General features: G+C 36.2%; 6 protein-coding genes, 1 long non-coding RNA gene and 2 pseudogenes across 10 annotated transcripts; 5 read left to right on the top strand and 4 right to left on the bottom strand.

Annotated features, from left to right (window-relative positions):
• Positions 1-63,157: 63,157 nt before the first annotated feature.
• LOC149564429 (ABC transporter G family member 32-like) lies at positions 63,158-64,009 on the bottom strand. Its single transcript, XM_089816183.1, has 4 exons — positions 63,869-64,009; positions 63,703-63,786; positions 63,294-63,427; positions 63,158-63,206 (listed from the first exon to the last, which is right to left on the bottom strand). The coding sequence occupies exons 1-4, from the start codon at positions 64,007-64,009 to the stop codon at positions 63,158-63,160; spliced, it is 408 nt and encodes a 135-aa protein (XP_089672309.1).
• A 1,590-nt stretch (positions 64,010-65,599) lies between these two features.
• LOC149564428 (cytosolic isocitrate dehydrogenase [NADP]-like) lies at positions 65,600-69,832 on the bottom strand. Its single transcript, XM_089816181.1, has 4 exons — positions 69,736-69,832; positions 66,046-66,223; positions 65,824-65,892; positions 65,600-65,720 (listed from the first exon to the last, which is right to left on the bottom strand). The coding sequence occupies exons 1-4, from the start codon at positions 69,830-69,832 to the stop codon at positions 65,600-65,602; spliced, it is 465 nt and encodes a 154-aa protein (XP_089672307.1).
• An 11,906-nt stretch (positions 69,833-81,738) lies between these two features.
• On the top strand, positions 81,739-82,619 carry LOC149564427 (uncharacterized). The gene is made up of 2 exons (XR_016361428.1): positions 81,739-81,839; positions 82,351-82,619. It is a non-coding gene; the product is annotated as an uncharacterized LOC149564427 (long non-coding RNA).
• Positions 82,620-114,807: 32,188 nt separating this feature from the next.
• On the top strand, positions 114,808-115,521 carry LOC149564426 (secreted RxLR effector protein 161 pseudogene; annotated as a pseudogene).
• A 6,851-nt stretch (positions 115,522-122,372) lies between these two features.
• Positions 122,373-123,281, top strand: LOC149564425 (uncharacterized). Its single transcript, XM_089816840.1, has 2 exons — positions 122,373-122,561; positions 122,899-123,281. The coding sequence occupies exons 1-2, from the start codon at positions 122,459-122,461 to the stop codon at positions 123,141-123,143; spliced, it is 348 nt and encodes a 115-aa protein (XP_089672966.1). The 5' UTR covers positions 122,373-122,458; the 3' UTR covers positions 123,144-123,281.
• A 16,661-nt stretch (positions 123,282-139,942) lies between these two features.
• MTSSB (mitochondrially targeted single-stranded DNA binding protein) lies at positions 139,943-239,639 on the bottom strand. Of its 4 annotated transcripts, none has more exons than XM_089817983.1 (7): positions 239,250-239,639; positions 238,099-238,195; positions 157,328-157,497; positions 156,955-157,163; positions 156,632-156,732; positions 140,711-140,770; positions 139,943-140,539 (listed from the first exon to the last, which is right to left on the bottom strand). In XM_089817983.1, the coding sequence occupies exons 2-7, from the start codon at positions 238,166-238,168 to the stop codon at positions 140,523-140,525; spliced, it is 627 nt and encodes a 208-aa protein (XP_089674109.1). In that variant the 5' UTR covers positions 238,169-238,195; positions 239,250-239,639; the 3' UTR covers positions 139,943-140,522. The 4 variants fall into 4 exon arrangements, with proteins under 4 accessions (XP_089674109.1, XP_089674106.1, XP_089674107.1 ...); XM_089817980.1 differs by having other exon boundaries at positions 157,328-157,512; positions 239,250-239,570; XM_089817981.1 differs by lacking the exon at positions 239,250-239,639 and adding an exon at positions 238,796-239,136 and having other exon boundaries at positions 157,328-157,512.
• Positions 152,981-153,786, top strand: LOC149564424 (uncharacterized). The gene is made up of 3 exons (XM_089823319.1): positions 152,981-153,126; positions 153,266-153,498; positions 153,614-153,786. Exons 1-3 carry the CDS (start codon positions 152,981-152,983, stop codon positions 153,784-153,786), a joined length of 552 nt encoding a protein of 183 aa, XP_089679445.1.
• LOC149564423 (uncharacterized) lies at positions 154,176-155,764 on the top strand. Its single transcript, XM_089817979.1, has 3 exons — positions 154,176-154,315; positions 154,453-154,858; positions 154,993-155,764. The coding sequence occupies exons 1-3, from the start codon at positions 154,196-154,198 to the stop codon at positions 155,571-155,573; spliced, it is 1,107 nt and encodes a 368-aa protein (XP_089674105.1). The 5' UTR covers positions 154,176-154,195; the 3' UTR covers positions 155,574-155,764.
• Positions 228,760-231,398, bottom strand: LOC149564422 (uncharacterized; annotated as a pseudogene).
• Positions 239,640-288,358: the final 48,719 nt, after the last annotated feature.

The raw sequence follows: 288,358 nt of genomic DNA, 5'->3' as shown, positions 1-288,358 counted from the left end.
ATAATAATCAACATCAAAAATCAAATCATAAAAAGGGTAATTCTAATGGTTCTAATTCATGCCACGCTTTTACTTGTAGTTATAATATTTTTAGACCATTAGAATAGATTGTGGATACTAGTGCTTCTCAACATGTTACTTCTCATAAGGAATTTTTTGATTCTTTGCAACTTGATTTGGTTAACATTCCTATTCAATTAGCTAATAATCATAATTGTAAAGTTGAAGGAATAGGTGATGTGAGGTGTTCCTAATGGTAAATTTCATGATGTACTTTATGTTCCTAATTTGAAAACTAATCTACTCTCTCTTGCCAAGCTATGGCAAGATTATAAAGTTGAATTCTATAAGGATATGTGTTATGTGATTAATCCTAAAAGTAATCAAATTGTTTCTAATGCTAAATTGGATCATGATAATTTATTCAAATTTCATGAATTTTCTAGTTCAAGATATTATTTACATAGAAATATTTATTTTAATATATGGTATGAAAGACTTGGCCATTTAAGTTTTGATTATATTATTTTGATGCAAAAAGAACATACAGTTTATGGATTGCCTCACATTATTCCTTCCAAAGTTGTTTGCATTGGTTGCATGAGTGGTAAGTTTCATAGGGAGCCCTTTCCAAATGGTAGATCATAGGGAAACTCATAAGTTGTTCCTAGTCCATAGTGACCTATTGCGACCCATGGAGAATAACTCCATCCAAGGATCAAGGTATGCACTTACTTCTGTTGATAATTTTTCTAGAAGATCTTGGATCTATTTCTTGCATAGAAAAGATCAAGTTCTTGATACTTTCATTTATTTCATTTATATGTTGAGAGGAAATCCAGTTTTAAACTTAAGATCCTTATAATTGATAATGGGGAGGAATATGTGAATAATGATTTTCATTCTTATTTGAAATCATCTGGAAGTAACCTTTAAGTTACTTGGTGGTTTTTCCCAAAATGGGTTTCTAAGTTAAATCATGGTGCCATATTTGTGTGAATGTTGTTTTTTATTTTTTATGTTATTTATCATTTTAGATATATATATATATATATACATATATATATATATACATATATATATATATATACATACATATATATATATACATATATATATATATACATATATATATATATACATATATATATATATATATATATATATATATATATATATATGTATATATATATATATATATATGTATATATATATATAAATAATTTGACATATACTAAACAAAGAGCTAAGTGTTGAATAAATTTGTCTACAGTTGTTAAAAGTTAATTTCGTACATCTAGAACTAAGTATAGCTATCACCCCCCCCCACCCCCCACCCTCTCTCACCACTCTCAGTTATTCTAATCATTCTAACAATTGGTATCAAAGCTTTTGGTGCTTGTAAGAAAAGTTTGGAAGGACTTAAGCTAAACAAAGATAACTTCCTAGCTGAGAAATTCTTGATGAGATTACATCTATCTAGACTTGGAGAATCTACACTATACTACTTGGAAAATGAATACATTGAATTTCCTAGATAGTGACAATTAAGCAAATAAAAGTGAAGCAAGAGCACAATCAAATGATGATAGATATGGCATCTTCCCTAAGTTATGAAGAATTTTATTATTGAAAGGAATACAATAATGCAAAGAAAATGTGGGATTAGTTTTCACAAATTCCTTGGAGGTAAAAAAGTTTTATGATCTAAAGTTGAAAGTTTGAGAGACAAGTTTGATGAAAAGAGAATGAAAGAAGGAGAAATTGTTGCACAATATTGTAGCCAAATCAAAGAGGTGGAAAAAGCAATTAGAGGAGCTAGAGTAGACATGTCTGAAGAGATTTTGATCAACAAAATATTTTTAAAAAAATACTTCCTATTTATTTCATTAGAGAATATGTTATATAATAACTAAGATGTACACTTGGTAATGATCTGACCATGGATAGTCTGATTGGTACAGTCATTGCATTTGGACTATCAAACTTTGATAATTATACACCTTCTAGTGTTGAATATGCTTTCAAGTCTCAATTACCCCTTGTTGGATCTAAAAGAAGAAAAAGTTAAAAGAATAAGCTTGTGGTAGTGATAGTGAATAAGATGATGATCTTGATGATTTAGAAGCATTATTGGCAAGAAGGCTACCAAGAGGAAAAGGAAAATACAAAGGTAAACTTCCTATAATCTATTTTACATGTAACAAGGTTGGTCATATTATTGCAAGCTGTCCTAACAAAAATGAGAAGAAGGAATGAAGAGACCAAAAAATAATAAGGAAGGAAAGATAACAAAAACAACTAGGGTAATAAAGACTACAAGGGAAAAGGTAAGAAATCTTGTTACATTGTTGAAGAAGATGGTTCTAAAAGTGATTATGATGAACACGATGGAGTTGTTTATGCTGTAATAAAAGATGAATATGATGAAGATGGAAAACTTGAGAAAACTACTCTTATTTCACATGTGAGTAAGAATAATAAATGAATAATTGATAGTGGTTTCTCACATCATACGACTGGTGATACAAGTAAGTTTGAAAAGATAGAACACTATAATGAAAGTTGTGTTATGTTCAGAAATGATACACCATGTTATGTGAAAGGTAAATGATTTATTATATTAAATGATAAGATCAAATGTGAAAATGCATATTGGATTGATGGACTAAAATATAATGTGTTGTTGAGTGTGGCACAACTGAATAGTTCAAGCTATTGAGTTGAATTTCAAAATAAGAAGACAAAAATCGATGATGCTAGTGGTGGACTAATTGGAAATGTAGAGAAAATAAGAGGTAACTTGTTCTATCTAGACCTATCAGAAAATATATGTATATTTTCACAATTTGAGGATGTTTGGTTATGACATAAGAGGTTATGCCATGTGAGCTTTAATAATATGGTAAGCATTAGAAAGATGAAAAGAGTGGGAGGATTACCAAGATTGCAAAAACCTGATAAATTATTGTGCAAATAATTTCAAATGAGAAAAACAATAATGTCTAGTTTCAAGAGCAAGAGTTATTCTTCTGGTGATAATTTGGAATTGGTTCATACTAATTTATGTGGTCTTATTGGAGTGCAAAGTCATCGTGGTGATAAGTATTTTATCCTATTTTTTGATTATTTCTCTAGAATAATGACTGTGATGTTTCTAAAAGAAAAGTCTGATGGTTTTATAATGTTTAAGTGGTATTTGGCTAGAGTTGAAAAGGAAACAGGTAAAATTCTGAAATACTTGAGATTAGATAGAAGAGGTGAATTCATAATAGAGGAGTTTAATACATTTTGTAATGAGAAAGGAATCAAAAGACAAATGTCAGCACCTAGGACTCCACCACAAAATGGGATAGGTGAAAGAAGAAATTGATCAATCACTGACTTTGCAAGAACACTAATAATGGAGAAGAATGTTTCATAGAAATATTAGCGAGAAATTCTAAGTAATTTTGTTAATACATTGAAGTGGGTTCAAGTTAAGAAAGGTAAAAACAAAACCCTTTTTGAACTATGGTATGACTATGCACCGAATGTCAAATATTTCAATTTTTTTGAAAGAAAATGTTATATATTGAAAGATGCAAGCAAAGGTAAACTTGATGCAAAAAGTGATGAAGGTGTATTCCTCGGATATTTCACTAAGAGTGAGGCATATAAATGTTTGAATACTAACACTAACAAAATCGTGCAAAGTGCAAATGTTAGAGTTGATGAATTAGCATAAAAGAATGATGAAGATTGCAAGAAGGAACCTAAAGATTTTTTAATACATCTATGAAGGAGAACTATATACTTTACTTGAACCAACGAAAGAGACTTCAGAGTATTAGTAGACTGTCACTATCAAGTATCAATAGAGAATTTTTGTCAAGCCTTAGCAAGCTACCGAGAATCAGGCTATAAGAGTTGAATCACAAAGAGAGGAGATTGAGCACTAGATAGAGTACCTAAAAAACATGAGCAAGATGGATCAAGTGAATTGAAACAATGAGAAACAAGATCTAAAACTGTCTTAGCAAGATATGTGAGAAGACACCACACACTAGATCAATCAATGGAGACAAAGATTCAAGAGTCATGACAAGAAACAAGTTGAAGAATGATACATGTTTACTACATAAGTTTGAGGCAAGAACAGTTTAAAATGCTTTGGAGAATGAAGATTGGATTAAAGAAATGATGAGGAAATTGATCAAATTAAGAAGAACAAGACATGGACATTGGTACCAAGGCTAAAGGAAAAGAACGTAATTTGAACAAAGTGGGTATTCAGAAACAAGCTAAATGAGAAAGGTGAAGTCACAAGGAACAAAGCATGATTATTTTTTAAGGGACATACAAAAGAGGAAAGAATTGACTATGGAGAGACATTTTTCCCAACTGCAAGGTTGGAAGGAGTTGTTGAAAATAATTGGTTAATTGTGTATTATCTTTTATGCTACACAAATGTCATAGCATTGTCAGTTAGTATATGTCAAGCTCACTTGGGTGATGAAGATAGTTTCCTGTGTCTACCGAGCACTCTAGAGTTTTCCTAGTTTAGAATACAGTGTCTACCAAGTTGACTCGGGTGGAAAAGAGAAGTTCGTAGAAGATTGAGTGTTAACTAAGCTCACTCGGTTAATGAAGGAAATGTTGGATCGAACCAGTGTTAACCGAGATCACTTGGTTACCAAAAGAACTTTGTGAATATGCAGTGTTAACCAAGTTCACTTGGTTAACATAGGAAAATAGTTTATGAGTCAACGTTTATCGAGTAGGGTCAACTAATTAAGGATTTTCTTCTTTTGGCATATTGAGTTCAAATGATTTATTTTTTGGTTCTAGCTAACTAGGGAGAGGAATAAATTAATTATTCTAAGTTGTATTCAAGCCGACTTGACAATGTGTAAGATATAAATATAAGATCAAGTTGAGGAATCAGTGTGTGCTAATTAATAGAAGATTTGAAAATGCTTAGAGGAAGCAAATTAGAAGGATAAGCATAATATCCTTGTGTAGTTGCAAAGATACATTCGATCAAAAAGGATCAAGTATGCAAGCTAGAATTGAGATTTGTAATTAACAATTCAATTACATTAGAAATTAGGTCATCTCATTGTTACTCTCTAACCATTATAGCAGTGATCTAAATCTCTTAGCAGAGTTGTCTTAACAATTATTTATAAATCCTCTAACAAGATGACATTTCTATATTGAAGTGTCTAAAGAACTCTAACAAGGTCATTCATAATAGGGTGATTAAATCCTCTAATAGGGTCACACCTAATAGTGTGTTTTGTTACATTTAACAGGTTGGCTCCTAGTAGGGCTCACTTCAGAAGAGTGAAAATCAGTAACTAGTTACAATTGATGATTTTTCCCAAATTGAGTTTCCATGTTAAATCTTGGTGTCACATGTGTTCATGCTATTTATTTCATGTGTATGAAACTAAGTAAGTTTAATCACAGATAATATCTTAAGATTTACATGTTAATCATTTATCGAGTTATAGTTGATATTTCAGTGTTGAGCAACTTACAGTATTTTCTAGTGTAAATTGAGTGCCTGTGTGTTTGTCAAGCATCAGTATTTTTAGTGAAGTTTATGTTTTGTGTTGACATCTAAGGGATCTGGGATTTATTTTTGTGGTAACTGACTCACCCCTCCCCTCTCAGTTACTCCTCTTATATTTCCAAAAATTGGTATCAGAGCTTCTTGGTACTTGCAGAGAAGGTTTCAAGGACCTAAGAGAAAGATCAGGATGTCTTACAAAAGAGAGATTCCCAAGTTGAACAGAGATAACTTCGAGGCATGGCATGAACTTATGAATTTTTTCTTGGCACCCACCAATGATTCAAGTTTGAAATAATTGGAAAATGATTGCAAGGCTCCTACTAGAACATTGACTATAGAACATATTGTTGAAAAGAAAAATCATAACATTATGATTATTGACATTGCATTAGCTCTTAACTATGTTCAATTTGATGAGGTCAAAGGGTGTGTCACTACTCATGACATGTGGACCAAACTGAAGGATATCTATGGAAGTGATGATAATGTACAAAGATCCAAGGCAAAAATCTTGAGAGGTCAATTTGATTAGATGAAAATGAGAGAGGATGAAAACATTGCAAAATATGTTGAGAGAATCAAAGCTAGTATCAGTGCTATCAAAGCCTCTATAGGAATAATTGAAGATGTGACAGTGGTAAGCAAGGTACTCAAAACCCTTCTTCCTATCTATGCAATCAAAGTTTTTGATATTCAAGAGATGAGATCTGATCCAAATAAGAAGATAACTTTGGATGCTCTAGTTGGAAATTGACTACATTTGAACTAGATAACTATGATAATTATTCTCCTAGTTCTAGCAATCTTGAGTCTACATTTGATGCCAAGGTATCATTCAAAAAGAAATCTAAAAGTTCTAAAAGAAAACAATCTGAAAGTGAAGAGGAAGATAGTTTTGATAGTGATCTTGAAGTCATTGAAGGATTTCTTGCAAGAAGGTATCCCAAAGGCAAAGGAAAGTACAAAGATTGAATAAGTTGTACAAATTGTTGCAAGATACCCAAAAAAAGAAGACAAAGATGAAAAGAAACACAAAAAGTACAAAGACAAGAAGGATTTCAACAACTTCAAGGACTACAAGGAGAAAAATAAGAAATCTTGTTTTATGGCTAAAGATTTAGATAGTAGTGAAGATGATGAAATGGTTTATATTGTTGTAAAAGATGAATCTAACGATGAAGGAGATAAAATGGCATTTATCTCTCATGTTAGAAAAAATGATACATGGATTATTGATAGTGGTTGATCAAAGCGTATGACTGGTGACAAAACAAACTTTGAACATATGGAACATTATGATGGTGGAAGTGTAAGATTTGGAAATAATGAACCATGTTGCATAAAGATAAAAGGTTGTGTCTCACTAACCAATGAACTTATATGTGATAATGCTTATTTGGTTGAAGGACTAAAGAATAGTCTACTAAGAGTGGCACAGTTGAATAACATTGGATTCAAGGTAGAACTCATGAATGGGAAGACCAAGTTGCTGGATGGAAAAGGAAATCTAGTAGGGTCTAGTAAATAAACAAAAGGTAACCTATTCTACCTAGATCTCAATAAAATTTTATGTTTTATTTCTCAAGTGGAAGAAAGCTAGTTATGGCATAAAAGACCATGTCATGTAAACTTTGATAATCTATTCAAAATAAGAAAAAACAAAAAGGTGAGAGGTATTCCTAGTTTGAGGAAACCTAATATGGGCATACGCAAAACTTATCAAATTGGTAAGATGAGAAATACAAGTTTCAAAAGCAAAAACTATCATTCTATAGAAGCCTTAGAGCTGGTTCATACAGACTTATGTGGACCTATTGTAATAGAGAGTTACAATGGAGATAAGTATTTTATTATTTTTGTTGATGATTATTCTAGAATGATGACTATAATGTATCTAAAAGATAAGCTTGAAGCTTTTCAAAAGTCTAAGTGGTATTTGGCAAGAGTAGAGAAAGAAATTGGAAAGAAGTTGAAGTTTTTAAGGTTAAACAAAGGTGGGGATGTAAAATCTATATTCTTGAGTGGAATTCTTGAAGAGGAAGTTTACATAGAACAATCTAAAGGTTTTATAGATCCTAGAAAAAGGGGTATGCTCTATAAATTACATAGAGTATTGTATGGTCTCAAGAAAGCTCCCAGAACTTGGTATGAAAGACTTCATAACTACTTGATAAAGATTGGTTTTCAAAATAATTTATGATAACAGTAGTATGTATATCAAAGGACCAGACAAGAAGATCGTGTTGTTAGAAATATTTGTGGATGACACTTTATTTATTGGAAATGATGATTTATGAAAGAATTTTCAAAAGAGATGAGTAAAGAATTTAAGATGTCAATGTTTGGAGAGATAAAATTCTTTGTTGCATTACATATCTAGCAAAAGAAATATGGTATCTACATTACTCAATCCAAATATATCAAGGAGATACTAAAAAAGTTTGGAATGGAAGATTCAAGACTAGTTGGAACACCTATGTCTACTTGACATAAGCTTTCCAAGAATGATGATTCCAAATAGGTAGATCAGACCACATATAGATCAATGATTGGAAAATTACAATATGTAGTACATACAAGGCCTGATATTGCATTAGTAGTTGGTATGGTGAAAAGGTTATCAACGAATCCTAAAAAAAACAATATGATGGAAATCAAGAGAATCATGAGGTATCTAAAGGACATTAAAGACTATGGATTATGGTACAAGAAAGGAGGCAATTTAGAAGATTAGTTTCTTGGACAAGGAAGAAGAAGAATTGTATTTCTGAGACTACAGAAAAGGCAGAATATGTGGCAGTAGCAATTAATTGTTCCAATGTTGTTTAGTTCAAGCATCTGCTAGTAGTTATGAAGATAGAAATCAAGGATCCAGTAGTTATATTTTGTGATAACACCAGTGCAATTAATATATCAAAGAATCCTATGATACATACCAAAACCAAGCACATTTCTATAAAATATCATTTTCTCAGAGAATTGGTGCAAGATAAAGAGGTAAGATTAGAATATGTGAATATTAAAGAACAAATTGCAGACATGTTCACTTGTTAGAAATGGAAAAAGAAATATGTAAATAAGCAATACCAGGAAAGAATCTAAGTGAGTAAATGCATGAAAAGATATTACCATAAAATAGGAGAGAGAAAGCTTCAAGCTCCAACACCATGAGACAAGATATTTGGAACGGGGAAAGCAAAGAAAACCCCTTGTGACATTATGAATGAGGCATCAAAAGCCTAAGAAGGAAGAGAGAGAGAGATAGAGAGCAATGCTCATACAATAATTGAGAAGAGGAAGAAACCTCATTGTTGTTGAATGAGAGAAGAGGGTCATCTCTTAAATAGAGATGAGAGAGAGGAGTTAGAATGTAACTCCCATGTCTATGAATGCCACCATTCATATGTGTGTGAGGCCAAGTGTGAGATTCCTCTTAAGGAGGAATAGTCTAAAATTAGAAATTACAATATATATTTGTCCTCACATATTCCACTAGATGACAAAATAAGATGTAGTGGAAAAAGGACAAAAAAGAAATATATTAGGATACCTTGGCTTATATCCTAATATATTATAATAATAAATAACGAAGGTCTAACCTTGGTTTATAAATACACCAAGGAAAGATTACAACTTCTAACACCCCCCTTTAATCTTTACTTGGGGTAATTACATCAAAAGGTATTAAACCCAAATTTACAAAAATTTGCAACTTAATCTTCAATATGAAGTAATTTGATTGTCTTCAAGCCATATGGAACATTTGTAGATCCAAGAGAAGTACATGAGTCCTTTGAATGTGATCATGTGGAAGCATAGACACCTCCAAGAAGGTTCCTTGATGGATCACCTAAAAAAAGAGAAACAAGACAAATATCCACAAGTAGAATGCCATCATATAGGCAAATTCGAAATCCTTTTGAATAAGGATAATAAAATTCTCATAGAGAAATAATGAGTAAAATATGTTACCACAAAACAATGGAGATAACCTGATATCAAGATAAAGTATATGCTCGAAAATTGTCAACAAGGACAAATTTAGAAAAAAACTTGATCAATGCTCTCATGAAAAGTATATTATACTAATGCACAAATGACCACAGACAAGGCCAACTAATGATACTTGCATCAATCTTGCATCAATCACGTGGATATAGACAGTCCACTTAATGAATCATCCCACTGCAAGTTAATGGGTGATCAATCCATAACATGCATGACTCATGATCTAAGCAATAAACTATGCAAATCATTATCACATTAATATATGAAAATAAAGTAAAAGAGAGACATGCTGATCAAATTAGAATAATCATGATTTGTTAAGATAATCAAAAGAATGGATTATGAGGATATAACAACATATTGCCTTCAAATTGGATCAAATCATTTGAATTTGGAGAGAAAACTCCAATAATAACATCCTCTTCATGGAGGAACAAAACATGGAGGGAAACTCGATAAAAATATTATCCTATCAAAATGGAACAGATAGGATCAAATGGAGGGAAACTCCATATAAAATGAGTGCATACCAATATAGGATGGAGGGTTACTCCATGGGCCAGATAAGGAAACTATGTATCAGTTATACTGAGGGGACCTACATAGTTATCCTTGAAAAAATATTAATCTCCCTATGCAACTCAAAAAATCTCATATAAATTATGTATATCATTGGTGTAAAACCAGAAAATGCCAACATGGGCATAGAATGATGCTATAAACGCATAATAGTGCAACTATGGGCACACCAAAATTCAAAATGAAGGCAAATGTGTAAGATTACTCATAATCCAATCAAAATAAAATGATTTAAGGAAGATCAACTAAATATAGATATCAGGTATAAAACTCCAATAAGGGTAAACATGAGTATTGAATTCATTTTGCAAAGGTGTGACTACAAGACATAAACTTTCAAAGAATGATGATTTTGTTGAAATAAATTAGAAATTGTATAGGTCAATGATTGGAAAATTGTAATATGGTGTTCATAATAGACTTGACATTGTGTTAGCTATTGGAATTATTGCAATATTTTATGGTTTTCATAAGGAGAATCACAAGATGGATGTGAAAAGGATATTGAGACATATTTGAAAGGTACAAAAGGCTATGGTTTATGGTACAAGAATAATGGCACACTTGAGCTTAAAGTTTACATAGATGCTAATTAGGTTGGAAACATTGTGATAGAAAAGTTAAAAATGGAGGAGCTTTCTTTCTGGGAAAGAAATTTATTTCATGGACAAGTAAAAAGAAAAACTGTATTTCACAATCCACAATAGAAGTTGAATATGTTGCAGTGGTAGTTTGTTGTTCAAATATTATGTGGATCAAGCAATTGTTGGAAGGTATGAAAGAAGAGATTACTGAACCTATGGTGATATATTGTGATAGCACAAGTATTATAAACATATCTAAGAATCATGTGATCCACACAAAGACAAGCATATTTCAATTAAGTATCATTACTTGAGATAATTAGTGCAAGACAAAAAAGTGAGACTGTAATATGTGAACACAAATGAGAAGGTGGTTGATATATTCACCAAGGCATTACCTAAGGATGAAATTGAGTATCTAAGAGGTTAGTTAGGGGTCATTCCCCTATCTGAAGAAACTAAAAAGAGGTGTAGGAGGTCACACTTTAAGAGATTCCTAAATATGTGAAAAGAATAAAAGAAGTATGATTTGATAAAACTACAAGTAGAAGATAAAAGAGGGGGAGATTATTTCAAAGAGATCATATAGGTTTAGAAAGTTATAGGGAGATAGATATGTATAGTGGATGATGTCTTTGGTATTGTGTTCAAAGAGGGAGAATATGTTATCAAGTTACCATGCAATATCTAGAGATGTGTAAGGAAGAATATGTGTCAAGTTACCAAGTTACCATCCTATTATAAGCTACAAAGAGGGAGATTTATATCAAAGAGGGAGTCATTACAATTGGTATTATAGTTGAGTCACAATGGAGAATCATAGTTGGTATCATAGAGGGAGAAATATAAAGAAGCAAAGAGAGACAATATCAGAGATTGCATGGATGAGAATCTAAATGAAACTAAGGATATTAATCAAGATCTAATATAGATCGTAGAGGGAGCTGATGATGAAATTAAAGAAATAGATTTTGGCATTGCATGGTAACTAAAGGTGTTGTCATCAATGCCAAAGAGGAATATTGTTGGAAATTATAGTTGGAACAATTATTATGGTGTCATTTATATCAAACCTTATTGGTAAGATATTGGCTAATAGTGTAGAGTGTTATATCAATTGATTGATGAAGAGGATTTGAAAAGAAGAGATAGCAAAGTGAGCTAGTGAAGTTGTTGAGTAAAGAGGAGTAAGTATGATAGAATTACAATAAGCACTTGATTAGTTAGTATTTGATAAGATAATATGTTTTTTGATCATTGTGTTAAGTGAAGAAGAAAGATGAGTTGAAATCTGTAAGAGATAATTGATAGAAGACAAGAAATTGAGTAATATGCTAAGCTTGACCAAGTGATAGTTTACAAGGTCAATGAAGTAGTTGAAGTGGAAGATTAAGGAACTTAACTTAAGCCAAGAAAAAGAATTTTAGCCCAGTTATGGTGATGGTCAAGAAGGATAAAGGTAAAATTAAAGTTATGACTGAGCATAGAGATAGCTAAGAAAGCCAGTGTAAGTCGAGTGATGCAAAATAGTAGAGATCGAGCTACCCAATGATGATCGAGTTGAAGAACATAGTGATGACCGAGTGTCATCAAATTAACAGTTTGTGAAAGAATCAAGATCTGAGGCCAACACAATTGAATTTATGAATTGATCAAAATGTGTAAATGATAAGGATTGATGAGTTGGCATGCCTAATGCATGAACTGATTTTGTTAAGAAATCTAAGGTGAGGATTTAATTAGAAGTTTCCAAAATTTTCAAGGAAGAAGTAGAAGGACATAAAGATGGACAAATTCAATGAATCTAATCAAACCCTAAGATCTATAATTATGTTTAAGAGGCAAAAGATTAACCCATATATTTAAGGAGATATATGAGACAATTTACAGTGTTGTTGGCTAGTGAATTAGTGAGAAAGTGAAGAACAGATTTGCAGAGAAAAAGTGAGAAGTTGGTGAATGCAAGATTGGTTGAAGAGTTGTTTTTTAGGTGATGTAAGATTGCTCATTAACCCAAGAAGTTCCTGCATCATAAATTTAATTATATATGTTCATTTGGATGGTGATATAATTGGGTATTTGAATGAATGCTACAAATGCAAAAATCATCCTCGCGTCCTTAGAATATTGCACCCTCCTTTGTGTATTTGGTTCAGTGAAGAAAGGACTAGTTTAGTTTGACCTCACTATCAATAATCTCTTGTGTTGTTAGAGTTTACTTAGGTCTCTAGCCTCATTTATTTTTGCACTTGGTTTTGTTAAAAGGAGTTGAAGAGCTCAAATTACTATATCATTTTTTGTAGAAATTTGATGTCCATTAATGAGTAGTGGAAGTCCCCAAGTTGATAACAACATATCACATCATACTCACTGAGTTATATCTAAGACAAAGTCACAAGTTTGCAATGTAAACCTTGGAGTTGTCTCATTTGATCATACAATCACCATATTCTTTATCATATGAGGTTTTCTTGTTCAAGAGAAGATATAATATTTGGTATTTTAATCTCCATGTTAAGTGGTTACAAAAATTACATCAACATATACAAGATAAATTTACTCAATCACTAGAATTGATTGTTGAGTATATGGGAAGGGAAGATAAGTTAAGGTGTGTTATATCAAATTGAGCTTTCAAATGGAATGAACATTTATTTTAATTTTAATTTTACCATTGTTATTTTTATCGTTACCATAAGAGATAAATAGCTAAAGAGGAGATGAAATTAAAGCAAAATGTATGAAAATATGATAATTACATATTCTAAATAATCAAGATGATGAAACGAACTAATATAGAAAATAGTTCATAAATTTGAAAAATTAAAGCAACATTAGTGAAAATGTCCAAAGGTTGTCAAACATAGAAATCTTAAATTTCATAAAATTTCATATAAACTTTAAGTTTGATCTCACATTTTCTTCTCCTTCACTTGTTTAATGTTATAGGAACATGTGGATACATAGACAATCTTGTGTCACCAAAAATATTAGTGATTTAAATTTTTATATTTTAGTAATCAATAATATACTACTTGTTTTGTAGTATTTCGAGCATGCTATTAGTTTCAAAACCATTTTTAGTTGTCTTAAAGAATCAATTCTTGTGTTGCATTTATAGCCACTTATTCTTCCTTTTGAGTTGGAAATTGAGAAAGAGGGAAAAGGAAGCCTCCACGAAATAGTTGTGCTTTATTATTCAACATGCCTCCATTCATGGTACTTCATAGTATCTAAGTTATTGTTGACTCAATAATCATTAATTGACATGCTTTTCTTTCAGTGCCACTTTTCATTGCCGAGATCGAATCTTTAGGTTACGTACTACTGAATTCAAGCCTGCAACAGAACTGTAGTTTGTGAGCCTCTTATGTCAGAAGTCTTGGATTCAATTAGCTTAACACATAGAAAATAATTAATAACAACAATTAATCTTGACTTGGGCCATGCTAGATTATATTTGCTGATCTATCATTAGATAGTAAAGTTTAAAAAAAATTAAACTAAATTAAATTACAAAATTCTCTTCACTAATAGTATGATAATGTTAGCTTATATGTTTTCATTACAGGTGTTGATAAGGGAGCTTCACCAATAGAAATAATGCCCAATACAAATGATTTTGCTGGAAGAATTATGGGCCATTCAACAAATGCTGTGGAAATGAGAAGACTTAGAAGAAGAGCTCTAGCCCCACCTCCTCCTAAGCACAATGGCCCTGTCTCTTATGTTCGCCCAATTCCACCACCATCCCCTGCCATTATCTAATATTTTAATGATTCTAGTGTGTACTAAACTTTAATTTAATTCATACAAATGTGTACTAGGCTTGGAAATCTTTGACTAGATTTTCCTTTAAAAAAATTGTTCGAGTTTGATCTATCAATTCGATAAGTTAACGTGAGAAAAATCTTTAAAAGTGTGTGTTGAATAAAACAATATCACGAATCTGCAAACAATATTAGAATTAAAATATCAAATGGTTGTTTAAGAACTTCAAATTATCAAATGGTCAACTCTATAAGTTCAATGCAATCAAAAATCTTATAGTAAATCTCTACAATTTATTTAAATTGATAACAATTTATATCAATTACAATTTATTTTTATTTCATTTTTTTTAAATTGATTTTCCAAATTAAAAAAGATTCATCAATATTTTACACAAACTATACATACTATTTAACAAACTGTTGACCAAATTAAACTGAAAATTCAGAATCATAAAATTTGAATGATCTGTAGCTGCTGTGTGCCATAGATTTATATTATATTTATTTTCAACATATAAATCTGCCTTAAAAACTTTTGGATTTAATTCACCCGATAATTCGAAGAAGCCCAAAACTTATCGAAACCCTTCCAAACTAGCAGTAGTTATATTCTATGCGCAAATTCACAGTTAATTCTTGGAAAATTGTCATGCTCTATTTATAAGCATTTAATAGCTGACCCCATAGACCATGTTCTTCTTTATTTTTAAAACCATTCTCTCATTACAATCGGCAGGGTTCATTAGAGCCTCACAGCATAAAATCCGACATTCAACATTATTAAAAATTTATATCATTTTTTTTTTTAACTAAGGAAATTATTTACATTCCTCCAATTAAAAATAAATTCTTAACAGCAAAACAAAAAACAGCAGTAACAAATAGATTAGAAAAGAGCTGTTATTGATAGAGCTTATATAGAGTTCAAGAGATTTCTTAAAAAGCTAAAGAAGAAAATATTTAGATAATTCTTTGTATTTTTTATTTACATATTCTACAAAGGAAGATCATGAGTTGATTGGAAAGCTCTAGAACATAAAATAAATGCACATTTGTCACTGATCCTAAATAAACATTATTTCTACAATCTTCTAAATGTTTATTTTAAAAGGATAGGAATATCCTTTAGTTTTCATGGTGTAGATGAACAATGAGTGTTAGTAGAAATGGATGAAAGGGATAAGATCTACCTTTAAATCCAAATTTCCAAAGGAGAGATCCAAATTGATCAACCAAAAAGGTTAATGCACAAAAGAATCAACCTATGGAGAATATGAATAAAGACGAAAGACCCTATATTTTGTTATAGAAAGTTTGTATTGAAATCTTGATTGAATTGAAAACAAATACCAAACTTAAACTAGAGTAGATCTAGAAAATGTTGTTTTCTAATGTCTATGTACAGTTTCAGGAAATTCTGCAAACTAATTTGGACTAGAAATTAAGAAACAGAGAAAACCCAGAAACCTTTTATCTTTCTAAGAAAGATTGACCTTGACCCAAATGTGGGGTAAGATCTTACCTCCAAGCACAATCTTACCCCTTTAATTCTGACCTTGACCTACACTCCTTTGACAGAAATTATATTTGTGGATCCTGAAAGTTAGGTGAAAAGGGTATCCAAATCTGCACTAATATTCGTTATCTCATACCTGCACTTATGCTCAAATTCAATGGAAGGTGGATGCTTAATCATGGAAAATGGATGTGAAAATGAGAGAGAAAGACTTCCTTTTATACTAATCTAGGAAACAAGCTTATCTAGAGAGGGACCTAAAATAAATACAACTTAAGGTTTTACCATTCTGAAATCCAAAATAGTCAACCCAAAAACAAGAAATAAAACTTTTTGAAACCTGATATCCTAAAACCTTTGGAACCTAAAATTTAGACCTAGGGTTAGGGTGGAGGTTGACCTTCACCCAGAAGGTCAAAGATCTTAGGTCTTCAAAAAAGACTGCCAAAAAAGAGTTGGAAACAGGGGAGAGAGAAGCAGAACAAGGAGGAAAAGGCCAGATCTAGTCAAATACCCACTCAAGGTGCTTGACATGACCCCAAACCACTTGCTTGATGGGCTAAACCAATCCTAAATGGAAGTGCTTCCATTTTTTGATTATACAGTTATCCCTTACTTTAGCAAGAGTATGGACTCAATTTAAACTCTTGATAAAGGAAATTGTAATGAAAAGATAATCTTATTGAAATCAAAGGGAGAAAGAAACTCTCAAGCCCCCAGGGACTCAAATCTTAATCAACTCCAAGATCACAATAAGAGAGATGTCTCTAAAAGGGAGAGAGAGAGTGTGATTGTCTTACCCAATGAGAACTTATGTCCCATTGTGAACCACACAAGGAAACAACACAACTAGAAAGATGGAATTGAACCACCTAGAAAATGTGGCTACTCACTAGTTAACCCATCAAAGATTTACCCCTAGGAATATTTTTTCCATAAGGGTAAAACCAAAAGAAAAAGAGATCTAGCCTTAAGAACACCTCAGACCTTAAGGGATCAAATATATATATATATATATGAAACTGGAGGGATCGTGAGATCCTATAAAAAAATAAAAAATCCATGCTTTAAGGATTACTCACTAATCCATAAAGGGAGAGAAGTACCTTGAAAACTATATGTATATTGAAAGTGTGTGTGTACAATAAGTGAGAAGAGTGTATACCCCCACATTAAAGTCATTGCTAACATTTTAATAGGAGCAATGGCTTGAATGGAAACATAAACAACTCCACTCATTACGTATCTACTACGAGATGCCCCCAGACAAAGAAAAATCAAGGGAAATACCTCATAAACATACAAAGAACACAAAAGGGACCTCCCTTCCATGGGGTCAGTATGATCATAAGATAATATATATATGATATTATTGCAAATGAAGTGGTATCCTTCCCCAAAGAAAGTATAACTACAATTAAAATGGAGAACACAGAAGAGTTACGAAGAAGAATATTATTGGACCATGACATGGATACCAAAAGAATTAGTGCTACCAAGTTGCAGATCCAAGCAGATTACACAAGGAAACTTTTACAAACAAAAGAAAAGGTACCAAATTATAGTTCCAAAAAGATGACAAACAACTGAAATTTTAAAAATTCTAAAAGTGTGCACGTGCTTAGGCTTAAGCTTGTGGAGCCCAAGACAAAGTACGTGAGTGCTTTTTTAAAAAATTATATATGGGATGCAAACCTGTGACCCATTCCATTTTTTCCTCTTTCATTTTGTTGCTGACCTTTTCCCCTCAATAGTGTGCATGTGTTTTGTAGAAGTTGAAGAATTTGCTCACTCTCTTCCTCAAAATGCCTCCTTGCCATCAGAGATCAAGATCGAGATCATCAAGTATGTTTTTTACTCTTATTTTTGCATTGTTTTGTATGTTTTTGTATTGTTTTTTTTTTTTTTTTTGGCTTCAAATTTGTTTATTTATTTAAAATGAAATTGGTTTCTTATTAGGAAATGTGAATAATCAACCACCAAATCCCCAGCCTGATCAACAAAATTAAAATGAAAACCCTCCACAAGATCAAAATCAAAACCCTCCACAAGAAGAGCAAGAACTTTCGCAACCTTCACCAATTGAAAGACCTCCTCTTGGCACCCATGAAAATATAATGAATGAAATAAAAAGAGGGAAAAATGAATTAGAAGAAATCAATGGTAAGTTAAAAACTTGTGGGAAAAATAATTCTATGAGAGCACAATTGGTATCCTTCCTTGAGTCTATTATGAGCCATGCAAATTCTAGTAGTGGTCAGTTGGGTATTTTGCATGTTAAGGAGAAGAAAAAAGAAGATATTGTGCAAATAAATTATTGATTCATATATACTTTGTTTATATCATCTCCATTTAGAGAGGACCCTAAACAAGAGGACGAGTGAGTAAAAGGGGTTTTCTAATGAATGGTCCATAAGGCACAACACGTGGTAAAGATTTTACAAATGGGGTTGCAAGATTTGGGTTTAACCATGGAGGAAACTTCATAGTTAAGCGCACTCAAGCTAGAGTAGTACTAGGATGGGTGACCTCCTGAGAAGTCTTGATGCTTCACCCCTGTGAGCATCACCTATATCAATGAGTGTTAAGTGTTCCATTTATTCTCATGGGAGATGGATTCATGTTGAATCACTACTCATGAAATATGGGTCGGTGAGTTTGACTCAAAAATCACATAGTTAAATCCTAATAGCAATATCACAATTTGACTACTTGTGGAAATTATCTCCTACTTATCAATTGATGAGCTTAAGGGGATTTCTAATGAATGGTTCATAAGGCACAACACTTGGTGAGGTTTTTCAAATGGGGTTGCAAGCTTTGGGTTTAACCATGGAGGAAACTTCATAGTTAAGTGCGCTAAGGCTAGAGTAGTACTGGGTGGGTGACCTCTCGGGAAGTCTCAGTGCTTCACCCTTGTAAGAATCACCTAGATCCAACAAGTGCTAAGTGTTCCATTTATTCTCATTAGAGATGGATTCATGTTGAATCAATACTCATGAAACATGGGTCAATAAGTTTGACTCAAAATTCACACAATTAAATCCTTATAGCAGTATCACAATAAAGCTATGATATTAATTTGTATTTAAATTGTACAAGTTATGAGTACTTTTGATTATAAGTAACTTATTTGGAATTTTTTTTGGGATGAGAATAGTGAAACTTGAATTCTTATTACTGTTATACAATTAATATTGAAGTTTGAGTCTTGAGTTCGCTACAATATCTAAATGTCTAAGTTTGAATCTTATTGTCATCAGAAACAGTTGAAGAGTTTACATTATATGTTTTATTTTTAGAACACAAGAAAACTTGAAATAAAGTTTTTAATTTATTCATGAAATTTGGTATCAATATTGCTTTCTTACCATCTCTTCGAGAGCTTCATTCATGGAAACACATTATATATGCTCTTCTTAAGATTCATATAGCTATAGTTATTGCATTTTTTCTTGGATATCTTTTGTTTGTCATTAATATGGTGCAGGACACCTAACAACCCTTGTTTTGGCTTTGTTTGTGTTGTTGTTGCTTTGAGGCTTGTTGTGACTCTAGCCAAGTCAGGGTGGTGTGTTGGTGTGCTTAGATCAAGTTGGTTTGACTATGCTTTATTTAGATATGCGCAAGCTAATAAACATTAGGAGGGACACTAGGTGGTCAAAGTGGGTCAAAGTTTGTACAATGATGTTGTGGAGGAAGACCCTTCAAACCTTGTTGCTCATGAGGAGGGCAAACTAAAAAATTGGGCAGACAATTAGATGGTTCCACTATTCTTCCACTTTGAAATGGAGTATTTATAAAAGGAAAAGGAATCAAGAAACTCATGAGAAGGAATCTTGGTGGAGAGATTTCTAGAATATAATTCATGATGTGTGGAACATAATTTATCTATGGTTGGAATGGAGCTCGACCAATATTGTATGATATCAGTGAGGTTTCATTCACTATTAGAGGGGCAATTGCAAAAGTGGATGGGCGTGGAGGGAGATTTATGTATTGTACTAGAAGAGGAATAAATTCTTACACCCATAGATTCAAATTAGCAATCATGGCTTTCTACAATTGTTGTGCCTCCAATATTAAGTTCAAAATATATCTTTGTAAGGAAAATGATAGAATGAGAAATCTGATTTTGAAAGTCATGGTAGGGAAAAATGTTTCCAAATGGCCTTTTGGCAGTGGTCTGCCTGTTTCATGTCAAGTCCTCGATAAACTAATGTTGCACACAAAATATATGTTTAATCAATGGCTTCCTACATGGAGCTTCGAGCAGTCAATAGGATAAGACAAGCTTTGGACTAAGGTTTACCCAGGCACTCAGAGCTAAAGGAATAGATAGTAAGATCCCATGACAAACAGTTAGAGAGATTCACTAGTTGACAACTTTGTACTAGGTAACACTACAAGTTTGAGAATCACCTAAGATGGGACTGCAAAATGAAAATAAAATTTGATCTCCAAAAAGTGAGAGAGGTTATTATAAGCATTGACAACACAATTTTGTAGCACCTGAAATTGCATCCATATCTCTCATGAGCTCTGAGATATGCCTTGTCATAGATCACTGCCCTATGGCATTTGGTGACTCTCATGGTCAATTTCATTTGGTGTGCCCTAGAATGTTCAACTATTCAATACGATGGGATGATATTGGGACTAGGGTTTCCCAACCACCCAAAGCTAACAGAATAGATAGTTCAATCTCACAATGAACAATTAGAGATATTCACTAGTTGGTGACTTTGTACTAGCCAACACTACAAGTTTTAGCCTCACCTGAGAGGGGGCCACAAAATCAAAACAGAGTCTAATCTCCAAAAAGTGAGAGACGTTAATGTAGATGTTGTCAACACAATCTTGCAGTGCCCAGAATTGCATCCATACCTCGCACAAGCTCTGAGATATTCCCTGTCAAAGATATCTGCCCTATGGCATTTAGTAACACTCAGGGTCAATTTCATTCAGTGTGCCCTGGAACATTTGAGTAGTCAATAGGATGGAATGAGCTTGGGACTAGGGTTTACCTAGCCACCTAGAGCTAATAGAATAGACAGTTCAATCCCATGACAAATGGTTAGAGAGATTCACAATTTGGAAACTTTGTATTAACCAACACTACAAGTTTCAACATCACTCAAGATAGGACCACAAAATCAAAATGAAATCCAATCTCTAAAAAGAGAGAGATTTTAATGTAGATATTGGCAACACGGTCTTGTAGCACCTAGAATTGTATCCATACCTCACACAAGCCTTGAGATATGCCTTATCAAAGATCCTTTCCCTATGGCATTTAGAGACTCTCAGGATCAATTTCTTTCCGCATACCCTACAATGTTCAAGTGGGAAAAGGAAGGGGGTGATCTTAGGACTAAGTTTTGCCCAGCTATCCAGAGCTAACAGAATAGACAATGTGATCTCATGACAAACAGTTAGAGAGATTTACCAGTTGGTGACTTTGTACTGCCAACAATACAAGTTTTAGCATCAAATGAATTAGGACCATAAAATCAAAACAAAATATAATCTCTAAAAAGAGAGAGAGGTTATTGTAGGTGTCAGCAACATGATCCTGTAGCACCTATAATTGCATTCATACCTCGCACGAGCTCCAAGATACACCTTGTCAAAGATCATTTCCTTATGGCATTTAGTGACTCTCAAGGTCAATTCCATTCAGCATGCCTGAGAATGTTCAAGTAGTCAATGGGATAGGACAAGCTTGGGACTAGGGTTTACCCACCCACTTGAAGCTAACGAAATAGACAGATTGATCCCACAATGAATGGTTAGAAATATTCACAAGTTGGTGACTTTGTACCGGCCAACACTACAAGTTTCAACATCACCTGAGATGGGGCCGCAAAATCAAAATGAAATTCAATCTCCAAAAGGAGAGGTTTTAATTTAGGTGTCGAATACAAAATCTTGTAACACCCTGAATTTCATCCATACCTCGTACGAGGTCCTAGATATGCCACGTCAAAGATCGTTGCCCTATGGCATTTAGTGACTCTCAGGGTCAATTTTATCTGGTATTCCCAAGAATATTAGAGCAATAAACAAGACAAGATAAGCTTGGGACTAGGGTTTACCCAGCTACCCAAAGTTAATAGAATAGAGTGTTTGATCCCATGACAAACGGTTAGAGAGATTACTAGTTGGCGACTTTGTACTAGCCAATAGTACAAGTTTTAGCATCATTTGAGATAGGGCCACAAAATAAAAATGGATTCCAATCTCCAAAAAGAGAGAGAGGTTATTGTAGGTGTCAGAAACACAATCCTATAGAACCCAAAATTGCATCCATAACTCACACAAGCTCCAATATATGCCTCATCAAAGATCATTTCTCTATGGCATTTAGTGACTCAAACCATGTTTGTATCTTGGTTGGTCCCCAATCCCCTTGGTACCATGAGATTTACGATTACCTTAATGATGGTATCATATCCCGTCACCTCACACATACCCAACACCAGAACCTCAACCAAAAATCATCCCACTATGTTATCATAGCCAATACCCTATATCGTCGGGGTTATCATGATACTCTCTCTCGATGTTTAGATGAAAATGAGGCCGCGATGGTGTTAAAAGAAGTACACTCCAGACTTTGCGGTGCCCACACAAGTGGTATTGTCCTAGCGCAAAAAATCCTTAGAGTAGGCTACTATTGGCCTACCATTAAAGAAGACTCCTGTGACTTTGTTAGAAAATGTCTCCCATGTCAGTAGCATACAAATCTTGTGCACGCTCCAGCACAGGAGCTACAACCTATTGCACCACCTTGGCCTTTCGCTTGTTGGGGCCTTGATCTAGTTGGAACTATCACACCCCTCTCATCTGATGGATATAAATGGATAATAACAGCTATAGACTATTTCACTAAGTGGGTGGAAGCAGTCCCCCTAGTCTCAGCTATAGGAGTTCAGGTCTCCAAGTTCATCTTGTACCACATTGTTTGTTGCTTTGGTATCCCATCCACCATCTTCACTGACCACGAAGGTAACTTTGAACATCTCAACATGGAAGAATTATGCACTTCCCTCTACATCCATCACCACTTTTCTAGCCCATATTTCCCACAAGGTAACGGCCAGGCAGAGGCAACTAACAAAACTCTCCTCAAAATCCTAAAGAAAGTTGTCAATTATTCTAGCCGCGATTGGCACCTAAAAATAAATCCAGCCCTATGGGCCTATCAAACTTCCTTCTGTACATCCACAGGCACAACTCCATACTCCTTAGTCTATGGTGTCGAAGCAGTACTTCCCATAGAGGTTGAACTTCCCTCCTTGCGCATATCTTTGCAAGGGAAAATATTAGATGAAGAATACAAAATAGCTCAACTCACCCAACTAGATCTCTTAGACGAGAAGCGACAACAAGCCTATGATCATCTCACAGTCTATCAAACTCCTTTCAAAAGGAATTTCAATAAGAAGGTTCTACCACGACACTTTCAGCCAGGTGACATGGTCCTCAAAGAAAACATGAAAGTCCAAGCAAATCAAGGAAAGAAAGGTAAGTTTGAACCTACCTGTCTTGGTCCTTATATTGTCACTACATCCTTTGGCTCTGGAGCCTATCATTTATCTACACTAGAAGGAGAACTCTTGAATGATCCTACTAACATCATTCATCTCAAGAAGTTCTATACTTGAAGATCCTTGGTATACCTAGCTTTTGAAAAATACAAAAAAATAGTAAAGAGAAATAAGTGTCCAATGGTGAAAACTTGGCAATTCAAGCGCCTTGGATAAGTACCTTGGTGAAAACCTGGTAATTCAGGTGCCTTGTGTACTAAGACTAATCCATTATCTATCACTATCCTATCCCTCATCCATTCACCCACCATCCTATAAAACACCTGCTTGTTCCCTTGGTGTTCCAACCAAATATCCAAAATCTAATGAAGCTTGTAAATACCTCCTATACAGCTTGTAAATCTTGCTTGTAAATATTGTACCTCAGGTTGTAAATTTTGTACCAAAGCTTGTAAATCTTGTATCATCCCTTGTATCATAGCTTGTCTATCCAAATCTTGTACCATATTCCAGCTTGTATTATATGCCAAATCTTGTATCCTAGCTTGTATCCCATCACATGCACACAAAGAACCCCATTTTCACTTAAGCTTTTTGTAAACCATCTACCTATCCACCTATCAACTATTACAGACATCCCACCCTTCACAAACATTTCCATCTCACAAAAACCAAAACATGAAAAACCTTGTACATTTGTAACATATCTGGGTCTGTCAGCTTATACATCCTCTTTAGCTTAGTACCATTGTATCTATCCAGCTTTCGTGTCAGTTTCTCCTTGATCAGCATCTTGCACACATCGCATAACCCTTGGTTAGCTATTCCAATGCATCCTTTAGCTAGATCTCATATCACCAAAGTGTTATCCTTCTTAGTTCAGCTTGCTAGATGCATCATTCATCTAGATCCATCACTTTAGGTGCTCTCTGATAGATCCTTGTAGAATATAGTTTTCCACATGTCTGATCTTGGTCCGTTAGTACCTCATCCTACCCATCTTATTGTTAAAACGGTTCTCTTTTGGATTTTCACTTTCCTTTGATTTGGAATCTTCCCTTTTGGGTCTTGAAATATCTTTTCCAAGCAATCTTTTTGTTCCCTCCTCAAGGTTGCCACTATCTTCCATATCATGGTATACTACGAATGGGGCAATCTGGGCATAAGGTCTTGATCAAGTCTTTTGTTTGTTTTTCTTTTCTGCTTGTGGGTTACCTAGTGTCGGTTCCACTCTGATTCTTTCAAGATTCATGTGTGATGCTAGGGCAATCCTTGTGTGTTTATTTTGATTCACTTCGTCCGTCCTCTGGACAGTTGGTGAAAAGGCTTTGATGTTCTTGGTAACCTTGGAAATTAACCAACAATCCTATAGAAAATCTAGTGCTCAACTACATGGTGGTACTTCTCTTTGAAGTATTCCCCTGCTCAAAAAGCTTCAATGGATTCCCTTCATCTCCATTATCCCCCATCCATATCCAGCACCTATCCCAGCTTATGCATTAGTATCTCTTTGAATCAATCTTCACTTTTAGCTTTAGGGATCCACAATCCTAGTCTTAGGGATCCATCAATCCAATCAATCCACCAAGCCTAATCTTTTGAGATCCACAATCCTAGTCCTAGGGATCTTCGAAACCCATCTTCTACCAAGCCAACTCTTTGACATCTTATTGCATCAACTTTTATAATCCCATCATTCCTCCCCTCCTCCTGGATTCCTTTTTATAGCACTCCGCTCCTTCATCCTCCCCCCAATCTTGGAACATCTTAAGCTTGCTTCCTTTTTAGCATCTGATCCTCCCTTTATCATTCTCCCTTACTGAGAGTTTTAGCTAATTCAGCCCCTTCTCTTTGCCACTCTGAGTCTCCTTTCTTATCCTAGATTCTTGTATTTTTTAAGAAGTCGTCGAGCCTCATTTTCTCTCCCCGTCGCCTTCTTGAGGGGGCATCTCTAAGTCTAGCCTCTCCTCTTCTTATCTGAGACTGGGGCAACCTTGTTGCTAAAACATCTTCCTCGTGTCGTCTCCATTCGAACTTCTTTGAAATAGTGTTGTCTCAACACTATGTCAAAGAGGGGCAAAATGTAGACACCTAAATCTGATTACACCGCTTCGATAATCTTATTTAGCTATCTCTAAAGGCATCATTAATTAAATTCTTATTTAATTAATCCTTTTGCCATCCCCTAGCTGATTAATGTAATTAATCATCTATAGTCCTATTTGATAAATCAAATAACCCATTATTTATCAATTAATCCTATTCTCCTATCTAATTCCAAAACCCTCATTTATTAAATAAATCTATTTGATAAATAAAACCCTTAAATCTAATAACCCCTAAACTATCCTTTAAAATCCTCCATTTAGCCTAATCCACCCCATCCACCCATACTAACCAAGCTTAGCCACTAACTCACCCACCCTCATGAATGTCATCCACTTGCATATCTCTAACAAGCCTAATCTAATCCTAAATCACCTATAATCCCCTCCCTAACCTTGTCACATTCCCTAAGCAAGCTTAAGACTTTCCTAAGCCAAGCAAAGTCAACAATCTCAACTCCTTCCAAAATATCCCAACCACTAGGCCTTCAATGCTCTTACAAGGCGATAAAGACTCTTACAAGCCCATTCATTGCTCTTACAAGCCATTAAGAAGGGTCTTTATGAAGATATTATCCCTTGAGCCTCTTTTGTTGCCTCATCTTTTCCCTTTCCTCCATCCACTCACCCTGTGACATGTGTCACTCCCTTATTGGTGCTAAACAAGCACAATCCATGTGCTCCCCTTTGAGTGCATCCTAGCCCTCCTTAAGCTTTTATCTTTCCTTGCATCCTAGCCATCAATCCCTCAAGCCCTTACCCTATAAATTGAATCCCCTCCCAAGCCATTTCAATCACAATCCATTTAGTAAAGTTACCATGTTGTTTTGAGAAGCCATTTTATCAACCTCACTCACTCACACCAAAAAGCCATCAAAAATCTATTGAAGCCTTTGGAAGCAATTGAGCATACATCCCAAATCCACAAATAGACACATCTTCAAAACAAGAAAGGTGTCATTGAGAGAACCTCTTAATGGTTCATATTCTCAATTGAGGGTTTGTCTTTGTCTAGCATATATGTTATGCTTTTTAATTTTGTAAATGCTTTCATTTTATGTAAATTAGTGTTTCTAGCATAATTATTTAGTGTATACAATGATGAATGGTGAGAGAGATATGATCTTTTATATAGACCATTCTAAGCATTTTTACGCATATCAAAAATAACAAAAATAGTTTTTTAAAAATTTTCCATAGTTAAGCTTTGATTTTGGAATTTTTGGGTGACTAATCAAGTGGATTTTTTGTCTCATTGTAGGTTGGAGCAACAAACTTAATCATGTTTTTTAATTTTTTCTTGGAATGAACTTGCATGTTTAAACATGTTTTTCATTGAATGAATGTCGCTCAAATCACTCTCGAATGCCATGGACTAAAATCAAGCTTTTATTGGAATGCATGATTAAAACAACAAATCCAATCTTGAATGCCATAGATCAAATAATCATCTTTTGGGGCATAAAAAGAATCTACATTCTAGAAACTTCTTAAATTATAAAAACCAAATAAAGATGCTCTAAGTGAGTTTTTAGTTGGACTCACCCTCTTTAATCACCCATCAATTTAACCATTGGTTGCAATCTCAGTGCCATCTATGGGGATGGGTCCACCTAAGAGGGTGTTAAGTGCTCCACAAATATCAAACTTCACTTACTTGTGTTTTTATTAGTTTTTCTAACTTAGAAAATTCCTTGAATGCACATTAGGCTCGCTAACACTTCATTTGGGCATTAAAATTTGAACAAATCTTTACGTGGAGAGCCTCTGGGCGCGCACTTGACAATCAAGTTTCACACATCTTTATTTTGGGCTTAAAAAAAAATCACACCAACTCTTGAATGACTTAAAGAAAATTAATTTATACTTGACGTGGAGGGCCTCCGAGCACGCAGGTTTACTTTCTTGTTGACCCTAACTCTTCTTCTTGTTCACATTCTTCGATCGATTTTTCTTTGTTGGCGCATTTCAAAGTTGGAATTGAACATTTGCATCTTAAACATGAGTGCTTGCAAAGTCTAGATCAGCACACATAAGAGTTAGTTGGTAAAAGAACAAACGTGTTTTTTAGCCCAAGATCATCCAAGTCTTCTCTCCCCTTGTCATCTTTCGAGGTCATCTTGGGTGCACAAGATTAGGATCCAAAATCTTTTTTAAGTTTTTAGGAGGCCTACTTGGGGATTTCATCACCCCTTGAGATGACCTCAACTCTAGCATTCCAATGGAGTATAAAGATCGGGAGGTGAACCCAAAGACACCTCTTTTGGAATCAAGATTTTGTCACTTGGGCTAAGCCTCAAGGAACTTTATACCCTTGAGAAGTGAAAGAGGAGAAGTGGGTTACTGCTCCTCTCGGCTGTGTGACATTATTTTGGTTTCATCTACGGATTTGGGCCTCACGTACCTTGCGTATATCGAGGACTCCCTAGCTAAACCAACTGTCAGCCATGCAGACAACCATCTAGGGTGTTAATGTGTTTGAAGTGACTGATTGAAACATTTGTAGAACATACACACTCCTTTGTGCAACTATCACATTCTGAGAATCAAAAACTTCTATCTGGTTGTTCCTATCTATTGCTTGATTTTTTATTTGTTGAATGAATGTTTGCCAAACTTGGTCGATCCTAGCTTAGGGCACACTTAGCGTAGTCACTGCCTATTCCAGAAGTTGAACAAGTTGAAGCAAAACAATCGAGATCTCTCAAAACCAAGTAGATTCGGGAATTTATGTTAGAACAACCCAAACCCAAACAGAAGTTTCACAAAGTTAAACTCAAGCCATCTCAGGCATACCAAGAACTTTTAGCCAAGAGAAAGGAACTAACACCAAGCCCTCAAATTTACAAACTCCACAAAGTAGAGGACAAAGCTGCTGACAAAGCCCTTCAAGACACCTGGTTAGATTGCACTATCCAACTTAACCAACATCCAGGAGTTAACCCTACTTATGCCTTACCAACTAGGCATGATTTCTATGATTAGACCCCCTTGTTTCTCCACATCTTCTTGCATAAGCTTCACTTTAGAGTCATCCTTGTAGGTAAGCCAACCATCCTTATTCATTCCCTTAAGCATTTTAGCTCATCCATCTCATTTAGAACCAAACCATCTAGCTAGCAATCTAAAAGCTTCGCATCCAAGCCTTCAAAATTATTGTCACCTTGCCAAAAGTTTTCCATTCCTAACATCTTCCAAATCCACCAATCTCACCAAGGTTATCCCTTTGACAGAGCTTTGTCTAGGGTAATCTAGCTTTGTCACTTGTTATCCCTCATCACCTTGAGCTAAAGGTTGGGATCCACAAGTGGTCAATCTCGTGTTCTTCCTAAAGGATCATCAGTCTATCCTTAAGTTGACACAATCACCACCAAGCTTGCAGATAGGAAAGCAAACCTTTCATGCTTTGGCAACATATCTTTGAAGTTAGAATCCCCAACCCAATCCTCCTTAGGTGTTGTCATATAGCTTTGCCTCAACCTAGGAAATAATTTTCATAAAAAAGCCTTCCCCCTTTGCATCCATTAGCAGTGTTGCATCTCATCTTTAGGAAGCATTTTTTTTCATACCACCCATCACTCGCTTACCCACGAAGAAAGAAACAATGGAGCCCTATCATTTGGATCGAACAGCATCACCCCCCTTGAGCACTCAATCATCCTTTAGCCCAGAAAAAGCTACACCATCACCTATTGACATTGAAGCTTTCATGAACCAACCAGGAAATGCAGTATTGGTGAATGCCATTATAGACAAGAACAAAGAGACAATCATGGCTAACTTTCGAAGGGACAATGTAGGAGTCTTCGACTTTGGAAGACCTCCTCCCTTATCAGAACCATCTCACCCATTGTTTGGGCAACTACCACTCCCAATAGGCTCTTATGATTCAAATTATCCTCAATATGTGACAAAAGAAGAGGCTCAACCCACCCCATATGATCCAACAGACCCAAACATACCAGCCTCCACTCAAGTTGAAATCTCCCTTACACAAGCCAATCCAGCCACCACCACTCCACCATTGGTCCATATCACTCCATCCAAAACCCCCTTTGCCCAAAACACCCCACCATTAAGTCCCTTCACTATGATTGTTGTTTCTCTCCAACCCAGCTTTCCAAATCCACCCATCTCCCAAATCAGTACTAGTATCTTTGGCCAACCTCAGCAATATACAACAGGGATGCCACCCATGGGGCCAAGTAATCAACCTTTCATCACCCCCAGCTTGTTTACCTTAGCTCAGAACACAATTCCATCATTTCCACTAGGTCCTTGGAGCTCAATGCCATCATCCAAAAATCCACAAGCTACTACCCTCACTCTACAAAGCTATCAAACCCCACAAGCTACTACCAATGTTCTGCCAAGCTCTCAAGTGACCCAAGCTCCTACCACCACTCTACCAAGCTTTCAAATCTAGCCACCAAGCTATCAAACCCCATCAATTCCATTTCCAAGCTTTCAATTCCCACCACCTCCACCACCAACTAATCCATTACCTCATATTACCAACTATTTTTCTATGCCACTTCTAGGAGGAAATCCACCACCACCAACCACCAATTACTTGGCCTCTTTTGCCATGTAGATACCTTCCTAGATGGGGGCACAACCCACATATCTTGGTCAAACTCCTCAAATTCAAAGTCAAGTTCCACAAGCTCCCCAAGCTTCAAACCCATCTTATACCTTACCTCCACAAAGCAATCCATTTATCCCACAGCCAGCCTACATCCCTCAATCCCTATCCCAAATCCCATACCAACAGCAAGCCTCACAACACATGCAGCAATATGTGCCACCTCCACCTCCGCAACCCATCATCCATCATTCATTTGCCCAAGCAATGTAATTTCCCTACCAGCCCATACCTCAAAGCCATCCATATTCCATTGCCCCATCTAGCACATACCTACCTTAGGGCACTCCTAAATTAAGGGCACCCCAGCCATCACCCATTAATTCAGAATGGGAAACCATGAAGATAGCTTTGAAAAAATCCAGGAGGGAAATGATCCAAAAACCTTCAAGTTTGAGAATGTGTGTCCTTACCCATTTGACAGAGCCATTACCATGACACCATTAGAGGAAAAGGAGACCTTGTCACACATATCAAAAAACTTTACATGCACTACCAAGAAGTGGCATACGATGATGTCTTTCTCTTGCATCTCTTTCCCAAAAGCTTGGCCAGACCAGCTCTTAAATGGTTTTATAGAATCCCCTATGGCACAATTAAAAATTTTGCTAAATTATCTGAGGCATTTGTAGCCCAATATGCCCATCTTGTTGAAACAAAGCTATCAGTAGTTGATCTTGCCCACACTAAGAAAAAAGGTGGAGAAAGCCTTCCTGAATATTTGCAAAGATGGAAAACCCCTACCACCCGCATATCTTGCACCTTGCCAGAGCGCCATTTGGTTAAAATGTTTATTGATAATGCCCATCCTAGCTTGGCTCACCACATGACCATGAACTATTTGTAGACCTACAAAGATATCAAAGAGAAAGGAATTATCCTTGAGCAAGGACTCATTAAAGATGGTGTGGTCAAGATTTACAAGAAGGCCAACCAAAATCAATCACATTCCAATGAAAAATCTAGGTATTGGAACAAAAACAAGCACGTTGCAATAGATGGGGTTACCGATATGAGACATGTGAATATTGTTGGTCCTTCCCAAAACCAGTCCAACCCACCTTATCAACCAAACAATCAACAAGCTATCAACTACCAACAGCAGAATAACCAAAGCTATCAAAATCAAAATCCAAGACCCAACTTTCAAGGGTCTAGCAATCAAGCTAATGCCATCAATGTAGCTTCATGGCAAAAGCCCAGATTCCAACCTGCACCTAGAAATTATACACCCCTTGGTGAACCTTTGGATGTAATTTTTGAGAAATTGACTAAGGAAAACCTCATCAAATTTCCTCCTACCCAGCAAATTGACCCAAGCCAATCCAAAGCTGCATGGTACAAAGATAATGAGTACTGCAAATTTCATAGGGTAAAAGGTCACACTACCCTCAAATGCATGAAACTGAAAGATTATGTGTAGGACCTCATTGATCGGAAAGAAATCACCGTTGGTGCCCAAACCTCTCCCAATGCAGGCTTACAGATCTATCAAAATGCTTTTCCTCCTCACAACATCCAAAATCCTAGAAAAGTACCTATCCAAACCAACAACAACAACACCAACAACTGCCAGCCAAACCAATAGCATGGGAAGAACAATGACCACACTTCATCCTACATAGACTATGGTAGCCTCATCAGTTGTATATCTGAAAAAGAGCCTTTTGTCAGTGTTATCAATATCCAAGGACCAAACAATGAGTGTGCAGTCACCACTCAAAGAGCACAATTTAACATTGCAGGCCCACCCATTTCACCAGCACCATCAACTCCATCAAAAAGCCAATACAATATCTTGGAACACCTCGAGAACATGCCAGCCCAAATCTCCATTTTAGACCTTCTTCGCACCAGTCCTATGTACAAAAACATCCTTGACAATGCTCTCATAGAATCTCGTGTCCCTTCAAATATAATTGCTACTAATTTTTGTAATCTTGTTGGACACCTATCCTCCTCATGTGCCCTATCATTCAAACCCACTGACATACTCGTGGTTGAGCTAGATCACACCCTTCCGCTTCACATAGCCATCACGGTATCCAATTTTCTCGTAAAAAGAGTAATGATAGATAATGGATCAGCCTTGAATATTTGCACCCTAAATTTTATAAAACAAGCTGAGTATATTGAGGCAGATATCATCAGTGAAGTTATCACCATCAAAGCTTATGATAACTTGGAAAGAACCACAGAAGGAACTATTTTGCTGCCAATCAAGGTTGGGCCAATCATCCAAGAAACACTCTACCATGTTATTGATCTAAACCTATCATTTAACATCCTCCTTGGTTGCCCATGGATTCATGCCATGAAAGCCATTCCATCCACTTACCATCAGTGCGTCAAATTTCTACATCAGGGCACCTAGGTAACCATCCCTGTCGATCCAGAACCCTTTGCTTACTACAATGTGGTTGAAGCCTTATACACAAACCATTGCCCTAGAATTGATATCGGCAGAGCCATCGCCAGCTCATCCCACACTTATCATGACCTAGAAACCATCCTCGTCTCCACCCTATCTACCGTGAAGATCAATAACAAATGCTGTGGAGAGTATAGTCTGTCAGATGCATTTGTTGTCGGGGCAATCCCACTTGATCCACATGCCCATGGATGACCAACATATCACAAAGCCAAGGAGATTCCACCTCCTCAATACAAACAGTTTGGCCCAACAACCTTTGTATCCTCGAAAATCCCTCTTCATGAGGAGCTCACTCCAGATATCAACAATTGGTTACATAAAGATACACCTCCAAGAAATCAAGCATGTCTTGATCACTTCAGCCAGAAGTATCCCCAAGAACATAAGCTCATCACTAACAAATGGAACTATCAAGGTGGTGGTCTAGGACCAGAAGAAAGAGCCATGCAGTGCCCCATCAATGCACACAAGTGGGAATCGAAGTTAGGTCTTTGCTTTGGCATACCCACAACTGGGGGCACCAATGAGAACGGTCACATTTTTTTGAACATTCACTACGACCTTGTCAAAATCAAAGACATTCCTGACGAAGTTGAAAAGAAATCCTACGACGATATCCCAGACCAAATCTTCCTCAGAGACTCTCTTCTCCAAGAACTATCCATCCATTTCATTGACCTACCACTCGCCCATCCACAACTCATAGATTGGGACCAACCAAGCGTCATACACATTGATGAGTTCACATTAGAGGAAGCACTTATGAGATTCATGGGATCTGAAACACCTCACAAGAAAAAAAAGCTAGATTCTGCTTATATCTATAAGCTAGATCCCAAGGGGTATTTTGGAGAAAATCCCCAACCTAGTTCCGATACACCCAAAACTGGAACTAAGGTGAATCTGAGACTAGCCAAGGCAGCAAAGAGAACCCCTCCACAAGAAAATATAGAGTCACAAGCATAACATGAGGATTTAGCATTGCCTCCTCAAGATAATCGACCAGAGGTGTCTTCTATTCTAATTGAGGATACTAGAGAAGTCAACATCGGTTCTTTAGAGATCCCCAGACTTGTTCACATTGTTGCATCCCTATCACAAGACCAAGCTGACCTCCTCTTTGAGGTCTTAAGAGAGAACATTGGCCGATTTGCATGGTAATATCAGGACATGCTAGGACTTGATCCAAAGCTTGTAGTTCATCATCTTGCAGTCGATCCAAAGATCAAGCCCGTCAGACAAAAGCTTAGAAAAATGCACCCCAAGGTAGCATTACTGGTCAAAGCTAAATTAGAAATAATGTTAGCTGCTAAGGTTATTCAACCTATCGACTACTCAGATTGGATCTCCCACATGGTCCTTGTCACTAAACCTTCCGGTGACATCAAAATTTGCACTAATTTTAGAGATCTTAACAAAGCTTGTCCAAAAGATGATTTTCCCTTGCCCAACATAGATATGATTGTAGATCTTACAGCTAGACATGAAATTTTGTCCCTCATGGATGCATTTTCTGGGTATAATCAAATCAAGATTGCAGAAGAGGATCAGCATAAGACAGCATTCACTAGCCCTTGGGGAACCTTTTGTTACAACATGATGCCTTTTGGCCTAAAGAATGCTGGGGCTACCTATCAAAGAGCTATGACAGCCATTTTTCATGATCTCATCCATAGCATTTTGGAGGATTATGTGGATGATATCTTGGTCAAATCTCATAGCTTGATGGATCATCTTGCTGACCTGGAGAAAGTCTTTGATAGGTTAGCCAAATATCATCTCATGCTGAATCCCAAGAAGTGTGTCTTTGGGGTCACATCTGGAAAGCTTCTAGGCTTTATAGTTTCTAAATGAGGTATAGAGATTGACCCCAAGAAGGTCAAGGCTATCTGAGACATGCCTCCTCCCCAGACACTGTTACAGCTTTGATCTCTTCAAGGAAAGCTTCAATCTGTCCAATGCTTCATCTCCCAGCTTGGAAATAAGTGTATGCCATTTACACATTTATTGAAGAAGGATGAAAACTTCAAGTGGGATCCTTTATGTCAACGCAGCTTCAATCAGCTCAAGCAGTATCTCGCCAATCTCCCTATCTTGGTTCCACCAGTTCCTGGTCATCCCTTGATCTTGTACATATCAGCAACACCTACTACTCTAGGGGCACTTCTAGCACAGCTTGATGACTACGGGAGAGAAAGAGCCATCTACTACATTAGTAGAACCCTAGTTGGTTATGAACTCAATTATACTCCTATGGAAAAATCTTGTTTGGCAGTTGTTTTCTCAACTCAAAAGCTTCGCCACTACATGCTAAGTCATACCATCCAACTAGTCTCCAAGGTCGACCCTCTCAAGTATATGCTCTCCAGAATAGCACTTACAGGCCATTTGGCCAAATGGGTTATGCTCCTTAGCAAATTTGACATCTAGTATGTGGACAAAAAGGAAATCAAAGGGAAAGCTATAGCAAATCACCTAGTTGATGCGCCTCTAGTAGATACATATCCTTTGGTCACAGACTTTCCAGATGAGCATATCTGTCTAATTGAAGAATAGCCCCCATGGAAACTCTATTTTGATGGCTCATATACATCTCATGGATTAGGGGCAGGAATATTGTTGGTCACACCTCAAGGAGATTACATTCCAAAAACCTTCAAGCTACAATTCCCTAGCACCAACAATATAGCTCAATATGAGGCTCTCATAGCAGGATTAAAGATAGCTACAGAATGGAACATCACTGAGTTACAAATCTTTGGCGATTCTCAGCTCATCATCAAGAAAGCCTTAAATAAATACCAAACCAAAGATGAAAAGCTACTACCCTACAAAGAGCTAGTTGATCAGCTAACCTAGCATTTTACAAAGCTTCAGTTACATGCCTCAAATGCAGAACAAAGCAGCAGATTCTATGGCTACTATCCCCTCACCTCACATGTACCCAATGCCAGAACCTCATTTGAAAATCATCCTGCTATGTTATCATAGCCAATACCCTATATCGTCGGGGTTATCATGATACTCTCTCTCGATGTTTAGATGAAAATGAGGACGCGATGGCATTAAAAGAAGTACACTCTGAACTTTGCGGTGCCCACACGAGTGGTATTGTCCTAGCACAAAAAATCCTTAAAGCAGGCTACTATTGGCCTACCATTGAAGAAGACTCCTGTGACTTTTTCAAAAAATGTCTCCCATGTCAGTAGCATGCAAATCTTGTGCATGCTCCAGCATAGGATCTACAGCTTATTGCGCCACCTTGGCCTTTCGCTTGTTGGGGCCTTGATCTAGTTGGAACACCACCTTCAATGCACAACCACCTTCAATGCTCTTACAAGGCGATAAAGACTCTTAAAAGCCCATTCATTTCTCTTACAAGCCATTAAGAAGGGTCTTTATGAAGATATTATCCCTTGAGCCTCCTTTGTTGACTCATCCTTTCCCTTTCCTCCATCCACTCACCCTGTGACATGTGTCACTCCCTGATTGGTGCTAAACAAGCACAATCCATGTGCTCCTCTTTGAGTGCATCCTAGCCCTCCTTAAGCTTTTATCTCTCCTTGAATCCTAGCCATCAATCCCTCAAGCCCTTAGCCTATAAATTGAATCCCCTCCCAAGCCATTTCAATCACAATCCATTTAGTAAAGTTACCATGCTATTTTGAGAAGCCATTTTATCAATCTCACTCACTCACACCAAAAAGCCATCAAAAATCCATTGAAGCCTTTGGAAGCAATCGAGCATACATCCCAAATCAACAAAAAGACACATCTCCAAAACAGGAAAGGCCTCATTGAGAGAACCTCTTAATGGTTCATATTCTCAATTGAGGGTTTGTCTTTGTCTAGCATATATGTTATGCTTTTTAATTTTTTAAATGCTTTCATTTCATGTAAATTAGTGTTTCTAGCATAATTATTTAGTGTATACAATGATGAATGGTGAGAGAGATATGAGCAAGATATGTATGTTTAGGCCACTTTGTGCAACATAGTCTTTCTGAGTTTTTGGTCAATAAAGCCTAGGATTGGGTGTTTTTTTATAAAAAATTAATAATTTGGAACCTTTTCCAAGTCCTAGAAGTGAAATCTAGTGAGCTTTGAAAAAATTGCACTTTTTGTGCAAAATTTCAAAAGTTGCAAAAGTTGTTAAAAAATACAACTTAATACAACTTGGTTGGAAATGAGTGTCAAATCTAACTAGAAACCTTCTAACCTTTCAAAATATGTTTCCCATGCTCATATACCTAGTATGGGTCATTACAACTTCCCAAACTATCATTTGCGACTTTTTGCGAAAAAATTGCAAAAGTTGCTCAAGCAACTTTTTGAGCAACTTTGCAACTTTTGAGCAATTTTTGCTCTTTACATCTTTTGATCAAATGGATCCATCTAGGACCATTGTAGGACTATAGTTAGGATTATTAGGACCTATTAGGTAACCAAATACCTTAGTTACTCAACCCTAACAAAATTTTACCTATTGAGCAACTTTTGGCTCATTGAGCACTTTTGACCAACTTAGGACCTAATGAGCAATTTTGGCTCTTTTACAAACACATTAGGACTAGTTGCATTTGAAGGACTCTTGGAACTTATTAGACACACACAAACTCTTAACTAACCCTTAAAAAACTTCAAAAACTAAAAAGAAGGGGGATGCCCTGCACTAAGTAGTGGGAATGTCCATTTGAAGCTACCTAGTTCTGCACTCTACATCACAAAAAGTGAGAGAGGTTCGTGTTTTTGTAATTATATTAAATCTAATGAACCAACTAGATCTACTCTATATTTTAATGTCTCAACTATTGCTCCGTGGTCTAACTCGTGAAACTTCCAAAGAGTCTTATTATGTGGTGTTCCACAATATTTTATCAAGTGGGCATTTGACACTATAACAAGGTTCAAATAATGAAGAACCTTCCACTCTGTTTGCCAATCCTCAAATAACCACAAGTTAGGGTTCTTCATAGAATATCATCTAAGCCATGTGTCTATTACAACCATCACACCTATATGGTAATCTAAACCTTCATCATCTATAACCGAGTGATACAAAAAACAAATTGGCCTCGACACAATGACACAAATAATAATTTGTCCCTTCTTCATTGTCTTCAGGTGCAATAACAAAAAAAAATTGCCTATGGTGATAAATGTACAAATGTGATCATTAATTCAAAAAATACTTAGGTAAAAGTTATAAAGTTAAATATTGAATTTACAGAGATATATCTATATATTACCAGGTTGCACTAGATCAGACAAGCAATTAAAGTCATCCCATCCCCTACTCTCTCTCTCTCCCACCCCCTACTCTCTCTCCCCACCCTCTCCCATCCCTCTCTCTCTCTCTCTCTCTCTCTCTCTCTCTCTCTCTCCATCTCTCCCTCCCTCTCTCACTCTCTCTATATCACCCTCTCCCATCCCTCTCTCTCCCTCTCTCTCATCCCCTACTCTCTCTCTCCCATCCTCTCTCTCCCTCCCTCTCCCTCTCTCTCCCTCTCCCCTACCCCCTACTCTCCTATCCCCTACTCTCTTCCCCTCTCTCTCCCCCTCCCATCCCCTACTCTCTCTCTCTCTCTCTCTCTCTCTCTCTCTCTCTCTCTCTCTCTCTCTCTCTATATATATATATATATATATATATATATATATATATATGTATCTATCTTGATCTTCATCTCCATATTTCTCTAGCTAAATCTCTCTCCCACTCCTCTCTTTTACTATATATATCTCTCACACATCTCTCTCTCTCCCTATCACACCCTCTCCCATCCCCTACTCTCCATCTATCTCACTCTCTCCCTCTCCCATCCCCTACTCTCTCTCTCCATTTCTTTTTCCCTCTCTCCCCATCCCACTTTCCCCCATCCTCTACTCTCTCTCTCTCCCTCTCTCCCTATCCCAGCCTCTCCCATCTCCTACTCTCTTCCCATCCTCAACTCTCACTCTCACTCTCTATCCTCTCTCTTCCTCTCTCCTTCCCTCTCTATTAAATTCAAGTTTACAAAGTGTGTGCATGCTATAGCATGTATACACTATGTAAGCCTGAATTTAAAATTTCTTTAAATAGTGCAAATGTGCTATGGCATGCATGTGCTATGTAAATCTTTGGATTCTACCAAGCCTAAGGCTTGGATTTTCCTTGGGGATCCAACCCAAAGGTTTGGAATCTCTAAACTGGTCTGAGACTTTTTTGCAGCAAACATACAAATAATGATTGATTTTTCTCATGTGCTCTCCTTCAAGTTTCCTCCTAGTTGAGCATCGATAAAATCAAGTTACATGATATTGTAGATCTCTGTGTTAGCTATATAATCATATAATTTATTTTGCATTTAAATTTGAACTATTTGAAGCCTTTTCAACTATAATTTCTTTTGAATGTATGTCCATTTTCTATCAAAAACTAATATGTACTAATTGGAGAGTAGATTTTAGCTTGTTAATTAAATTTCACAACTTAGTTTTTAAGAAACTAGACTCCATTCTACACACTTTGAAAAAAAGAAGATTTAATTTTAGATTACTTTTCAATCATTTATAGGGGAAGCACATAGATATTTCACATTTTTGGGATGTGTCCAATTACCAAATTTATAAAAAAAAATACAAATAATAAAATTACCTGAAAAATCTGGGATAAACTACACAGTGTTAGGTAACTTTTGACTAGAGCAATTAAGAAATTTTTTTTTTTTTTTAAAGCTAAAAAAATTTCTGGGCCACAATTTGCACTATGTTATTTTTTCCTAAAAAACAATACCACTTTTTGTGGCCCTCTTTTTTAAGGACCTAAAACTAAACCATTTTGAAAAACAAATAGTACTTTAGTAACTAGATTCAAAGAACTACTAATTTTGTTTTTGTCATATCTTAAAATTTTGAGCGTAACTATCTTCAAATTCTTGTCAAAGCTCAAAAATTATTGATTTTAGAAATAAAGTGGCCACTTATACCCCCTTTTGGCACCACAACTTGGTGCACTTACCTGTAAACGATATGCTTTTTATAGCAATAGTAACAAAATGATTTCAGAATTAAAATCTCAACTATCCCTAAAGTTTGAAATGAAAGATTTAAGGTCGGGAAAGTTTATTTTGGGGATGTAAATTAAAAGGGACAAGGTTGGGAGAAAGATTTGGCTGAGCCAACAAAAAAATATTACCAATGTTCTAGAGCGATTAATATGACTAACTTTAAGCAACAACTAGTTCCAGTGCTACATGGAACAAAGTTATCTATTACTGAGAGTCCAAAATCTCTAGATGAGATTAAAAACATAAAGCAAGTGCCTTATACTAGTGTTGTTGGAAGTCTCATGTATGCAATGGTTAGTATGAGACCAAAAATTGCGCAAGTCATGGGAGTACTGAGTCAATTTATGGTGAATCTGGGAAAGTCACATTGGGATGTTGTGAAAAGAGTTCTACGATATATTAAGGGTACATCATAGTACACATTATGTTATTAAGGTAACTCAATTGGATCTAATAGATCAGTTAGCATTCAAGGTTATGTGGATGTCAATTAGGCTATGGATATTGATAGAAGAAGATCCACCAATGGATATGTATTCATGATGAATGGTGGTGCTATCAGTTGGATAAGAAAACAAAAAAATGTAGTTGTGTTGTCAACAACTAAGGTAGAGTACATAAAATCTACTTGAACATGTCAGGAAGTAGTTTGGCTTTAGAATTTATGCTCAAATGTTGGCTTTGATGTTGGAAGAATTAAAATTCTTTGTGACAGTCAGAGTGTAATATGTTAGGACATAGGAGAATGTTGTAGATGCATTAAAAAATTTGGTGAACATAGTGAAGTTCAAATGGTGCAAAAGATCAATGGGGCTTAAATCCCATGACTTTTCTTAGTCATCAAGAGTAACTCTGTACTTCATGAGTGGGAGATTGTTAGAAATTGATGGAGTATGGAGTGCACTATATGATACAGTGAATGAGCCTCACTATACAAAAAAACCACTGTATGGTAGAGGCAAGATCCACAAGTATGGTGAGGGGTGAACAACATGGTTAGTACAGTGACACTGGTGGAATGTGTTTTGACAATATGGAAAATATGTGGAATATGGAGTAGTGTGGGTATGGTGTGTGTGCAGTGTGTGCGATGAGTACAAAAACTCTATTAAAATTGAACATAAAGTAATTTTGTCATGTAGTGATTCTCTCAGCCAATGACCAAAGCATCCACATAATCGAGTGTTAGCGAAGGATTCTAGAGTGACTGAAGCATCTGTGTGACTGACTATCACCGAAGGAGTCTGTAGTGACTAAAACATCTGCATGACCTAGATGTCCAAACCACTAAAGGAATCTATTTTGACTGATGGATGGTAGACAGTTCTATAACATAACCATTTCTTTACCAAATTTTGTTACAATTTTGTAGGGTGTATAAATGGTTGCAAGATTCATAAAGAAGATAGATGTTGGAAATTAGGTTGATTGTAAAGGCAATCTGAACCTGTGAAAATCCAGAGTTTTTTTATGTAAATTATTTACTATAATACAAAAGTTTTCTAAAGGTTTTGACTGGTGGTTTTTTTCCTCAAAGAATTTCCCACATTAAATCTAGTGTTTTCTCTGTGTCTTGTGTTTGATATATGTCAAATTTTTTATTTTCCTGCACATCTATGTAATTTTGTTCTTGCATATTTCCTTGTTAATTTTTCATTTGGAAAGTTTTTCCACATTGTTTCTTTCTAAGAATTGGTATTAGAGCATAGCCAGTCAGGTTATCCTTGTTGGGTAGGGTTTGGTTTTTTGTGCCAATTTGGTTTCAGTGGGAGTTAACAAAAATTTTGTCAGTAAATTGAGATGGCTGGTCTACCAGGATGTGTGGATGTTGAAAATTTCAATGGCACCAACTTTGAATTGTGAAAACTTAAGTAGAAGATCTACTAGTTGATCAAGATTTTTGGATTGTCGTGTCTGGAATTAAGCCTTTAGGGATGAAACAGGAAGATTGGGAACTAACAAATTGGAATGCCAGAGGATTGATAAGACTGAGTCTTGCAGACCTTGTCGATCGTATTGAATGTCCATGAAGAGAAACCTGCGCATTCCTTGTGGAAGAAATTAGGAGACATTTATCAGGGAAAATCCTTGGTAAACAAGACTTTCATAAGGAAAAAATTCTACTCCTTGAAAATGGATGGAGGAATGGTTATGGTAGATCACCTAAAATTATTTAAAATGGTGATTGCGTGGTTAAAATCTGTTGGTAATGGCTATCAGAAGTACTACTACCAAGTTGAAAATGGACGAAGCAGTTGCTGCACTTATGTTGGAGGAGATGCAAAAGAAGTCCTTTAAGGTAGAAAATGAAGCTCTAAGTGTACAAGGTAGATCTAAGGATAAAAGTAAGAAGAAGGACATGAAGTCGAAGTCTTAAGAGCAATGATCTGCCACTCCTGGCAATAAGTCCAAGGTGAAGTGTTGGAACTACGAGCAGAAAGGCCATATTCAAAGGGATTGCAAGGAGGAGAAAATGAACAAGAAGAAATATACTTCTGACACTGAATCTTCTCAAAGTGATGTTGATTCCTTCGTAGTAGCCTTGGCAATGCCTACATTCGACGACGTATGGTTGGTGGATTCGGGAGCATCATTCCACATGACATCTCACAAAGAGTGGTTCTCAAACTATGAACCACCGAATGTTGGAAAGGTGTTCTTGGCAAGTGATTCCATGTAGGAGCTTGTTGGTCAAGGAAGAGTCAAAATTCAATTTCCTGATGGCAGAGTAAAGAGAGTTGAAGGAGTACTTCACATACCCAATTTCTACTTTCTATCTATAAGTTGAATAAAGTAGAGTCTAGGTAACATTTGTCCATGGTGGTTGCAAGATGAATAGGGGATCTATTGTTTTAGCTAAGGGTGAATGCACTAGAACACTATATAAGTTAGATGCCAAACCTGTATGTTGTAATAGTGTATATGGCCAGTCTCATAAAATCAATGTGGCAATACATGGTGTAAATACAATGGAAGTTAACTTCCTACTGAGAAAAGAATGCCCTAGCATTTATAGGCTTGGCCATATTGGTGAGAAAGGTTTAAAAAACTTGAAGGAAAAAAACTTGGTTGAGGGATTGGTTGATTGTAACCTTGAATTTGATTTCTGCAAACATTGCATCTATGGAAAGAAAAACCATGTTCAGTGTTAATCCAGCCCTCAAAAATCTTTTGGTTTTATCATATTATATTCACTCTAATGTATTTGGTCCTATAGATGTTCCTTCTCTATCTAATTCAAGATATTATGTATCATTTATTGATGATTATTCAAGAAGATCATTCATTTATTTTTTGAAGAATAAATCATAAGTGTTCAGTTGGTTTAAGGAATTTAAAAGCCTTGTTGAAAATCAGACTGGGACAAAGATTAAATGCTTAAGGATGGATAACAGTGGTGAGCTTTGCAATGCAAATTTTGATGTAAATTTTGTGTAGATCATGGCATCAAGAGGCATAATTTGACAGTTATACTTCAAAATAGATTGGAGTAGTGTAGAGAATGAAATGGTCATTGATGAAGAGAGTGATAAACATGTTGGGAGGTGCTGGTCTAGAACATAAGTTTTGGGCCAAAGTAGTGGAAACAGTGTGTTACTTGTTGAACTATTCTCCTATAGCAACACTAATTCACAAGACACATATGGAAGCATGGTCTTGTAAGAAGCCCTCATTAAGACATTTATGTGTCTTTGGTTGTGAAGTGTCTCTTCATCCCGTACAGTATTGGTCTAAAGGGATAAAAATTGTGGAACCCTCTCACTGAAAAGATGTTGTAGAGTAGGAATTTTATCTTTCATGATGAAACCTATATCACTAGAGTAGCTAGGGAAGAATGAAAAGAGAAAGGAAGCAGTTCAAATCCCTTTAGCTTCTAGATGGGAGGTATTTTAGACTCCAAATCAACCTAAGATTGAAAATCTAGAACTATCTAAGAATGAGGATGGAGACAACTTGAGCAATCACACAAGTGAAGAAGATCATGATTTTGAACCTCAAGTTGAACCTCAAGAAGCTTCGCCACATGAAGTGAGGAGATCTACTCAAGAAATCTGACAACCTGATAGGTACAATTATTCACTAGAGAGGTTTACTTATTCTATGTTGAATGTTAATTGTGCCTATGCTTTGCTTATGGATGTTGATGAGCCTAAGACTGTCAAAGAAGCAATTAGTATGCTAGATTTAGATTCATGATTGTCAGCCATGAAGGATGAAGTGAAATATTTGGAGAAGAATGAAACCTGGGACTAGTACCCTTACCTAAAGGTGGAAAGCATATGGGATGTAAATGGTGGTCCAGACGGCTGAATTGGCAAGTACAAGGCAAGATTGGTTATGAAGGGGTATTCTCAGAAAGAAGGGATTGATTATGGAGAAATATGTTCTCATGTAGTTAAGGTAACATCTATCAGATTTCTATTATCACTTGTAGTGGGGCATGTCTTTGAAATTGAGCAGATGGATGTGACAATAGTTTTTTTTTATAATGATCTTGAAGATGAGATATACATGTCTGAATAGGAGTACTTTACTGAAAAATACTATAAATAGCATCTAGTATGTTATTCAAAAAAATCTATGTACAATTCAAAATAGTCACCCAAAATGTGAGACCAAAAGTAGGATACATATTTTGTCTTTGGGTTTTATGAGATCTAAATCAGATCACTACCTGTATTATAAAGCTAAAGGTGATCATATACTTATTATTGCTCTATATGTAGGTGATATCTTGTTTGTAGGCAATAGTGACAAAATGATTTCAGAATTAAAATCTCAGTTGTCCGTAAAGTTTGAAATGAAAGATTTAGGGTCGACAAAGTTTATTTTGGGGATGGAAATCAAAAGGGATAGGGTTGGTAGAAAGCTTTGGCTCAACCAGAGAAAATATATTACCAATGTTTTGGAGCGATTTAATATGACTGGCTGCAAGCAACAACTAGTTCCAGTGCTACAAGGAACAAAGTTATCCATTACTGACAGTCCAAAATCTTCATATGAGATTGAAGACATGAAGCAGGTCCTTATGCTAGTGTTGTTGGAAGTCTCATGTATGCAATGATTTGTATGAGACCAAACATTGTGCAAGCAGTGGGCATATTGAGTCATTTTATCGAGAATCTAAGCAAGTCACATTGGGATGCTATGAAAAGAGTTTTTCAATATTTGAAGCGTATGTCACAGTATGTGTTATGCTATCAAGGTAACTCAGTTTGATATAATAGCTTGGTTAGCATTCAAGGTTATGTGGATGTTGATTGGGCTAAGGACATTGAGAGAAGAAGATCCACTAGTGGATATGTATTCATGGTGAATGGTGGTGCTATCGGTTGGATGAACAAACGAAAAAGTGTAGTTGCATTGTCAACAACTAAGGCTGAGTACATGGCATCTACTCATGTGTATTAGGAAGTAGTTTAGCTTTAGCATTTATGTTTGAATGTTGGCTTTGATGCTGAAAGAATTAAAATTCTTTGTGATAGTCGAGTTGCAATATGTTTGGCAAAGAGTCCTACTTTCCATGCCAGAACAAAGCACATTGACATACAATATCATTTTGTACGTGACATGGTTGAGATGGGATGGTAAATTTAGAAAAGGTTGGCATTTAGGAGAATGTTGCAGATTGATTAACAAAGCCAGTAAACACAGCTAAGCTCAAATGGTGCACAAGATCAATAGGGCTTAAAGCTCCTAACTTATGTTACTCATGATGAGTAACTTTGTACTTCAAAAAGTGGGAGATTGTTAGAAAATGATGAAGTATGGAGTGCACCATACAGCATGGTGAATGAGCCTTACTGTACAACAAGACCGCTATCTAGTAGAGGCAAGTTCCACAAGTATTGTGAGCGGTGAACCGCGTGATTTGTACGATGACACCGATGGAATGTGTTTTGACCTTACGAAAAGTATGATGAATATAGAGTATGGTGTGGGTATGGTGTGTGTAGCGAGTATGAAATCTCTGTTAAACTTCCACATGGAGAAGTATTTGTTGTGTAGTGATGCTCTCAGCCAATGACGAAATCATTTCTTTGACCGAGTGTCACCGAAGGAGTTCAAAGTGACTAAAGCATCCGCACAACCAACTATCACTGAAGGAGTCTAGAGTGACTGAAGCATCTGTGTGACCATCACCAAAGGCATCCGTTGTGACTAACGGATGGTAGATGCTTCTGTAATGAATTTATAGGGTGTATTAATGGCTACGAGATTCGTAAAGAATATAGATGTTGGAAATCAAGTTGATTGTACAGGCAATCTGAGCCTGTGTTCAAATTTGGAATTGTTGGATGTAAATTGTTTACTATAATACAAAAGTTTGCTCCAGGTTTTGAGTGGTGAGTTTTTTCCCAAAAGGGTTTCCCACATTAAATCCGGTGTTTTCTCTATGTATTGTATCTAATATGTCTGGTATTTTATTTACCTCTGCAATTTTTTTCTTGCATATTTCCCTATTAATTTGGCATTTGGAAAGCGTTTCCACACGGTTGCTTTCCTAACATGTTCATGGGGCCACCCTATTCTTCAAAACTAGAACTTGGCCCACCTAATGAAAAAGTATAGATTTCATTGTTTTGCAGTCTTTTAAGGCACACCTTAGATAATTGTATGTTATATTTAATTATATGACCTAGAAACTGTAGTTATAAAGAGACTTATCAAATAAATTGATGCAAACCCTTTAAGAATGATTTGAACATTTTTCCGTAAGATTTTTAAAAAGAAAAGACATAATTCTTAATTCTCTGACATTTGATTACAATTTCTTATTATTTGGAGGAACTTATATTTGCATGGTTGGCCCCTTTCACGTTCATTTGCAAAGGTGGCATTAACGTAGCTCTAGGAAAATGAGTTTTGCAGTATTTTGAACATTTGTTGTTGTTCTTCTCAAGCTTTGGGGGCATTTCGTCATTCTTTCTTGGAAGTTTGTATTGTGGAACTTCTACTTTTGTTAGGGTTGTTGGGTAATCTTGGCTTCTAGTTTGTATCGTGAATGTTCTGAATCACTGACTGAATTTCAACGTGTGATTTGATGGTTAAAGACAAATAGTTAATGGCTTTTTGTTTTCACGCCAGTCATGGTAGTGAAGTGCAGCTGGATGATTCTTTCTAAGTCATTCTTTATACATTGACTTGCTTTTACTGTCAATTCTCAATGATGTGGTTGAAACTTTAGGTTGCATTGTCGCGTTAAATTAAATATATTAAAATCAAACTTTACCAACCCCACCTCTTCTATTTCTCCTACTTATTATCTTCTTTCTGAACAAGTCTATTGGAGCACAATCAGGTATTTTGATACCACAAAAAAATAAGAAGAATTGGGGGATTTTTATTTGAAATTTTGGAACAAACCTTATCATACATTAGTTTTTCTTTTTTCTCATGAACAACATGGAACTTTATAAGAAATGTAACTGCACCAGATTTAAAACAATATATATTACTATCATAGATTGTAAAAATTATGTCTGTAGTAACATAATATAAACATTGTAAGAAAAATGTGCACAAAGATTCCTTTGATTCTAGCCTTGCTCAGTCGATTGAAACTAGCACTAGTCTTTAATATATTCGCTTGAATGTATGGCATGGCAATGTTTAGCTTCTTTTTTTTTTAATTGCAGCTTTTGATAAGAGGAGCTCAGCCTTACCTTCATCTTCATCAGTGGGGATATTGTCTAATTCAGGTGATCTAGATGGAAGAGTTGTGAGGCATCCATCAAATAGGTTACCATTTGAGGGTGGAAAGAGTGGTTTGAAAGTGAGAAAACTTGGAAGAAGAAGAAGGCCTCTAGTCCCACCTTCACCAAAGCCTAATGGTCATGTCTCTTATGTTGTTCCAGTATCTCCCCCTCCACCATCTAGACTATGAACAAGGTCATCAAGGATGACATGGCAGAAAAGAAGGTGTCTAAGGTCATGAGTGTGATAGTTTGTACAAAATAAAGCAATTACAAGAATAAGATATGAAGAGGTGGTTTGTGGTCTCTTATATTTTTCATGATGCAAATGTGTATTCATGTGCTTGAAAATCTTTGTCACTAAATTTTATTCTATTTTTTCATTAAGGTTAACTTTATATTTATTTTTTGAATTAAGTTATATTTCTTTTTTTAATTGAATAAATGTTTAAACAAATTCTAATTGAATAAAAGGATGTTTAAGTTTTATGTAGGAGATATTTTTCATAGTAAATTGAATTATATTGTTTTTATCATAATTCAAATGTGTACTTTCCAAGTCAAATATATTGATTCATATTTTATGAGTAATAGTTCACAAAAATCTATCTTTTATAGATTTAATGGTGCACTTAACACTCATTGCATATAAGAGATGTTTAGAGAGGTGAGGCATTGAACATAATTTTCCAAAATGAAATGCAGGTTGTCACTATATGCATATATATAAAGGAATATAATCTTATGAATCAAATAAAATTATAGATTATTATTAATTTAATTAATAGTGACTAAAAATTGATAATTATCATAAATGAATGTTTAGTTCATATGATAGAATTATTTTCAAGAACCAATTTGTAATAATAGTGAATAGTAACTTAGCACTCATTTCATATAGGTGATGTTCATAATAGTTGATAATTTTCTCTTTTGAGATCGATTATGTGATATTTTTTAGTATCAATGTTTTAGACCATACTACATGATCCATCATCAGGATGCAAAAGAGAGAAAAGGAATTGAAAGTATCATTTGCTCTCTTTTGCATCCTGATGATGAATCGTGTAGTATGCTCTCAAACATTGATGCTAAAAACTATCACACAATTGATCCCAAAAGAGAAAACCATCCACTACTCAAAAATGCAAGAACAAATTTTTGATTGAAAATATATGTGCCAAATGTCCATAAATGTAATCATCTATTGAACCAAAGAAACATCCGCACAAAGAGGCGTGATAGATCGATATAAAGAGTGGATCACTAGAGAGAAAAAGAACGCAAGCTACATGCAAAGAGAGCATGATCTTGACCTTTCTCTAATGTAGAATAGGGTCCAACCTCTAATTCCATGACTTTTCAATTCAAGACTATGCTTGTGGCCCTAAAAAGTGTTAGAATCTGATAAGATTAATAACCCAGAAAACTAGTGCAAAGAATAAATATCTAAACTATGAATGCAAATGATACAAAATCAAAATAGCATCATAGAGTTAGTCTCCAAGAGAGTAATGCAAATGCTGAAAGCAAAATAGCATTAAGAGGATGCAAATATAAGAGATGCAAATACAAGCCAGGTAGCATGATTATATAGGCTAGGAAGAGGGAGGAGGTGGCAACACCAACCAATGAGGAGCAACCATCTATCATACTAAAGATAGCAAAATATCTTCCCAAGATAGCTAATGGATGCTCACATGTAGGAAGGTGACACCTCACAACCATTCACCTAATAAGACATGCTTTATTAACCTAAGCGAGATTATTAAAAGTGTAGGAAAAACTGAGCAAAATAGGAAAAATAAAAAACTATACTAACACCCCTCCATAAGCAAAGCTTAGGTGGATGTAGAAATGGGTCCCGACAAGTCAAGCCTGATGAGGTACCCATGTACATAAAATTCCCCCAAAAGAGAGAGAAAAGAGACTCCCCAAAGAAAATTAGGACTCCAAGTGAGAGGAAGAGGCCCCCCCAAAAGATGAAGCATCCCAAACCCCCAGCAAAGCTTGCAAATTTTGTCCAGTAGATCCACTTACATCAAACAAGTTTTCTTTCCTTAGGAAAAGGGACAAGATCCCAAGTGTGGTTCCTCATCAAGGAACTATACTTTTCCTGCATAGTTGTATCCCACTCAGAAATACTAGAAGCCTCATGAAAGGACTATGGATTTGAGGCAGTAGCAATGAAGATATGCAGAGCATCCTAGAATTGTGAATGAGTCTGCTTGGTGTTTGATGGATCTCCAACCCAATCACCTGCAAACTGCAAGGTCTGTCTAGCCCAAAGTGGACCAAAAGATGGAGAATCTAGAGGAGAATCATCAACCTGTAAATGATGACTAGGAGAGGAAGGAGGTGAGTTCTCTAAATCACTCTCTGCATCAGAAGTGGAGGTACAAGACTGCTCAAGTGAATCTGACCCATTAGAAGATCTATCATTTATTCCAAGTGACTCCAATGTCAAAGTAGAAGGCAACACTGTGACCATGCTCTGATGGTTAAGCTAATGCAAGTAGTGGAAGTTAAGATGGCCAAATCGCTTATGCCATAATCTTCTCACATCATTAGAGTGAGTGAGTGAAACAGTCAAAGGAGGATTAGGAACAAAGTGAGAAAACATATAGAGCCATGATTGATTATCTACTCTCCCAACTGCAACTGTAGAATCATTGTGCAACTCACGTATCTCCACTGAATCAAGAGTGAACTCAACCCGCTTGCCTAAACCTGTGTGAGTGATCTGGTATACTGATAGGAGATTAGTTGACAATGAGGGTACACAAGGAACATCATGGAATGTGCCATCCCCCACATCAACAAACCCTCTCTCACACACCTCAACAGGAGTGTTAGCACCCATCAAAATAGAAGGCATAGTACACGGCTCCAAGGATGCAAGTTCTTCCTCAGGTAAAGCCATGTGGTGTGAAGCACCCGAATCAAGAACCCAAGTGGATGGTGAGGAAGAAACTGTAAAAAGGGCCTTGCCCTTTCCTTTCCCCTTGTTGTTTTCTTTTGCCTTGTTAGACTCTTCATTAGAAATTTGTTTGATAGACTCAGGAACACTAATATTATTCTTCTCAAAAATGTATGTCAAGTGATCAATTTGTTTCTTCAAACATTTATGTTCATCATGATCGGGTCTTTTACAATAGGCACATTTAACCTTTTCTTTCTTAGGCTTATCACCCTTAGAGGATGAGGTATCAATAGTTGCTTTTGAAGCAATTGGTATCTGATCCTTCTTTTCCTCACTATTATTTTGTTTCTCATCCTTAATATTGTTGTTACTACTTTGTCCTTTTTGTTCTTTTGTGCCTTGGTTGGTTGCTAAGGCATGTGACTTAGAGGACTTAAGAGTGCCCATCTGGATTAGCTTGTCCTATTCTCGAGTGAGATTGATAGCAAAATCATCTAGAGATGGCATGGTGAATTGAGTACCAAGTGCACCCTTAGTAGCATAGAAGGTAGAGACAAACACAGAATATTCTGAACTTAGCTTAGAGAGAATAGTGAGAATTAGTTGTTCATCTTTCTTTTCAATTCCACATTGTTTTAACTGCAGCCTTAGTGATTTCAATTTGGTGAAGAAATCTTGGATTGTGTTGAAATTTCCTAGACTCAAACTAATTAATTCATTTTCCAGCATATGACCCCTCATTGAATCTTGTGTGTCAAATAGTGTTTTTAGCTTTGTCCATACTTCATTTGGTGTATCCAAAGACTCAATGTGAAATAGCAAGTCAGGAGAAACAGACAAACACAATGTTCCATATGCCTTATCACATTTGTTAAACCACTTAGGCTTGTCTTCATCTTTAGTAGGTTTAGTTTCAAGTCCCATAGTTATCCTATTTAATCTAGCTTTCCTTCAGTGAATTGTCATGCATGATTTCCACTCAAAGTAATCGTATGGAGTTAGGATGGGCATATTTATTTGATCCATGATGACAAAATGCAAAGAAATGCTAAAAAGAAGAGAACCTAGCCACGACAATGCCCTCCCCCTTTTTACTCAATCAAAGAAACCCCCCCCCCCCACCAAAAGAAATATGATTTGGCACTTTATTTTAGTGCGTTTATAACTATCACTACAAAGAAATACTTAGTGGTCTTGATTTCAATGCATTACAAACCCTCATGAAGATCATATGCTAAAAGTGAAACTTGGGCACAATAATTAAGGAAACAAATAGCACCACTGTGATCTACTCGAAAAATCATGTACTTTCAAAAAAAGAATCACCTTAATACAAGGTCGTATGAGAAAGTTATGATCCTCCGAAGTTTTCAAAACAAGAACTGTGCACAGTCACAGCTGAGAATCTGCAATTTTTGAAGAATTCATGCATGAAAATCAAAAAACAACTCCACTAGTGGATAGAGCACAAAAAAAATAGCCAAGTTCATAACAAGAATCATCAAAATTCGAATCCGTATGAGCAAGAATGGGACATTTGAAAATTGCATTCAAATCTGTGACTGCCAACGGAGAGGGGTATGGTTGTAGCCTTTCATGCTTGATTTTTCAAAATATACAGCTTGCATGCAAAATCTAAAATATACCCAGATGGTTTTTCGGGGCTACAAACAAAACCCAGAAAGCATTTTTCTGGTTGATGTACAGAAGATGTTGTTGTAGTGTAAATTAGACACCTTTAACAGTAAAAAAATGGCTCCAAAAATCAAAAAATGACCCCAGAAACCAAAATATGACATGCAAATGCTGAATCAGCTTCCTAAGTCCATCAATGCAATGCTGGAACTTGCAATACTGATTGAAAACTCCAAATATGCAAGTTGGTTGTCAGATTTGAGATTGAAACCCTAGAGAAAACCCGTTTTTGTCAAAACTTTTCTGATTCTCAGGATCATCGAAAGATGCAAGAGAAGAGCATACTTCATTTTTCAAAAAACTACAATAAAGTTTATTAGCCCCCCCCGAATCTCTCAAATAAGGAAACTAAAATCTACTCTTGCACATAGAAAAGCTCTGATACCATGTTAGAATCTGATAAGATTAATAACCCAGAAAACTAGTGCAAAGAATAAATATCTAAACTATGAATGTAAATGATACAAAATCAAAATAGCATCATAGAGTTAGTCTCCAAGAGAGTAATGCAAATGTTGGAAGCAAAATAGCATTAAGAGGACGCAAAAATAAGAGATGCAAATACAAGCCAGGTAGCATGCTTATATAGGCTAGGAAGAGGGAGGAGGTGGCAACACCAACCAATGAGGAGCAACCATCTATCATACTAAAGATAGCAAAGTATCTTCCCAAGATAGCTAATGGATGCTTACATGTAGGAAGGTGACACCTCACAACCATTCACCTAATAAGACATGCTTTATTAACCTAAGCGAGATTATTTAAAGTGTAGGAAAAACCTAGCAAAATAGAAAAAATAAAAAACTACACTAACAAAAAGAATTGGTGTCTTTCATTAAAAATAAAAGTATGACATAGGAAATTAAAAGGTTGAAAACTTCATTATTTTAAGCTTTGATATGTTTTGCCTACAAAAAAAATGTTTCTACTTCTAGCTCTCTAAGGTCTTATACAATCTAAATTTTTATATAGCTGTAATATCTCACTAAAAGAGAAAGAAACAATTCTTTCAAATTTGAACAAGAAGAATAGATCTACTCATAATAAAAGATTTATTGACTACATTGTGCTCTTTCTCATTGATCAATAATGATTACATTATGTATGATTTAGACAAATTGAAACCACCTTTAGCAAGAGAAAATTATAACGAATAGTTGCATTTACGACCAATCATGCATGGACAATCAACTAGAGACAATCTAATTAATAGCCTTAGTTTGGGAAAAGTCATCATCAAAATTGAAATTTCACTAAAAAATCACCGTCAAGACTAAACTAAACTAGTGGTTGGAATTATAAACACTAACACCCCTCCTTAATTCCAACTAAAGAGAATAAAAACAATGTAAGGAAAGAGGAAAGGTCTTTTCTGACAAGAAAAGTGCAAAGAATATGTCAAATGATAACCACCATACTATTGAATGATGAACCTTCTTTGAAACCGAGATGATGATTAGGATTATTGTACATGATTACCTCCAATGACACTACTCGAACAATGACCAAATGACAAACAAAGGCAAAACATTTGTCAATCGAATTGAAGATATAGTAGACAATAATATGCATAGCTCCCTCAAATAAAGAATAGATGGCTAACAAAAGTAAAACATCTATCATTGAAGGATGCAGATGACACATGGGTTTGTACAAGTAACCCTAATGACACTACTCAAGAATTTAGAATAAATTGTTCATTAAGAATACATGTGCCAAATGTCTACAAATCTGATCAACTATAGAACCAAAGAAGCATTCGTTCAAGGAGACATGACAAGTCCACTGAAACAAGTGTCACAAGAGAGAGAGGAAGGAAAGATCCACAGGCATACATCTCATTCACAAGATAGCCCAACTCTTATAAGCTTGGACACACAACTCCTCCACAGGTTTGTCCAAATTTGATTGATTTGTAGGCATACATCTCACTTACAAGATTGTCCACAATTGTATAAAAAATTATTTAATATTATGAATAGATTGAATTCTTGATATTGTTAATTATGTGTTTACAATACCATTATTTATTTCTTTGGTATCACCCTCTGAATTGATAAAATGATTCAGATCACTCTCTCTCCCTCTCTCCCACCCCCTACTCTTTATTTCCCCTATCCCACCCTCCCCCATCCCCTACTCTCTCTCTCTCTCTCCCACCCTCTCCCATCCCCTACTCTCTCTCTCTCTCCCTCTCTCTCATCCCCTCTCTCTCACTCTCTCTTTATCCCACCCTCTCCAATCCGTCTCTCTCATCCCCTACTCTCTCTACCTCTCCCCATCCCACTCTCTCCCATGCCGTAGTCTCTCTCTCTCCCCCTCTCCCTCTTCCATTCCCTAATCTCCCTCTCTATATATTTATCCCACCCTCTCCCGCCCCTTCTCTCTCTCTCTCTCTCTCTCTCTCTCTCTCTCTCTCTCTCTCTCTCTCTCTCTCTCTCTCTCTCTCTCTCTCACACACACACACACACATCCCCTACTCTCTATATCTCTATCTCTTCCTCTCTCTCCCTTGCTTTTTTTCTCTATATATATTTTTTTATGTATCTATCTTGATCTTCATCTCCATATCTCTATAGCTAAATCTCTCTCCCCCACTCCTCTCTTTTACTATATATTCTCACACACATCTCTCTCTCTCTCTCTCTCTCTCTCTCTCTCTCTCTCTCTCTCTCACACACACACACACACACACACACACACACCCTCTCCCATCCCCTACTCTCCCTCTCTCTCACTCTATCCCTCTCCCATCCCCTACTCTCCCTCTTTCTCACTCTCCCCCTCTCCCATCTCTCTCTCTCTCTCTCTCTCTCTCTCTCTCTCTCTCTCTCTCTCTCTCTCTCTCCATTTCTATGTCCCTCTCTCCCTAACCCACCTTCTCCTATCCCCTACTCTCTCTCTCTATTTCTCCCTCCCTCTCCCATCTCTTACTCTCTCCCCATCCTCTACTCTCTCATTCTCTACCCTCTCTCCCTCTCTCATTCCCTCTTATATCCCTCTATATTGAAATTCATGCTTACATAGAACATGCCCACTATAGCACTATGTAAACCTGAATTTAAAAATGCTTTAAATAGCATGCGCACACTATGGTGCACATGCACTATTTAAAGCTTTGGTTACTACCAAGACTAAGCTTGGTTTTGTCGTATGTATCCAACCCAAAAGGTTTGGAGTCTCTAAACTAGTTTGAGATGTGTTTTGCAACAAACATACAAAAAATGATTGATTTTTCTTGTGTGTTGCCATTCAAGTTTCTTCGTGGTTGAGCATCAATAAAATTAGGTTATATGACATTGTTGATCTTTGTGTTAGCTAAATAACCATATAATTTATTTCAAATTTGAACTATTCCAAGCCTTTCAACTATAATTTCTTTTGAATGTATACCCATTTTCTATCAAAAACCAACGTATACTAATTGGGGTGTACATTTTAGCTCGTTCATCAAATTTCACAACTTAGTTTTTTAGAAACTAGACTCCATTCTACACACTTCGAAAAAAATGAAGTTTTAATTTTAGATTAGTTTTCAATCATTTCTAGGGGGTGCACACAAATATTTCACATTTTTGGTATGTATCCAATTAAAAAATTCATTAAAAACTATAGATATTATAAAATTACTTGAAAAATCTGGGATAAACTACACGGTGTTAGGTAACTTTTGACTAAAGCAATTAAAGAGTTTATTTTTAAAAGTTAAAATTTTAGGGGGCCACAGTTTGCACTATGTTATGTTTTTTTTTTTGAAAAAATAGTACCACTTTTTGTGAACACCTTTTTTGAGGACCTACAACTAAACCATTTTGAAAAAAAAAATTAGTAGTTTAGAAACTAGATTCAAAGGATTGTCATATCTTAAAATTTTGAGCATAATTATCTTCAAATTCTTGTTGAATTTCATAAATTATTGATTTTAGAAAAAAAGTGCCCACTTATACCCCCCTTTTGGCACCACAACTCGGTCCAGTTACCCTATTAGTAGACTATCATTGTCGAGTATCAATAGAGAAGTTATGTTGAGCCTCATCAAGCTACCGAGCATTAGGCTATAAGAGTTGAATCACAAAGAGAGTAGACTGAACACTAGACAGGTTAAGCTGAGTTACTGTTGGAGATACCTAAACAACATGAGCAACATGGATCAAGTGAATTACAACAAGGAGAAAGAAGATATGAACCTATCTTGGAAAGATATGTGAGAAGACACCACACACCAGATCAATCATTAGAGACAAAGATTCAAGAGTCATGACAAGAAATAGGTTGAAGAATGATACATGTCTACTATATGAGTTTGAGCCAAGAATAGTAAAAAATACTTTGGAGAATGAAGATTGGATTAAATAAATGATGAGGAAATTCATCAAATTAAGAAGTACAATACATGGACATTGGTACCAAGTCTAAAGGAAAAGAACATGATTTGAATAAAGTGGCTATTAAAAAACAAGCTAAATGAGAAAGGTGAAGTCACAAAGAACAAAGCATGATTAGTTTTTAAGGGACATGCAAAAGAGGAAAGAGTAAAAACTATGGAGAGACATTTTCCCCAATTGCAAGGTTGGAAGGAGTAAAAACATTACTTCAATATGTTTCTTACAAAGGTTCCAAGGTATATCAAATGGATGTCAAATTTGCATTTTTGAATGAAATCTTCGAAGAAGTCTACATTGAACAACCAAAAGGATTTTTTGAACTTGGTAAGAAAAACATGGTATGCAAGTTGCACAAAGCATTGTATGGTTTCAAGCAATCCCCTAGAGAATGGTATGAAAGGTTACATACATATTTGGTGAAAATTAGTTTTGCAAGAACTAAGGATAAAACAATCTGTACTTGAAGGGTGAATCTGAGAATAGGATATTGTAAGCTCATTTTTTTATATCATATATGGAGAATATGAGTTATTTTGTAAATCTTTTGCTAATGAGATGAAGAAAGAATTTGAGATGTCAATGTTTGGCAAGATTAAATTCTTTGTTGGTTGTAAGTTTTTCAAATGAAAGGAGGTATATACATTACACAAACAAAGTATATCAAGGAGATACTAAATACCTTTGGAGTGGAATATTTAAGACCAATTATAACAGCTATGACTACTTGACATAAACTTTCAAAGAATGATGATTCTATTGAAATAAATCAAAAATTGTATAGGTTAATGATTGGAAAATTGTAATATGTTGTTCATAACAGACTTGACATTACTTGAGCTATTAGAATTATTGCAATATTTTATGCTCTTCCTAAGGAGAACCACATGATGGATGTGAAAATGATATTGAGTTATTTTTGAAAGGCGCAAAAGACTATGGTTTATGGTACAAGAAGAATGTCAAGTTTGAGCTTAAAATTTGCATAGATGCTAGTTAGGTTGGAAACATTGATGATAGAATAATTATAAATGGATGAGCTTTCTTTATGGGGAAGAAATTGATTTCATGGACAAGTAACTATGTTTCTCAATCCACAACAGAAGTTGAAAATGTTGCAGCAACGATTAATTTTTCAAATATTTTGTGGATCAAGCAATTGTTGGAAGGTGTGAAAGAAGAGATTACTGAACCTGTGGTGATATATTATGATAGGACAAGTGCTATAAACATATATAAGAATCATGTGATGCACACAAAGACCAAGCATATTTTAATTAAGTATCATTACTTGAGATAATTAGTGTAAGACAAAAAAGTGAGAGTGCAATATGTGAACACGAATGAGAAGATAGTTGATATATTCACAAACGAATTACCTAAGGGTGAATTTGAGAATCTAAGAGGTAAGTTAGAGGTCATTCCCCTATCTGAAGAAAACTAAGAAGAGATGCAGCATTGCATCAATTGCTATAATTATAGTATCTTATAGATTGATGTAGGAGGTCACACTTTAGGAGATTCCTAAATATGTGAAAAGAATAAAAGAAGTATGATTTGATAAGGCTACAAATAGAAGATAAAAGAGGGGGAGATTATTTCAAAGAGATTAGATAGTTTAGAAAGTGACAGGGAGATAAATTTGTATAGTGGATGATGTCTTTGGCATTGTTGTCAAAGAGGGAGAATATGTTATCAAGTTGTCATCCAATATCTAGAGATGTGTAAGGGAGAATATGTGTCAAGTTACCAAGTTACCATCTAGTTACAAGCTACAAAGAGGGAGATATATCAAAGAGGTTTTTATTACAATTGCTATTACAGTTGAGTCACAATGGAGAATCACAATTGGTATCATAGAGGGAGAAATAGAAAGAAGCAAAGAGAGAGAATATCAAAGATTGCATGGATGAGAATCTGAATGAAACTAAGGATATTAAAGAAGATCTAATACAGATCATAGAGGGAGTTGATAATGAAATTAAAGAAAAATATTTTGACATTGCATGGTAACTAAAGGTGTTGTCATCAACGCCAAAGAGGGAGATTGTTGGGAACTACAATTGGAACAATTATTATGTTGTTATTTATGTCAAACCTTATTGGCTAATAGTGTAGAGTGTTATATCAATTGATTGATGAAGAGGATTTGAAAAGAAGAGATAGAAAGGTGAGCCAGTGAAGTTGATGAGTAAAGAGGAGTAAGTATGATGGAATCACAAGGAACACTTGATTATTATTATTTGAAAAGATAATGTGTTGTTTGATCATTTTATTAAGTGAAGAAGAAAGATGAGTTGAAGTCAGAAAGAGATGATTGATAGAAGACAAGAAGATGAGTAAAACACTAAGCTTGACCAAGTGACAGTTTACAAGGTCAATGAAGTAGTTGAAGTAGAAGATTAAGGAACTTAAGATAAGCCAAGAAAAAGAGTATAAGCTGATTTATGGTGATGGTCAAGAAAAATAAAGGTAAAATTGAAGTTATGACAAAGAATAGAGATAGTTGAGCAAGCCAGTGTAAGCCGAGCAATACAAAATAGTAGAGGCTGAGCTACCAAGTGATGATCAAGTTAAAGAACATAGTGATGACCGAGTGTCATCAAATTAATAGTTTGTGAAAGAATCAAGATTTGAGGTCAATACAATTGAATTTATGAATTGATCAAAATGTGTAAATGATAAAGATTAATGAGTTGGCATGTCTAATGCATTTATTGAGCTTGTTAAGCAATCTAAGATGAGGATTTAATGAGAAGTTTCCAAAAAAATAAAGGAAGAAGTAGAAGGATGGAACAATAGATAGATTCAATGAGTCTGATCAAACCCTAAGATCTAAAATTATGTTTAAGAGGCAAAAGATTAACCTATATATTTAAGTCCAGATATATGAAACAATTTACAATGTTGTTGGTGTGAAAAATTTAATTATTGCAGTCACTAATTATTAATCTCCTATCATAAACGATTATTAAACTGCTGAAAATAAATTCTCAGCTACTATCAAAAAATAACACAACTGCAACTTCACTTATAAAATACGAAAGAAATGCGCAACATAGTGAACACAATATTTTCGGACAAATTCTCCCTGGAAAAACCCCTAAGGGGAAACCAGTTCTACAGATGAGAAATTATATTAAACTTCAGCAAATCAAGAGATACAAAATTCCTTGCCTCTTACTAACAAAACTTCGACAACCTCCTAATTTATCTCATTGATATTCCCCACTGCTATTCTCGTGCTAACACTGCGCCCTTGCTAACACTGCAAGATTGTTTGCTAACACTGCAAACGTTTCTCCCAAACTTCTTGTTCTCCAAATGCCCCCTAGACCCCCTTTTATACTACTCTCGTTGGTAAACCAATGGCCGAGATTGATTTACAATCGACGGTGGAGATATAAAATAACTTACCAACCCTAACGAAATTGGTTTCTAATTGCTTCTAAAAGAAGTTAATTATTTAATAAATAATTGTCCTTGCTCTAACCAATTTTTTAGCAAAAAAAATTAGATACTAAATAATAGCATATGGACAAACAGTTGTCCAAGCTAACAAAACTAACACTCCCTCTTAGCAAGGAAGTTGTTCTGCAGGACACCTAACTTATCTCTGAAGAAGATAAATTTTTCCTTCCCCAATGCCTTAGTCAGAATGTCTACTACCTGCTCCTCTGTAGGTATGTATTGTAGCTGAACAACTCCCCTTTGTACACAATCTCTGATGAAGTGATATCTGATATCTATATGTTTAGACCTATCAAGAAACACTGGATTCTCAGACAACTTGATGCAACTCTAATTTTCACAATGTATCACAGTAGTCTCTACCTTCTAACCAAACAAGGCTACTAACAACTTCCGAAGCCATATAGCTTCACATGTCGCCATGCTAGCTGCTATGTATTCTGCTTCTGCTAAACTTAGAGCCACAGACTTCTACTTCCTGCTGAACCAAGATACAACTCCTGATCCCAAACTGAAACAACACCCTGAAGTGCTCTTTTTGTCTATTGTACTTCTTGCCCAATCTGCATCAGTATAGCCTATCAACTTGATACCTTCACCTCGAACATATCTGATCCCATACTCGACTGTACCATGCAAGTAATGTAGCACATGCTTAGCCACTATCCAATGCATTCTCTTTGGTTCAACCATGAACTGACGAAGAGAGTTTACTGCAAATGCTATATCTGGTCTAGTGTTGACTAAATACATAAGCGAACCAATCAACTATCTATATAAAGTGGGATCTACATCTTTCTCCTTAGTTGTATCTACCTTCCTCCAATTCATGATCATGGGTGTAGACATGGCTTTGCAATCCTCCATCCCGAATTTCTTCAAGATTTCAATGCAATCTTTCCCTTGACCAAGGAAAATCTCCCCATCTGTCTGCCACACTTCCATGTTGCAAGGTTCCTCTTGCAATCCACTATGAGCCGTAGTGAACCTGTAAGAAATAGGTCATCCACATAAAGAACAAGAATGAGAATCTCACCCCCAACCATCAAGTAGTAGAGGTTAGCATCTGCTTCACTCTTCACAAAGCCCATTTTCTGCAAGTATGTATCAATGTGCTCATACCACGCTCTAGGAGCTTGCTTGAGTTCGTATAATGCTTTCTTCAATCTGCACACATGGGTCTCTTTGTTGTGTGCTACAAAGCCTTCTGGTTGTTCTACGTATACCTCCTCCTTCGACTCACCATTAAGGAATGCTATCTTGACATCCATTTGATGGATTTTCCATCACATCTGTGCTGCAAGTGAGATTACAACTCGTATAGAAGTATACCTGGCAACTGGAGCAAATGTCTCCTCATAGTCTATTCCCTCCTTCTGAGAGAACCCCTTTGCCATGAACCTCACCTTGTATTTCTTGATGCTACCATCTGCACCATGTTTTATCTTATAGATCCAGCATGATCCAACTACAGCCCTTTCTGTTGGTCTAGGTACTACCTCCCACACATCATTCTTCATTATTGAAGAATATTCCTCAACCATAGCATCTCTCCATGCCTGATGTTCTGTAGCTTCCTGATAGCTAGAAGGCTCACTATCTACCAACTGACTAACTAATGCCACATAGTCATTGAACTTGGTTGGTTGTCTTCGTTGTCTAGTACTCTTCCTAGGAGCTCCCACACACTCTTGAGTATCCCTTTGTGTATCTGGAACCACATGGTTCTTGCTGCCAACTGTAGAGGATGAAATGTCAACCTCTAAGTCTTCTAGATGCATTTCCTATTGCACCTGTTGCTCCATACTCTATGAATCTTCACTAACTGAGTCTATACTCGTACTGGTAACTGTACTTGAGCTTTGATGCTCTTAACTTGGTCTTGGAGCTTCTGTTGGCTGCTCACTCTGATCATCTTCTGGAAAATCTCTGGATCTTCTAAATGCCTTGTCCTCCATGAACTTGACATCCCGTCTGACAATAATTCTTTTAGTCCTCAAAATGAAAATCATGTATGCCTTTGAGGTCTCACTGTACCCAACAAAGTACCCCCTCTCTACAGTCTGATCTAACTTGTATGTGTATCTCCAGGAATATGACAATATGCCAAACTTTCAAATATCTTGAAGTGACTAACATCTGGCTTCTTCCCTGTGAAAGCCTCCTCTGGTGTCATCTTCCCTAGCACCTTGTGTGGAACTCTATTCTGAATGTAGACTGTTGTATTACATGCCTCTGCCCATAAGTAACGGGGCATGTCCTGGTCATGTAGCATAGCTCTTGCTGCCTCCGATATAGAATGGTTATTCCTCTCAACAACTCCATTCTACTGTGGATTGTAAGGAAAAATCCATTCTCTCTTGATTCCTTCTCTGGTGTAGAACTCCTAGAAGACATTTCCTTTGTACTCGCCTCCATTGTCTGATTGAAGAACCTTTATCTTCTTTCCTGTCGAGTTCTCCACAAGAGCCTTGAACTCTTGGAATCAACTGAAAACCTCATCCTTAGTCTTCAAGAAGTATATCCAGGTCTTTCTAGATAAATCATCAATAAAAGTAACATAGCACTCATATCCTCTGAGAGATTTCGTCGACATCGATCCACAAACATCTGAATGTACTAGATCAACACTAATAGATTTGGCATCGATTTGCGATGGCTATGTGTCACAATTACGACAGCAATGTGTCACCACTGCGACAGACATAGACGTCGTAGTTATTTAGTCACAATTTATGACGTCTACCCTTGCCGTCGCAATTGCGATGCCTATCCGTCGCTATGCAGCCACCTTGTTGTCCCATCATCCTCGTCACAATTCTTGTGTTTTCCATCACAATTGCGACGCGGTTGTCATCGCACCTACAGCAACCCCGTCGCAATTGGAGGGTAGGTGTGACGAAAACTGCATCACAATTTTGGTGTTTTTCGTTGCAATTGTGATGCCAACCCCTCCAATTGTGTCAGGGTTACTGTATGTGCGACAACAACGCCGTTGCAATTGCGATGGTTGAAGGATTAAAACAAAAAAAAAAACAAAAAATCTGTGCTTTAAGTTGTCCTTCAATTGATATTTGGATGCCTTTATTGAGGGTTTATCCAGTAGGACCGATGCTGCTTCCATAGGCAAGCCATGCATTATGCTAGAAAGGGTTGAGAGTACTTTGTCTCAAAATGAAGCTCTCTTTAGCTTGGAACTGGCTTGCTCAAACTATCTACTAGTGCCATGTTTTTCCTGTGATAGGAAAATGTACAAGATAGAAAATAAAATGTAAAATCCATTGGAACAGGCTGAAGAGATCAATAAGGCAAACTCACTCACCTATACAATTCTAATGATTTATAGATTTCACTAAAGTTGACACCTAGACGGTGCTCTTCTGACATAGAAGTTACTTCCAACATCCACGTAGCTGGATTATAACCTTCCTTGATCTGTGGAACCCCCTCAATGGCCTACATGAATCATTTTCAATTAGCTGAAACATATATGATGATTGCAGCTAGTGCTTGACTCTTAGGCTCAACGTATTGAGAATGTTTTCTAAAAGCTTAGTGGTCAACACTATCCGGCATGACCAATTCCTTGTATATAAAATCAACTTCCTATTGGTTCTAGTACAATAAACTATGACTACTTACAACTCCAAAATTCAAACTGCTCATCAAAAGGTACCAGATTCAGATCTAAATCTCTCAACAGAATAAAATCGTAGTGGATGGCATCTTACCAAAAAATATTCTATAAGTTTGTTAGAATTGTGACCAAGTGGACCTGCATAGATAAGCTGACCTCCTCGCTTCATTAAGAATAGCTGCAGCATATTTCATTTAGCTTTAAGAAGATGCCAATTTCAAATGCTTCACAAAGCTATTTTAAGAAAACCAAATCTTTACCTCGTCAAATACCTCGAAGATATCAATACTAGGCTGATGGATTGTGCAAACAATAGTTCTCCCCGTGTCAACTATATTTCTTACTATTCTCATAATTATAGCTGTTGCCTGAGCATCCAAACCTGAAGTTGGCTCATCCATGAATATAATTGAAGGATTAGCCACAAGCTCTACTGTTATTGTTAACCGCTTATGCTATTCAGTAGATAGGCCATTCAGTCCAGGAAGCCCAACCAAGGCACCTCTCAAAGAAGTGAGCTCCACAAGTTCCATTACTTCATCCACAAACATCTGAACATTGAATTTCACATTGTAATATTACATATATAATTAAATAGAATAAAAACAAAAATAGAGCAATGAGGCTAGAGTAGGAATTTAGAATATTAAAAAACAAATAAAAAAGATGGTGCCAAAAGAATTCCAGATTAATATTCATCGGGAGTTCAATTTAGAAGGAGATTGTTACAGTGAATATTTTCGTAACACTTATCAAATCTTTGGTAGCCAGCAACCTCTTTGCACTGGACTTCAACTAGGTTGTTTATCCAGCAGTAGTGAGTCAAGGCATTAATAACGAGAAGTCAAATGGAGATCCTGATATTCAATGCTCACAAGATCAAAACAGCTTTCGTGTATACACCAAATTTATGGTTGGCAATGAAACTAGGGCTAGGTTTGAGGCACCTACCAAGCTTCTGCATGCTCAATCTGTCAAGTAGATGAGGACACTACCAATAATCTATTTCTCAATTGTAAGTGGACTGTACAAATTTGGTGTCTACACAGCTATGATTCTCTACAACCATGCTTGGATTGATGATCCAGATATCAAGAGATTTAAATTTAATTGTGTTATATCCATAGTAACAATACGGTTAATAAATCAGAGGTAAGCATTAATTAGAGAGAGATGCCTATGTTCCAGTTATGACAATACAAGGAAGCAAGTGGGGAAATGATTATGAACCATCTTCCCTAGTGAGTGATTTGAACTGCTCTCACAACTCCTAAGTTGCCAAATTGGAATCATAATTGGGAATGGGTAGTTGCATACAACATACCAATACAGCAATGTTTTTTGGGGCTAGGTAACTCCATACAAAAAAAAATACAAAAAAGTTACATTAATTTATTTCATTAAGTATCCTATACAACTAAATAGTAAATATACGCAGTTAACAATACTTAATCATACTATAAAATAATCTGTACATAAATTGTAAGACTAAAATATCCAAGGTAACATATTTACACAATTTGGTTACTTCAGGAAAATATGGTGACTTATTTCAATTTGGAATATGTATCAAGTTTCAAGTCTATCTATGATATCTTATTGAGAACAAAAATATGCATAACCTTGCAATGAAACACGGTAGTACAAGCCTTCCATAGAATCTTCAACTATATGTTCAAAAGAGTTAATGCATATACTATTATTGCTTGGTGTTTTCAAATCTGTTAGTACTGTAATTGTTGAATAAGCAATATAATTGATAAATTGTTATATTATCTCTGTAAAAGAAGTGACAGATTTAAACTAGAGAAGCAATAATTTGCAAAATCACTAATTATACCTGATTAATCATGATTGTGGAGCCAGCCAATATCTTCCCCGAAAAAATCTCAATTCATGTTTCCTTCCTTACAAAAACAATAGATATATGTAAGATTAGATATAATGATCAATTCAAAGCCAGATTCAATGAAAAATAGTATTTTGCACCACTAACCCTGTTCAAGGAAATCACTCTGCACATCACCATCATAATTTTTGCACGCCCAAACATAGGCACCATCACTCTTCAAATCATAGGCTACCATGTCATCAATAAGCCTATGCTCATACCTGTTCATGAATCAATCATTGAAAGAAGCTATTGTGTGCCCAACAGAATCAAGATAATCAACATTGCAATCTTCATATTATTGTGCCAAGAAACAAAACCAACCAGATTCCTGCTGCGTCATATTTATCTTTCCAACTAGCCTCATATACCTGTTGGAAGATATCTTTAAACCTACCAATTTAAGTCACATATAAGAAGAATCTCCGAGAATATGAGGATCCTTAAGCTAGAGAATCATAAAGAATGATAACATGGGAAGTAAGGTGTGTTAGAGAAAAAGGTAAAAATAAGATCATCAATCCTTGTATTGATTTGAAAACAAACCTTCCATCATATTTTTTTAAAATTGTGTTTTTAGTACTCAGGTAAAGTGGCCATTTCTTCTCATAAGCTGTTGTCATTGATGCATCAACAAATGCACGAATAGACTGCACAGAAATAATTTTATGTGCATCAATACCTAATTTCTTCTCATAAGCTATTGCCATTGATGCATCAATACCTATGACCAATCACGAAACACTCTAAACAAATCAAATCTGGAAATTTTACCTTCTTATCAGCCACCTGGAAGGGTTTCAAGGCTGCACACGAGCGCTCCTTCTGACCAGGCAGTGTAAGACGTATGGGCATCAAACTAGCTATATATTTACATCTAACATGAAAACTATAAGGTCTATCTAGTTCTGATGTTTACTTACAAGTCCATGATCAAACTAGGAATGAAAAGATACAAACTTTGGTCTTCACGAAAATTTAATACACACAAAACTAAAATACCAGCAATATCTATTGTGGGGCTAGATGGATTTATACCTATTTGGGCCTGCTTGCATCTTCAAATATGGGATGCTTGGAAGATTGAAACTGGGCAGAGGACACGTTTTGCATAGGAGGACTACTCATTTTCTCATAGCAATGGATAGAGAAAAGAGAAAGAGAAAGATGAATCTCATCCTTACCCCAAGATTGAGTCTTTGCACTGTGCTTTTAATTCAGACCAGGCTTTGATAAGAAGGGAGACAAGGCTTGAGAAGTCAATGGACATGGTGAAGAAGAAGAAGAAGCAGATGGATTAAGCATAGGCCAGTGTTCTTGCATCCATGTATCGGAGTAATTGGGAGCCTCCGAGATGACTTCAGGGTGATCAAAATTAAAGCATTTGATAGTGGGGAAGGAGCGGGAAATAACGGATCTTGCACTTTGAGTGCATTTTACATCATTTAGGGGCTTTAATAGCCTATTACATCATGTAAACACTACCATCCACCCATAACTCTTCCTAGGACACCCTAGGACTTCAAATGACCCCTTACATCATATAGACTCCCTATTTGTGCCAATTTGAGCTTCACTTACATCTTATTGAGCTTCACTTTGTTTCGAGAATAGTTTAATATTCTCTACTAAACAGGGCCAACCATGTGAAGGTGGAAGCTCATTTGGCCCCACCCCCCTCCCCCTAACATCACTCTACATTCCCCATTAACATCTAACATTCATTCATTCTTTCAACCATTAATAAAATGTAACATTCAATCAATATCACATGATAACATTCAATCAATATCACATGATAACATTCATTAACACATTAGATTCGTTAACATGCAACATTCATCAATATTCTGCATTAACACATAATTCATGAACATTCATTAGCACATAATTAAATTCATTGAGACATAAAATACAGTCATTATCAATTAAGGTATGTAGTGACAATCATTTCTTTTTTTTCTTTCTATTTCTTTCTTCTATGTAAGCTCTAAGAGGAGCATCAGTGTCATCATCAATTCCCCCCTCATCAGTTGTTCTGTTCTCTGTTCTTGATGATCTCAAATTCCTATGCTATTGCAAAGGGGGGTCCTCGCAATAACAAATAAAAGAGTTAAATTAAAAATAATTTATTATAATTGTTACAAGTATTTAATTATTTTAAATAACATAACTGTGTCTCTTTATCTGATCTGACCACATCATTTTGTCTAGACTCAACATCAACACGGTCATGAACATCGACCCCTCGATCCTCTACAGCTGCTATACAAAATGTTACGTTAATCCAAAAACCAATTGCAATTACATATAAAAAATTTAATAGCAAATGTATACCTCCACCACTGGGATGCACATCATGCAAACCTTCGACATCCACAGATTGTGTAGAAGGATTTTCAGGCTTCATTCCAACATCCTACGCATTGTTATCATTGCTTGCTTAAAACAGATATACTCACTTTATATTGGAACTTAACATCAAATAGACTAATTGGTAAAGTATTCAATTTGAAATAAATTTCATTTAGCTTATTTACCTGTGGTTGAGATGCATCAGTATTAGAACCTTCCACACTAATTTCAGCTCATAGCCGTTCAGCCACGGCTCTATAGTTGGAAGCCAATTCTCTTATCGTCTTTTGTGAGGCATCTCTTGAACTCTGAGCCCTGCATTTTTGCGTGGTATGGTGAATTTTACTTGCATTGTTTCATCAACCAATGGAGGGTAGTTAAAATATCAATAGCAAATCATCTATATCCATCACAATATAATAGGAGAAAAATCAAGCATTTTTGATGGAGCAATCTACTATATAAATGTTGCGTGTTTGTATGCTTTGCTTGTACCAACATATTTTCTCCAAATTCTTAAGTTGGGTAAGAGTTAGTTCAGCTCTTTGGAAATAAAAATGGTTGCAAGTGTTGTTGCATTCCCTCATTCTTTCAATCATTGCCTTTATTCTCAACTATTGGAGGAAAATTCAGTCAAGGGTGAGATTTTAAATAATGTCATATTAGTGAATCACAAGTTTTCTTCACTAATCAAGATTGCAGAGTCTTGACTTCAATTGTTGAATTGTTTATATTGAATATGAAAATCCACTACTGTTATTATATTCTATTGACCTATTTATAATTGATGAGCTAAATAAGGGAGTCCTAGCATTTCCCTTCACATTATATAAAAAAATTGATACAATTTTTCATTTACTAATACTTACAACTCTTGCTTGAAGTTTCGAAAAACCACCAGAGCTGAGCTTGTGTGTCCCGTGCTTTTCTAGTCTTGCCTTTGTTGCCTTTGATGTGTCAGGCAATCTATGAAAAGTTTGAAATATGTTAGATAGTATAAATATGGAGGTTAATTAGTAAATAATTAGATTCTCAACAGTATCACATATCTTGTTGTACTCTCCACTGGTGTAATATTATTTTTCTTGTCAGCTTTATACTTTCCATCCAAAATCAGAGCCTGCCACTCAGCCTCAGGAACATAGGGCGGACGCTCGTACCTGGGGTTATCCCGTAAATTTTTTCTATACTGGTCCCTAATATACTTCAAACATAAACCAGCTTTTTCAAGGAGCTTGTTTCTCTCGAATGCACGAGGTCCAAAGAGTTGGGTCATGCTCTCTATAAGATCATCCTTCAACGATTTGCGTTGGTGATTCCACCTTTTAAGTAAAAAAAAACATGTTAGACTCATAAATGAAGTGAAGCTACCTTTAATATAGTTCAAGAAATGGACGAAAAGAAAAACTATTATAGCAATGATATGAAATCAAAATAGTGGTTTGGGGTTTTAGTTAGGATATGATGTTCCACCAGGTACGCATGGTGGGCCCAAATATTCGCAAACACTCATCACCAAGTTTTCTCCAAAAGAGATCATTCCCTACAAAATAATCATGGGATCATTAGTCGATGAAGAGTGATCAAAAACTAAATTACTATTATATCACTATAGAATAATAATAACTTTAAAGTACCTGGAACTTTGGCTACTTTTAATGGAATGCCTTCATCGTCACTAATGATCAATGTGACATCCTTCACCGTTCCCGTACTAGGAACATAGGAACATCCAGGAAATGATGTTGCAGGTCCTATTGCAAAAATTTTCATAAGTTTCATAAGTCTTTGTCACGATCGAAGTGATAATTGATGTTATAAAGTTGTAAAAAAGAAACTGTTTGTTGCTGTCATAAGAGAGAAAAAGAGGGATTTGTGTACCAGCAGATGGTGCAACAGTTGATGCATGTAAGTTGCGTGTTGCTGACTCAGTAGTCAGAAAGAGATTTTTGGTTGTTGTAGATGGAGGCGGCGTCATCGTAGGATTCAATTGATGTGAAGCTGAAGAATAAAATTGTTAGAGCATGCATAAATATAGAATGTGTGGACTAGCATGGACAAGATTGGTAGAGCATTAAAAAAAAAGGATTGTTTGAGCATGTATTGTCAATGATTATGATCATTCCTATATATATTTAGTGGAAAACAGAAGTGGAGAATGGAACATGCGATCTACCTGAACCACCTGTAGCACCCTCATCATGGGAACGGGGCTCGAAATCAAGCAAAAAACTCTGTAAAGACAATGCATCCATATTTTAATTAATCCCATAAAAGAGCATAACATAAAAACCATTATTGAACTCTTGTTATAATTAAAAATTTCATTAATACTTACTTTTAAGGACTCAGAGGTGTGCAACAATTCAGATGCCCTATCTTTTATTTGTTGAGTCATAGGCTTTATGGTTGCCAAACGTAGAATTTCTTTGCTAATTTTCTTTAAATTAATTTTAATTGAACCGATCAGGTCATCGGTCTCTGCTAAATCGATATAGAAAGGGTCCTCCTCAGGGGGGGCTGCTGAGGGACTGCAGGTTCCTTTCCCTCGCTCTGACCACTAGCCCTCTGTGACAACAATAGTATTAGTATTATCAAAATTACTCCAAAACAATAAAGAAAACAACATTAAAAAAATAACATTTTGCTTCTATCTAGTTTGCACAATTACAAATGAGTTTTACCTGCTCATGTGTAGATGAGCCAGGAGCATCGTCAGCATCCCCTCTGGGCAGTTGCTCCATATTGTGCCCCTATGTCAAAGATGAAGTATAAAAATGTTAGCCAAAAATTTATTGACTAAATGGTATGTTGGAGTCATTTATTAGAAGTTGGTTTAATAGTATGTACCGCCCCCATGATAGTAGCCTCATTTGTATCTATGCGGTTCAAATTGTAATCAATAAGAAGCTCTTCCCCTGCACGTATTGATTTTATCGCACAGATGAATACCTGATTTCCATCCAATATTTTCCACAATGTCTCTGTTATATTCTTTCCAATATGCATAGTATCAAACAAATGCACAATTTGTAAGTGCTCGTAGTAGGGCAACCTACTAAATTGTCTGGGATAGGTTTTTAGTCCCTTTGGAAGGTTGTGAGTATTGCCTTAACGACCTTCACGATCATCAATTACACAATTAGCCAACAAAAATCACAATAGAAATATATAAATTACAAACATAAACCATTAGGTGGAACGGCATTACCTCGACGATTAATTCTATTATATTCCAACTTCCATAGGCGAGGTGTCATTCTTCGTGGCTTTGATGTAGTCTCTTCTTTCCCATTGAAAAGATGTTTTTCCATACTTCGATACTTATGATTCCTATGGAGGAAGTGTCTACACTCATCAAACACCTGCTTTCCTAAACTTTTTGAATGACGAGATTTCATCTTTGGACCACAAACTGGACATGCAAATTTTCCCTTTGTTTGAAGACCTACAAGATAATGATGTAATTGGATTATTAAATATGTTGATTTTTATAATTAGAATTATTGTGTGCAACTTGAATTCACTATAACATACCACAAAAATGTGTTAGCCCTAGGGCATCATATATTGTCCATGCAAGTATTGCATGGAATTGAAATTGTCTTTGTCGTATTGGTCTAGACACGTCATACATAGTGAGACCATTCCATAACTCCACCAACTCGTCGATAAGAGGCTCAATATATACATTCATATCTTTTACTTGATATTTACCTACTTGAATGAACAGTAACATTACATAGTTATTGTGACCGTTTTACTGCAAGATTTGTAAGTACGTGTAAATTAATAACTATCAAATGATAAGATACCTGGAACAATCATTGCCAACATAATGTGCTCCCTCTTTATTGACATCCACGGAGGAATGTTATTGTTGATAACAAAAATAGGCCACACTGAGTAAACAGATCTCATCTCTCCAAATGGATTGACACCGTCCGCTGCCAATGAAAGCCTGAGATTACGAGGTTCTTCTTTGAAGTGTTTCCACTTTTCCTCTATGTGCATAAATGCCGAACCATCCGCAAGGATTCGAATAATGTCATCTCGACTTCTATTGCGTACATGATAATCCATAAATTGAGCCAAGCTATTACACCTGAATAATTGTCGCATCCGTGGAATAATGGGGATGTAATGACGAACCTTTTGAGGCACCTTTTTTGTTAGTTGATCTGTTCGATATCTACTCGTATGACATACAGGGCATTGTGTTGCAAATTCATGTTCTTTCTAATATATAATATGATCATTGGGACAAGCATGTATTGCTTCATACTCGATTCCAATATCTTTCATAACAGTAGTTAATTCTCGATATGAGCGAGGTGGAATATTTGATGATGGTAACAGAAACTCGCCTATCAATCTACAAAAAAAAATATAAGTTGTTAATATAAACAATATTAGTGGTACATTATTCACCCTTTGTTAACTATAAAGACATATATGACATACCTTAACATATGTGACATTTTTATGTTGGATAAACCATTCATAACCTTCAAGTTCAACAACAACAATACAGTAGAGAGAAGAGTTGTTTGGGAGTCTTTGTATAGGGGCTCGTATGCATTCTGAAGTAGAGATACATCGAGGCTATCATCATCATCATGATTAGATACGCTTGGACTAGATGTGTCATTGTAATGTCCCTTCTCTGATTTTGATATGGTATCTCACACCTCTAATCAGATTTTCAAAATCAAACAATTGATATCACAAAGATCCACCAAATTTCTCAAGAAACCCCAAATCGGGTATGCTGAAAATAGTGCCAAAAAACTTCACAGCTTCACCTGTTATTAATAAATCTGAAAATGGACATTCTTTTATAGAAATTTCAGCAGCATAACATCCTACAAAATGAAATTTCCAAATCTGTATAGCCTTTACACAACAGCTCACAAATGTAGGACAAAAACTATGCTCATCGGGCTCCCGAAATTAACACAAAAATGCCCGAAAACACCACAAAACACTAATAATCTATCTCAAAATTTTAATCACGTCCCAATACATATATTCAGCTCTATTTTAACACCTTAAACTTTGAAATACAGCAGCAACCCAAACTGATATGAAATATTCAACTAAAAACACCAAACTCATACAAAAAACACAACTGAAAATCCACAAATCTGCACTGTTCAGCACAAAGGCAAACTCTGTATGAGCATGCACATGGAATGGCTTCAAACTCCCATCCTTAGCCTTCCTGAAAACCTGCAAACTCCCGTTCTTGGGTCTCCCTGGAAACCTGTAAACTCGCGTTCTTGGGTCTCCTTCTCCACAGGCTTGGCAGCCTCTGAAGAATAACAAAGAAATGAGCAAAATCAAGTTCTGGAATCAGCCCAAAATGCCTCCAAACCCCCTTAAAAGAGGGCATAACTGTAACTCACATCCAAGATAGGTCAATGAAACATATTTTAATAATAATTTTCATTTATTATTCCCACGGTTTCCAAAGATTAACCCCCTTTTTTCGAAACTTCACTTTCTTGGGCCTGCCTGCCTTAGCAAAGATTATTATTTTTTAATTATTTGAAAAGGGGACATGACAGTCATGGATCAATGTATTTATACCATTCTCTTCAATTGTGTTTTCTGGCGCATGATCGTCATCTTCCATGGGATCATTATCTTCACCTTGGATATTTGCACCTCCATGTTCCTCCACTTCGAAAACCATATTCTTCGGATTGTTGTGGTTCATATCATTTACTTCCCTGGGAAGATCAACCTATATAAAATTGATTAACACAAATAAACCATGATCATCAACTCATCATCAAGTGATTTCATATGTATATAAATTGTTAAAATGATATAATGAATGACTTACTAGTGGATGATAGTCATGCCCCCCTTCAATGTGACCATTTTCCCTACAATGTCTCTTAACTGTTTTGATTAGCAGTCTTCTACGATTTAAGCCCTTACAAATATTGCAAGGACAATAACATTTTCCATCACCTTTTCTTTTCAAGTTAGACCACAATCTAGCGATTGTCTCCCTGTTTTGTTCTTCACTTATATTATCTGACATGATCGTTCTTTGCAAGAAGCAAAAATCAGGCTATGAAAACTTCGGTCTACTGCAACTTTCAAAAACTAAGCAAAACTGTCGAAAGTACACAAATCTTCTTAGACCTAGCTAAATACTTTAATATTTTAAAAATACTTTCTTTGACTTTATTCCTAAGATTATTTGTAAAACTTTGACCATCCGCCTGAAGGTCTTATTTCAAGAGACCTTACAACATTAAGCCACTAAAAGCAATTTCAAAACATATAAACTAAAAGTCTAGTTAAAATATACATTAGAATTTTAAAAAAACAATTTTCATACCTGAGCGCGCGGCTATAACTCGTGCAACAGCCTTCTTGCTTAGCTGTAGAATCTCTCCAGCAATCAAATTATACAAACTACAAGGCCTAACAAAAATTTCAAAACATATAAGCTACAAGTCTAGTTAAAATATACATTAGATTAGATTCAACAATAGCAAGCAATGTTATTCAGAATTAGATTCAACAAACCTTAGCAGTGTAAATAGCCATCTCATCTAAACTGGACTCCAAACACGAGGGGGCATTCACATACTCTTCCCCTAAAGGTATCCTGAAGAACAAAAGCCACTATTCTTGAGTTTGTGAATTGCACCTCGAGATGAATGAAGCTTAAAAGGAATGAAAATTGTTTTCATACATTTAAATCAGGATGTAATATTTATTCATAAGTATATACCTTGCAAGCACTTAAAATTGTCATTATATGTGTTGTAGGAAAAGAAGAATTTTATACTTATGTGTATAGACGCACTTATGTAATGAAGATTTTACTGCAAATGGAATGAACCTAGGGGTGGATTGGTAAACTGATTATTTGTATCAAATGGTGTAAAATTGAAACTAAAACCATTTCAATTGGCCACGCCACTCATGGACTGTTCCTCCATATGTTATAATACTTTCATCATATATCACAAATATGAAATAGAATATGTAGCACACTGAAATAAAGCATTAAAAGATAGTGTCTAAATGTAATTAAATATATGGAACTGGTTATAAGAATCTGTACAAATCAATCAGAATGGGTTGAAATTAGTGCCCAACTTAAGAAGATCAACACTAATAATATGTCAAATATTTATTGTTAATTTCTGCTCGTAGCTGTTGGGAAATTAGGTAAGTGAGCAACAAAAGAGCTAATAGTTTGTAAGAGTATACCATTTAAACTGTGTATGCTCATTTAACAAGAGAGCCCATAATTTGGTATGAAATACTCAAGACAATATATTTGATATGCATCTTACTTCAGCATTTCATGTAAACGTGCATATCAACTCCAAGTGTCAAATGTCAGTTGTAAGTGCAACAATGCAAGTTTCCATCTGTGTAACTTGTTTTTCTACTACAGTCAATGCTGATACATCCTGCTTTAACATAAATAGATTCAAAAGGAAGCATTGTCAACTTAAGAAAAATAGTAAAAATATATAGATGGATAAATGATGCATTTGTTTGGTATATTGTTAACTAGTTGAGCAATAACAGAAGCTACACTGACTGCTTGAAACTTTTTGTATGGCTTTTCCTGCCCCTGTGAAGAAGATGAAAAAATGCCATAGATAGTAATCAAAAGGAATTAAGCCTACTAACAACAGCATGATTTGCGTTGACAGAAAAAACCACAAATCCATACATTTAAAGAATGACTTGAGTGATCTTTCAAACAATTTGAAAATGAGCTCTGAACAAATACTTTTAACCATATTTCCTTTTATTATGCTATGTCTCCCTACAAGAAAAATAAATAGATCTACAAGAAAAATATTACACATGCTCATCTGCATGCCAAACTAAACATGCAATTAAACAAGTGTTACACCATTTGTAGAAATGGGAAGCTCAGGAGCACCCTCTGCAAGAATGATAGGCCCAACACTTTGGTACTTTCTCCCTCATGCCAAAATGTGCCAGCAAGCACAGCAACCTTTTGCTCTCTAACATCTAGATGATAGATCATAGAGTGAGATCTGAAACATTGTGATTCAAAAAACATATACAATCTCTTCTAGAAACAACATCAAGTAAAATATTGGATAGCAGAAAAATGGTTATGTATAACAGAAAGTTGTTTTTAAATAAACTTAAGCAATTTTTAATTTACCAAAGTTTTTGCTAAGCCCAAATTTTCCAATTGTGTAAGGAACTTCATATGATGCTACAAGGAATGTGTTGATGAAGCCAAAAAATGTGATTTTTTGATTAATCACTAATTTCCAACGTTCATGATTATGTAATTCTGAAGGACATGTCTGAATTGTATATACTCTGATTTACAATCAATTTTCATCCTATCACTGTGAAAAATGGTTGAAAAATGTCAGGATAGCAAAAAAGTGAAAGCCCGACTTGGAAGGGAGACATAGTGGTGCATGTGAGGCTGAGCCTAATAACGATGGAGTGAGAGGTTGTTCTTAAAATTGGTTGATACTATACCAGTTTTGGAGGCCGGTAAGAGTATTAAAGTGAACTAGAGTAAGTAAACAAAAGAGAGACCTACAATTGATTTAAACTTATCTCTAACCTCCCAATTCTTCGAGAGCCTCTTATAATTCTTCTTCTACTCACGGTTGAAGAAGCTGGAAGGTAGCTTACTATTTTGCAGCCACAAAGACTATTTTTTCCATATTATCATCTGTAGGTTCATGCCTCCATCAATAGTCCAAAGATTTATCTCCAAGAACTCAGAAACAAATTTGAGACATGCAGGCTTTCGTAGGTTGTGGAGTTTGTTATGGCAAGTCTGATGACTTTCAATTTGTTCCATTCAATGTTGTTGATTGACCAGTCTCTAAGGATAATAGAGTCCTCATTGAATCTTGTTCATCCTACAAAATTGAATTGATATGTAGTATGACATGTACTGTCCCTAATCCTCTGTATGAAAGTGTGATTACAGCCTTTAATGGCATTCTGTGCTTTCTCATAATGTCATGCCTTTGTTTCATTCTGCATGCCCCTTCAACCCTACTCTCTCCAACATCAAGTATCCCTGAAGCATGATCCCTACTCCCTCTATTAGCATGTATCCTTGAACCCCAATCCTCGCTATTTGAAACAAATTTGAGACATGGGGGAAGTATTCTTATTTCCTTCTTAGGATAATCAGAAACCTAGACCAAGTTAGGAAAGAGGCATTCCTATAGGCAACAAGGGATTAATTATTTATGTTATTGTTAGGATTGAGGGGGTTATACAAGAAACAATACCCGGCCCTCATGCATGCATGCACACCCTGCAGGTTCATGCACCGTCGAATAGTAGGGCATCAAGGCGGCTGGCTTTTTTTCGGTATCTAACCAGCCAGCCAATAAACTCCATTTCCTCTTTAGACGCGGTTATTCAAGAATGGGCCAAGTTTCGGGGACTAAGCCATTTCGGGATATGGAACCGAGCGTTATGGTGGGGGTATGGACCAAATCAAAAAATCAAAAATTCATATTCCTATTCACATCTAGCCCCAAAAATAATACTCAAACTAACTGTCCACTACAACACCTTGTACCATTGAAAGATTTCGCAAAATCTATTCTATTTAAACATTATATTGACCAGATAATGAATCGAATAAGGCGAGATCAAAGAGGAGGATGTCTCAGAGAAAGAGATATTTTACCTCTTCACATCAAACCTAGAGTCCAATCAAGATTTTTTTCTTTCCTTCATCTTCAAGAGGAGGATGTCTCAGAGAATGAGATATTTTACCTTAGACCTGAAGTCCAATGACTATGTGTTTGTTTCCTTCGTCTTGCATACAATTCATGTAGTCTTTGGATTCAAAATTTACTCCAAATAATTGCAATGCTCTTTGCTCGATCGGGGGCAGATTCGTTGATTTGCTGTGCTCAGAGGTATTTTTCCACTTTGTTGGGAGATCTGATTCATTGGGTGCAAACAATGTGAGCAACGCACCCTTTTTTTTTTGTCTTATATCCCGACGATGTCGCAATTGCATTGTCATCAGGATATAAAACAAAAAAAAATGCCAAATACACATTGACGTCGCAAAACACTGCCTAATGTATTAGTGCAAGAACACCCTTAGATCTGGTGTCACTCCTTGGAAAAGATGCTTTCGCAAACTTCCCCAACACACATCCCTTACATACATCGTCATGCTCTATGCTCACCTCTGGAACACCTGTCATAGTCTCACGAAGCAATCTAAGTGCTCCATGATGAATATGGCCCATCCTCCTATGCCATAGCTCTCCAAGATCTCTAGGATTATTGTTGGTCATAAGTGCCTTAGGATTATCAAACTGTAATCTATAAAGGTGACCACTCCTAATTCCAATAGTTATGGGTGATTTCCAATCCTTGTGCTTAATCAACACATTTGTCCCTCTAAAGAGTACATTATACCCCCTATCCTGAAGAACAGATACAGAAATCAAATTCATACCTAAGCCTGGCACATATAACACATCATGAAGTGGAATTATCTTTCCATTCTCCCTCTGAAACTGAACAGTCCCTTTTCCCAACAAGGTTGAGTTTGGACAAGTTTCCCATAGAAATTTGGATGTTGGTGTCCTCCTCCTTGTAATTGGAGAAGTACTCTCTAACTCCTGTCATATGAAATGACGCCCCACTATCTATATACCAAACACACTGTGAGGTTGAGCTAACCATACAAGCTATGAGTGCAAACTCATCTTCCATTCTACTGGAGAGTTCTTCCGCACTTGCTAAAGCTGCCACCTGCTTCTTACCCTTCTTCCTCTCTGGGCAATCACTAACATAGTGGCCAAACTCGTGACATCCAAAGCACTTGACTTTAGAAAGGTCCTTCTTCTTCTTCTCACTTTGTGAATTTGATCCTTTGCTAGATCCCTTCTTTGCTTTCCCTTTACCCGCTAGGGCAACGTTCTTGTTCCACCTCATTTTTCTAACTTTTGTTGGCCCCATTGACAAGACTTAGTCTAAACTCCTCCTGAGTGAAATCAGTCCATAGTCGATCCCAACTCGGTAAAGTATCTCGTCCACTGACAACTTGAACAAAGACACTCCATTTTTTAGTAAACCCATTTAGGGCTAAACTCACTAGCTCGTCATCACTAGGGCTATCTCCAACAGTTGCTAACTCATCTTTGACAAGTCTGAGCCTTGTGAGGTAACTTGTGACATCTTCTCCCTGATTCATTCAGGTATTCTTTAGCTTCTCTCTGAGAATCAACTTCCTGTTGGTGGTAGCATTCTGGTATAGATTCAGAATGGCGTCCCACATCTTCTTTGTTGTATCTAGCTCTGCAATATGTGGAACAATATGATCCTTGACACCATCAAGGATAATCCTCCTCGCTTTGGCATCATCCTTCCTATATGCTGCAAGTTGTGTTGCATCCGTTGGTACAGGTACAACACTGGTAGCATAATCCTTGATACCATTCTCTTCCAACAATAAAGAAATTCTGGCCTTCCAGACACCAAAATTTGAGGCACCATCCAATCTATCCTGATCTCTCAAACCAGCTGAAGCCATCTCAAGGGTTTAAAGCAATAATAAATCTAAAGAGATCAAAATTTCTTTCCTAGGGCAAAACTCTTCTACCCTTAACAACGCTCTGATATCATGTGAAAAATTTAACTATTGCAGTCACTGATTATTAATCTCCTATCATAAATGATTATTAAACTGCTGAAAATAAATCCTCAGCTAATATCGAAAAATAACACAACTGCAACTTCACTTATAAAATATGAAAGAAATGCGCAACACAATGAACACAATATTTTCGGACAAATTATCCTTGGAAAAACCTCTAAGGGAAAACCAGTTCTACAGATGAGAAATTATATTAAACTTCAGCAAATCAAGAGATACAAAATTCCTTGCCTCTTACTAACAAAACTTCGACAACCTCCTAATTTATCCCGTTGATATTCCCCACTGCTATTCCCGCGCTAACACTGCGCCCTTGCTAACACTGCAAGACTGTTTGCTAACACTGCAAACGTTTCTCCCAAACTTCTTGTTCTCCAAATGCCCCCTAGACCCCGTTTTATACTACTCTCATTGGTAAACGAACGGCCGAGATTGATTTACAATCGACAATGGAGATACAAAACAACTTACCAACCCTAACAAAATTGGTTTCTAATTGCTTCTAAAAGAAGTCAATTATTTAATAAATAATTGTCCTTGCTCTAACCAATTTGTTAGCAAAAACAATTAGATACTAAATAATAGCATATGGACAAACAGTTGTCCAAGCTAACAAAACTAACAGTTGGCTAGTGAATTAGTGAGAAAGTGAAGAACAAATTTGTAGAGGAAAAGTGAGAAGTTGGTGAATGGTAGATTGGTTGAAGAGTTGTTTTTTAGGTGATGCAAGATTACTCATTAACCCAAGAAGCTCCTGCATCATACTTTAATTATATTTGTTCATTTGGATGGTGACATAATTGGGTATTTGAATGAATGCTAGAAATCCAAAAATTATCCTCACATTCTTAGAATATTGCACCCTTCTTTATGTATTCGTTTTAGTGAAGCAAGGACTAGTTTAGTTCCACCTCACTATCAATAGTCTCTTGTGTTGTTATAGTTTACTTAGGTCTCTAGACCCATTTATTTTTGCACTTTGTTTTGTTAAAAGTAGTTGAAGAGCTCAAATTACCAAATTATTTTTGTAGAAATTTGATGTCCATTAATGAGTAGTGCAAGTCCCCATGTTGTTAACAACATATCACATCATACTTACGAGTTATATCTAAGACAAAGTCACAAGTTTGCAATGTAAACCTTGTAGTTGTATCATTTGATCATACAATCACCATATTCTTTATTATGTGAGGTTTTCTTGTTCAAGAGAAGATAAAATACTTGGTATTTTAATCTCCATGTTAAGTGGTTACAAAAATTACATCAACATATAGAAGATAAATTTACTCAATCACTAGAATTGATTATTGAGTACATGGGAAGGGAAGATAAGTTAAGGTATGTTATATGAGATTGAGCTTTCAAATGGAATGAAAATATATTTTTCTTTTTATTTTACCATTGTTATTTTCATCATTACGATAAGAGATAAATAGTTGAAAGAGAAGATGAAATTTAGAGCAAATAGAAACAATAGTTATGAAAGAAAAATGTATGAAAATATGATAATTACATATTCTAAATAATCAAGAGGATGAAACAAACTAATATAGAAAATAGTTCATAAATTTGAAAAATTAAAGCAACATTAGTGAAAGGGTTCAAAAGTTGTCAAAAATAGAAATCTTAAATTTCATAAATTTTCATAAACTTTTAAGTTTGATCTCACATTTTCTTCTCCTTCACATGTTTAATGTATAAGAACATCTAGATACATAGACAATCTTGTGATTTAATTTTATTTTTTAATTAGTAATCAATAATATACTACAATATACTACTTGTTTTGTAGCATTTTGAGCATGGTATTAGTTTCAAAACCATTTTTAGCAGTCTCAAAAGAATCAATTATTGTGTTGCATTTATACCCACATATTCTCCCTTTTGAGTTGAAAATTGAGAAAGAGGCAAAAGGAAGCCTCCACGAAATAGTTACAACTTGTGCTTTATTATTCAGCATGCCTCCATTCATGGTAATTAGTAGTATTTAAGTTATTGTTGACTCAACAATCATTAATTGACATGCTTTGCTTTCAGTGTCACTTTCCATTACCGAGATCGAATCTTTCAAGGTTACGTACCGCTGAATTCAAGCTATAAAAATATATTAGTGAAGTCAAACTTCACCAACCCTATGACGACGACGAATTTAGTGGGTATAAAAGTACGGTTTGCTTGGGAACCCAATACCCAACACAAAATTTGAAGGCCATGGACTCTTCTGCTGTTTCATGGCGTGCTTTGTTTCTGTCTCTTCTTATCTTCTTCTCCACCCAGTCTACGGGAACACAGTCAGGTATTTTCCTATTCATATGCTTGCCAGCAAAACATATGTGGTAGGAATAATTCATTTGATTCTATGAATTTTTTCTCTAAGTCTTGGATCAAATAAGAATTAGTTATGCTTATTTAAACCTTTTTACCCAAATCTGTGTTTGTGTTTTTGGTGTATAGTATTGATCTGTGATCCATTTACCCCCTTCATGGGCTAAGAATGTATTGACAGAATAATCTGTAACAAGAATCTTTGGTTCTAATCTTGGTCAGTTAATTTAAACGAATTAGCTAGGCAAGAGCATACAACACAACGATAATTTGTGAATCTCTGATGTGAGAGATCTTAGATTCGATTTAGCTTAACACATAAAAATAAATTAATAACAATAATTAATGTTGACTTCAGCTGTGCTAGATCATATTTAGTGATCTATCATTAGAACAGTAAAGTTTTTTAAAAAATTAAATTACATTACAAAATATCTCTTCACTAATAGTACGATAATGTTAGCTTCATGTTTTCATTGCAGGTGTTGATAAGGGAGCTTCACCAATAGAAATATTGCCCAATACAAATGATTTTGCTGGAAGAATTATGGGTCATTCAACAAATGCTGTGGAAATGAGAAGACTTAGAAGAAGAGCTCTAGCCCCACCTCCTCCTAAGCACAATGGACCTGTCTCTTATTTTCGCCCAATTCCACCACCACCCCCTGCCATTATCTTATAAAATCAAGAAAGAATTGTTGAATGATCGTTATATTTTAATGATTCTAACGTGTGCGAAACTTTAATTTAATTCATACAAATGTGTACTAGGCTTGGAAATCTTTGATTAGATTTGCCTTTTAAAAAATTGCTTGAGTTTGATTTATAAATTCGATAAGTTAACGTGAGAGGAAAAGGAAAATCTTAAGAAGTGTGTGTTTGAATAAAACAATATCACAAATCTGCAAACAATGTTAGTTATTAAAATATGAATCTACAGCAGCTGCCATGGTTGTTTAAGAACTTCAAACTATCAAATGGTCAACTCTATAATTTCGATGCAATCAAAAATCTTATGGTAAATCTCTACAATTTATTTAAATTGATAACAATTTATAACAATTACAATCTATTTTTATTTCATATTTTATTATGAACTTGATTTTCCAAATTTAAAAAGATTCATCAATATTTGACACAAACTGTACATCCTATTTAACAAACTGTTGACCAAATTAAATTGAAACCCTTCCAAGTAGTAGTTATATCGTACGTAGTTGTTATATTCTATGCGCAATTCACAGTTAATTCTTGGAAAAAGTGTCATGCTCTATTTATAAGCATTTAATAGCTGACCCCATAGACCATGTTCTTCTCTATTTTTAAAACTATTCTCTCATTACAATCAGCAGGCTTCATTAGAGCCTCACAGCATAAAATAATTTACTGATACTAAATAAACATTATTTCTACACTCTTCCATAATGTTTATTTTAAAAGGATAGGAACATTCTTTAGTTTTCATAGTGTAGATGAACAATGAGTGTTAGTAGAAATGGATGAAAGGGATATAAGATCTACTTCTAAATTCAAATTTCCAAAGGAGAGATCCACGTTGATCAACCAAAAAGGTTAATGCACAAAAGAATCAATCTATGGGGAATATGACTAAAGATGAAAAATCTTATATTTTGTTAAAGAAAGTTTGTATTGAAATCTTGATTGAATTGAAAACAAATACCAACTTTAAAGTAGAGAAAATATGGAAAATGTTGTTTTCTGATATCTCTGTACAGTTTCAAGAAATTTTGCGACCAAATCTAGACTAGAAATGCAAAAACAGAGAAAACCCAGAAACATTTTTTTCTTTCTAAGGAAGGTCGACCTTGACCCAAATGTGGGGTAAGATCTTACCTCAGGGCATAATCTTACCCCTTTATTTCTGACCTTGACCTGCACTGCTCCAACAGAAATTATGTTCACAGATGCTAAAAGTTTGGCAAAAAGGGTATCCAAATCTGCACTATTATTTGGTGTGTCGCACCTGCACTTATGCTCAAATTCAATGGAAGGCGAATGCTTAATCATGGAAAATGGATGTGAAAATGAGAGAGAAAGACTTCCTTTTATACTAATCTAGGACACAAACTTATCTAGAGAGGTTGACATAGGAGAATTAAATTCCAATTAGGCCTTAACCCCTAGAAATGGACCTAAAATAAATACAATTTAAGATTTTACTATTCTGAAATCCGAAACAGTCAACCCAAAAATGAGAAATAAAACTTTTTGAAGCCCGATATCCTAAAACCTCTGGAACCTAAAATTTAGACCTAGGGTCAAGGTTGAGATCGACCTTGACCCAGAAGGTCAAAGATATCAGATCTTCAAAAAAGACTACCAAAAAAGGGTTGGAAACAAGGGAGAGAGAAGCAGAATAGGGGGGGGAAAGCCAGATCTAGTTAAATACCCACTCAAGGTGCTTGACATGACCCTAGACCACTTTCTTGGAGGGCTAAACCAGTCCTAAATGGAAGTGCTTCCATTTTCCAATGATACATTTATCCCACTTTAGCAAGAGTATGGACTCTATGCAAACTCTTGATAAAGGAAATTGTAATGAAAAGATAATCTTATTGAAATCAAAGAGACAAAGAAACTCTCAAGCACCTAGGGACTCAAGTCTTCATCAACTCCAAGATCACAATAAGAGAGACATCTCTAAAAAGGAGAGAAAGAGAGAGTGTGTGATTGTCTTTCTTAGTGAGAACTTATGTCCCAATGTGAACCACACAAGGAAACAGTGCAACTAAAATGATGGAATTGAACCATCTAGTGAATGTGGCTACTCACTAGTCAACCCATCAAAGATTCACCCTTAGGAATATAATTTTTTCATAAAGGTAAAGCCAAAAGAAAAAGAGATCCAACCTTAAGGGCACCTTAGACCTTAAGGGATCAAAAAAAAAAAGAAAAATTGAAACTGGAGGGATCAAGAGATCCTATAAAAATAAAAAATCAATGCTTTAAGGATTAGTCACTAATCCATAAAGGGAGAGAAGTACCTTGAAAAATATATGTATATTGAATATTGAATGTGTGTGTGTACAATAAGTGAGTAGAGTGTATGCCCCCACGTTAAATTCATTGCTAACACTTTAATAGGAGCAATGGTTTGAATGGAAACATAAACAACTCCACTAATTACGCATCCACTACAAGATGCCCCCAAATGAAGACAAATCAAGGGAAATACCACATAAACATACAGAGAACATAGAAGGGACCTACCTTCCATGGGGTCAATGTAATCATAAGATTTTATATATATATATATATATATATATATATATATATATATATATATATATATATATATATATATATATAAAATTGTAAATGAAGTGGCATCCTTCCCCAAAGAAAGTAGAACTACAATTACAATGAAAGAACACAGAAGAGTTATGAAGAAGAATATTTTTAGACCATGACATGGAGACCAAAAAGAATTAGTGCTACCAACTTGTAAATCCAAGCAGATTACACAAAGAAACTTTTGCGAACAAAAACACAGGTACCAAGTTGTAGCGCCAAAAGGATGACAAACAACTAAAATTTTAAAATTTCTAAAAGTGTGCACACACTTAAGCTTAGGCTTGTGGAGCCCAAGAAAAAGCTTGTGAGCTCTTTTGAAAAATTTTATATATGGGTTGCAAACCCATGACCCATTCCATTTTTTCCTCTTTCATTTTGTTGCTACCCTTTTCCCCTCAACAGTGCGCATGTGGTTTGCAGAAGTTGAACAATTTTCTCACCCTCTTCCTCAAAATGCCTCCTTCTCATCAGAGATCAAGATCGAGATCATCAAGTATGTTTTTTACTCTTGGTTTTGCATTGTTTTGTATGTTTTTGTATTGTTTTGTATTTTTTTTGTTTTGCTTCAAATTTGTTTATTTATTTAAAATGAAATTGGTTTCTTATCAGGAAATGTGAATAATCAACCACCAAATCTCTAGCCTAATCAACAAAATCAAAATGAAAACCCTCCACAAGATCAAAATGAAAACCCTCCACAAGAAAAGCAAGAACTTTCGCAGTCTCCACCGATTGAAAGACCTCTTATCACCCAAGACAATATAATGAATGAAATAGAAAGAGGGAAAAATGAATTAGAAGCAATCATTGATAGGTTAAAAGCTTGTGGGAAAACTAATTCTATGAGAGCACAATTGGCATCCTCCCTTGAGTCTATTATGAGCCATTTAACTTTCGTTAGTGGTCAATTGGATATTTGGCATGTTAAGGGAGAAGAACAAAGAAGATATTATGCAAACAAATTATCTATAAAGTTAAAGAAAAAATGGCATAGCGAAAGGTAGCATATGTGCATTGTTTAAAAAGCTTGGAGAATAAGACATTATTAAACATACAACTAAAAGGTTTCCCATCCATTGGTGCATGCATAATAATATTAGAAATAACTTTTGGGATAGATGGTGGGTGGTCTTTGATGCCTTTCCCTGCAATAATCACAAGGTTCCAATGTATTTCTTAAAGAAATTGTATTGTGAATTTGTCCTTGGAGAGATCTTCAATTATTTTGACATGTTAGATTCTCAAGGTAGAGGTGGAGGGTCTTCATTTGAGAGGTCGAGGGCATGTCATGACCCTAATGCAACTAGGGTGCCTAAATTGTCAAGCTACAAGGTGATCATGTCATTTTTCCTTCAATTGTGAAGGAACATGTAGAGACCAATACTATTAAGGACTATCAATGCTTTGACACAAACCCTCATTCATTGCACCAATCCATTAGTTGAGAAGGAGTCTTCTTTGCATCACGGTCACATGTGCACGTCATGTGGATCCTTATGCACATTTGGCAATCAAGTTGGAGACACAATGGATGATGGGCTAGTCACCGATGAGTTCCTGAGTGACACATTTAGCATTGACACGCAGGTAAATTATAATTATACTAAACTAATTTGATTACATTTTGTATGTAAAGTGAATGACTAATTTATTAGCATATCTTGACATTGTTCAAAATTCAAGGTAAAAGTGTTGATGGCCCTAGAATAGATTCCCTAACCCCATTTTATGTCTTGTCGACAAGTCAAGAGTTATGTATCAATTTAATCATTTAAATTAATACATATATTTATTAAGTAATGATATAAAGGATTGAAAGAAAAAAAAAAAAAGTTATCCATGTGCATTAGTTCTCTACTAGACCATTGACATTCACAAGAGACTCTGAGCCTAGGCATGATACGAGCCTCGTAGAGGTACACTTGTTTCATGTTAATTTAATTCATTTGATGGGTATGTGCAAGATCATGGTGTACCAAACTATGGCCTTAAGTGGCAATGAAAAATCAGCAAATCAGGTTTATGTCAACTTGACACATAATTTTGAAGTGGTTATGGACTTTATATCAAAAAGTTGTAAGAAAATAATTTGTAGAAAATTGAATGTAGTTTCTAAACTACTAGGCCTTATCAGGAGAAAAAAATAATTGATTGGTCAAAAGTTTGAATTTTAATGCAGTACTAAGAAAATTTCAGGGCGAAAATAAAAAGTAGGTGTATGTCTGACCACCTTAATCAAAATCAAATCATAATATTTTTTTAATATAATTATAGATATGAAAACTAGACTCATGCCCGGATGTGATGCATATTTTTTGATATTTTTATTCCAAATAAATAATTAAATATGAATTTTCTACCAAAACTTTTTCGGATTAAAAAAAGTCTCGTGTCTGACCACCCTAACTAATAGAAAATTTGATCAAATTTTTCTTTTTTTATTTTTTTCTTATACTAGGCGAAGTATAGAATGTGACACAACTTTTAGATTTAAAAAATGTTATACCATTTGAAAGTTATAGCTATTTTTCATTCAGTATGTCAATCAGCACTTTACAATAATCTTCATTGATAATTAACTAATAAATACTTATCGAACTCAGAATTTGATAGAAATTATATTGATGGAATCTAGAGAGCGATATTAAAAAACCCATTTTGTTTCATTCAATTTCGATCAAAATAATATTGTCAGACGGCTACCCGAAGTCTGAGTATCACTAAAACTCTCTATAAACACGTCTTTGGGGTTGACCGGGCAGGCTTGGTAAATACCAAGCCTGATCGGATATCCGATATGGCTCGGTAGTCAAATTCTAAAAATCTTCAAATTTTGGAGGGAAATTCGATTTAAACGTTCTAATTTTTTATTTTTAAATTATTTCACTTATATTAATATGTAAAGGCATATTTTAATATATTATATATATATAATAACGTAATGTAAACATACAAGATATAATCTAGTAATATATAATAATATCTTATGTTAATCTTATTACAATCTATAAATATAATATATATTATTATTATTTTTACTAAATATAATAACGTAATTTATATATATATAAAATACGTATTATATATTATTATATTAATATGTATGTTATTAATATATACAATAACGTAATATTTTCATTAAATGTAATATGTATTATATATTATTATATTAATATGTATAATAATATAATATTTATATAACAACGTAATATTTTTATTAAATATAATATATATTATAAATATTATTATATTAATATGTATGTTATTAATATATTTATATAATAACGTAATATTTTCATTAAATATAATAATGTAATATGTATATGTATATATATATATATATATATATATATATATATATATATATATATATATATATATATATATATATATATATATATATTATTATATTGATATGTATATTATTAATATATATGTATATTATTAATATATAAGAGTCAAAGGGGGTCATAGGGTGACCTATAACCCTCTTTGACCCATTAAACGACGATATATGTCTCTAGGGGTCCTAGGACCCCTAGGGACATATGTCGTCCTTTAATGGGTCAAAAGGGGTCCCTTTGACCCATTAAATGACGACATATGTCCCTAGGACCCCCAAGGACATAGCCGAATCGTTCATATCGGTCAAAGGGGGTCATAGGGTGACCTATGACCTCCTTTGACCCATTAAACGATGACATATGTCTCTAGGGGTCCTAGGACCCCTAGGGACATATTCGAATGGGTATTATGGGTCAAATGGGGTCATAGGGTGACCTATGACCCTCTTTGACCCATTAAACGATGACATATGTCCCTAGGGGTCCTAGGACCCCCAGGGACATAGTCGAATCGTTCATATGGGTCAAATGGGGTCATAGGGTGATCTATGACCCCCTTTGACTCATTAAATGACGACATATGTCCCTAGGGGTCCTAGGACCCCTAGGGACATAGTCGAATCATTCATATGGGTCAAAGGGGGTCATAGGGTGACCTATGACCCCCTTTGACCCATTAAACGATGACATATGTCCCTAGGGGTCCTAGGACCTCTAGGGACATATTTGAATGGGTAATATGGGTCAAAGGGGGTCATAGGGTGACCTATGACCCTCTTTAACCCATTAAACGACGACATATGTCCCTAGGGGTCCTAGGACCCCTAGGGACATATTCTAATCGTTCATATGGGTCAAAGGGGGTCATATGACCTATGACCCTCTTTGACCCATTAAACAATGATATATGTCTCTAGGCGTCCTAGGACCCCTAGGGACATATTCGAATGGGTAATATGGGTCAAAGGGGGTCATAGGTTGACCTATAACCCTCTCTGACTCATTAAACAATGACATATTTCTCTAAGGGTCCTTGGACCCCTAGGGACGTATTCAAATTGTTCATATGGGTCAAAGGGAGTCATAGGGTGACCTATGACCCCCTTTGACCCATTAAACGACGACATATGTCCCTAGGGGTCCTCGGACCCCTAGGGACATATTCGAATGGGTAATATGGGTCAAATGGGGTCATAGGGTAACCTATGACCCTCTTTGACCCATTAAACGATGACATAAGTTCCTAGGGGTCCTCAGACCCTTAGGAACATATTTGAATCATTCATATAGGTCAAAGAGGGTCATAGGGTGACCTATGACCCTCTTTGACCCATTAAACGACGACATATGTCCCTAGGGGTCCTCGGACCCCTAGGGACATATTCGAATCATTCATATGGGTCAAGGGGGTCATAGGGTGACCTATGACCCTCTTTGACCCATTAAACGACGACATATGTCTCTAGGGGTCCTAGGACCCCTAGGGACATATTCGAATCGTACATATGGGTCAAAGGGGCTCATAGGGTGACCTATGACCCCCTTTGACCCATTAAACAACGACATATGTCTCTAGGGGTCCTAGGACCCCAAGGGACATATTCGAATGGGTATTATGGGTCAAAGGGGGTCATAGGGTGACCTATGACCCTCTTTGACCCATTAAACGACGACATATGTCCCTAGGGGTACTTGGACCACAAGAGACATATTTGAATGGGTAATATGGGTCAAAGGGGGTCAAAGGGTGACCTATGACCCTCTTTGACCCATTAAACGACGACATATGTCCCTAGGGGTCCTAGGACCCTAGGGACATATTCGAATTGTTCATATGGGTCAAAGGGGGTCATAGGGTGACCTATGACCTCCTTTGACCCATTAAACGACGACATATGTCCCTAGGGGTCCTAGGACCCCTAGGGACATATTCGAATGGGTAATATGGGTCAAATGGGGTCATAGGGTAACCTATGACCCTCTTTGACCCATTAAACGATGACATATGTCTCTAGAGGTCCTAGGACCCCTAGGGACATATTCGAATCGTTCATATGGGTCAAAGGGGGTCATAGGGTGACCTATGACCCTCTTGACCCATTAAATGACGATATATGTCTCTAGGGGTCCTAGGACCCCTAGGGACATATTCGAATGGGTAATATGGGTCAAAGGGGGTCATAGGGTGACCTATGACCCTCTTTGACCCATTAAACGACTACATATGTCCCTAGGGGTCCTCGGACCCCAAGGGACATATTCGAATGGGTAATATGGGTCAAAGGGGGTCATAGGGTGACCTATGACCCTCTTTGACCCATTAAACGATGACATATGTCCCTAGGGGTCCTAGGACCCTAGGGACATATTCGAATCGTTCATATGGGTCAAAGGGGGTCATAGGGTGACCTATGACCCCCTTTGACTCATTAAATGACGACATATGTCCCTAGGGTTCCTAGGACCCCTAAGGACATATTTGAATCGTTCATATGAGTCAAAGGGGGTCGTAGGGTGACCTATGACCCCCTTTGACCCATTAAACGACGACATATGTCCCTAGGGGTCCTAGGACCCCTAGGGACATATTCGAATGGGTAATATGGGTCAAATGTGGTCATAGGGTAACCTATGACCCTCTTTGACCCATTAAATGACGACATATGTCTCTATGGGTCCTAAGACCCCTAGGGACATATTCGAATCGTTCATATGAGTCAAAGGGGGTCATAGGGTGACCTATGACCCTCTTGACCCATTAAACGACGATATATGTCTCTAGGGGTCCTAGGACCCCTAGGGACATATTCGAATGGGTAATATGGGTCAAAGGGGGTCATAGGGTGACCTATGACCCTCTTTGACCCATTAAACAACGACATATGTCCCTAGGGGTCCTAGGACCCCTAAGGACATATTCGAATGGGTAATATGGGTCAAAGGGGGTCATAGGGTGACCTATGACCCTCTTTGACCCATTAAACAAAGACATATGTCCCTAGGGGTCCTAGGACCCTAGGGACATATTCGAATGGTTCATATGGGTCAAAGGGGGTCATAGGGTGACCTATGACCCCCTTTGACCCATTAAAAGACGGCATATGTCCCTAGGGGTCCTAGGACCCCTAGGGACATATTTGAATCGTTCATATGAGTCAAAGAGGGTCATAGGGTGACCTATGACCCCCTTTGACCCATTAAATGACGACATATGTCCCTAGGGGTCCTAGGACCCTAGGGACATATTCGAATGGTTCATATGGGTCAAAGGGGGTCATAGGGTGACCTATGACCCCCTTTGACCCATTAAACGACGACATATGTCCCTAGGGGTCCTAGGACCCCTAGGGACATATTTGAATCGTTCATATGAGTCAAAGGGGGTCATAGGGTGACCTATGACCCCCTTTGACCCATTAAACAACGACATATGTCCCTAGGGGTCCTAAGACCCCTAGGGACATATTCGAATGGGTAATATGGGTCAAATGGGGTCATAGGGTGACCTATGACCCTCTTTGACCCATTAAATGACGACATGTGTCCCTAGGGGTCCTAGGACCCTAGGGACATATTCCAATCGTTCATATGGGTCAAAGGGGGTCATAGGGTGACCTATGACCCCTTTTGACCCATTAAACGACGACATATGTTCCTAGGGGTCCTAGGACCCCTAGGGACATATTCGAATGGGTAATATGGGTCAAATGGGGTCATAGGGTAACCTATGACCCTCTTTGACCCTTTAAATGACGACATATGTCTCTAGGGGTCCTAGGACCCCTAGGGACATATTCGAATCGTACATATGGGTCAAAGGGTGTCATAGGGTGACCTATGACCCTCTTGACCCATTAAACGACGATATATGTCTCTAAGGGCCCTAGGACCCCTAGGGACATATTCGAGTGGGTACTAGGGGTCAAGGGGGTCATAGGGTGACCTATGACCCTCTTTGACCCATTAAACGACGATATATGTCTCTAGGGGTCCTAGGACCCCTAGGGACATATTTGAATGGGTAATATGGGTCAAAGGGGGTCATAGGGTGACCTATGACCCTCTATGACCCATTAAACGATGAGATATGTTGCTAGGGGTCCTAGGACCCCTAAGGACATATTCGAATGGGTAATATGGGTCAAAGGGGGTCATAGGGTGACCTATGACCCCCTTTGACCTATTAAACGACGACATATGTCTCTAGGGGTCCTAGGACCCCTAGGGACATATTCGAATGGGTATTATGGGTCAAAGGGGGTCATAGGGTGACCTATGACCCTCTTTGACCCATTAAATGACGACATATGTCCCTAGGGGTCCTTGGACCCCAAGGGACATATTCGAATGGGTAATATGGGTCAAAGGGGGTCATAGGGTGACCTATGACCCTCTTTGACCCATTAAATGACGACATATGTCCCTAGGGGTCCTAGGACCCCTAGGGACATATTTGAATCGTTCATATGAGTCAAAGGGGGTCATAGGATGACCTATGACCCCCTTTGATCCATTAAACGATGACGTATGTCCCTAGGGGTCCTAGGACCCCTAGGGACATAGTCGAGTCGTTCATATGGGTCAAAGGGGGTCATAGGGTGACCTATGACCCCCTTTGACCCATTAAATGACGACCCTCTTTGTATTATATATTATTATATTAATATGTATAATAATATAATATATATATAACAACGTAATATTTTTATTAAATATAATATATATTATAAATATTATTATATTAATATATATGTTATTAATATATCTATATAATAACGTAATATTTTAGTATATATAACGTAATATTTTAGGATATACTATTTATACTATTTTAGGATAATAATTATAATATAAATAAACACTAAATATTAATATCATTATATGTATAGTAATAATAATTATACTATTATAGCTATAATAATAATATATATTAATACTATATATTGTAGCTTAATATAATAAACACTATATATTTACACTATTATATCTATATTAATAATATTAATACTATTATAGTTATAATAATAATATTGATACTATAGGTATATTAATACTATTTTATAGTAATATTATTGATATTTTATACTAATACTAATATACTATTAACTTAGTTATAAATTAAAGTCGTTTGCCTCCAAATATTTTCATAATATTAATATTATTGTGGCAAAGGAGGGAAACCTTAGCAAGTTTTCTCTCCAAAAGTCCGATATATTATCGGATATCCGATCCTGGATCGGATATCCGATTATACTGGCATCAATTTCAAATATTTGACTGTCCCTACAGACCCGACAACATTACTTTTTTACCTCTTTTTTCACGAGATTTGTAAAAAGTCGTGTTTTGGGGCCCAACCAATCGAAAATAATTCAAAAATATAACCTTAGGTGTTCGAATTTGTCATCTGAATGGGGAGCAGCAGTCGTCGAAAGAATAAACGTAAAAGGAAGATATCTAATGAAGACATTGCAACATATAGGGAAAAGGACAAAATGAAACACCGAAAAAAAAGACAAGGTATGCTAAATATCAATCAAGTTGACGATGAATTAATAGAAGGTGAAATCATAGAGTCAGATAATGAAAATGTACAATTGGGGAATGAAAATGTACCTATTGAAAATGATAATGCGGAAATTGAAAATGTAGAGATTGAAAATTTTGAAGAAGAAATGCCACCAAGTCATAATCCAAATTGCATAATTGACCATGTCGAAGATGACAATGCACAGGAACTTAATGCACAAGAACCTTACATATCTCCTAATTATAATCGACATGAAGGTTCTAAAACACCAAAATGGATAATTGAAATTGATGAAACGATTATGACTAGTTTGGAAGGAAAAAATCAGATAGAACCATTCGGTTATGGGCTTCAAGACTATATCAGATGTTTTTCGGCAACAAGACAGTGGTAGAGCAATGTCAACTTTTCATGCACTTATTAAAGATGCAAAAGATGAGACCTATGCTTTCCAAATTGAAAATTCGTGTCAATAAAAAGTTGGAAAGAAATGCCATTATTGTGAAGAATCTTTTCAGTGCTCTCAATAGCGTTGGGAAAAATAGCAGAGAGAAGGATAATAGAGCTGCTCGAAGGGTTATTACAACCTCTTTGGTAAGTCATTATTTGAGAAAGGGTAGATATATGAGACAAACTTGTATTGATTTGAATCTAAATCGTACTACTTTGAGAAGAGCACTTAGTCGACGAGAGAAAATTGATGATCCTCTTCAAAATGAAACATGGGCATTTGGTGGGAGACTTCCACATTTTGATAAGAAGCTATCCGACGATGTGAAGGAAGAAATTATACAATTTTGGCACTCTAACTCACGAGTATCACCCAATGCTAAAGATGTCTTAAAGTTGAGAATTGGCATCAGAGACCGCACGCCACATCCTAAACACTATTTGGAGGTAAGTCAAACTATGTTGTTCAAACAATTTAGAGAGAGTCATTCAAGTGTTCATATATCACAAAGGGCTTTTGAATCTTTGAAGCCATTTTATTGTGTGCAACTCAAAATTCGAAATACATGTTGTTGCAAATACTCAGAGCTCGTGAGGGCTATCGATGAACTGTCAAATGCTACAGGACGGTGATCCTGAGGCCTAAAATAACCTATCTCATTTTTGAGAGATCACATTCCGTTTGGATTCAGCACAGCAATCTCGCTCGATGCCAAAACTCGCAATGTGCCTCAGTTCATAGGTGCACCACAGCGTAACTTTGAAACTGTTGATCTTGGCATCGAATCGTCAGTGCCATTAGCTCTGGATGGGCGGTTGAACCCTAGTTACACCCTTTTTCTGGCCACAAAGACCATCCATCATTTGCGGCCACCCCGTACCGAGGAGTCTTCAAGGTGCTCTAAGTGCATTTTGAGGTCGATCCTTCAAGGGTCATAACTCAGAGCTCGTGAGGGCTATCGATCAATTGTCAAATGCTACAGGACGGTGATCCTGAGGCCTAAAATAACCTATCTCATTTTTGAGAGATCACATTCTGTTTGGATTCAGCACAACGATCTCTCTCGATGCCAAAACTCGCAATGTGCCTCAGTTCATAGGTGCACCACAGCGTAACTTTGAAACCGCTGATCTTGGCATCGAATCGTCAATCCCATTAGCTCCAGATGAGCGGGTGAACCTTAGTCACACCTTTTTTCTGGCCACGAAGACCATCCATCATTTGCGGCCACCCCGTACCGAGGAGTCTTCAAGGTGCTCTAAGTGCATTTTGAGGTTGATCCTTCGAGGGTCATAACTCAGAGCTCGTGAGGGCTATCGATGAACCGTTAGAGGAGACAAGTTCGTAAGGATGGAGTGGCTTAGTGTTTTTGCTAAAATAAGTTAGTGGAAGGGCTTTATTAGAGGGTCTTGGCCAAACTAGTGGGGTGTTTGCCAAAATTTCTTGTTTTATTTCTACTTGGTTTTGTTTTCTTGTTTTGTGCTTGAGTATTGTTATGGGATTGGGACTTACACTCACCCTTGTGGGAAGGGAAGAGAAGTCCAGGGTGAAGGGCTTAAGTTGGGTTCGAAAAATGTATTGAGAACCTTGGAGTATGGGCTCCATTGTATGCCATAACATTTCATATCTTGCTGGGGGTGATAAGGAAAGTATGGTGTAGAAAGGAAGTTTGAGAAGTTACAGCTGATGGTAGTGGGTTTGGAGGAGGAAATGTGGAGACCCCGAGAGGGCATTAAATGGTTCATTTATGATAGCCCCGAGAGGGCATGAAATTTGGTGAATTATGATAGCCCCGAGAGGGCATGTAAATTGTTTATTGCAAATATGGTTTGGTATGGCAAGTCTCCATTTTAGAACACACCTTCACCCTATGTTTATGGTTCCATCTGTGAAGCCATTGTGAAATAGTCTTGGGGGGAAATTGTTCAAGTTTGAAATGTAATTTTTATGCATTGAAAGATTGTATGTGTATCCTAGTTTGAGCCTTGTTCCCTAGCGCGGGGGTGGTCTCTTTGAGGCCTATGGTTGGGTGGAAAGCACCCATGGTCCTTGTTATTTTGTTGTGTTGCATATGCAGATTTGTGTCCAAGGGAGCAATGGAAATGGCTTGGAATGATCATCTTGCAAATTGATGTTGGATGAGAAAACTTGACATTGTGCCCTCATTTGTGAAGGAGGATTCACCAGCTTGTTCATGTTCTCAACGATCATGTTGGACAATGTTCATGCTACTCATTGTCCATATCTTTCAATGTCCATGTTCCTTATGATTTTGAAAAGTCCCTTATGTTGCCCCATTGTGATGGAAGGAGATTGTATCATTGTTACCTAATGTACGTGTAGAAGAAAATATTGATAAGGTTGTATATGCATGTTTCATTTGGAGTTTATATTGTTATGAAAGCATTGGTACGAGTCACAGATTTGCTTTGACATCATTGTTATCATTTGAAAATGTGAAAGAAAGTTTTCTCCTTGTGGTATTGTAAATGACTAGTTGATAATAACAATCCATAGATGTTATGTGATACCATTGATTGTATAAATTTAAAACTTAGTAGATTGCTTACAATCTTGTTGTGCACTCAATAATTTGGTGAGGAAGCAATGTTGATAGATAATGAGGATATAGTAATATACTAATTGTCACATTAATATATATTGTAATGATTAATGAATGTGTGTACATTGGTAATGAGGATAATAAGTAATTCTGATCCCCTTCCCTTACATGCTAGAATCACAACCTAGTCCATATGATACAACTGACAGACCCTAATAGAATATTAGTATCAGAGGCTTGTTAGGATATGAATTACCTCACTAATTTATGAGTGTTGTATCTTGAACTTGCTTGTTTGACTCGTGACGCTAACTTGAACTAGACTATCATCCAATCTATTTGAAAACCACCTGTGACTAAAATGTTAACACCTTCACACTATTCACATGAGTCTTGAACTCCTATTCAATGATAACCTTGTTTTACAATATGTAATTTCTTATGCGACTTCATAAGCTAAAAAAAAAAAAAAAAATTGTTGTGTTTTTACTAGTAAAATTTAGGGCATGACACATGATCCATGATAAATTGAACAATACTAAATACTAAATTAATATGTATATCATTGTGCATGTAAATGATAAAAATATATATCAAAATACATGTATCCATAGACAAAATTTTACAAAAATATATATCAAAGATCATGTATCCATAGACAAAGTACTCAAATATATATATATCAAAATACATAGATCCATATACAAAATGTGGCTGATCCTGCCATCAAAATGTGTATAATATCAATGTTTCTATATACAATGTGGCATATGCCATCTCAAAATGTCTCATGATGCATCCTACGAAAACTATACTATCCTAGGGTGCTGGTGGATGATCAAAATGCAGCCTCTTCGCTGCACTAGGTGGATCGGATGCCTCCTACATAAACAAAAAAGGAAAACCCAAAGTTAGACTACTAAATTTATATGATTCTATGTATCTAACATTGAATTACTCAAATTCATAATGATCTTTTCCGTATTGGAGATTAATACTATCAAAATTTCATAATAAATACCTCTCTCGTCGACCTCCTGCGCCGGTCAGGAGTCCTCTCGTATGCCCTCGGCAATGCTGGTACCTCTGTGATTGTGGGCTATATATGTTCAAATACCTTTGTCAGATGAATCTACAATTTAAACTATAACATTATAATTCATAGCATGCTAAATTTATAACATATTTAATCATGAATTCAAACTGCAACTTACTATTGTAGGCTCCTCCTCAGGAGTGAGTGGCCGCGTCATCAAATCTACATAACTGTCCCGTCGAACCTCATGTGCACTAGGAGTCTCCTATGAGATACAAAATAGTAGTTGTTAATATCACAGAAATTAGTTTTGAATTTATTTATGAAGATAAGTGATGCAAGAGCATCCCATGCTCATCAGGGGAACATTGAAGATCCAAGGCATTACAGAGGTCATGGAACATCTCTTGAAGTCAATTGGGCAATCCTTGCACCAATTATGGCTCATGGAAGCATACAAAGTTATAATGTTGGACTCATATGTGGAAGAAAGTTGTAATTGTGCATGAGATAGGATTTTAGGATTTCATATGGTAGATGTGTCATTTGATAGGTTCATGTAGGTTGTCATGATCATATCTTGTCATTAGACATGTCAAAACGTTCTAGAATTGAGTTTTGGGGTTTGAACAAGCAAGCCCTGGTTTTTAAGCCATTTTAAGGAGGGTTTTGAAGTTTGGGTGTTTAGGAGTGTGATCAAGACCTATAATCTTGAAAATACTTAGTGTGTTGGTCCCTTTGTTGAAGCCTTGGTGTGTCTAATTCCTCCTTGTGTGTCCCAGAGTTGAAAGGTACATAAGTGGTGTCCAGAGATTTCTTGGTGAGGAAAGAAAGAGAATCAGTGAGTTGGCCCTTGGGAAGGAAGAAAACTTGTTGTGAAAATGCTTCCTAAAAATCAAATGGCTAGAGAACTTGAAGAATTGAGAGAAGAGTTGGCAAAAGAGAAAAGAGAGAGGAGAGAACTTGAAGCATCTAGAGTGAGGGAAGAAAGACAGATGAGAAGAGAGAGGCTGAAGCTTATTGCAAGGATAGAATCCTTAGAAAAGGAAAGGCAAGAACCTAGAGGAGAAGAGGTTAGAGGAAGAAATCATGGAGAGAACCATGAAGAAGAAGAGGTTGGTAATGCAAGGCAAGAGCATGAGACAACAGATGATCCTGAAGAAAGGAGATTTATGAGAATCATTAAGGCAGTACAAGGTAATGGTGGGAAGAACCATATTGATTTTCCAATATACCAGGGCAAAATGGATAGTGAAGAAGTGCTAGGGTGGATAGAGGCCCTTGAGAACTACTTTGATCTTGAAGACATAGAGGCAGATAAGAAGGTAAAAGTAGCAACAACAAGACTGAGAGGAACATCACTCACTTGGTGGACTAGTGTTCAGAATGAGAGAGAGGAAAGGTGGTGCAGGGCACCTAACCTATGTGGCAGGGGGGAACAAGTATCTCTGTTGCCGGACACCTTGCCACTCCATGAAAGCGAGGATTCAAGTAGATTAGGAAGTTGGAATAAAGGTTTGGTCCATATTTTACAAGTTGGTCTATGTTTTGTAATAAAGGCACATGTAAGGCCCACAAGCATTTTGGTGTGGTTATAAACCAAGTGACTCCATGGGACCAAAAGGCCTTAGAATAGGGTATTTAGAGTCTAAACAGTATTAGCAAAAAGTGGTTGTTTGTTTGTTTTATGGTTGGGAACGCCTATATGGTTGTTCCAACGGTCATGTAGACCTTTATATATGTCATATGTGATCTCGGTTGAAAGGGGGAGATCAAAGTGTACGGTGGTTTGGAGAAAAAATAATAAAAACTTCAATTTTCTGGAAATTTACTTAGTTGCATTTAATAAATCCATATGACCAATTTTGAGTCAATGGAATATTTTAGAAAGTTAGGGAATGCATAAAAACTATAGTTTGAAATTTGAATTTCAAATTCAAACGGTCATATTAGTTTTGGAGGGAAAGTAGTAATTTGGTATTTTTTTGATTAAATAAACCTTTGTAACCAACTTGGTCGGTTGGACAGGTGCATATAAGCCTATTTAAGTTGTAATGAACATATGCAAGACATGAATAATTATTGGTACAGAAAAAATCATAGAAATTGTATAGAACAACAATCATACTTTCCTCTGCATCAATTAAAAAAATAAAAAATAAATGATACTTATACATACAATGGGGCTCTCTGTGCGAATGAAAATCCCTGATGATCTAGGATGCCGAATCTGTACAGGCTCATCGCCAGTAGCCACACCCTATATACAATAAATAATGTAATTAAATGAGATTACCACAAACATTTTACAAGAATGCATCAATATTTAATCAATTAGAAAACATCTAATTACCTTTCCTTTGTCAATGCATGCTGGCTCACCCCCCGCACTTTGTCCCCCCGGGGCAAGTGGTATCTGCAAGATAAAAGAAAGATTAGCAACCATATATGCTACAATATCAAATAGAAAAAAGAAATGCAGACACAACATAATTTACCGTAGATGTCTCAAGGCCAAATGAAATGGCCGAGAGTGTAGCATCATCTATCTGTCTGAGCTCCTCCTCGGTCATCAACTAAACATGAATGAAGATCACATACATGTAAAAGTCAGTATGGATTAAAAATTAAAATTACTCTATTATAAAAATTAACTTTAAATCACATATGTCATAACAAAAAAATGTATACGCGTACCGACACCGAAGGAGTCCATGCCTCTACATTCCCCTCCTCTCTCGCATTAGGGTCTGTAGCCTCTGCACGTGCGTCTGGTGTATCCTCGTCTAATACAAAATGATACTCAGGAAGATCACCTATGGGACCCAGGAAAATATTCTTGCATGTAATGCAAGTGTGAGGCACACAAACGTGTGATGAGCTAGCCGATGATGAACTGGCACCAACATCATCAACACGAGGAGGCAAGACTGACCTAGCCTGAGATATCATTAGGCTACTCAGCCTATGAATGGCTCTGATGGTCTGAGAGCTAGCCTCTGCCATAATATCTGGATGCTGCACTCGAGGAGGGGGGGAGATATCAGGGGGGGGGACAAAAGTGCCAAGTTTCTTCCGCTGGGAAGAGGGTCTATCCTGAGGAGCTCCTAGTCCTAAGCCCATGTTGGGCTTCATGCTCCAATAGTTCACTTTAAGTTTCAACACAAATTCGACATATAATTTTTTAAGGAAATAAAATGGTATGTCTAAATTTCCATGTGGAGGGATATCAAAGACCATCCACCAACGGTCCCAAAAATTTGCACGTATGGCGTCATTTGTGCACCATTTAATCGATAGTTTGGTTTTTTTTGGGTCAACTGGTATACCCATTTTTGGGTTAGCAAAAAGGCTTGCCAAATCGTCTTTGGTTATGTTGAGGGCCGCGACCTCATCATAATCCAAACCATCATCAAACATCTGGTGCATTTCATCATGCCAACGAAGAGCGGCATTTTGTTGGTTTGTAAGAGTTTCAATGTTATCCACTATGGTGTTTAACGTGGATAACATAAGAGCCAGTGCAGGTACATTATTGTATGTTCTATGCAAACCTCTCAACTCAGTGAGATTTTCATTTATCAAATCCTCGATTCGAGGAGGATTTTGAGGAGGTAGAGGATCATTTGGTGTACGATTTTGTGGGGATACTGGATCGTTTGGTGGTGGGTTGCGAGGAATATTATTCCCTGCCTCAGTGTCATCATTTTGATCAGCCATTCCTATTGAATTGCAAAACGTAATATATATTAAAAAAAAATCTAAATTTTAACCATTTTTGTCAAAAAAAACCCTAGATTCAACTAAAACAAACAAAATCTTGTTAAAATCTATTAAATTTAGGTTAAAAATGAGTCAGGGGGAGGGGGGGGGAACATACCTGATATCTGATATCCGATTTGCTATCTGATATCCAATTTATTATCTGATATCCGATCTGACTGGCCCAAATTTGCGTGAAAATAAGGGCCGCGGGTCTATGATTTTGTGTTTAATCCATGCACAGGTATCGGATATCCGATATTATAATATATATAATATAACATATATATTACATTTTATATATTTTTATATTATATTTTATATTTATTATATTAATTTACTATATAATATAATATAAAATATTATTATTATACTATATTATTATAATTTATAATATATTATACTTTTTTATTATATATTATATTATAAGATATTACTTTTTTTTATTATATTATATTATATATATATATATATATTATATTACATTACTATATATTATAATATATGAAATATTATATTATATTATTATAATATAATATGTTATTATAATATTATTATTATAGTATAATATTATACGATTATAATATAATAATATTATTATTATTATATTATAGTATAATAATTATTATAATAATAATATTATTATATTATAGTATAATAATAATTATAATAATATTATTATATTATAGTATAATAATTATTATAATAATAATATTAAATAATATTATTATTATTATAATATAATAGTATGATATATTATTTAATATTATTATTATTATTTTATATCAATAATAATAATATTAAATAATATATCATACTATTATATGATTTTAATTATTAGTCAGATATTGGATTTAAAATCGGATATCCGATATGATATCGGATATCTCATATGATATGATATCGGATATCTGATAAGGCTCGGCTTAAACTTCCAGGTTTGGTTCCTGGATAGGTAAAAAAAGGTCAGAGCGGATTTTGAAGCGCTTTTAGGCGTCTTCAAACTCTCTCTTTTTCACATCGCCACTTTTTGGCACACCATGATCCTGCACATACCCTGATTATAATATATTCTATAAAAAAAATATGTAAATTGTATTATATGATTTATAGTTGTTGACATCTGAGACTCCTCATCTTTGCCAATCCATCGATGGAGTTGTTGTCGCGATGGCTAGTTCAGAGCCATTGATTGAGGTATGAAAGAGTTTTCATAGTTTTAGTTGTTATTTGTAATAGTTAGTATTGAAATTTCAAATGGTATTTATAAATATGATCAAGTGCTTATATTGATTGAATTGTTGTAGGGCCTTGTTACTCTCAATCATCCACGAACCTCTGACGTAGATCTATAGAGTAACTATTTGATGGTGGTAAGAAAATAATTAATTTCATGTGTACATATATTTTATTTCAATGTATAATAATTATTGATTCATATATACTTTGTTTGTATCAACTTCAGTTAGAGAGGAGCCTAAACAAGAGGACGAGTGAGCTTAAGGGGCTTTCTAATAAATGGTTCATAAGGCACAACACTTAGTAAAGGTTTTGCAAATGGTATTGAAAGCTTTGGGTTTAACAATGGAGGAAAGTTAGCAGTTAAGTGCACTCGGGCTAGAGTATACTGGGATGGGTGACCTCCCGAGAAGTCCTGGTGCTTCACCCCGGTGAGCATCACCTAGATCCAATGAGTGTCAATTGTTCCATTTATTCTCATGAGATATGGACTCATGTTGATTTTCTACTCAAAAACATGGGTCAATGAGTTTGACTCAAAAATCACACAATTAAATCTTGATAGCAATATCACAATTTGACTTCCTATGAAATTATCTCTGACTTATCAATTGATGAGCTTACTAGGCTTTCTAATGAATGGTTCATAAGGCACAATACTTGGTGAAGGTTTTACAAATGGGGTTGCAAGCTTTGGGTTTAACCATAGAGGAAACTTTGTAGTTAAGCATGCTTAGGCTAGAGTAGTACTGGGATGGGTGACCTCTTGGGAAGTCTTGGTGCTTCACCCCTATGAGAATCACCTAGATCCAATAAGTGCTAAGTGTTCCATTTATTCTCATAAGAGATGGATTCATGTTGAATCATTACTCATGAAACATGGGTCAATGAGTTTGATTCAGAAATTGCACAATTGAATCATGATAGCAATATCACAATAAGGCTATGATGTTAATTTGTATTTAAATTGTACAAGTTATGAGTAACTTATTTGGAGTTTTTGTTGGGATGAGAATAGTGAATCTTGAATTCTTATTACTGTTATACTATTAACATTGAAGTTTGAGTCTTGAGTTGGTTGCATTATCTAAATGTCTAAGTTTGAATCTTATTGTCATCAAAAACATTTGAAGAGTTTATATTATATGTTTTATCTTCAAAACACAAGAAGACTTGAAATAAATTTTTAAATTTATTCATGGAATTTGATATCAATATTGCTTGCTTATCCATCTCTTCGAGAGCTTCATTCATAGAAACACATTATATATGCTCTTCTTATGATCCATATAGCTATAGTTATTGCATTTTTTCTTGGATATCTTTTGTCTATCATTACTCTAGTGCAAGGCACCTAACAACCCTTGTTTTGGCTTTGTTTGTGTTGTTGTTGTTTTGAGGCTTGTTGTGACTCTAGCCAAGTTAGGGTGGTGTGTCAATGTGCTTAGATCAAGTTGGTTTGACTAAGCCTTATTTAGGTATGCATAAGCTAATAAACATTAGGAGGGACACTAGCTAGTCAAAGTGGGTCAAAGTCCATACAATGATGTTGTGGAAGAAGACCCTTCAAACCTTGTTGCTCATGAGGAGGGCAAACCAAAAAATTGGGCAAACAATTAGATTGTTCCACTATTATTCCACTTTGAAAGGGAGTATTTATAGGAGGAAGAGGAATCAAGAAACCCATGAGAGGGAATCTTGGTGGAGAGATTTCTGGAATATAATTCATGATGTGTGGAACATAATTTATCTGTAGTTGGAATGGGGCTAGAAAAATATTGTATGATATTAGTGAGGTTGCATTCATTGTTGGAGGGGCAATTGGGAAAGTGGATGGGTGTGGAGGGAGATTCATGTATTGTACTACAAGAGGAATAAATTCTTGCACCCATGGATTCAAATTGGAAGTCGTGGCTTTTTACAATTGTTGTGCCTCCAATATTACTCAAAATATATGTTTGTAAGGGAAATGATAGAATGAGAAATCTAATTTTGAAAGTCATGATCTAAGGAAAAATGTTTCCAAACTTTTGATAGTGGTTCGCCTGTTTCATGTCAAGTCCTCAATAAACTAATGTTACACAAAATGTGTGTTGAATCCACAGCTTCTTACATGGAGCTTCAAGCAATCAACAGGATGAGACAAGCTTGGGACTAGGGTTTACCTAGCCACTTGAAGCTAATGAAATAGACAGTTTGATCCCATGATGAACAATTAGAGAGATTCACTAGTTGGCATCTTTGTACTAGCCAACACTACAAGTTTCAGCATCACCTGAGATGGGGCCACAAAATTAAAATAGAATCCAATCTCCAAAAATTGAGAGAGGTTATTGTAGGTGTTGACAACACAATCTTGTAGAACCTAGAATTGCATCCATACCTCGCATAAGCTCTAGGATATGCCCTGTCAAAGATCACTTCCCTATGGCATTTAGTGACTCTTATGGTCAATTCCATTTGGTGTGACCTAGAATGTTTGAGTAGTCAATGGGATAGGATGATCTTGGGACTAGGGTTTCCTCAACCACCTGAAGCTAATAGAATAGATAGTTTGATCCCATAATGAATGGTTAGAGATATTCACCGGTTGGAGACTTTGTACTGGCCAACACTACAAGTTTTGGCATCACTCGAGATGGGGCCACAAAGTCAAAATAGAATCCAATCTCCAAAAAGTGAGAGAGATTAATGTAGGTGTCATCAACACGATCTTGTAGCACCCAAAATTGCATCCATGCCTTGCACAAGCTCTGAGATATGCCCTGTCAAAGATCTCTTCCCTATGGCATTTAGTGACACTCAGGTTCAATTCCATTCGGCATACCCTAGTATGTTTGAGAGGTGAACAAGATGGAATGAGCTTGGGACTAGGGTTTACCTAGCCACCTAGAGCTAATGGAATAGACAATTCAATCCCATGATGAACGGTTAGAGAGATTCACTAGTTGGCGACTTTGTACTAGCCAACTATGCAAGTTTCAACATCATCTGAGATGGGGCTACAAAATCAAAATGGATTCCAATCTCCAAAAAAAGAGAGAAGTTATTGTAGGTATCAAAAACATAATACTATAACACCCAGAATTGCATGCATAACTCACATGAGCTCCAAGATATGCCCCATCAAAGATCATTTCCCTATGGCATTTAGTGACTCTCAGGGTCAATTTCATTTGGCATGCCCGAGAATGTTCGAGCAGTCAACAAGATGGGACAATATTGGGACTAAGGTTTACTCGGCCACCTAGAGCATATGAAATAGACAATTCAATCCCATGATGAATGGTTAGAGAGATTCACTAGTTGGCAACTTTGTATTGGCCAATAGTACAAGTTTTAGCATCACTTGAGATGGGGCCGCAAAATCAAAATAGAATCCAATATCTTAAAAGTGAGAGAGGTTAATATATGTCAGCAACACAATCCTGTAGCACCTAGAATTGTATCCATACCTTGCACGAGCTCTGAGATATGCCTAGTTAAAGATTGTTGCATTATGGCATTTAGTGACTCTCAGGGTCCATTATGTTCCATGTCCCCGAATATTTGAGTGGCCAACATGAGAAGACAATCTTGAGACTATGGTTTATCTGGTCGCTAGGAGCTAACGGAATAGATAATTTGATCCCACGTTGAACGGTGATAGAGATATGTGCAAGATATGTATTATTAGGCCACTTTGTGCAAGATATGAGCAAAAGTTGCTACTTATGCAAAATTGGGTCTTTTTGTGTTTTTGGTCAAGATAGCCTCGAATTAGGTGTTTTTAATTTTTTTTAATAATTTTGAACCTTTTCCAAGTGCTAGAAGTGAAATCTAGTGAACTTCGAAAAAATTGCACTTTTTGTGCAAAATTGCAAAAGTTGTAAAAGTTGCTAAAAAATGCAACTTGGTTGGAAAGGAGTGTCAGATCTAACTAGAAACCTTCTAACCTTCCAAAATATGTTTCACATGCTCATATACCTGAGTATGGGTCATTACAACTTCCCAAACTATCATTTGCAACTTTTTGCAAAAAAATTGCAAAAGTTGCTCAAGCAACTTTTTGAGCAACTTTGCAACTTTTGAGCAATTTTTGTTGTTTACATCTTTTGATCAAATCAATCCACCTATGACCATTGTAGGACCCTAGTTAGGATTCTTAGGACCTATTAGGTAACCAAATACCTTAGTTACTCAACCCTAACAACATTTTACCTATTGAGCAACTTTTGACCAACTTAGGACCTAATGAGCAATTTTAGCTCTTTTACAAACACATTGGGACTAGCTGCAATTGAAGGACTCTTGGAACTTATTAGACACACACAACCTCTTAACTAACTCTTAACAAACTTAAAAAACCAAAAATAATGGAGGTTCCCTACACCAAATAGTGGGAAAGTCCATTTGAAGCTACCTAGTTGTGCACTCTGCATCACAAAAAGTGAGAGAGGTCCATGTTTTTGTAATTATATTCAATCTAATGAACCAACTAGATCTACTCTACATTTTAATGTCTCAATTATTGCCCCATGTTCTAACTCATGAAACTTCCAAAGAGTATTATTATGTGGATTTCCACCATATTTTATCAAGTGGGCATTTGATGCAACAACAAGGTTCAAATAATGAAGAATCTTCCTCTTTGTTTGCCAATCCTTGAATAACCACAAGTTAGGGTTCTTCATAGAATATCATCTAAGCCATGTTCCTATTACAACCATCACACCTATATGGTACTCTAAACCTTCACTGTCTATAACCGAGTGATCCAAAATAAAATTGGCTTGGACACAACGACACAGATAATAATTTGTCCCTTCTTCATTTTCTTCAGGTGCAATAACAGCAAACACATGGCATGCAGTGATAAATGTAAAAATATGGTCATTAATTTAGAAAATACTTGGGTAAAAGTTATAAAGTTACATATTGAATTTACAAAGATATAAATATTACTAGGTTGCACTAGATCAGACAAATGGTTAAAGTCATCCCATCCCCTCTTCTCTCTCTCCCACCTTATCCCACCCTCTCCCATCCCCTACTCTCTCTCTCTCTCTCTCTCTCTCTCTCTCTCTCTCTCTCTCTCTCTCTCTCTCTCTCTCTCTACTCTCCCATCCCCTACTCTCTCTCCCTCTCTACTCTCCCATCCCCTACTCTCTCTCCCTCTCCCCCTATCCCACCCTCTCCCATCCCCTTCTCTCTCTCTCTCTCTCTCTCTCTCTCTCTCTCTCTCTCTCTCTCTCTCTCTCTCAACCCCTACTCTCTCTCCCCCTCTATCCCATCCCCTACTCTCTCTCTCCCACTCTCTCTCTAGATCTTCATCTCCATATTTCTCTAGCTAAATCTCTCTCTCACTCCTCTCTTTCACTATATATTTCTCTCACACATCTCTCTCTCCCCCTATCACACCCTCTCCCATCCCCTACTCTCCATCTCTCTCCCTCTCTCCCTCTCCCATCCCCTACTTTCTCTCTCTTCATTTCTCTATCCCTCTCTCCCTATCCCACCCCCACCTTCTCACATCCCCTACTCTCTCTCTCTCTCTCTCTCCCCCCTATCCCAACCTCTTCTATCTCCTACTCTCTCCCCATCCTCTACTCTCTCTCACTCTCACTCTCTACCCTCTCTCTTCCTCTTGCCTTCCCTCTCTATTGAAATTTAGGCTTACAAAGTGTGTGCACACTATAGTGTGTATGTGCTATGTAAGCCTAAATTTAAAATTGCTTTAAATAGTACACATGTGCTATGGCATGCACATGCTATGTAAAGCTTTGGATTCTACCAAGCCTAAGGCTTAGATTTTCCTTGGGGATCCAACCCAAAGGTTTGGAGTCTCTAAACTGATCTGAGACATGTTTTGCAGCACGCATACAAATAATGATTTATTTTTCTCATGTGCTCTCCTTCAAGTTTCCTTGTGGTTGAGACATTGTAGGTCTCTGTGTTAGCTATATAATCATTTTTTTTTCAAATTTCAACTATTTCAAGCCTTTCAACTATAATTTCTTTTGAATGTATGTCCATTTTCTGTCAAAATCCTACATGTACTAATTGGGGTGTAGATTTTAGCTCTTTAATCAAATTTCACAACTTAGTTTTTAAGAAACTAGACTTCATTCCACACACTTTGAAAAAAAGAAGATTTAATTTTAGATTAGTTTTCAATCATTTCTAGGGGGGCACACAGATATTTCACATTTTTGGGATGTGTCCAATTACCAAATCCATTAAAAAAATATGCATTATAAAATTACCCAAAAATTTGGGATAAACTACACGGTGTTAGGTAACTTTTGACTAGAGTGATTAAAGAATTTTTTTTAAAAAGCTAAAATTTTAGGGGGGGGAAATTTTGCACTATGTTATTTCTTTTCTAAAAAAATAATACCACTTTCCATGGCCCCCTTTTTTGAGGACCTAAAACTAAACCATTTTGAAAAACAAATAGTACTGTAGTAACTAGATTCAAAGAACTACTAATTTTGTTTTTCTCATATCTTAAAATTTTGAGTGGAACCATCTTCAAATTCTTGTCAAAGTTTAGAAATTGTTGATTTCAAAAATAAAGTGGCCACTTATAACCCCCTTTTGGCACCACAACTTAGTGCACTTACCCATAAGTGATATGTTTTTTATAGCAATAGTAAGGAAATATTTCAGAATTAAAATCTCAGTTGTCCCTAAAGCTTGAAATGAAAGATTTAAGGTCAGAAAAGTTTATTTTGGGGATAGAAATCAAAAGGGATAGCATTTGGAGAAAGCTTAGGCTAAGCCATAAAAAATATATTACCAATGTTCTAGAGCGATTTAATATGACTAACTTCAAGCAACAACTAGTTCTAGTGCTACATGGAACGAAGTTATTTGTTATTGATAGTCCAAAATCTCTAGATGAGATTAAAAACATAAAGCAGGTACCTTATGCTAGTGTTGTTGGAAGTCTCATGTATGCAATGGTCAATTCGAGACCAGACATTGTGCAAATAGTGGGAGTATTGAGTCGGTTTATGATGAATCTGAGAAAGTCACATTGGGATGTTGTGAAAACAATTCTACAATATTTTAAGGGTACATCATAGTACACATTATGTTATTAAGGTAACTTAGTTGGATCTAATAGATCGATTAGTATTCAAGGTTATGTGGATGTCGATTGGGCTAGGGATATTGATAGAAGAAGATCCACCAATGGATATGTATTCATGGTGAATGGTGGTACTATCAGTTGGATGAGCAAACAAAAAAATGTAGTTGTGTTGTCAAAAATTGAGGCAAAGTACATGGGATCTACTTGTGCATGTTAGGAAGCAGTTTGGCTTTAACATTTATGCTCAAATGTTGGCTTTGATGTTAGAAGAATTAAAATTCTTTGTGATAGTCAAACTGTAATATGTTTGGCAAAGAATCCTACTTTCCATGCTAGAACAAAGCACATTGACATACAATATCATTTTGTATGTGACATGATTGAAGATGGGATGATAATTTTAGAAAAGGTTAGGACATAGGAGAAAGTTGCAAATGCATTGACAAAATCGATGAACATAGCTAAGTTCAAATCGTGCACAAGACCAATGGGGCTTAAAGCCCATGACTTTTGTTAGTCATTGTGAGTAACTTTGTACTTCATGAGTGGGAGATTGTTAGAAGTTAATGAAGTATCCAGAGTGCACCATATGGTATAGTGAATGAGCCTCACCATATGACAAGACCATTGTATGGTAGAGGCAAGATCCATAAGTATGGTGAGGGGTGAATAGCTTGGTTAGTACAATGACATTGGTGGAATGTGTTTTAACATTATGAAAAATATGTTGCATATAGAGTACAGTGTAGGTATGGTGTGTGTATGGTGTGTGCGGTGAGTACGAAAACTCTGTTAAAATTGTACACAGAGTAATTTTTTTCATGTAGTGATGCTCTTAGCCAGTGATCGAAGCATCTACATAATCAAGTGTGACCGAAGGAGTCAGAAGTAACTAAAGCAACCGTGCGACTGACTATCACCGAAGGAGTTTGTAGTGACTGAAGCATCTGCATGACCCAAATGTCTAAATCATTGAAGGCATCTGTTTTGACTGATGGATGGTAGATGGTTCTGTAACATAGCCATTTCTTTACCAAATTTTGTAGCAAATTTGTAGGGTGTATAAATGGTTGCAAGATTTGTAAAGAAGATAGATCTTGGAAATCAGGTTGATTGTAAAGGCAATCTGAACCTGTGAAAATTTGGAGTTTTTGTATGTAAATTATTTACTGTAATAAATAAATAAAAATTCTTAGGGTTTTGAGTGGTGGGTTTTTTCCTAAAAGGATTTCCCACATTAAATCTAGTGTTTTCTTTGTGTCTCATGTCTGATATATGTTGGATATTTTATTTTCCTGCACATCTCTGCAATTTTGTTCTTGCATATTTTCTTGTTAATTTGGCATTTGGAAAGCATTTCCACACTGTTGTTTTCCTAACAAGTAGTATCATAGCCTGGCCAGTTGTGTTATCCTTGTCGAGTAGGGTTTGGATTTTTGTGCCAATTTGGTTTCAATAGAAGTTTACAAAAAAATTGTCTATAAATTGAGATGGTTGGTACATCAAGACATGTGGATGTTGAAAATTTCAATGGCACCAACTTTGAATTGTGGAAACTTAAAGTAGAAGATCTACTAGTTGATCGAGATTTGTGGATTGTCATGTTTGGCATTAAGCCTTTAGGGATGAAACTAGAAGATTAGGAACTAACAGATTGGAAGGGTGGAGGATTGATAAGATTAAGTCTTGCAGACCTTGTCAGTCATATTGAATATCCATGAAGAGAAAATTGCACATTCCTTGTGGAAGAAATTAGGAGACATTTATTAGGGAAAAATTTCTTGGTAAACAAAATTTTCCTAAGGAAGAAATTCTACTCATTGAAGATGGATGGATGAATGGTTGTGACAAATCACCTAATTCATTTAATATGGTGATTGCATAGTTAAAATCTATTGGTAACGGCTATTAGAAGTATGACTACCAAGTTGAAAATGGAAGAAGTAGTTGCTACACTTATGTTGGAGGAGATGAAAAAGAAGTCCTTTAAGGTAGAAAAAGAAGCTTTGAGTGTATGAGGCAGATCTAAGGATAAAGGTAAGAAGAAGGACATGAAGTCAAAGTCTTAGGAGAAATGATCTACCACTCCTAGCAATAATTCCAAGATGAAGTGTTGGAACTATGGGTAGAAAGGCCATATCTGAAGGGATTGCAAGGAGGAGAAACTGAAGAAGAAGAAATATACTTCTAATACTAAATCTTCTCAAAGTGGCGTTGATTCCTTCGTAGCAGCCTTGGCAGTGCCTAGATTCGACGATGTATGGTTGGTGGATTCGGGAGCATCATTCCACATGACATCTCACAAAGTGTGGTTCTCAAACTATGAACCATAGAATAGTGGAAAGGTGTTCTTGGTGAGTGATTCCATGCAGGAAATTATTGGTCGAGGAAGAGTCAAAATTCAATTTCTTGATGGCAGAGTAAAGGGAATTAATGGAGTACTTCACATACCCATCTTGGCTTGAAACCTACTTTCTATCTATAAGTTGAATAAAGTCATATTCCAGGTAACATATGTCCATGGTGGTTGCAAGATGACTAAGGGATCTATCATTTTAGCTAAGGTTGAATGCACTAGAACACTATATAAGGTAGATGCCAAACCTGTATGTTGTAATAGTGTATCTGTCAAGTCTGATAAAATCAATGTAGCAACACATGGTGTAAATACAAAGGAAGTTAAACTTCCTACTAAGAAAAGAATGCCCTGGCATTATAGGCTTGGCCATATTGGTGAGAAAGGTTTATAAACCTTGAAGAAAAAAAACTTGGTTGAGGGATTGGTTGATTGTAACCTTGAATTTGATTTTTGCAAACATTTTATCTATGGAAAGAAAAAACGTGTTCAATTTTATTCCAGTCCTCAAAAATCTTTTGGTTTTGTTGGATTATATTCACTCTGATGCATTTGATCCTGTGGATTTCCTTCTCTATCTAATTCAAGATATTATGTATCATTTATTAATTATTATTCAAGAAAATCATTCATTTATTTTTTGAAGAATAAATCATAAGTGTTTAGTTAGTTTAAGGAATTTAAAAGCCTTGTTGAAAATCAAATTGGGATAAAGATTAAATGCTTAAGGAAGGATAATGGTGGTGAGTTTTACAATGCAGATTTTGATGTAAATTTTTTGTAGATCATGGCATCAAGAGGCATAAGATGACACCTTATACTCTGCAATAGATTGGAGTAGTGGAGAGGATGAAATAGTCATTGATGGAGAGAGTGAGAAACATGTTGGGAGGTGCTGGTCTAGAACATAAGTTTTGGGCCGAAGCAGTGGCAACAGCATGTTACTTGTTGAATTGTTCTCCTACAGCAATGCTAGTTCACAAGATACCCATGGAAGCATCGTCTGGTAAGAAGCCCTCATTAAGACATTTATGTGTCTTTGGTTGTGAAGTGTCTCTTTGTTAGGTACAGTATTGGTCTAAAGGGATAAAAATTGAGGAACCCTCTCACTGAAAAGGTGTTGTATAGCAAGAATGTTATCTTTCATGAGATGAAGCCTATCTCACTAGAGTAGCTAGGGAAGAATGAAAAGAGAAAGGAAGCAGTTCAAATCCCTTTAGCTTCTAGACAGGAGGTATTTCAAACTCCAAATGAACCTGAGATTGAAAATCTAGAATGTTTTGAGAATGAGGATGGAGACAACTCGAGCAGTCACACAAGTGAAGAAGATCATGATTTTCATCCTCAAGAAGCTTCACCACATGAAATGAGGATATCTACTCCAGAAAGTCGACAACCTGATAGATACAGTTATTCACTAGAGAGGTTTATTTATTCTATGTTGAATCTTAACTGTGCCAATGCTTTGGTTACGGATGTTGATGAGCCTAAGACTGTCAAAGAAGCAATTAGTATGCCAGATTTAGATTCTTGATTGTTAGCCATGAAGGATGAAATGAAATATTTGGAGAAGAACAAAACCTAGGATGCTAAAGGTAGAAAGCACGTGGGATGTAAATGGATGTTTAAGTAGAAGTACGGTCCGGATGGTAGAATTGTCAAGTAGAAGGCAAGATTGGTTGTGAAGGGGTATTCTCAGAAAGAAGGGATTGATTATAGAGAAATATTTTCTCCTGTAGTTAAGATAACATCTATCAAATTTATATTATCATATGTAGCAATGCATGACTTTGAAATTGAGAAAATGGATGTGACAACAATGTTTCTTCATAGTGATCTCGAAGAAGAGATATACATGTCCCAACCGGAGTACTTTGCAAAAAAAATTGTAAAGAGCATCTAGTATGTTATTTAAAAAAATCTTTGTACAGTTTGAAATAATCGCCCAGAATGTGGGACCAAAAGTATGATACATATGTTTTGTCTTTGAGTTTTACAAGACCTAAACCAGATCACTGTGTGTATTATAAAGCTAAAGGTGATCAGATACTTATTATTGCTCTATATGTAGATGATATGTTGTTTATAGGCAATAGTAAGGAAATGATTTTAGAATTAAAATCTCAATTGTCCCTAAAGTTTGAAATGAAAGATTTAGGGTCGAAAAAATTTATTTTGGGGATGGAAATAAAAAGGGACAGGGTTGGCAGAAAGCTTTGGCTTAGCTAGAGAAAATATATTACCAATGTTCTAAAGCGATTTAATATGACTGGTTGCAAGCAACAACTAGTTCTAGTACTACATGGAACAAAGTTATCTGTTACTGACAATCCAAAATCTCTAGATGAGACTGAAGATGTGAAGCAAGTACCTTATGCTAGCATTGTTGGAAGTCTCATGTATGCAATGGTTTGTACGAGACCAAACATTGTGCAAGCAGTGGGAATATTGAGTTGTTTCATGGTGAATCAAGGCAAGTCACATTGGGATGCTATGAAAAGAGTTATGGGATATCTGAAGGGTATGTCACAGCATGCATTATGCTATCAAGGTAACTCAGATGGATTTAACAGCTCAATTAGCATTCAAGGTTATGTGGATGTCGATTGGGCTAGGGATATTGAGAGAAGAAGATCCACCAATGGATATGTATTCATGGTGAATGGTGGTGCTATCGGTTGGATGATCAAATGAAAAAGTGTAGTTGTGTTGTCAAAAACTAAGGCAGAGTACATGGCATCTACTCGTGTGTGTCAGGAAGCAGTTTGGCTTTAGCATTTATGTTCAGATGTTGGCTTTGATGCTGGAAGAATTAAAATTCTTTGTGACAGTCAGAGTGCAATATGTTTGGCAAAGAATCCTACTTTCCATGCCAGAACAAAGAACATTGACGTACAATATCATTTTTTACGTGACATGGTTGACAATGGGATGGTAAATTTAGAAAAGGTAGGCATTCAAGAGAATGTTGCAGATTGATTGACAAAGCTAGTGAACACAACTAAGTTCAAATGGTGCACAAGATGAATGGGGCTTAAAGCCCCCAATTTTTGTTAGTCATGATGAGTAACTTTGTACTTCAACAAGTGGGAGATTGTTAGAAAATGATGAAGTACATGGAGTGCAATGTCATGTCCCCTTTTCAAATAATTAAAAAATAATAATCTTTGCTAAGGCAGGCAGGCCCAAAAAGGTGAAGTTTCAAAAAAAGGGGATAATCTTTGGAAGCTAATGGACTAATAAATGAAGATTATTATTAAAATATGTTTTATTAACCCCCCTTGTACGTGAGTTAGGGTTATGCCCTCTTTTAAAGGGTTTGGAGGCATTTTGGGCTGATTCTAGAACTTGATTTTTGCTCATTTCTTTGTTATTCTTTAGAGGCTGCCAAACCTGTGGAGAAGGAGACCCAAGAACGGGAGTTTGAAGCCATTCCATGTGCATGCTCATATAGAGTTTTCCTTTGTGCTAAATAGTGCAGATTTGTAGGTTTTCGGGTGTATTTTTTTTGTATGAGTTTGGTGTTTTTAGTTGAGTATTTCATATCAGTTTGGGTTGCTGTTGTATTTCAGACTTTAAGATGTTAAAATAGAGCTGAATATATGTATTGGAACGTGATTAAACTTCTGAGATAGATTATTCTTGTTTTTGTGGTGTTTTCGAGCATTTTTGTGTTAATTTCGGGAGCCCGATGAGCATAGTTTTTGTCCTACATTTGTGAGCTGTTGTGTAAAGGCTATAAAGATTTGGAAATTTCATTTTGTAGGTTGTTATGCTGCTGAAATTTCTATAAAAATGTCCATTTTCAAATTTATTAATAATTTGTGAAGTTGTGAAGTTTTTTGGCACTATTTCGGACATACCCGATTTGGGTTTATTTGAGAAATTTGGTGGATCTTTGTAATATTGGTTGTTTGATCTTAAATATCTGATTAGAGGTTGGAAATCTCATGTAAAATCAGAAAAGGGACATTTCAGTGGTATCAGAGCCATGATCTTTCCAGCTTGAGGGTTTGTAAAAGTTTGCATGTCAGTTTTGACAACTACCCAGATCTTGCATGTCAGTTTTGACTACCCAGATCTTGCATGTTAGTTTTGACAACTACTCAGATCTTGCATGTCAGTTTTGACAACTACCCAGATCTTGCATGTCATAATTTATGGTTGCATGTTGCTTCTAATTAGTTGCATGTCAAAATTTATGGTCGCATTCAACTAAGTGAAAGACAAAAAAGATATTTACAGCGAGAAAAGAATAAAGAAATTTTGATCAAAGCTCCAGTTGAAAGTAAAAGTACAAAATCCAAGGAAGGGAAAAGCATGGCTGATCCAGATGAGATGGAAAAGAAATTCTTCCAAGACATCCAAAATACTCAGAAGCAAACAGTGGATAGTTTGGCAGAAACTAGAGAGGCTTTGCGAATATTGACAAAAAAACTACAAGGAGTTGCATCTATTAATGAGAAAGGGAGCACTTCAGAGGAGCCAAGAAATCTGAAATCCACACCATCTAAATCAACCAAAACTATTTTCTTGCCTACAGATGAGCCACCAATACCAAATCCAGCCATTAATCCTGTGGAAGAGGTTACAGGTAACTTGATTACATTAAGAGCTACTTACAATGGCTTAGATGATGACTTTCATAGTTCAGTTCCTTTTAGAGAATATGTGGATATGATGAATACTTTGATGCCCAAGAAAGAGTACAAAAGGGAGCATGACATAAGTGGAAGAGAGCTCAAAAATAAAATAAGCAAGTTTATAGCACCTACTTTTGATGGAACAAATAAAATTTCAGCTAGAGCATGGCTACAAAAATTACAGACCTTCTTCACACTTAACCCCATGAAGGAGAGTGATGTTGTTCAAATTGCAAGTCTACACTTGGAAGATGCAGCCTATGATTGGTGGTATCATGGAATGACTACTCAAGGTCATGATCAGGTAACTACATTTGATGATTTTAGTCAAAGAGTGATAGATAAATTTGACCTCAAGGATGATGATTATGAGGATGTTTTTGTGCATGATGGTGAGATACCTGGTAGAGATGAGCAGACATTGAGCATTCGTGACTTTTCTGAGAGAGAGAGTACCAGGCACAGTTAGATGCTTCGTCACATGAGGTTGAGGCTAGTAGTACTTCACATGATTTATCCTGCCAGCTGAAGGTGAGTGAAGACAATATTGTGACTACATTATCTCATCATGATAGGTATGTGGAGTTAGTTGGTATTGGTCATATTACTCAAGTGAGTTATTTTCTTGAGTTACTAGCTGATTCTAGTTTACAGATATGGACTCGAGATTGTTATATTGGCATTTGGGATTCAGCTGACTGGAGATCTTTAACACTTTTTGGTAGCAGTGTTTGTTTGGGTGCTATCATGGATTTTATTAGCAGATTGCACGGTGTTGTCTTTTCTTGTGCTAGCATCTTGTCCGATGTTGGTATTAGTTTTTATACACTGGTGTTGGGCTTTGTTCATATATCCAGTCGACCATACTTGCTGGAATGTGTTGATGATCTTTCATATTTGGCAGTGTGTACAGATGAGTCCCAGGATCATATTGGCATTGATGACATCCAAGAGGATGCAGTGGGCAATTTTGAAGACTTAGTTTCCTTGGGTACAAAGGAGTTGGACAACAGTGCTATAGTTTTTGATACTTTGTTTGTTGATATGAGATTTAGAGTTGATTCACAGGATATGGATAGTAATAATCTAGAGACTAGTAACTTTGAGGATACTCCTTTAGACAGTGCATCAAAGGAGGTTTGTAGGAGACAGTCAAGCCAGTGCCATCATGTGTCTAATCAGTTGAGAGTTAGTGAGTGAGACATTGGTATTGCTTGCCAACATTTGTATGTTGTTTGTCAATTGTTAGCAGTTTATGGATGGGGTTCTCCTACTTGTGATGAGTAGGGAGGCAGTTATCTTTCCTTGACAGAGTTCCACTCTTTATGGGAGGCTATTCGGATTTTGAGACAGGATTATATGCAGTTGGTAGCCGATAGAGATTATCTTATGGAGTGGGGCAGTACAGCATACGATGCATTGTTGGCCAAGGAAGATGAGGTGAGTGAGCTTACTCAGTAGCTTGAGGTGAAATCTGAGATTCTTGAGAGTACACAGTTGGCTTTCAAGGAGTCACAGTTTCATTTGGCTAAGGTGACCGTGGAGTTAGAGCAACTACAATCTTTACTAGATTCTGTACAGTCACAAGCTGTGGTGTCTGATGATCCGAGGATGTCCATGGTTGAGATTGTCAAAGATAGTGGAGATGGGGATGCATCCATCCTTGATACTAACATTAGCATATCGGGTTCATCCCCACTAGAGTCAGGTTCAGTTGAGTTGGGTGCTACAGTAGATTGTTGTGGTATGCCTGACATGGTGGTGACCTCTAGCACTAATGGCATGAAGACTAGAGATGCTGTATCAAAGACCATGTGTGATGTTGGTGAGCTGATAGTTGGCATGGTTCCTGCTAGTAATACTACTCCCTTGGCGATGTCTTTGGAGCTAGTAGTCAGTTCCAACTTGGTTAGTGATCGATTGCAGTTAGTTACATCTGGATTGCAGTCTAAGCCACTGACTGAGATTGGCGCATTGTATCAGCATTACATTGTAAGGTATGCTTATCAATTTACCTTTGATGATCATGTTGATGAGATGATGACACAAAGATGTACTTTGGTTCCTAGTGCTTATCATCAGTTATGGGATAGTTTAACACCTCAGGATGAGAGTTGTGATGGGCACGACATGGCGATAGGTTCTACAATTGACAGCTTGATAATACATAACTTAGAGCAGGAATTTCAGAGTGATGCTTCAGCGGGTGTTGTTATTGATTCTACTCCTTTGGCTATGACATCTCCTAACTTAGCTGGTGATCAGTCACAGTGGGTTGTATCACTTGTTCATGGTGAGCTGTTGACTGAGGTTGATTTTTTTTATCAACATTATATTGCAAGGTATGTACATCAGTTAGCATTTAATCCTTGTGTTGAGGAGTTGATGGCAGGAAAATTTGGTTTGGGTTCCAATTCTTGTTATTTATCTTGTGATGGCTTTTCACCATCAGGGGTGCATGGTAGTTATGGTTATGAGATAGTGGTCGGTGATCTACAGAGTTGTGTTGACTGCAGGCGTTGTATAGTGTGTGGATTCTCCATGATACTTGGTACAGTTTCATTTAGGAGCATTCACCATTGTTGTAGAGTTGGATTGTACATTCCGTATAGGCCAGTGGAATGCATTGATGGTATTTACTGTGTTGGTAGTCCACTTTACTTGGGTTTTGATGTTCTAAGAGTTTGTGTCTCGTGGGTTTCTAACTGTGGAAGTTGTGATTTTGGAGTTTGGTTGAGCTATAATTATCAGTTTTATTATGGATTCCTCTTGGTCATATTGCAGAGGATATTGCAGGAGCCTGTGTTAATTGGTAGTAGTATAGTTCATGACTACATTTGGGATCCAGGTGGATTGATTGGTTTATTGTTTAGCCATTTCTTGAGGATAAGCAATGTTTGGGAGGGGAGGACTTTTCATGTCCCCTTTTCAAATAATTAAAAAATAATAATCTTTGCTAAGGCAAGCAGGCCCAAAAAGGTGAAGTTTCAACAAAAGGGGATAATCTTTGGAAGCTAATGGACTAATAAATGAAGATTATTATTAAAATATGTTTTATTAACCCCTCTTGGACGTGAGTTAGGGTTATGCCCTCTTTTAAAGAGTTTGGAGGCATTTTGGGCTGATTTCATAACTTGATTTTTGCTCATTTCTTTGTTATTCTTTAGAGGCTACCAAACCTGTGGAGAAGGAGACCCAAGAACGGGAGTTTGCAGGTTTCCAAGGAGACCCAAGAATGAGAGTTTGCAGGTTTCTAGGAAGGCTAAGGATGGGAGTTTGAAGCCATTCCATGTGCATGCTCATACAGAGTTTGCCTTTGTGCTGAACAGTGCAGATTTGTGGGTTTTCGGGTGTGTTTTTTTGGTATGACTTTGGTGTTCAGTTGAGTATTTCATATCAGTTTGGGTTGCTATTGTATTTTAGACTTTAAGATGTTAAAATAGAGTTGAATATATGTATTGGGACGTGATTAAACTTCTGAGATAGATTATTAGTATTTTTGTGGTGTTTCCGGGCATTTTTGTGTTAATTTCGAGAGCTCGATGAGCGTAGTTTTTGTCCTACATTTGTGAGCTATTGTGTAAAGGCTATACAGATCTGGAAATGTCATTTTTTAGGTTGTTATGCTGCTGAAATTTCTATAAAAATGTATGGCAAGATCGTCGTATGGTAGAGGCAAGTTCCACAAGTACAGTGAGGGGTGAACTGCATGATTTGTATGGTGACACCAATGGAATGTGTTTTGACCATATGAAAAGTATGGTAAATATGGAGTACGGTGTGGGTATGGTGTGTGTGGCAAGTACAAAAACTCTATTAAACTTGCACATGGAGAAGTGTCTGTTGTGTAGTGATGCTCTCAACCAATGAGCGAAGCACTTGTCTGACTGAGTGTCACCGAAGGAGTCTGGAGTGACTGAAGCATCTGCGTGACCGAGTGTCACCAAAGGAGTCTGGATTGACTGAAGTATCTGCATGACCAAAATGTCTACATCACTGAAGGCATCCGTTGTGATTGACGAATGGTAGACAGTTCTGTAACGCATTTACATGGTGTATTAATGGCTACAAGATTTGTAAAGAAGATAGATATTGGAAATCAAGTTGATTGTAAAGGCAATCTGAGCCTATGAAAATTCAAATTTGTTGTATGTAAATTGTTTACTGTGATACAAAATTTTGTTCAGGGTTTTGAGTGGTGGGTTTTTTCCCGAAAGGGTTTCCCACATTAAATCTGGTGTTTTCTCTATCTCGTATTTGATATGTCTGGTATTTTATTTACCTATGCAATTTTGTTCTTGGATATTTCCCTGTTAATTTGGCATTTGGAAAGCCTTTCAACAATGTTGCTTTCCTATCATGTTCATGGGGCCACCCTATACTTCAAAACTAGAACTTGGTCCACCTAATGAAAAAGTATAGATTTCATTATTTTGTAGTCTTTCAAGACACACCTTAAATAACCGTATGTTATATTTAATTATATGACCTAGCAATTGTAGTTATAAAGAGACTTATCAAATAAATTGATGCAAACCCTTAAGAATGATTTGAACATTTTTCCATAAGATTATTAAAAAGAAAAGACAAGATTAAGATTTTGAATTCATTAATTCCTCTTTCCTCATCTTTTATATTGTTTCCTAATTCTTAATTCTTTGACATTTGATTTCAATTTCTTATTGTTTGGAGGAAATGATATTTGCATGGTTGGCCCCTTTCACGTTCATTTGCAAAGGTGGCATTAACATAGCCCTGGGAAAATGAGTTTTGCAGATTTTGAACATTTATTGTTGTTCTTCTCGAGCTTTTGGGGCATTTGTTCATTCTTTGTTGGCAGTTTGTATTGTGGAACTTCTACTTTTGTTAGGGTTGTTGGGTAATCTTGGCTTCTAGTTGGGATCGTGAATGTTCTGAATCTCTGACTGAATTTCAACGCACGATTTGATGGTCAGAGACAAAAGCACGCCTCCACCAAATAGTTAATGACTTTTTGTTTTCACGCCATTCATGCTAGTGAAGTGCAGCTGGATGATTCTTTCTAAGTCATTCTTTATACATTGACTTGTCAATTCTCAATGATGTGGTTGAAGCTTTAGGTTGCATTGCCGCGTTAAATTAAATATATTAAAATCAAACTTTACCAAACCCATCTCACAACTCGGTTTAGATACATCTATTTTAAAGTAAGGTTTGCGTTGGACGATTAACAGGAATTTTGTGGGTATAAAAATGTGGTTTTCTTGAGAAAGTCCAGCAGGAAATCTTGTGCGATGGGTTCTTCTTCTACTTTCAAGAGTTCAATTGCATCGTGGCATCTTCTGTTTCTCCTACTTATTATCTTCCTTCTGAACAAGTCTGTTGGAGCACAGTCAGGTATTTTTTGTATTGCTGACAATAAAATGAGGAGAATTGTGAGCTTTTTATTTGAAATTTTGGGACAAACCTTTTCGTACATTTGTTTTTCTTTTTTACTTCCTATTTTCTCATGAAAAACATAGAATTTTTTCAAAACAATATATATCACCATCATAGACTATAAAAATTATGTCTGCAGTAACATAATATAAACATTGTAAGAATAATGTGCAACAAAAATCCTTTGATTCTAGTCTTGCTTAGTCGATTGAAACTAGCACTGGTATTTATTTTTAATATATTTGCTTGCATATATGCCATGGCAATGTTTAGCTTTTTTTTGTTTTAATTGCAGGTTTTGATAAGAGGAGCTCAGCCTTGCCTTCATCTCCATCAGTGGGGATATTGCCTAATTCAGGTGATCTAGGTGGAAGAGTTGCGAGGCATCCATCAAATAGGTTACCATTTGAGGGTGGAAAGAGTAGTTTGAAAGTGAGAAAACTTGGAAGAAGGCGGCCTCTAGTCCCACCTTCACCAAAGCCTAATGGTCCTGTCTCTTATGTTGTTCCAGTATCTCCCCCTCCACCATCTAGACTATGAACAAGGTCATCAAGGATGACATGGCAGAAAAGAAGGTGTCTAAAGTCAGGAGTGTGATAGTTTGTACAAAATAAAGCAATTATAAGAATAAGATATGAAGAGGTGGTTTGTGGTCTCTTATATTTTTTATGATGGAAATGTGTGTTGAGGTGCTTGAAAATCTTTGTCACTAAATTTTATTCTAATTTTTCATTAAGGTTAACGTTATTTTTTTAAAATTAAGTTATATTTTTTTTTAATTGAATAAATGTTTAAACAAATTTTAACTGAATAAAAGGATGTTTAACTTTTATGTAGAAGATATTTTCATAGTAAATTGAATTATATTGTTGTTATCATAATTCAATTGTGTACTTTCTAAGTCAAATATATTGATTCATATTTTACCAGTAATAGTTCACAAAAATCTATCTTTTACAGATTTAATGGTGCACTTAACACTCATTGCATATAAGAGATGTTTAGAGAGGTGAAGCATTGAACATGTAATTTTCCAAAATGAAATGCAAGTCGTCACTATATGCATATATATAAAGGAATATAATCTTATGAATCAAATCAAATTATAAATCATTATTAATTTATTTAATATTGACTAAAAACTGATAATTATCATAAATGAATGTTTAGTTCATATGATAGAAGTATTTTCAAGAGCCATTTTGTAATAAGAGTGAATAGTAACTTAGCACTCGTTTCATATGGGTGATGTTCATAGAAGTGAAACATAGAAGTTTCTTCACATAGAAGTACTAACATTAAACTTTCTTGACATGACAAATACCAAACCTTTCAAAATATTATCATATGTTTTTATACAATATAATATAACCTTATGAATCAAATCAAGTTTCTAATTTAATATTAATTCTAATAATATTTAATATTGATAGAAAATATATAAATTTCTACTATTGAATTGTTGAAACTCTACAAGCACCAACTAACCAGTCTATCAACTTAATTTAAAGCCAAACTCTAGTGCATTTACATTGTGACCATACATTAGCCAAAGAGAGCCCATTTAAGGGATACGAGAGAAGCCCACAACCACAATTTCCCTATGAGCATGCGATGAACAACAATTATCAATGTTTAAATTGATTGTTATCGCATCATAAACCTTAGCAAAAGTAGGTTGCTGAAAAGAGATTATCCACCCATGCCTTCTGCTCAAACAAATTATAAAACTTTGTGGTATCATCTAGTCATATTACTAGTTCTCTTATATTTGATAAGTAATTTATCTGTTTTTCTAATCTATCTTACAACACTTCAATTGTTTTCATTATTTTCAATATATTTGTAATAATAATTTTATTATGATATAGGACAATGGTGGTTGTGACTCATGTTAATAAGGTGGTTTTTGGTTGAAACTCTTGTGGATGATTACTACTACTTAGGTAGTCCTTGTCAGTAGAGATAATCAGTTGAAACTCTTGTAGATGATAAAGCTCACAGAGGAGAGGTCATGTGGATGAAGACAAGGAGGAAGAGAAGGGGGAGGAAGGAATAATAAGGAATCGGTGAGGAGAATTCATGTGGATGAAGACAAGGTGGATGAAGACAAAGGGGAGGAAGGAATGACAAGGAATCAATGGTAAGAGGAGAAATAAGGAGAATAGGAGACTATAAAATTTTTTGCAGCTCTAAGTTATATCATAAACAAATCTAGATGCAAAAAAAATATAAAAGAAAAAAATAGAGTTGTTGAACCGAAGTTCTATAGATTACATTGTGCTCTTTCTCATTGATTAATAATTATTACATTATACATAATTTATATAAATTGAAACCACCTTTGACAATAGCAACTTAGGGTGAAGATTTTCAGATATGACCAATCATGCATGAGAAAGTGGGGGGCATATAAACTAAATAATAGCTCTCTTTATTGGACTTAACACATGGTAACTAATTGAGTGCTCCTTAAATTACGAATGAGAATAGAGTCTTTACACCAACACCCTCACTTAAGGCTAACTGAGGAGAACAAAAAACTAATGAAAGAAAAGATTCATCTGAAAATATTTTATGACAAGAAAAATATTGCGAACATATGTCAAATCATAGCCACCATAGTATTGAGTGAATAACCTTCTTTGAAATTGAGATGATGATTGGGATCAGTCTTCATGAGTGCCCCAACAACACTATTTGAACAATAAGCAGATGAAAAAAGAAAGGCAAAACATCTGCCAATCAAATCAAAGATATAGTAGACACTAATCTGCATAGTGGTGAGAGTCAATTATGATCCATTTTATACCATCTTTTAATCCATTTTAAATACCTTCATACTCATTCTTGTCCCTTATTTCCATACTATTTTATCATATTTTGCCACCTTATACGTTGCATATGGTTAAATATATATAAGTATTATTTAATCTAGTTTTGGGATTAAATTATGGAAATTATTTATTGATTAATTTAATAATCAAAATTATTTATGTCATGGCATATATAGTTTGAAACATTTTGATTTGTGGGTGCAGATCTTCCTATCGCAATCTAGAATTCTACAAAACATCTTGTCGCCTGTCAAACTTCTTGTTCCCTGAAAAACTGCATGTCACCTAGTAGACTTCCCGTTGCCTGGCAAGACTTCCTAATGCCCATTTTACAGCTTCATATGATTGGTTGATTCATAAATCAATTATCTACCAACCATTTTAAACCCATGACTAATTCTCTTTTTTTTTGGAAGTAAAAAACAACATGCTTCTTATTTGAGCTTGTTGTTGTAACTAAATCATTTTAATATGAGGACTAAAATGAACATCATAATATTTTTAAAATGGTCAAACCAAACCATCTTATTTTAGCTAGCTACTGTTATAATATTGAGCTATATATATTTCAGCTCTACTGTAGCTTTTGGAGAGAAGATTTTTATATCAGATTAATTTGAGACTGCAATACAAACTTATGTTCGTGCAGTTCCTATAGCAGACTCATTTGCAATTTCTATAATGAATTTGGAGAAATAAAATAATGTTGTTTTGATCAAGACAACGTAGAAAATTGTTTATTTTCCATCACTAGGCATACTAAGGAGGCAAGATCGACTTCTCAGGATGGTTGGTGATTTATTTTAGATTAGATGTGTATTTTTACTTATTGTTATTTTTATTTAATTTCATAATAGAATTATTATATTAGTTTATATATTTTATTTTATGTACTTGTAAATAGTTATCATTGATTCATATTTTCTTTAGATTTAATGTGTGTTTTTATTTTTGTGTGTTGTTATTTTAATTTTGTACTTAAAATCATTATATTAGTATCCTATTGTAGATAATTAACCATTGATTTATGTATTTGTTTTAGATTTAATTGTGAATGCAGATTTATATGGTTTCTTATTTATTACCTGTAAATTTAAATTATAGATTAAATTTTCATGTTTTTTAGTTTTTAGAAATAGTTTATTATTGTGAGTTTAGCTCCTATCGCTAGGAAGTGATAGTTCCTGTCACTAGTTTTATTTTGGTTTGTTATAGGTTTCCTTTCATGTGTTGTTACTACATCCATCCCCACTTGGCATGCTATCTTCATCCCTTGTGCAGATAGGCACTATATCTTTCATCAGTCTATGACCCCGGATCGATATTTAAATGCAAGACAAACTAGCTCTTAATCTTATAAATTATCCTTAATATTTGTACCATAGTTTGTCCCTACACATAGCTCCTTCAAACAAAGAATAGATGGAAAATAGAGGAAAAACATCTATCATTCAAGGATGTAGATGACACATGAGTCTGTATGAGTGACCCTAATGACAACACTCAACCAAGTAAGTATATTAGATTTCCACAATCCATATTAGTTGATAATTGTTTCTTTTGGGATTGATTATGTGTTGGTTTTTAGTATCAACATTTTAGACCATACTACATGATCCATCATCAAGATGCAAAAGAGAGCAAAGGAATGGAAAGTATCATTTTCTCTCTTTTGCTTTCTAATGATGAACCATGTAGTATGATCTCAAACATTGATTCTAAAAACTATCACACAATCGATCCCAGAAGAGAGAACTATCCACTACTCAACAATGCAAGAATAAATTGTTGATTGAAAATACAGGTGCCAAATGTCCATAAATTTGATCATCTATGGAACCAAAGAAACATTCGCACAAAGAGCCACAAAGACGCGCTAGAGGAAAAAAGAAGGCAAGCTACATGCAAAGAGAGCATGACCTTGACCTTTCTCTGATATAGAATTGGGTCCAACCTCTAATTCCATGACTTTTCAATTCACGACTATGCTCGTGGGCCTAAGTAGAATTGGTCTTTCGTTCAAAATAAACATATGATATAGGAAAATAAAAGGTTGAAAACTTCATTCTTTTAAGCTTTGATGTGTTTTGCCTGCAAAAAAAAATGTTTTTACTTCTAGCTCTCTAAGCTCTTATACCATCTAAAATTTTATATAGCTGTAAGATCTAGCTAAAAGAAAAAGAAACAATACTTGCAAATTCGAACAAGAAAAATAGAGCTACTCAGAATAAAAGATTTATTGACTACATTGTGCTCTTTCTCATTGATTAATAATGATTACATTATGCATGATTTAGACAAATTGAAACCACCTTTAACAAGAGACAATTATAGCGAATAGTTGCATTTATGACCAATCATGCATGAGCAATCAACTAGAGAATCTAATTAATAGCCTTAGTTTGGGAAAAGTCATCATCAAAATTGAAATTTCACCAAAACATCACCATTACGAGTAAATTAAACTGGCAGTTGGAATCATAAATAGTAACACCCCTCCTTAATTCCAACTGAAGAGAATAAAAATAATGCAAGGAAAGAGGAAAGGTCTTTTGTGACAAGAAAATTGCAAAAAATGTGTCAAGTGATAACTACCATATTGTTGAATGACGAACCTTCTTTGAAACCAAGATGATGATTAGGATCAGTGTACATGAGTACCTCCAATGGCACTACTCGAACAATGACTAGATGAAAAACAAAGGCAAAATATATGTCAATCAAATTGAAGATATAGTAGACAATAATCTACATAGCTCCCTCAAATAAAGAATAGATCACTAACGAAAGTAAAACATCTTTCATTCAAGGATGCAAATGAGACATGAGTTTGCATGAGTGACCCTAATGACACTACTCAAGCATGCAAGAAGCATTCGTTCAAGGAGACATGACAATTCCATTGAAACAAGTGTCACTAGAGAGAGAGAGAGAGAGAGAGAGAGAGGAAAGGCAAGATCCATGTGAAGAGAGCATGATCTTGGCCTATCTCTGATGTAGAATCAGGTCCAACCTCTAATGTCGTGACATTTTGACACAAGCCTCTTATTGGTTTCTAATTTAACAAATTTAACATATACATCGGGGAAACAACGAATAACATGATACCTAGGGTTTAGCTACATCTCATGCTTGGTATATCCTATTTTGGCCTGGACCAACTTGACAAAGAACTTATGCTTTCTAGATTTTAGGCTCTGCTAAACCAAGGTGGGTCAACCTAAGGATTTGACATTTTTTATGAATAATGCTTTGTAATTCAAACCTTTCATAGCAGGTTTGGCCTTGAAACTTCTTAAAATTGTAAAATAAATGACAAGTCAATAGTAGACAATAATAAACTTGATAGATTCATGCAACAAGTAATGACCAACTTTACATTCCATTATGACAGCAATTCTTAATGATTTTTTATTTATAAAAGAGTGTTCATGCTAAGATAAGATTGACATTGTGTGATTTCTTTAACTAAAATACTAGTAACTTAGTCCATTGTCAAAAAATAGAGTCATATCAGCTAATATTTAATAGATCTATTTAATTGACTTGAAATTAAATATATCAATTGTTGACCTCCAAACTCTATACTTATCATATCCCTTTCATACCCTAAATGACCCTATCATTCTATAGAAGCATTTACTTAATTCTTTGAACTAAAAGAAACTCTAAAATGATATGCAACTCAATAAATTAAATTTGAATAAAATGAAACTTGTTCATTCATTCTCAAAATCACAAAAGAACAAAAATGGAGATAGAATTTTGAGATGCAGATACCCTACAACGCTTGCTTGTATTAATCTCTTTAAGAACGATACATAGTTTTGATATGATATTCATGATAGAAATACAAGACTAAAACCATACTTCCATTAATTCCAAACTACTATAGAAAGCAAGCTAAATACATCAATACTTAACACAAAATCCTAGACCGACTTAAATGATATATTTCATCACAAAATAAGAACTTGAGACCCTTCTTCCCAATCTTGAAATTCCTTTTATAGAATAAGGATTGCAACAAGCTATGGATTTGGGAAGACACATGTCAAAAATAACATCAAAAAAAGTTACAGAGAAGACAAAAACAGTTACATTCTCTGCACTTTGTGTAATTTGGAAAGTAGCTCAAAATTGATAATTGGCATCTTCTTGTTCAAGTACAGTCTTTGTTCATAATGTAGGTGTATCCATAGCAAGCATATGCAAAGATAAGATACCTTGTTATTATCCTTGTCCTTCCTCTATTTTGGCTTCATTGTGTTCATCAGTTGTCCTCTAACTACTTCTCATGGGTAAGGCCTTGATCTCTCTAACTGCCTCCCAAGCATATATTTCCCTCTTTGTTGGTAAGTCAGTGTCTTTAATAGTCTCCAAATCATTCACAAATTTACTCCATCTAGCATCTATAATGGCTCTTGATTCTTCCACAAACCAATCAACTTCTATCTTGAACAAGGAATCAATCAAATCATACAAAGACACTTCATCAACATCTTCATCAAGTATAATCACAACATTCTCTAATGTTAAAATGTGATCAAAAGATGTCAACCACTCCTGCCAATCTTTTTGCTTATTGTCATTATCAACAATGGAAGGAATGAATTTATCAACACCTTCACTCATTATCTTCGTTTACTCTATATCACTTATAATTTACTCATGAAAAACCAATAAATTATTTTATTGCTTCCAAAGCCTCTTTCACTGTGAAAATTTTGTCTGGTAGCTCTGGCGTCTTAGCCATTAGAATAATCAATTTGTTAAAGAGTTGAATATATGGGTCTCATTTATTAAAAATGGAGATTAACCATGTTGTGATGTGGAGCCTAATCAAACTCAGAGGTTTATTTGGTGTGGTTTCCCTCTAGATTATTTCTATGGGGTTTTGGGGGAAGCGCCCCCAAGACGGGGTCCTAGGCAACACCCCAGGTGCACGCCCTGTCATAGTATAGGGTGGAGTTGAGAGGCAACGCCCCCGCAAGGGTTTTCGAGGGTAGCACCCCCAAAGCGAAAAATGACCTTATATTGTAAAAGGCATTGGCTACTATTTTTCTATTATTCTAGCCCTAGTTTTCTAAGTGGCAAAAAGCTTGTATAAAAAGGGCTTAGGGTTGGGGATTTTCATAATGTATAATGCGAAAATTGGTTCTTGCAGCAGTATTGAGCTATAAGAGATTGTGGATTGTAATTAGGTTGTAATCACTGGATCATAATAATATTGGACTTGTTGATTGGTGGATGTAGCCCAGGGATTGGGTGAACTATGTTAAATCTTGGTGTTTTGTGTTCTCTTATGTGCGATCTACTATTTTCTGATATTGGTTATATTTGCATGTAATTATTATTTCTATCTAAGGTTAATCCTAATAAACCATGTTAGGGCTTCATTGTATATATGCTCTGCCCTTTGCAAGGATATGAAAATACTATGGACATTTTGGGATATCTTTTCAATACTTCCATCCTATGATTCAACATTTGCTTTAGTGCATTCACCTTAAGCTGGTTGTCCTGGATAGGAGCCTCAATCTCCATTATAACAATTGCCTACTCAATTCCCACTGCTTTGTCCTCTGTCATGGGAGCAATTTTCTTTTTGGCTTATTTTTTTTTCTCAACCCTCATCTCAATTTTTCTTTGCTCCATTTCCTTGAGTTGTTCCTTTAGGGTTGCAAATTAATTTTCTAGCCCTTGTACCTTCTCTTCTAGCTCTTTCACCCTTTGTTCAAATACATAACTCTTTTTTAGTTCTTCATACAATTTTCTTGTTCAATGTATTCTATAAAGGTCTGAGCAAGATGATCTTCAATCTACCCCATTTTAGCCTCATTCATGAAAGAGAAGTGCTTCAAAACACTTAACATCTCACTGCTAGTCGTAGAGTCCAAGGTCCATATGATGGCACTTCCTTGGGTTGTGTCTTGAACATCCGTAAGCCTAGGCTTATTTTTTTGAGGAGCAAAGCTCCACACAGCTAGCGTCTTATTGTCTATGTTGAAACCTGAGCCTCTTTGTAGGCCTCGTGCACCAAATGCTTCATAAGAAATTTTGTAATCTTGTTTTCTAATTTGATCTAGCACAATGTTTGTTCCCAAATCCCATCCTAGCACTAACAACATGTCACTCCTCTGCACAAGGTCTTTGGCCTCATTTATTGTCATAGTCTCATTGTTTGGGTCATAGGCCAGAAGCTTTTTAATAAGCTCTTTGGTTTTCTCCTCACTCTCCCTTAGTTTCAACATCAAAGTCAATTCACTTTGTTCACCTTATATAGAAAAATTTTGAACTCTTCAAACTTAATTAAGTCGTCATCTTCTCAAAAAACTAACCTTGGATGATCATGTCATCCAGCCTTGCCACAGTTAACTACATGTCTGTCAAGGAGCTCTCGATAACTTTCACTCTCTCTTGTAAAAAGCTCTGTCTCATGTCAAAAAAATACTAGTTCTTACTAGGCATTAGTTGTAAAGTCCTCTCTTTTACCTTTTTAGGCATGTGGATAATTTTTTTCCTTTTGTTTCCCTGGGCCACCAAGCCAAAACTTCAAGTTGATCTTCCTCCTCCTCCAACTCCACATCTGGTTTTGGAGAATCAGGATTCACTCTGTTTTCTTCTCATAAATCCTCATGTGGCAATTGTGAAATTATATGATGATACTTTTGGAACAATTTCTCTACCCTAAATGGATAGGCAACTTCTGAGCAAAAACCCTCTAAGTTAGGGGTTTTTTTTCATCTCCTTCTCTACCCTCTAAATATCTTCAAACTTCCTAAATCTATCTTCTACATTACTCTTAATTAGATTATTTATGATTATATTTTCTTGAGGTAGTTCTTTATTGTTAGGGAGAGTGTAATTCCTTATTTCTTTTAATGCATTTCTGACCACATTTTTAGGGTCATAAATTATGTATGGGGAAGAAGACAAATTGTAGTGTCTCAAATACTCATGGATATGATCAATTGACTCTTTTCCAATTGTAAAATTCCCAATCTTGAAACATCTACACAAAAATGTTCCTTTATGCAATTTAGGGCCTAAATACTCCATATCCATCATAATAAGCTGCCATAAAAACTCCATTATCCCCAATTAAGAGGTATACACTTTGGTAGTATGTGTGGCAATTGTGGGCATGCATAGACTCTCATGAATGCAAAAATATATTAAAATAAAAAGGCATCCCCCAATTATGGTCTAATTTAGCATCATTTTTTAACAATGCATGCCTCAATATTCTCCTTACAATTTCAGGGATCCTATTTGGTAGGGCACCCAACATTCTCATGAAAATAGAGTTAAATTATTTAAAAGTGAAACAGAACTAGAATAAGGGTAATGTTTGTCTCATACCCGAGTCCACAGTTGCATTGACAAGTCTCCATCTCAGTCTAATGTCTAATCAAAGAATTTTTTAGTGAAGTAGGCAACATTCTTGTACAATATGAGATGCATCAATGGTGAATAGTGATTGAATTTGAAATTTCCAAATTCCCCACTCTAGGCAGCAGCAATCTGTTCTTGCATCTTCTCAATGATGCACTTCACATAATCATATTCAATGTTTGTGAATCGATCTTGAATGTTCAAAGACATAAGGTGGAGTCCTCCATACACCATGTTTGATGGAAGCATCTTATCCACCTTTTTTAGGAATTTCTCCTACTAATTTCAGCTCGTATGGAATATGATAAATCATCATGATGGGGAGAACTAACTCTCAAAGAGCTCTCTTGTTCTTCCTAAGACCTATTCTTTGGTCTTACTAGGGTATTCCTCACTACCCTACTTAGAGATCAGTCTTAGGATCTCTATCTGCTTATAGAACTCACCACCAACTTCAAACACTCAATTATGCTTCAAAATCCAACTATGCACTCATGGACTCAATTCAACCACTTTTCTTCCCAAACTATTGTTGGGGCTAGGAATAGGTGTCCTTACTATTCATTTATTGTCTTTAACCCATTTTAATCCATTTGGATGGATTCTTCTTTGGGTTTTCCATCGAGTTCTAAGTTTTCAAGATTTTAGGCCTTGTAGCCTTTTTTCCCCAATTAGGCCTCCTAGAATTAGAATTCTTGGAATAACTCTTAATTCCTCCAAATAGACCCCTAACTTGTTTAGTGATTCTTACTAGGGTCTTCCTAGGCTTCAATATTTTCTAGGTTTTAGACCTCCAAGGTGTTTGTACATAGGATTGTCACCAAACCCCTATTTTTGAGGATTTCTAGGGCATGTGACACTGTTTGGTTTCTTTGATCTCAATAGGTACTTTAATGATCTCCTTTGCACTCCTCCTTGCATACACATGTATAGGAAACATGCCCCTTCACTTCTACAACTTTTATTGGCACACTCCAATCCATTAAGCAAGCCCTCTTACTTTTGTCATATACAAGCAACCAGCCAGAATGCCTCTGCACTTGCCTCGGGGTTGATGGCAAAAATAGCTCTCCTACAAACAAAAAATCCACAAACCATATTTACAATATTTACAAGGTCCCATACTTGATTCCAAGAGGCCATGGAAATTCAACCACAAGAATTCAAAAGGGGCGCATATTTACAAGACTGGCTCTTAACCAAGTAGTGAACCAATGAAACACAAGAAATTTGCAAAATGTTAACCAATCGTACTAAAAACCTAAATCAATGCCACATAGATTAAGTACATAACACAAATTGAGGTCTCAATGCATTAATTCAATCCATTCAATCATTCGGTGACTAAATGAAGGCTCTATTACAAAAATAATGTTCATTCTTGTTCTTTCTAGAATATAATCTATACAATGTCACTTCCAACTATCAGGTTAGGGTTTTTCTAACCTTATATATAATATTCCCACGTGTTTGGACCCTTAGGTCAGGTTTAGAACCCCATTAAAGTGGTTTCCTAGTTCTTAGGAAATGTTGTCATGACAACTTTGCAAAATTGCAAAGTTGCCAAGAGCAACTTTTGCTCACTTGACAATTCCCTATCCTAACTTGCATATTTCGATCCAGAATCAACTCCTTGGATTCCAAAACACTTAAGAACATAAAAAAACATAAGTGCCACTCTATTTTTGGAGCCTTGGTCAAACTTTGACCCTTGTGTTGACTTTCCTAGGACTTTGACACTAGAGCCTATTTAAACACACCAATCACAAGACTCTAAACAACACACACACTAAAACAACCTTGGGACTTTATGACTAGTCCTTATTACCTTGGGGATGGCTAGAACCCCCCACAAGCCAAAATTTGTAAAGATCTTCCAAAAAGACCTTGAGGTGCCCCTTCACGACATCACATTACCACTATAAAATTTGGCATTCCTCTCAAATTTCTTTGGGAAGTCTTGGATATCTACTTCCACACTGATCTACCCTTCATTCCAAAAGCCTCAATGAAGGATGCATGATCCAATGTGCATAAAGTTCTCTCATCCTGCTTGTGCAAAGACTTGGTTGCAGGGTTGTATGATGCTATTAGGGCTTTTAATAAATCTATGTCCACATACACCTCAAGAAATATAAGCTCCCAAGTTCCTCCTCCATGGGTTCGAGGTTGGTGGCTTCTTGAATCTATTGCTATAGAAAAACATAAACAATTCATAGCCATTTGTATATTGACAAATGGCATCTTTGCAATACATGTATGGATCATTGAAACTATGATCATTGTAGAAATTGCATTTGATGATCCTAGCAGGAGTCGAGCCCACTCATCGGCATAGTTATTTGGCTTCCTCTACCTTGTTTTGCCTATCTTTGAAGATGATGCTTAAACTACTTCCACCTCTTTAGAGTGTGCCTCATCACCTCTTGTTTCTGACATCTTTTCTCTATAAATAAGCTCTGAAATTTGAAACTCTCAAGAAATATTTCAACAACCTGTCAAGTGCTTTGCAACTCAATAATTCTAATACTTTGGCAACTGGTACTTTTTTGGTTATGAAAAATGTCTTTATGTGAGAACACACCCCATCAACTTCATTTATTTTATTAAATGCTTGCATGCACAAGTATTCAAATTTTACAATCAGAGTGTCATTTCAAAAATTTGGTGACTTTAGCATCCATCTTAGCATTCTTATTTTATGCCAAAAATTTTGATTGGTTAGAACCCTCAAGTCTTTTTCATATTTCTGCAAATTCACTTTATGCACTTTTGTCCTTTAGGGTTGCGACCTTACATTCCATTAGGTTTTCCCCTTCATCGTAACTTCATGAACTTAACTATTACAAGCTTCTGATCTTATGCTCTACAACTTATTGGGTAATCAAGAGCTTTAATTGTCAAAATCTCTTTTAGCCGCAAACTTACACTTAACTATTAGCAACCCTTGAAGTAGCATTGTAACCTTTTGGAAATAGACCTCCGCTCTTACACTCACCTTCAACCGTAACTTTGAGAAGCATCATAATGGACCCTATGATGTTACACTTAACCCTTAGTTGTAGCATCGAACACCTTTTACAACATACTCTCTTACATTGTTATTCATATCGTATGTTTGAGAGACTTATTATCTTAATTGAAAAACCTTTACGCACTTACAGTTGAGACCAAAGAGTATCCTCGAGTGACCCTTTCAATATGACTTATGTTGAACTATGATTTTCTTTTGAGCATATCATCGTGACTTACTTTGAACATAAACATTTTGACCTATGATTCTCTGCTTGGCCTTTAGGTTGTAAGATCAAGAGAAATTGTATCCTCACAAAATAAACCTACAATCAATCTTGCGTTCATAACCCTAGGCGTAAGATTGGAACATGTTTTCCCCCTAACCAAAACCCTCTTACGATGTAATGCATAAACCTCTAGACATATGGTCGGAACACTTGAAAGTATCATTTGTGATGCCATGCTCACACTTAATCGTGAGATCGGGAAAGGATATGGAATATTATCATTATGATTTATGAATTCTCACTAGGGCATAAGACTTGGGAAATTTGGAATGTCAACCATGGATATAAAAATTCGACCAAGTGCATGACATAATTAAACATTTCAACATAACCGTGAGTTATAAAGGATGATTTAAAGTTTTAACCCAACCTAGGGCACGGGGCAAACAAATTAGGGTTTTTCTACTAAAACCCTGCAACATAAGACATGTAAACCCTAAATTCCCACACTTAACTAATTTGCACAAATATTTTTTCAAAAAAAATAGAATGGTGAAAATAGAGGCCATCACCTCTGATTGTAGGCCTAAGCAAAATCGGTGGCTTCTATTTGAGATAATCAAATGATACGAGAAAGACAAAAATGAGAATTCCATCCTAGAAAATGCTAATCTTCAACACCTACAAACAAAAACTTACAATTCTTTTCCTAGTAGCCTTAGCTTTGATACCATGTAAAAAAGTTATAGCTCCAAGCTACATCATAAACAAATCTTGCTGAAATAAATAAGAAAAATATGCAAAGAAGAAAAAGAGTTGCTAAATTGAAGTTTTGTTGATTCTATTGTGTTATTTCTCATTGATTAATAATGATTACATTATGTATCACTTATCCAAATTGAAACCACCTTTGACAAGGGAAATTATGGTGAAGAGTTTCATTTATCACCAATCATGCATGAGAAAGTGAAATGCATCTAAACTAAACAATAGTTCTCCTTACTAGAATTAACGCATGGCAATTGGTTGAGTCCTTTCTAAATTATGGATAAGAACATAGTCTTAACACCAATAGAGACGAGTAAAATAGATAAGGAGGGGATGGTAGAGAAAGCCAATAGAAAGGAATGGGGACGGATAATAAGGTGTGAAGTGAGTAAGGAATGATAAGGACATGGAGGTAAGTTTAGGAGAACTTTAAATTTAGGTGGTGATAGTAGTTATGGCATTCCACTTTATGTGACATATCCACTTTAGTGCACTTATCACATTATCATCCTTCACATGTTGCACAAACTTCATTATACAATGTAGGAAGATCCATCTTTGATGGACATGTGATTTCATCTTATGTGGATGATAAGTTATTGCCTTGCTTATGTAAACAAGCACATTTGCATTGTATTCATGAATTATACATTATCAATTGTAGTTATGTAGTTCACTTTAGTTAATATTGATGAGAATATAGTTAGTTTTTGTCCATTTTGTCCCATTTGTGTTATTCACTAGCCTTTAGATCTTAGGTGTTATAATAGAAAAACTCTCACATGGTATCAAAGTTATTGGACTATCACTATGTAGTCTACTTGGAGAGATCTTGGTCCATGTAAAAGAGGACAGATTTGCATGTTTGAGGACAAGTACATTTTGTGGGTGTCTTAAACCAGATCCATCCTCATCATCATGTTTAGAAGGTAGTTTTGGTAAATTTTGATTAGGCCAAATTTATTTTTGAGGAAAAACATTTAGCAAACTAAGAAATATGACCTTATCTGCCCATGATGGATTTTATGAGATTTCACTTTTCAAAGAAAAGTATTGTTTTTTGCAAAAAAAAATGTTTAGAAAAGTCTAAAGACCCCCTATCTTATTTCACATAACAAAGTATATATTTTGACAAAGCTTGTCACGAGAATTATCCAATAATCAATTGAGGAGTGGACATGTAGAGGCCAAAAACTAAGAATATCCAAAATCATAACCCTTTTGCACAATAGTGAAGTTAGGAAAATTCCACCCCAAAACAAAATATTCCACTAAAAAAGGATTCAAAATAAGCAAGTTATGTGCTAAAATATTCCACTAAAAAAGGATTCAAAATGACCACGTTATGTGCATAAAAATAACCAAAGATTTAAGGGATTTCTTATGCATAAAACCTTGAACCTGATTTTTTTTTTGCTTACTTTTGGGTGTGCTCGTGTTATCTTCCCCTGTGACTTTAAGAATTGGAGAGTTTGCAAATCACTGAAAGCTTCACAAGCATTATTGCATTACAAAAATAATAATTAGTAATGAATATTTTATTGGTGTACATTTATGTGTTGAAATGGATCTTTCCAAAGAACTTGTAGAGATTTTTGTAATTTAGTGGAAAATAAATGCATGTGTCAACCTTAAGATTATAAAAAAAATCTTTCAAAGTGCTAGAAAAGTTTTCCAACTAATTATTTTACCCTTCAATGTCAAAAATTGCATGCACAAGCAATGAATTATTGCTTCTAGTAGAGTCTTCCTCATGATTCAAGGTAGAACCCTACCACTATGTCATTCCACTAAGTGCTTATATGAATTCCCTTCTCCTCAAAGTCTTCCATATAATATATCAAAGTCAAATTAGACTCAACTTGATGACCCCCTTGGAAGAATCTTTACTTACATCTTTTTTAACTTGGACAATAATATTTTGTTTCTTGTATAAGACATAGAATAATCTTGAAGCTATTTTTGAATCTCATACTAGAGCTAATAATGTGAGAACACAAGATTGGGTGTCTAAGTTAGGCCATGTAGACACTTGTTTCTTTTTTGTTGATGTTAGCTACAATTGTCGTTTGTTTCATTCGGATTGATTATTTAGCTTGTTTCATATCACATAGTACTTTTTCAATTATGCAAAAGTGTGAACTCTTCCAAACTCATTTATATCAATATCAACAAAATTAGAATATGGAATAAATATATTGTATTATTATTGACAAAATTACAATATTTTATTATAATATTAATTTATATAATTATTTATAACCTAACTATTTGTTTGAGCTAATTTTACTAAAGCACTATTATATTTCATTATTTGTGTTTTTTATTATACTAACTTCCTAATTTTACAATCTTAATTACATCTTCATAATTTTATATTATATTGATTTTGTTATCCTAGTTTCAAATCAAATAATAATCATTAATGATGAGATTCAATCTTCATGATAAATTTTTATTCTATTATTAATATTATAATCATTTTATCATTTTTTTTATATTTTTTTCTTCCTTTTTAACATTTAGAGTATATTACAAAATTGTACTTTAGATCATTAACATCAATAACCAATTTTTAGTTTCAATTTTTAAATTATTTTTAACTCAACCTTAGAATTTTTTTAAAGAATAATTCCTTGTTAACATCTTCTAAGTGGCAACAAGTTTTACAATCAATCCAGTATTTTTTCTCTATTTTAATGATAAATAACATATAAAGTATGGACGGGAAAAAATCATTTTCACTCAAAAACAAAAGTAGTCAAGAATATTCACTATTATAGATATGACTACACACCGAAATCTCTATTTCAGAGTATTTGCCCATTTTTATCCAACTTCTTGTTTTGAATGACGAAAATATTTTATTAGAGGCACAAGATGGTTACTCGAATCCTCGTTTACAATATTCATTCGGGACCCTTAAAACAAAGTTTTGCATACCAAGGCAAAGACTATTTCTCCGAATGTTGTGATTTGGTATTTTGAATAGATTTATTCATCGTACTACACCTTCTCCTAGGGCTAAACCCCTTCTTATTTTCATCATACTTCTGATTATCTCCAAGAATAGCAAACAAAATACACTAGCAAGGACCTTAATATGGGAATTCAATTTCATTTTTTAAATGAATTTCACTATTTCGTATTTGTTCAAAAACATTTGCCATTTGTGCAAAAACATAATCCTGCACAGGCTAGTGCTTCCAAGCAATAGAACTATCTGCTTGTTCACAAATTCTTGATTATAGGAGATGGGAACTATAATGAATATACAAACTACAATCATGTGATGGCAAGCATCAATGCAGAAGCAAAACATGAGAATGAAATAAAACCTCATTCCCTGACCACTGTTGCACAACCCTCTAATAAATGAGCAATGCAATTGGAGTTCCTCTATAATAATATCAGTGGCAGATTGAAGCTCTCTATAGAGATAACAGGTTGCCTGGCATGGCAATATCTTAAACCAACCATAACATTATCAGACTTCAGAAATTGCCATTTAACAAAAGATTATGATATTAAATCTTCTATAAGATTTGCATAATTATAGCATGGAGGAGGTATGGTCCATTGGACATGGATCCGAAGTTCAGCCTTGAAATGAAAATCTTACGAAATAACTCTGAAACTCACAAACCTTCAAACACAATGGTGTAATCGCACCCCTAAAATAAGTTTTCCCCTGTTTACAGTATTATAAGACCATAGTGAGCAGCACTGAATTCAATAATCAAATGTACAAATACATAGAAAATAATAATGAATTTTGCCATTTCAAGGAAGGATGGATTTTACACAAACTACAATTATGGAAGTACTGATATATTGAAAAAAGGCTATTTAAATATCATACCCAGTCCTTCAAAACAGATCTCTTTAACTGGTTCTGATCCATTAATTAGACGAATTATACCTGAATATAACAACCAAAGAATTTCAGCAATGGAAACAAAAAAACTGAATTGCCAAAAAATTTAAGTGCAAATCCTTTTGTAAATAGGCAATACAAACATTGACTATATAGTATATTCTCATTTAAGTTTTTAACTAATTTGATGCTGATAATGCCTTTGAGTCACAATTATGAATTGTCATCATGTTGAATTAGTATTTCTAACAATGCTGGTATCGACCCCATAGAATGTCCACAATAATTAAGAGTGAGCTTTTTTTGTTGGATAAATAAGGACCCCCCTAAATCTTAAACAATGGCTTCCAAATAATTTAATAATTTTCATCTATACAACAAATCTGGTCAAGGCAATAACTGTACTAAAGGCAAGGGCAGAAAAGTGTAGGAGCGTAGGAAGTGTTGCAACCCTAAGTTCAAGCAATGGTGATGCTGTTTAGGACGGCATTCTGAGAATGGTAATGACGATCCTGATGATGGGGTTTTGATGGGCGCTGTCTGAAATACTGAGAAGGTAGGGGAGTGGGCGGGGTAAGAATTTCAGATTTTTCTGACTTTTAGCTGCATGAAACCACAATAAACATATAGAGAGGAACTATAAAGACACGTACACCAAATTTCTTGTGGAAAGCCCTTATGGAGAAAAATGACAGTATACAATAACTTCCTCTCCCTAACTTGGCAGTTAGTAAGACCAAGGTAAGTAGGTTGGGCAGTCACAACAGCAATACCTACACACAAAGTTTATGGCCGGGATACCTCCTGAATTACCAAAAATAAAAATGGGCACCAATGCAAATTGCAAAGGTGAGCACCAACTCCCAGAGAGCACCAAAGCACCACCTCCAGTCGGCTGAGGCAATAACCTCAGTTTAAGCACCAACTCAAAAATACAGAGAATCAAAAACCTTTCACCATAAACAACAGCACATCAATAACAGTCCATAATTTACATGATACCACCTGCATTTTCCAGCAGTACAAGAATTAATACACACACAAACTTGCAGCAGCCCAATACCAAAGGCATACACTCACAGCAGATTGAACCAGAAAATATTATTCCACAGCCTTCATACAAGCACCCAGCATACATCAAACTCTATGGGCTGGTATTGTAGAATATCAACCAGCATAAAGAATGTCCTCGAGCTATCTCCCAAACCCTGCAATGAATCATTCTCACCAGTAACATTTCCCACCATGTGTGCTAGTAATGATCACACCATTATGTGTATCCAATCACCCAGATATGGCTGTCTGACCCAATGCTACAGCAGAAAGTCTTTCAACAGGTTAGTCGTCCAGGCATAGAGGGAATCAGCCAAAACTTGAATCAAAATCATCATTTCCTTCTCATGCCAAAATCTATGCTGTCTATGTCACATCCCTTTCTTTGGACCGTTTTATTTTATAGCTGTAATAATAACTATATCCTATGAAGCGCCACAATGACTGTGTATTGGTTTTCAATCAATTTTGGTTAAGTGGATTTGCTAATGAGAATAGATATGTATATCTCCTTCTGTTAGTAAGAATAATACTAGGAGAAAAATTATTATGTTTCTTATTTTGAAAAATTAGACAATAGAAACCCTTTGGAATATTAAAGCATATTTATATTGATTTCGATAACATGAGATTTATTACAATGACATGGATATCTAATCTTTCCATGAAGGTGGATGCAAGGGAAACCATCCCGCAAGGAAGGAAAGAGTATCATCAGCATAGGAAAGAGTGTCATAGGATTCACCATCACTCAACCATCTATCAGTGTCTACAGGTGAATCTCAATCAAAGCCTCCAACTGTGAGATGGTCTTGCTCTAATAAATATGGGTATCTTCCCATGCTTCATCCACGCATTGTATCCTGGAAAGGATAGCTAAAGTCCTCCCGTATATACAAGTCAGGTCTTCAATAATCTATATGCAACGTCTTGAACATTTTGTACCCACTTTTTTATGCTTTGGACAACTCTCCTCACTCTTTAAATGTTGCATGTTGATTCTTTCGAAAAGAGTTGTAGGAGGAACAAATGCTCGACTTTCCTACCTGACTGGATCTGCCAAGTGTTACAAGTATCCAAACAAAGCCTTGTATCAAATGCTTGACTTTCCTACCTGACTGGATCTGCTAAGTGCTACAAGTATCCAAACAAAGCCTTGTACTCATTTTTCAACTTTTTGTATTTCTCTTCCATCTTCTTCATACTTGGGTGGAATGGAATCATCAAATTGATCCATCACCTCTGCTTAGTAGCACTCCCTATGGCAATTGTTGTTACATGATACTCCTTTCAGATGATTTCATCTTTAGCCTTATCCAAAATTGGCACTGCTACGTGTATAGACCTCAACCCTCATTCATCCCTGGTGGGTCTTGGAGAACTTTCTTTACTTTGCCCTTCTCTGCTGATTTGTTGATTTGGTTCAGGAATTCCTAAAACTCTATTGCAAGATCAATCTCTTCTTTGGGATCTTTCTGCAACCTCTCCTTCAACCATCCAGGAGCAGTTGAATGTTGCTCATGCACATGTATCTTTGTGAGATTCTTCTTCCAGGATGGGAACCTCAGACTCTACTATCTCTTTAGTTAACATTGCCTAGAGAGATTTCTAAAACTGGACATCAGTTTCTGCAGGAGAGCTTTGTTCTCCATTCCTTGGCTGGTTGATTTCAAGCAAAGCGTTAATGCTCTGACTGTCATGCACTGGTTCTGGCACTGGATGAATCCTACATATTCTGATCATTCAGAGAGGTGGCCTGGAATTCGTCCTTTTCCTAACTTCATACACATCCTTAGCATTTGCACAATAGTCCTCAAGGTGCACATTCTATGCTGTACTTCCTTCCAACCACTACTCTGGCTTAATTATCAGGACCATAATCTGCCATTTCTATATGAATTGCTGATTGATAAAACTGCAACTCCTCTGCTGACCTTTCAGCTGCCGGCAGACATGGACATACTTCATCTAAAGTTCCCACGGTAATCCAGAATTCAATGCCACCTTTCCTCTTCTTCTTTTGGATTTTGTTGCACGCAGTCAATTGCCTCGTGACTTCCAGCATCACAATTTAATTTGTTGGATATCTTGGAAGTCTGTAAGGGGCAGAAGAAAATCCTGGAATCTTGATATATGAGAGAATGGCAGGAACTAGATAAACCTAGAGCCACACTTTTCCACTAACTTTATGGCTTTCAATGACAGCCTCATGTGAAAGCCTTCTTCAAGATATCTGACTATATGCATTGCAAAGGCATCATAGGCACATTATGCAAATGCTACTGAGCATAGTTCTTGGAGAAATCAACACACCTCTCAGCCCACATGAGGCAGGAATGCCCCATAATGACCAATTACATCCCTTGGGTGGCGTACTTAGTCCAACTAACCCTGAGAGTACATAACATCCACATTATGGTAACTTGCCCTTAATCCCACAAGCAGCACGAATCTCCACAAATGGTCAATTCCCCCCTTAGTGCAACCAAATCACCTCTTGGCCCATAAGAGGCAAAATATCCAACTATGACCAATTCTATCCTCTTGGGATGACATACTTAGTTCAGCGGAGTTAGTATACTAGATCTCCCTATCTTATTTCCTTCAACCCACCATCATGTCAACCTGTTGCCATGTCCCCTCTTTAGGCCAAACCTATTTCATTTATGCATTTAACTCTTACAGTCCCCCAAGAGTTAATTGTTACACAAGGTGGCCCCATTACAAGGATGCAATTGTGCTTCACTTTATTTTAATTTAGGATTTAATTTCATAATTTAAATTTGGGGTACCACTTTGGGGCCTCTTCTTTAAGATTTAGGACCTAGGCTTGTCCTATTTAGAAAAGCTATTTGATTGTTCATTATCATCAATTTGAAGTTCATCCAATCTTGTGTTTTCAATTCCTATTGGGAAGCCAAGGTTTGAAAAGCAGTTTTGGAGGTTGTATATCCTCCTAGTCTGCCGGTTTCTCCAAAAAGGTGAAGTGACGCAGAAGCAACGAATCACACTCAAGGATTATGTTTCTAGAAGATAATCCTACTGAGCATTTTATATCTAATTTGGAGTTTGGTAAGATTTTAGATCATTAGAAATGTGTTATGTTAGCAAGTTCCAGATTTTGTGGAACAGAGGGTTTCATATTTTCTTATAAATATTGTAGGCCCATAAGATTGAGAAACCAGATGGGCTTGTGGAATGAAATAAATTCTGTGATTTTTTAGTGCAGTTTCATAGTTGGAAATTACAGAGTATATTTTTCTCTTTTCTGTCAGTACAACATTTTGGTATCAGAGCCTGTATGGTTGATGTTGGTATTTTTTGTGTGATGAAGAGGTGGAATCCCAAAGAGAAGACGAAGGAGTTCCAATGCTGGAAGCCAGTTCCAAGCAAAGGTTGGAAGTGCCTATGTATTGTTAATTATTTGGTAGTGCTTGTTAACCACAGGCAAACCATCAGATCTTTGCCTTCCCAACCATATATCATAAATTCTTATCATCACCCCCGAGCACAGCATCTGCATAATAAAGCAGATTGAATATTCTTTTCTATATTTCAAGGAAGGAAGATAAATCATCCTTTATACCAAACAAATGGGATACACGAGGGATCCCACCCTTCCAAAGTTTGTACCCTCATTAATTGAATATTAATATAACAATGCTCGGCCCCACAATATAATTATCATAATCATAAAATAGTATAGCTATATATTTAGCACCTATACCTATCTTACACTCCTCATTTAATCAATTAAGTTCAATTTCATATGTACATTGCATATCTTTTTTCAAATTGACATTGCATGAAAGAGGACTTGTGTACTTCGTTGATATGACTTGGGTTATGTCTGATTTCCCCTAGTTTTTCTGAGACATAAACATGAGAGTAGACAGATTTAGGCACAAAGATAGATGTATTTCTGCACTTGATCAAACCTAGCTGTCCAAAATGGCAAGCATAGACTCCCAAAATGACTGCCAAACAGTTTGTTCTAGTTGCTCCTTGCAGCAGTCTCTCAAAAAACTCAGAAATAGATGATCTGCATCAATGAATGTCCCCAGATTTGAGTCTCCAACACCAATATTGTCCTCGATTTGGCAACCTGAACACTACTTGCAGCCCAGAACTAACAATGTGCTAGGATTTCACAAACCAAAGTTTTTCCACTGAAACACACTACTCTGACCAGGGAGAACCCTTTTGTCTCACCAAAATCAGGGATACTTGAGGATTTCAATCCTCAAGCCAAGTTGCAGCACCAATAAGAAGAAATTCTCATCACATAATGAGCTCTAAATGAACCCCCTAGGGTGTTTTATAGCACCTTCTAAAGAGATGAATCAATCTCCACCCTTGATATTCAACCTTTTAATCCAACACTCCAACATAAAAAACCTAAAGTGTGCACTAATGAAACCTTTTGGAATTGGGTCCCGACTTGACTTTTTGTCATATGTTGTGTTGAGTCACTTAAGTAGATAGAAGAGGGGGTAAGTCCCTTGGCTAGGAATCACTCAAGTTGCCTGAAAATATGCGCCTAACTTAAAATAACTTAAGTTGACTTCAGTTGCATCAAAAGACGTGCACTCAACTCAAAATTAGAATTTGGAACAAGCAAGGACTTCATTTCTTACCCAATGATGTTCTACGTCCTCTTCCTCTTTTGGGTAATCCAAGGAAAAGAGAGTCAACTGTAGTTACTTGTCTTGCTTTGAGCTGCAGATATTACATATTAACATGTAGGTATTAATCTTTGTTATTCATACAGTTTTACACAACCTTTTCCTTGTCTTTTCTTTTTGTTTCTTTTCCTTTTTGTTTGTAAAGAATTGTCTAAGACAAAGAAAGAAAATGTCAAGATCTAAAAGCTCAAGTTATAGCACAACAAGAAAGACAAAATGATATGATGCTCAATTGACTGGATTCAATGATGATCAATAATCAAATAATAATCGATAAATACAAAGTAGATATGCCTGAATATATAGGTAATGTATAATAACTAAAGTGATGCAAGAGATGACCCATCAACCACACTAGTGTAATCACATGCCTACCAAAGGTGGATCATCCTCCATTCTACAACAAAGTATGTGCAATATATGCAACAATGAGGATGATAATGTTATAGCACAAAAGGTGAATCTCACACATAAAGAGGTATGAGATAAAAACTAACTCCACTTGAACTGGAATTCTCCTACACCATGTGCTAAAATGAAATGCGAACTCCTATGTGTCTACATGACAACTAATATGCAAATACATTGTCATAAGTAAGCTTAAGTAAAGTGTAATTATAATTAATTAATTACACCAACATCGTTTTCCATTCTATCCTTTCTTGTTCAAAGTAACAAAAAACCATAATACAAGGGACCTGCCCACCCAAAAACAAAGGAAAATCACCTGCCATATTATGATTTCTCCTGTTCTTGCAAGTTCACATTGATGCCCATTGAGAAAAATCGAAGAAATAATTGCAGGAACCAATTCACTTCCTAACAAGTTCAAAGGTTGATTTTAAGTTATCATGGACTACAAATAGGGCTGATTTAATCTTTGTCACAAAACAAAAATGAGCATTCAGCATTATTTAGCATTTAGAATAAATCAAGAATTAAAGATTGTGCATTTTAAAATTCTTAGTCCGAAGTTTACCTCATTTCACAAGATTTGGTTGAAAAACTTGGAATTGAATATCAACACCCCAACCCTTATGCTTTGTGTTGCATCAAAAATGGTTCTTGATTGTCCATAAATAAGCAAATGAAGATTGAAAGTTGTTTGTCAGTCCTAGATGTTGTACCTATGAATGTATGTGAAATTGTGTTTGGCGACCCCTACTTATATGATAGGAAAGTTGTATATAGTGGAAGGGTGGACAATGCTTCATGTTGCATGCTTAATTCAGTTTAGATTTTGTTTATATTTCCCCAAAGAGATTACCATGAATGCAAACACCACCTTAAAACACCTTTTTAGCATAACCAAATTTTACATGAAATTCAGAGCCATTATTAACTAAAAAGGGAAACAAATACACAAAAATCATTGACCACTAAGGAACTGTTAATGATAGGATCAATTAATCTGTTTTGTAACTTGTAATAGCACTTGTGGATATTTTATGTATTTTTCAAGTTACTATATGAATGAATATATGTGATATAAAGAGGCATGTCTCTTTAATATATTAACTTACATCTGTTATAGTTATAACACAAGTAATATACCCTCAATATATTACAATGGTTCTATAACGATACATATATACACTATTAACATAAGTTAATTATTCCATATATATTATTTATATATCTCACATATATAATATAATTTATCCAATAGAATTATAACATTAACACTCCCTCTTAATGAAGAAGGATAAAACACAGATATTACACCATAGGTAATGTTTCAAGAATAATACATATAGGAAATCTTTGATCAGAAGATTTCTAGAATATGATATCATATAAGTATTGACCTATTAGAATATCAACACATGATATTCACCAATTACTATTTGATATCATATTAGGTAACATAAGCATTGGCCTATCAGAACATCAATCAAATGATATTCACCAAGTACTCTGAGTAATGGCCTATCAGAACACCAACTAAATGATATTCACCAAGCACTCAATGTGGTACTTGCCTATCAGAATATCAAGGCAAGATATTCACCAAGAGCCTAAAATATATCCATGCAAACAGCTTGTAGATAGTCAAATTAATGACATCTAACACCTAGTTGATTTATAAGATAAAGCCTTTCATGATTTATTTCAACATTTACACGCAAAATGTATATCACGATACAAGTTATTGTAAGGTCATCTCCTTTCAATAACTTCTCCAAATACAAGTGACATCATTTGAAAGTCATCACTTCCTCATGATGTACACAAGGGGTGGGCCCATACACACATTACAAGAAAAGTTCACATGAAGTCACCACGGATACTGTCATGTGGTGTTGTCATAACATCCACCATGAAACATATCAAAGAATAAGGTTTTCACCTCAAACTTATCTCTCATAGATATGTATTACAAGGGATTGCACTTGGAACTTCTTCACGAAGAAATATTAACCTTATGACCCCTGATATCAGCGTTTAGACTCCCTTTGAATATGTTATCATCCTTCTAACCGTCTAGCAGCAAGTCATGTCATGTTTCCCTAGTTCAAGAGGTATCCTAATAGCATAAGGTCTTTTGACTGAAGCATACTTTCTATCTGCTCCCTCTCTTTGTCTAAGATTACCTCTAATGAACTGTCAAACTCCCTATCATAATCTCAATCATCAAGGATATTCGCTTCAAGAAACTCACATTATCCAACCTAATCATCAGATGATTCGTGAATCCTAAATCACAACTTCTTTGGAGCTACTATCATAAGATTGAGTCTGCACAATATTTGGTAGTATACCTAATGTTCCAATCTTCTTCTGTGCAAGAATATTCCAAAGAAAACAAAAAAAAAGATCAAGACAAATAGCTTTTTATAGTACATATAGAAATACAAATAAGATAGAGACTAAATCTTCAAGGAGATAAATAGTTAAATCTGCACACGAACTTCCTTGATACAAGTTTCTCCAATCACAAAATGCCTTCATATAAGCATTTATCAAACAATGGGAATGGTACATTGGTTAATATTACCCCACACAATGTAAGATTCCCACTTATATCAAGTTATTCAAAGCTTTCTGAGAATCCTTGAGACCATACTATGCCTATGAAAAATGTCTGTTAAGATTAAGCATATATTCTAGATGACAAACATACCACTCCATCAAGGATTTGAACTATCACAATTTTCCTTATAGTGTTCACATAATAGAGCACTTGTGTTAGGTAAAAGGATCAATAACTAGTAGAATGATGTATGCAACTTGGTCATAGGAGAAGAAAACATCCAATATGCTCCTCAATTATTATTGCATTATACACACACACACACACACACACACATAGATAGATAGATAGATAAAATGTACGAATCTGAATAAAGTCTTAATTCATGAAATCCTCTAAAATCTCACAGCTCTAACTCAAGTATATATTTGCTCTTCATAATGAGGTTGAATCCCTTCTACACATAGACAAAATGTAAGAATTTGAACAAATTCCTAAACATGAAAAGATATATTGACTGCAAGACATGTTCTGTAATCCTATTCGCATTCTTTTTAACTTTCTTTGCAAGATACAATTTACTGCAATAAATGCAAAGATAGGAAAAGCCATTGTGCCACGGATAGCATCTTTCTTTGTGACTAATGCAGAGTCACGTGATCTGCCAACACTGAGATAGTAACACATTACATGCCTTGCTTGGGCCACGTAACAAGGGGGATAATTAAAGAGGAGTACTGGCACTACGGTAAGATTGGAACAAATATAGTGGACACTCCACATGCCACCGACCAAAGACAAGGAGAAATAGAATTGGTACACGGGCAAAATACGTTGATGATAAGAGTCTGATTTGAGACCCATCGTTACCGACTTGTGCATGGTTTATGTAAACCTGTGACCCCTTTGCAAAACAAACCAAGTGTATTTGGTGAATGCTCAAGCTAGAGCAAAGAAAACGTCACCAACTGCAAAGATGGTCCTAGCATACTAATATTTTTTATAAAGAGAAGCAGAATAGCGAGCATAGCTCAAGTGCCAACCTCCAATATTTTCACACCTTGCATAACTATACGGCAACTCGAAGCATTTTAAAATTTTCTTAGCCACAGGTCCCCTGGGTTTCTTCACAAGCTTACATCGCAGTCAAGGACATGATACCTATTAGACACAATGTCACAACCCCATACCATCTCAAGGACTGCAAGTATGCACAAGATAACCTCAAGAAAATGCAATTTATAGGCAAAATGCCAAATGTGGAAACCTTTCTCTTATCCTATCAATATGTTGAAAAAGTTATGAACATCTATCAATGCACAATATACACAAGAGTTTCACTAAATGTTGTGGTCCAATAGCATGGGTACACAAGCTTGCAAAATGTGGAATTAAAGGAATTCACTTGACGGAAGGTGGATGCATTGATCCCCTCATTCCTCAATGGATGCTATCCGAACATCGATATTTTCATTTAGCAATCTCCAAAGACACCGAAGTATACTTGTGAGTCACTAATGAAGACTATCGGACATTGCACCATTGAGGTTGATGTGAGAAAACTCCAAGCTTCCTAGTTAATCCAGCTCTTTTGATATTCAAATCCTGCTATGAGCATCGAGTTTTGAGATCCATCTGATCCGGGTTCGCTGTCATTGATTAACATGGAGAAAAATAGTAGCATAGAGCTTGTAGTGATCACATTGAGAACCATTTGTATTGACTCCATCAACATTAAACATATATTCGATGCAATTTTTAATCCCCACTCAAAAAAATTTATTCTACCAAAACTAACAGTTAAGGTACTCTATCTCATCTTCCATTCTCTATCTTAAAGTATTTATGTCCATTCATTAATTTCAACAGCATGGTATATCTCATCACTAATGATTGCATATGTCTCTTCAAGCAATCGGCTCTACCACGTGATTGGAGGAGGATATCACATTGAAATCCATAATGGGCAAGCTCTCTCATCCACCAATCTAAGACTGTCAATGAACCGTGAGAGGCATCTGCACTATCAACCATACCTTGACAGTCCGAGTAAAGGCTCCATATATGAGCTGGAGCATAAAAAAACCTACTGCCCAAGACCAACAACCCGCTAGCTCCTAAGTTACCATCGTCTTGGGCATATCATCATCTTTCATGGAGAATATCACTGGTGACTTGTTTAATAAATCTATTGATGGAGGTAATTTGTCCATTTGTATATTAGATCTTATCGCAACACTGCTCTAATACTGTGTTAATGATAGGACCAATTAATCTGTTCCGTAACTTGTAATAGCACTTGTGGATATTTTATGTGTTTTTCAAGTTACCATACGAATGAATATATAAGTGATATAAAGAGGCATGTCTCTTTATATCATAGTTCCAAAAATCGCCATGAAATCGCCGAAATCGCGATAAGATTCATGGCTCCCGATTTTTTTGGAATCGGAAATCGCTGGTGGCGATTTTTTCGCATGAATCGCCTGAATCGCCAAAATCGGCGATTCATGGCAAAAATCGCCAAAATCGCCATCGGGTATCGCCAGAAATCGGCCGCGACAGCAAGGATAGAAAGTTCAATTTTTTAAAAAAAACACATGTTTTATTTGCTTTCTAAGTTGACTTTCCTCTTTGTTATAACCCTAAAGAGCCTTCTATTTGCTTAGTATGAGTAGAAGAGAGGAAGAGTGAGAGAGAAGAAGAGAAAAGAGAATCCATAGGTTTCCAACTGGCAAGAAGGAAGAGCACCAAAGAGATCAGAAGTCCATTTGGGGAGGCCATAAATTGCATTGGGAGCATTAAGGACTCAATATCAACACTCCTCAACTCATTTGCAAGAGGTAAGTGTTGGTTTTTTTTTTGCATGTTAGTGTAGTATGCATTTTTTGTTAAATTTTTTTAGTGTTCATTTGCAAATCTTGAATGTTTTTTATTTTTAGTTTTACTAAATTGCAAACTAGGGTTTGTTGTTTTGTAGTTTTTGTTTATTAGTTGCAAACTTTGATTTTTTACATGAATTTTTTTATTGCAGCAGCCCTTTGCTTTCATTTTCCAATTTCCACAATGGGTAAAAAAGATGAATGCTGGAAATATAATGAAGAGTTTCCTGGGAGAACCAAATATCAAACAAAATGTATATTTTGCAAAAAAAAAAAAAATTCGGGAGGTATCTATAGATTGAAATACCACATTGCTGGCATACCTGGCCATGATGTCACAGTTTGCACTCAACAAACCGCTGAGGCAAAACGCTCTTGTTTAGTGGCATTAGAAAAAATTGAACAAGACAAGTTGACTAAGAAAATGCAACTTGAAGGGTTAAGAGGTATTGGCTCCCGTGCTCCCACATCCACAACCGCATCTACATCTGCAAGTGCATCTACATCAGCTTCCGCATCCGTAGGTTGTGTTGGGGAGGGTTCTTCTAGGCCTCCTTTTCATCCTAGTGCTAGTGCTCATGTGAGTGTTAGTGGTAGTCGGTCTCATACTGAGACAGAGTCTAACACCAACCTATTGCGGCCTAGAGTGCGGAAAAGCAGAATGGATAGTTACTTTGTGCCCCGCACTACTCCTGGCTCCCAACCCACACTTGAGGGCATGGGTTTGAACAAGGAGATTCATGATGCTGCCAGAAAAGAGATTTGCAAATTCTGGTACTTTTGCAACATTCCATTTATTGCAGCCAGGTAATTGATTCTTTTTTCTTTGTTATCTTCAAAGTTAAAGTTAAAAGTAAAAGTAAAACTTTAATTATATCTACTTGTTTTATGATTTTAGTTTTTGACATCTAAATTTCTAATCAATATCATTATCTATTTGTGACAGGACTCCTTATTGGCAGAACATGATAGATGCAGTTGCCATTTGTGGTCCGGGGTTTAAAGCCCCAACTGAGGCTGAGTTGAGTGGATACCTCCTGGAGGAAATGGTTGAGGATATGAGGCATGAGCTTGAGGACAACCGAAAGGAGTGGATCGAAAAGGGTTGCACCATCATGACTGATGGTTGGACAGATAGGAGGGGAAGAACACTCCTCAATTTTCTTGTATCCTGTGGAGGTGATTGATCATTCTACTTTCCTATATACATAATTTTGAATCGTGATTGACTATTTCAAATTTTGATTTGTTGATTGCTAATAGTAATTATAATTCATTGTTTTGTTACTTGTAGGATATACCATGTTCCTCAAATCCATTGATGCTTCTGCTCATGTAAAAAATGCCACATACTTATGTGAGGTTATTGAGGAAGTTATAGCAGAGGTGGGGGAACAACATGTGGTGCAAGTGGTGACGGATAATGCAGCAAGTTATGTTGTTGCAGGTAAACTTTTAACTTTTTAAGTTTTGAAAATAAATTTATTTGAATTTTGAACTTTTTCTAATTCTAACTTAAAATTTCTAAGTTTCCTAAGTTCTAGGTTCTAACATGTTTGAAATTTGAATTTCTAATTATCTTAAAATTGTTGTAGGCAAACTTTTGATGGAGAGGCACCCGACCATATTTTGGTCCCCTTGTGCAGCACACTGCCTTGACCTCATGTTGGAGGAAATTGGCAAACTTGAGTGGGTCAAGTCATGTGTGGAAAGGGCAAAAAACATATGTAAGTTTATTTATAATCATTCATTTGTCCTTAGCACAATGAGGAAGTACACAGGAGACAAAGAGTTAGCTCGTCCAGGGATCACGAAGTTTGCCTCGAATTTCATCACCTTGCAGTCCTTGTTGACATCAAGGGATGATTTGAGGAGCATGTTTGTTGGGCGGGAGTGGATTTCATCTTCCTATGCTACGACCACTGCAGGGATAGATGTGGTGGATTGCATATTTGATGATGATGGTTTTTGGAAACCTGCTAGAGAAATACTTAAGGTAATTTTATTGCAATTTAACATTTAATATTTTACAGTTTACTATGCTAATTGTTTAATGATTTAGTTTTACCTTATATTATTGAATTATTCTATGTTTAAGTTTTGACTCAAATTTTTGTTTTACTTTATATGTAGGCCACTGAGCCTCTTGTATCTCTCCTACGAACTGCTGATGGGGAGAAGCCCTCTATGGGCTACATATATGAGGGCATGGATAGGGCCAAGGAGGCCATTAGAGCTCAGTATGCAGGAGTGCAGGAGAAGTATGCCCCTATTTGGGACATCATTGATAGGAGATGGCAGAATCAGCTCCACAGACCCATCCATGCAGCAGCTTACTTTTTGAATTCGGCATTTCGTTTCTGTCTTGACTTCAAGGCGGATGAGGAGGTTCTCACCGGATTATATACAGTGATCCAGAGGTTGAGTACTGATGAGGATAGCAGTGCTGCAATTATTGAGCTTGATAAGTTCAATAATAAAGAAGGGCCACTTTTCTCTAGCAGGGTAGCCATAGATGCTCGGGAAACAATACAGCCAGGTAAAAATTAAATAATATATTCAATGTTCATGAATCTAGATTCTAAACTTAAAGTTGATTATGTAATTTTAGAGTTAACTTGTAATTTGTAATTTGTAAATGAGACTAATTATTTTTATTTTCCCTTATTTCAGATAGATGGTGGCAAATGTTTGGGGCCACAACCCCAAAACTTCAAAAAATTGCCATTCGTATTCTGAGTCAGCCAAGCAGCGCTTCTGGATGTGAGCGCAATTGGTCCATGTTCGAGCACATCCACTCGAAGAGGAGAAACAGGTTGACAGTGCAGAGATTGAATGATCTTGTCTTCGTTCATTACAACCTCCGTCTTAGGATCAGACAGATTTTGGGCACTGACTCCTCTCCGATCATTTTGGAGGAGATTGATCCAGAATCAGAGTGGCTCACAGAGGTTGTAGATCTAGTCTTCACTGAGGAAGACCGTGCGTGGATTGACCAGGTGGATATAGAGGCTGAGGCAGCTAGAGCACGTTCTTCAGGCATTGGTAGACGCACACGTGCACGCACAGACACAGGCCCTAGCGACATTCGTGAGCCCATCTTATATGCGGGAGATATGGCTCGACAGTCCTCTAGGACCTACATTAGACGCCTTGCTACTAGGCAGACTGGATACTCAGAGGCTGAGGCTGAGGCTGTAGCCGAGCTTGAGGATGATGTTGAGGATGATGATGACTATGAGCCTGAGGCTTGAGCTGGAGCCTTGTTTTTATATTTTGTTTACAGATATTGATACTGAATCATTGATAGACATATGTTTCAAAGTTTCAAACTTTCATGGATCTTCATCTTAGATTCTTACATAAATTTATGATTTGATGTCTTATGGATCATCTTACATACATTCTATGATTTAAATCATTATGATCATTTGATTTCTATTTACTTCAGCTAGCCTACAATTTACATTTTAGAATCTTAGATAACATAGTTACGTATGTGATGGATTTTATGTTTCATGTTTATGTATGTTAAGTTTTAACTTCTATTTGATGATGTTATAGTGTGCTTAAGTTATATTCAATAAAGGGTGCATGAAATAAGTTTTAAATTGTTAAAATCTTTAAATTTAAAGGGTTTTTTCAAATTTGCCGATTCATCGCCGATTCATTGCCGATTCATTGCCGATTCACGATTCGATTCGACCTTGCCGATTCTGATCCGATTCCGATTCACGTTTCTTTGCTTTGTATTATTACCTTACATTTGTTATAGTTATAACACAAGTAATATACCCTCAATATATTATAATGGTTATATTATAAGATATATATATATATATACTCTTAACATAAGTTAATTATTCCATATATAATGTTTATCATATATTATTTATATATCTCATATATATAATATAATTTATCCGAGAGAATTATAACATTAACACAAACCACCAAAATCAACAAGAAGAAGCTCTTGGAAGAAAAAGAATTTTTACCTCCTCTCAACCAAAGCTCCTTGCAAGATTTTATGAATTTTGTGGAAAGAAAAAAATTAATCACCTTCATCAGTTATATATTATAAACATAAAACATGTAATCAACTTCTTGCGAGTTCAAAAATCACACAGAGAAAATCTCAAGTAGCATATTATCTTGAATGTGACAAAGGATCAAATTACTATGGAAGTTGCAATCTGTATCCCACTTACCAGTGTGAAAAGGTTTTGTTATGTGTATATTTCACTAATTGCTTAAATAAAGGATTAAACAAGCTAGTTAATTTGCTAAACTGTGAGAGAAATTTACATACCATTACGACGAATGCAAATTTCTGGAACATTCCTAATCATGCCATTGATATTGTCATTGTAGACTCTCATCTCAATATCTCCTTCAACATACACGCATGCACTAATCCAAAGTATCAAACCATCCAAAAACACATAAGGAAGACTAACCTCTTCGTAAAAATACAGATTACTACATATTCCAAAATACTGAAGCGCCTTTGAAGTGTTTTACATTTCAAGTTTATTTGTTTCACAGACAAAACTTATAATGATTTTATTCCCCCCTAAAAAAAGACTTCCATTCAGATTAAATAAAAGTCGTTAAAATCCAGATCTTACATACTTTTTAATCAATTGCTGAACAACATATGCTCCAATTTGTTCGTTGTGAACAGCAATTCTGTGCCACTGCAAGGGTTTGCTGGCTCTGTCCATTCCCATCGTCCTTTGGTCAAACATACCACCTGTTCCTACAGTAAAGATGGTCACAGTTCGACCATTCCTCAATATTTTCTGTACTGGTGTTTGTCCTACTTTTCCACAAATAATGGCCTGCACAAAACACCCAATACAATAACAACAAACATTGTAACTAGCACTTATATATGAAGCTTCTACAGGAAGAGTGATGATACATTCTCTTGAGGAATTTGGACAAAAGTCAATTTCAGTTAACAGCGAAAATATAGGATTAAAGAAAATGAATAGAGGAAAACCTTATGAACACCACGAAAATCCCATCCCTTCCTAGGGTTTACACCTTGTGGCTGTGGTTCTTTTTGTTCTGTATCAACTTCAGGATATCCTTTTACATCTTTGATTTCTTTCTCTTCACTAGAATCATAAGTAAGAGTAGAGTACCCCAGCTTCTGAGCTCCAAGTGAACCTGCGACACAACAAACTAATAATGGATTCCATACCAATACCTTTAGAATATAAAGATGCATACAAGCTAAGGTTCTTAGTAACTAAAAGACTATCTAGAATCTAGAAGTTGCATGCAAAAACAGCAGTACTATGTAAGATTAATAATTTGTGCTGAATAGACCAAGAAAGTGGAGACTTTGATATATCATTGTCAAAAGTGAGATAACGATATTTTGTGAGATTGTGTAAGAAACATACTCTACTCTTTGCAATTATATTGTATATAAAGAGACCTTTTGACTTTTCTTCGCCACATAAACAGCAAACAACAATACTCAGTGATAAGTTGATAACCATAACAATTAAAACAATATAAACATTTTACTTTATAAGATGTTAATGAACAGCGTTCTCTAGGGAGTTAATTTCAAGAATGTGTATGTATTCAATCACAAATCTCCCTTAAAATGTTCAACATAATCATATTTAGATTATATTCACTCTCATGCAAGAGGAGGCTCTACTGAGGACCTAAATGTCATTAAAGACCGACTTCCTCCAATGTGAATTCTTGCATCCCAATCTTATGCTTTTGCATATGCAAAAGGCAGCTCTAGCAAATGATGTGATATATAGCTTAGTCAAGTCCACAAACAATACCATCTTAAGCTATGCTCCACAGGGTTTGGGGATATGTTTCCTTGGGGGGATCAGGAAACGCGTTTCGCAGACAGGGGTAATTGGGGCCCAAGTTTGCACCAGGGGGGGGGGGGGGGGTGAGTGGTGCTGACATAATAATAATACATATAAGAACTATTCACACTTGAAAATTTACTATTAGTTTTAAAAAGAAACATCTATAACATAATCACTAGAGTCCAATAGCAGCATTCAAAAGACAAATGTCAAAATTGAAAATATGGATATCAAATAGACATTGCAACTGCAATTTTAAAAAATTAACTTTTTCATTTCCCAATCATATTAATCAGGAACCAATATTCATCAAAATTACAATGAACTGATCAGGTTATCAACAGTCAACGATGTTCAAACTTCAAAAACAAAATACTAAATAGTAAATACTAGAACTCAAGTCTAATGACTCTAATCATTGCCAAGCTCCTTCCCTAACTCCTCAATGTCCTCATCACTTGAACTGCTGGACCCCATGAATTCATCCATACCAATACCAACCAGCCCTGTCTCTGTAGCATCATCATTTGGCTTCACATCCCCAGACTCTCCTTCTATGTAAATGCGTTGCAACTCAACAAAACGTAATATACTATGTACTGCCACAAGCTTCTCTACCATCCTAGAAGTAAGCCTGTTCCTCTTATAATATCTTATTATCTTTAGAAACAACTTAGGGTTATATTGCTATAGTTTCCTTTTAGTGTTTTTTTTTTCTAAACTTTTTTAACCTTTTCAGATAAAAATGCCTGGAAATTTTTTGGGTGTTGAGGAACGATCTTTTGATGTCAAGGGACTTCTGGGCATCTCAAAGAATTCCTGGCATCCCGATGTCCCCTCAAAAGGAAATGCCTCTTCTTGGCTTGAAAATTGAGGGATACGTACCTGAGTCAGTGTAGAAATGTTACAGAGGTGGGGGTGCAAGGGAGAACCATTTTGGAGGCATTCCCTATCCCTAAAACATCCCCATCTCGGAAACCTCATGATTTTGAGGGGGGATGCATCCAAATGAAACACTCATTTTAAGTCAACAGCGATTTGGGAATCTAATAAGATAATCATTGGAAGTTAAATAAAGTTATACATTTAAACTTTGTTTTGATTTCCATCATTCATTTTTTATTCTGATTTGCCATCACTACATTGTTTATAATGATCGTTTAGCCATTTGTGACACTCTTCCACCATTATGATTGGGAGATGTCAAGTAATTTGGTACTCAGAGGTAAAAATCAATATTGTGTGTATTTTGCAAGTAATGTAGCAAAAATCTGTGTAACGTTTATCAAAATATGGCTTGATTTTTTGCACCCAAAGATCACAAGGTAAACTCAAACTTTATCTAACATTGGTACATTCAAATGAAACAAACAGACCATGTTGTGAAGAAACTACATACTCCTTCAAACAATGTTGTTTAACTGGGCACATGCTCTTACTCTGGACAGCAAACCATGGTTAACAAATATTATAACAATATCTGCCATAAGAAGGTAACTGCCATCCATAATTAGGGCAAGAATTAATTTTGTTTCAAATTGATTTATAAGCAAGGCTTACTTATATCCAACAGGTATATCCATAGTTGCACTAATAAAAGGCTTTGGAATATCGCTTTTTTTTTTCTAAATTGGTGAAAATGTGTAATTCTATTAATTTAAGATAAGAGTTTGCATACACAGAAAATACCAGAGCCATCACCCCTGCAACTATCCCTATCATCATCACTATACCAGTAGATACAAAACTGCCTCTCCAAGGCAGAATTTGATGCACCACTCCTAACTACTCCCCCTATAAACTACCTGATATAGACCATTACAAGACTGGACTATAAAAAGCCCTGCCCATAGCCATTACAGATATACAAAATACCAATCTTCATGGCCATCTAACCAACTGTTGATGTGATTTTTGTTCCACTACAACATACAGAACTGGATACTTGGTATTTCGAGATGAAACACCAAATCTCCAATTCTCTCTTGAATAAGGATGCTCATATGCAAAACAATATGTCTGGATCGTGTGATCAAATGAGACAACCTCTAGCTTCAATTTTATCATAGACTTTCATTCAGTTATAATGTTGTAATATGTCGGTCATCACAAAGAGACTCTTGTTGTTCATTTAGTGGATATCAACTACTTCAACTTCTTCCAACCAACGACTTGCATAGGATAAGGATTTTGAACTAATATACTCCTAGAATGCAAGAAACTCTGGAGGTCTTTGTGACTCTACTAGACTCAGTTTAGCCATCAACATCAACCAAGCTAGCACAATCTCCTAAGGTAAATGTAAGAAGTTCAAACTACCAGCATTTCCTTAACACCATCCTTCAATGTGTTGTCCTTCATTTTGTCACCACAAAATGGAGGCAACACTACGAAACTTTTCCAATTGAGTTTCACTGTTTTTTTTAGATAACTTATTATTTGCTTGACAAGAATTGATCAAACAATTGTCACCAATCCATATAATGAATCTTTTTACAAAAGGTTCTCATCAAGTCCTTTTCCTTTTTCAATTTGTTAGCCTATACTTGATTTTTTAGGCCTTCAAAGTCCATTTTGCATTTTTTAGTGTTTGTTTGGATTGTTTTAGTCTTTTTGTTTCCTTCAATCTCTTGTTGTCGGTCATACCTTCAATTCAAGATATCTTGGCGCTTAATCGAAGTTGTTATTCAAAAGATATTAAGGATTAAGTGCCCAAAAAGTGGGGCCAGCAACTTCAACTGCATATCTAAAATATTTACCTTATATTTTAATGTTAAGTTCCACTTTTTGAAAAATATCACACAAAAGCACTTTATATTATGTTTTAAGTTACTTTTTGACTTCCAATTTATCACTTAAGTGATTTAAGTCATTAAAGTGCACTTTATGTTATATTTTGATGTTGAATTACTTTTAAATTTATCATTAAAGTGACTTTGTCATTTTATAGTCTAATTTGATGTTGAGATTTAATTTACTGTTTTAATTCAAAACATTTAAGTGAAATGTCACTTTTTAAACATATTTACACATAATATGTAAAATATATTGTGTAAATATGTACTGACCCCTTCAAGTGAGATTTGCTTAAGAAAATCAAATAGACTTGTGCTCAATAGAAAGTTTTAAGTTATGCAAGTCCATTACATGTTATTTTTGTTTGAAAATACATGCAATTGTTCCTCTAAACCACGTTTTTTGCTTGCAAACCACTAGTTTCTCAACAAAACAACTTGCTGGGTGGTTTCACTTGCATTTTAAAATGCATAAATGGATCCTCAAACCCCGATTTTCCTCTTTGCATGTAAATGCATTACATGTAATGGCATCTTGTAGCCATGATTTTTCGAAGGATTTCATTTACACATAAATGCAAGTCACTTAAATATGCATTGACTACTTCTAAACCCGATTTTGGGTTGAGCGTCCAAATGCATTGCATATTTTAAACATGCAATCACTTCCCATAGCCCCAATTTTCCAAAGGGATGAAGTTTTGGTCAAACACATGTAAATGCTTTACATGTAAAGGCTCTTTTTACATGTAATGCTGCATGTAATCTCCTCTAGAGACCCTGAGTTTAGCCTTGGAGGAAAAATATTGGGACTTATGCATTAACAATGCATATTTTACATATGCAATCCAACTCACTAACCCCGATTTAGGACTTCTAGGGCAAAAACGCTCGTGTAAAAGGGCATCTAAACCACGTTTTGCCAAGCAGTTTGCAAGGAAAGGTATTTCTAACAAATCTCTTGGCCATTTCATGCACATGTAATGCAGCTTCTAGATCACAATTTGAATTGAGGAGGAATATTTCAAACATGCAAATCACTCTAAGAGGTGCAATCTGCACTTAAGAATCCATTTGCAACAACACTGGCAACATCTTGCACATGCATCTGCATCTACAAACCCCGATTTGAAGCTAAGGTTTGAATCTTTCAAAGGCATTGGTCATTACATGCAAACACACTTGCTAAACTCGACTTTGGAGAGAACGAATTCATTCAAACTTTTTCTTCATCCAAATTTTTGCTCTTTGATCTCCAAATAAGTGTTAGAATCCGGTTTTGCTTGCATTTCTTGCTTATTTTACTAATTTGTTGCATTCTTTGGTTCTTTATCATCCATTTGGTCAAGTGCAGCCCTAGTTTTTTGCTTCAAGTTATTAAATAAGCTTGAAACTTTCCTTTTTGCAAATGCAAAAGGTTTCTCGTTTCAAAAACAAAATTGCATGCAAGATTGAAGTGTTGATGTTAATGTGTTAGTTCAATCAAAACAAATATATCAACGAAAAATATGTCTATATTTGTGCAAATTGTTCAATATATATATGATGGTGTTATTCTATAAAATATATATATATGGTGTTATTCTATAATATATATATATATATATATATATATATATTACCATGTGACATATTATATTGGCAAGTATCGGGTGATTGAATCAAATGCATGGTTGACCATCTTAAATTAACTTTGTTTGTATGAACTTTGTTGACATCATGACTGATTACATTTAGTAGTTGGCAGTTTACATTGTTTGTTTGTTATAATCTGATCAGGAGTCACGTCCCTGATGGAGTCATGTTCCTTCAAGGACGTGACTCCTGTCTGATATATATACTCCTTGTTCAACCTGCAGTCAAAGCAACGAACACATATTGTATTCACGGTCTTCAACATTTATACTGCAGTGTATAGCCCTTTCCATTCGATAGTGATCTCTGTTATAACAGGCGTTATTGTGAAGTATAAAACTGATTGTCTTCTGATAACATTAATACAGCATTAGAGCAAGTCTGATAAATTTTCCTGATCAGACTTATCCATAGTGAACTCAAATATTATTTGTCAAAATGGTGAACGGTATGAGGCTAGAAGACAGGCTCGAAGGTGATTCAGATTTTGCAGGATGGAAATTGTGAATGAAGTTAACCTTAAAAGAGAATGGTTTAAAACAATATATTAAAAAATCCAAATCACCACCCAAAGGAAGTACTGAATTGGAAAAATGGGAAAGCGATAACACCAAAGCCACGAAGTTAATTGTAGATGGTGTTAAGACCCATTTACTTCCAATCATCTCAGAGCTAGACATAGCACATGAAATGTACAAAGCTCTTGAAGAGATGTTTGAGATTAACAAAACTATCAGGATTATCATATTGAGAGACAAATTATCCAATATCAAAATGAATAAAGGAGAGACCATCTCCTCATATTTTATGAAAATTACTAAGATAAGAAACCAATTGTCCACAATAGGTAATGTTTGTGATGGCAAAGAGTTAACCATAATTGCATTAAAAAGTCTCCCAACATCATGAGATACTTTTAGACAACGAATATGCTCTTGATCCAAATTTCCTTAACTTGATAGGCTAACAGTTGATTGCATACAAGAAGAATGCATGCAATTATCTCGAGGCATGAATATCTCTTCCAGGAAAGAAGATATGCAAGTTCTTTCTACACAAGTAGATAAGAAAAAGAAGAAACAAAAAATCAAAGGACAGAGGAAGCAGCTAGACTACTCCAAATGCAATGCTTTAGATGCGATGAGTATGGTCATCCAGCATCTAAATGTCCTGATAGACAAAAGCAACAAGCCTCTTTTGCCAAAGTCAGCAACTCAAATGAAAATTTAGAAAATAATGCTTTCCATTCGGCACTATCTAGTGAAATATCAAACAGATCAAATGCACGAATAATTGATAGTGGAGCTTCCCGACATACTACTGGTTTCAAAGAATAGTTAGATTCGATCAAAGAAGACTATGTTGATGATGTAACCATTGGAGATGACACCAGCTATCCAATAAAAGGCATTGGAACATGTACTATAAACCTCAAATCAGGAATTTCAATTGAACTCACTAAAGTACTATACGGACCTAGCATAAAGAGGAACTTGGTCTATATATCGGCACTTGAAGATGAAGGATACAAGGTCACATTTATGGAATGAAAAGTCCTACCCTGGCCTAAGAACTCAAATATAAAAAATGCTCACAAAATTGGTTCTAGACATGGATGTCTATACATACTAATCTCTTGCTCACCTATAGCTCTATTCATGATTCGTACAAAGAAAATGAAATCTGACACAGGAGACTAGGGCATCTTCATTTCCGAGGATTACCTTCGTTAGAGAAAATGGTAACAGGGTTACCCAAACTCAAACCCAACCATTAAGGAACCTATGAAGGTTGTGCCTTAAGGAAGAACATTAAAACCATCTTTCATAACAATGAAAGAAAAACCAAAGAAGTCTTAGAACTTATCCACTCTGACTTACATGGGCCCATGTTTGTTCCTTCTCTAGGGGTTTCTTTTACTACATATTAGTAGATGTTCTCTCTAGAAAGACATGGATTTACTTCCTAAAAAGTAAAGAGTCTAAAGAGATTTTTTCAAAATTTAAAAAATTCAAAGCCCTCGTAGAAAACATGTTTAGAAAGAAAATTAAAATTTTGAGAACTGATAATGGTAAGGAATACATTTCTGAGATCTTCTAAATTATTGCAAAAGTGTTGAGATCAAGAGGGAGTGTCCAGTTCCCTACAATCCCCAACAAAATGGAGTAGCAAAAAGAAAGAATAGAACTATTGTTGAAGTTGCTAAAGCTATGCTACATGATCAACACCTTGAAACCTTCCTCTGTGGTGAAGCCTCTAACTGTTAGCATGAACGTTGATAGTATTCCTTTGGGGGAGTATCCTAAGCATTGAACAGATGGTTAGCCTAATTGACATGTTGCATTCATGACTGTGTTTGTCATTGATGTCAACGTAGTATTGTTTCTGTAAGACTGATAGAGTAGCAGACAAAGAACAAGGTCATACAAACTATGTATTGATGATAAGGTCAAGCGCAATTAAGGATATGATCTACATTGTTTCCTGATGAAGTGGACAAGTGCGTGTACAAAGTCAAAGACATGAGCAAGTTATTCAAGAATTACACAGGACAGTGTGCAGACAAAATAACTGAGATGTGGTTTCTGATGTTTCGATTGAATCTCCAAACAGAGATAGAATCATGATGTGCGAAGTTAGACAATGACAGTAGACAACCTTGTAGTGCCTCTCATGTTTGCAGTTTGTACCCTATTATATTTTGATCTAAAAGATACTTGTTACTCATGTTATTTTTACATTTGAGATGACCTGATGGTCAGATGTTATACTTTGGTTTCTAATATCATAGATATTAGACTACTATGCTGCTCAGTTGATCATATTTGCATGATGATGCCATTTTGAGATGACAGTATTGTTGTGAGGTTCTCACACCATTGCCCTAAAACTTTGGGGACCCTCTTTTTTTAATCACCTTGGCAAATTTTGAATTGTCCAAAAATTTTGATTCAATTTTTTGAAAATTTTAAGTCTTGGACACCTTCAAGGCTAGAGGGGAGAGGGCTAGGTTTATTTTCACCCGGTTTCAACTTGATTTTCCTTTACAACCAATTTCATCCTTAGACCGAACAAATTTTCAAAGATCAACACTTGGCAAGATAAAATTGTAAAATTTGTACTCAGACGATTTCTTTTGAAAATTTGGATGTAATTGTATAAATCTGGATAATTTTCAAAAAAGTGAAATTTTGTTAGATTTGAGTTATTTTTGGAAAATCTTGAATTTTTTCTTTGGTGAGAAAATTAATTTTGTGAAGATGAAGTCAAATTGCAAAATCGATTTTAGACTCTACAAATGATTTTATTTTCGTCAAAAAACTAAAATTGCTTAGCAAAATCGATTTGAATTAAATTGCAAAACTTGGCTTTAATGGATTAAAATTGTCTTGAAAATTTTTAAGCCTTTAATAAAATTGGTAATTTAATATTGAAAAATGGCTTTTGGCTAGCCAAAATCCGATTTTAACAATACATTAATTGCTAAATCATCATTAAATGGAAACATTTAGCATCTCCAAGGCACTATTTACTTTCTTTTTGCAATTTTGGTCTAATTGATCATTTTTAAAAGTAAATTTCATCTTGGCAAAGTTAAATTTTAGCTAAACATTTAATTGGGGGCCGTCTCTTGTATTCTAATTAATATTTTTTTGCTCCTAGGGTCCCAGTCGGCCAGCTAGGGAGGATGAGCAAGTTGGCTATAAGAGGAAACTCTTTCCTCTCATTTCCTCATTCCTCACTCCTCTTTGGTGCTTAGGCAATTTTTGACTTGGGGCAGTTCTATATCCTTTGGCGATTTCTCTTGGGACAGCAGATTTTCATTGTTGGACAATTTTGCTTGCAATTGTAAACATTTTCAGACCTTGGCGAATTTTTTTGCGGAGGCAGATTTTGCATTGTTGGGTGATTTTCTCCTTCTATTAGAGCTGTGATTTATGCCCTAGGTAAACTTTTGGAGGGCAAATCTGAAACTTTCCATTGTTAGTCGATTTTTTGCAAGGTTTGATTTTTGCAAGGAGCTACAATTTCTGCCCTAATTTGGGCAATTTTATTTGGAGGAGGTCATTGTGATCAAGGGTCTGATTCTTTGGATGAATGGTGGACAATTCCGAGAGCACTAAATTCTGATTTTTTTCAGCTAGGCCTCAAGATTTGCAAGGGATTTGAAATTCTTTAAGTCTGATCCTAAATTCCAAAAAGAAGATCCGGCTATTGGTAAAGGTAACTTTAAATCATTTATAGTTGAAGGGGGTCCTTAAGCTGATTTCCTTTTTTCGTTCTTCTCTAGACATTGTCTCCCTTGGTTCTTCTCGCATTCATCATCCACCACTTCACCATCCTATCATAGGTTGACAAGATGGTAGATGTTAGTGCAAACAAAAATCCTAAGAGAACAAACACTAAGAAAGACAAAGAGGATACGATATACAGAAGCGTTATTGTACACGCAACAGCTTTTCCTCCTACATTGTCGTGTCCAAAATTGGTTATGGAATGTGCATCCAAGTTTGATTTGATCAGTAAATCCATCATTTTTGATGAAGGGAAGAAGGTGTTGGCCAATATTGGTGGACAAGCGATTGAAGAAACATTTAGCATTTCCAATACAAGAGCATGACAGTGGTGATGATGGATCAAGCAGCCAAATCATTTCAAGATAACCAGGAGACCTATTTTATACATCTAAAGCAGGATTGGCTACACGAGGGAAAGAAGGGCATAACTAAGTCATCAAAGCTTACAGTGGTGGACTTAAAATCAGAATATGGAGATCTTATTGTGCTTCTCAGCCGGATCATGGGCCTAACTCAAGGTACGCAATTTGAAAACTGGATGTACTTCTTTATTGATGAAATTGAAAAAGGAAAAAGAAGATTTGATTGGTCTAGGATCATAAGTGAGAACCTAGAGTTGCAACTTAGAACTGTACAAAATCAAAAGCAATTCTACATGGGATCCTATTTGTTTTACCTAATTGCTAGATTTTATAAGAGTCCGGGACTTAAGGCCTTAGGAGAAGTTGGCAATGGGTCGAGACAATATTTGGTGCATGAATGCTATCCACATCTCCATTTGCACAACAAGAAGGATTACAAAATGTTTTGTGATGCCTTCACCATGAAAACAATAAGGGTATTATAAGGGACACCTGCTAAGAGACTTTCATCGGAAGCAGAAGCAAAGATAAAGAAGTTTGGGAGTTGGTTCATCTAATTTCCGCAATTCACCTACATTAGAGTAGCAGGGAGCACAATTTGTCCCAAGAGGCTTCCAAGATACCAACCCAACAAGGTAATTTTGATGGAATTGGCTAGGCAACTTGAGCACTATGATAGAATAATGAGAAACGAAGGTAAGACAGGGATTACCTTCTCATTCAGAATTAGCAATGATAGTTGCCCCAATCAGGCCGCCTTTACAGTTGCGGAGAAGGAATTGGAATGGTATCATTTAGGGTGGTACAGAGCAAGGCAAGGATTTGATTCTAATGCTCTTATCAAGGTATCTCATAGAAATGTATTTAAGCATGTTCCCACTATAGAAGACTTTTGGGCCAATGCGAAAGATGACTTTCATGTGAAAAAGCTAGCTTTCTCAAGACTATCGGTGAACATGATGAGAGATATCAGATGGAGAGGCCTTGATATTCCCGATCAACTTGAAGATGATGGAAATGTGTTGAGAGAAGATTATGATACGGTAGAAGGAACAAAGTTGAATCCAGTAGATTGGGATGATCATCAAGATCCTTCCTTGGAGGCAATTACAAGAGCAATTGATTTGCATAACGAGTCGTGGTTTAATGAAAGATTAAGGAAGCTACAAAGACAAAGGATTCCCCTTACTTATGACAAGTTGAAGCCGAAAGAAGGTCTAGCAGAATCAATCAGACAGAAGGGTGAAGGAAGTAGCCGGCAATAGGAAACAGTTAGAAACAAGAAAAGGGCTTTGGAGGTTGAGAAGAGCAAAGAACATCCGAACCTCCAACAAAGAGACAGCACGTAGCACCATCAAGGGAAAGTATAATTGAGGCTAGAAGCCAAGAGGTCAATTCAAGTGATAAAGAGGCCGTAGTAGAGGTGAGTTCTGATTCAGAATCAAGTGGTTACAATGAGAGCACCGAGTACTCCCCTCTCAGAAAACCAACAAGGAGATGATATGGCAATGACTAGTGGAGAAGAGGAGGATGGGCCGATTGACATTGAGGCAATAACTCAGGCACCCAAGGCCGTTGGTGATACTTTGTTAGTCGAACCAAATCCAGATTTGGGGAGATGCACTGCACCACTATGGTTAAGGCAAATGCTCATGCCAAGAGACGAGATAGTAACTGCCAGAACAACGAAAGACATCCAAAGATTAATAGAGAAGAGTGATAGAGAGAACCAGAAACAAATGGCAAAGACGGTGACAAAGGTAATCAGGAGCAACAATGATGGCCACCGAAAGGTTCAGATTGCTATACCAACAGTCAACAAGGCAGAAGATGAGATTGCGGCCCAGGAATATGAGATAGTGGAACACAACTTGGGAAGGAACACGGATGATATGGAATGTGAAGAGATCCAGGAGGGTATTCAATAAGAGAAAGGATGAGGAAGGAAAATGAAAGGATCGTAAAGTTGGAGGCCAAGAACAAATATTGCAGAGATTGCCAGCCTATCCAACAGTTGCCCCAGGCAGCCCTTCCTCAAGACAGAGGGAACAATATGGAAGAGATATCAGCTCAGCTACATGAAGTCAAGGATTGGATCCTCAATACAATCCAAGACGAGCGAAATTCCTTGCCTTCTTTTATCTCAACATTCCGGTCATTAGTAAGTGTTAGAGATAGATTCAGAATATTTGAAGAGTGGAAGGATTTCCTTCCAATCAAAGATTTAGCTATTCCCAGGCTACAGGCATTCATTGGGCTACCAGAGGCATATTTGGAGAGGGCCAAGTTGATTGATGAAAGAGGATTGGGAACGGTTGAATCTTGGTTTGTCACCTTGAATACCAAATTGAGAACACTCGAAGAGATACAGAAGGCAGTTGCACAACACAGCCCAAGCGTCGACAACTCCATTTCAACCATGATGAGCGATGTTGGGATGGCGCTTGATTTTGATGACATCAAAGAAGAGGATACCAATGAGACAAGACTTGGATCAAGATTGCAAGAGTTAGGAAAGGTTGCTATCAAGAAGAAACATTTGAACACCCTTTTCTCCCTAAATGCTTTTATTGGAATCGCAAAAGAGTATAAGAAGGATCATCAGAAGACACTACAAGCAGCAAACAGCATGATGAAATCGACGGAGTTTAAGATAAAGCGCACACCTTGTCCTCCGATGGAAGAAGTCAACGAAAGGCTAGCTAAGTTCATTACCTTAGCTAAAAGAATGAAAGAAAAAGGAAGAGTTATATTAGAAGATCAATTGATCTAAGCCCAAGTGGCAATTTCTCGTTCTTGTAGGATAGGACAAATGTCTAATTTTGATTGGCCACCATTTTGGTGCCTTCTCATTGGTTGCCACTTTTACACTTTTTTCATTGGTCCATTGACGAGGTGGCGTCTTCTCATTGGCCGATGGGGTGGCAACCTTAATTAGGGTTTCTAGGATTCAATTTGGATCATCGATTTTGCCTCTTTATCTCTACTGTCAATTATACATTCTGGCCTCTATATAAGGCCATTTGCTCTCATTTGTAATGGTCAGAGAAAATTGTTGCAAAGATAATGCAAAAATTTGCTATTTCTTTCTCATTGTTGTGACTTGCATGGTGATTAAGAGCCTTTGGTATTATTGCATGGTTTCTACTTCCAAATAGTTAGAGTAAAATTTCCTTTCAAGTTGTTAAAGTTGATTGCATTTCAAGTTGCTAAGTAGGAGTAAAGTAGAGGAATAGTTGCATGGTAGCATTGGTAGATGTTTGATAGGAATCAATACTAGACGACTAGCATCCTAGCGGCTTGTTGGGAAGCCTTGTGTGGAAAACTAGTTTATTTTTCCTTTGAATCATTGCCTCTATGGAGGTGGAGCCGCTGGTTAACTTTCATTAGGTTCGATCCCGATCCATTTGCTAATCTTCCATCCATAGGAGTAGGAGTAGAATAGCAAGTAGTTTAGGAGTTAGAAATTTGAAGAAGAAAGTTAGAGGAGTGTAAGTCATAAGAAACATTCACCCTCCATCATCATCACCTTCTCCATCAACACCATCTAGCATTCACACCGAATCACCATCTCCATCTTCCCACCAAAGTCCAGGTCATCCTCAACAATTTGCGTAAGGCTGCCTACATGATTACCAACAAATCACATCGATAAAACTGAGCAAGTATCCACAAGTGTAAGGAACATTGGAGTTATTCTCATATCCCATGAGCACTATCTTTTCAAGAGAGGAATTGTGTGTTTGATACTCCATATCAGATATTCAATTGGTAATATGTTATGTAGTGATACAAAACTCACATCAACAAGTATGTTTTATGATGATATCTAGTTATCTGGTAATTGGACATATCTCCGATTATGTTTATATGTTGGATTTAATGCTATAGTTATTTACTTCATTCTTGCTTTGTGATGCTCTATGCGAACGTGCGTGATGTAAATAAATTATCAATTCTATAAAGATTTTTAGTAATAACATTTTAGACCACATTCTATGATCCATCATTAAGTTTTATCCTCTTCTTAATGATAGATCATCAAATGCCTAGCTAACATACATAAACATAATATTATACTTTTATGCATTTATGAAATTATCGTGTCTCTTAAAAATTAAGAAATTCAAAAGACATCTAAGATCTTAAAAATAAATAAATACAATAAAAAATATTTGATTTAAGAAAATATTTAAAGAAAAAGCAAAACATAACACTAACCCTTGGATTGGATCAAATAGTTGCTTTCTCAACTATTGTCTTATAGATTGAAAGATAAATGCAACATAAATTTAACAAAATAAAATAAAATTGTAATCATGTAAAATTTAATTGTTTTAATTATACATATGATAATTCACCACTTTACTAAGATTTTATATTCATATCTAATACTTATGCAAGATATGATCATGTGATATGATATAAAAGAATCAATTTGACCGTGCAATCTACTCAACTTTCTTTATTGGTCTTGGCATCTTTTACAATGCACTCCTAAACACTTTTATGAAACAAAAGGTTACATTAAAAAGCACGTATATGTAATGTCCAACTCATGTTTTCACTCGAAAGACAATAATTATGTGTTGCTAAGCTAGTTCCCAATATCTCACAATCACTTTAGTTTCCAAGGGTGAATATGACTTAAGAATACAAAAGAAACATGCTTGATATTTACTTGTATTGTTTGATGTGCAAGTAGGCTAATTTTGTTCCTACTTGTCAAAGACATGTAGTTGGCAGCTTTAACTTAGACCACATGTAATTGTCTTGACCTTAAGGGGACCAACATGTTTCAAGTTGCAACAAAGTATAAGTCTTACTTCCCACTAAAATTCATTAGAAAATGGAATGCATGAAAGTATAATGGAAAGCAGCCTTTATTGAAAGTCCACCTTGTCCAAAATTATTTATTCATTGCTTGGCGGGCTCGCCTAGAATATATCTGGTTGTCGCCTTCCCCAGGGAAGCATAAATAGTATCCATTATCTAATTTAGATCCTCCACCAAATCTACTGTGCCAACTAAATTTAACTTACAACTTCCTTGTCTTTATTGCCCAACACAACACCCCACTCTGCAACAATTTTTCCTTGTTGGGAGATAAATGCAGTTTTCTATTTAAATTAACAAAAAGGGGAAATTAGACAACAAGACTATCATATTAAATAAATTACATTAATTTTTTTAGAAAATAGGGAATTATTGTTAAGATTATGTTGTATCTTATTGAAAAAATAAATTTAAATGTTAAAGATTAATAAAAGTCATATAATTTTCATATGTACGAGGATATGTAAAGTAGATATTCATAATTCATTGTTATCCTAGAATATTTAATATAAAATAAAACTGATGATTAATGTGAATAGACCCATGAGCGTATTTGTGCATTTAGAAGTTCGCATCTGTCAAAAAAGTTTGTAAGGATTTCTATGATTTTGGGTTTTCGGACTTTATTTTAATTAATTTAAATTCCCGGCAGCTTTGTCGTAGATGAATTCCAATTACTTGGAATAACTTGTTTTCATTTGGGTTGATTCAGGATCTAACTAGGTTACCTAGTTATTTACTCTAACCGGTTATTCACTCGAAAAGTGAATAAGTATCCAAAGAGGAAATTTATTCCTCACTTCTCACTTTTGGAAATTAGAAAATTGAGAGGTTTTTCCAAAATCCTCTTCTGAGGATTGTGTTTCTATTCGTTCTAGGAGCCACGAACATGGGATCTGATGGACCCTAAAAATTCAAAGTTTTAGCTATCCATTTGAGCATATTTTATGACTAGAAATATGAAGACACACAGATGTTTCCAAAATGTTACCAAGCTTTGTATTAATACAAGCCTCATGTAGCAACAGGTCTATTACTAATTGTTACATGATCATTTAATGAATTGTCATGGCATTATTGTACCTATGAGAAGGTTCCACAGGTCATCCTTGGCTGATAATGAAGGAGGAGTGAATAGAACACACGAACTGAACCGACATAGAGTATAGCAGATGGGCAGTATTAAGCCCTTCATGATTTTAATTTTTGTTACCTCCAATGTAGTCCACTTAATAGCTATGTAGATTATACTGATCTCTGTTTCAGAAATTTGTATACTAATAGCATATCAACAATCCACAAGTGACAAATCTGATATATTTGATACAAATATACATGAAAATGAAATGTTCTCAAGGAAAATATATGCAGCACGTAAAAGATCAGAGACAAAAAGGGAGACATTTGCAACAAATCCAAATGAAGTCGGTTGATCGTCATTGATGCCACAATAGAGATAGTATTACATATCCCACTTGCAGCACCAAGTGTGGGAGAATTTTTAACTGTGCGGGTGCCACTGGAAGTACAGATTTCAGATTTTCAATGTCACATATCATGTTATAGGTAGAATCGGAAGTTCAAAATTATTTAGAGACAATCTGTTATTTCGAGGCTCAGAGTCATACTCACCACTCTTTTATGTTTGTTTCAGGATCACAAACAGAATCAGCAGTGACGTAGAGATAAAATGCAGTGACTACATAAATCCAATGACAATTATGATGTTTCCGGAAGGGACAAAGACAGCAGGTTGCAAATATGAAGAGATGAAGATCAAACATCAATAGACGATATGCATCGATCAATTGAAATAACCACAGGTCAAATACAAGGAGGCCCTGCTGGTAGAAGATTAATTGTGTTGCATGAAACACATGCCAACCCTTGTCTTCATTGAAGAGTTCCACATCCTACAAGTTTTTTGTTGCCTCATACTATGATTAAGATCTCAGAGGAAATACTCTCCAGAATCGCATGAATATATTTTATTCGTTATTAATCTTATGTTATGTCTTTGATGCAGGTCTGTGATGCATTTATGGGAGCTTGCTTATGCGACAGGAGTTCTTTTGCGATGCTGTTAAGGATCTGTGAACATTTGCGAAAGAGAAATGATTGTATCAAATCAGTCTCAAACCACCAAAACTCTCAAGATCCACGTAGAAGGATGAGGAAAATCGGAAGTTTAAAAAGGCGCCCACGGGAGTGAAGGAAACGGTTTCCGACTTTATAAGCCATTGAAAACATTAACCATCGATTAATGTTCAATATAATTCAAATCATAAATATTGATTAGTTTTTAATGAAGTGGTGCAAGGTTTGGAGATATAACGAACACCCTGTAGCCCTTTATAAATATAAGATGTAAAATCTTACAAAGGGGATACATTCAATTCATATTGATATTCTAAAATTTTATATATTAGGATGCACTATGATATATTTTATTCTTCCATTTGTGAAGGAATGAATTCTTGAACAATGCCCGTGAATTGAATTACTGGGTGGATTTTGTGCAATCCAGATACATTCGCAATAAATTGATCTGTAAGGAGTGTCTTTATTGTGATTTATTTCTAGCATAATTATTTATTTTATATTTCGGAGTTTTAAACTATTATTAAGTTGTGTCTTTTATAAATATTTTTTATTAATTTCTATAAATATTTTAATATTCGAATAAGTGGACTAGGTCATTATTGCATTTTAAATTTGATAAACATAAATATTGTGAAATATTTAATTATTTTTGTATTTATGTCTAGTTTATCTCCGCGAGAGTTAAAGTGCATCCTAGACTAGTTTAAAATTATATTCATGTACTTGATCCATCGCACCTGAATTATTAAAATTGTTTATAGTCTAAAATCTATTGAACTTTATAAAGTTGTACATTTCAACTGATAATATCGACTCTGATTGCCCATTTAATTAAACATTGGTCTTTTACTCTTGATTCATAATCCATATGCTAGCAACTATTTCATTTCTTTCCATTGAGGAATTATTATATTCATTTGTTGTATTCATTCTTTATTTAAAACATTATCACATTTATTTATTCATAATTTTTAAGTTTAAAATTTTTCTATAATTCTTGCCGTTAAGAAAACTTCCAATACATTCGCATTCTAATCAATCTGCTATAAGCGTCTTGGATCTAAGTGTTGTTGTCTAGGATCAGGTACACCCGCCTCAGTTTTGCAGAGCTGGAAGCGCAAGGGATTTTGATCGCATCGATCAATCACTTCAAGTTGGCCTTAACCGGTTGGATATCCTAGCATCGAGAAGGCAAGGCTCGTAGGATTTCATTCTGCGGTTTTGGTAACCAACAGATTGGCGACTCTAATGGGGAGAGTTGCAAAACAAACCCTAAGAGCTTCTGATTGTAGACTGGCAAGAGTTAGGTTCTATTTAATTTGTTAAAGTATTTTGATATATTTAAAATTCTAAATTGATGAGTTTTTTACAGTGCATTTAATTTCCTTAAAGATTTTAATCTCTTGAAATTATTTTATAAATCTTAAATTGATTTGTGAAGATTTGATCTTGTAGAAGCATTGTACGTTTTTTTTTAAGCTTTTTCTATAGATTTGATCTTTGGTGAGGTATACTCTACTGGAAGGAAGAACTCAGATTTTTGAAGATTATTCATTTCCTCCATTTGGAGGTGACGACTCTATTATATTTTGATTGGTACTTTAACAAAAAGAGTGCCTCAATCATTAGTGACTGTTGAGGGAGAAGACTCAAAAGTAAGTGCTATACAGTTTTTTCAAATGTATCAATCATTTCAGAGAAAGCCTTTTGTTCCAGATGGCATCAGGGCATTGGATTTCGGCAGTTTTGATTATAAACCTAGCAAGTTATCTCCAAAGCTTTTACAACTGGTACCAAAGTTCCATGGAGAGTGGGATGAATCGGCAATTTGACGTTTGGGTGCATTCTACACATTTATAGAAGATTATGAGATTTATGCAGAAGATTAAGTGTTGAAGTTGTTTGTCAGAACATTGAAGGACAATGCAAGACATGCATACGAATCATTACCCACACAGTGTATCTCATCTTGGAAAGAGTTTGAACAATGGTTCTTGTATGAATTTCATGATGCAAGCCATGAAGAAGAGATGTGTTATGAACAATATGAAGATCAGAGTTGCAACATGGAGAAGAATCCTGACAAGTCTCTGATTGACGCCTTTTTCAATGTAGAAAGATATGAAGGTGAGACTTCAACACATTTGTTTTTGAGGATGTTAAACGCTTACCACAAGATTCCATCAAACATAAAACCTCCTTACATGGAATTTTTGAACAAAATTGTCAAGTTGAGAATCTCACCAAAGGACCCTGATGTAAAGCTTCTTCTTCAAATATGGGATGAAGCTATTAAAGATGAAGAAAAAGATACCAAAGTAACACAAGAACATAATGATGTTTCAGATTCAAATGTAGAAGAAATCGAAGAAGAATCCAATCATAATGAGATCGGTGAGGAATTAAATTTGAAGGAAATGGAGAGGATTCTCTCAGTGTGGATAAAATTTCGATCTCGTTAGACATAGAATATCAAAAATATGTTGAAAAGGGTGGTCAAATTTTTCTTCCCATGCACAAAGAAAATCAGATTAAGGAGATAATAGATGTGTCCTATGAAATATTCAATGAACAAGAACGTTCAGCCATCTCTACAAATCCATATTACTTTCACAAGATGGAAACCAATGAACCCCAAGGGGCATACAACTCTCAAAAGGATGACATGTTTGTTGAAGATGAGTATAGTGGTCCAAGTATTGAAAGAGATATGTTTGGATACAATTTCAAAAAATGTTTAGATCCTATATATGATGAACTAGCAAAAGGGAATGAAGAATATAGCCCTTATACATTTCTAGATTTTGAAGACAATGTGAACGTACATGAAGAAGAAGAAAATGCATTCGAGAAGGACTTCCAAATCATTTCAGACACCCTACGCAGTGAAACAATAAAAAATCCTAACATAATGTTTTGCGAAAATAAAATAGAACAGCATGTGATATATGAGCATGAGAAAGTTTCAGATGAAGGTTCTCATGAAAATATTCCTGAGGTTGCTTTCTTGAGTCCATTATTTGAAGAAGAGTTTTTATATCAAATATATCAGCACTATGATAACATGTCTAAGGATGATTCTGAAAGTAATGAAAATCATAGCATATGTAGAGAAATATATTCAGAGGAAGAGCCATTTTCCAATCCATTTTATGATCGATCTTTGCATTTAAAGGTGAAGATGAGATGGAATCAAATGTACATAATAAGGAGGACGTGTTGGAAGTTAGTCCTGAAAAATTTTCAAATATCTCAATTGATCAGATTCTTGACAAAACGGAAGTAACAACGTTTGAATGCGGGTTATATTCAAAATCTTCTTGTGAAGAGAATTGTTCGGAATGTGGGGCATATGTTGGAATTGTAGATGGAGTAACTAAGAAGGGGGGTGAATCAATTACCACAAAAACAAATCCACAGATCCCTTAGATGTCTTAAACAAATAGTTACTGCTGATACTCGGTAAACACTGTAAGAATGTTGTAACTCGGTAGATTAACTTGTTACTGATCATCTAGCATTTATATTTATTAATATGCATGCAAAAGTAAATAAAATGAACACAAGAGACATCAGTTTTAACATGGAAACCCAATATGGGAAAAACCACCAAGTAACTAGCTACCAATTTTCACTCTTCTAAAGTGAGCCCTATTAGGAGCCAACCCTGTTAAAGGTTACAATACACACTGTTAAGTGTGACCCTGTTAGAGGATTTAATCACCCTGTTAGGAGTGGCCTTGCTAAAGGTCTTTAGAACAATTCAACTGAACTATCGCCTTGTTAGAGGATTTACAAAATGGCTGTTAAACCAACTCTGTTAAGAGATTTTGAAATCACTGCTACAATGGTTAGAAAGTAACAACGAATTGAGTTGAATAAGATACAACTGAAATTGCTGATTACAGATCTCTATTCTGCACTATTAGATCCTTTTGATCAAGTATAGCTTTGCTGCTCCTCAAAGATCTCTGATCATCCTTCAAAATTCACTCTCACAATAATCAGTCTTCCTTCTTATTCGCATTCCATCAAATCCATCACTAACACTTAGAATTCGCAACTTGACCTCTTGTATATACCATTCAGATTATCAAGTCGGCCCATTCACAAGTCACATTTACCAATAAACCATATATCAGTCGGCTACAAATATTACATTAAACAAATAAACTTTATTTCACAAAATAATGGAATCCTTCACTGGCCGACCCTGCTCAGCAAATACTGAATCCAGAAATAATTTCCTGAGTTAACCGTCTCAACTCGGTTAACACTGCAATTTTTGCAAAATCCTTTGGCTACCGAGTGAACTCGATAAGACATATATTTCCTTCACTGTCATGAAAGCATAGTTAGAACTATTTCCTGTACTATTTTCTCTTGATGACCGACTGAGCTCGGTAACAACTAAATTTCTTTTGCTAACCTTGAAAGCTCGGTAACAACTGCTTGTGCAAGGTAAAACCTGAGAATGCTCGGTAGACACTGTAAATCTTCTTTGCTAACCTTCTGAACTCAGTAAACTTTGTGTTTTGCCTTGCTGACCATCTGAGCTCGGTAGACTCTGACTGATAACTGATATGACATTTGTGTAACATCAAAGACAACACACAATTGAACAATTGTATCCAACAGCATATTGTGTGCAAAAGGAAAATCAAGCAAAGGTGACTGGTTCTAATGAAAGTGTGACTGATTACATTCATACTAACCTTCCATTCAGCCAAGGTCACAATAAACTTAACTTCTCAACAGAAAAACAAAGGTCAAATACCAAAGATTGCATTGATGAAACACAATCATTAAGTATGGCATCTGATACAGGTATGAACCATGAGCAGCATACTGAGGTAGGTATCCTTGAAGACTCTATGATAACATTTGTTAACAATATGCTTAAGGGGATGTTTTTAAGTTTTCATCATCTTTCTTTTGAAGATTTTTCTTCCACGTATATTGGTCGAATCAAAAGAACAAGAGTTCAAATGTTAGGATTAAATGACACTGAAATTTATTTCTTTTCAAGTGATCTTGTTGATAAAGCAGTGGTAAGATTTAAGTCAAGACAAATGATAAATGAAATGCACATGTTATGTAATGATTGTTTCCTAACACTTGTTAATGGATCAGATTTTATTAAGGAACAATATAATACCATATTCAGCAGGCTCAAAGTGTTCCACGATCAGAATCGAGTATTTGACAGAGGAAAGAAGTAATGTTCATTTTTTGGGGGCAGAGGGCCACCCAATTTCACTGTGCACTATGTTAAGTATGGATGCTCAGTCTGCTCCTCCAAAGATAGCTGAGATGCTCACTTGCCTACAAGGGGCATGTGTACCCAACGAGAGCCACTAATGGATCCTAAAAATTCAAAGTTTTAGCTATCCATTTGAGCATATTTTATGACTAGAAGTATGAAGACACACAGATGTTTCCAAGATGTTTCCAAACTTTTTATTAATACAAGCCTCATGTAGCAACAGGTCTATTACTAATTGTTACATGATCATATAATGAATTGTCATGGCATTATTGTACCTATGAGAAGGTTCCAAAAGTCATCCTTGACTGATAATGAAGGAGAAGCGAATAGAACACACGAACTGAACCGACATAAAGTATAGCAGATGGGCAGTATTAAGCTCTTCATGATTTTAATCTTTGTTACCTCCAATCTAGTCCACTTAATAGCTATGTAGATTATACTGATCTCTGTTTTAGAAATTTCTACACTAACAGCATATCAACAATCCACAAATCTGATATATTTGATACAGATATACATGAAAATGAAATGTTCTCAGGGAAAATATATGCAGCATGTAAAAGATATCAGTCAAAAAGAGAGACATTCGCAACAAATCCAAATGAAGTCGGTTGATCATCATTGATGCCACGATAGAGATAATATTACATATCCCACTTACAGCACCAACTGGAAGTACAGATTTCAGATTTTCAATGTCACATATCATGTTACAGGCAGAATCGGAAGTTCAAAATTATGTAGAGACAATCTGTTATTTCAAGGCTCGTAGTCATCCTCAATATTGCAAGGGATTAAATCATTTTTTTTAAAACAATACTCACCACTCTTTTATGTTTGTTTCAGGATCACAAACAGAATTAGCAGTGACGTAGAGATAAAGTGCAGTGATGTAGAGATAAATCCAATTACGATTATGATGTTTCTGGAAGGGACAAAGACGGCAGGTTGCAAATATAAAGAGATGATGATCAAACATCAATAGACGATATGCATCGATCAATTGAAATAACCACAGGTCAAATACAAGGAGGCCCCGATGGTAGAGGATTAATTGTGTCACAAGAAACACATGCCGGCCCTTGTCTTCATTGAAGAGTTCCACATCCTACACGTTTTTGTTGCCTCATACTATGATTAAGATCTCAGAGGAAATACTCTCCAGAATCACATGAATATATTTTATTCGTTATTAATCTTATGTTATGTCTTTGATGCAGGTCTGTGATGTGTTTATGGGAGCTTGCTTATGCAACAGGAGTTCTTTTGCGATGCTGTTACGGATCTGTGAACATTTGCAAAAGAGAAATGATTGTATCAAATCAGTCTCAGACCACCAAAGCTCTCAGGATCCACGTAGAAGGATGAGGAAAATTGAAAGTTTAAAAAGGCACCCACAGGAGTGAAGGAAACGGTTTCCGACTTTATAGGCCATTGAAAACATTAACCATCGATTAATGTTCAATATAATTCAAATCATAAATATTGATTGGTTTTTAATGAAGTGGTGCATGGTTTGGAGATATAACCAACACCCTTTAGCCCTTTATAAATATAAGATGTAAAATCTTACAAAGGGGATACATTCAATTCATATTGATATTCTAAAATTTTATATATTAGGATGCACTATGATATATTTTATTCTTCCATTTGTGAAGGAATGAATTCTTGAACAAAGTCCGTGAATTGAATTACTGGGTGGATTTTGTTCAATCCAGATACATTCGCAATAAATTGATCATCTGTAAGGAGTGTCTTTATTGTGATTTATTTCTGGCATAATTATTTATTTTATATTTCGGAGTTTTAAACTATTATTAAGTTGTATCCTTTATAAAAAAAAATTATTAATTTCTATAAATATTTTAATATTTGGATAAGTGGACTAGGTCATTATTGCATTTTAAATTTGATAAACACAAATATTGTGAAATATTTAATTATTTTCATATTTATGTCTAGTTTGTCTCCATAGGAGTTAAAGTGCACCCTAGACTAGTTTGAAATTGCATTCATGTACTTGACCCGTCGCGCCTGAATTATTAAATTTGTTTATAGCCTAAAATCTATTGAACTTTCTAAAGTTGTATGTTTCAACTAATAATATCGACTCTAATTGCAACTAATAATATCGACTCTAATTGCCCATTTAATTAAGCACTTGTCTTTTACTCTTGATTCATAATCCATATGCTGGCAACTGTTTCATTTCTTTCCATTGAGGAATTATTATATTCATTTGTTGTATTCATTCTTTATTTAAACAATTATCACATTTATTAATTCATAATTTTTAAGTTTAAAATTTTTCTATAGTTCTTGCCATTAGGAAAACTTCCAATACATTCGCATTCTAATCAATCTACTATAACCATCTTGGATCTAAGAGTTGTTGTCCAGGATCAGGTACACCCGCCTCGGTTTTGCAGAGCTAGAAGCGCAGAGGATTTCGATCACGTCGATCAATCCTGTCAAGTTGGCCTTAACCAATTGGATATCCTAGCATCGAGTAGGCAAGGTTTGTAGGATTCCATTCTACGGTTTTGGTAACCAACGGGATCTTCGTGAGTTTGGTCTCATTGGATCCAGCTCGGGGAGACCTTGTTTTGCCGTGACTTTCGGCAACTTCCGCAGAATATTTATTTTATTTGGCTGATTCCTATTTTGACCCTTATGGCTATTAGGTGGGGCTCTCTGGTTTTTATGTTTCGGCTCCGTTTCTTGTAGCTGTATGTTAGGAGGCTAAGAACTAGTGTTTCGCACCATTATGCTGGCCATTTTTGCATATGCTATCCGAACCTAATTTTTATTGAATTTCCCTAGCTTTTGTGCCCTAAGACCAAATGGGTTTTAATTTCGAAGTTTTTGAGTTTTTTAGTTTTTCACCTCAATTTGTGTCACCTCATTTTCTTGGGTTTTCTTGGCATGATGTTAGTCGTGGACTTGAATATCTGCAAGATGTCAGTCAAACCACTTTTATGTTGCAATGGGATGCGTGTCGCATCTGTACTCCCAAGCTTGTATTCAATTGAGTGTGATTTTGCTTGTGTTCTCATCTAGCCCTTGTTCTATGATCTTCATCATGGTTGTGCGCCACACACGAGTATGCACATGCGTGCATTTGTCGGGTGACTTGTGAGGCCTGAACTCCCAATTGTATTTCAATGGAGTTATGTTCATTGGGGTTGGGTTGGGAATATGCGTGCTTATGGGTGCTCATCGTGTGATGAGTATGGGTATGTAGGGTAGGTAGTGGAGGGGCTTCTCTCGCAACCTGGTGACTATATCCCAAAGGGTTGGCATGAAGAAGTTCTAAACAAGTGATAACTAAATATATTACTAGGTAATAAAATTAAGATAATAAAATGAGATCCTTGTTGGGTTTATCCGAGGGTATCTTACAATTTGATTCCAAGAATCCTCAGCAATGGCCTCCAAGGGAGTTCCTTGAAAGCATTTTTGCACTAGTGTGATGGCCTCCAAAGGAGTCCCTTGAGAGTGTTTCCACACTAGGTTAGCTTGGGAGTCCCAAGCGTATTACTCTCCACTATAGCCCCTACATAGTGACCCATAGAGTGTCTCTGACCAGGACCCAATCCACTTGCATTGTCTCATGATCTTGGTTGCAGTCCTCTTTACTGTCTGGCGTAAGTTTTAGCCATGGGCATTTGCCTTGTGTGTGTTTGTGGTTGGATCATTATCTCCATCAGCACGGCGCAAGTGGACCTATAGGTTTCACGTGGTTGGGAAGCATAGCTACCTATACCATTGCTGGAGACCGGTGTACAGAGACGGTCTAGTCTTCCATTACAACCAGTGCTTGATGTTTCACTTGGTACTTCGAGTTCCGGAGTATGTTATCTTGTGATTTATGCTTTTATTGGGATGCTTGGATATCATGTTTAGATGATGTTAGTTCGATTGATGCATTCTTTATGATGATGTTAGCATATGATTACATGATGTGATTCACTTAGTTGAAATATCTATTGCTTTATTGGTTTAGCATGTTTAGATGTTCTTGTTCTTATGATGTTATTACGTTGTAGTAGTGAGGCCCTCATAAAACAGCTCCAACTATCTAGTCGGCAGTTTGGGATGTTACGTCGGGGGATGGCAAAGACCTTCAAGGTCTCATGATGCTATTATGGTTGGGAGGAACCAGGCAAGAGTTTAGTTGGTCTTGTACATTGCAATGTTGCTTTCTATACATTTTCTTATATTGCTATGGCTTAGATGGTTAATTGTACTTCCGTCATGCTTCCCTTGTGTTCGAGTGTCCAAGCCTCGATTTATGGATCCGGTACTCCCCGGTATGGAGGTTCTATCTTTTTTATCACTCTGGATGTTCATTGGAGCGTTCTTGCTTTTCCTAGGCAACAGTGTTTCAGCATTGGGCGATACTTATAAAGTATCACACGCCCAAATAAGAAACATCATGCGATACTACAAGGTATCGTACGCCCAAGGGAATTCTATTGCTCGATACTGGAAAGTATCACACACCCATTGAAGAATTGTCGTACAATACTATAAGGGTATCGCACGACCATAGAAACTTTATCACCCAAACCCTGAAAGTATTGCACGGCCATTATAGAAATGTCGTACGATACTAGTCAAGTATCGCCCATGGCTGTTTGGAAATATTGCCTAGGTCTATGAGAAAACCTGCTTAGGTGACCAGAGGGCACTTTTTGACTTGACCAAAAGGTTTCAAGAGGTGATTGGGATACCCTCTACGGAGTTCTCGAACCCTAGTGTTTGACCTTTTTAATTCTGGATGTTTCGGATTTGAATGCAATTTGTGACTTCCATAGTTTGTCATTTTTGGTCAGTAGTGGCGTTTGGAGATCTTTTGGTTTTGGATGGTTGTTTAGTCTTTCGTTGGGATCGTTGTGATCCTTGTATGTTTATTGTTATGTGTGTTGGTTTCCAAAACTGCAAATTGGAAATCCAAGAGCTTGCCACTTCTCCAATAGGACTTCTCAATTAGTTCTGGCCAACAAACGGTACTTTTCAATTCCCCTGCACTTCAAGCTCCACTACACACAAGCGGGTAAACCTTCACCTCAAACGCTGATTATCTAGTTCAAGGCTTTTCTATAGTGAATTTAAGCTTTGGAGTTCTTCAGCTGGCAAGGTCCTCAAACTTGATCAAAATGAAACTAAATACTGAATAATGGTTGGATGTTTTCTATAATTGAATAATAATTAATTTGATGCTTGTAGGAAGTTATAGATTCTTTGACTTCAATAATAAAAAGGCCAGTGCCTCTGCTCCTCCGAGCAATAAAGTCAACTTCAATGAATTTTCACGTACAACTTTATGATGTTTTAGGCACTTTACTACCAACAATTAAATAATCAAGATGCAACAAATCAAACATATGCACAATCTTAAATTAGTCCAGATTGAACTTTAACTCCCCTGGTAGGGAGACAAACTGAACACAACTACGGAAATAATTTAATATTTCACAATATTTGTGATGATCGAATTTAAAATGCTAAATGACCGTGTCCACTTATCTGATATTTAAATTATGTACAAAATTCCAAAAAAATAATTGCAAATGACAATTCATCTGTAGCTTAAATCTCCACACCATTTAAAATAAACAAGACATTTTATTTTATTATAAAAATAAAATAATTGAATTTACATTACAAAGTCATATTGAGCTCCTTATCCCTCTGTACAAATAATATAAAATAATTTTTGTAGAATATGAATGTTCCAAATATTGCTTTTTTACAACTAACTTATCCCTTATTTATAATTGAGTACAAGGGCAAGTGTGACCTTTGAAACAAAAAGTCCTATCCTTTTATTAATTAATCATACCTCCTCCTTACGGTAATCGCACCAGTAAATTAGATTTGTTTATTATCTTTGTTTTGGCTTATGTTGTTATCGGGCCTTCCCTTATCTCAAACTATTGCATAAACATTATTGTAAAACATAAGTTTTATGCCATGATCATTAAAAATCAAATTCTGTTGTGAAGGGGCATCTATTCAAAGCACTGGAAGTGATCAAATGACTCATACTCCTCTGGTAAAGAATACATCGCAACCTCATCCTTTGCTTCCGCAAGCAATCAGGGGTGCTTCCACACGAACTGGAATTAGTAAACCATAAGTAGATATGGTGCAACCTTCCATTTCCGCCCTCATCTGTAGAACACGACACATACTATCTTATTTAGGTGTCTTCAAATGCGACCTTCCTTTGAAGACAATAATCAACTCGAAACCCTTGTGCGACTTTGGCCTCTTTGTCATTCATACGGCTAAGTGTATAAAATTGACCCAATGGCACAGGTGTGAATCCCGAGTTCATTCCAACACTCTGCATCAAATATTGGAATTGTCACGTTGCTTACTGTGACTAGGGTATGTTAATGCTTCCTATCGGGCTCTCACTAAGGTGGACACAGAAAATCTTCTTTCAATCACCTCTAAGAAATATATTCAAATACTCTTTGTGACTAGTGTGATTCTTCAAGACTTCATGTCTTACAGTCATGATGTCTTGGCCCTGAAGATGTTAGCGGAAGTTCATATGTTATTTGTTTAAGTTGGGAATGTTATGAACAATCAAGACTTGGTGTAATAAAATCAAATTGTGTTTTATCATCTGTTGCACCTATTCATCATTTTCTATCCTTATGCTTCTAATTGTTTAACATCTCATATGTAATAAATGATCTTTCACTTATTATCTGTGAATAGAACTTGCAAACAAGCCTTCTCCTTTCACTATTCAAAGGTTTTTCTTTCAAAAGCAATCTTGCTTCATCTTTTCAGCAATATAAACATTTGACTCCATCTTCAGCCAATATGTCTCGTACAAGCACACTCTTATGATAACTCATTGAGAAACTCCTTCATACATGTGACACCCTTGATTTCTATTTATACTCGCAGTATCTAGTAATGATACTAAGGATGTGTGAATTCACTCAAACTCCTCTACACATTATGCCGGTTATGATCTTTTGTTGTTTTAATTCATATTGTTTGAATATAAGTAGTGGGCAAGATTTAAAGATTTTCTCTTTACCATGATATTTGGGACTCTAAAATTTGTGTGCATCTATACTTGTTTTAAAAAAAAAAAAATTATCTTGGCTTATATTTATGCTTGTTCCAAGGATCTCCAGGCGGAGCATTACAAACCTGATGATTGACATCAGCGAGTGCACGAACTCAAAAGTCACACGTGTGAGTAGTTGTAAAGACTGTGAGCCAACAGTGTTGGATAATTGTAAAATCATTGTAATATCTTAAAGAGGTCCTATTATAATTAATTGGGAAAGCCTCAAGGCCGACTCAAGGAATGATTTTGAGGATGTGGTATAAAGGAAGGTTATTTTCCTTGTGTATGTGTGCGAATTATACAAGTGATATACGAACTTGGTAAATGCGAGTAAAGCAATCCAAAGGATTAATTGGATGCTAAGTTCAAAGATCTGGTATTGAGATCAGAAGAGGATTGGTTCGGTCAAGAGGACAAAGGAGTTTGAGTTATTTCATTTCTATCATTCTACAAGGAATAATACAAAGACCAGTTGGACAGTCGATACGGTAATCCTGCCCTTGAAGTTGTATGGACAATGAGTCCTTCTGCCTTCTATAACTCCTAACAAGGTTGGCAAAACTCCTAACAAGGTTGGAATGTCCTAACAGTGATTCAAAGTCTCCTAACAGGGACAGATATGTACTAAATGTATTTCATTGGGTCCTAACTGAGTCCATCCTCTTACAAGAAACTTTTATATTAATACATTATTTTGTGGGTACCATCCCCACCGAGGTTTTCCCTCTGATCAAGGGTTTCCCTAGTTAACATATCAGGTGCTATCGTGTATGTGTATCTTCTTATGGTTGTTGGTTATATTGTTCACATGGGTAAGGATTAATAAGGTTGATAAATATTTTAATAGTCGGAGTCGGATAATTGATTCAACCCAACCCCCCCCCCAATTCTCTTGGTGGACTTTACTTTCTAATAATTGGTATAGGTCCTTGAAGGAAAAGCTTAACAACTTAAGGAGATCAATGACGGGTCACTTCATAAAAGAAAGTCCTAAATTCAATGGAGTTAACTATGACAATTGGAAAGAGAAGATGAAGACTCACTTGCTATGTATGGGTCCAGGGAATTGGCTGATTGCAGTAAAGCTGAAAGAGATCTGTTTATGTGCAATATGCTTGCCAAAGAAGCATTATTGTCAACTCTTCCTGAGAACGAACGCAGTCAAGTAAAATCCTTAGAAACATCTCGTGCAATTTGGAAAGCTTTAGAAACTACATTTGAAGGTGATGTGCATGCTAAAAGAAACATAATACAAAATTGGATATGTTTGTTTCCTGATGCTAAGATGATAGAAGATGAATCTATAAGAAGCTATATTGGTAGATTTCAGAAATTGTTGTAGGAATTAAGTCTTGTAATGGATCCAAAGCTGAAGATGAGATTATTTGAAAGATCTTGGAAACTTTGACTCCACCATTCAAGCAAACAGTGTAGATGATTGAGCTAGTGATACCCTACAGTGAGAAGTTTACCAAAGAGACTCTACTTAGAAGATTGGAAGCAATAGAAATGAGCTTAAAGCAATCTAGAGATTTTCATAGAGTGGAAACAGATTTTAGTGCATTAAGTGTTAACCCTTCTTTGTCAAGAAGTGCAAGCATGTAATGTCCTTTTCTCTGCATTAGGCCTCCTGGCACCTTGTTGGTCTATCTTTCCATCCAAATAGGCTAACGGCATTAATCTCGAAGATGTCAGCAAGTCACATGATTCTATTTGATTTCGTTGGGGAGACATTAAAGTGGTGAGGTTTTCTATAGTTAAGTCACTTTATTTTATAAAGTTGATTTATAAAGTTACTTTATGACTTAGTCATTTTATAACAAAAGTAACTTAAGTGACTAAAAGACAAAAGTGGCTTTAATCCCACATTGCCTAGTTGTTTGTATTTCCCCTTATATCAAGGTTATAAAAACAAGGAGCTTCATTGGGATCGACAACATGAAAATATGATATTGTTCAAAATACAAAGGTTGCTTAAATGTGACTAGATATCTTAAGGATGAAACCCCTTAAGAAGTTTGGAGACTAGATGTAGCCCCAGTATTACTTCTCAGATTTGTCAGGACCATGTACAAATTGTAGATTTCATATAGTATCAATCGATACCTACTTTGGAGGTCAAATCAGTTAAGGGTGATGTTACCTACTATTTCTTATATTCGCTGGAAAGACGTGGGGATCAGTAACTATCTCGTGTGTGACAAGGGAAGAGTGCATTAACAATTACAGCAGACGATGACAGTAGATTGTGGACTTACTCCCTGTGGTAGTGAGCGGCAATAGTACAGCAGACAGTAGCATTAGAACAGGCCAACGACACATCCAACGGAAGTTGAGTCATCTAACTTCGAGCATAATAGGGCTGGTCAGCCACTGTGCGTAGTGCAGCAAATGTAGAGCCTTGTCGTTGTCATCAGGAGTCACGCAGGAGTATTGGGAGTTTTAAGTCAGGTTGCTGACGTCAAAATCCGGAAGGAAGCAAACCCAGCAAACACTACAAGTACTTGACCACCGTGAGCAAATAAGAACCTAGATAAGGAGTTCTCTTAGCTTGGGTCATGTAAGCAATTGACGTCTTCATAATAGTACCAGGTTACATGTTATTTTACTATATTGTTGTTTTATGTAAAACCTTGTAGCTAGTGTTCAAACGTTAATTTCTTTTTTGGATGAATGTATTTGGAATGTATGGTGTTTTATGCAAATCTTCATGAATATTCGCATTGCTCCATGTTGCCACTGTCATAACATGAAAAAGTGGAAGTGCTGGATTAGAACGATTATCACCATCTCCCTTATTATAACTATTTTGAATTAGTATTGGTTGCTACACCTCTGGTTTGGATTCTTATAATGATATCAGAGCCACCAGACTTGCCAACTTGTAGGTAAATTATTGAAGTTGCAAGCTGGTTAAAATAGGAAAAATGTTAGATAGGCATGAATAGGAAACCATATAAATTTAGTCACATCCGACTTGAACAGGCAGGATCTTCAGATCAGATTGACATTGAGGACAATTATACAATTGATGAGGAGCTAACCTTTGGGACAAGCTTACAGGTTGAACAGGTACAGATCATTCAAATGGCACACAATGGGAATGAATAGGAACAGGAAGTTAGGGAAACCTTGCAGGCTATTAGAGATGTATAGAATAATACTGCTACTGCACTTCAGCAGCTTACAGGTGCTATGCAACAGCTAACTCCGACTCACAGGAGAGCACCGAGTCATCACAGTGGAGGTGGTAGTGTGGTAGGATCACCCTAGGCTGCTAAGGCCCCTACACAAAACACTAGCATGCCGTTGATGCCAGCTCCGACTCACAGGAGAGCACCAACTCATCATAGTAGAGGTGGTAGTGTGGCAGGATCACCCCGAGCTGCTAAGGCCCCTACAAGAAACACTGGCAGGCAATTGATGCCCATTTTTGCTGAGAATAATGTCAAGAAAGAGGTAGCCCAACCCGCGGCACCAAGCTTACTTTTAGATAATGTTATGGCTATGTACGATGAATGGGATTTGTTCCTCAATCAAATTAAACAGAATTCGACCTTTGTTCAATGCATGAATCAAAAAAGGGAGATAGAGAGACCACTACAGGACAGGAGGCCTAGGGCACAAAGAACAAGTTATCCCTCCCCATTTTTGATGGCAGCCAGTAAGACATCCGCTAAAGCCTGGATTCACAAGCTAGACACCTACCTAACACTTAAGCCCATGTTGGAGGCAGAAGCCATTAAATTCGCCACAACGCATTTAGAGGGAGCAACATATGATTGGTGGCATCATGGGCTAGTCACCCAGGATCATGGTCTCACTACATCTTACAAGACTTTCAGCTCTAAGTTGATCACCCATTTTGACAAGAAGGACATTGAGTTCTACTATAGGGATTTGACACAATTACGATAGGATGGATCTGTAGATGAATTCATTGATGAGTTTCAGCGAATCTCGTTTATGGTTCCGTATATGACAGAACAGCATAAGTAATGTTGTTCACTAAGCGATCACAGGACAGATTTAGAGGCTTGGTCAAAGTCCTTAAGCCAATCACATTGGATGATGCTATAAGATCCAACATGATCTAGACTCACCTTCTTTGATACTACAGCCTCCTAAGAGACCTTATAAGGGGTCTACTTCTCTCCTAGATTGGACTTTGAGACACGGAATGAACTCAGGAGGAAGAAGTTATGCTTCACGTGTAGGGAGTCATGGACACCGGATCAAAGATGCCTTAGCAAAGGTAAAATACATTATGTTGAGGTTCTTTTGAAAGAGGAGGATGAGCAGCAAGGGGGCAGCAATGTTGATGACAGCGATGAGGAAAAAAGTGAGCAGCGCCCTCCTAAAGAAAGGAGGAAGCAATCTACTCCGAGATAGTCCCCTATCATAGCTTCCCTTTCTAACGATCCCACAGGTCACCCCTTTCGCTTGAAGGGTGTAGTTAGAGAACAGCGTATTGTGTCTTTTAGATACAGGTGCATCACATAACTTCAAAAGCACGTGCTGGGTTTCCAAGAGAAAGTTACAAGTTGATGAGATACCCGAGTTCAGAGTGGCAGGAGGTGATAGATTGAAGTGCACAGGGAAAGTGTCAGGGCTTTTGATTCACTTTGATGACTTTCTTCTAGAGGTAGATTTTATGTTGTTGATTTGGATGGATTAGACGCCATGTTGGGAAGACAATGGTTGCAGACTATCGGGAGGTACACAGTTGTCATAATAAGATGCAGCTAGAATTCTTACAGGGTGGCCGACAGGTCATTCTCAAGGCCATACCAAAGGGTGAACCCAAAGTGATTTCAGCTCACAAGATGGAGGCTATTATGGGGCATGATGACATTGAGTGGGCGCACACTGTTTCATTTCCTCTAAGGATACGATAGGTTTAGGGCAGCAATTTCAGTGTGACATTCAACCGGTGCTTGATAAGCACAAGAAGGTTTTCGAAGACATACCCCCGAGTATTCCCCCAGATAGAGGGTTCGAGCATATCATTGAGTTAGAGGAGGGCGCCAAACCGGTCATTACCACTCCTTATCATCACCCCAGGCACTATAAAGAGGAAATAGAAAGGACGATTAAGGAAATCTTAGACATGGGACACATCAAACCCAACTCTAGCCCTTTTGCTTCTTCAGTAGTCTTGGTGAAGAAGGATGACACTCTCCGCATGTGTATTGATTACCGTGCTCTCAAAAAGAGGACCATTAAGAACAGATACCCTATTCCTCACATTGATGAATTACTAGATGAATTACATAGGGCAGTCTATTTCTCGAAGATAAATCTTAGATCTGGATACCATCAGATACGAGTTCATGAGGAGGATGTGCATAAGACAGCTTTCTGATGCCACTATGGACACTGTGTTCTTGGTTATGCCATTTGGGCTCACCAATGTGCCGGCCACATTCAGTCATGTATGAAACATATTTTTAGAAAACAGTTACGCAAGAGCGTGTTGGTATCCTTTGATGATATTCTGGTTTTCAGCAAAACTTGGGAGGAGCATTTGCAGCACTTAGATGAGGTAGTTAGCCTTATGGAGGAGCATTCATCGTTTGCGAAGGAATTGAAGTGTTAGGAGTGACTAAGATTCTTTACCTTGACACATGATTGGTGCAAATGGGGTGAAGGTTCACTAGGAAAAGATACAAGCAATCCTAGATTGGCCACCTTCGAGGAACATATCAAAATTGAGGGGCTTCCTCGGTCTTTGCTCTTATTACAAGAGGTTCGCTAGAGGCTTCTCTCAACTAGCAGCTCCCCTCACTGATCTTACATGGAAAGGGGCATTCAAGTGGACAGATGATGCAAAGGTGACCTTTGATAAGCTCAAGAAGGAGATGAGCACATGCCCAGTTTTGGCACTTCCCGACTTCTCTCGCCCTTTTTTCTTAGAGTGTGATGCTTCAAGGAGTGAAATTGGCACAATTCTGATGTAGGATAGACATCTGATAGCTTATGAGAGTCGGAAGCTCAAGGACAGTGAGAGATTGTACTCCACCTATGACAAGAAAATGCTAGCCATTATGCACGCTTTAGCCAAGTTTATACAATTAAGACAGACCACAACAGCTTGCGATATTTCTTAGATCAGAAGGATCTCAACAAAAGACAGCAAAAGTGGGTCAGCAAGATGTAGATCTATGATTTTGACATCGAGTATGTCAAGGGTAAGAACAATATAGTGTTGAAGTTTAACATCTATCAAAGTAATCATTAGATTATACATACCTATATATATATATATATGAGCATATGCATATATATACATATACATAGATATATATATATATATATATATATATATATATATATATATATATATATATATATATATATATATATATATATATATATATATATATATATATATATACATATGTATGTATGTATATGTATCTATGATTGCCTCCGATTCATATCGGGTTGACTGATGACGCTATTACACCGATCAGGGATCGAGTTCTTATCACTGATCTTGCTATGTCTTAACTTCATGCAAGCATCCGATAATGAATCGGGCTGTATATGATCTTAGACAAAGTCTAATTATAATCGTTGTGCATTTTGGATATATACAATGTTTGTATCACACCCGATGAGTATCAGGCTTGTTGTATTGCTGTGTATAACACCCGATAAGTATCGGGTTTGTTATCCTTAAATTATCAGAGCTTATAGTATAAATCATGACCATGTAGGGGCATGACTCTACGTGACCAATAATTAGAACTTATAGTATGAATCATGACCATGTAGGGACATGACTCTACGTGGCCTTTGGCCACGTAGAGTAATGCCCCTATGGGAGCATGTCTCTTTTATATGATATATATGCTCACCGAACTTGGAGACAATGCAATATCAAGTACTAACATATTTGCAGTCTCAAGATCGTTCTTTAACCTGCAGTTTCAAAGTACACATTGTCAGCATTGACCATTGAAGATTGAATTTGAAGATTTATACATCAACATTAATAAAGGTAAGATAGTAATTATCTTTAACAATATTCCTATCAGATATCCTGTATGCAATAACATGGTATCAGAGCCATTCTGATAAGAAATTATTACTCAGTAATTACAGTCCTTTTGACAAGAAGTAATTATTCAGAAATTGCACATATTTATTTACAAAACTCAGAAAAAGATCTTCAATCTTCTCAAATCAAAATGACCAACCATGTAAGGTTAGAAGATAGGTTGGAAGGGGCAACAATTTTTTCTTCATGGAAAACGCATGTTATGATTATTTAAAGAGAAATGGTACTAGAAGAATATGTAGAAACAAATAAAGTCATTCCTGACAATGAGCAAGAGAAAACTACATGGAAAAGACATAATAACAAAGCTATGAAAATAATTATAGATTCTATGAAAGATCATATGCTCCCTTCAATCTCAAATCTTAATATAGCATTTGAAATGTTCTCTAAAATTAAAGATACTTTTGAGATTAACAATACTAGCAAACTGCTGACATTAAAACAGGATTTGTTATACATTAAAAATGAACAATGGAAAATCTATAACATCATATTTTCTGAGAATATCTAAACTAAAAGATCAACTTGCGACTATTGGTAATCAAGTTGATGAAAAAGAACTTCCCATGATTGCCCTAAGAGGTCTTCCCATATCTTGGGAAAATTTTATTAGAGGTCTAAGCTCCCAACCTGAGCTTCCTAAGTTTGAATCTCTCAAAAATGAGTGTACTCAAGAAGAATCAAGGTTAATTTCTAGGGAGATAAGTCTAAACCAAGAGGAAGATATTCAAGCACTTCAAGTAAGTACAAATAAGAAAAGGTCATTTAAACGAAATAAAAGAGGATCAAATAAACCATATAAGAAAAGAGATTGGTCTAAAGTGCGAAAAAAGAATTTAAGCAGCCCTAGCAAAGATAAAAGAAGAAAAGGAGGAAGTAAAGGAGTACCATGCATTCTATCTAGCATTATCCAGTGAATTAAACTCAAATAAAAACACATGATTATTGACAGTGGAGCATCTCGACATATAACAGGCTTCAAAGGCAAAATTGAAAACTTCTTGGAATGCACCACAGAAGAAGCAACCATAGGAGATAACTCCACCCATCCAATCAAGGGAATTGGAACCTGCTCAATTCAACTAAATTCTGGGATCACTCTTCAACTTGATAATGTATTATATGTACCTGGAATTAAAAGAAACCTTGTCTCTATATCCGGTCTCTCTGATCAAGGATACCGAATTGCTTTCCAAGAAGACAAAGTTTTGTCTTGGCCTAAAAAGGCTAATATCAAGAAAGTTGTCCCCATTGGAATTAGAGATGGAAGTCTATATAGACTTTGTAACCTTCAGAACTTTGCCCTATGTCATGAAACCTCTAAGACAACAGAGATTTGACATAGAAGACTAGGCCATCTCCATTTTCAAGCCTTACCATCTATAAGTAAAATTGTAAAAGGCTTACCCAGTCTTAAATCTGACCATGCAAGAGTTTGCAAAGGGTGTGCTCTGAGCAAAAAATTCAAAACAGTCCTATCCTAAAAATGTTCAGAAATCAAAATCTATTCTTGACCTTGTTCACACTAACCTGTGTGGTCCTATGTCCACACCTTCTATAAATGGGTATCTCTACTATATAATCTTTGTTGATGACTACTCTAGGAGAGCCTGGATTTATTTTCTAAAACAAAAAGTGTCTAGTGAAGTTCTTTCTAAATTCAAAGAATTCAAAGCCCTAGTAGAAATAGTCTGGAAAGAAAATCAAAATTCTCCAATTTGACAATCGAGGTGAATACATTTCTGATATTTTTAAAGACTTTTGCATTTCTGTTGGGATTAAGAGGGAGTTTTCTGTATCTTATAATCCTCAACAGAATGGAGTTGCAGAACATAAAAATAGGTCAATCATAGAGTCAACCAAAGCCATGATTCATGATCAAAACCTTCATACTTTATTTTGGGCAGAAGCATCTAACACTGCTGTTAATATTCAAAACCGTTGTTCTCACTCAGTATTGAATAACATTACTCTAGAAGAAGTTTTTATAGGAATCAAACCAGAGCTCAACCATCTCAAGATATTTGGATGTGCAGTCTATGTTCACATTCCTAAAGAGAAAAGAACAAAGCTAGAACCATCTGAGAAGAAAGGAGTTCTCATCGGCTATAGTGAAAATTCCAAAGGTTATAGAATCTATATTCCAGGATAGAAAACAATTGAGATCAATAGAGATGTTAAATTTGAAGAAGATACTGCCTTCAATTTGTCTAAATACAATGATGAGACCATCTCAGAATATCTCATATTCAAGCGAAGGTCACGCTACAGAGAATGAGAGGGAGGATAATTCTGAAACTTCTACATCAAATACTGAAGAAGTTAAAAATAACAGCAATAAGAAGAGACCACTTTTGGGCCAGAAAGTTTATAGAGGAAAATAATATTGAACTTGATGAAGTGTTCAAAGAAAGCAAGAAGACAAGAACACAATCTTGTTATGTTGCCCTAATAACAGAACTTAACAAAACAAAACCTTCTAACTCTATAGATGCATTAGCAAGCCAACCTTGGAAAGAGGCCATGATTGAAGAATACAATTCTTTATTGAAGAATGATGTATTGGATGTCGTACCTTGACCTAAAGACAACTCAATAGTCTCTTCCAGATGGCTTTTCAAAATCAAGCATGCACCTGATGGTAGTATTGAGAAATACAAGGCAAGGTTTGTGGCACACAAATACTCTCAAAAGGAAGGTATAAATAATGAGGAAACTTTTGCTCTAGTTGCAAGATGCACATCTATCAGAACCATCCTAGCTATTGCTATATCAAATGGGTGGAAAGTTCATCAAATGGATGTTAAAACGACATTTCTAAATGGTGAAATTGAAGAAGTGTATATTGAGCAACCAAATGGGTTCACCACTCACAACAAAGATACACATGTGTGTAAGTTAAAGAAAGCACTATATGGGCTCAAGCAAGCTCTCCGAGCTTGGTATGAAAGAATTGACAGCTACCTTATGAAGTTAGGGTATTCTAAAAATGAAACTGATCCCAATATATACTTCAAAATAGATAAAGATGATATGCTTATGCTAGTATTATATGTTGATGATTTGTTAATTATAGGTGAAGATCATCTAATAAGCAAATGCAAACAAGAGTTAATAGCTGAATTTGATATGAAAGACTTGGGTATTCTTTACTATTACCTAGGATTGGAAGTCTGGCAGAAGGAAAACTACATCTTCCTAAATCATGGGAAATATACTATTGATCTTACGAAGTTTGATATGATGGATTGCAGGCCTGTTTCTACTCCTATGGAACTAAATCTATCTAAATTAAAAGATGATATGATCGAATCTGAACCTACTAATCCCACTCCCTATAGACAGATAATTGGCTCTTTAATGTATTTGGTGAATACTCGTCCAAATATTTGTTATGCTACTAACACCTTGAGTCAATTCATGTCTGCTCCAAAGAAGATTCATCTAGTGGCAGCCAAACATATTTTAAGGTATCTAAGGGGAACTATTGGTTTCGGTATCAAGTATGATCACGTGGAAATCAGTCTTCATGGTTTTATAGATTCTGATTGAGCAGGCAGCTCTACTAATCGCAAGAGTACTTTTGGATGTTGCTTCAGTCTTGGTTCCGGAATGATCTCTTGATTTAGCAGAAAACAATCCTCAGTTGCACTAAGTTCTACTGAAACAGAGTACATTGCCACTTCGTTAGGAGCCAGAGAAGCCGTGTGGTTACGAAAGCTGATATTTGATTTATTCAAGAAGCCTTTGAAGCCAACTATTATCTATTATGATAATCAGAGTTGTATTAAGCTCTCTATTAATCCAATTTTTCATAACAGGTCCAAGCACATTGAAGTTCCCTGTCACTACATCAAGAACATGGTGGATCAAAATATTATCAAATTAGAGTACATCAGTACTAATGAACAATCTGCTGATATATTTACAAAGCCTCTGGTAAAGATAAAGTTGGAATACCTTAGAGGAAAACTTGGTATGATTTATTTGTAATATTGAATATATTTTTAATTTCAATATGTGTGTGTGTGTGTGTGTGTTTTGTACTTGTACAATTTTGATTCAGATATTTAATGAAAAGTGACGATCTTTCATTGACATATTCATTCAAAAGGTAATCTTTGTAAGGTGATGATCTCACAAATGATAGGCCTCTTATTATGACACTGTTTTGATTTTGTTAGGAGTCATGAATAACAAAACAAGTTATGATTATCTAGATATTGTTTCGGACAATTAGAGATCATATCTTATGCTTGATAGTGTTCATTGCATGAAAACTTAAATTATTTGACAAGTCTCTATTCTTAGAGTGGTAGTGTCAAATAATGTGTTAAGATTAGATATTCTAATATTTGGATTATTACTTCTCCCTTGCTAAAGAGGGAGTGTTAAAGTAATCATCAAATTATACATACTTGTGCATATGTGTGTGTGTGAGCATATGCATATATATACATATGCACAAAATATGTATAAGTATCTATGATTGCCTCCGATTCATATCGGGTTGGCTAATGACACTTGTTGTAACACCGATCAGGGATCGGGTTCTTATCACTGAGCTTACTATGTCTTAACTTCATGCAAGCATCCGATAATGAATCGGGCTGTATATGAAGTATGATTATAATCGCTATGCATTTCAATATATGCAATGTTTGTATCACACCCGATAAGTATCAGGCTTGTTGTATTGTTGTGTATAACACCCAATAAGTATCGGGCTTGTTATCCTTAACTGATCAGAGCTTACAGTATGAATCATGACCACACAGGGTCATGACTCTACGTGGCCAAAGGCCCCTACGGGGGCATGTCTCTTATATATGATATATATGCTCACCAAACTTGGAGACAATGCAATATCAAGTACAAACATATTTGCAATCCCAAGATCATTCTTTAACCTGCTGTTTCAAAGTACACATTGTCAGCATTGACCATTGAAGATTGAATCTAAAGATTTATGCATCAGCATTAAGAAAGGTAAGACTACAATTATCTTTACTAGTATTTCTATCAGAGATCCTGTATGCAATAACATGTAATTGCTAATGCACTTTCCAGGAGAACTTCAATAGTAGTGTTGTGCCATTTCAAAGATATGGGCAAATTGGAAGTCTCAATTACTAGTTGAGTATCTAAGAATACTCAAGCTAGTCAGATCATGGATGGACAAAGCCAAGGCAGCAGGTACAAGGTAATCGATGATTTGATTTTTTATAAGGATAGGATCTATCTCGTACCAGAGTCTAAGCTGAAGGAAAGAATTATGGGGACTCTGCATGATGCACCATCAGCCGGACACCCAGGTTTTAAAAAATCTACAGGCAAGTCAGAAAAAGGTTTTCATGGAAAGGCCTCAATGACGATGTCCTTCAGCATGTCAGAGAATATTGGACTTGTTAGGAAAAAAAGTCGGAGCACAAGTTTCCAGCCAAATTATTATAGCCGCTCCCTATTCCGGCACAAAAACGGTAGACTATCTCCATGGACTTCATAACAGGATTGTTGAGAGTGCAAGGCAGATATTCTATTTTCGTGGTTGTGGACAAATTGACTAAGTTTGCTCACTTTTATGCTATAGCAGCAGATTGGTTGGCCTCTTAGGTAGCCGAGTTATTTTTTCGAGAGGTTTTCTGTCTACATGGTCTCCCTCAGACCATTGTGAGCGACAGAGATAGCAAATTTCTGAGCACTTTTTAGTGGGAATTATTTAGATTGTCAGGTATGAAATTGACACCCAACACGAGTTACCACCCACAAACAGACGAGCTGACTAAGATAGTAAATAAATGAGTGGAGGGTTATCTTTGGAACTATGTAGCAAGGCAATCGAGAGCTTGAGTTAAATGTTTATATCTATGGGAGTACTACTACAACTCCTCCCACATGTCCATTCGGATGACACCGTTTCAAGTTCTCTATGGAAGCGAACCACTGTCGTTCGTAGATATGGCTTTACAGGACAGCAAAGCATCGCTAGCTAGACATTGGATACAAGATCAGCAGGACATTCTCAGATCTCTTCGGGAGAACATTCTACAGGCTCAGAATTAGCAGAAGATGTACATTGATCATTGTAGGATAGAGCAGAGTTCTGAGTTTACCTTTGTCACCAACCTTACAGGTAGAGCTCCTTGAAGAAGAGTGGGTCCGGAAAACTTCAGCCTAGATTTTATGGTTTGTATTGCATTACTTGGAGGGTTGAGGAGGTTGCTTATGAGCTGCACTTGCCAAATCACATTAGAATTCATAATGTTTTCCACGTGTCTTGCCTCACGAAGGCAACTGACCAGCATGTAGTGTCTTCCATTGGATTGCCCCCACTTGATGTGGAAGGGAAGCTAGTTTTGGTTCCAACTGAGGTGATTGAGATCGGAGAAAGGAAGTTGCGTAACAAGTCCACCAAGGAGTATCTAATTCGCTAGAAAGATTTGCCATATGAAGATGCCACTTGGGAGGGCGAATCAATCCTACAAAATCTGGCTCTGAGATTGCTTGAGGGCAAGCAATTCCAAGAAGCGAGGACTGCAATGTCCCCTTCTTTGCGCTACACCTTCTGGTGCCTTGTTAGTCTATCTTTCCATCCAAATAGGCTAACAGCATTAGTCTTGAGGATGTCAACCAATCACATGATTCTATTTGGTTTCGTTAAGGAGATATTAAGTGGTGGGGCTTTCTGTAGTTTAGTCATGTTATTTATTAAGTTGATTTATAAAGTTACTTTATGACAAAGTCATTTCATAACAAAAGTAACTTTAGTGACTAAAAGATGAAAAATGGCTTTAATCCCACATTGCCTAGTTGTTTGCATTTCCCCTAATATCAAGGTTATAAAAGCAAGGAGCTTCATTGGGATCAACACCATGAAAATATGATATTGTTCAGAATACAGAGGTTGCTTAAATGTGATTGGATTTCTTAAGGACAAAACCCCTTAAGAAGTTTGGAGACTAGACGTAGCCCCAATATCCCTTCTCAAATTTGTCAGGACCGTACGAATTGCAAATTTCATTTAGTATCAATCGATACCTACTTCAGAGGTTAAATCAGCTAAGGGCGGTGTAACCTGTTATTCTTTATATTAGCTGGAAAGACATGGGGATCAGTAACCATGTCGTTTGTGAAGAGGGAAGAGTGTGTTACCAGTTATAGTAGACGATGACAGTAGATTGTGAACTTACTCCCTGTGGTAGTGAGCAGCAACAGTACAGCAGACGGTAGCACCAGAACAGGCAAAGGACGCATCCAAGGGAAGTCGGGTCATCTAACTCTGAGCATGAGAGGGCTGATCAGTCACCATGCATAGTGCAGCAGATGTAAGGAGGCGGTAATAGTCATTAGAAGCCTTGTCGTCATCATCAAGAGTCACACAGGAGTATTGGCATTTTAAGTCGGGTTGCTGAAGTGAAAATCCGGAAGGAAGCAGACCCAGCAAACACTGCAAGTACTTAACCACCGTGAGCAAATAAGAACCTAGATTAGAAGTTCTCTTAGTTTGGGTCACGTGAGCAGTTAACATCTTCACAGCAGTACCAAGTTACATGTTATTTTACTACATTGTTGTTTTATGTAAAACCTTGCGGCTAGTGTTCAAACGTTAATTTACTTTTTGGATGAATGTATCTGGAATGTAAGGTGTTTTATGCAAATCTTCATGAATATTCGCATTGCTCCATGTTGCCACTGTCATAACATGAAAAAGTGAAAGTGCTAGATTAGAACGATCATCGTCATCTCCCTTATTATACACATTCTGAATTAGTATTGGTTGCTACACCTCTGATTCGGATTCTTACAAAGAGCTAATAGAGACTATGCTAGCAGCAGCAGATCCAAATCTGAGGAGGATAGAAGTATTGAAAAAGGAATTGCCCTACTTGTAACGAGAGAACCAGATGGTAAGACAATCTTTAAATGTTGGACTTGCAATCAATTTGGTCATTATGCTTCTAAGTGTCTAAAAGAGAGAAAAAAAAAGTATAAAAAGAATTTGTAGTCTAGATGCCTAGAGATTGTTTGTATGCAAATGAAGATGACGAGTCTAAAGAAAGAATTCAAAGTGAAAGTGATGATGAATTAGGATTTGTAGCTATAAAATAAGAAAATCTTGAAAAAAAAGTCAGAGAAGAGAAAGCCCTAGTTTTGCAAGTTGAAAAGAAATCTGATTAGATTACAGACAGTGGTTGTTCGCATCATATAATTGGAGACATGAATAAATTTGTTTAGTAGTCATGATAGAGAGATTGTTTGAGTTGGAAACAATGTAAATTGTCATATCAAAGGAATATGATCTATTACTCTTGATGGAAAGACTAACACTGATGGATGTTTATTTTCTTGATGGATTGAAGCATAACCTATTGAGTGTTGGACAATTGGTTGATAAAGGTTATCAGTTACAATTCACATAAAAGACATGCATTATCAAGGATAAAGGTGGTAAGTTGATTGGCATTGGCATAAGATCCAGAGGTAATGATTTTCAATTGAACCCTGCAAAGATGACATGTTCAGTTGCAAAGGTGGATAATTGTTGGTTATGGCATAGAAGATTTTGTCGTATAAACTGTGAAACCTACTAACATTGTGTGCTAAGAATGTGTTATGGCTAATCAAAAGAAAGTTTCCTTTCCTCGCTAGAGGTTCACTACCATAGTGAAATTGGAGATTCATGCAGATTGGAGTGGTTCTACCAAAACAAGAAGATTCTATGGTGAAAGGTACTTTATGCTTTTTATTGATGATTTCACTAAAATGATGTGGGTAGTGTTTCTTAAAGAAAAGTCTAAGGCATTTGAAAAATTTAAGTTATTTAAGAATAGAGTTGAGAATGAATCTGGAGTAAAGATAAAAAAATTTAAGATCAGAGAGAGGTAGAGTTTACCTTGAATGAGTTTAACACCTTTTGTGAAATGGCATCAAGAGCCAGCTATCAGCGTCTAAGACCCCTGAGGAAAATGGGATTGTTGAAAGAAGAAATACGTCTATAACAGAAGCAGCAAGAGCTATGATGTTTGAGAATGATGTATCAAAGACATTTTGGAGAGAAACAGTCAATACAACAGCATATACAATGAACAAAGTGCAAATCAAAAAAGCTACAAACAAGACTCCCTATGAATTATGTTTTGGACATGCACCCTAAGTAAAGTATTTCAAAAAATTTGGAAGTAAGTGTTACATAAAGAGAGGTGATGATATTGCAAAGTTTGATGCAAGAAGCGATGAAGGTATGTTCCTTGGTTATTCATTGAAAAGCAAAGCTTATAGATGTTTTAAGCAAGGAACTAAGACTATTGTTGAGTGCACAACTGTAGAAGTGGATGAAAATTTGAAGTTAAAAAAAGAATACAGAATTATAATTCTGATGAAGAAGAAGATAATCCTAACCCTATTATAGAAAATGTTGAAATTTTCTTTGAGAATAACAATGATTTGCAAAATGATGTTCAAGTTGTTGAACAGAGAGAAGAACCAAGATCCAAACCTAGAGAAGAAATAAGAGTTGAGACAATAATGCCTACACCTAACAAGACTTTGACAAAGATTCACCATGCTAATCAGATTATTGGAAGCAAAGAAAAAGGAGTTATGACAAAAAACAAAACATATGGGGAATTGTGTTTAATTTATCAAGTTGAACCAAAAAGTGCAAATGAGGCATTTAAGAATGATAATTGGATTCAAGCAATGAAGGAAGAACTAGATCAGATTGTGAAGGAGACATGGGAATTGGTTCATAGACCTAAAGACAAGATTGCTATAGGAACTAAATGGGATTTCACAAACAAGATCAATGAAAAGGTGAGGTTGTGAGAAATAAAGCAAGAGTGGTATGCAAAGAATATTCACAACAAGAAGGTATAGATTATGAAGAGACATTTGCCCCTGTTGCCAGAATTGGAGCAGTAAGGATGTTCTTGGCCTATGTAGCAAGTAAGAAGTTCAAAGTGTATCAGATGGATGTAAAGAATGGAGAACATGAAGAAGTCTACATTGAGCAGCCTGGAGGATTTCCTTTGACAGAAGAAAAAGACATGATATGTAGATTAAAGAAAGCATTCTATGGTCTAAAACAAGCACCTAAAACCTAGTATGTGAGGTTGGACAAGCATTTGGAAAAGTTGGGATTTGCTAAAGATACGAGAAATAAAAATTTGTATCTGAAAGAAATTGAAAATGGATTGCTGATCATTCTAATATTTGTGGACGACATAATCTTTAGAGGAAATGATGAAGCAAGTGACAAACTTGCTGATGAAATGAAGAATGAGTTTGAGATGAGTAAGATTGGTGAGACGAAATTTTTCTTAGGTCTACAAATTGTGCAGAACAATGATGGTATCTTCCTATCACAAACTAAGTATTTAAAAGACTTGTTGAAAAGATCTGGCGTGGAAAGTTGTAAGCCTGTTGGTACACCTATGATAACTGGTCACAAGTTATCTAGCAAAGATGAAACACCTACAATTAAACAGAATAAGTATAGATCCATGATTGGAGGTTTCCAATACTAACTCACACTAGACCAAATATAGCAAATGCAATTGACATAGTAGCAAGGTCTCAAGCACGTCCTAGAGAAGCACATTGTACAGCAGTAAAAACAATATTCAAATATTTGATGGGTACACCTGATTTTGGATTGTGGTATGATGGATCAAATGACTTTACTTTATGTACATATACTGATGCGAATTGGGCAGGCAATATGGATGACAAAAAGAGCACCAGCGATGGAGCATTTTTCCTTGGAGGAAGATTGGTTTCTTGGCTAAGCAAGAAACGAGACTATATCTCAAAAAGTACAGCAAAAGTAGATTATTTAGTAGCAGCAAACAATTATAATAAAATCATGTGGATGAAGCAAATGTTGAAGAACACTAGGATAGAGTTTTCAAAACCTGTTATCATACATTGTGATAACACAGGTACAGTAAGTATGTCTAAGAATCCTATGTTGCATTCTAAGACATAGCATAAATCCATTATCATGCTTTGAGAGAGAAAGTTGTAGAGAATGAAATCAGATTGGAATATGTTAGTACAAAAGAACAAATTACAATTATCTTTACGAAGTCTTTGCCTAAGGATACAATTGAGTAGTTGCGAGGTATGCTTGGGGTTATGCCCCTACCTACTTCTGAGTAGATGATGCAAAGAGTGCATTAGTCCAGTGGTACAGAGCACTATTGTTTATTTGGATTGAATGCTAATGCTTCTTGTATGGGGAAGCTTCTTGGTAGTTGGTATAGAGCAATGTCTTTGGAGACTTCCGCTGGTTGAAGACTTGAGAAGATGATTGACATAATGAAGCCTTTGTCATTGATGTTAATAGGGGAGAGATTGCATGAAAAAATCCCCTATGTATGGGGGAGAAGTGTTGTAGAGGGAGAATGAGTTAAAGCATCCTCTGACATAACTCTAACATAATGGGGGAGAAATTGTGTACATGAAAGACATCTTCTAATAGTACGAGGGAGATGTATGTATGGGGGAGAAGTACTATTGGAAGTGATTGATATGGAGAAGTGCGAACAATTGATTTCCACCCATGATAAGAATGGAGAGTTGTTCCTGTAAGCTAGAGTGCGACAACTAATGTCAATACTAAGAATGAGGAAGCACAGCCAGAAATGGTTCCTGTGAGTCAAATTTTATTGATGAAGAGGATTTGAAAAGAAAAGAAAATAGCAGCAATAGCAGAATTTGATTTGGTATTCTTCGAACTTAGATTTTTTCATTTATGTTACCATCAATGCCAAAGGGGGAAATTATTAGCATGAATACTGATGGTATTCCGTTATGGGAGTATCCTAAGCATTGAAGAGATGATTAGCATGATTGACATGTTGCATTCATGACTGTGTTTGTCACTAATATCAACATTGTATTATTTTTGTGAAGACTGGCAAAGTAGCAAACAGAGAACGAGGTCGTACGAGCTGCGTATTGATGATAAGGTTAAGCACAATTAAGGATATGATCTACATTGTATCCTGATGAAGAAGACAAGAGCGCATATAGGGCACCGAAGACATGAGAGAGTTATTCAAGAACTACAGAGGATAGTGTGTAGACAGAGTACCTGAGAAGTGGTTTTTGATGTTTGGATTGTATCTCCTATAAGAGATAGAATCGTGATGTGCGAAGTTAGACAGTGATAGTAGACAACCTGATGATGATGTCAGCGAGTGCACGAGGTCAGAAGTCGCACATGTGAGTAGTTGTAAACACTGTGAGCTGACAGTGTTGTGTAATTGTAAAATGATTGTAATATCTTCACAAGGTCCTATTATAATTAATTGGGAAAGCCTCAAGGCCGACTCAAGGAATTATTTTGAGGATGTGGCATAAAGGAAGGTTAAATTATACAAGTTATATGCGAACTTGGTAAATGCGAGTAAGCAATCCAAATGATTAATTGGATGTGAAGTTCAAAGATTTGGTAATGAGATTGGAAGAGTATTAGTCCAGTCAAGACAACAGAGGAGTTCGAGTTATTTCATTTCTATCATTCTGCAAGGAATAATACAAAAACCAATTGGGCACTAAGTTCGGTAGTCTTGCCCCTGAAGCAATTTGGACGATGGATCCTTCTGCCTTCTACATCTTGTTGTTGGTAAAATTATAAAACAGCCAACAGGTATATTAGCATGTACTCAATAATTGTTATGTAGCCGACATATAGCCGACGAGCCCCTTTGGGAAGGTATATGACAAGTCACATGTATGAAAATAAAAGACTTAGTTTGTGATAGGAAGATACCATATAACAAGTCACATGTATGAAAATAAAAGAAGGCATATGACAAGTCACATGTATGAAAATAAAAGAAGGCATTATATGGGCTAAAACAAGCTCCCCAAGCTTGGTATGAGCGAATAGATCATCACTTAACTTGGTTTCTCTAAGAAAGATGGAGATCCCAACTTATATTTCAAAATACAAGGAGACATGTTGATTTTAGTATTATATGTGGATGACTTACTAATTACAGGAGAAGATCACTTAATTGCCAAGTGTAAGCATGATCTAGCATCCAAATTTGATATGAAGGACCTGGGATTACTACACTATTTCGTAGGACTATAAGTATGGCAGCATGCTAATGAGATCATCCTAAATCAAGGGAAGTATACAATTGATATATTTAAACAATTTGGAATGATGGATAGCAAACCCATGAAGACTCCTATGGAAACAAGTCTACAAAAACTAAAAGAAGCAACTAAAGATTTTGATAATGTTGATCCTACTCTCTATCGACAAATCATTGGGTCACTAAAGTATTTAGTGAACACAAGACCTGACATCTTTTATGCAGTAAATGCTCTAAGTGAGCTCATGTGTGAACCCAAACAAGTTTACTTTGTAGCAGCTAAACACATTCTCAGATATCTTCGTGGTACAGTTGAATATGGCCTAAGATATACAAATGTTGAACTAAGTTTGAGTGGATTTACAGACTCTGATTGGACAGGAAATTCTTTAGATCGGAAAAGTACTTCAGAATGTTGTTTTACCTTGGGATCAGCAATTGTATCATGGTTCAGTGGAAAACAGTCATTAGTAGCTCATAGCTCCATTGAAGCAGAATATATAGCAGCATCCATGGGAGCTCGGGAAGCTGTTTGGTTGAGGAAGCTTCTAGTTGGATTGTTTGGGAAACCTTAACCACCTACAACTATCTATTGTGATAGTCAGAGCTGCATCAAGCTCTCCCTAAATCCAATGTTTCATAATAGGTCAAGACACATTGAGATACCATGTCACTACATACGAGACATGGTTGAGAAGAATGTGGTTGAATTGAGATATATTAGTACAGAGAATCAAATTGCAGACCCTCTTACCAAACCACTTGCTAAAACAAGGCGGAACACTTTTGTAAGGAACTTGGTATGATTGTAATTTCTAAGAAAATGTCTCAAAAAAATTGATTATTGTACTTATATATTATAATAAATGTTATAAACTTATGAAACTTGTGTGCATCATAAGAAAGTGACAACTTTCAACTGATTTTCACTTGCACTTGCAAACATTATTAGAAGGTGACAATCTTACAATAACTTAATCATGATATACATTTTGTATAAGTTTTGATCATGAAAGGCTTTATCTTATAAATCAACAACTAAGTGGTAAATGTCATTTAATTGACTGTCTGTAAGTTGTTTGTATAGATATATGAAAGTGTACTTGGTGAATATCTTGCCTTGATATTCAGATAGGCCATTACCGCATTGAGTACTTAGTGAATATCATTTAGTTGACGTTCTGATAGGTCATTACTCAGAGTACTTGGTGAATATCATTAACTTGATATATAATATCAAAGTGTACTTGGTGAATGTAATGTGTTGGCATTCTTATAGGCCAATACCCATATGATTATATAATGAAATCTTCTGATCAAAGATTTCCCTAGTATATGTAATTTCTAAATATTTCCAATGGTGGTTTTATTTACATAAGATTATCCTTCTAAACTAAGAAGGAGTGTTAATGTGTTTCAATCAAGATAAATATATCAATGAAACATATATCTATCTATATTTGTGCAAATCGTTCAATATATATATGATGGTGTTCTATATATATATATATATATATATATATATATATATATATATATATAATTCATCTATTACCATTTGAAATATTATATTGGCAAGTATCGGGTGATCAAATCAAATGCACAGTTGACCATCTTATATTAACTTTGTTGATGGCACAACTGATTACATATAATGGTTGGCAGTTTAATATAATTCATATATTACAATTTGAAATATTATATTAGCAAGTATCGGGTGATCGAATCAAACGCATAGTTGACCATCTTATATTAACTTTGTTTGCATTAACTTTGTTGATGGCAATTACATATAGTGGTCGGTAGTTTACTTTGTGTATTACAATCCAATCAGGAGCCACATGCCCGATGGGACGTGACTCCACGATGGAGTCATGTAAGGATGTGACTCCCGTCTGATCTATATATATATACACCCTATTCAACCTTTAGTCAAAGCAACAAACACATATTTATTCATAGTTTTATATAATTATACTACAATGTATATCCTTCTCCATTCAATAGTGATCTCTATTATAATAGACATTATTGCGAAGTATAAAACCGTCTTTTGCACTTTATCATTCACAATGATATAATAAAAGACAATAAGAATACCACTAATCTTCATAAAAGGATCTGTCACTATTAAAATTTGATAACATTAATAGTTGAAACCATAGTTCTAAAAAACAGCAATATATTGCCAAAGCTGCAATATATCGCGAGCATTTCAGATGGTCTAGTATATCGTGCTAAATATCGACACCGATATTTGATAAAAAATCGCAGCGCAACATAGGGTTTAAATCGTGGGTAAAACCAAAATAATGCCAAAAAAACGTTGAAAAGTCATCGCAGCTTTTGTTGACTAGTCGTCAGGATTTTAGATCACGAAAGCATTTTAGGTTTTTTACTTTTTATGATGCCTGACGAACTCGAGCCTCATTTGTCTTCACTCGACGACACTCTAGCCTCTAGCGTTTGATATTCACTTGATTGCAAATGACCTCCAACCTACGATTCAATCTATTGTCTACATTAGACCTTTGGTTTTGAAGTCTGTCTGAAACGATTTGGAGTCTAGACTTAAAATACAAATTTGTCTACTCAATTTGGAACTTTTTTTGGAGATTTTTTCATTTTCCTTGGTTGCAAACTTCACACTTCATAGGTATGTGAAATATTTTGTAATTTATATATATATATATATATATATAAAATGTTAATAATTTTTGTTTAAAATTTAACTTATTTTGTAAAATACTAAAATGTATTTTTTGTCTATGTAACTAATTAATAAAAAATTCAAATACATAAATACTGATTAACTGTATTTTAATTTCTTAATTTTCTATAATATATATATATATATATATATATATAATGTAATTAGTAATTTAGTATTACTATTTAATATTGCAATAAATTATAATATATAGCAATTTACTGTATTTATTATACTGTAATAGACATTCCAATCATTATTTTGATTATAAACTCATTCTAGTTTATTTTGTTTATAGACTCATTCCAAATTATTTTAAACCCAAATAGTTAGATAGTAGATCTCACCCTCTTTTTGATAAAAGTTGGATTACAAATCATTAAATTGTATACATTCATACTATTTTAAAATTGTTGCTAATTATGTTTGATATCAAATTTATTTAATATTTGATTGTTCATTCTTATATTTGCAGAGTGCAGACTTTGAGTGTCAGTAACATACCTATAGAAACATGAATAACTAGTGGCGGTAGAGGTAAGGATCCTTTATGAAAACATGGGATCCCATGGGTAATCAATGGACATGTTGAATGTGTCCATTGTCATAAGCATATGACTTCAAGCATAAGTCGATTGAAATACCATCTTGCAAAGATTCCATGCAATGATATTACACCGTGTGACATATGTTCAGAAGACGTTACAAGAGAGGCTTTGACAAGCCTACAAAAATACGCACAAAGGCCAAAAAAAAAAAAAAAGACATTCAAGGCCATGGAAGCCCCAATAGGGACTTTTAGTTCTACAAGATCACAAACAGGTAGAGAGAGTTCTTCTATTGGGCCTCGGATACAAGGATCGGGAAATTCAAGTGGGTCTCTAACAGACTTTTGGGTTCCACGTAACACCCTTGGTGCTCAACCTGGCTTCCTAAGCATTGCATGGAACAAAGAGATGCATGAGAAGACAAAGGTGGCAATTACAACATTTTGGATCTGCAATGATATTCCCTTCAATGCTTTATATAGTCCATATTGGGATCAAGTGGTATTTTCCATTTCTGTCTAGTAAGGGGTTCAAGCCCCCAACTCCCTATGAGGTGAGTGGGTTGTTGTTAGATGGCAAGTAACATTCATCAACTTGTGGAAGAGAAAAGAAAAGTTCGGAAATAGAAAGGTTGCACTATTATATCTGATGGGTGGATAGATGGCAGGAATAGGACACTCATCAACTTTATAGTTGCTTCAAGGGGTCAGTTGGTATTTCTAAAATCAGTAGATGCCTCTTATCAAGTAAAAAATGAACAAAATTTGTGTAACATGTTGGATGTGATGGTAATAGAAGTGAAAGTGGCTAATGTCATCCAAATTGTGACTGATTATGCAGTTGCATATGTGGCAACCAATAGACTTCTGATGGAAATTCATCCCACATTGTTTTGGAGCTCTTGTGTTGCCCATTGTCTTCACTTGCTTCTTGAGGATCTAGGGAAACTGAATTGGGTGGAAAAGGTGGTTGAAGATAGAAGGAATATTTCAAAGTACATCTACAATCTGCATAGGTCTTGAGTCTTATGAGAGAGCACACTAGTGGTAAGGATCTTATATGAGTAGGGATCACACGCTTTGTTACTAATTTTCTAAACTTGCAAAGCATATCTGAGACATTGTTAGAACTTGGGAGAATGTTTCTTGATAAGAAATGATTAGAAAGTCCTTATGTCAAGAAGCCTAAAGTAGAGAAGATTGTGAGGATTGTGTTTGATGCTAGCTTTGAAAAGCTGATGGAGGAAACCCTCAAAGTAAAGTTTCAAGTCTTCATTGATGATGTAGTATTTAATTTTCAAATATTTCCATTGGTTGATTTTTGTATGTTTTATTATGTCCAGGAGTTGTAACCATTGGTGGAGGTTCTACGAATTGTGGCTGGGGATAAAAACCCCATAGGGTTTCTATATGAGGCTATGGATAGGGCAAAAGAGGCTATTTAGCACTTCATTCATGCAATTACCTACTTCTTGAAACCCAAGTATTATTTCTCGAATACTTTTAAAGCAGATGCAGAGGTTCAAATTAGCTTGGACACATATATTCGAAGATTGGTTGCTGATACAGACCTCTAAGACCTCATACTTGATGAGTTACAGAGCTACAAGAGGGAAGAGGGGCCATTGCTTTCTTCTCTTGATTGCAAATGTAGGAGATACACCTTGCAGCCAAGTAAAAAAAACATGTGTTCAGTTTTATCATACCTTTTATTTCGCTCGTGAAGTTTATTGGAAGGTTTATCACATCATAAATGACTTTTTTAATCCTTGAAGATCTATGGTGGCAAGATTATGGTGCCACAATGCCTAATTTTCAATAGTGTACCATCCGAATTTTATCGCAGCCTTGTAGTGCTTCTGGCTACAAGAGAAATTGAAGTAATTTTCAAAACATACACACAAAGAAACGTAATCAGTTGACTCACAAGCGCTTGAATGACTTGGTTTATGTAAAGTACAACCTTCTCTTGCACGAGAAGAAGGTGAAAGGGCAAACTTCATATGAAGCACTAGACTTGGATGACATTGATCCATATTCAGCAGATTGGATTGCTCCTCCTGATGGTGAGAATGCAAATGTGGATGTGGGTGAACCTTTATTGACAAATGAGTAGCTGGTTGAGTCTAAGATAGAGGCAGATGACTGGGATGCAAATGTGGCAACATGTGAGGAGAAACATGAAATTGGTCATCCATCAAAGGCTTTTGTGGAGCATGAGGCACATACTAGGGCACCTGTTGAGGATGTTACCACAGCAACTACTTCAACACCACTCACCCAGCAGCAACGATCTCTTTTGAGTTTTACTTGTAGATGCAATTTATGATTGCTACTTTTAGTTTTCATTGATGCTAAAACTTGAACTTAATATGTATTTAAAAGTTGTAGTTTCATGGAGTTTGGCTGCAATATGTAGTGAACTTATTTATATTTTGATGTTATACTTGTTTTTCGGTTTATGATAGTAGTACTATGTTAATCTATTTAGTTTTAGTTGCTATGAATTACTATTTAACTCAAAACTTTGCTTGATATATGGTAGATATCTCAAATCATTATATGTTCTACAAATTTGGTGTGTGTGTGTGTATACATTTTTAAGAATATTTTAAGAAATTGTGTATTTTCAAATGTTTGATGAAAGTGCCAAATTTTTCGTCGAGTTTTTGCTGATTCCGATATTTTCAAAAAAATTGGGTCGTCTGAGATATTGTCGATACCAAATTTTTAAACTATTGTTGAAACTTAACTAATCAAGTCAAGGCAAGAGGTTTGTTCTTCATTTTCATTTTTGGTTTTTGGGTATACTTTTGTTGCTTGTTTGAGTTTGTTTTTTGTTTGTTTATGAAGAAAAGTTAGAGATCTTCCCTCAAAAAATGCAAGCATCCTTCATGTTTCCATCATTCATATCCAATCCATCTCCAAATACATCCAAACTCCACATTCCCAAATATGTAATGGGGCTTCCAAAACTTGACTACATATTTCCACCAAGAAAACTAATGACTTTTTTACCACATGTAATCGAATCTCCAAAACCTGATTTTGGTCAAAGCTCACATTTTCAAACATTAAATCTCTCATCCAATATACATCCATATGCTTCCAACTTGCATTCTTAGTCATTCAATAGAAAAGTCTTATATTGCCTACATGCAATCCACCTTGTGAAACCCTATTTTGGCCATTATTGCCCAAAATATAAGTTGTTCCAATAATTTCCAGCCTTCTTAAGTGTTCAAAAGATATCTAAATGATACCTAGAACACTTATCCTTCATGGATCTGCCATTATTGTTCGACTCTTGAAAATCTCATGGATCCAATCCAATTGGAATTTTCATGTTGCAACAAACTCTTCAAGATATGTCAGAATTTCTTCAAAGAACATAAACAACTTGTTGAGAAGACATGCTTCGAATCTAAAGAAACAGTATTCATTCGGTTTCCACTTTCTCAATGGCAGCCTTGGAGCCTGAGTTCATGTGGGAATTAAAAAAAAAAGGTAAGGTAAGGTGGTTTTATAGTCCACGACACTATGCCATAGTTTTTGGGTTTACATATGGTGACAGTAATATGGGACTACCTCGTACTCTTTTTCGAGAGGCGCTTGGCGCTACAAACGAGGCGTACATACCCTACCCCCCAGTGGGATTGGAACTTGTGACCTCTCTTTCAAGAGTACAAGTTCTCCACCACTAGGCCAACTCAGAATGTGTTAAGCATTTTGATCGAAAAATAAATAAATAAATAAAAGTAAATAAAGATGTTGCAAGAAAAGTGTTTCCGAGCTTACATCCTGTTGGCTCCTGAATTTACAGTTTTTGAATAACCCAATGATAAGAACAAATACATCTAGGGGTAGCTAATTCCCATGTTCGGGGCCAACTATAAGGCTATACTTCTTCAAGCTTTGCAAGACTAGGCGGGTGAACCTATAGATTCCATTATGTGACCAGTTGCTAAAACCATAAATCTGAATCTGTATTTAGCATATCAAAGCCCCTGAATCTTCTATGCTTTATGCAATTCACATAGACATGAAATAGCTAATAACATGACTTGTGAACTTGATAAGCTAAGTGAGGGCAAATCCTTTCAGCTCTTCGACAGAAAGGGAAAAGGATAATTGATTAATATATTGATTTCAGCATAACCAAGATATGAGCAACAAAACATATAGATCCTGTAGCTAATCAGTGCTTTATATATTGGGCAATTCCACAATCCACAAAACACAAACATACATCCTTAGATATCAGTGATACATCTCATATATCAAGACTCCAAATCTATCTTATCAATTTGTGAATCAAACATCTGCATAAAGACTAAATCTCATACTCGACCAATCCCTTCATGAAATCTGCAACCCTATGATGATAAATCAAGCATTTACATGACTCCTTGAATCACAAGCAAAATGTACCAAAACATACAACCTAAAACAGGTTGCAACTAAGTTTGTGCTCTTTGTTCACAAACTACAGAAGATTACAAAAAGCATAAATAGGAGACAAGAATCAGACTGAACATAAACTCATTGCTACATTTTATTCATTTCCTTGAAACAAATACATAAAGGATGCATGTAAATACCTCATGAAACAACTAAATAGGCTAGAACTATCTCTAAAACTCCATTAATGTTGTTCATACAAGAGAGAAATGCTGGGCATAAATGGTGGGATCACAGCTAGAGCTCTACTCAATAGTCTGGAAAACAACCAACCATCAACAGCAACCCTAAAGAAAGAGAAGAGAAGAGACTAAATAGAATGAAAGCAATCCCGAATCTGCTATGATGCTGTCATTTGTCCACTTGAAGAACTTCCACCTGCTATAGTAGAACTTCTCTCTTCTCTCTTCCTTCAACTGAAAATCAAATCTCCTCATTCTGTTTGAAAAATACGCTCAAGAATGTCTTCAAAACGATGGAATCATATAACTGATTTGCAAGAAGACACAAATGTCACTAAAACTCATGCCAAAACGAATTCGAAATGACTTCAGAGGCAAAATAATACTCTTAGGAACATTTCCCCCAAATCTGGAGCCAACAAACTTCTTTGTTTGCTTTCCAACTAAATCTGAAGCTCCATCATGAAAAACACCTATTCTGCTAAGAATGCCCTTGTTCTCACAAATCTACCTATAACTTCTGCCTGGTTGAACCTGCACATATTCTGACTGCAAAATTGAAAAATTCATATTCTCCCCTTTCAGTTAATATTTAATACTTCATATTTGAATGTTGAAAATATTTAACTTTTTAATAAAGTCGGAAATTTACATTATATCCCAATTTTATCTTAAATTTTCAAACCTGAGAATGCACGTACATGTTGAAGATATTTCAATTTTTCAATATTTTCAACTTTGCATTTACCTTCAACTCTACCTTGGTCAAACCTAGTTGGCTGCCCAATGAGCGCCACGTGTTGTCATCTTATAGGCCGGATCCGCCACCTCATCACCTTGTTAACAGCTCCTTGCCACATGCCACAATTTATCCTCATCCCCACCTTAGCCTTCACCCTAGTATTAACTGTTGAGATGTGGAGATAATTGTCATCTCCACATCTCCACCTTCATTCCTAACAACTGACTAACCGCAGAGATTACATGATAACCTCCTATATCCACTTCTTTGCCCTTGACGCTAACTGCCAGACTTAACCGATGATGTCACGAAACGATTAACTAACCGCCATCTCCTAATCCCCACAGTTATCCTTAACTGCTCACTAACTATAGCGAAGTTGCAATCAACCATTTTCTCCACTTCTCCACAATTAGCCTTAACTGCTCATTTTGCCCTACGAAATCACAATTAGCCACCACGTGGCTACTTTGATTTGTCAAAATGACACGTCATCACTACCACATCACCAGCTGCGTCTGTCAAAATTGTCCTTTATTTAGCTTGAGTTGGCTCCGAGTGGGCCCCTCAAGCATGAGCAAATCTTGGCTTCTAAAAGGCTCGTGCCTCTTAAGACACTTACATTCTAAGGATTAGGGTATATAAAAAATAAACAAACACAACCCACGGCCAATGTGGGATATATGGCAACACTTTTTTCTGCACATTCTTTTCGCAAATTTGGTGGGCACGAGACTGTTTCAGCGTGTCTCCAGTTTGACACCTACAGCTTAGCTAGCAAATGAAGAAATGGGTCCACCTTGCAAGTTTTGGATGCAATCATGAATCTACCATTTCTTCCCGCTTCCTGTATTAGGAAATCGCTAGAACTAAGGTTTTTTTAAAACCCATGAATACTCCTTTGTTTCTTCTTTTACACACGACTAAAAAGTGAAATGAGAACCATAAAATTCCTTTCCTATCAAACATGCACGCAAGCATTGTTTTTTGGTGATTTAAAACTCCATTCCACTGAAACTAGCAACGCTAGTATCTAATTGGTTCACCAACACACCTGATAGCTCATGCAATGACAATAGGAGTCCAGAGTAGCTCACATATTAGATCAGAGGTGGCCTTCTTCATGCACAATCAATGTCGTTGCATCCATGGAACTCTACCAAATACGGTTCACCCCGTACTCTATTCTCCAATAGGGAAAGAGCCATCCCCGAACCTTTTATCGCAGCAGCATCTTTGTTTGGACTTGGCAATTGATTGCAGAATTGCCATATGGCGACATAAGGATGCATGATTTCCTTCCTACAATAGCATCTTCCACCTGTTGGCAACAATGTCTAAAACATATGTAATGAGTATTCGATTCATTACTAAACATACAAATAAAATAAGCTTCCCCTGCTTGCAAACCACATGCTTAGAACCGTTGACACTGCCTTATGACAAAAGATTTTCAAATGCCCATGCCACTCGATTAATGGTCACTCTGCTTGCCAACAGTTTTTTCTTGTGTGCATAGCAAATTTGACAAGAAGTTAAATGAAAACGTTGACCTTAACCTTTTTGGAGCTGAGATAGGTGCAAAGCATTGTTTAGTATGTAACAAAATATCACCAAGAAAACGTGCTCTTTCATCCTTCTACGAATTAGCTCCATAAAGTTTGACTTGAGCACTCCCAATCAGCACTCCACCATGTTTGCTATTATCTTAAAAGAATCATCACCAAGATGAGTTGTATAATTCCATTGGTATCTCTTCTTCCTACAACTTATCTATTGGACTTAAACATCTCCTGTGTCGAGAATATCTCAAATAAGAGGTTCCATTTTTCGAAATCTCGTTTGAGAAAGAAAACTAGACAATTGTTTCATTTGAAAATCACTGTAAAAATTGACATCAACATTTGTGAAACTTGGGACCTCATCAATCTGTCAAGTTCCTTCCTTTATTACTCACTGTAGGCATAAACCCATACACCTGCGATATTAAAAGATAATATGTGCATAATGAATGATATTTTAATGATCAAAGTATTAATTCACTCAGACATAATCAACTCCCATGGTGTCTTGTCAGTTCGAATGAAATAAGTCAGGCCCTCAAGTGGGTTCGACTAAAAAAAAATTCAAACTCAAACACCTGACCCTTTAAAATGATCCACTGAACTCAATTGACTGATTGGAACCAAAATCAATCACTATCAAAACACTTAAAACTCATTTTACCCTTTTCCAATAACTATAATTTTCTGCCAGGAAGCCCTATGAGCCAGCTTTAAAATTTGACTAAATCAAACAATCTGACCCTAAAAATAAGCATACTGATTCTTTGTTCCACATTCTTGCACCCTATCAGATTTTGTGGCATGACGACATTTGGGTCAAAAGATATTGACCGTCTAAGTTGCTTACTTGAAATTGCCTGCAAACAAACATGTCAAAAAACAATAAAGTGTGTTGGGTTTTGGCTTTGAAACCAAGTCAAATGATCACTTGGGGGCACGAAAACTGGGGCATTAGTTTACTGTCACAAGGAGAGTATAAATCTGTGCTTTGGGCTCATGATGAATAACTGGGCCAATATGGTAGGTGTACGAAGTTGGGTTCTCAGAATTGCAAAACTAGGAACACTAGCAGAACACTGATTTTTACAACTGGAAAGGACCTGAGAAAGTGTGCAAACGAATTCATCAAGACTTGAACATTGACACAGTATTTTCAAAGTAGAACATGGTGGTACAATCCATTTGATCTCATCTATCACATATTCAAAGTTATGACATCTTGAACAAGGCTACCAACCAATCTACACTGACACCAGTAAAACTTAATAAATTGCATTTGGAATCACGCTTAAAAATTAATCAAACGGATTCGTCATAGACTTAAATCTGGAACATAGCATGTCTCTAACCCCTAGAATGCAATGCAAAAGGAATTTTTTCAAAGTCAACTAGGTCAAGTTTATAACTGGTCAATCAGGGCTTCCCAAAACTCTGAGAAATATGCATTAGCATGGCAACAGTAAGCATCCAACTTTGAGGGATTAAAAACCTAGTCAAAACATATCGAAACGACTTGAAATCTGAAACATAGGTTCTCTAATATGCATACTAAACACTCCCAAAGTAGTGAGTCGTGAATCTTTACCAGATGCAAGATATTCAATTACAAACTAGGCTTCTTGTTGTTGTTTGACACTAAAGCAAAAATGCAGATTTAAGCAATGCTCAAAACGAAACTTCACAGAATGATTTGGAAGGGCAATTTATCATCATGGGACGCATACACATATTGAATGCAAAGTGTTAGAAACGTGAAACACTTCATAGGCCTCAAAATGATGATCGGGTACATATGCACGAAAAAATGCTTATAAGGGCTCAATTTGACTTGAAATTTAGAATGACTCGAAATCAAGGATTCAATTTTGAGTCCCATCACATCCAGATATCACTGAGAAGGTTTTTAAAGTGCCAGAAACTCCAGAATGTGCAAATCTAACAAGGGAGAATTCACAACAACTATGAAATGAGAAAAGCTTGATTACATCAAGTTTTCAAATGACAACAAACAATTGATCAAAAAGAATGAAAGGCTATCAAAAGATGCAACACCAAAGTTATCAAGATGAATGCAATGGCACCACGTACAAAAATTCCCGATCCTGTGATCCTTCATGATTGCATCACCAAGTACAAGGCCTTTGTTGATAATCTATAGGATTGATTCAAAAGTTTCAACATTTTCTTCAATTGTATTTTCAGCTTTGTAGATTCTGAAGATAGCTTGTGTGTAATCCATTTGCATGTAACCCGATTACATGAACCTTCAGTCATTTAATCCAACAAATCTTTCTTGTTTGACTTAGTCAAGGTGACTGAGTTTCTCCCACCTTTTTCTCCTTTCTCTCACTCCTTTGCCTATATAATGGAGTGCCCCTCATTGTAAAAATCATTTGTTATATATGTAAGAGAACCTTGTCAAACATGTGCAAGCACAACTTTGATTGTGTACTACAAATTTGAAAGAAAAGTGAACAAAAAAAGTAGTTGGATTTGAAGCTTTGACTAGAAAAAATTATGATAGAACAAATTGGAAGTTGTGACTGCAATTTGTTTCTATTATCTTTGATCAAAAGATATCCATCATTTTGATATCAACAATATTGGTCTCCCAAATTATCAACATATGATATTCACCAAATACTCAATAAGGTTTAATATTATATTTGATATCATGAGTATTGGTCTCCCATAATACATAATATTCACCAATTACTCAAAATTGTTTAATATCACATCTGATATCATGAGTATTGGCCTCCCAGAATATCAATGACATTCAGCAAATACTCTTTGAGTAATGGCCTTCTAGAATGTTGAGATGCAAGATATTCCCCAATTATTGTGAGAAATGGCCTTCCAGAACATCAAATCGCATGATATTCACCAAGTACTATGTGAGTAATGGCCTTCCAGAATATCAAGAAACATGATATTCACCAAGCACTCTGTGTAATGGCCTTCTAGAATATTAGTATGCATAACATTCACCGTGTACTAAAAAATGTTTATAAGGTTTGTGCACATGCAATCTCATAATGCTTACCATATAAACATCCACCATGCAAAGTATAATCTTTTATGATCGGCATTGACATTGTAAGATATCCATCATAATAGAAAATTAAGTTATTGTAAGTTCATCACCTTTCAATAACTTCTACAAATACAAGGTGACATCATTTGGAAGTGGTCACTTCCTCATGATGTACACAGGAGGGTAGGTCCATTAAAATCACACAATCACGAGGTATATTCATGAATCATAGTCCTCGTCTTCTACAATTTATTGATCACAAAAGAATCAATCTCAACATGGTTTACTCCCTCGGAATCAATATGACCAAGGTCACTAAAGGTTGACGGAATCACATCCTCTATTTGCTCGCTCTCTTTCAAGATTGCCTTAATGAAATGTTAGGGTCCCTCTAAAGCCCAATCTCCCTCTTTTTCCTACAAGAACACTCTTGGAAAAAAATCAAGGTAAACAATACTTATAATACAAAAGAATGTTACTAGTTTAACTCATGCCTGATACTAAAAACAACACAAATATAATTCTCATTAATATTATTATGATTCACATTATAATTCTCAATTGTATAATTTCATATATTTATAATTTATATAGATTTAAATTCAATAATGTACAATCATAAAAAAAGATTCAACAGCTGCTGCTCTCAATGTCTGTTGCGGTCGGGAGCCGCTGTTTATCGTTTCCGCCTGCGTGTTGGGGGATAAGTCTACGTAGAAGGAATGGGGAGTTGCGGAGAGAGCTTTGAGAGTTTTTGTGGAGTCGGGGTCGGCCAGCTTTTGATGCTCTGATAGGGCTTTCTTCCCTCAGTGGCGTGGAGAGCACTTTTGGAATCTGGTGGGTCTGGTTTTAGAGTTTGGCTGGGAGGCAATGCCTTTGAATCTGAGCATGGGGCAATCGGTGGCCCCCGAAGCTCAGATTTTGACTGAGGATCTGGACATGGCTGATACATCTTTTCAGATGCGAGGAGGGGCTAATGGCCAGATGGGCAATGTCCCATCTGGAGAGAACGTGGCCTCATCAAAAGGTTCTATCCGAATTAAGAAGACGAATGGGTGTTTGGAGAGATCTGATGATCGACCAGTGCTAGTTATTCAACTGGAGCAAATTTCAGAAGATGTAGAATATTGGGGCAAGCATGCGCTCATATGCAAGTTTTTGGGTCTCCGACTCCCTCTACCTGTGTTGGAATCATGGGCTCATTGGATTTGGAATCCAGAAGGGGATATGGAAATTCTACTAGCGGCTAACAACTATTTTATGGTTATTTTCTCAAGCATGTCGGACAGGAGCAAAGTATTCGAAGGAGGCACATACTTCTTTAACCATGTTGGGCTATTCATCAAACCCTAGCACACTGGATTCAATTCCGCTGAGGAGATCCCGTCTCGGGTCCCTGTATGGATTCGGCTTCCACGTTTGCCACTGGAATTTTGGAGAGAGGATATTCTTCATTCGATATCTCTTTTGCTTGGGAAACCAATTGGGTCGGCCACCCAAACCCAGGATCGAAAGGTAATTTCATATGCACGAATTTGTGTGGAGTTTGATCTAAATCTGCTGCCTGATTCTAAAGAAATTTGTTTAGGCTCTTGTTCATGGATTCAGCAGTTGGACTATGAGACTCTACCCTTCAGATGCAGGATTTGTTGTGAGTATGGGCACTTGCAACGCAAATGCCCCCGAAATAAATTTTCTCAATCATCAGCAACCACGATGCTGACCCCTAAGGATGACAAAGGCAAAACCCTGATGCCAGCTGGTAGTGAAGCCGCGTAATAAAGGAAAGGGGCAGAAGAGAACTTGGACGAATAGACAAAGTGATGACACCTTCAACAGGTTTAATGTGCTGGAGAACTTAATACAGGAGGAAGGTATACCTGTTGAGACACCCCCGAGTGATAACTCTCTTTTGGAACCCCAGCTAGAGGAAGTTGAGAATCTAGTCCAAATTCTTGAGGAAGTACAAGGCCAGACTGTTGGCTCGGATGGATTGATTCAGGAGTCATGTTGTGATATTCCTAGTAGCTCACATCCCCGTGATTGTCCAAATATCATAGCCTCTACCCACTCTGGCAAGAAAGGAGTGACCGACAACACAAAAGGCTCTAAAGCTACATCCATATTGGGATTACAGCAAAAGCCCTTTAAAAAAGGGACCTCAGAAAAATCTGCTAAGAGTGGAAGGAAAACGGATCAAGAGAAAGTTAAGATGATGGGTGAGACTTTGGTTGAAGCGGGGTTTGTGAAGCCCATTGACTCCCACTTCTCGCAATCTTCTAAATGATTGTTATTTCATGGAATGTTAGGGGGTTGAACAGCATCCCTAGACAAAAGGTTGTTCGCAGATTGATAGATTCTCACTCTCCAGATGTTTTTTTCATTCAGGAAACTAAACTTTCAGTTGATGAATTAAATAGTTGTGGGCCAAAGTTATGGCCCCATGGTAGCTGGCAGGCAGTAGGTGCTCAAGGAAGCTCAGGTGGTCTTGCTTGTCTCTGGAATCCTAAGAAGGTAACTCCCCTGTGGTGGGTTACAAGCAGATCCTCCATCTCTTTTATGGCTTCTCACTTTGAGATAGGTGAAAGGTGCTTGTTTTCCAATGTTTATGCTCCTAATGATTTAGTTGGAAAATCTCTTATGTGGCCACATGTTAAATTTGTCCGATCTTTAGACCCTTTCCTTCCTTGGATTGTTGCTGGAGATTTTAATACTGTTACTAATCTTGAGGAAAAGAGGGGAGGAATTTCTCGATTGGGTCCTTCTTCTAGTATGCTTAGAGACAACATTAGTGCTTTGAACCTTATTGATGTTAAACCCGCTTCTAGCTTATTCACCTGGAATAACAGGAGTGGGATGGAGGCTATCTCTGAAAGGCTTGACAGGTTCCTAGTATCTTGTTTTTGGATGAATATTAGATGGGCTACCAGTTCAGAAATTCTTGATTGGAGAGGCTCTGATCACTGGCCTATCATGCTCTCTGTCGCTCCTTTCAAGACTTCTACGAATCCCTCTTTCAAGTTTCAGCTGATGTGGTTGAGAGATCCTTCCCTTCATGATCTTATGATAGCCTGGTGGTATGAGGGCAGGCCCCCTCATGGAACTTCCATGTACACCTTTGAGAAGAGGCTTCAGCATGTGAAGTTCAGGTTGAAACAGTGGAATAAACAGTGTTTTGGAAACCTTCAAGAGCATTTAAGGGGGGCCCAGGCCAGGCTAGACAGTGTCACTCGCCAGATCAAGGACCAAGGAATGACTCCTGATTTAATGTCTGAAGAATCCTCAGCTTTGAGGGAGATTGAAGAATGGGAGCTTCGTGAGGAAATATTCTGGAAACAAAAGTCTCGGGTGGATTGGTTGCTGGAAGGAGATAGAAACACTGCTTTCTTCCACAACACTGTTAAAGCTCGCAGGTTCGGAAATTCTATTACTTCTCTTGTATCTTCTTCTGGAGATCATCTCTCTTCCAAGGAGGCAATTTCTTTAGAGGCCACTAATTACTTCTCTCAGCTCTTCTCTAAGGAGGAACCTATTTCCTTGGTGGAGACAAGAGCTATTTTAGATTGCATTCCTCATCTTGTGTCTGGCAGTATGAATAGAGATCTGTTAAAACCTGTTATGCTTGAAGAGCTGGAGAAGGTGGTTTTTGGTATGATTTAAGGTAAAGCCCCGGGCCCAGACGGATTTCCCATTGAATTTTTCCAGGAGTTTTGGGAGATTATTAAATTTGATCTTCTAGAAGTTGTTCAGGAATCATATCAAAATAAACAAATGCTCAAGTCCTTGAATGCTACTTTCCTGACTCTCATCCCCAAGATTGATGGAGCTAACAGGTTGGATCAATTCAGAACTATTGCTTTATGCAATGTCACGTACAAAATTATCACAAAATTAATTGCTGAAAGGCTTAAGCCTTTTCTTGCCTCTTTGATTTCCGAGGAACAAGGAGGTTATGTTGGTGGTAGACAGATTCTTGATGGAGTGGTTATAGCTTCGGAAGCTATTCATTCTATGGCCATGTCCAAGGAAAAGGCTATGTTTATTAAGCTGGATTTGGCTAAAGCTTACGACCGAGTTAGTTGGGAGTTCATGGGTCGTGTGCTTCTTGCTTTTGGATTTGATATGGAGTGGGTGGATTGGGTTCTCAACTGTGTGAATTCCACTTCCTTTTTAGTCCTTATTAATGGAGAACCTACTGATCTATTCTCTGCTTCTCAGGGGCTTCGGCAGGGGGATCCTATCTCTCCATATCTGTTTATCATTATGGCAGAGACTCTGGGCAGATTTATAAAATCTCAAGCAGAAAAGGGACCGGTTCAAGGGTGGAAGTGGCACAATGACATTCCAACATACACGCACCTCCAATTTGTGGATGATACTGCATTGATGGGTTTGGCTACCATAAATGAAGCAAGGAACTTCAAAGCGATTTTGGATACTTATTTGAAAGCTTCTGGACAGCAGATTAATGAAGGTAAATCATCTATTTATTTCTTTAATACTCCTCAGTCGATTCAGGTCAGGATTGTTAGAATTTTCAAGTTTCGGGTTACTTCCCTTCCTTTGATTTATCTTGGAGTGCCACTGGCCCTGGGAACTCAGCTGAAAGATTATTGGCAAGGTCTGTTGGACAAATTTCGGAGCAAGGTGAGTCATTGGACTCATAGATGGCTCTCCTCAGCTGGAAGGGTCACCCTCCTCAAGACTGTGATTCAGACTCTTCCCATTTATAGGTGTCTGGTCCAAACTCCTCCCATTGGAGTTATGAAAGATTTTGATGCTTTGTCGTGACAATTCCTTTGGTCAGGCACTCTCCTCTCTTCTAAATGTAGCTTGGTCAAGTGGGACACTGTTTGCCAGCCTAAGATTGCTGGGGGATTAGGCCTTAAATCTATGGCTCTTGGTGTCAAAGCTCTGGCGGCTAAGTTATATTGGAGATGGTGCAAGAATCAAGATCGAGATTGGGCTAAAATTCTGGCCCATAAGTATTTCCCAGGAGAGGATCTTCAGGATATTCCTAGACTGGAGCTAAATGGTAAGGGATCCTTTATTTGGGACACTCTTAAAAGAGGTGCTCCTCTCATCAAGGACGGCCTCTTCTGGATATGTAATGAGGGATCGAGTGTGTTATTCTGGCAAGACTCCTGGGATGGCTATCCTCCCATTCTCTCCAGCCATCCAAATCTTCAGCCTCTATGTCCGATTTTTTCTGCTGTAGGATGGAACAAAGTTGTTCACTTCAAAACTATGAAGAGTTGTGGTCCGATGATTGTTGCTAGTTGGAAAGATCCTCAGGACTGGCCCCCGGGGGGCTCCTCGGAGATTCGGGCAGAGCTGGCCAATCTTCTCTCTCTTAGGCTGTGCAGTTCTAAGGACAAAGATATCCTGGCTTGGGGTCCTAGCCCTAAAGGTAGTTTCAGTGTAACCCAGGGGTATGCTCGGCTGGATAGTCAATGTAATGAGATTCAAGAAATTCCCTGGTGGCGGAAGGTTTGGAATAGATTCTCATGGCCTAAATGTAATTTTTTTCTATGGCTGGTTGCTCAAAAAAAGTGTCTTACGTGGGATAACCTCCAGAGAAGAGGGTTTCAGGGTCCTTCGCTCTGCCCCCTCTGTAGGATGCATGGAGAAGATGTTTCTCATTTATTCTTCTTATGCCCTCTCTCTAGAGAAATCTGGCATAAGTGGTGGGAGGCATGGTGTCATGGATGCATTCATGCTGAATCTCTTATTGAGTTTTGGGATAGCCTGGGTAGACCCCCTACAAAAACCTCATTCCTCTAGGTGGCCTGGGCTGTTGGACCTTCTTTCATTCTTTCGAATCTCCCTAATTCTACTCTACCTCCCTTTTCCAAGGGTAATACAACCTCCTGCATCCACTTACACACGCAAAGGTAGTTAGATATAATTTTCTTACTATTATGATAATAGATAAGCTTCTACTATTAGTTGATGTTTATCTATTTGTAATCTATTGTAAATATTAGAATGTTTCTGATATTAATTAGTCTATAGTTATATGTTATTTTTCTTTTAGCTAAAATAGAATGTTTCTATTCTTTACAGTCGTTTCCTAAGGGAACATCATTTTAGTCTTTTGTATATATTGACCTTTCGGTTTTTATTAATATCAAACAAGTATTTTACCAATTACATCATAATATGGTATCAGAAACAATACTCTAACAAATTTAAAAAATAATTATAATTTCTTGGTTGAAATTATCTACTTTTATTTTTGAAACTATTTTCATGCAATTGTTTCCAAAACCTCTGGTTCGACTAGGGTTTTCTGGCAAAAAATTGCACCATTTTGTCTGTGACTCCGGCAATTTTTTCTAGTCTACAAATGCGTGCCCTTCTATCTGAAACTAGCGGGACTGAATCCTCTAAAAATCGAGGGTTATTCTCTGTTGTTCACATGGAGATCTATTTGGATCCATTTGACGCCATTTCTCTACAACTCACGTCCAAATTTTGTTGGCACTCATGTTCAAATTTCTCTGAAATCGCACGTCTATTTTGTGGCCTGTTTTTTCTATAAAAAAAATTAAAGTGGTCGTTTTTTGCCTATTTGAAGGCGTCTAGGTTTTTTACAAACCTCTGTTGGTTATTCGTGCCAAATTCTACAATTTTCTCTGCAAATCTGCCATTTTTCTAAGTTTTTTTTGCTGCCAAGGTCATTTTTGTTAGAAACCCTAATTTTCTATACTAGATCAAAAAATTATAGATTCTTGGTGGATTTTTCAAGATCTCAATTGAGTTGTCTGTTTTTTCTAGATGCCTCGATTTTTGAGCCAGCGGATCCAAAAATCGACAACATTATTTTTGAGTTTTTCAAGCTCCCTATTGAGTATCCCTTCAAATTTTCTAGGTCTATTTTTTTGCCTCAAGGTACAGGCCTTCACAGAGTTTCACACTTTTTCATTGAAAAACGTGATATGGCATCTTTGACTAATATTTTGCTCGAGAGCTATTCAAAATTCAATGATCACAATTATGGTACACGGAAGAAGATGCTAACAATCTTCGAATATCGCGACAACGATAAGGTGGTTCTAGTTTACAATAGTCTTCTCAGCAAAGGTCCTCTACTCCAGCTTCATAAGGCTCCAGGAAAAAGAAAATTCGATGCACCTATTGCCACAAGTATGGGCACCTAAAGGTTGAATGTCAAAAGCACTTAGCTGCCCTATCTAAGCAATCTGGTTCACAGCCCACAACGAACAATGCGGAGCACTTTGAGCAAACAAAATTTGTCTTTTATGCTTTTTAACAACTTTGTGCTCTCGATAGATTAACCCTTAAGAGAGGTTGTTACGATAATATATAAGCTTTTATTATTAGTTAATGGTTATCTATCTGTGATCTATTGTAAATATTAAAATGTTTCTAATTGTTAAGTTACAAGGATCGTTGTAGATGTAATAGCACTAACATGATATTTGGTATGTGCATTCCAAAAGCAACTCTCCTCATATTAATAAGCATAAGCCATGAATAGGTGTGTCCCTTTAAGGGACATGTCTATTTGTTAATTAACAATTAATATTATAACATAGTAATAATATTATTATTATATAATTATAATACATATAACAATAGTTGTATATATATATATATATAAATTTATCTCATATAATAAACACATATATAATTATACCTCATGAGATATATATATATATATATATATATATATCCAAATTGACTAAAAACTTTAACACTAATATTAGTTATGATATTGCTATCAGGGTTGTTAGAAGTTGTAATCTTTCCTTGGTGTGTTTATAAACCAAGGTTAGAACTCCTTTCTTTATTGTTGTAATATATTAGGATATAAGCCAAGGTATCCTAATATATTTCTTTTTTGTCCTTTTTCCACTACATCTTATTTTGTCATCTAGTGGAATATGTGAGGACAAATATATATTGTAATTTCTAATTTTAGATTATTCCTCCTTAAGAGGAATCTCACACTTGGCCTCACACACTTATGAATGGTGGCATTCATAGACATGGGAGTTACATTCTAACTCCTCTCTCTCATCTCTATTTAAGAGATGACCCTCTTCTCTCATTTCACAATGAGGTTTCTTCCTCTTCTCAATTATTGTATGAGCAATTGCTCTCTTGCTCTTTCTCTCTTTCTTCTTAGGCTTTTCATGCCTCATTCATAATATCACAAGGGGTTTTCTATGCTTTCCCCTTTCCAAATATCTTGTCTCATGGTGTTGGAGCTAAAAGCTTTCTCTCTCCTATTTTATGGTAATATCTTTTCATGCATTTACTCACTTAGATTCTTTCCTGGTATTGCTTATTTACAGATTTCTTTTTCCATTTCTAACATGGTATCAGAGCAGTTTAATCTTTGTTTTGAGTGTTTGCATGAAGGTACGATTCAAAGGAGACTCTTGAGAGAGATTTTACTAATTTCTTCTTTAATCTTCTTAAGATGGAAGAAATTGAATTTTTTTTGAGTTTGGCTGGTTTACCGCCAAACCTGATTAACTTCTGTTTGCTCTAATTTGTGCAGGTTACTTCTTATTTTCTAATAGTTTTCATCTAACCCCCTTTGGAAGGCCTGCCGCCAAAGGGTTTTCCTTATTAGCAACTCTGTGCTCTTTTGATATCTGTCTTGCCTGTCCTCCCTTCAGCTTATGCGTTTTATTAGCATTCTGGTTTCCTGCATAGGTTTGGCTCGCACTTTGTTTTTTTTGGCCTTAAGTTTTTGGCTCCTTGTCAGGGACCGTTTCAACTTTTTCTTTTATGCATGCCTTCAACTATGTCATATGGAAGGTAAAGCGAGTATGCAAAATTCTTGACCTGATTATATGTTTTGCCCACCATATCTTTGGTGTGCATAAATAATTTGTTTGGATAGCGGGCAGAGATTACTACGGCTTCCTCGGCCACCAGGCGGTTTCCTCCGTTGAATGCAACGAGAGCAGAGCTTTTCCGCTTCGATATTTCATTTATTGCTATAGAAATTGGGCTCTGCTCGGGCTTCAAATTTACCACTGCAACCTTCATCCATTCTGACCCTAAATCTATGCTACATACTGCGCAAAATGCAGGTGCAAATGCTACAGTAGCAAACAGAACAGCAACTTCAATCACATAATTTGTTGCATTGTTTATACCTTCTCGGTGGAGCTTCCTCATCTCTTTTGCAATACCATTCACTTTTTTATTAGTCCTCCGAGTCTGCTTTAGTTGATGATGCACATCCTGTTTTAGCTCATCTCTAGGTTGATTTAGATTCTCGGCTTTAACTGCACCTGCATTAACCAAAGCATCCTTTATCTCAGCTGCTTCTTCTGAGGATTGTAGACCTTCAGCAAATCCAAGGCTATTTTTGTCATCCTATTTAATGTATTCACATTGATGCCCCCTGCTATAATTCTTGGAAAATATCTCCCTCATGGCATGCTACACTTCAGCCTAAGCTGTGGCTTGTGATGGCACTGGCTGCTATTTACCGTTATCAACAGATTGTTATCGACGAGAATGCTGAGGAACACTCGGTTAAACTTATGGCAACGGGTTTTGTTCCTTTAACTTGCCCTCACAACGTTGGCAAGAATGTCCAATCCAGGAAAGTTAAGAATATTCAATCTGGGAGACGCGCAGCAGCCTGAAGTGCCCTGTCCTAAATCTTGCCCTATCATTAAGTTGCATTTATGTAGAACTAATAGTCAAAGTTTTAGCAGAGTTATCACTTGAGCATTTTTGGCTCTTTGTCAAAATATGACATGCTATAATTTTTCTTAGCATGCCTGAAGCCAGTGTGATTATTTGGTTTTTATATAGATTTCGGAGAAAACAGCAGATTGTCTATATGACAATCCTTGGTGAAGTGTTGTGGAGGTGTTTCGCCCCTTTATGCATAACTACAATTTCTGTGTTCCTGTGTCCTTAAAACTTGCCGAGAGGATTCCAGAAAACCTCCATGCATCCCAGAATGGTTATGTCTACAGTATTATTTTAGAGACTATGAACTGGAGATGGTTGAGCACTCGGGAATTATCACTCAATTTAATGGGTGATAAATTTCATTGTGTACCTGGATGACTGGTAAGGAAGCCTTCATCTACAGATAAGATATTGAGAATAAGTTAAAATCTGTGTATTGGAATTTGCTAAGATCATTCTTTTATTCCATTATTTCTACGTTGAAGCTCAGCTGCCTGTTCTACCCGACGACTCGAAGGCCTGTGTGAATAGTCTTCACACCCAGAGCCATGTCAGGCACTGGACACGTAGGATAATAATTGAATCTTAGAAAAGAAGTATGCTCTTCAAACTTTGAATCGAAATAATCATTGGGCAATCCTAAGCTTCTAGATATTAGTCCCAGCAATTTGAACGATAGCTTCTCTACAGCCTCAGCGTATTTCTCACAGGCCTCCCTCAGATGCGGTGGGTTTTCTGGCCACTAATTTGTCAAGGGCATCGTTTCACTGGAATCTACTTCAAATGACGAGGAAGATGAATTGTGCCTCTGCATGCAAAATCTAAGACTTGTTTCCAGTCTCTCACATTCTTCGTGAGCTCATTGTCATAGTAGCCAAAAGGGTTATTGAAGTCTCTTCTGACTTTGGCCTAGTCTTGAACGGGCAATGAGAAGAACTGAGCTGCTTGAGATTGGAGCGTGTGGATGAGGTGGAGAGGGACGCCATGGTTTATGACTTGGAAGAACCCCCAGTCCTTGCAGGCTCTCTGGATTTCGCTTGTTGCCATGTCTATGTTGTTAAGATCTATCATTGGGACTTGCTCACCAGCTGAGAAGTCGCTTAAATTGTTACCAATTCGGGGCCTGTCTTCCGGAGAGACTACAAAGGCTGGATCAATGTTCAAAGCAACTTTTACATCGCTCTGTAATCCCTTTGTTTCGTTTCCTTCTTGATCAATGTTATCCTTAAGAGTCTTAGGGGAAAATAAAAGTATAGTAGGCAAATCCAAGCCTCGAGTATGGATGAAAAAGCTGAAACCGACAATATTTCCTCTGTTTGTCGAATTGGAAGACAAATTTCCGAAGCTTCTCGGGGTGAAGCAAGGTGTCCCGTGAAGCGGCTACCCTTTCCTCATTTAACTGACGCTTGTTCTTTTTTCCCAGGTGGAGTTTAGTTTTTGGGCCTGTTGGTTTCTATGTAATGTTAAGTTTATCTGCCACTTTGTTGTATTTATCTGTGAGAAATGACAGAGATTTTGAATATCTCTGGGAATCATTATGAAGTTTCAATATTCCCACTCTGTAGTTTATAACAACTGTTCTGACAGTAACTATTTTTGAAAATCTTGTTTGATTCTTTATTTTAAATTTCGGAGCCCTATTTCAAGCATACCCTCAGCAGAAGCCTCGCCGTTAGAGTAGATAATCCAAGCAACATCACTAATGATGTTTTTGGGGCTAAGTGGTTGAACAGTGTTTTTTAATTGATGATAAATTAAGTGGTTGGGAGAGATGGATTTTAGAGGTTTTTTTTGTCTTTATTCATCATATTCATTCTTCTTGATATATTTTTTATAGAAGTATCTTCTCAATGCTTTTTGTTAAAGGTAAATATTGTGACTTATCGTATATTTATTTAAGTATATATGGGTGCACACATATATATCCAAATAAATATATAATTTCATTTATGACTATTATGATTGAGAACTTGTTATATACCTTCACAAAATGAATTGAGTACTCATGTTTACCCTTAATGGAGTTTTATACCTGATATCTATATTTAGTTGATCTTCCTTAAATCATTTTACTTAATTGGATTATGAGTAATCTTACACATTTGCCTTATTCTGATATTTTGATATGCACATAGTTGCACTATTATGCGTTTATAGCATCATTCTATGCCCATGTTGGCACTTTATGGTTTTATACCATTGATATACATGATTTATATGATATTTGTTTTGAGTTGCATAGGGAGCCAATTTTTTCAAGGATAACTATGTAGGTTCCCTCAGTATAACTGATACATAGTTTCCTTATCTGGCCCATGGAGTATCCCTCCATCCTATATTGGTATGCACTCATTTTATATGGAGTTTCCCTCCATTTGATCCTATCTGTTCCATTTTGATAGGATAATATTTTTATGGAGTTTCCCTCCATGTTGTTCCATTTTGTTCCTCAATGAAGAGGATACTATTATTGGAGTTTTCCCTCCAAATTCAGGTGATTTGATCCAATTTAAAGGCAATATGTTGTTAAATCCTCATAATCCATTCGTTTGAGTATCCTAACAAATCATGATAATACTAATTTGATCAGCGTGTCTCTCTTTTTACTTTATTTTCATATATTAATGTGATAATGATCTGCATACTTTATTGCTTAGATCATGAGTCATGCATGTTATGGAGGGACGCCCCCATTAGCTTGCAGTGGGATGATTCATTAAGTGGATTGTCTATATCCACGTGATTGATGCAAGATTGATGCAAGTATCATTAGTTGGCCTTGTCTGTGGTCATTTGTGCATTAGTATAATATACTTTTCATGAGAGCATTGATCAAGCTTTTTACTCAATTTGTCCTTGTTGACAATTTTTTTGAGCATATACTTTATCTTGATATCAGGTTATCTCCATTGTTTTGTGGTAACATGTTTTACTCATTGTTTCTCTATGAGAGTTTTATTATCCTTATTCAAAAGGATTTCGAATTTGCATATATGATGGCATTCTACTTGTGGATATTTGTCTTGTTGTTCTTTTTTTTCAGGTAATCCATCAAGGAACCTTCTCAAAGATGTGTCTATGCTTCCACTTGATCACATTCAAAGGACTCATGTACTTCTCTTGGATCTGCAAATGTACCATATGGCTTGAAGACAATCAAATTACTTCATCTTGAAGATTAAGTTGCAGATTTTTGTAAATTATGGGTTTAATACCCTTTGATGTAATTACCCCAAGTAAAGATTAAAGGGGGGTGTTAGAAGTTGTAATCTTTCCTTGGTGTGTTTATAAACCAAGGTTAGAACTCCTTTCTTTATTGTTGTAATATATTAGGATATAAGCCAAGGTATCCTAATATATTTCTTTTTTGTCCTTTTTCCACTACATCTTATTTTGTCATCTAGTGGAATATGTGAGTACAAATATATATTGTAATTTCTAATTTTAGATTATTCCTCCTTAAGAGGAATCTCACACTTGGCCTCACACACTTATGAATGGTGGCATTCATAGACATGGGAGTTACATTCTAACTCCTCTCTCTCATCTCTATATAAGAGATGACCCTCTTCTCTCATTTCACAATGAGGTTTCTTCCTCTTCTCAATTATTGTATGAGCAATTGCTCTCTTGCTCTTTCTCTCTTTCTTCTTAGGCTTTTCATGCCTCATTCATAATATCACAAGGGGTTTTCTTTGCTTTCCCCTTTCCAAATATCTTGTCTCATGGTGTTGGAGCTAAAAGCTTTCTCTCTCCTATTTTATGGTAATATCTTTTCATGCATTTACTCACTTAGATTCTTTCCTGGTATTGCTTATTTACAGATTTCTTTTTCCATTCCTAACAAGGGTTTAACTATGTGATTTTGAGTCAAACTCATTGACCCATGTTTCATAAGTAGTGATTCAACATGAATCATCTCTCATGAGAATAAATGGAACACTTAGCACTCATTGGATCTAAGTGATGCTCACAAGGGTGAAGCACCAGGACTTCCCGGGAGGTCACCCATCCTAGTACTACTCTAGCCTGAGCGCGCTTAACTACAGAGTTTCCTCCATGGTTAAAACCAAAGCTTGTAACCCCATTTGCAAAACCTTCACCAAGTGTTGTGCCTTACGAACCATTCATTAGAAAGCCCCTTAAGCTCATCAATTGATAAGTAGGAGATAATTTCCACAAGAAGACAAATTATGATATTGCTATCAGGATTTAACTGTGTAATTTTGAGTCAAACTCATTGACCCATGTTTCATAAGTAATGATTCAACATGAATCCATCTCTCATGAGAATAAATGGAACACTTGACAATCTGTTAGCTAGTTTGCACTAATATTAGTTAGTTTGTAGTTGTTTGTTAGCTTTCTTTAGCATTCATTTAGCTAGAATAGAATGTTTTTATTCTTTACGATTGTTTCCTAAGGAAACATCGTTTTAGTCTTTTGTATATATTGACCTTTCGGTCTTTGTTAAATATCAAGCAAGTATTTTACCAATTACATCGTAATACTTACAAGTACCAAGTATCTATAGCAAAACATTGGTTGCTATCATTTTCAACATAGATTCCACTAATCTATCAACAAATGTATGCAGTATATTTCCAAATAATATCACCTCTAATTATGAAATTTAAATAGTTATATAAAAAGTTCACGAAGGAGGGTGCAAGCTCAATTTCAATGGAGCTGCTAGAAGGGCAAAAGCAGGGTGGTGGTGTCATCAGAGCTTCCAGTGGGAAATTGATTGCTGCCTTTACTGGTAACCTGAATGGTTTCACTAATAAACAGTCTAAGGGAATGGCACTTTTGGCGGGAATAAAGTTTGCCCCGCCTATTGGTATTAAGGCTCTAGCTATAGAAGTGGATTCAAAGCTCATAATATAAATCTCGAAAGATCAAAACCAACTAGTCGATAGACAGAATCACATGGGATATAGGAATACCTTTTTTGGGCCTGGATTTATGTAAGTCTCTAAAGGCCTAATCAAAACCAACTGGTTGATAGACAGAATCAAAGGGGATATAAGAAAACTTTTGTTCGGCCTGGATTTATTTGTTATTGATCACTTGCATAGGGATCAGTAACAAATAACTGGAAGGGAATAAGGTTGTAGATGCTTTAGCAGCTACCAGATTAGACTCGAAGGCATTGGATGTTGGAGAAACCTGAACAAGATCCTTCCTCGTGTGAAAACTCTCCTGGCTGGAGAGAGTAAACTGAGAATTAGTGGTAATGGGGCTTGAAAATTTTGGGCAATGGTATATCCTGTTTTGCATGGTAATGTTGTTGGACAAGGGCAGGTCACACTTCATTTGGACTAAACAAAGGCGGGAATTTTTTAGCAAACACAAATTTGAATCAAATGAAAAGGCGTATAGAAAGTCACAGGTGATGTACTTACATGATTGGGTCCGACTATGGCCATTATTGGGTTTTATTATAAGACTCTTACCACTGTTGCTGTTTGAGATTTTGATACTTAAAGTAGCTTAGAAACTGTTAATGCTATTGATAGCCTAAGTGGCCTTTCCTTAAGACATTAATTAGGTTAGATGGCTCGCAAAACATGAACTCAAGAAATACTAGTTTCTTTTTTATGATGATGCTGCTGGTTATGTTTAATGTTTTTGATATTCATAGTTTTCTGTTGATGTGCTGCTACTACCTATCCTGCCTACTTTACGCCCTTGAGGCAGTTGTGTAAAGGGACAGCGACTTGGCTCTGCTCCTTTTATTATCAAAAACATATCCCCCCCCTTGTGAACTATTGTCCTCAATGATTGAGTGCCCTCTCATGATTATGAATAGCCCACTTGACACTAGTTATGTCTTTTACAGAACTTTATACCCCATGGGTATCTAAGAATATTTGTTGCTATAGCAGAGATACCCGATGAGTCCTCCTTTTTCATGACCATCACAACTAAATTTGCATGCATGGCCCTGGCACACCAAACAAGCTCCCTCCCTAAATCAGACAAATCGCCAAAGCATGATCTGGCACAAGTTCATTAAATTTGTAGCCTCCTCCCCACCTACATAATTACTACCTATCCTGCCTACTTTAGGCCCTCGAGGCTGTTGTGTAAAGGGACAGCACCTTGGCTCTGCTCCTTTTATTATCAAAAACATATCCCCCCCTTGTGAACCATTGTCCTCAATGATGGAGTGTCCACATAATTATTCATAAACGTTTGCTGACATAAACATCATATAGAGTTTTCTTTAGCCAAAAGAAGCATTGAACAGACGAGGAAATTTCTGAAGGGTTTCATCATAAACCTCCCAAGTAGTATTATCTTCTGCTTATTGGTCCCACTGGACCTTGCATTGTGCAATCTCATGGTTACTGGTCCCACATGAACAACCTGTTTGGATGCATGAATTTTGAGGCGGTTAACTGATCATTCGCAGAAGCAATCATATTCGTAATTTGCTTTTATGAAGTTCAACTGTTGTTTCATGCTTCTTCCTTCTAATCTATAACGATTCCACTGCCCTCTATTTTATGAGTTTGTAGTTTGTACAAGCCAAAAGACTATTAAAAAATTTAAAAGAGAACAATGGTGTGCTGAGTAAGCTTATTCCTAATAACAAATGTACAAAACTATGTTGTTTTATTAGGATTTGGTTGCATAATTTTTTAATCAAATTCATTCATCCAAAAATCATGAGTAGTGGTTCACACAAACCTACCTCTCATGATTATGAATAGCCCACTTGACACTAGTTATGTCTTTTACAGAACTTTATACCTCATGGGTATGTGAGAATATTTGTTGCTATAGCAGAGATACCCAATGAGTCTTCCTTGTTCATGCCCATCACAACTAAATTTTCATGCATGGCCCTGGCACACCAAACAAGTTCCGTCCCTAAATCACACAAATCGCCAAAGCATGTGTCTAGCACAAGTTCATTAAGTTTATAGCCTCCTACCCACCTACATAATTATTACCTTGGGATTGAGTATAAATATCTTGGGATTGACTTCAACAAAAATCTAAGCTGGGAAGGTTGTAAAAAGAAAAGAGTTCTATGAGGATGGAAGGCACTTAATGTGCTTCAAAATAGATGTCGTGATGTTGAGGTTTGGGACTGGAAAAATTTAAAAGACTCAAACTTTGTTTGGGCTTCTTGTGTTATCAATTGTTCTTTATGGATGTGAAGTTTGGGTCAGCAGCACTTCAGCCTCACAATGGAAACAAATCAAGAGGATTCAAAAGTGTTGGATCTCAAGAAAGTTTAAAATCAAAAGCATTGTTTCATATGATATCATGCTTAGTGAAGTGGGAGCTGCTCCTATCGAGGCTCTTGCTATGGTTCGCCTCATTAGTTATCTTAAAAGAACTGAAAATCGTTTACAAGTAAGTGATCTAAAATGGTCTTTGATGATACTTTGTGCAAACATAAAAAGACATGGATGCAACAAAACATCAAGTGGATGAACAAATGGAATATCCATTTTAATTTGTGTCCCACAAACAATAAAGAAATAAAGGTATTTGTTATGGAGAAATTCTATAAGAAGATTTGGGGAAATGGGCTTGGGAGGAAAAAGGCTTATTACACCAGCGAGTTCAATCCTATGTGTGACCAACTCCAAAAGGCATATATAGAGGCCATAATTTCTTGGAGAGCTAAAACTCTTATTGCTCAGCTTATAACCAACTCCCACCAGCTTAGATGTGAGACCGGAAGATGGAAGAGGCCAAAAGAGCCTTGGGAAGAGAGAGTTTGCACATTTTGTAATTCTGGGAAGGTGGAAACCGAACAACACTTTATTTTAGAATGTGATGTATACAGAGACAGCAGGGTCAAATTCGTGTATGCTATATCTGACAGCTCTTGGTACAATCTATTAAGCAAGGACAACATTGAGCAGTTAGGTGGGTTCATCATCAGCTTGCACAAAACAAACCGAATTATTAAAGTCCGTTTAGTGGTTAGGGTGTCCCATAGGATAATTTTCTCCTCGTGGACATTAAAAATTTCTTCTATCTATCTATCCTTTTGTGTTAATATGACCAGCAAGGTTCAAAAATCTGTCATGTTCACAAAGAAATTTAAGAAGAGGTGCGATGGTAACATCTATTAACCATTCTAGACACAGTTTACAAAAAATTATTATTAAATATGTATAATCCAAAATATGATTCATTCCTATTTGAATTAAAAAAAATTGTTCAAAAAAGTCCATCCAAAATGCTGGGAAGCCACAGGCCAGAGGGATGAGGAGATTATCTTGTTGTTCAACAATAGCTTTCTCTAACATATGACAATCACAAAAAGAAGTCATTCATATATCTTATTGGAAGTTATGACACCAAAAAATAGAAAAATGCTATGATATAAGTACAAGAGAAATCAAGAGGAAAGAACAAAATGCGTACCGTGCATTAAACCGGTCATGCCAAGTATCCTTTTTAAAGGGTGAGCTAAATTTACTAAACGTGGCGCCATAACTTTTGTAGATGATTACCAATAAGCCTGGAAAGAGACATATATAACAAGACGGTCAGACCATTTTGTATCTTACAAAATTATTTGAAAGTTGAAACTTAAATAAATCCCTTGCACATATCTTTTCTGCATTAGTGGAATGATGGAAATCACATTCTCTGAAATTCTCAGGTTTATTTCTGAGATATTATCTGATATATACTTAATTAATGCATAGGAAAGAACTGGTTCCTCTTAGGCCTTATAAACCTTAGGAACCTTATTCTTAATCTTTCAAATAGTAGAATACTAATTAAACCCGAACAAGTGAAATGTTTCTCTAATGCCACTTTCTTTCAATATTGTGCTGATATCAAGGAACATATAAACTTCGTACTCCTAGCAAATAAAGTCACAGTTCAGGGGTTCTATCTTTAACCAAGTGAGCGATGGATTCAGAACCATTTACACAGGTTGACAATAGGCAATATCTCTATTAAACCCAGTATAGGTCCATATTAAACACAGACTGAGATAGACCACGAAGATATCGAAAACAAAAACGACTTCTGGTGCCAAACCCTGTGTTTTCCCGAGTGATATGGTTAGCTTGGATGTGTGGACGCAAAAACGTAGTCAGTGGCTTACTTATTCACTTAATAGAGGTGCATTATGAGTCTGTACTGTTGAATTAACTCGTGTGGATGAAGGGTGGCATTCAGCGCATTGCAATGGGTTTTCACAAATGGGATGAACCAGACCAAATGTTTTCAACTCATTTGGGTAAGGTCTACGAAGATCACTTATAAAGAATACGCTCTACTTGATCCTTTCAAGCAAAACTTATTGGAACAGTGTTGCCTCGACGATGCAAAGTGTCGCCACTAACAAATTGCCCAAATGCCTTGCTATTCAACATTCAGAGTCCCAAACACCGAGTCAAACTATCAACAAGAGTTCAAAAGTGCTCTCAAAGATCTTCCGGCAAACGCATAGCAACACCCAAACTATGCAATTTTTCAGTGGAATCGGTGCATTGGAAATATGAAACATTTATACCAGGCGAGAGCATCGAACTGAAAATAAAATAGAACTAACTTACACGAACTGCTGCCGCCCTTGCCCAAATGTAGTGGTGAAGTCTTTGGGTGCTGCGCAAACTAAAATAAAGCCAAACATCTGCCGTACTGCTAACTGTAGAATGTTAAACACAACGGCACTTGCTGCAAATCCTTTTTGGATGAACATTTAAATACGAATATTAGCTACATGTTGACCTTTTTGGTTCTCCGACCTCAAATTTATTAGCTTTTAGTTGAATGCTCGCGCTACTTGGGCTTCATATAAGCCCCTTGCTTGAACAACACAGACACTACAGGGTCTGGAAGTGAAACTATTTCGATCAAATGACAGCCAAATATCCCACAGTTTCGGCTCCACGCCTTTAAATATATACCCTACATGCTTATTTACTTGAAAGATTTAAAAAAATAGTTGTTAGAGGCAGGCTATGCCTTTTAATGGCAAAATTATTGTACTTGAGTTTACATCTTTTAATAAGAAAATCTACATGCTCATGAAAAAAACATAAATACAATAAAAACACACTAAAAATAATAATAATAATAGTAAAAATTATGTTGGATTTTTTTTTAAATTATTTTTTTTTAAAGTAAATTATATATAAATAAATTACAAATGAATAAAATAGTTGTATTTAAAAGTTTAAATGGGATTAAATGCAAACAATAAATTATAGAGACAATTTTTTTTAAAAGGGTTAGGCTATCACGAACAAGAGAATCTATTGGGACCTAAAACCACATTACAACCTAAAACCCTTCAAGAGTTCTTGTTATAACATAAATTCCCTTAAGAGGTCCATTAGTACATCTTAGGACCATTTAAGGCACCCTAGGACATCTTTTGACCGTGTAAGATATTTAAATGTTATACACATGTATATTTAAATGTTAATATATTTAAATTTCTTTATAAATATGTTAAAATGTCATGCATATGTTCTAAGTGTTTCCAATGTTATCTATAAATGTTATACATGTATATTTATATGTTAAAATGTTATCTTATGACTTCTTTGTACAACCCAATGTCTTTTAAGACACCTAGGACCCTTTAATAGGACCTTTATGGTATAAGATTCCTTAACAACCCCTAGATTATCACATAAAACCCCTTAAGAACCCTTACTAGGACTTATTATGACATAAGACCCTTGTTAGGACCTATTATGACATAACGCCCCTTAAGATGATATATTATAACATAAGACCCATTAGGAGAACCTATTGTGACATGTGAGCCCTTAAGACAACCTATTACAACATAAGACCCATTTTAAGTCCCTATTATGACATAAATCCTCTTAAGACATCTTAGTAGGGCCTTCTCTAACATTATGGCAGGGGATGGTTGATGATCATCCATTTTTTCTATATATCAGAAAGTTTAGGCTATCTATTGTTGAGAAACATGTGTCTCAACCTTGTGAACTTTTTTCAAGAAAATTCTAGAGTTTGTTTGTGGTAGTTTTCCACATGTTTATGTGTTGGAAAAAGGTGTATGAGTTGTTAAAAATGTGTCTTGGCCCTAGTAGAACATAGGTGGGCTATTTTTAGAGTATAGACAACTCATTACATGACTTTTATAAGGATCTTAAGTAGGGGACAAAATTATGGATAGGAATACTATTTTAAATTGATTGTTTTGCCATATTGAGGTTAGAAATGTCAAGAATGGGTAATATGTGGCATGGTTGTTTTGCCCATGATTTTATAAAACCACAAGTGGTTTCTAGGTTGTAAAATCACTATATAAGGAGGGCTTGGGGAGGAGTTTGATCATTGAGTTCTATTTGCAAGATTGGATGCTAGTAGGTGGCTCTCCGAGCTCAAGTTGTGGTAATGTGCTCTTGTAAGAACTTGCATTGCAAGTGTATTGTAATCATCTTGATTCGGTAATACATTATGTGGGTTTTGGAGGGTGGGGTTTTTCTCCTAGAAGGGTTTCCCCATAGTAATCATTGTGTTATGTGTTTATTGTGACGTTTCATTTATGCATGTTTATTTGTCCATTGAAATCTTTGTAATAGTTAGTTGAATTTGAATAATTGTCCTCTCAAGATTAGCGTAGGAAGCAGTTTTGTGCACCTTTTCTTCCTTACAAGTGGCATCAAAGTCTGGCCAGCTTTGGTTCTATTTGTTGGGTATAGGGTTTTTTGAGCTAATTAAGGTTTGAGTGGGAGCTTGTGCAAAGATTTTCATTTCTGTATTGTGGGATTGCAAAGATGGCAAGCATATTAGGGAGGATTGATGTAGAGAAGTTTTCTAGTGCAAACTTTGAGATGTGGAAGTCGAAGATGGAAGATCTATTGATTAATCAAGATCTATGGGATGTGATTGATGAGAATAAGCATAGTCCCGCAAATTTAACTTGAATCACACAATATGATGTGATAGACAGAAAAGGTAAAGGTCTCATCAGATTGTGTCTCATAGACTCAATTTTGATAAATGTCCATGAAGAACCTACTATGAAGAAGCTTTGGAAGAAGCTAAGTGAGAGCTATCAAAAGAAATCACTTGTGAACAATATATTCTTGAGGAAGAAGTTATATTCATTGAGAATGGAAGAAGGTGGACGGATTTTTGAGTATCTAGAAAGTTTTGATATGTTGGTGACTCGGTTGACCTCCGTTGGGGTGTCGATGGATGAAGAAGAAAGGTGCCAAATCTTGCTATGTTAGTTGCAAGACTCATGGGACAACCTTTTCATAGCCATAGGGAGCACTTTAGCTATCTTGAAGATGGAGGATATTGTTGGTTCTCTACTTCCTAATGAGATGAGAAGGAAGGTCTCTCTGAATGCTAAAGAGGCTTTGAGTATTTGAGGAAGACCAAAAGAAAGTAGCAAGAATGAAAAGCATCATGGCCATTCTAAGTCCATGAATAAAGGGAGATCAAAATCTCCTAGTAAGTCCAAGGCAATCTACTAGAATTGTAGCAAATCTGGACACTTCTGAAAGGACTGCAAAGAGGAAAAGAAGAAAAAGAAGAAGAAACAAGATTTTGATTCTGAATTTGAAAAGGAAGATGGAGATGCTTTCATCATAGCCTTGGCCACCCATGCAAGTGACAATGTATGGTTGATAGACTCAAGTGCATCTTTCCACATGACTCCTAATATAATTAGTTTAGTAAGTATGAAAATTTTGATGTTGGTAAGGTGTATTTGGGTGATAACTCAATTCTTGATATTGTTGGTCATGGAAGTATTCGTGTAAAATTTTATAATGGTATAATCATGAGATTTAATGATGTCTTGCATATCCTAAGACTAGTAAGAAATTTATTATTTTTTAGCACACTAATAGATGTGAGTGTGCATGTACAATTTTATGAAGTAGGTATGAAAATGGTGAGAGGTGTTATGGTAATAGCAAGAGGAAGTAGATTAGGTACACTGTACCAACTTGATGCATGTATGGTTGAGTGCAATAGTACTTTTGATAAGATTGTGAAAAGGACTACTTTTTTGGAGAAGAAGAGGATTTTGCTTTCAACATATGGTTGTGGTTTCTGGGTACCCAAGGGTGCTCTATCTCCTTAATCATTTTTGCTTACAAAGAAGACTATGTTATGGTACTAGAGACTTGACCACATAGGTGAGAAGGGTCTACGAACCTTAAAAAATAAAAACCTTGTTGATGGGTTGAATGACTACAATCTTGAGTTTGATTTTTGTGAGCATTGTATCTATGGTAAACAAAACCACATTCAGTTTATGTCAAATTCTCATAAGTCATCATGCATTTTGGATCTAATCCATTTGGATGTATTTGGTCTAGTTGATGTTCCTTCTATTAATAGAACAATTTATTATGTTTCTTTCGTTGATGATTTTAGTAGAGCATGGGTTTATTTCCTTAAGAGTAAAGTTGAAGTTTTCAGTTGTTTCATTGAATTCAAAGCAATGGTTGAGTTGTAGACTAGAAAGAAAATAAAATGTTTGAGAGCTGATAATGGTGGTGAATTTTGCTCTAGTTTTTTTGACACATTTTGTAAAGATTGTGGTATTAAAAGAGAGAAGATAACTCTATATTCTCGACAACATAATGGAGTTGTAGCAAGAATGAACACAACCTTGATGGAGAAGGCTAAGAGTATGTTGAGTGGAGTTGGACTAAAACACAAGTTCTTGGTTGGAGTTGTAGCTATTGCCTGCTACTTGATAAATAGGTCTCTTACATCAACTCTTGTTGATAAAGCACCAGTGGAAGCATGGTTGGGTTGCAAGCCTTCACTCAGACATTTAAGAGTGTTTGGTTGTGAGGCATATGCTCATGTGCCAAAGGAGAAGTGGACAAAATTAGACAATAAAGCTACCAAATGCATCTTCATTGGATATAGTTATGGTGTGAAAGGATACAAGCTTTGGGATCCTATTGAACAAAAGGAATTTTATTCTAAAAGTATTATCTTTAGAGAATCTAAGCCTTATTCTATTACAGTGTAGCCAGAACAAATAGAAGAAAAGAAAAATGTGATTCAACTTCCTGCTACACCTAAGAAAGTTGAATCAAGACCCTTAGAAAGACAAGAAGTTGAGGAGAATTCTATAAGTTTAGAATCGTCAAAGGAAGAGGGAGAACCTTATCATGAACTTGAACTAGATCTTGTTCAAAGGTATAATAGGCAAAGGAAAGCACTATAAAGATATGGATATTATCCTCATGATTGGAGATGTATATTTTCTTTGAATGCTAATATTGATGAACTGAGATCTGTGGAAGAGGCTCTTGGTATGAATGATTCAAATTCTTAGAAAATAGCCACAAATGAAGAGATGACCACTCTTAAGAGGAATGACACATGGGACCTTGCATGAAGGACAAAAGCATGTTGGTTGTAAATGGGTGTTTAAAAGAAAGATGGTTTTAGATGGAATTATTGAGAAGTACAAAGCACATTTGGTTACAAAAGGTTACTCCCAAGGTTGCAGGAATTGATTATAGTGAATTTTTTTCTCCTATAGAAAATATGTCATCCATTCGATTTTTACTTTCTATTGTAGCAGCTTATGATCTTGAAGTTGAGTATATGGATGTGAAGACAACTTTCTTTCATGACAATTTGGAGGAAGAAATTTATATGACATAGCCAGGGAACTATGTGGTGAAAGGTAAAAGTCATTTTGTCTATAAGTTTAAGAAATCCTTGTATGGTTTTAAACAAAGTCCTAGGATGTGGTACTAGAAGTTTGATACATTTGTATTGAGTTTGGGATTTGTGCATTCAAATTTAGGTCACTGTATATATTTCAAGTCTGATGGTGATCATTTCCTGGTTATTGCCTTATATGTTGATGACATGTTGTTTATTGGAAAATGAAAAGGTTTGATTACAAAATTAAAATCTCATCTCTCGGCAAAGTTTGAAATGAAAGATCTTGGTGCAGTAAGGCACATTCTATGGTGTAGGAGCACTGAAGGATTGCTTAGTCAATTCAAGTTTTTTTTTTTTTTTTTTTGTTGTGTGTCTAGGGGGGATTTTGGAAGTAGTTTGTTTAAGGTCATGTGGACCATGGTAGGAGTACAATAGGGTTTTGTTTGAAAAGTCTTATGACACTTGTAGGTACAATTAGGGATCAACAAGTTGTAAAGTCCCCTAATTTGCAAAGTTTCAACCATGGTTAAGGTCTTTGGTAAGTTTTAATGAGCATTGAAACTCATTTAGTCAAGTTTTGCAAGAAATTGCCAAAAAGATGTAAAAGTTGCATTGTATAACTTTACAACTTTGAAATGTTGCTTGGGAAACATTGTTCGGTAATGGTCCATCCCACTCTAACTCCAAAATACAAGATGGAGTCCACAGTAGTGATTTAGCACCAAAGGAGTCTATAGTGGAGGGCCCAATTGTTGTTGTCATAGCTGTGGCAGAAGACAATGTGATGTTTGAGATAGAGCAGAATGTAGGAAGACAGGAGACCCCCCGAGTAGAGATTACAAGGGTATCTGACTCAGATCCCCTGAATAATCATGTTTTTGATTCCTCAAGGGCGGTGGATCACAATCAAAGTGATGATTTCATCGTTGATGGATCTAGTCAGGTGGGAAGTCTTGTTGCTCCTCTAACGAATTTGCTAGCATCCAAAGGGATGGGGAAATAGATCATTAAGCTTATTAACAACTCTTCTCCAGATCAAATCTCACAATGGGAAGACTGGATTGATAGTTGCTCTCAAGATAGTATAAATGGCTGGAGTTTGGTCCAAAAAAAGAAGACGAATCGTGACCACCCCCCACTGTCACCAACAACAACCAGAAGTAGGTTTAAGGCTGATGTTGGGGGTAAACCCAAGACTCTAAGAAGGAAAAATACAAATCAATTATTGCAAGAAGAGACCAAAAAGAACTTGGCAGATGAGAGCCAAAGAACCATCAAGGAATACTCTAGAAGTAAGAAATGAAGATCATATCTTGGAATATAAGGGGCCTAAATGGGGCTCACAAATAGGAGATAGTTAGGAATATAATCAGAGATCAAAGATCGTATTTTTTATTGATTCAAGAAACCAAAATGAGAAATGATTTGATAAGCAAGCTCTCTTTCAACAAAAACACGAGTAGCAAGGCCATAGACTCAGAAGGAGCTAGAGGAGGGGTGTTGATTCTCTATAATAACAAGGCTTGTCAGATATCTACTATCTATAATGCAAGTAATTCCCTCCTATGCAAGGTGTCCAACATTCATAGTGGTGATTCCTAGTTTATCTTAAATCTTTATGCTCTTAATTCTAAAAGGGAGAGAAAGGTCTTCTAGGCTAAGATGCTAGAGGTTATTAGCATCAATAACATAAACAAAGGGATTATTATGGGGGATTTCAACTCCCCCCTATCTAATGATGATAAAAGTGGAGGGCTTGCCCCGGATCAGGAGAGTAAGTTAGACCTTTCAAACTTCATTAACAATTTGGCTTTTATGGATGTTGATCTCCTGGGGGGCAAATTCACTTGGTCTAACAGGAGAGTTGGGGGGGATTGAATCCAAGCCCGTCTTGACAGAGCCCTTATTTCTCCTGTTTGGTTGCAAAACCACTCATGTAGGCTTTTCCTTCTCCCTAGAGTGGGATCAGACCACTCCCCCATATCTCTCTTTGTTTGTCCGCTTATGATCAAAAGGTCTTTCTCTTTTCGGTTCGAGAAAATGTGGATTTCCCACCTGGCTTTGAAAACCAAGATTTCTTTATGGTGGAACATTGAGGTGGAAGGTACTGTAATGTTCAAGGTGGCCCAAAAATTGAAGAATGTGAAAAGAAATATTAAAGTTTGGAGCGAATTGGACTTTGGCCACATTTTCTAGGATAAGGATGTGAAGACCGAACAGCTCTGCATAGTCCAGGAAGAGATTCAACAAGATGGATATAATTATCAGAATTGGCTGGAGCAAAGGTCTATTCTCTTTGACCTCCACAACATCATATCCAGGGAAGAACATTTTTGGAAACAAAGATCAAGAGTTAATTGGCTTAAAGAAGGGGACTAGAACACCAGGTTCTTCCACTTATCTACTTTAAAACATCAGACCAATAACATAATTTCTAGCATTAGGAAATGACAGACTTTGTCATCTAAAGATAATGAGATAATAGATGAAGCAGTGCAATTTTTCTCTTCTCTTCTCACTAAGGATCATTCTCTCTTGGTGCCTGATCAAGAGAAAATTTTGTCTGCTATTCCTTCACTACTGCAAGCCCACCATAACTCAATGTTGAAAGCTATCCCATCCTCGGAGGAAAATTTTCAAGCTCTCAATTCCCTTCTAGGTGATAAGGCCCCTAGCTCAGATGGTTTCTCGACTTTCTTTTTCCAAGTCTATTGGGAGGTGGTCAAAGGGGACATTGTGAAGGTTGTGCAAGAATTCTTCAGGGCTAGAAACCTTTTGAAAGAACTCAATAACACTTTTCTGGTTCTCATAACAAAAATTCTGGGGGCAGATTTGATGGATAAGTTCAAGCCCATCAGTTTTTGCAACTCTTTCTACAAAATCATATCCAAATTTCTTACCACTAGGCTCCTCAGAGTTCTTCACTTGATTATCTCCCCATAGCAAACTGGCTTTGTCCTAAGGAAATAGATTCTAGACTCTATTATCACAATGCATGAGATGATTCACTCTCTTGAATCTAGAAAGAAGGAAGGTTTTCTACTCAAGCTTGATATGTCTAAAGCTTATGACAGGGTGGATTGGAATTTCTTGATGGTTGTCATCTAGGCTTTTGGTTTTGATTCCCAGGTTTGTAAACTCATCTTTCAGCTTGTCACTACCCCTTCTTTGTCTGTTTTGGTTAATGGTTCCCCCTCTAATTTCTTTTTCCCTTCAAGAGGGCTAGGATAGGGTCATCCCCTATCCCCTATTCTCTTTATCATTTTGGCTGATTATTTGGGAAGGTTAATTATGAGAAAAAAGATAAGACCGGAGTCTGCAAGGTCTCAAGCCTTCATCTAGTCATCTTTCTTTCACCCACCAACAATTTATGGTTAATACTATTTTGGGGGGAGATGCTACAGTCTAGGAGGCCAAAGTGTTTAAGGGTTTGCTAAATACTTACATTAGGGGTTTTGGCCAGGCTATTAACTGGGATAAGAGCTCGGTCTACTTCATCAATACTCCGCTGGAGAGATAGAGGAAAATTGCTCATATCTTGGGAAGTGGTATCGGGACCCTTCTAGCAAGTTATCTTGGTATGCCTTTGGAGTCCAAACCCCCGAAATCTTTTTGGAACAACATCATTGATAGATTCAACAAGAAATTAGTTGGCTGGAAAGGTGCTACCCTCAGCCAGGCAGGCAAATGCACTTTAGTGAAATCAATATTCCAAAATCTCCCCACTTATGCCTTAAATCTCTTTGGGATTCCAGCTAAGCAAGCTGACAAAATGGAGAAGATTCAGAGGAACTTTCTCTAGACAGGGTTTGAAGAGCACAAGAGATATCATCTTGTTGCTTGGGACCATGTTTGCCTTCCCAAATGTTATGGGGGCCTTGGTATTAGAAAAATTAGACATCTCAATAATGCCCTTTTAGCCAAACAAATTTGGCGCATTTTTTAGAGTACCAAAGAATGGAGGAAAATCATGATTGAGAAATACCTGCAAATGTAGTCCCTCAGCTTTTTGCTTCGTGAGACCAAGATTCCTCAAGGATCTTACATATGGAATGGGATCCTAAAGGTAAAATTCCTCGCTAAGTCCAAGGCTAAATGGAAAGTTGGTAAAGGTGAAAATATCTTATTTTGGTAGGATGACTAGACGAGCTAGGGGCCTCTTATTGATCACCCTAATTATGGAAGATGGGTAGAGCCATGCATAAGAAGATATGGTCTAAATGTTAGTAATTATAGATCAAGTAATGGATGACAAGACCTATCTATGATATCCTTGGACCTTAATTCTTTGATGATTAGCCTAAATATTATTTCCATAAATAACAAGAGGGATGAAGTCATTTGGGAGATAACTCGAATGGGCAATACTCTATCACCTCTGGGTATTTTTCATTGTGGGATAGAATGGAGAAACCCATCTAGGCTAAGGCATGGACTCCTAGCGTTACCCCAAAAATCAACATCTTCTTCTGGCTTCTGCTCCAAGATAAAATCCTTACTTTGGATAATTTAGCTAAGAGAGGTCAAATTATCCCCAATAGATGCAATTTATGTAAGCACAACGTGGAGATGGTCAATCACTTATTTATTCATTGCTCCTATTCCTCCAAAGTCTGGAACCTCTTGACTAGGGACTTTGGGGTTAGCTGGTGTCCCCCAGCTAACATCCAAGAATTTTTCAGCCAATGGAGGAGTTCACACTTAGGTATTATTAACCAGTTAATTTGCTCTTGGTCCCTCCTACACTTCTCCTAGGGAATTTGGAAAGAGCAGAATAATTGAATTTTTAGAGACAAGGAATCCCTTGAGTTTGTTATTGCTAAGAAAATTGAAGGATTAATGAAGGAGAACTTCACCATCACAAAGGAAGGAAATATTGAAGAAGGTGGGAACAACAAAGAAAGGAAAAATGATAGGGACAGGAAAAGATAGGAGGCTAGGTGGTTTTTTCTCCTTGAAAATTGGTAGAAAGCCAATTTTGATCGAGCTGTCAAAGGGAACCCTAGCCCTATTAGTAGTGGAGGCATCGTCAGAAATAGCTATGGTGGAAGAGTTGCAGCTTTTTCCTACCCTCTTGGACATCAAACAAATTATTTCATAAAAGATAGTGATGCTAGTCACATTGTTAAGTTGGCCCTGGCTTTTGGGATTAAGAACCTCTGGCTGGAGGAGGATCTTTAAATATCATAAATTGTCTAACGGTAACTCTATGCCTTCTTGGACCATTGCAAATGTGATCAAGGAGTTAAAGTCTGACCTGGGTAAGTTCAACAAGAACCATATCAGCCACATGTACAGGGAAGCTAATTCAGCAGCTGACTGGTTTGCAAATGAAGTAGCTGCCAAAAATTCAGCAATGATGTGGCATGTCGGCAACAACTTTTCAGCACCAGTGAATGATTTAATTTTGCTAGACCCCATCTAGGGAAGAACTAAAATAATCCAAAATTAATAATGGAAAGAAAGCAATATTGCACGTTGGAGTGCGAGTTAATGAAAATCATGCGAAACTCTTTTCAAAACATGATAGCGTATACGTAAGGCACGCTTTATGGGTTGTCTTGAATACAACCATTAAAAATGATAAATTCAAAATTGTTTTTGAGTTTCACAATTTGAAGGAGGCCAAAGTTTGTAAGCAAACTGTAAGTGGGTGGGGGCTTATTGAACTTGAGGAAACCATGGTAGGGGAGAGAAGTAGGAGGGAGTTGTCGAGGGAGGCAGAGAATTGGAAGAAAAAATCAAAGGTTTAGCATAAGTTGGAAAAGGGCAGAATCACTAGATTCATGGAGAAGCTTCATGGATTTGATGTGGGGATCACCAAGATTATGGTGGTTTCCTAGAAAAATGGGAGAGTCAAAATCGATGGGGTCACCCACCATGTCAATGCAGATTTGATAGCCTAGGTTGCAAAGATTCCTCTAGAAGGGAGTAACTTCTTCAGAGACAAGAAAATGTCGACAAATGTTGTCAAAGTTTTTGTAAAGGATGAAGCTAAGAGGAAAAAACTCATCAAGGCAGAGACATATTACAATATGGAGTCAATTAAAAAACTATGGAGGTATATCCTAAGGATTATCATTGAATATATTTCCCTAGATCCCATATTTGATAGAATCAGAATGCATCATTTTGTTCTACTTAATCGCTTTAGGCACATAATCAAAATCTCTTTTCCTTTCTATCTTTTCACCTCCATGAGTAAGGGTATTGAGGGTTTTAAGAGGAAACCTACCACTAACCCAACCCTTCACGAGGGATTACTCCTAGTCTATGAGTATTTGAAGACTCAAACTAGGGGAAAATCCCTCGACGATACTAGGTGTGCATCTAATGAAACTGGGAGTTCAGATTCTCAGGATGTGCATAGCATAAAATTGTAAGAAGAGGACAATGCTTCTTCTAAAGGTAAAGCCCCCAAGGAAGAAAGGAAAGTCACTCCCTCTACCCACATTCCCTGTAGAAAGAGCCCTAGGGTCTTACCCCCCATACCCCCTAAGTCTGAGCATTAGGAGGAGGAGGAGGATAACGATGATGAAGAGGATATAGACTCAGAGGAAGAGATGAAGGAGGAGGATGATGAGAAGTAGGAGGAGAAGGGGAGGGAAAGTGAAAAGGAGGAGAATTCTGCTAATATGTCAGGGAATCCCAAGAAAAGCAAAGCAGATGAGGCTTTGCGGCTGGATAAAACCAATGACTAGATTCCTAAGACTCTAGGCCCTAGCCCCACTACCTCTCTGTCTGAGGGAAAGATAAAAATTCTGGGGAAAGAGAGTGGGGAGGTGATAATGAAAAACAGGAGGAGATCATGGAGGATTTTAATTCGAATACCACAAAATTGGGGATAGTCAGGGAGCTGACAAATCTCCAAGTGATGGAAGACAACTATGGAAAAGCCCACTTTGATGAACTCATTGACCCTACACTGGTCGTTATCTCTGATAGTGTGAGGGAAACTAGGCTTAATCTTTTGAATAATGCTAAGAATAGCATGATAAACAATTTTCAGTCTATCAAATGGTTGTTCCATGAAATTGAAGACCTTAAGGGGAAAAGAAGCCAAAAAATCAGTAGCAACCAGGGGCACAATGCAAAGAAGAAAAGCCAGGATGGAAGCCAATAGCACTACAACATCTAGGAACACAATTTTGACTAGGAAGACAAAATCACCAAGGTTGAACAAAGAGTCTAAAGGATGTAGTTCTCCCATCAGAACCTGGCTAATCAGGTGATCACTACATTGAATGCCCTCAATGAGAACATTAACAGTCTGAGTGAATCACTGATGAGTGTTGGATTTGGTGGGGAAAAGATGGAGAAGGCCAGCTTGGAAATTGGGTAGGTTGAGGATGATTCGAAAGAAACCAGGGATCTAGTGGATGCATAGAACTAGGACCAGGAGGATGTGAATAATCGAAAGACCAATGAAGCTGTAGAGACCCTACAGGTTCTTGATAGAGAGAACTAATATTTAGTGCTTTCTTGTTGTCTCATATTTTCCTAGTGTTGCTAGTTTTTTCTTTTTCTAGTGTAGCTGGTTGTTTGTATCCTGGCCGCGGGCCTATTGTTTGGGTTTGGTTTTTGATAAGCATATACATTGTAGCTAGACTTTTCTTAATATTTCTATTTTAGATATGTTTTAAAAACTTTTAGGTTTCAGGATCCCTGTAAAACCTATTTTACTTAATAAAAAACATTGTCCAAATGTTACAAATTGATGAAAAGGATCTTTAAGGGGTCAGTAACTACCTAACCACCTACACAAAACATGCCCTGACCTAAATTTAGGTTTGGAAACCCATTGTATGGAGAGAAGTTTTTAATATTGGAGTTTTTAAAGTGGTTTTTGTGCATTTTTTTTTGTGTATTTCCATGATAGTGGGTAGTTAGAGGATTGAAGTTGGCACTGTAATACATGTTTGGAGTATTTTAGATGTTTTCTTGATTATTTATGGCATTAATTAGAAATTTTGTGCATATTTCCTTTCCTTTTGTATATAGTTTTGTTTTGGCATTATCATTGGTTTTGTCCAGGTAGTTTACAAAGATGGGGTTCTAACTCACTTTCCCACTGCCCATTCTAAACAGTCTCTTAGGGATAGTAAGTAGACTCCATATACATGTATAATACATGATCTTGGCCCCTAAAATGTAGAGGATCTATTTTTAACATCTTGCCCTAGGTGAGCCTATGATGAGTCCGACTAGGGAAGACTAAGTTGTAGACATCATAACTTGCACAGGTGCATAACTAGAGACAATATTCCTTTAGTAATTTTAAGAAAGGAGTCTTACCAAGATTTGGTGAAGAGGGAGTAGTCACATCAGTCCATTTATTGGACCAAAACTTTCCAACTTGCAGAGAAGCCAGTGAGCCCAAAAACCCTTAATTTCACTTAATTTTTGCTAGGGTACTATATGGAAGGTGGCGACATCAAGACCCCAAAAATACTTTAGGGGGTGACATATGATTCAAGAATCCCTAGAAAAGATATAGGGCTTCTTTGGAAGGATTAGGAGAAAATCCCTATTTTCTCAAAGTAGGAGACCTAACTAGGGCTAGTAGCCTTTTAGGCTTGTTTTATGAAAATTGGTGAAATTGGATGAAGAGTGTGTTAGAAAGGCCATAGCTACCATTGCACCAAAAAATTGACCTATCAATGTCTAATACAACCAATAGTCTTGTAGAACCACAGGAGGCAATTAAGCCATGTCAGAAGCCTTGCGAGGGACGCTAGCCCACTACCAACAATCCCCCTCCCAGCATCACTCACTGTGGCCTATGAGATTCAAACCTGTGACCAAGCTCTAAACTAATTGTTAGAAAGGCTAGAGTTTCCATTGCACCAAAATATTGACTCGTCAATGCCTAATAGAACCACTAGTCTTATAGAGCCACAGGAGGTGGTTAAGCTATGTCACAGACCCTGCAAGGGATGTTGGCCCACCATTAATAGAGTGAACTAGATGGGATTCCTCACACCCCTAGTTGGTTGAATTGAAGTACTTGGAGACACCTCCACACCTCTGTAAGGCTGAGTACAAGAATTGGAGGTTAAGAGTGTTTAAGGTGGTTTAAGGGCTATGGTTAGAAAAGTAAGAATGCATCAAGATTTGATTTGATCGATGAATCTTTTCTTAGTAGTTGGGTTGGCTAGAGAGACTAGGGGATCCATAGATAATAAAGATCCTATAGGTGACAAGTGGTGTGGTGAAGACATCTCATAAGTCTTTTAAGAAGACTAGTAGCATGAACATGTGATTGGTTCATCCAACCTCCCTATTAGATTGATATCAGAGCCTTAAAAGATTAGGATTGTGGATAAATGTTTTTGAAAGAGGAATCAATAGGAGAAACTACAATGGTGAAAAATGCAGAGCTAGAAAATAAGGTGAATAAGCAAGAAGAAGAAAATAAATTGCTCAGAGATAGATTAACCCAATTAGAGAAAAAGTTGGATCAAGTGGAAGAAAGGACTAAGGAAGTCAAGAGTAAGGTTGAATGTAAGAACAAAGAGGTGGCTATAGAAGATGAAGAACCTACACTTGATCCTATCCTTATAGTGGAACCATTATTAAAGGAATTGAGATCCATGAGTGGGAAGGCACTTGAAGGAATACCACTATTTAGTGGGAAGATGGAGGCATATCTAGTCATGGATTGGATAGAAGGAATGGAAAACCATTTTGAGCGTGCCAAAATCACTGATGCATAGAAGGTAAGGGTAGGAAAGTCAAGGCTGAGAAGCTTTACATTGACATGACAGAAGTCCATCCAGGAAGAGAGAGAAAAGGAAGGTAAGAAACCAATTTCCACTTGGAAGGGTATGGTTCATAAAGTGAGAGAGGCATACATGCTAGAGGATTATGAAATTCAATTGCATTAGAAAAGGAAAAGTCTTAGAGAGAGGGATATTGATGTGAACTCCTATATTGAGGAATTTCAAAAGCTTTGTATGAGGTCAAATGTCTCTGAAGATGAAATTCTTAAGGTGGCTAGATACTTGGATGGGTTGAAAATGGAGTATACGAGAGGAGATGATTCTTCTCAGTCCCAAAATAATACATCAATGTTATCAATTGGCTATTAAGATTGAAAACAAGAGTACAAGGAAAAATGATCAGACTTCCAAGGGAAGAGGAAGAGGAAGAGACTAAAGAGGTTATAGAGGTGGATACTAAGGGTAGATGGACTGAATCAAGAAATCAAGGAGAGTCTAAATCTACAGAGCATGGGAATGAGACCACTCCTAGAGTAGTCCATGGAAGAGGTAGAGGAACTCAAAGGGGCTCTAACAGAGGAAGAGGTGAAGGCAAAAGAAACTCATACTTTGCTAACATGAAGTGCTATAGTTGTGGATGGATCACCTTGCCTATAAGTACCCTAAGAAGGAATCTTCTTCAACATGAAGAAGAGAGTAACATATGCACAAGAAGACACATCAAGTGTCAAGTCACCAAAGATTAGCCATATTGAGTTAGAGATGGGGGAGAACTTAATGTTTAGAATAATTCTGATTAGACAACCAGTCAAAGAGGAGCCAAATTAGAGAAGAGCCTTATTTAGGATAAGGTGCAAGATACTTGGTAAAGTATGTAAGGTTATTGTGGATTCAGATTCCACAAATTGCATAATCTTAGAGGAAGCAATAAAGACGATTAAGTTGGAGAAGATATCCCATCCTAATCCATACAAGGTGACATGGTTGAATAAGGGGCAAAGAGTCCTTGTGAATGAGAAGACATGGATGGAGTTCTCCATTGGAGGATATAAAGACAAGTTGATTTGTGATGTGTTGCCTATGGATGTGTGTCATCTCCTATTGGGAAAACCATGGCAATATGACAAAAAAGTCATGTATGATGGGAAGGAGAACACCATTTATTTCAAGAAGGATGGAAAGACCTTCAAAATATAGTCACTAATAGATGAAGAGGAAACACAGTTAAAGACCCCTAGTGTCCTATTAAGTAGTGGCAAGGAGTTTGTTAAAACTCTTATAGAAGGAGTCGATGGATATGCTATAGTGGTGCAACCTAAAGAAGGAGAGAATACTATATAGACAAAAATACCAAAGGAAGTGAAATACTTTGTTAGGAATTCCAAGGACATAATTAGTGATGGAACACCTACAAAATTACCTCCTAAAAGTTCTATTAACCATCAAATAGACTTTATTGTAGGGGCTTCATTACCCAACAAGGCATCCTACAAGCTCACACCAGAGTAGAACCAAGAAGTGGCTAGACAAGTGTAGGAGTAGCTAGACCAAGGATTGATCAAGAAGAGCATCAACCCTTGTGCAATATTGGTGGTATTGGCATCCAAGAAAGGTGGTAAGTGGAGGCTTTGTACTCATTCTAGGGCTATAAATAAAATGACAATCAAATACAGGTTCTTATACCTAGGATTGAGGATTTAATGGATTGTATAGAAGGATCTAAGTATTTCACCAAGTTGGACCTCATGAGTGGCTACCATCGTATTGTTAGAAACAATAGCCCACCAAGATATCTAAAAGGAGGGGGGGAGAGGCGAATCATTTATCCAACAATTAAAACATTTATCTTCCTTAAATAAACTTAACCATTCAACCAAAGTAAACAGTAACCATAATAAGATGCACATAGACAATTACACCATATATGTTAACTAGGGAATCCCTTGATTAGAGGTAAAACCCTAGTGGGAATGATGCCCACAAGATGATGTACTGATATAAATATTCCTTGTTAGAGGATGGAACTTGTTACTAGTCTATTACAACATTTAGTACATATGAGTCCCTATTAGGAGAACTTGAATCTCTATTAAGAGATTCCAACCCTATTAGGAGTTGTAGTACAATGTATGTAGGAAGAGCTCATTGCCCAAACATGCAATTTCAACTACAAGAAGAGCTCACTTCTCAAATAAGTAATTTACTATTATTTTCTTCTTTCCCTTGATCTATCAACCAAACCAATCACTATTAGACCTTGTAGACCAGGTCATGAACCTCGTATTCAAATATTAAACCTCGGATCACTCAGCAAAGAAGTTTTCTTCACTTTCACTCTACTATGCTCAACTTCGCATTTCACTCTTGTGTTGTTTACAAATTACTTCACTGTGTCATTACTTGATAAAGGAAAATATCCTTCCTTTATATCAATTCCATAAAATAATTCCCTGACTTGGTTGTTAGACCTTCTTAATTAATTATTATAGGACCACATTAAGAACACGTTACACTTAGCGATAACATTAATCTTATGCCTTTCAACTTGAATATCTTTACATACACGTAACATTATGATGAGAAAACTTAGCCATGTCATCACCAACATGTGTTCTTCATATCCTCAACCTCAATTCTCAGAATAACAAATCTGCTAAGAGATATAACAAGTTTACCAAAACATGCCTCTGTAAATTCTATCTCATAATAGACATCACCAAAGCTTACATAAATTCTTCCAGACTTATCATTTCTTCATTTAACTTTAACTACACATACTACATACTTAAACGTATCTCCCATAACATTAGATAGTTAGAATACTCAACTAACCATCCATACTAGCTTGATCTTTCCACTGTTCTTCTATCAGATACCACAAAAAACTGCTAAGTTGACATCAATGATAAACTCAGTCATGAATGTAACATATCATTACATTAACATTTCTACAATACTTCCCCATGGGAATATCATCAGTATTCATGCTTCCAACAATCTCTTCCTTTGGCATTGATGACAACATAGATGAAAAAAATCTAGTTCCAAAAATACCAACTGTAAAAAGTTATTAATCTTTCTTTTCAAATCCTTTTCATAAATCATTTTTCCCCATTGATATACCTCAATTTGCTTTCTGTCAAACTGTCATTCCATGTTGTACTTCTTCTGAACATGTTGCACTTCCTCATGATGTTCTCATGATTTTTTTCATGCTGAACTTCTCCCCATTGACATCAATGTCAAAATTTTAAGCAACCATCAAACTCTGCAACAATTGATTCTTACTAGCTCAAGTGTCCAAAGACATTATTCAAAACAACATCCAACAAGAGTCCTAGATGACTTTATCCATCACAGATACTCCCCCATATAGGAAGCATCAACATTCAATCCAGACAAAAACAATGTTCTATTACATTGGACTAATGCACTCTTGCATCTTCTATTCTGATGTAGGAAGGGGCATAACCCCTAGCATACCTTGCAAACACTCAAAAGTCTCTTTGGGAAGAGGCTTAGTGAATATATCTGCAATCTGCTCTTCAGTGTTCACATACTACAATCTTATTTCCTTTTCCACAACTTTCTCTCTCAAAATGTGATACTTAATAGAGATGTGCTTGGTCTTCAAATGCAAAACTAGATTCTTAGACATATTTATGGTGCTTGTGTTGTCACAATGTATGACAACAGGTTCACTAATTTCTATCCTTATATCTGTCAACATCTACTTCATCCAAATAACTTGATTGCACTTGTTTGTTGCTACAACATATTCTACTTCTGTTGTACTCTGTGAGGTGTAATCTTGCTTCTTGCTTAGCCAAGAAACCAATCTTCCTCCAAGAAAGAAGGCTCCACCACTGGTGCTCTTTCTATCATCCATACCGCCTGCCCAATCAACATTAGTATAAGCATTTAGAGTAAAGTCATTAGATCTATCTATAAAGAAACTTGCAACAAAGTATATAACCATTTCCACATAATCCATAATAGATTTAAAATAAATATGTACTTAAAATCCACATGCAAGAGAATAGACAACATACCCACAAAAAATTGTGACACAAGATATACCCTAGGAAACCCTCATTAAGGGAAAAAAAACTCAGCATCCAAAGGCATCCATCACCATGTATTATCCAGCAAAAATACCATTGCAATACAACCATGGAAGCCTTCAAAGCCATAGGCACCACTGAGTAATCTATGAACAAACATGAATCCACACATCTCATGCTATGCTTCCAACTTTCACAAATGCTCCCTTGGCTAACCTATCAAGCCTTGTCTTGCTTGACTCGTTCCATTTTTGCCTTCTATCTTCTCACACCAACAACTACTCTTCTGGCTACTTATATAGTAGCAAGTCCCACAAAACCAACAAGTGGTATCACATAAACTATGTGCTACCTAACCCATTAACTCCACATTTAATATTGAAAATTTAATTCTTTTCCCCAAATTAAATAATTACATAAAATATTATCACAATGTTACAATACAACTCATCAAGTATATCCCATGGGAATCTTTACACGGTGCATGTCCATGTAGGTGCAACATTACATACTAAAATAAAATAAAATAATGCAATATAAAAATATTATGCAATGTGTGCAACACTCATTATCTCAACAATCTCCCACTTGTTGTATACATTGCATAGGGTCAATCCCTATCCACATAAATGAACTAGGGAACAATCCCTCCTATTATGTCACTACCAACAAACATACATAGAAGACATCCAAAGAGAAAGCCACCCAACCTGTCGTATTAGAAGATCTAAAATCTTGTATCAATTGAAATGCCAAGCACAAAAACCTGATCCAAAGGTAATAATATTTATCCATAGTTTTCAAAATATCCATAGCTGAAATAGCACCCACAACAAGTGCCAAACCCATCCAACTATCCATACCTCCAAAGGTATACCAAGTGAATCTCTCATCATCAACATATCCAATCTATAACTTGCAATCACAAGCCTCAAGAGCAATACCTGCCACATATATACCAAGAAGCTCTCATTGTAAAAGATAATGTCAAATCTATAACCAATCCACTCACAACATCTCAAAGAAGTGAATCCATGTAGTGTCAAGGACATCCACAACACATAAACCAATATCTTGCAAGAATAACTCTCATAACAAGTCTCCAACACTCTCCCAAGTTCTCCACAACTAGCATAGGAAAGAGATTAAGGAATAACCATGTCATCTCTCGCATGACATACATGAGCACAAACTAGTGATCACAATCTCTAACCAATCTCAAATCCAATGTAAGTGAAATCAATCATCCAGAAAGATAACCAAGACCAAAGAGAAACTATGCAAATCATGACATGTATCATGCCCTTCTACACACACCTCTAGATGTAAACTATGCAATTATGATCTCCTCCATAAAATCTCAACAAGAAGCCACAACAACGCCTAAACCATACCGTATAACTAATCATGGATGTAATCCTCTCACAAGAAGATCAAACTCATAAATCATTCCTAATCCAAGGAATATACCCAATATAAAACCATCTCCAAACTCAACCAACATAACAACATATGGAAATGGAGATAGCCAATGCTAAACCATCTTTCAAACAAACCCTCCAGAACTAACTCATGTACCATAGCTCAAGATCCATATCCATAAAAGATAAGCATAAACATAATGCACCTAAGAGAAAACAATGGGCTATACCTCTCAAGTAGAAAACTACCAAGTAGACAAAGAGTGGGGCATGACAATACTCATCAAGATATCCAAGTCTCCAACCAAGACTCATCTAAGAAAAATCTCCTCGCAAGTCCATATAAGGTGAATGCCCCTCAGACTTCTTGCTGAAACCAAACAACCATCCTAACAAATACTTCTCCAATCCAAGAGAAATCAGCAATACCACTATCTCTAAGTATCCATGAGCACCTGTAACCAATCAATCCATGCCAACTCCAAATGCAATATAGTAATATCATGAAGTATCTAGCTTATGATCAATGTACTCAATACCAAGAAACTAAACCAAGATCAATGTCAAAGTTCCAACCATGGCCTCAGGAACATAAACATGACAACATGATCTAAATCATCTCAACTAAAGAGATAACATGCTACATATGAACATACTATAACATGTCAAAACTCGAAATGCGTATCAAGAGTATACCATCACATAATAATGAAACCATCCTAACACCAAGGATAACATGTGAAATGAAAGCATAAACCACACCTTTACCAAGAACCCCATAAGTCCTCAAGATGCAACCATCTCCACACACCATGAAGAAAAATACCATCTCTACATACCATGAAGAACTATCTCCACACACCATGAAGATAACAAAGAACCCCATGAGTCCTCAAGATCTAACTATCTTCACACACCATTAAGATAACAAGTGCACCATGAAAATGTCAAAGACGCTTTGCAGGATCTAAAACAAATCTCTAACATCTAACATCTACAAACATTCAATAAATATATCAATGCCAACAATTTCCACATAAAAATGGCACCAAGTCACCTATGGCATCATAAAAATCCATCTCCTACATGAAGATCTGCCAACTCTATACTCACACAACCAAAGTGTCAATACCAAGTGAAACTAAGATCTCCAAACCCAAGAAGATACAAACCAAACCAGAATCTAATCCTATACTATCACCTCGTCACTATCACAAGCTCCCACTAAACAGTGTATCCAAGCTGTCCATGATATCATGATGAAAAAATCATCCTCTAACCATGAGAATCAACCAAGGCATTGAACTATCAAAGAAATCAAAGTGAACATCATGAGCTCCTCAAAAGAAACCAAATAACCATGATCCTCAACCAAGAAGATATGCCACCATAACCAAATCAGGAATCCAAACCAATGAACATCAAGGATGTACCTACATATCCAATTATGTCATACCAAAAATCATGACACCATGATCACATCCTTGAACTGAACATCTAACTCTCAATGTGTTCAACCTATTAGCATAAAATAGTCAACCATAATCCTCCACCATGATTGTACCTGGTAACAACATCACATTCCTTCTACATGAAGAAAAAAAATCAACAAATCATGTGACTTAGGGCATAGACAACCCAAATCCAAGCCACCAATATGAATATGCCTCAATAATGAAAGATCAATGGGCAAAGACAACCCTTATCCAAGTCATAAATGTAACCTGTAAGTATAGACCAATTACAATACTACACAACTTATAGACCCAACAAGTCATCATACATATCCAAACCAAATACTGATAACCATATCATCACGAGACCAATCTAAAATATGAATTGAGTATACAATGACATCAAATCTTAAATCTAAAAAATATACAATGTCATAAACTCACAATGCTACCATAGTCAATGTATACCATAAATAGTTTAGATAGATATATCACCAAATAGATCATGTCAAACTTGCACTAAATCTGAACCAATTTTTAGAGCTTTTTGTTGACTACTTGAAATCCAAAATCCAACATCGTATGCACAAGTTATACCCTAATCTGTGCTCAAAATAAACAACATCTAACTTTTGGGCTCTTAAAAGCTAATAAAGTGTCAAAATCATAGAATTAAACCTACAACAAGTTGTAGTGCTTTGAATTAGCTTTCTAACACTTGTAAGAAGTCTGAAATCCAATATCCTGAGAGAAAGTTATGGCCACTTTACTAAGATAGTCTTTTTACCATTTCCACTGTGAATTTTATTTTTTGTGATGAAAATTCTGACAAAATTAAATTTGACGGCCATCACATGCTAAAACTAAAAAAACTCTTTCATTTCCTCTGAACATGGCCAAACTAGGGCATATTATATATCACTATTCATGGAAACATCGACCCGGATCCAATGGTGTGGTCTATTTGTACCTAGGAGGCCATTTTTTCAAGCGCCCCCTAAAACCCTAATTTAAATGAAACATCCAAAAAATCATTTTGTCTAAGAATTTCACATGTCCAAAATTTACCAACATCCCATCATAATAGTAAACCTAAAACCCTTAGATCTACAATAAACAACTTATATATCTTGCCCTTTCTTTTATCCTCTCATGCATTCCCATGGATTCAATCTAGGGTTACAACAATAAAACCATAGCTCTGATACCATTTGTAAGGAAATTTGCAACAAAGAACATAACCATTCTCACATAACCCATAATAGATCTAAAATAAATATGTACTTAAAATCCACATGCAAGAGAATAAACGACATACCCACAAAAATTTATGATACAATATATACCCTGGGAAACTCTCATTGAGGGAAAAACCTACCTCCAAAAGTATCCATCACCATGTATTATTTAGCAAAAATACCATTGCAATACAACCATGGAAGTCTTCAAAGCCATAACCACCACTGAGCAATCTATGTGGATAAAGCATGAATCCACACATCCCATGCCATGCTTCCAATCTTCACAAATGCTCCCTTGGCTAACCTGTCAAGCCTTTTCTTGTTCAACTCTTTTCCTTTTTGCCTTCTATCTTCTCACACCAACAACTACTCTTGTGGCTGCTTATATAGTAGCAAGTCCCACAAAACCACCAAGTGGTATTACATAAACCATGTGTTAAAATCATTTGCTGCCTAACCCATTGACCCCACATTTAATATTGAAAATTTAATTCTTTTCCCCAATATTAAATAATTACATCAATTATTATCACAATGTTACAATACAACTCATCAAGTATATTCCATGGGAATCTTTACATGTTGCACATCCATGTAGGTGCAACATTACACAATAAAGTAAAATAATACAATATAACAATATTATGCAGTGTGTGCAACACCCATTATCTCAACACTTTTATAACACAATCCAAACTTAGATGTTCTTTCCATATATCTAAATATCCTTTTGATTGCTACATAATGTGTTTCTTTGGTATCAACTTGAAATTTTGCAACAATTCCAATTGCATTTGCTATATCTGGCCTTGTGTGTGTCAAATATTGTAATCCTCCGATCATAGATCTGTACTTCTTTTTCTCAACAATAGGTGTCTCATCCTTTGTAGATAACTAGTGTCCAATTACCATAGGTGTTCCAATGGGTTTGCATGTTTCCAAAACAAACCTTTTCAATAAATCCTTCAAATAATTAGTCTAAGAGGTAAAAATTCCTTCTTTATTTTACACAATTTGTAATCCTATAAAATATCTCATTTCTCTTATCATACTCATCTCAAGTTCTTTCTTCATCTCTTCAACAAATTTGTCACTTTCATCATCATTTTCCTCCAAATATGATATCATCAACACACATTACCAAAATCATCAAACCATTATCAATTTCTTTCCAATAAAGATTACTATCTGTCATACCTTTGCTTTATCCAAGCTTTGTCAAATGCTTGTCCAACATTGCATACCAAGTTCTAGGTGCTTGCTTTAAGCCATACAATGCTTTCTTCAGTCTGCATACTATGTCTTTGTCATCTATCAAAGGAAAACCTTCATACTATTCTATATAAACTTCTTCTTCAAGTTCTCTATTCAGAAACGCCAACTTGACATCCATCTGATACACTTTGAATTTCTTTTGTGCTGCATAGGCTAAAAATAACCTTACTACTTCTATTCTAGCCATAGGAGCATAGGAATCATCGTAGTCTATTCCTTCTTGCTATGAGTAACCTTTACATACCAATCTTGCCTTGCTTCTTACAACTTCACCTTGCCCACTCATCTTGTTCCTAAATACCCATTTAGTTCCTATTGCATACCCATGTTTCATTGTTTACTATCTAATCCAATTCCTCTTTCATATCTTGTTTCTAATGATCATCTTTGCATGCTTCATCTGCATTGTTAGGTTCAACCTGGGATATCAAACATAATTCTTCATTGACTCTATTTCTTGTCATCACTTATTTATCTCTACTTTCGATAATCTGCTTGGATGGGTGATTCTTTATCATATTCTTTCTTGAAGTAGGAGTTGTTATCTCAACTCTTGGCTCTACTAAAGGTTTTGAGCTTTTTTCTTGCCTTAGATTGCCTTCATTCTACAAATCATTGTTAGTCTCAAGAAATAATTCATTATTTCTTGGCCTAGTAATAACATCATCATCTAAATTGTAATCAACTATTCTCTCTTGTATCTTGAATTTCTTATCAATTCTCACATTTTGACTTTCCAAAATAGTCTTAGTTCTTAGATTATAACATGTATAAGCCTTGCTTTTCAATGAATAACCAAGAAACATACCTTCATCACTTCTAGCATCAAACTTACCAATATCATCATCTCTTTTGATATAATACTTACTACCAAAAATTCTGAAATACTTAATTGTGGGTGAGTGACCAAACCATAATTCATAAGGGGTCATGTTTGTATCTTTCCTGACCTATTCCTTCTCTCTCTCCAATGCCATTTTGTTTAGGGGTTCTTGAAGCTGATAACTGTCTTTTGATTTCATTTACTTCACAAAATATGTCAAACTCATTTGAGGTAAATTCTCCTTCTCTATTTGATCTTAAACATCTAATCTTCATACTAGATTCATTCTCAACTCTATTCTTGAATATCTTAAACTTATCAAATGCCTCATATTTCTCTTTAAGAAATGTAACCCACATCATTCTAAAAAAGTCATCAACTAGAATCATAAAATACCTTTCACCATAGAATCCTTTAGCTTTTGTAGGACTACTGAGATCTGTGCATACAATCTCCAACTTTGTTGTGGTAGTAAACTTCTTGTTGGGAAAAGAAGTCTGATTATGCTTTGCCAACACACACTCCTTGCAAATTGTGTTAGTAGGCTTTACAATCTTAGGCAAATCTCTAACTGTAAACATACTACTAGTCTTCACAATATTGTCAAAGTTTATATGACAAAATCTCTTATGCCATAACTAATTGTCATCTACCTTTGCAACCAAACATGTTGTTTTAGTAGGATTCAACTAAAATACACTACCTCTAGATCTAGTTCCTATTCCAATTACCTTTCCATCTTTGTCTTTGATCATGCATGTCTTCTCTATAAACTATAACTGATAACCTTTGTCCACTAGTTGTCCAACACTTAAAATATTGTGCTTCAAACCATCAACAAAATATACATCCTTAGTGTTAGTTTTACCATCAAGAGTTATAGATTTAATACCTTTAACTTGGCATGTTGCATTATTTCCAACTCTGACAATGCCTCCATCCTAAATTTTGAAGTCAACAAACTTGTTCATATCACCAACCATATGATATGAACAACCATTGTCAATTATGCAATTGGATTTCTTTTCAACCTGTGACACCAAAGCTACTTTTTCTAAGCTTTCTTCTTTAATTGCCACAAATCCTAATTCATCATCACTAGCACTTATTGCTTGTTCATTAGAATCATTTTCTTCATTTGCATACAAACACTCTCTATCTCTTCTAGGTTTGTAATTTCTTTTATACTTTTTCACTTTTTTAGGACACTTAGATGCATAATGACCATATTCATCACAAGTTCAACATTTAAAGATTTTCTTACTGCCTTTTTCTCTTCTTACTAGATTGGCTACTCCTTAATTTTTTTTGTCCTCCTCAGATTTGCTACTACAAGCAAAATCTCCTCTAGCACTTGTGCTCCTTGATAAACTAGGTCAAATATTCAAGGCACTAAAAGGTATTTCAATTGTGGTCAATTCTTTGGATTGTCTAAGCTCATTCTCAATTGCTTCAAGTCTTCCAAGCAACATCTCCTTTGTGAAATCTTTGGTACAAGATATCAAAAATTGTATCATTTGAACTACTAGCTTAAATGGTGGTGTTAAGCTCTTCAATATCTTCCATATAACCTCATCACCTTCTTTGGTTCCTCCTTGAGATCTAATACCTACATTGATTTCTGATATCCTGCCTACATATGTTCTTATAGATTCATCTTCCATCATCTTAGCATCTTGAAATGCACAAATCCAACTTTGTAACCTCAATTTCCTAGAATGTTCATCACCTTCAAAACTATTTTCCAAAGATTTCCAAATCAAATGAGAAGTAGAAAGTGACTTTACCTGATTGTATTCAATTTTAGGAAGTGCATTCAATAATGCTTCCTTAGCTCTCATGTCGCATGTAAAGAGATCTCTTTTTGCCTTGATACAAGTTTCCAAATCCTTTTTAGCAATGATTGTCTTTGTTGTTTTTGTCAAGATCCAATATCCTAGACCCATACATAGTAGATGTGTCTTCATCTTTTCTTTCCAACTATCATAATTTGTTCCATCGAACTTCAAACTATCTTTCTTGAACATGCTTGCCATGAATCTCCCAAAGTTGTTGAACTTTATCTTCAAGGACCTAATGCTCTGATTCCAATTGTTAGAAACAATAGTCCACCAGTATAATTGAGAAGGGGGGTGGGGGTGTGAATCAGTTAACCAACAATTAAAACATTTATCTTCCTTAAATAAACTTAACTATTCAACCAAAGTAAACAACAACCATAATAAGATGCACATAGACAATTACACCAGATATGTTAACTAGGGAAACCCTTGATCAAAGGGAAAACCCTGGTGGGAATGATGCCCACAAGATGGTGTACTAATATAAATATTCCTTGCTAGAGGATGGACCCTATTAGGAGTTTATTGCACAATTTAGTACATATGAGTCCCTATTAGGAAACTTTGAATCCCTATTAGAAGATTCCAACCCTGTTAGGAGTTGTAGTACAATGTATGTAGGAAGAGTCCACTGCCCAAACATGCAATTTCAACTACAAGAAGAGCTCACTGCTTAAACAGGTTATTTACTATTATTTTCTTTTTTCCTTTGTTCTATCAACAGAACCAATCACTATCAAACCTTGTAGACCAAGACACAAACCTTGGATCGAAATATCAAACCTTGGATCACTCAGCAAAACCTCAGCAAAGAAGTTTCCTTCACTTCTGCTCCACTCTGCTCAACTCTGCATTCTACTCTTGTGTTGTTTACAAATTAATTCACCATATCATTACTTGATAAAGTAAAATTTCCTCCCTTTATACTAAGTCCATAAAAAAATTCCCTGAGTTAGCTGTTAGACCTTCTCAATTAATTATTATAGGACCACAGTAAGAACACGTTATACTTAGCGATAACATTAATCTTCTGCCTTCCAACTTGAATATCTTTTTGTACACATAAAATTATGATGAGTGAACTTAGCCACATCATCAGCAACATGTCTTCTTCCTATCCTCAACCTTGATTCTCAGAATAACAACTCTACTAAGAGATATAACAATTTTACCAGAACATGCCTCTGTAAACTCTATCTCAGGATAGACATCACCAAAATGCACATAAATTCTTCCAAACTTATCATTTCTTTATCCGACATTAATTACATGTACTAGATACTCAGACGTATTTTCCATAACCTCAGATAGTTAGAATACAAAACTAGTCATTCATACCAACTTGATCTTTCCATTGTTCTTCTGTCAGATACCACAAAAAAACTGCTATGTTGACATCAATTACAAACTTAGTCATGAATGTAACATATCATCATAATACATATCTATAATACTCCCCCATAGAAATACCATCAACATTCATGCTTCCAATACATATTAGGATCAAGGAAGAGATGAGTGGAAGACAACATTCAAGACCACTGAAGGGTTGTATGAGTGGAGAGTTATGCCATTTGGGCTTAGAAATGCCCCTAGTACATTCATGAGGCTAATGAATTAAGTGCTTAAGGATTACATTAGAAGTTTTTTCATAATATAATTATATGTTATACTCATCTTTAACTTGGAGATTGTGCTCAAAAGATTGCAGGAAGAGAAATTGTCTATCAATTTAGAAAAGTATGAATTCCTCAAACAAGAACTTGTATATTTGGGATTTGCAGTATCCCAAGGTTCATTGAATATGGACCTAATCAATGTGGGGTCTATATTTAACTAGACAACAACAAGAATAGGAATAGAGGTAAGGAGTTTCCATGGGTTAGCCAAATTCTATAGAAAGTTTGTAAGAAACTTTAGTGGTATTTGCGCACCAGTGTTGGACACCATCAAGGGTGGATTAAAGACAAAGTTTAAGTGGACTCTTGAAGTAGGGAAAGCCTCTGAAAAATTGAAGCAACAAGTGGCTACCCAACCTATTCTCTTCTTATGTAGTTTTGATAAATCATTCATAGTGGAGTGTATGCAAGTGGGATTGCAATAAGAGGGGTACTGAGCCAAGAAGGAAAACTTATAGCTTTCTTAAGTGAAAATCTCAATGAAACCAAGGAGTAATTTTCTTATGATTTTTGGTTATACGATCTAGTATAGTCACTTAGGAAGTGGAGAGATTATCTTTTACTTAAGGAGTTTGTGGTGTTTACAAATAACTAGGCAGTTATATACATCAACACACAAGATAAGTTGAGTAATAGACACTTAAAATGAATGAAATACCTACAAGATTTCACATTTACTATCAAGCAAAAGAAAGGACAATTGAACAAAGTGGTAGATGCACTAAGTAGAAGGATGTTGATAGTTTATGGAATGCAACTTCAAAGCATTAGCGTAGAGAGTTTCGAAGACATCTATAGAGATGATGGAGACTTCTCTAAAGCATATAAGGTATGTTCTAATTTCAAAAACCATTTTTATAGCCAGTTCTTAGAATATACATTACAAAGTGGACTTTTGTTTAAGGGGAATCAATTGTGTGTTCCTCAGGGTTCCATGCGAGAGAACCTCATTCAAAAGAAGCATAATGGAAGTCTTAGTGGCCACTTTGGCATCAATAAGACAATAGAGTTGGTAAACAGATTTTATTATTGGCCCAAGTTGTCAAGAGATCTTAGGAGATATTTGAACAATGTGTGGTATGTATAAAATCCAAAGGGGGAGCTAGTAATGCAGGTTTGTACCAACCATTACCTATTCCCGATAGATCATGGGAGTGTATTATGGGGAGCTTCCTCAGTTTAGAAATTTCTTGCTCTTCCAAGGCTACTCCTACCATATTTATGGTTCCTATTCCAAACCCCAACCTAGAGGACTCCTTCCAATTCCCCTTTCACCAAGAAAATCACCCAAAAGTTCAAGTTTCCATCCTCTACCTTCATTTCACTAACTATGCCCTATTTGACCTAGTGTGCCAAGATTCCACCAAGAGCACCTAAAAGGCCAAAATAAATTTTGAACCATAATTATGAGGTTCTTGACACATTTCCCACCATTCTACATCATTCTTTTGGGTTTCACTCACCCACAACTCCAAATTACCTTGTTTAGCCTTGTAGCCCTAGGAACCTCTATTAGCCCTCCTAAAAATAGGGAACAAGCTTTAACTCCAAAAGAATCTTAACAAGACCACTTAGTGTCTTCAAGGATTTTATTCCTAATGACCTATTCTTGAAGATTTTTTAAGTTTTAGGTTCCTGTGATGACTGTACAATACGGCTTTAGAAAACACCTATTTTAAGGGTTTCAAAGGCAATGACAATGATTCCTTCACCAATGGTTTCAAAGTACACTTCCAACCTCATCTTATGAGTTATTAACCTTTAAAAATCTACCCATTCATTTCCTAAACAATATTGGCACATGCCAATCCATTGTTATCACCAAAACTTTAATTCAAGCTTTCATTGCATTGTACTAAGCCTATACAGCTTGCCTAGGGCTCGCTTGAAAAACTAACTTCTTGACTTGCATAGACCTTAAAATTACTATTTACATTATATAAAAAGGCTATTTATTGATTTCCAAGATCCATGGTGTTTTGACCATGGAAGTTCAAGGAATAGCCATTTTGGTGCTGGTGATTCAAAACTGGACAATAGGAACACAAAATCTAATTAATTTTCTAAAGCTTGTAAAATGAATGCTCTGAACCAAAATAACTAGAGACTTATCCAAAACATGATCCAAAGACACTACTCCATCAAAAAAATTAAGTTATCCAATCCAAAATCTTATTCAATCCTTCAAAACCATGTTTTCTGTCACACAAAACTCTCCTTCAAAATGTGTTGTCTTTACAACTTAGCATCCAACCCTTGGAAATGAGTTGGAAAGAGTTTAAATAGGCTTCCTACTCCATATTGGCCTTTTCTTTAAGCCATAACTACCCATGTAGTTCATTTCTATGTAATTTTGCAAATATTGTAAAGCTGTCAGTTCAAAATTTTGATAACTTTTGCAATTTTGCAAGTGGTGCCTCCAAACTTGATTACATTGTTGCCAAATATTAGGAAATGAACTTAAAACACTTAAGTGCCAATTTTTAACACATTTTCCTCCCTTTTAGGCATTTTTACCACATTTTTCATTATTAAGCAATTCTAAGCAATTTTTGCCTATCAGGGCCTAATTGACCAAACTTGACTCACATTCCAAAACCTACCTACCAAATCCTCCTAAAATCACCTTGGGACTTTATTCCTAGTCCTTATTTCCTCAATTATTTGTTAGAACATTTACAAACCAAAAAATGCATTAAGGTTTCACCTTTACCCCTAGGTGCTCCTGCACTATTCTCCCCCTGCAAGAAAGACTAAGGTACTATTGAGAGAGGAATTCCTTGTTGATGCCATGCTTCTTGAAATCACTCTTAGTAATCTAGGTGGCCTAAGATTCTAGTGTATCTAACCACTACACTAGATTTTCTTTATAAACCTTGTTCCTTGTACTCTTCTTTACCCTAAAAGCTAATATCCTCTCCACCTTTGGTTGCTTCTTTTTAGGTACTTGCAGGTCTAAGATATCCTTTCTTAGCTCTTCCTAATACTCTATTTCATCCACCTTAGGACCCTTATAAGATATTATTCCTTTGACATTAAATATTGGAGAGATAGCCATGTCCTTGAGTAAGTCTACCTTGTAGGCATTGGGTCCATACTTCTCAAGTACCTTGCATGGCCCAATGCTCTTCATCTGCAACTTACTTGGGATGCCCTTTTGCAACTAGGATTTGTTTAGATAAACCATTACCAAGTCCCCCACTTGAAATTGCAACTCTCTTCTCCCCTCATCCTTCTTCTCCTTCAATTTTTTATTTGCCTCCATCAAGGTCTTCTTAACTTGATCGTGCACTTCTTTCATGGATTGAACAAAGTCATTAGTATGCCCATTGATGTTGGCTTGGCCTGGTAAGTCCCTTAGCTCCATGATACCCCTTGGACGAGTCCCATACACTATTTAGAAAGGGCTTAACCTTGTTGTTATATTCTTACTATCATTATAGGAAAATTTAGCTTGAGGAATGACTTGTTCCCAACTTTTTCCATACTCCTTGGTAAGGCACCTTAATAGGTTTCCTAGGACCCTTTTGATGACCTCTATCTGCCCATCTATTTGGGGACACTAGGCAGAACTATGTGCTAAGTTTATTCCAAGCCTCTTCCATAGGGTCTTCCAAAAGTGCCGCATAAATTTGACATCTCTATCAACAACTATGCTCCTTGTTAAGCCATGTATCTTAACCATCTCCTTGAAGAATAGGTTGGCAATATTGCTTGCATCATGTGTTGTCTTGCATAGGATGGAATGTCTCATCTTGCTAAACCTGTCCACCACCACAAACACAATATCTAACCCTATCCTAGTCCTTGGTAATCCCACTATGAAGTCCATGTTGATGCACTCCCAAGGCCTATTAGGAATTGTTAGAGGTTGGTAGAGCCATATATTTGATGAAGTACCCTTTTCCTTTTGACATATACCACTTTGCTCCACATACCTCCTTACATCCCTTTGCATCTTGGGCTAGTAATAGAACCTCTCCACAAGGTCTATAGTCTTATTAAGACCAAAGTGCCCACTAATGCTCCCATTGTGCTTCTCTTGTACGAGATTATCCCTCATAGAACCCCTTGAGATGCACAACGGTTGTCTCTTGAACAATAACCCTTTCTACAAGGTATATTCAACAAAGTTAGTATAAAAATGATTAGCAAAGTATGTACATAACTTTTAGGCCTCTTAAAAATCAGTGTCCTCCTCACACAAGTCTTTGAATCCATCCAACCCTATGCTCTGCAACTTGACCTCTTGTACTGTTTGAAACATCCTACTCAAATAATTTGCCACCCTGTTGTTTGTCCCCCTTTTATGCATGATTGTGAAAGTGTACGACTGCAAGAACTCCATCCACTTGATGTGCTTGAAACTTAGCTTCTCTTGTGAGTTTATAAAGCTTAGTTTTCGGTTATCTATGAAGACCACAAACTCCTTAGGCAATAGGTAATGCCTCCACTTCTCAAGGGCTTGGAAAAGTGCATAGAGCTCTAGATCATATGTTGAATACCTTGCCTTGGCTTCATTAAGCCTCTCACTAAAAAATGCTACTAGTCTACCCTCTTGGCTCAAAATTACCCCAATTGCTATATTGCTAGCATCACACTCCACCACAAATGGCCTCTCAAAACTAGAAAAAACCAATATTGGTTGTGTTGCCACTTCTTTCTTCAACCTCTCAAAACTTGCATTTTCCACCTTGGTCCATGTGAACTTAGTTTCCACCTTGGTCCATGTGAACTTAGTCTTCATGCCTCCTTTAATTGTGTCATTCATTGGTGTACAAATCTCATTAAATCTTCTTACAAACTTCCTATAGAATTAGGCTAGACCATAGAAGCTTTTGACCTAAGTAGCAGATCTAGGGGTAGGCTAACTCAAGATTGCCTCCACCTTGTCCTTGTCCATCTTTAGATTCCCTTGGGATACTACAAACCCCAAATATACTAGTTCTTCCTTCATGAACTCACTCTTCTCTAGGTTCATTGTCAAATTTTCCTCTTGAATCTTTTTCAACACCATTTTTAGGTGTTTTATGTGTTCCTCCTTTGTTTTGTTTAAGATGAGGATGTCATCTAGGTACATCACAACAAATACTCTTATATAGTCTTTCAAAACCTCACTCATGAATCTCATGAAGGTACTTGGTGCATTGGTGAGACCAAATGGCATTACCAACCATTCATAGAGACCCTTAGTAATCTTAAGTGTAGGTTTCCATTCATCCCCCTCTTTCATCCTAATATGATAGTATCCACTTTTGAGATGAATTTTTGAAAAGTACCTATCCCCACCTAGACAGTCCATTAGATCCTCTATCCTAGGAATAGGAAACCTATGCCTAATTGTGATTCTATTAAATACTCTAGAATTAATGCACATTCTCCACTTACCTCCCTTTTTAGGTGCTAGGACAACTGGTACAACACATGGATTGATGCTCTTCCTAATTAGCCCCTAATCAAGCACTTCTTGGACTTACCTTGCAATCTCCTTGTTCTACTCTAGAGTCATCTTGTATGGAACTTTGTTTGGCAGTGATGCTCTTGATATGAAGTCAATTTGATGAACTATGGCTCCCTTTGGAGGTAGTTTTGGTGGTGCTCGATCACAAATTATATCCTTGAACTGATCCAATAGGTTTTGTACCTCTGCAGGCATAGGTGTTGGTGAATATGGCTTCTCCTCTTTGGGTTTCACCATGATGGCATACCCTACTCCTTCACCTTCCTTCAAGTCCTTGAGGAACTCTTTCCCAATCATCAATAATGTCTTGGTAGTAACCTTCTCTACCTTCTCTTCCTCCACTAAGGATTGTATCCTATAGGTAACCCCATCCTTCCTAAAAGAATACTTATTTTCCTTCCCATGATCTATTATCTCCTTGTCATATTGCTAAGGCCTTCCTAGTAGCAGGTGGCAAGCATCCATGGGAAGCACATCACTTAGGATCTTGTCCTGAAACTTAGCAAAGGTGATGTCTTCCCATACTTGTTTATTCACTAAGATCTTATGTCCTTTATTCAACCAAGTCACTCTATAGGGACACACATGTGGTATCTTTGTTAGTCCAAGTTTTGTACTACTTCCTCTGATAGTACATTGTCAACAGACCCTAAGTCTACGATCACCTTCATACCTTACCTAGTAACATACAAGTAGTCCCAAATAATGTTCTTCTCTTCTTGGGTTCCTCCTTTACTAGTTCCTTAACCAAGACTCTCGTCAACATGAGATTTTCATTGTTCTCTATGTCAAGGTCCACTTCACCTACCTTCCAATTATCTTCCTCTTGGATGTATGTGATTTTCTTCTCTCTGTAGGATGATAATGCCTTCTCTAAAATATTTGTAGGCAGGATGCCCCAATTTTTCATAGTTATAACACTTCATATTGCTAAAGTGTGAGCCTCTGCTACTATTCCCATATCTACTTGTGCCACCACTGTTGGATCCTCTCCCTCTACTAGAGCCTCCCCTTTGATTGGTCTCATTGGCCTACTCATTCCATTTGGAATCCTTGTACCTCCTTTGTTAACTAGTCCTCCTACCAGAACCTCCTCTTGAGCCACCTCCAAAGTCTTTTCCTCTGCCTTTGTTCTTGAAACTTGAGTCCCCTTTCTTCCTTAGTTTATCTTACACTTTTCTAGACATTTGAAAACAACTTCACAATGTGGTGAGGCTAAACAAACTCAAATCTTCTTAAATAGACCACTTAAGATCATTCAGATACGTAACCATCTTGATGCTTTCTGCCTCCTACATCCTTGACCTTAGAGCCAACTTCTAAAACTCCTCAGTATAGGTAGCCACATCAAGATCCTTTTGCTCGAGATTTTGCCTCTACTTGTGAATTTGAATCTCACAGTCTTCTTGAAAATAGGTTTATTTTATCTTTGCCACCATAGCCTTACAATTAGCTATAGGCTTCTTCCCTTCACTCTCTCTTTCCTCTTGCACAAACTTCTACTAGGTCAAGGCTTGACCTTTCAATGTGGATTTTGCAAATCTCACCTTTTGGGCCTTTGTTGTCCCCTCATACTCAAAGTAGTTTTCAATAATTTCAATCCATTCTAAGACCACCTATACATCCATCTTACCATTAAATATTAAGACATTTTCAAGATTCTTCCCACCAAAAGCCTTGAGAGCTTTGAGGAATGGTCCTTGCTCACCATGTGGAGGATCAGGTTTAGGTGTTTCATCCTCCAAACTCACTTTCTCTTTACCCCTTCTAAAGTCTTCATCTTCCTTTAGTTTGGGCTGCATATTCCATCTCCTTTATCTTATATTTCACCTCCTATAGGGCCTCATCAAGAAGCTTGATCTTCTCTTCTATGAGCTTCATTTTGTCATCTACCTCCTTTGCTAACTCTACATTGGTAACCATCCTTGAAGATCCACTTGACTCAGTGGAATACAACATACCACCACAAGTCATAGTCTTCTGGCTCTAAGACCACTTTGATGGGGAGCTTCCTCACTTCAAGGATTTCTTTCTCTTCTAAGGCTACTCCTAGCCTACTTAGGGTTCCTATCCCAAACCTAAACCTAGAGGACTCCTTCCCAATCCTCTTTCACCAAGAAACTCACCCAACAATTCAAGTTTTCATCCTCTACCTTTTGTTCTCCAACTATGCCCTATCTGACCTAGTGTGCCAAGATTCCACCAAGAGCACCTTAAAGGCCAAAATAAAGTTTGAACCATCATTATGAGGTTCTTGACACATTTCCCACTATTCTGCATCATTCTTTTGGGTTTCACACACCCACAACTCCAAATTACCCTATTTAGCCTTGTAGCCCTAGGAGCTCCTATTAGCCCTCCTAAAAATAAGGAACAAGCTATAACTCCAAAAAAATATTAATAAGGCCAATTAGCGTCTCTAGGAATTTGATTCCTAATGACCTAATCTTGAAGATTTTTAGGTCTTAGATTCCTGTGATGACCGTACAATACTGCTTCAAAAAACCCATATTTCAAGGGTTTCAAAGGCAATGAAAATGATTCCTTCACCAATGGTTTTAAACTCCACTTCCAACCTCCTCCTCTCAGTTATGAACCTTTAACACTCTACTCCTTTATTTCCTAAACAATATTGGCACATGGCAATCCACTATTATCACCAAAACTTCAATTCAAGCTTTCATTGCACATTGCCAAGCTACACAACTTGCCTAGGGCTCACTTGAAAAACTAACTTCTTGACTTGTAAAAACCCCAAAATGAATATTTACATTATATAAAAATGACATTTCTTGATATTGAAGAGCCATGGCATTTTGACCATGGAAATTCAAGCCATAGTCATTTTGGCGCTTGTGTCTCAAAACTGGACAACAGGAACAAAATCTAACTAGTTTTCTAAAACTTGTAAAATAAATGCTTTGAACCAAAAAAACTATGCACTAATCCAACACATGATCCAAAGACACCACTCCATAAAAAATGGTAAGTTATCCAATCCAAAATCTCATTCAATCCTTCAAAACCACGCTTTCTATCACACAAAACTCTCCTTCAGAATGTGTTGTCTGTACAACTTAGCATCCAACACTTGGAAATAAGTTAGAAAGTGTTTAAATAAGATCCCTCCTCCATATTGGAATTTTTTTCAAGACATAACTACCCACGTAGTTCATTCCCCAAAATTGTGCAAAAAATTGCTATGCAATTTTGCAAAAATTACAAAGTTGTCAATGCAACTTTTTGACAACTTTTACAACTTTGCAAGTGGAGCCTCCAAACTTGAATATTTTGTTTCCAAACCTTAGGAAATGAACTTAAAAAACCTAAGTTCCACTTTTTGACACATTTTTCTCCATTTTAGTCCTTGTTGACTTATTTTTTCTTATTGAGCAATTCTAAGCAATTTTTGCCTATTAGGACCTAATTGACCAAACTTGACTCACATTCCAAATCCTACCTATAAAATCCTCCTAAACTCACCTTGGGACTTTATTCCTAGTCCTTATTTATTAAATGGTTAGTTAGATCATTTACAAATCAACAATGCATTGAGGTTTCACCTTTACCCCTAGGTGCTCCTGCACCAGCGTATTAGCATGGATTTTGTGGTAGGTCTTCCTATGACCAAGATAGGATTGGATAGTGTTTATGTTGTGGTTGATAGATTTAGAAAAATGATCCATTTAATTCCTTGCAAGACCACCCACAATGCTATTTTTATTTCTCATCTCTTTTTCAAGGAGATTGTAGGGATAAATGGGCTACTCCTAAGCATAGCATTTGACGGAGATGTTAAATTTATGAGTCATTTTTGGAAGACTCTATGGAGTATATTGGGTGCTAATTTATCTTTTGGTTCAGCTTACCATCCTCAAATATATGGTTCAACTAATGTAATCAATAAAGTGTTAGGTAACCTTCTCAGATGCCTAGCCAAGGAATAATATCAAACATGGGACTTAATCATCCCACAAGTTGAGTATGCCTATAATGATAGTGTGAGCATGACCACATGAAGGAGACCTTTTGAGATAGTATATGGTATGCACCCACGAGGTGTGTGTGAACTCAGAGATTCAAGAGCCATGGAGTATAGAAGTGGACATGCAAAAAATTTCTCATAGACAATGAAGGAGATACAAGAGTAGGTGAAGAAGACTATAACAGAGGGTACTCACAAGCTAAAGACTAAATTGAATATATCATGGAGAGATGTATAGTTTGAAGTGGGGGATCAAGTTATGTCCACCTAAATGAGTCTAGGTTGTAGAAAGGAATGCCAACTAAGTTTGCAATGAAGAGAGTAGTGTACACTAAGAAAGTGAACTCTTCTAAACCCTTCTATCCAAGAGATCCCATGAATTAGAATGCTTGAATGTCAGCTTAGAGCTCCCTATCTATGGAGTGCAAAGCTGTGTTTTCAAGCATATGAAGAGTTCTCAGCTAAGCCTTAGAGACACAAACCTTACTAGTAAACCATGCAATGGGAGGTTCCTTGGACAAGAATAAGAATGTAAATGTCCAAAGAAGTTCTCAAGCATTCAATACAATTATGATCTATGCTAGGATGAGATGCACAATGCAACTAGATTAAGAAAATGAGAGTATTAAAAAAGCCATTCTAATTAAGATAGGTAATTTAAACTATTGAAAACAGAACTAAACTATTTGCAAATGAACTTAAGCCAATATGATAATGGTAATGACATAAATTATACAAGAAGTATAAGTTCTCCACAAGAGCTAGGAAGATATATTGAGAAACCTATAGCATAACAATACTCAAGAAGTTGATGCTCTAAGAAGGAGCGATCTCTCTCTTTTAAAGGTAGACAAACAGTTGAGATCAAGATCAAGAAGTGGATAATCAAGGGGGAGGGTTGACTTTGGCATGATCAATGTGTAAGAGTAAGTCAACCAATGAAAAGGAGTTGACTTTTCATGTGAGACAAGCCTTTTCTTTTAATTTATAAGTAGAAAAAGGACTTTATGTGTGCACATTGAGTGGGGTCTTTTATTTGTTTAAAAGGGGACACATTCTTTTAATCAACTATGGACTTAGGATAATATAGTCAAACTATAGGTTAAAATCAAATAAATTGATTTTAGCAATTTCGCCTAGGCAAATGATTTAATTAATTTAGCCAAAATGCCGAGAAAGGGGGCTAATAGTCTAGATGACCATTTTTAGGTGATTATATTTTCTCCTCTTGACTAATGTGTGATCGATCTGGAAACACATGGTGTCAAAGAATACAAAAGCCAAGTAGGCAGCAATAGAGAGATCTGATTCTGAAGAATGAAATATAGAATGAGATAGGAAGTCCTTAATGTACAACTTGATAGCGATAGTAGTGAAAATTAGGAGAGAAATGACATTAGAACTCAAGAAGAGTACTAACACCAAGTAAGGTAGATAGATCGAAAGCAGATGAAAAGATCAAACATATGCTCCTAAGAAATAGATAGTTGTAGCAAGTAATGATAGAGTATTTATGCCCCCTCAGGAATGAAATTGAAGTGAGGTTAAGGGAATGTAGAAATGAGCCAAATACAAAAAATTTGAGATATAGCAAAGTCTATGATGACAGATATGATGTTAGAATTGAAGAGTGACCATAGAGAAGTGATAGGATGCCCTAATTTGACCAGAGTTGACCAAGAAGGATAAAGCCTACAAATTAGGTCAAATCAAGTAGAAATATGATTGAGACATGAAAGATGTGAATTGAAGTAGGTACAGAGTGTAGGAATGGCGAAGAATGTTGAAAAAAAATTGATATAAGTATGATAAATGTGTTTCAATCATTGTTTTGTTGTTGATGTCAAACCTGCTACTTGTTGGTAGGAAAATTGCTTATATGAGTTAAGTAGTATCATTTATTTGATTGATGAAGAGGATTTGATCAAATGAGGTAACAATAGCGCCTAAAAAAAAGGTTGAGTTATGATATGAAAAGGAGTACAAGACTTAGTTAAGACAGTGATATTATAGTGTATTGATAATCTACTTAAGGTTGCAAAGGTTGGATACATTGATTAAGTTTAGAAGAACAAGTTAAATAGAGTTCTATTTGCCAAGTTTGACTGAGTGGATAGTAGGTGCCGAGAAAATTTAGTGCAAGCTAAGCAAAAAATTAGTTGGAGCCGAGTAAAGTCAATTTCAGTGTAAGACGAGTGAAACAATGTAAGCTGAGTAAAGTTTAGTTGATGCTAAGCACTAGTAAACTTTATTTTGTGCTCAGTGTTTTGACAGTGGATGCCAAGCAATGTAGTATGTGCCGAGCATTAGAAGTCAGCTAATGCCAAGTGTCAACATTATGAGAAAGATTGAGAATTTGATGAATCTGAGCTAACAAGTTTGATTTCTTGAATTGTGTGAACCATGTGGAAAATAAGATTGATGAGTTGGTGGTGTATACACTAATCTAATGTGCTAGAAATACTAATCTAATGAAAGCATTTACACATTAAACTAACATAACATATAAGAGAGACAAAGAGAAGACAAACTTAAATGAGAATGTGAGCCATGGATAGGCTCTCTCAATGAGATTTGTTCTCTTGTTTTTGAGATGTGTCTATGTGTAGATTGGGGATGTATGCTCAAATGCTCAAAGTTGCTTCAATGGTGGAGATGGATAATAGCAAATTGGTAGCTTTGTGAGCTCTCAATTTGGCATTATAAGGGTATGGGCATGGCTTTTGGCTCTCAAAAGGGCATGGTAACTTTAGCTCAAAGATTGTTGATGAAATGGCTTGGGATGGGATTCAATTTATAGGCTAAGGGGTAGAGGGATGGAGGGCTTAGATGCAAGGATGGACGAAGGCTTAAGGAGGGCTAGGATGCACTCAAAGGAGAGCACATGGATTGTGCTTGTTTAGCACCAATGGGAAGGTGACACTTGTCACAAGGAGGATGAGTGTGAGAGGGTAGGGTAAAGGGTTGGTTAAAGGCATGATGAGCGGGGTTGAGTATGTAAGAGAGATGTAAGAGGAATGAGTGTGGAAGATGGATGTAAGAGTCATGAGTGGGCTTGTAAGAGTCTTTTATGGTTTGTAAGAGCACTCATGACTTGGTGGTTGGGATTTTTGAGGGGAGACTTTGGTTTGGATTAGGAAAGTCTTAAACTTGTTTAAGGAATGTGACAACATTAGGGGGTGGATTAGGCTTGGGTTTAGGATTAGATTAGGAATGTTAGAGATGTGCAAGTGGATGGCATTAATGAGGTTGGGTGAGTTAGTGGCTAAGCTTGGTTAGTATGGGTGGATGGGGTGGATTAGACTAAATGGAGGATTAGAGATAGGTTAGGGGTTTTTAGATTTGAGGATTTTATTTATCAAATAGATTTATTTAATAAATGGGGATTTTTGGAATGAGATAGAAGAATAGGATTTAATTGATAAACGATAGGTTATTTGATTTATCAATTAGGACTATAGATGATTAATTAAATTAATCAACTAGGGATGGCAAAGGATTAATTAAATAAAAATTTAATTAATGATGCCTTTACATATAACTAAATAGGATTACTAAAGCGGTGTAATCAAATTTAGGTGTCTACATTTTGCCCCTCTTTGACATAGTGTTGAGACAACACTATTTCAAAAAAGTTCGAATGAAGACGACACGAGGAAGATGTTTTAGCAACGAGGTTGCCCCAGTCTCGAATAAGAAGAGGAGAGACTAGACTTAGATGATGCCCCCTCAAGAAGGCGGCGGGGAGAGAAATGAGGTCCTGCACATAATCTTTCAGTTTCATGCATCTAAGGGTGGTGTGACCATTTACCCTATGGAACTTGCAATACTCATTGTCCTTGTACCATGCAACTTTGGATTGGCTTGGATCAATTTGCTGGGTAGGAGGAAATTTGATGAGGTTTTCAACATCCAATGGCTCACCAAGGGGTGTATAGTTTCTAGGTGCAGGTTGGAATCTGGGCTTTTGCCCTGCAGCTACATTGATGGCATTAGCTTGATTGTTAGACCCTTGAAAGTTGGTTCTTGTATTGTGGTTTTGATAGCTTTGGTTATTCCGTTGTTGGTAATTGATAGCTTGTTGGTTGTTTGTTTGATATGGTGGGTTAGACTGTTTTTGAGAAGGACCAACAATATTCACATGTCTGGTGTCAGTAACCCCATCTGTTGCAACATGCTTGTTTTTGTTCCAATACCTAGACCTGTCATTGGAATGTGATTGATTTTGGTTGGCCTCTTTGTAAATCTTGACCACACCATCTTTAATGAGTCCTTGCTCAAGGATCATTCCTTTCTCTTTGATATCCTTATAGGTCTGTAGACAGTTCATGGTCATGTGGTGAGCCAAACTAGGATGGGCATTATCAATAAACATTTTCACCACATGGCGTTCTGGCAAGGTACATGATATGCGGGTGGTAAGGGTTTGCCATCTTTGTAGGTATTCGGCAAGGCTTTCTCCACCTTTTTGCTTGGTGTGGACAAGATCAACTATTGATAGCTCTGTTTCAACAAGATGGGCATATTGGGCTACGAATGCCTCAGATAGTTCAACAAAGTTTTTAATTGTGCCATAGGGGATTCTGTAAAACCATTCAAGAGCTGGTCCAACCAAGCTTTTGTGAAAAATTCGCAAGAGGAAGACATCATTGTATGCCACGTCCTGGCAGTGCATGTAAAATTCTTTGATATGTGTGACAGGGTCTCCTTTTCCTCTAAATTTGTCAAATTTGGGTACCTCAAAGTGTTTGGGAAATGGTGTCATGGTAATGGCTTTGTCAAATGGGTAAGGACACACATTCTCAAACTTGAATGTCTTCGGATCATTCCCTTCTTGGATGGCTTTCAAAGCTGTCTTCATTTGCTCCCATTCTAAATTGATAGGTGATGGCTGGGGTGCCCCCAATGTAGGAGTGCCTTGAGTTAGGTATGCGCTAGATGGGGCCACTGAATATGGATGGCTATGAGGGATTTGCTGATAGGGATTGTACATTGTTTGGGTAGCTGCATGGTGGATGATGGGTTGCTGAGGGGGAGGTGGTGCATATTGCTGCATGTGCTGTGAGGCTTGCTGTTGATATGGGATTTGAGGTTGGGATTGAGGAACATAAGCTGGCTATGGGATAAATGGATTGCTTTGTGGGGGTAAGGTATAAGATGGTTGTGAGGCTTGGGGAAAGGATCGGGGGGCTTGTGGGGTTTGACCAATATATGTGGGTTGTGCCCCCATTTGGGATGGTATTTGCAAATAATTGGTGGTTGGTTGGATTGGTGGATTACCTCCTAGAAGTGGCATTGAAAAGTAGTTGGTAATAGGAGGTAATGGATTAGTTGGTGGTGGACATGGTGGGAATTGAAAGCTTGGGAATGGAATTGATGGGGTTTGATAGCTTGGTGGCTAGATTTGGAAGCTTGGTAGAGTGGTGGCAGGGGCTGGGGTCACTTGGGAGCTTGGCAAAAAATTGGTAGTAGCTTGTGGGATTTGATAGCTTTATGGAGTGAGGGTAGTAGCTTGTGGATTCTTGGCTAATGGTATTGAGCTCCCAAGACCTAATGGAAATGATGGGATTGTGCTTTGGGCTGTGGTGAACAAGCTAGGGGTGATGAAAGGTAAATTACTTGGGCCCATGGGTGGCATCCCTGTTGTATATTGCTGAGGTTGGCCAAAGATGCTAGCACTGATTTGGGAGATGGGTGGATTTGGAAGGCTGGGTTGGGGAGCAGCAACAATAGTGAAGGGGGTGAATGGTGAGGTGTTTTGGGTAAAGGGGGTTTGGAGCGGAGAGGTATGAACCAAGGATGGAGTGGTGGTGGCTGGGTTGGCTTGCGGCATGGAGATTTCAACTTGGGTGGATGATGATATGTTTGGGTCTGTTGGGTCATATGGATTGGCTGGAGGCTCTTCTTTTGGCATATATTGAGGATAATTTGGATCATAAGAGCCTATGGGTGGTGGCAGCTGCCCAAACAACGGGTGAGATGGATCTGATAATGGAGGGGGTCTTCCAAAGTCAAAGGTTCCTACATTGTCCCTTCGAAAATTAGCCATGATTGTTTCTTTGTTCTTGTCTATAATGGTGTTTACCAATACTGCATTTCCTGGTTGGTTCATGAAAGCTTCAATGTCAGTAGGTGATGGCATAGCTTTCTCTGGGCTGAAGGGTGGCTGAGTGCTCAAGGGGGGTGAGGTTGTTCGATCCAAATGATAGGGCTCCATTGTTTTTTTCTTCTTGGCTAAGCGAGTGACGGGTGGCATGAAAAATGCTCCTAGGGATGAGATGCAATAATGCTGATGGATGCAAAAGGGGGAAGGCTTCTCTATGCAAATGATTTCCTAGGTTGAGGCAAAGCTATATGACAAAACCTAAGGAGGATTGGGTTGGGGATTCTAACTTCAAAGATATGTTGTCAAAGCACCAAAGGTCTGCTTTCCTATGTGCAAGCTTGGTGGTGATTGTGTCAACTTAAGGATAGACTGATGATCCTTTAGGAAGAACACGAGATTGACCACTTGTGGATCCCAACCTTTAACTCAAGGTGATGAGGGATAACAAGTGATAAAGCTAGATCACCCTAGACAAAGCTCTGTTAAAGGGATAACCTTGGTGAGATTGGTGGATTTTGAAAGATTTTAGGAATGGCAAACTTTTGGCAAGGTGACAATAATTTTGAAAGCTTAGATGTGCAGATTTTGGAGTGCTGGCTAGATGGTTTGATTCTAAATGAGATGGATAAGCTAATAATGCTTAAGGGGATAACCTAAGATGGCTGGCTTTTCTACAAAGATGACTCTAAAGTGAAGCTTATCCAAGAAGATGTGGAGAAACAAGGGTGTCTAATCATAGAAATCATGCCTAGTTGGTAAGGCATAAGCAGGATTAACTCCTGGATGTTGGCTAAATTTGATGGTGCGCTCTAACCAGGCCTCTTGAAGTGCTTCATCGGTAGCTTTGTCCTCTGCTTTGTGGAGTTTGGCAATTCGTGGGCTTGGTGTTATTTCTTTTCTCTTGGCTGAAAGTTCTTGGTATGCTAGAGATGGCTTGAGTTTGACCTTGTGAAACTTCTGTTTGGGTTTGGGTTGTTCCGACATAAATTCCTAAATTTGCTTGGCTTTGGAAGATCTCAGTTGTTTTGCTTTGACTCGTTCAACTTCTAAAATAGGCAGTGACTACGCTAATTGTTCCCTAAGCTAGGATTGACCAAGTTTGGCAAACATTAATTCAACAAGTAAAATAAAATCAAGCAATAGATAGGAACACCCAGATAGAAGTTTTTGGTTCTTAGAATGTGATACTTGCGCCGAGGAGTGTGTATGTTCTACAAATGTTTCGATCAGTCACTCCAAACACATTAACATCCTAGATGGTTTTCTGCAAGGCTGATAGTTGGTTTAGCTAGGGAGTCCTCGATATACGCAAGGTACATGAGGCCCAAATCCGTAGATGAGACCAAAAGGATGTCACACAGCTGAGAGGAGCGGTAACCCACTTCTCCTCTTTCACTTCTCAAGGGTATAAAGTTTCTTGAGGCTTAGCCCGAATGACAAAATCTTGATCCCAAGAGAGGTGTCTTTCGATTCACCTCCCGATTCTTATACTCCGCTAGAACACTGGAGTTGAGGTCGTCCAAGGGGTGATGAAATCCCCAAGCAGGCCTCCTAAAAAGAAACAAGATTTTGGATCCTAATCTTATGCACTCAAGATGGCCTCGAAAGATGACAAGGGGAGAGAAGACTTGGATGACCTTGGGCTAAAAAACACGCTTGTTCTTTTACCAACTGACTCTTATGTGTGCTAATCTAGACTTTGCAAGCACTCATGTTTAAGAGACAATGTTCAATTCCACCTTGAAGCACCAACAAAAGTAAATCGATCGAAGAATGCAAACAATAAGAAGAGTTAAGTTCAACAAAAGAAAACTCGCGCGCCCGAAGGCCCTCCACGTCAAGTATCGATTAATTTTCTTTAAGGCATTCAAGATTGAGTGTGAGTTTGTTTTAAGCTCAAAAGAAAAGTGTGTGAGATTCGATTTCAAGCGCGCGCCCGAAGGCTCTCCACGTCAGTTGTTGTTCAATTTTAGTGCCCAAACTTGAAGTGTGATCGATTTAATCTAGAGTTTTGGCCATTTAAGAATTTTGATAAAGTTAAAGCAAACGTTCAAAGACCAAGTGAGTGAGTTAGATTGTGAAACATTTAACATCTTTTTTAAGTAGACCCATCCCCATAAATGGCGCTGAGATTGCAACCAATGGTTAATATTTGATGGGTGATTAGAAAAGAGGTGAGTCCAAGGAACTACTCAAATTGATTTTTGCAAATTTGTATTTTAACTTAGCAAAGTTTCCAAAAATCAAACTTTACCTAGATTGCATGTGGAAAAGAGATTTGTTTTGTTCAATTTTTAGAAGCTCCAAATGAAGTGTTTGATATTGCAATGGTTAATTGATCCTTGGCATTCAAGATTGGATTTGTTATTTTAATCATGCATTCAAGGAAAATTTGATTTTAACCCATGGCATTCAAGAGTGTGTTCTTTTAGCAACATTCATTCAATAGAAAATGTGTTTAACCATTCAGGTTCATTCCATGAAAAACCTAAAAAACATGATTAGTCACCCAAAAAGTTGCTCCAACCTACAATAAGACAAAAAAGAAATTGATTAGTCACCAAAATCTTCAAAAAAGGAAAGTTTAACTATGATTTTTTTTTTTAAAACTTTTTTTGTTGTTTTTTCTATGCGTAAAAATGCTTAAAATGGTCTAAATCCTACGGAACCACTAAAAGTCAAATTTTGATTTATACTCTTAAAAAAAAAAAAAAAAAAAAAAAAAAGAGTAGAAAATGAAGAAATAAAGATTTTAAAGCAAAAGTGCAACAGTGACAGGCGAAGACGACAGTTCATCAAGCGCAGACGCTAGTATTCGGAGACGATAGAGCGGAGACGACAGAATAGATTTGTGGCACAGAAAATAGGTGACAAGCGGAGACGCCAATTTGCGTAGACACTGATTTTCGCAGACGACGATTTGGGTTGGCGGCGACAGAGACGACAGAACAGGTTGCGGAGACGACAAAGTAGCTGGCGGAGACGCGGATCTGCGGAGATGACAGCTGAGGATGCGCAGACAACAGTCTAGTGGTGGCGCCGACAACAGAAAACCAGGCGAAGACGCCAAAATGCGGAGACGTCAATTTGGTTGTGCAAATGACAAAGTAGCCGACGAAGACGACAGTTTGCAGGCGTAGACGCCAAACTGCAGAGACGACACTACACGAAAAAAGTTGAAAAACGTGAATTTTTTTCAGAATTTTAAATTTTTTTTGTTATTTTCAAATTTTTAGATGGTATTTCTTCTTCCTAAGTGCGTTCTTTAACCTGCAAAAACAAGCAAAACCCCCTACAACACACTCAAACAACAACAAACATTAGATAGTTAGAAATAACAACATATAGATGAAAATGGATGATTAAATGACCCATAGTGGGGTCCCACCGGGCGTGCCAAAATGTATACACTAATCTAATGTGCTAGAAATACTAATCTAATGAAAGCATTTACACATTAAACTAACATAACATATAAGAGAGACAAAGAGAAGACAAACTGAAATGAGAATGTGAGCCATGGATAGACTCTCTCAATGAGATTTGTTCTCTTGTTTTTGAGATGTGTCTATGTGTAGATTTGGGATGTATGCTCAAATGCTCAAAGTTGCTTCAATGGTGGAGATGGATAATAGCAAATTGGTAGCTTTGTGAGCTCTCAATTTGGCATTATAAGGGTATGGGTATGGCTTTTGGCTCTCAAAAGGGCATGGTAACTTTAGCTCAAAGATTGTTGATGAAATGGCTTGGGATGGGATTCAATTTATAGGCTAAGGGGTAGAGGGATGGAGGGCTTAGATGCAAGAATGGATGAAGGCTTAAGGAGGGCTAGGATGCACTCAAAGGAGAGCACATGGATTGTGCTTGTTTAGCACCAATGGGAAGGTGACACTTGTCACAAGGAGGATGAGTGTGAGAGGGTAGGGTAAAGGGTTGGTTAAAGGCATGATGAGTGGGGTTGAGTATGTAAGAGAGATGTAAGAGGAATGAGTGTGGAAGATGGATGTAAGAGTCATGAGTGGGCTTGTAAGAGTCTTTTGTGGTTTGTAAGAGCACTCATGACTTGGTGGTTGGGATTTTTGAGGGGAGACTTTGGTTTGGATTAGGAAAGTCTTAAACTTGTTTAAGGAATGTGACAACATTAGGGGGTGGATTAGGCTTGGGTTTAGGATTAGATTAGGAATGTTAGAGATGTGCAAGTGGATGACATTAATGAGGTTGGGTGAGTTAGTGGCTAAGCTTGGTTAGTATGGGTGGATGGGGTGGATTAGGCTAAATGGAGGATTAGAGATAGGTTAGGGGTTTTTAGATTTGAGGATTTTATTTATCAAATAGATTTATTTAATAAATGAGGATTTTTTGAATGAGATAGAAGAATAGGATTTAATTGATAAATGATAGGTTATTTGATTTATCAATTAGGACTATAGATGATTAATTAAATTAATCAACTAGGGATGGCAAAGGATTAATTAAATAAAAATTTAATTAATGATGCCTTTACATATAACTAAATAGGATTACTAAAGTGGTGTAGTCAAATTTAGGTGTCTACAGGTGGCACATAATTCAAGATGAACCATTTTGAGGTGAATTCAAAGTGAATTAAAGGAGAAGTTTCTAGAAGGGAATGAAATAAAATAAGGGGTAGATTCTTTGAATCCTACCAAGTGTAACCTAACCCTAAAATGGAAGATGGAGGATGAACAACAAAATATCTTAATTCTCTATTTATAGAGATAGTTGGCTAGAAGCAAGGGTTGTCATGTGCGAGAACCTAAAGAAGACAAGGAGACTAGGGTATTACTTCATTCAGTGACCTAAGAGAAGAGACTGCATGAGCAAGCAAAGCAAGAAGGCTTAAGGGTATGGATGCTTCAAGGGTGAACAAGCTATCCGAGTTTAAGTGTATGAAAGCCAAGTAGAATGAAGGACTGAAACAAAGATCTATAAT

Source organism: Cupressus sempervirens, chromosome 3, assembly GCF_028749045.1.
Source record: "Cupressus sempervirens isolate cs-2001-9-10 chromosome 3, ASM2874904v1, whole genome shotgun sequence".
Lineage (NCBI taxonomy): Eukaryota > Viridiplantae > Streptophyta > Pinopsida > Cupressales > Cupressaceae > Cupressus > Cupressus sempervirens.
Note: the sequence above shows the minus strand (reverse complement) of the source record. Positions and strands in the feature narration are given on the sequence as shown.

Coding starts and splice junctions, on each gene's coding strand:
- LOC149564429 (XM_089816183.1), bottom strand. CDS start 64,009: ATGGATGAGCCAACTTCAGGTTTGGATGCTCAGGCAACAGCTATAATT. Junction 63,428..63,702: donor AACTTATAGAATATTTTTTG/GTAAGATGCCAT, acceptor TGATTCATGTAG/GCCATTGAGGGGGTTCCACA. Junction 63,207..63,293: donor AAATCATTAGAATTGTATAG/GTGAGTGAGTTT, acceptor TTCCTATCACAG/GAAAAACATGGCACTAGTAG.
- LOC149564425 (XM_089816840.1), top strand. CDS start 122,459: ATGGGTTCTTCTTCTACTTTCAAGAGTTCAATTGCATCGTGGCATCTT. Junction 122,562..122,898: donor GTCTGTTGGAGCACAGTCAG/GTATTTTTTGTA, acceptor TTTTAATTGCAG/GTTTTGATAAGAGGAGCTCA.
- LOC149564424 (XM_089823319.1), top strand. CDS start 152,981: ATGGATAGTTACTTTGTGCCCCGCACTACTCCTGGCTCCCAACCCACA. Junction 153,127..153,265: donor ATTCCATTTATTGCAGCCAG/GTAATTGATTCT, acceptor TATTTGTGACAG/GACTCCTTATTGGCAGAACA. Junction 153,499..153,613: donor TTTTCTTGTATCCTGTGGAG/GTGATTGATCAT, acceptor TGTTACTTGTAG/GATATACCATGTTCCTCAAA.
- MTSSB (XM_089817980.1), bottom strand. CDS start 238,168: ATGGCGCCACGTTTAGTAAATTTAGCTCACCCTTTAAAAAGGATACTT. Junction 157,513..238,098: donor CATGACCGGTTTAATGCACG/GTACGCATTTTG, acceptor ATCCATTATTAG/TTTGTTGTGTCGCAGGTTCA. Junction 140,771..156,631: donor AATTTGCATTCGTCGTAATG/GTATGTAAATTT, acceptor TGTTATATTCAG/GTATAATTCGTCTAATTAAT.
- LOC149564428 (XM_089816181.1), bottom strand. CDS start 69,832: ATGACGCCGCCTCCATCTACAACAACCAAAAATCTCTTTCTGACTACT. Junction 66,224..69,735: donor AACTGTTGCACCATCTGCTG/GTACACAAATCC, acceptor GATTGGTCATAG/GTATTGATGCATCAATGGCA. Junction 65,721..65,823: donor TATGACGCAGCAGGAATCTG/GTTGGTTTTGTT, acceptor ATTCATGAACAG/GTATGAGCATAGGCTTATTG.
- LOC149564423 (XM_089817979.1), top strand. CDS start 154,196: ATGTTTGTTGGGCGGGAGTGGATTTCATCTTCCTATGCTACGACCACT. Junction 154,316..154,452: donor CTGCTAGAGAAATACTTAAG/GTAATTTTATTG, acceptor CTTTATATGTAG/GCCACTGAGCCTCTTGTATC. Junction 154,859..154,992: donor TCGGGAAACAATACAGCCAG/GTAAAAATTAAA, acceptor CCCTTATTTCAG/ATAGATGGTGGCAAATGTTT.